Source organism: Ctenopharyngodon idella, chromosome 5 (genome assembly GCF_019924925.1).
Source record: "Ctenopharyngodon idella isolate HZGC_01 chromosome 5, HZGC01, whole genome shotgun sequence".
In the NCBI taxonomy this organism is placed as follows: Eukaryota; Metazoa; Chordata; class Actinopteri; order Cypriniformes; family Xenocyprididae; genus Ctenopharyngodon; species Ctenopharyngodon idella.
This window is the reverse complement of record NC_067224.1, coordinates 32,760,737-33,049,094: the sequence shown is the minus strand read 5'-3', so window position 1 is coordinate 33,049,094 and position 288,358 is coordinate 32,760,737. Positions and strand designations below refer to the sequence as shown.

The 288,358-nt window shown below is 36.7% G+C and overlaps 5 protein-coding genes across 9 annotated transcripts; 1 reads left to right on the top strand and 4 right to left on the bottom strand.

Moving 5' to 3' along the window:
• Nucleotides 1–76,977: 76,977 nt before the first annotated feature.
• Nucleotides 76,978–90,098, bottom strand: enc1 (ectodermal-neural cortex 1). The gene is made up of 4 exons (XM_051894940.1): nucleotides 89,751–90,098; nucleotides 88,217–88,516; nucleotides 86,543–88,067; nucleotides 76,978–81,474 (listed from the first exon to the last, which is right to left on the bottom strand). Exons 2-3 carry the CDS (start codon nucleotides 88,508–88,510, stop codon nucleotides 86,586–86,588), a joined length of 1,776 nt encoding a protein of 591 aa, XP_051750900.1. The 5' UTR covers nucleotides 88,511–88,516; nucleotides 89,751–90,098; the 3' UTR covers nucleotides 76,978–81,474; nucleotides 86,543–86,585.
• A 3,407-nt stretch (nucleotides 90,099–93,505) lies between these two features.
• Nucleotides 93,506–103,850, top strand: hexb (hexosaminidase B (beta polypeptide)). Of its 3 annotated transcripts, none has more exons than XR_007930210.1 (14): nucleotides 93,506–93,815; nucleotides 93,982–94,130; nucleotides 94,475–94,540; nucleotides 95,124–95,170; nucleotides 95,286–95,396; nucleotides 95,836–95,937; nucleotides 98,520–98,652; nucleotides 98,772–98,952; nucleotides 99,088–99,174; nucleotides 99,327–99,399; nucleotides 99,800–99,974; nucleotides 101,772–101,949; nucleotides 102,665–102,755; nucleotides 102,991–103,095. XR_007930210.1 is itself a non-coding variant. In XM_051893524.1 (14 exons), exons 1-14 carry the CDS (start codon nucleotides 93,571–93,573, stop codon nucleotides 103,601–103,603), a joined length of 1,632 nt encoding a protein of 543 aa, XP_051749484.1. In that variant the 5' UTR covers nucleotides 93,507–93,570; the 3' UTR covers nucleotides 103,604–103,850. The 3 variants fall into 3 exon arrangements, 2 of the variants coding, with proteins under 2 accessions (XP_051749484.1, XP_051749485.1); XM_051893524.1 differs by lacking the exon at nucleotides 99,800–99,974 and adding an exon at nucleotides 103,540–103,850 and having other exon boundaries at nucleotides 93,507–93,815; XM_051893525.1 differs by lacking the exon at nucleotides 101,772–101,949 and adding an exon at nucleotides 103,540–103,850 and having other exon boundaries at nucleotides 93,510–93,815.
• Nucleotides 103,842–113,875, bottom strand: gfm2 (GTP dependent ribosome recycling factor mitochondrial 2). Of its 2 annotated transcripts, XM_051893523.1 has the most exons (20): nucleotides 113,516–113,874; nucleotides 113,119–113,206; nucleotides 112,987–113,032; nucleotides 112,517–112,614; nucleotides 112,239–112,364; nucleotides 111,722–111,810; nucleotides 111,469–111,557; nucleotides 111,258–111,318; nucleotides 110,993–111,178; nucleotides 110,498–110,578; nucleotides 110,245–110,393; nucleotides 109,997–110,137; nucleotides 109,580–109,679; nucleotides 109,136–109,325; nucleotides 108,965–109,041; nucleotides 107,413–107,551; nucleotides 106,437–106,692; nucleotides 105,287–105,296; nucleotides 104,496–104,738; nucleotides 103,842–104,326 (listed from the first exon to the last, which is right to left on the bottom strand). In XM_051893523.1, the coding sequence occupies exons 1-20, from the start codon at nucleotides 113,549–113,551 to the stop codon at nucleotides 104,198–104,200; spliced, it is 2,334 nt and encodes a 777-aa protein (XP_051749483.1). In that variant the 5' UTR covers nucleotides 113,552–113,874; the 3' UTR covers nucleotides 103,842–104,197. The 2 variants fall into 2 exon arrangements, with proteins under 2 accessions (XP_051749483.1, XP_051749482.1); XM_051893522.1 differs by lacking the exons at nucleotides 103,842–104,326; nucleotides 104,496–104,738; nucleotides 105,287–105,296 and having other exon boundaries at nucleotides 105,907–106,692; nucleotides 113,516–113,875.
• A 2,229-nt stretch (nucleotides 113,876–116,104) lies between these two features.
• On the bottom strand, nucleotides 116,105–133,126 carry aif1l (allograft inflammatory factor 1-like). The gene is made up of 6 exons (XM_051894120.1): nucleotides 132,909–133,126; nucleotides 132,647–132,708; nucleotides 126,655–126,721; nucleotides 123,768–123,809; nucleotides 121,136–121,298; nucleotides 116,105–117,867 (listed from the first exon to the last, which is right to left on the bottom strand). Exons 1-6 carry the CDS (start codon nucleotides 132,931–132,933, stop codon nucleotides 117,780–117,782), a joined length of 447 nt encoding a protein of 148 aa, XP_051750080.1. The 5' UTR covers nucleotides 132,934–133,126; the 3' UTR covers nucleotides 116,105–117,779.
• A 1,706-nt stretch (nucleotides 133,127–134,832) lies between these two features.
• lamc3 (laminin, gamma 3) lies at nucleotides 134,833–212,567 on the bottom strand. 2 transcript variants are annotated; one of them, XM_051895076.1, is made up of 29 exons: nucleotides 212,411–212,567; nucleotides 211,768–212,153; nucleotides 204,946–205,250; nucleotides 185,114–185,244; nucleotides 184,160–184,326; nucleotides 178,492–178,680; nucleotides 177,709–177,826; nucleotides 174,482–174,580; nucleotides 173,889–174,025; nucleotides 172,238–172,354; nucleotides 163,314–163,512; nucleotides 161,257–161,360; nucleotides 157,887–158,120; nucleotides 145,598–145,786; nucleotides 145,126–145,377; nucleotides 144,418–144,571; nucleotides 142,914–143,056; nucleotides 142,257–142,435; nucleotides 141,683–141,875; nucleotides 140,522–140,763; nucleotides 140,334–140,410; nucleotides 140,103–140,237; nucleotides 139,736–139,988; nucleotides 138,395–138,538; nucleotides 138,055–138,157; nucleotides 137,030–137,226; nucleotides 136,511–136,654; nucleotides 136,163–136,262; nucleotides 134,833–135,747 (listed from the first exon to the last, which is right to left on the bottom strand). In XM_051895076.1, coding segments are annotated over exons 1-29 (4,944 nt in total). In that variant the 5' UTR covers nucleotides 212,413–212,567; the 3' UTR covers nucleotides 134,833–135,496. The 2 variants fall into 2 exon arrangements, with proteins under 2 accessions (XP_051751036.1, XP_051751037.1); XM_051895077.1 differs by having other exon boundaries at nucleotides 211,768–212,555.
• Nucleotides 212,568–288,358: the final 75,791 nt, after the last annotated feature.

The following is a 288,358-nucleotide window of genomic DNA, read 5'->3' as shown; positions in this document are numbered from 1 at the left end:
GCTCTGAAGTTTAGAAGCCAGAGGTGTTGAAAATGTCTGTTAGGCACTTCATAGCTCCTGGCCTTTCTTGTTTTTCTCTTTCACCTAAAAGAGAACGGAATGCATAGACAATATAGAGGTTTAGTGGAATTGTGGGTAGGCTTATATCTTACATTGAAATCACAACAACACATTTGTGGAGGAAAAACAACAACACAGAGTACAAAGGAAAACGCATTATTGCTGTTCAGGTTCAATCATAATCACATGTCCTTGTATTACCTGCTGGTGCTAGCATGCCGAGGGTTAGCTAACAAATGAAGTATTTGCCCTTTAGGCTATCAGGACCGGAATGCACCAGCAAGCTGTAACTAAATCACTCAAGAGCCATCCTTGTTTGTGACATAAAAACTATGCACGCTATGAAGCCGTTAACAGACCAGCATTAGATAAAAGGAAACCTGACTTTAAAGAATTCTAAGAACCATGCACCATTTGCATTATTTTAGTTTTGACAGCTTTGATAATGATAGTTTATACTGTCATTTACTGACAGGACGAGAGTCCCTGTCGCCATATTTGTAAGAAACTGTTTTTTTGTTTTTTTTCAACACTAACTGACATTAATTGATCTTTTTGCTGACATATCTTTGACTTGCTTCATGGGAACAAGACGCCATGCTGAAAGTTCCTCATTCTTGTTAATTGGGAAATGATGTTTATCTCAAATCTTTCATTCATTCATCAAGTTCACTTTCAAGTCTGTGCAGTTTTGTCTCAACATCTCAGTTGTGGTAAATTAATTCCATTTTTTTTTTTTTTTTTTTTTTTTTTTTGGTAACACTAAAATTCGATTTAATCTGTTAACCAACATTGAACAATAAATTTACAGCATGTATTAAGCTGGTTACTGTTGATTTATAGCCTACATATACTATTATTCATTGTTAATCCATGTTGAACATTTTAATTAATTATTTTAATGTAAATTCATAATTGCATTTTGGTTTGCATTTTAAAAAGATGTATACATTAAGAAATAATATGTGTTTTTGTGAAGAGTCATCTGAATGGTGTACACTCACAGGAGATGAAGACTACTCATAATAGTTTTCTATAAAAAAGTGTTTTAATTATATTTTGAATGGGTCACCCCTCTCTATCTGTTTGTGAAATGACATTGTTTTACTCAACATTAGAGAGAATCTTCATGCTCTTTATCTGCCGCATTTGCAGATTCGATAGCAGAGTAGTGTAGTTTGATTGAACGAATGGGAGAATCAGTACCTGTGTGGCTGAAGAAGCACAAAAGGTCTGAAGCCAGAAGACAGAAAGACCAACAAAGTCAAAAATCAATCGTTAACATCAGTACGGCAAAGATTTGGATGCTGGAGAAAATCCTGAGTAGTGAGCTCTAAGTTGATTCTATTTTGTTGGACAGATAAGAGAATTCATTATTGTGTAGACTGCTCTTTAAAACTCACTGAAATTTATATAACATTTAGAGACGCTTATGCTGATCCATGTTAACAGATGGCAGTCTAACACCATTGTGGTGACATGAAGAACAGCGATGCTAAAGGCCGTTACACACCAAGCCAACGGTTGGCCTTTGGCCAACATTAGGCCGTCGGTGAGCAGGGTTGCCAGGTTTGCGTAACAAAACCAGTCTATTTGCTATTCGAAAACCCACCCAATCAAGGCCAAAACTATCCCAATCGCGTTTCGGGGGTTCCCCGATAAAAATTGCGTTTGCTTCAACCTGCGGACTAAGGCCCCGTTTACACTAGTGCATTTTCATTTTAAAACAGCGTTTTAAAATTAAAATGTTTCTCATCTACACTGGCGTTTCCACAGCGTTTCAACAAATGATCTCCGTCTACACTACACGACCGAAAACGCATGTCACATGACCGTTCATGCACACTGGGCATGCGCGTAGAAGTGTAAACAGTTGCCTCTTGCGCATGTAGGTAGCTGCAGTATTACAAAAAATGCTTAATGAGTTTAAATGCACAATGGCTGTTAAAGGGTTAGTTCACCCAAAAATGAAAATTCTGTCATTTATTACTCACCCTCATGCCAGTTCTACACCCGTAAGACCTTCGTTAATCTTCAGAACACAAATTAAGATATTTTTATTGAAATCCGATGGTTCAGTGAGGCTTCCATAGCCAGCAATGACATTTCCTCTCTCAAGATCCATTAATGTACTAAAAACATATTTAAATCAGTTCATGTGAGTACAGTGGTTCAATATTAATATTATAAAGCGACGAGAATATTTTTGGTGCGCCAAAAAAAACAAAATAACGACTTATATAGTGATGGCCGATTTCAAAACACTGTTTCAGGAAGCTTTTGAGCATTATGAATCAGCGTGTCAAATCTGCAGTTCGGAGCGCCAGAGTCATGTGATTTCAGCAGTTTGGCGGTTTGACACGCGATCCGAATCATGATTCGATACGCTGATTCATAATGCTTAACGAAGGTCTTACGGGTGTGGAACGGCATGAGGGTGAGTAATAAATGACATTACAAAGCCAGCAAAGACTGCAGTTCAGTCTCCATGTTATTGTTTACACAGTTGTCAAGGATAAGCAGAGCGAAAGTGGACAGCCACGCCATTGTTTTCAAAAGTCTTTGTTTTGGTCAGTTTAACGCAACCCCTGTGTTTTCAAACTAAAAAGATTTTTGGCGTAGTGTAAACGACAGGTGTAACCGTAGCAAAACGTATGCGTTTTAAAACAAAAACACACTAGTGTAAACGGGGCCTAAAAACACAGCCCGCGGCAAATGTGTAATTCTGTGTAATTCCCAATTCCGTGGGAAAACCGCGACCAGTGCACAAGCTAAAGAACTACTGAATGCCCCTTAAACTAATTTACACAACTTGAAATGTTAAAACCTGCAAAACTGAAGATTAATAAATGCTGCAAAAGTTCTTTGTTAGTTCAGAATAATGCATAACTGTAAATAGTTACCTTTTTTTCCTTCTTACAATTGTTTGGCCACTTAACTGAATGGCTTTTGTAAGTCCATCTGAATTTTGTAGAAACACTTCATTAATGGTGTTTTGTGAAGCACACGGGTCAAATTGCACCCGGCTGCTGTTGCCATGGTTTCATATCTTCAATCTCTGGTTTATACTGTTTGTCTCTAATACCCATGCTGCTGAATGTTAAAAAGACAAAAGGTCCCCACTCAATGAGCACAGGCGCTGCTGTATATTCAAATGAGATAGGCCTTATATCAAACCACCCACACACAAACATACTGTTTTAAACAAAGTTAGAACAATACGGTGCATGTGTGGGAGTTGAGCTCAGGGAAACGAGACGCGGAATGTCTGATGTATTATTCTACAAAGAAGTACATGCACATGGGCTCCATATAAAATATTAATGAAACTCTGCTCACAATGTTTTTTTTAGCGGATCAAATTTTTTCTTTCCTCCCCAAATTATTAATGCAATGGTTATCAGATCATGTGTGCATGTGTTGATAACAGACCTTTGAAACACTATCTTCTGTATTAACTTGTATAGTGTAGCTAAGACTTTGTCTAAAAAACAAAAAAACCTTTGTTTGATTCTAATGATACTCTTTTCAGCAAGGCACATGCGATGGTTGTTACATACATGTTCGTACTCATTTTCATCATCATGTTCTCAGTTTATCTCATCTTGCATTAGGCACACAATTACCTTAGTGTGATTTCAGACACATTTTGTCATCTGTTGTTCAATGTCAACCGCTTCATGAGCGGAGAAATTTAATGTTGCCAGGTTTCAAGTTGCTATAGCAACACATGACAGAAAACACATGATACCTGAAATAGAAAAGCTCCTCTTCACAGGGATTCAGACATTCCTCTTCATTGAAAGGAGCGAGATGAGCCTGACTGTAGGTGTGTGATTGTTTACCTTACCTTGTAAATTTGATTTCCCACCAACAGTCATAAAAAGGCCCTTAACGACCAGCACAGCACAAGGCATCTAACTGTAATGGGTTTTGGGAAATAGCACTGTAACTTTTATCACTACTGCATACTGCATCCAAGAAGAGAATATGCAGACAATACAGCGGCATGTCTCTCTTTCATGTCTCTCATTATGTTTCTCTCGTTATCTTAAGATGGTACACTAAGTGTACTTTGTAAGCTGTATTTAAGCAAAGCATGCCTTCTTGCGACTACAAAAGCGAGATAGCGCAGGTGAATGGAAAAGAGTGCAGGGTCTTGTAGCACAATTTTAAAAGTTGAACTTCTTTTAAAGCCTGACATATAAAATAATATTCAGAAAAAATCTATTTTTTTTTAAACAAATTTTTGAACCTTTAGACAAAATCTAACAAAAAAAAAAAATCTAAAAAAAAGTTTGCGTATGTCTTTTTTTTTTTTTTTTTTTTGAGTATAATATTAGATACATCAGGCTTTTAAGACTCAGTATGATATATGAGTATATGGAGCTCATAACCCAGGAGATAAAAAACAAAAAACAAACAAAAAAAAGTTTTATTCAGAGGCCCAAACTAAGCAAAAATGTGCAATTTGGTGCAGTTGCTGATTTTTAAATGGCAAAAAGTTGTAATTCTGATAGCTTGTAATGAAAATCAATGAGATCATTATAATAGCATAGCAGAGTAGTTACATAAAAACGTTGAATATAAATATCAGTTGTCACTGTTTCTCCCAATAACATGTCTTAATAAGATGAAATTTAAATTAGTGCTGTCAATTGATTAAAAAAATAACTAATTAATCACACATTTTTCTGTAACATTAAAGTTTTTAATATATTTTTATATTATAGTAATTTCATATTTAAACTCCAAATTAATGTAGAAACAACATAAAGACAGTATATTTTAAATATTTAATCTCACAGGTAGGAAATATTCAGAAAATGAACAAAGTTATCAAACACTTCACAGTCTTCACTGCATAATTTATAAATTAAATATAGATTAATGCTACAAAAGTTATTCAGTTAAGAGCAGTGAGTGATTTTCTCTTTTTCCTTTGTTCTTTGATTAACATTAATAACAGACAGCAGGTTTATTAGGCTGCTGTCACTTTAAGACCTGCCACAAATGATGCAGATCTGATACACATCCTATTTTCTTACATTACGTCTTTTTTACGTTAATTTAAGACATTATTTAATTCATTCAAGATTGTTCCTCAAAAGCCTGATGTGCAAATAAACATTCCTCAAAAGCCTAATGTATCATATTTGATATTCACACTTTAACATTATTTTTTTTGTTGTTGTTGCTTCAGTCCATTAAGTATTCATCTTGAAATATTACAAACAAAATGTATTCTTTTGTTTACTTTATAAAAATCAATTTTTAAAATGATACTAAAGGCAGGGGGCAGTTGCGCCCTAATGGTTAGAGACTCGCACTTGCAACCTGAAGGTCACGGTTTAGTTTCAGTACCGGCAGGAAATGTAGGTGTGGGGAGTGAATGAACAGTGCTCTCTTCCACTCTCATTACCCACAACTGAGGTGCCCTTTAGCAAGGCACCTAACCACCAATCGCTCTCCAGGCGCCTCAGCAAAAGTGGCTGCCTACTGCTCCGGGTGTGTGTTCATGGTGTGTGTGTGTGTGTGTGCACTTGGATGGGTGAAATACAAAACACAAATTCAGAGTATGGGAAACCATACTTGGCTACACATGTCACGTCACTTTTTTTTTTTTAAAAGCCCTTGCTTACTTGCAAAAAAAGTATGAACTATCAGTCATAGGGCAGAAGTCATGTAAAAAAATGTGTACAGGTTTTCAGCAAAGTTTTGTTCATGCTGTTAATTTAGAGGGCTTATGAATTTGTGTATCAAATAGGCTTTCTAGGGTTAAATATACCTGGCATCCTAAAAATGTGGTACTTCATGAGCAAGCTGAAAAAGCAGTGAGATGCAATGCAACAGTCAAAGAGTGTTTTTATTGAGCTTTTCCGTGGATAACATAAGGTACAAACAAGTACAGAATGCCTGTGGGAGACAGTTATGATCTATTTTTCTATGCATTATGAATTAACCTCCAGGAGACAGATATAATGATTGTTTGATGGCATATTGAAAATACATTCTTTTCACACTAAGCAAGAACACAACAAATAACATGACATGACAGCATCATAGAGGATTAGTATAAATCATAATTCCTAGTCCACAGGTAAAGAGGATTCCACTGAGATCAACACTTTTCTTTTATACATGAACTGTCAGCTGTCTTGTAAATCTTTTATGTCTAGCTTGATCTTCAGCATTTTGTTTAAAGCCAGTCAAAACGAAGACAGTTTCATTTAATATAAAGCACATTTGCTGAAGTCAGTCTTCTATTATTACAACCTGTCATGGATTTGTTACTGTCACTGTCAGACTTCTGCTTTTGTATAATGTCATAAAAGTACAAGGGGAGAAAGAGAAAACTTTAAAAGAAATCAGAAAATCAGGTGTACTTCACACACACACACATACACACACACACACGTTTCCATGTTTTATGGGGATTTTCCATAGACATAATGATTTTTGTATTTTTTTTACCATACAAACTGTATATTCTATCCCCTAATCCTAAATCTACCCATCACAGAACACTTTCTGCATTTTTACATTTTCCAAAAAAATAAAAAATGTATATTTATAAGCTGTTTTCCTCATGGGTACCAAAAATCCTTGTGGGGACATTTGGTACAATGTAGGGTTTACCAGGACCACACACAGACACACACACACATACACACCCCTAACAGATGAATCGTCACAGTTGTGATGGTATGCCAGATATTGTCAATAACGTTAACTGGCCTGTGCATCAGCTGATTTTAGCTGAACATCAATATACAAGACCTGGCAGACAGGGCCCTGAAATTTCCAAGAAAATAAGGGAGGAGTCCAAGAAGCGTCATTTTGGCTTGCAGTCAAGCATTTTCTAAAAACAGTGATTTTAGTCAAATCACAAAGGTCATCCAAGTTTTGGCCTGGTTTCCAAGGAAACATGACATCATGGTCGAGAGAGAGAGAGAGAGAGAGAGTCCTGAGGTCTTTCTCCATGTGTTTCAATTTGGCTCAGGTTGGATTCAGCTACATCATTCAATCAATCAATTTTTTAATTTCATTATCAGTATTGCTACTTTGAGATCTGTTAGTCTTATAAGACTATAAAACTCAACTATGGTAATAAACATAATAATAGCTGCATGTGCAGCAATGATGCAGATAGATGTAAACCTTCAACCCAATGAATACCTCCCCAAACTCACTCTAAGCAGTTTAAATTAGTTTCAATTAGTTTACCATTAGGTAAATATGTGAATATATAAATATATATAAATACCATTATTTATATATATATATATGTGTGTGTGTGTGTGTGTGTGTGCGTGTGTATGTAAACACAAACTTTTATGTATAAAATATATATACATATATACACGTTATGTTACTTTTGTGTTACTTTGTCTGAAGTAATAATGGCATGGTTAATAACAAAACAAAAAAATAAAATAAAAAAAAGTTCTGTTTTTGGCAAATGTAAAGGCCCTTTCCAAAAGTGAAATGAATAAGTCTCAGTATGAAGGAAGAGCAAATTCACACCTGTAAAGTAAAGGGTGTAGCTCAAACAAACCTTTCAGCTGTGCTGCCATTCTGGATCACAGAAGAATATGGATGCAGGAGAAGAAAGTTCAACACTCTTACTTCAGCAATAAAAACAAAAAAATTAAACAAATGTGATGTTCATCTAATTGCTTATTTTTGCTTATTCCTATGCTTGAATTGGATCATAGAAAGCCAGCAGCAAAGACATTTGTTAATAAAATGAGATTAAATACATAAAGTATATATGTTAACATATTTAATTACTGCATGCTTGTATAATATTCTGTTTGCATTTCACTGTTTTTAGTATTGAGGAATACTGAATCTGTTTTTGTGAAGGTGAGATGAGTAAATGCCTGCTCATATTTAGTCTAGAACTACAATAACCATCATGCTTACACAGCGCACACAACACCTCTGCATCTTTACTAAAGGTTTCTCTCAACATAGGGATAGGAGAAGTTTCAGTCAATAAATGGACAAAAAAAACAAAACAAAGTAACTTCAGTTAATTATTTGAATAAGTAACTATTATATTTTATTGTAAATTTAAATACAAAGTTCTGTCATGAAACTCTAGATGGCACAGGCTGATAGGGCCTTAACTCAATCAAAGAGTATCTGATTATCGCACACTGAACCTTTAATTCATGTTCATAATATAGTGTTTTCACTCATGTGAATTTGTAAAGTGAAATGTTAAAAATTATTTTAATATATGTAGGCAGGTTTCACAGACAGGGCTTAACCTAAACCAGGATTAGGCCTTAGTTCAATTAGGATATTTAAGTAGCTTTTATAAACATACACTAGAAAAAAACATTACTGGTGTGCATCTTGAGACAAAACAATGGCACTGACATATTTTAAGATATATGTCAGTACAAGTTGCTTTCAGTTAAAACAGCTCAAACATGCATTTTAGTCTAGGACTAGCTTAAGCCTTGTCTGTGAAACCGGGGGTAGAAATTAATTTTAATCAAGATTAAATATAAGGTACCGGTAAATGCTTTAAAAGTATTGTTTATTGTTAGTTTATGTTAGCATTTGCTAAAGTTAATGTATAGAACCTTACTCTGAAGTGTTATCTGTGGTAAACAATTAGAAATGGTCACTGCTGTATTTTGTTTTATTTTTGTTAAGTGATTTGTGGCAGTTTATTGGCTCCACATTATTTGCTGTTGTTTCTGGCTTTAAAAGAAGCTTTTAGTCTCCACTGAAATGTCAAAACTGAATTTGTAACAATAGTTGAATGTAATCAAAGCTAATTAAATATTCATCAATCATAGTCATAACTGTAATCTAGACTAATTAACATTCCCCACTGAGCCTTGGTGTGTTTCCTCTCACTGCCTCTTTCTTTCTCTGGGATTTCAAACCTGTCGAAATTTCCAGCAGCTTTAAATATCCACAGTGAGTCAGTTCGAACTTGGGTCTTCATAACACCTTCACCAACACCCTGATGTTGTTTTCACGAGCACTCATTCATTAAAATCCCCCTGACTTCACTCTCTTCAACCAATCACCTCAAGCAATCATGAAGTCCTGCAGGTGGCATGTTTATTTAAAATAAAATTTATTTCAACTTGGTCCCATTTTAATCAAGGCCACACAGGGTGAGATGGGGTTACCAGAGCTTTCAAGAGTGTGTTTGTTTGAGACCCTCACAGCATGATGGATTACGCCTGGCCAGGTGACAGAGCTCAAGGAAATCTGTTTCTCTCTGAGAGATGCTTGGAATAGTAATATGTGTTTTTAAGAAAACTCATACTGAATGTGAAGAGAATCTCCCTCACCAATCTGTAAATCTGTAAATCTGAAAAAAATGTATTATGACAAGTGCCATAACCAAATATATTAGATTTCCATGGTTCACAGTCAGCATTTTCTAGCTGAACACACTTTCTTTGTGTTTGAGTGCATGGACATGTGTGTTGTTGTTGCTTTTTCTTTGTTAGTTAAATTTGACAGCCTCGTCCTGGAGACACACACACACACACATTATATATATATATATATATAAACAACAACAACAGAAGTCCATGGTCATTCACAAAGCTAATATATAGTTTGCACTTCATTCTCCACTGAACTGCTCTGCATTGTCCTCACTGTGTCTTATTCTGTGCTGTTGTATCTGTACTGTATTTACACTCATTTGCACACATCAGGGGTGCCCAAACTCGGTCCTGGAGGGCCACTGTCCTGCAGAGTTTAGCTCCAACCCCAATTAAACACACCTGAACCAGCTAATCAAGCTCTTATTAGGCATACTAGAAACTTCCAGGCAGGTGTGTTGAGGAAAGCTCTGCAGGACAGTGGCCCTCCAGGACTGAGTTTGGACATCCCTGTCTTAAAGTGACAGCAACCTAATATTCCTGCTGTCTGCATTTTAATATAATCAAACATCAAAAGACAAAACAATCTCTCACTATTTGACTAAATATCTTGTAACTTTAATAAGGATTAATATGTACTGTATTTAATTTATACTGTGAAGAATGTGCAGTGTTATTTTACATTTGTTTACTTTATTTCTGTACCTGAAAACTACTGTTAAACCTACCTAAAAAGCACTGTTTATTTCATATGTATCTTTGTTCTGTTGTATTTATGTATTTATGCTGGCCTTCTGAATGTTAAAGGTGCCACAGAATGATAAACTGTATTCACCTTGGCATAGTTGAATAATAAGAGTTCTGTACATGGAAATGGCATACCGTGAGCCTCAAACGCCATTGTTTCCTCCTTCATATGTAAATCTCATGCGTGAAAAACACCACGGAAAAAAGGGCGAATCCCAACATAACACATAACATTATTATTTACACCCCCAAAATTTGCATATACCAGCCCATGTTCAAGGCAAGGCAGTATTAACGTCGTGGATGCCGAATCATCAGAAGTTCTGCAGGTATTGTGAAGCAAGCAAGCAAGGACAATAGCGAAAATGGCAGATGGATCGATAATAACTGTTCATGATCCATGATATCATGATATATTTAGTGATATTTGTAAATTGTCTTTCTAAATGTTTTGTTAGCATGTTGCTAATGTACTGTTAAATGTGGTTAAAGTTACCATTGTTTTTTAGTGTATTCACGGAGACCAGGGCCATGTCGTTATTTTCATTTTTACCCCGAAAACGCTTGAAGTCTGTATAATTCATAAAAGCATCTTCATTCTTATTGAGTTTCTCCAACAGTGTGTGGCTGTAGCCACGTTAGCCGTGCAGCACACTATCAAACTCATTCAGAATCGAATTTTAGCAAACATCCACAAAATACATGCCATACTTACGTGATCTGATATACTGCTTCACAGTTTGTAAAGATCCATTTTGAGAGTTATATTTGCTGTGTGAACTTCTGTATTATTTATGCAATGTTTAATAGAGTCGCAAGCTTGGGGGCGGGGAGCATGAGCATTTAAAGGTGTACACACACCAAATCAGCGTATTTCCTCCCACCCCAAAATAGGCAGTTAAGAATAGTAAAATAAAAAATCTATGGGGTATTTCGAGCTGAAACTTCACAGACACATTCTGGGGACACCTTAGACTTATATTACATCTTGTGAAATGGACATTCTATGGCACCTTTAAATGGATCTAATCCATGTTCATTAGAAATTATTTGATAATGTAGCAATAAACTAGCAAGTACAACTTGATGCATGCGTTTTTGAACTTTGCTCATTTAAAACATGATCAAAACACTATCTATTTTAATGACAAAACTTCAAATAAGAGAGCAAGTGACAAATATCAGTATCAGCCAATAATTGTTAGTTAAAATTGGTATCGTTTCAGCCCAAAAAAATCCTATTGGTGCATCCTTAGTTTCAATGCATAGCCTACACACTGTATATTGTTGAAATAAAAATAAAGCCAATCTGTGTGTGCGTGCTTCCATAGGTCAATGTGCGTGACTTCACTGATCTGCTTTGAAGCTGTTTTTAAACTCATTAACACACATGCTAAAACGCATATGCACACACTGCATACGCCCTTGTGGTTTGTATGTTTTACATCTGTTGTGGATGAATGTATAGTGTTAAACATGAGCTACCCTTTTGACAGAAATACCTTTAAAACTATTCAACAATAGTTCAACATATTTAGTTGAGACTAACTTTTTGGCCTTGAGCAGCAAAGTGGTCTGTTTAAACAGTAATGGGTTTTCTGCTTACAAAGCAGCCCATTCATAAACAGTCATCTTCTTCTTAATGTGTGTGAGTGTGTGTACATATACTCTGCTCTACCTGTGTGAAGGACTGTTGTCAGGGGAATACAACTCGGAAAGTTTTCCCAGACCCTAAGCTGGGCCCACTAAGGCCCTATATAACATAGTATAAGTATATATGATATAACATACTCATAAAGCTCAGGGGAGAGAATTTAACTATCTCACATTTTCTTTATAAAAGAATGTAAACTTTTTAATTGTGCTGTGAGATGGAACAATAATAAATGCCATACTTAAGGGCATATGTGCACAAAAGTTTGTGTATTTACATTATAGCTGTTTTCCTGTGAGCTTGTTCTACCCAAGAACGCAAACATAATTTGAGTGTGAGCTGTTTTTTTCATTGCCTCTTTAAATCATGAAAGGGTGTTAAATCTGTCCATCAAAATAATCCACCCACTTTTACACACTCTTATTTGGTTAAGTCTAAAACCGTCTCCAGCAACTGACCAAAACATTTGAGTAAACATGCTCTCAAACAAACACACACACACACACACACACACACACACACACACACACACACACACACACAACAAATCGCTTGAGGTGCTTCAGAACACTGATATCGATCGTGTGCTGCACATCTGGATACTCTTTCCATAAAGTTTTAAACACTGGGGTTGTGAAGAGGTGACTCAGTAGCTCAGATAATAGCTGCGGAGGATACAGTAGCTGCGAAAGTCTTTCACATGCTCCACCAGCTTTAATAATGGTTTTGTGTTCTGGTGGGTGTTGTTATGAGATCTAATTTTCAGTATTTGTTGCTTCAGTGCTACATAAGTTTTCATAGTATCTGAAATATCAATATACAACAAATGTTCTTACACTCTTTACAATATGGTTTGTCTTGTTGGCACAGAAACTCTTGCAACACAACTGTAGCTTCAGGGCTTTGATTTTTGGAAGAGGCTTGACAGAAAAACACATCAACACACTTCTCACATACCCAACATATTTTCCAGGCTAAATCTGGCTAGAATAAAAATTAATCTGCACTGAGACTCTGAATTTCACATGTCCATTTGAAAGTGCGGCAAGTATCATTCATCATTTTCTCACCTTTATGTCATTCCAAACCAGTATGACTTTCTTTCTTCTGCATAACGCAAAAAGGTCTTTGTGTTTATTATGTCCAATGAAAGTCAATGGACCACTTTGACTTTATTGTATGGTCAAAAGCAATTCCTCAAGTTCAATAATGTCATGATATTCTTCAAATATCACTTTTTGTGTGAAAGCTCTCTTTAATATTTGTTTGTTTGCTTTTACTCTTAGACCCACATGCGTAATGACACACATTCATCTTTTTGATGACAGGCCACTTCACTCCATGCGCCCTCTGTCATTACAAATACGTCATGCGTGCACACAAACACAAATCTCCAAAGAACAGATATGACATTCACACTCCTCTGTAAAAACCAGGGCGTATCCCTAAGACTAAATTAACCCTATCATGCTAGTCCTGTGGGTCAGTGATGTATCGCTATGGTCAGAGCAGAATATACCACTCTGGCTTTTGTTTGAACCATCACTATGGCTACAGCATGGTTATTTGGGGCCATGTGTTACATTTCCTTCTCTGACCACAGCCTGTGCACGATAGCAGGCCCGAACATAATGGCATTAGTCCCTCATTACCTTTCAAATGACAAATGTGCTAAATACTGTACCAAAAAGAGGAGATTCACATCAGAAAGTGATCAGAAACACAGCTTCCACTTCATAAAATAGGCTTTGCAAATTTAGCAGCTGATATAAGCTATATACATCACATATCAGCAAGGAGTGAAACTCTTCATCTGCCCTCGACATCTGCTTTTTGTTGCCTCAGCAAGAAAAACCTTGACGTTATCGAACAGCATACAGAAAGCTTTAAAGCATCCGTGTGTTTGTGTTACTCGCCATGGAGATTACGTTTTTATGAGCCAATCTGCTGCTCAGTAATACGATTCTTCCTTGCCGTCTCTGGAGAGGGTAATTTACGGTTTACGGTGCCCTCAGAAGGGAAAACATAACATAATAAATAAAATGATGTAGCTTAAATAACATTAAGTTGCTTAAAGGCACTTCAGTGACATTGAAAGCTAGTGAAATTAAACAACAACTTGGCTAATAACACAAAGCTGTAGTAGAATCGTTCTGTGTAGGTGACAAGTTTGCAGTTTTGCACTATTTTTGCTGAATTGCACTAGCTTTCAGTGTCAAATTACAAATATGTCTAATATGTTCTGAAAACAGTAGCTTAAAGGGTTAGTTCACCCAAAAATGAAAATTCTGTCATTAATTACTCACCCTCATGTCGTTCCACACCTGTAAGCCCTTTGTTCATCTTTGGAACACAAATTAAGATATTTTTGATAAAATCCGATGGCTCAGTGAGGCCTGCATTGCCAGCAAGATAATTTACACTTTCAATGTCCAGAAAGCTACTAAAGACATATTTAAAACAGTTCATGTGACTACAGTGGTTCAACCTTAATGTTATGAAGCGACAAGAATACTTTTTGTGCACCAAAAAAACAAAATAACGACTTTATTCAACAATATCTAGTGATGGGTGATTTCAAAACATTGCTTCATGAAGCTTCAAAGCTTTACGTGTCTTTTGTTTTGAATCAGTGGTTTGGACCGTGTATCAAACTGCCAAAGTCATGTGATTTCAGTAAACAAGGCTTTGTTATGTCATAAGTGTTTCGAAATTTCAATGGTTCACCACTGGGGGGCGTGACTTTGGCAGTTTGATACACGCTCCGAACCACTGATTCGAAACAAAAGATTCGTAAAGCTTCCTTTCTGGGCATCTGAAAGTGTTAATTATCTTGCTGGCAAGGCAGGCCTCACTGAGCCACTCCTAATGTCATTCCAAACCTTTCGTTCTTTAATATTTATTAAAGAATATCTATATATATCTATATATGTCCATTATAATGAAAGTCAACAGGGTCCATCTTGACTTTCATTGGTCAGAGTTGAAAGTCATACAAGTTTGGGATGACATGAGGGTGAGTAAATGAAGACTGAATTTTCATTTTTGCTTATAGTTGTAAGCATGGCTAATCAAACAAAGCTGTTTACAGTGTTATCAATATATGGTAAGGTTTTCACAAGAACAGCCATCAAGGATCACTAGTAATGAGTAAGCACTTTGTGAGAAACTGAAGAATCTATTAATTATCAATGAATAATTTAACATGTTTCAAGCATGCAGCCGTTTATTGGTCTAACTGCTGCAAATGAGACAGTTTCAAGGCCGTTCATATAAACCACCTCAATAACACCAGATATTTAAGAGGACCCAGTAGAACCATTAAAGGAAAATCAACCAAACATGAGCATTCGGTCATCATTTGCTCAACCTCATTTCATTCAAAACATGCATGACTTCATTTCTTCTGTGGAACACAAAAGAATATATTTTAAAGATTTTGGTAACCATTGGCTTCCATTGTATGGACCAAAAAACAACATACACACAAACTCTATTGAGACATTTCTCAAAATTCTTCCTTTATGCCCCACAGAAGAAAGAAACAACATGATGCATAAATGATGACAGAATTTTAATTTTTGTTTGAATTAACCAATCAACTCCAAGAAGTCCAAACAACAAAGGCAGCAGACATTTTGTTTCTGTTTATTTTGTTCAAATCCACAAAAGAAATTCAACTGTATGTACTTCCTTGTAATTCTTTTTTTCTTTTTACTGTCATGTTCTCACTATATCTCATTCTCATTCCTTTCTCTCTATTTGTTCTGACACCCAGCTTGTGGTGGGTGGTTCTGAACATCTGTGTGTTGGAACAAAACAAGAGGCAATTTCTGGGTGGATGGTATTTTCCACAGTCATTTTTGTGAGGTCATCGTGCAGTAAGACTGCTCGCACCATTAGATTATCTGGAAGAACACATGTAATATCTCTCCACAGTCCGTACACATGCAAACGGAACGCTGGATGTATGGCAATTAATCAAACGACAATTTAATGAATTAAGTCATTAATTATGTGACTACAGTAAATGATTCCACATGCTATATAAATATTAACAATATAAACCATAACATAATAAAAATTTGATTAGTGTATTTAAATTATGGAAAATCAACTCGCATATCAAATGTATAACATGCATGCTGTGTTTTGGTTCTGTTTTCCCTGTGCCTGTCATTTAACCCATTTTCCCAGTGTGTCTGATTAGTTATCCTGTTCACCTGTTGTCTCGTTAATTATCTTATTAATCCCTGCATGTGTATTTAAGCCTTGTGTTCTGATCAGTTTCTTGTCCTGACTATGTTAATGTTGAGGTGTATCTGTTTCCCTGAGTTTTTCCAGCCTGTTCAGTGAGTTATTGAATTAAAGTTTGTTTCCTGATTCCATCTTTGTGAGCTACTTAACCACTCATTACAAAATCTACACGCACAGGTCATTGCGTTCTAAAATTATTCTGTTAATATTGTGTAAGCACAGTCCTATTAAGAATATGGATTTAATTATGGTATTATGCTATTATGAGCCATGGCATTATAAGGATGCTGTTAATTTATTTCTGCCACTTTATTTTACATTAAAAAACTACTAAACTTAAAGGGTTAGTTCCCCCCAAAAATGAAATTCAGTCATTAATTTCTCACCCTCATGTTGTTCCAAACCTGCAAGACCTTCGTTCATTTTCGTAACACAAATTAAGATATTTTTGATGAAATCTAAAAGGTTTCTGAACCACACATAGGCAGCAATGTCACTGCACCTTTCAAGGTCCAGAAAGGTACTAAAGACATTTTTAAAACAGTCAACGTGATTGCAGTGGTTCAACCTTAATGTTATGAAGCGACGAGAATACTTTTGTGCATAAAAACAAAACAAAAATAATGACTTTATTCAACAATTTCTTCTCTTCCCTGTCAGTCTCCTATGCAGTTGATGTAGTGAACACTTCCAGGTTCTATGTCAGAATGCAGACTCAGTATTGCCTCTTCATAACATTAAGGTTGAACCACTGTAGTCACATGGACTGTTTTAACGATGTTTTTACTACCTTTCTGGGCCTCGAAAGTGGTAATTGTGTTGCAATCTATCGGAGGCTCATGGATTTCATCAAAAATATCTTAATTTGTGTTCCGAAGATGAACGAAGGTCTTCTGGGTTTGGAACGACATGAGAGTAATTAATGACAGAAATTAAATTTTTGGGTGAACTAACCCTTTAATTCGACCACAGTTCACATATAGTTCAATGCAAAACATACGTAATTGCTTTTGTTAATTTTTTCCAATGATTGCATGAGCAGTTATCATAAACAAAACTCATGGGATATGTGCCATATCTGAACTTAATTAGCAAGGCGAATGAAACTGATGGCTGTTTGTGTATATGACAAATCTGAAGATCATCTGGACAGAGACAGAAGAAACAGTTTCTTGTCTATCCTTCATTTACATTTGAACCCAAACATTTATAGAAAGAGTGTTGAAGACAAAGGGAAGCTGGAAATGAGACCTGGCAGGTTTATTTGTCTCACATATAAAGAAGTCAGTGGACTCAGGCGAGGTTTCATCAGTAGAGCAGTTAGTTCAGCTTAATGCACGTGTTTGCTTGAAAGCCCATTGAAGTCATCCCTAATGTGCTTTTGATATGTCAGGCATTATGGATAATTACAGTATACTTTGCTACTCGTTGAGAGAGAGAAAGAAAGAGGGAGGGATAAAACAGAAAAAGAGAAAGAGAGATTCCCCAGAGGTGTATTATCCTGCTTTCATCGTCTAATTTCTGCAAAACAGCACATGCTCAGTATGCACAGTATTATTTGTTAGCAGAAAGGAAACAGAGAGAGACAGAGCAACTGAGAGAGAAAGAGAATATTAAAATTTTATTAAAATGAATAAGGGTCTTGATGGCCCAAAGCTCGTAAGATATTGGAACAATATAATTATGCATTATTAAACTTGCCTCAGCCAGCATAAGCAGAATAAGCTGCAAGAGTTTAAGACCATTATCTCATGGACCTCAAAAATTACATTTTTTAATATCCATAAATCCAGTGCAACCATTTGTTCAGCATCATGAACGAACTGAGGAGCATCATTTAGATGCATGCAAAGTTACTGAGAATACAGCACGTAACATTTTCCCCCAAACTTCGCTCCAAAAAACATAATTAAAGGTTTCAATCAGAATTATTAAATTATTTTGAATTGTTAACAAATGTAGAGGCTGAAAAAAAGGCTCAATAAAAGTGCAATCTGTGACTGTTTCTTTCCATCTCCGGAGACTCTGGGGTGTGTGGGGGATTCCAGTCTCTGTGAGGCTGAACATGTTTAATCTGTAGGATACAGTTCTCTCTTACTCATGCACTTCTGGGGGATTTCTTCAGAAGCTTCTCTTCAAGCACACATTTTCCAGGAAGATGAAATGACAACATAAATACAACAAATACTTTCCTTCCAGAGGATTCTTTCCTCGTTTGTTCAGAGATGTTCATGAGCATATCAACTGAACTTCATGTGAAAACAAGATCGTTCTTTACTGACAGCTCTGTCCTTTTAAACTTTGTGCCAGTTTAAGTCAGAATGGACAATGACCAAATGCATCAGAATCCAGTGAAGGTATTCAGCTGCATTAATGGCGACGCGATCTTGTCTTTTAATGAAATGACCAGAGTGCACTTATCTTTCCCTATTCAATAGACTAATCTGATGTTGTGTGCTTATCTGATATGACTCATTTCTTACAGTATTTAATGAAAATATTAGCATAACTCTACTGAAATTGTGAGCAGCAATTAAATGACCAGCAAACCAATGTATTAAAGAAATGGCAAATTTCTCAATCTTCACTTACATTTAATTCTATTTAATCTGCACTATGGATATTTACTGGTTTTAATAAACTGTAATTTGAATAGATGAAAACTTAATGAATCTGTAAATACAATTAGCAATAAATAATGTTATATTATTTATGCAGTCAAACCAAAAATTATTCAGACATTTTTATATTTTTGATATTTTTTTTGATAGTGGGTGCAGGACACTATAGTCCATTTATGTAAGTGAGGATAGCAAAATAAAGTAAACTGTGACATATTATACCCAAAAATTCTTCATACAGTGGACTACCAGTAAAACTGATAAAAATTTGGAGCCAAAAATTATTTTAGACACTTTGACCTGACCATGTTTTGTGTTATCTGACATATCTGACAAGTGTTATCTGACATAATTAAGATTTTTTTTTTTCTGACACAGTTTAACTCTGAGATCTTGTCATATTTTATTACCATTTTTTTTAAACTATATAAATAAACTGTATTAATGAATGAAATGTTCAAGGTGTCTGAATACATTTTGGTTTGACTGTGTGTGTGTTATATATATATATATATATAGACATACAGTACACATACATATATGTACACACACACGCACACACACACACACACATACACACACACACACACATACATATATATATATATATATATATATATATATATATATATATATATATATATATACAAACATGAAAAATATTAAACAAAAGGTAACATACAATGTAGAAGCATTCTGTGATTACTCAAGAGCACCCTTAAGTTACAATGCTTTTAGGAAACAGTCTATAATTCTGAAATGATTTATATAATAATTTCTATGATCTACTTAGGACTTCCAAAAATTAAAATAAAACAGCAGAGCTCTTGGTTGCTTTTCTTTTCTCCTTTTCAGCAACCCTCATCACAGAATAAGAGAGGAAAACCCCAGAACCTTCTGAGGATTTCTGCCTCCCTTTGTTCTTCTTGTGGATACCAAAACAAGAAGAAAGTGAGGATATAATCCATGAAACACGCTGGTGCTTGACATCAACAAACACACTGTCAGCTTTTCAAAGCCGGGTGTACGCACTCATGATTTGCCATGCATAGAGATGAGAGATAAGAGTGGAAATGTGGTGGATACGCAATGGAGTGCAAGCCAAACACACAAACAAACACATGCATTTTGACAATGACACTCTTTTTCACTTGCAGTCACGGCCTAGACATGTGCTGCTCGTACACCAGTGAATGTCAGACTGCACAATCACACATACACACATTTGAGAATTGCAGCCTGCATAACATCAACAGTCTAGATGTAGATCTCGTCATGTCACTGCCTGCAACATCAGGTGCATTCCTCAATCATAACGTTGCCACAGTGAAAACACAATCAAACCACCCAAGATAAGAAGTTCCCAGAAGGTGAATGGTTTAAGCACCATATTGACTTATGTGTGTGACTATGTGATCATACATATAAAATGGAGGGGTGTGCGTGGGGGGGATTTCTTCTATTAAACGTTCTTTGCCTTTATGGTAGCTTGTTTAACTTGGATTCTAACTGGTCAAAGCTGGTCATCTACAACAAACACAAATGGTTAGTTTGTTTAGATGAGTGGTTCTCAACCAAGGCCTTACCAAACTTCCAAGGTGAAATCAAGATGACTTAAAAAGTATTTAAATAATAAAATTATATATATATATATATATATATATATATATATATATATACAGTCAAACCAAAATTTATTCAGACACCTTGAACATGTCATTCATTAATACATTTTATTCACTATAGTTTAAAAAATGGTAATAAAATTATGCCAAGATCTCAGAGATAAACTGTCAGAAAAAAAAAAAAAAAAATCATAATTATGTCAGATAACACTTAAGCAAAACATGGTCAGGTCAAAGTGTCTGAATACATATTGGTTCCAAATTTTTACTTTATTTTGCTATCCTCACTTACATAAATGAAATATAGTGTCCTCCACCCACTAGTAAAAATATATCGAAAGTATAAAAAATGTCTGAATAATTTTTGGTTTGACTGATATATACTGTACATATATATAATCTAAATCAAAATACTAAAAAGCACAGAAAATCAAGAACTGAAATCATGTTTCTCAATTCCCTCAATAACTATTGATTTTACTGAAGAACATGCTGTTCTTAAACTTCTGTAATTACAAAATGTATTGTGGTTAATTAAATATTTTTAGGTTTAGGTTTAGGTTAATAAATAAAAGTTTGAAAACAAGCAACTTTGTCATAATTACAGCAGAAATACAGAAAATATCTTAGCCTGCCCTACACTCTTAAAAATAATGGTTCCAAAAGGGGGTTTTTACAGCAATGTCGTTTTGGGTTCCCAAAAGAAAGTTTTGGTGAAAATATTTTTTTTTCTTAGTGAAGAACAATAACCTGAAGAACCTTTTTTCCAATTTAAAGAACCTTTTGTGTAATGGAAAGTTTCCATGGATGTTCATTAAACCATATGCCAGTAAAGAACCTTCTTTGCCAATAAAAAACATTTCTAAGAGTGTAGGTTATATGGGGACATTTGACTAATAGAGAGACTATAGAGGGACTTCCCAGCTAACAGGGAACATTCTCAGAACTTTAGCTAATGTTCTGGCAAGTTTCTCTATGAAGTTATAAACAAACATTCTTCCAGTAACATTAATAGAACGTTCGTTCAAAGTTATCTGGTCTTTAATAATGTTATTAAAACATTAGCTTAAAAGTGTTATTAATGCATCATGGAATGTTTTTTAAACATTATTAGCTACTTACTACTTTCAGCATTCAGAAGTCATTTTTTCAATAATACTAAATGTAAAATGATGAAATAGAGAAAACATTCCCTTAAATGATTTTTCTAACATTCACATAACCAAGGAAAAAAGTAAAGAAAAAAAATGGAAATTTTCAGAGAACATTAAGAAATATTTTCATAACCTAATGGGAACATTATAGAAAATGTTCTTAGAACATATTTTTGTAAGCTGGGTTTAAGTCACAAAGGGTCGAGTACTGGTTTAGATGGTTTATCAGGACCATAACTCAAGGGGGACAGAAAAATCTGTTCAGGCTAACTTTGATTGAGCTGATGAGGACCTGGTTGAGCTGGTTAACTATGTTCATTAGGGTACGTTTACATGACAACAATGTACTTAAAACGGAAAAGTTTTTTCTTTGTACAGATGACAACATTATCAAAACTATCCCCATTCACACAGATCCGCGAAAATGACTAAAAACGCTGTATCTGTAAAGAAAGACTATGCGCCTGCCCACCAAGTACAACATGATCATGGATCAACATCCTTGTTGATCCTGGAAAAACATTCCAATCAACCAATCAGATTTGAAGGACAAGTTTACCATTTATGTCAAGTTTAGGCTTACAACCTGGGTTAGGTGCTTCCACAACAGTGTTATTCAACTATCATTTCCCTCTGATTTTAGGGATAAGTTATGGGTAGGGTTAGGTTTAGGGGTTGGGAAAAGGTTAAGACTAAATTTTCAGATAGGAATGTTGTTCCAGGATCAACAAAATATGTTGATCCAGGAACATGTCTTACTTGGCAAAATCACGGTGACCGTACCTGCCCATACGCATTCTTTTACAGAGCACTTGCGCCGAATGCGCATGCCTATCCACCTTATTTTTACAGTTTACTGCACTTTGATATTCTTCTCGTTATTTTCCTATAGCGGCTAATAAATTGGAAGTCTCGCACATTCACAGAAAACACATTAAAAATAAGGTGGATCGACTAAACATGTAATACACATGTGCATGACGTCACCGTTCTCACAGATTCACGTTTTTGCAGTTGTCACAGAGATGACAACGGTATCTTTTCAAAAACTTGCACTTTGAAACCCGTTTGCTTTTTCAGGCCACCAAAACACCATTGTCGTGTAAATGAACGGCCAAAACGCATAAAAAGTTGTGTAAACAGCCCCTAAATTACGTTGACCAACGTATAACCTCATAGTCAAGGATCACACAGTGTCTTCACTGCTGACTAATCAGCTCTCAATTTGTCTCCTGCCTCTGCTTTAGCACGCTGTCATGCTAACAGATTCACCCAGGCTTAAAAGCAACCACTTAGCATAAGTGTTCAAACTCAGTAAGTGCTCAGATAACTTTAGCAAAACATGCCACTACTTAAACCTTTGCCAAAAGCTTATTTCCACAGTATGGCTTCACCTCTACTCGACAGAATACTAAAACCTTCAAAGCAACTGATGGAGGAGCATTAATCAACCAACATTCACTATGACAGTCATTGCAGAGGGCCTCAAGGTACAAACACATTAGACCGGGGCAACAGCTCATTCAATGGATGCAAATGAACACGCCATCTTCAGCGGACAGAAGCGCTTCTGTGGGACGGTATAATTGTTTGTCATAAAAATCCATCATCGGATTACGGCAAGGCAGCGAGCGTTTTGTCGTATGTGGAGGTGTGCGGGTACATTTAGACGTGATTTATTCTGCACAGGCTATGAAGAACGAACCTCTGCAGATGTTCATTTAAGAATTGTAAATTAATCTTCTTATCAGCTGAGTTTTACTGTGCTATCTCTCGGCAGCTGCTGACACCTTCACTGAAATGCTTTAACTAGCTTTCATGGCTTGTTACCTTCCCTCAGCTTGCTTGTTAACCGACTCAACCCTGTCGCACATCCAATTTACTCAGAAGTCGAGGTCAGGAGTGTTGTTCCTGGACTGCAGCGAATTTTCATTCACACACATTAAGCTATTATGCAAAAGTAACATTTCTTTTCTGATTGAAGCGTATCTATCATTTTGATTTTCAGTTTAGTGCATGATGGATTGCTTGAACTCGGTGTCTTGGTCAAAGGTGGGGAATGGTTACAGTGTACGTATTTTTCCGTCACATTTTCCATTGCATGAGTCATCCAAAGGCTCATAAATATTTAGACAGCATGGAGACGTTCACAGGGTCACAGGAAATGGATCTATGCCTGCAAGCTCACCTTTGACAAGCACTTGAAATCACGAAGCTGTTGGCACTTTCAACTAGAAGGAAAAACGCATTTGTTAAGAATATATATGAGATTGATCACCAAGCATTGAAAAGGGGCTGAAGAGTAAAGAAGCAATATGGATGTGTACATCTTTATTTGTGAAGTATTTAATATTCATTGAGCATTTTGTGATACTCTGTAAGAAACTCTTTGTGTTCATGCAGGTGTCAGCATTTGTGTATGAATCAATCTGTGTTTACCATGTGATCTCATGTGCGCCCACTTCACGTATGCATGAATGTATGCGTGTGCATGTATGTGAATGTAGCCCATCAGTCTTCACCAGGGCTTTTAAACACTGCTCTTATGTCCTTGCTCTGAATAGGTCATTTCTCCAAGATCCTGACAGCTGCTCTGGAGGGGAGGAGCAGGAACAAGAGGCCCACCCTAAGCTCACCCTTCTTGGGCAGACAGCTGGGCGAGACCCTGGCCCTGGCCTACAACACTAGAGCCTTGTGTGTTGCTCAACAACTCTCTCTGAGCAGCTTCAACAAAGACTGGCGAATACTAACAAACCGCATATGACACGGTATATACTGTAGCATGAGATTTACTTAAAATATCTGTATTAACTGCAGAATGCAATTACTTAATTTGCATATGACCTCACTATGTGCATGGTTACATAAGCAAGAAGCATCCATTTGTGATTTTGGAAACTAATACCATAATTTTTCAAAATCCAATTTTGTGTAAAATACAGCAGATTAACTTTTGGTGGTCTGATAATGAGAAACCAAGTTAATATTTAAAATTGCAGTTGATATTACTTCCAGTTAATTTGTCATAATCGAAATAGAAGGTCAAGTCATTATAGACTGCAATACGGTCTGGTTGTATACTGCACATTTTGCCAAATGGAGTTGATCATGCATACAGAAAATGGGTAGTATGGCATTCTGAACATGTCTTGAGAGAGTTTCTATCCTTCTGTCCATCTCGATGTCTAAAAAAGATAGTCTTAATTCTTTTAATGTGTTAGCATTGGTTGGTTTTGCAATTTTAATAGGAAATCAGGCAGAATATGTCTATGTGTTGTATGTGTGTCCGTGAGCAGGAGGGTAAATCTCAGTGGGAAGTATAAATTCCCTATTTCTGTAACTTGGTACAGATTAGACTAGTCTGGTGTGAAATCTAGGATAAGTGTTGAAGAAAAGAAGAGGATATTCACCCAGACCAAAGCTTGCCCATTACCAAATAGTCATCCATGCACTGGAACTGGATCAGTGCTCAGCAGGAGCCCGGCACAAAGTTCATTCCCAGCAACTCCCTTTTCTGAAATTCAGCCATCTTGGAGCTCTTTTAATTGTGAAAGCAAGTATAATAGACAGAGAGGCTGAAAAAAAAAAACATTACTCAACATAATGTTTCCATTAAAAGCAGTTATTGAATAAATTAATGGCAGCAGTGTTTAATCAGATGAAATGATCTAGCTAGTTACCACTAAAAGGTAAACAAGACAAATATACTGATGCTGACCCCTTCTAGTCAAAGAGATATTGTTAGCAAGAACATAATTGTTTTATTCATACACACACTGATAGATATATTTTTTTAATAATGTCCAAGCATTCTTCAAAAAAGAGTTTTCAAATGATCTTCAGTAGCACTGAAGTGTGTGGTAGTGGATTGAGGTGAGGGAGCATCTACCATGAGGAATGATACGCATCTGCGCCTGTTTTAATCAGAACTTAACAGAGTCCAAACTGCTCCAAGTCATTACAACATCATTTTATCAGCTGTGGAATGCCCAGCAAGCAATGAACAGTTCCTAGAATTCCCCATCACATGACACGTCTTGCACATTTTCCAAATATTAATCAAAGAGATATCCAAGGCATTAAGGGATAGTTCACCCAAAAATGAAAATTCTGTGATCATTTACTCACCCTCAAGTTGTTCCAAACTTATATGAATTTCTTTCTACTGCTGAAAGACATATTTTGTTGGTAACCAAACAGTTAGGCCACATTGACTTCCATAGAATAGAAAAAATACTATAAAAGTCAATGGGGCCCATCAACTGTTTGATTATCGACATTCTTTAAAATATCTTCTTTTGTGTTCAGCAGAACAAAGAAATTCATACAAGTTTGGAACAACTTGAAGGTAACCCTTACGGAACAAAAATATATGGGAATATACTGCAAAATATAATGCGATATATTACATAATACATTTCCATATATGGGAAACTAGTGCTTATATTTTTCAATATTCTGCAATATATGCATTGACCATGTATGGCTATATATTGATACATATAAAATATTTATAAATTAAGACAAAAATAGCATTACATTCATAAAGTTTTATCCTTTATTGTATACATATATTGCACATACATTGCACATACATGTTCCCATATAAATGTGCACAAATGTATTGTACACACATATATACACACATTCACAGATTGAGTTACAGCAGATTTCTAGTTCCCAGCATGCTTTGCTTATGACTGTTAAAGGAGAGTAAAAAGTGCTTTTTAATGTGTTTTGCTCAATATTAATATAGGGGGAGATCTGTTAGTGTTTAATGTTCTATTATTTTGGAATTTAAAAGGTTTTCTGGTATGTGTGAGATTTGGGGTCACCATTGTGCTGAAGAGTAGAGCCTGAGGTTAGGTTTATGATTGGCTGAATATCATTAAAACTATAATAACTTTATTTAAAGAGTAATGGCTGTGCACGCTATAGCATAGTGATAGTCTCTTTGGTAGAAACTTTAGTACATGCAGGTGTGCTTTTGTTAACTACTTTGAAAATATGAAACATTTAAAATGTAAATAATTATATAATATAAGAAATGTGTTACATAATATATTTAACTATATATATGTGTTTATACTGCATGAGTAAATATATCTGCAATATATTATGCATGCAGCACCATATCTGATCACATGTAAATCTATATATTATGAAGTATATTACTGAATATAAAATTACATACATTATGATATATTAGTAAATATATTATCACATATTTTTCAATATACAAAAAGCGGCAATTCTTTATTTATTATTCAATATATTGTAATATATTTACGCAATATATTTTTCTGTATATTTTCAAATATACTGTTAAATCATGTAATATATTGATCCTTCATATATAGGGAAATGTATTTTCTTTCCATAAGGGAAGTAAATGATAGTATTTTCATTTTTGGGTGAACTATCCCTTTAGCATTTGCATAACACCTCCACAATCAACATGAAATTAAACATTATATGTTGGTTTAGCCTAATGGTTAAAGATTTGGACTGGTAACTGACAGGTTGTAGGTTCAAATCTGAGTCACAAGACAGATCTTAGTCTATGAGACCCTAATTTCACGCATTACTCTTTGACCAAACGTGTAGTTCCTGTAGTTTGCCTTTGTATGACCAATGTACTATTTGAACAGTGCAATCTAAAAATTAAAATTTGTAAAATTGGTGAGATCCATAGCATTGAAGCAAGTCTTTTGGTGCTTATTTTTGGAGATTACAAACGAGTTGACACAAGAGTCACAACTATGCCAGTCATGAGAAGAATGAGGAATTCGCATAAAAAAATATTTCACCTCATTGTATGATGTGGTGGTTGGAATTCATTCCAGCATAAATCTTAACCGGTTGTTGTATCCCACCTCCCTGAACAGACCTCATATTATGATAATATGGTTCATCCTAAGGAAGAAGTATGGAATCTGCACACACACAGTATTTTGATCATATAAACACAGAGACTTCTTTCAAAAGCATTTTAAAAATCTGTCTGACTCAAAACTTTTGAATGCTAGTGTATATATTTCCTGCTCTAAATAACTTGAAAGACCCACCTGCCATATAAAACACACAATGGCTTTAACAAATGATAACTCAGGCATGCATGTCACTGTAGATAACTGCACATACCTCCATTTCTCCAGAAATAGAGCAGAAAACACACACAAACACAATAACAAACATCCATTCCATTCCTCTTGCAGCACACTTCAACAACGCAAGCACATGATGAACCTGCACAAATATTGCAAAAGAACGATTTTGGTAACCCAGAGGCTCTACAGAGCTTTCTCACACACACAGAGACACACATTCTTTATGTGCCACCCTGCGTTCCCCATTCCATTCCTGGGTGTAGTTCTGCTCCATCCAACAGTGCAGCATGTTAGCATTCATTTCCTTGACCGAGAAAACACTGATCTATTTTCATTTTTCTCTTGAAGCAGCTGGATGTCACACCTGTTAGTGAGGAATGCAAATTGAGGTTCGGTGTGTGTTTGAGGCCATGTTGGGGCAAAGAGAAAGTTTAAACATTTCCTTCTCTTCGGCCTAGCATGCAAATCAAACTAAAATCATATGGTGTAAGCTAACGATTATCTCAGTTGATTTGATAAAATGTATATGGAACCTAGGAGAAAAACAGAACGATCAGGGGACAGTGTCGTTGCTCAAAATAATGTTCAAAAAGAGGCACGAAATGGCACTTTCCACGAATGCAGTACACTTGTTAGGGCCCGAGCACCGATGGTGTGAGGACCCTATTGTAATTGCTCAGTCAATTATTCTTCTTCTCCAAAATGAATCGCATTTTTGGAGGACCTAAACATGCTCGAAAACTCGTGAAACTTTGCACATGCGTCAGAAGTGGTGAAAATTTATGTCTGATATGGGTTTCAGAATTAGGTGTGGCAAAATGGGTCGATAGCGCCACCTACAAAATTTCAGTTAAAGTTTCACATACAGAAATTCGGTAGACACATGTAACAGCCCAATACCTACAAAAAAGTCTTGGGTGCAAAATCTGAAAACCCAACAGGAAGTGAGATATTTTGAATTTTCTCTGCAAAATCTTTTTCAGGAAGTGCCGTTCCAGACCTGTAAGACCTTTGTTAATCTTCGGAATGCAAATTGAGATATTTTTGTTTAAATCCGATGGCTCAGTGAGGCCTACATAGGGAGCAATGACATTTCCTCTCTCAAGACCCATAAAGGTATAAAAACATTTAAATCAGTTCATGTGAGTACAGTGGTTTAATATTAATATTATAAAGCAACGAGAATATTTGTGGTGCGCCAAAAAAAAAAGTATTATTTAGTGATGGCCGATTTCAAAACACTGCTTCAGGAAGCTTCGGAGCACAATGAATCAGCGTGTCGAATCCGCAGTTCGGAGCGCCAAAGTCACGTGATTTCAGCAGTTTGTCGGTTTGACACGCGATCCGAATCATGATTCGACACGCTGATTGATTACACTCCGAATCTTCCTGAAGCAGTGTTTTGAAATCGGTCATCACTATATAAGTCGTTATTTTGTTTTTTTTGGTGCACCTAAAAAAATATTCTCGTCACTTTATAATATTAATATTGAACCACTGTACTCACATGAACTGATTTAAATATGTTTTTAGTACCTTTATGTATCTTGCTCCCTATCTAGGCCTCACGGAGCCATCGGATTTAAACAAAAATATCTTAATTTGTGTTCCGAAGATTAACGAAGGTCTTACGGGTGTAAAACGGCACGAGGGTGAGTAATTAATGACAGAATTTTCATTTTTGGGTGAACTAACGCTTTAAGAGTTTTAGGCCCTATAATGTGTATCCTATTCAAAGAAAGTTCTAAAATAACTTGAGCCTAAAGCCATTTTTCTTAATTTATAGACTTTTCCTTTAAAAAAGGGACAGTCAGGAATGTGAACAGACAGATTGTGCAGGCCAGATTCAAACCTATGTCCCTGTGAGCATTACAGCTCTTATAAATCATGAACTTGCTCTACCCGTTGTGCCACGGCTCAAACCAAGGCAATTATTTCTGACACCTATGGGAAGACAAAGAGATAAAAAATAGAATGAGAAGATTGTAGATTCGTTATACAAACAGAGAAAAACAAAGAAAAGCCACAAACAACAAAGATGAGAAATGACCATCATACATTGCAGCTCACAGCACATTTGAATGTGTGTGGGTGTGAGAAGAGAGACTCTGTCATACCAGCCATCTAATTTAAATATCAACAGTGTGTGCAAATACTCTCATGCACACAAATGCACTTATGAGCATCTGCTGCGTGTTTGTTCATTTAAAGCAGGTGGATACAAATGAATTCTTCCTGTTGACCTACTTCCAGGGTGGGTCATACAGTAAAAGAAAGCTAACCAGTGCATTTACACACCCATAAACAAAGACGGGATTAAATATGTATTAATACCTGCCTTATTTTTATTTGCATTTCCAAAGTAATGAACTAAAACCAGTACATCTTCAAAATTTCTCTGAATCCTGCCAGCGAGCTGTTGCCCGCAGTGTTTATTCAGGGCTAATAATGATGAAGTAGCCTACACCTGCTGCTGGATTAAACATGTTATAGCCGTATGTGTGAAAATGACTGATGCTCTCACTAGAGTCAGTATGCATTTTAATATCGCATCTCCTCTTATGCATGTCCATGAGAGTGGCATGGCTAATATTAAGACAGGTTTTCTTTTTTATATACAAACATGTATTGTATATCTGAGTACTACACGTTGTAGCATTGTTTAACTATCAAATATTTCATTTTAAATGACTGATGTGCTGCCAGTGTGTAATAAGATACAGCAATTTAGATGGCTTTAATCTTCGTCTAACTGCTTTATTTGATGTGCCAATATAGTTGATTTCCACTTTATCTAATATCCGTGGGCTGACAGGATGTCTTTTTGTCCTGTGGGGGTACACGGAGAGCACAGGAATGAAGGAGAAGAAAAGACGGGAGAGGTCTGGGGTGTTTGCTCTGTTTCCTGTGGGGCAAAGTGGGGTAATATCACTCCCAAGCCCCTTGATACACAACAAGAGGTCCATTGTGTTGAAAGAGAGAGAGAGAGGGAGTAAGAGTAAGGGATGGGGTTACTCAGCTGTTAAAGGAATAAATCCCTCTCTTCAAAACTCAATTATATAAACCTGAGTTTTTTCTGTCTCTCACTCTTTCAAGCCACTGAAGACAGTGCAAATGCATATTACATCATTAAATCCCAAAATGTGATTTTGTCAGTGCTGTTTCTCCACACGCATACAGTATGATTTTTTTATTTGTTTTTTTATTTTTTATAATAACACAAATGGAGTTATTATAAAAATGTCAAGGCTGTCAAAGTAATTTGTAGTTTTACTCGGTTTAATACAAAATATATATAGGGGAGGCCAGGGTGTGTTGTATAAAGTTGTGAACAGTAACTCTTTGTTCCTGATAATAATTTACACAGCATAAGGAGATCAAAACTATGTCTGTATTCAAAGAATATTATAGCAGTTTTATAGTAGATTGAGGCACAAAAGCACTGAGTTTTGAGCCTGGACCCTTTTGCATGCTAATGGAATGCATAGCTGATAAATAAAAAAAAATAAATAAATAAATGGATGACTAGTAATGTCCTACTACTTAATTCTGAAAAAAACAAAAAACAGAGTTTTTAATTATTGGACCAAAAACCTGTGCACGTAATAACTCAGAATACTGTGTAGCACTTGATGGTTGCTCTGTCAAGTATTTGTCGTTAGCTTGGAACCTGGGTGTGCTCTTTGATAGCAATCTTTCATTTGAGAGCCACATTTCTACTGCTCTAACACTTGATAGTTGCTCTGTTAAAGTCACCAAGAAATCAAAATTGAAGTTTTTGGCTTTTATGAATATGTTAGCCTTACTATTATCTATAAGTTGTGCTCCAAAACAATGACAAAATTCACATTTAGAAGATATAAGTGTTCAAAACTTAGTCTCTCACTTCCGCCAATATGGATCAGTGATTTTGATGACATCACGCTGCACTTCAGCTTCTCATCAGATTTTCTGTCCAAAAAAAAAAAAAAAAAAAAAAGATCTTCTGTCCAAACAAATGCTCTCTATAATCGAAAGCGTCCCGCCCCCTACATTATAAATAGATGCACAAGCGTTCACTTGTTCACACACTTATTGTTTTCTACATGGTGAATGGCACATAGTGCATTATATAGGGGATAGGGAACGATTCAGACAGTGCAAATATGCTTTCCACTGGGGCGAATGAAGTCTGCTCCAGTCCGGAGACACGATAAGCACAGAGCTGATCATATGCTCGAAAACGCATCGGATCCATTTGCACAGAATGCTATATTTTAATGCAATATGGAGGAGATTAGGAGGCAAAACGGTTAGAGATTAAGGGGAAACTGCAGCTTTACCAAACTCAACGGCTCTGGCCGAACTGTTATATAAATGAAAAAAGGGGAGGAGCTGTTCCAAATGTCCCGCCCTGTATTCCTGTTTCAGTGGAAATTACATCAACACATTGAATAATTTTGTGTGTTTCAAGGCACTTCAGTGGGCCTTTAAGTCTTCATCGTCAGTTAGGAACCTGGATGTGCTCTTTGATACCAATCTTTCATTTGAAAGTCACATTTCTAGCATCTGTAAAACTGCATTCTTTCATCTTAAAAATATATCAAAACTATGACATATGCTCTCAGTGACAAATGCGGAAAAGTTAGTTCATGTGTTCATGACCTCAAGGCTAGATTATTGTAATGCTCTACAGGCTGGCTGCCCTGCATGTTTAATAAACGAATTACATCTAGGCCAAAACGCAGCAGCTAGAGTTCTTACTAGAACCAGGAAGTATGACCATATTAGCCCGGTTCTGTCAACACTGCATTGGCTTCCTATTAAACATTGTATACATTTTAACATTTTGCTAATTACTTACAAAACACTATCCCCCGGTTTCACAGACAAGGCTTAAGCTAATCCTAGACTAAAATGCATGTTTGAGCTGTTTTAACTGAAAGCAACTTGTACTGACATCTCTTAAAATATGTCAGTGCCATTGTTTTGTCTCAAGATGCACACCAGTAATGTTTTTGTCTAGGGTACGTTTATAAAAACTATTTAAATATCCTAATTGAACTAAGGCCTAATCCTGGCTTAGTCGAGGCCCTGTCTGTGAAACCGGGCCTAAATGGTTTAGCTCCTCAGTACTTGAGTGAGCTCTTAACGCATTATAGTCCTTCACGTCTATGGCGATCTCAAAATTCTGGCCAGTTGATAATTCCTAGAATATCAAAATCAACTGTTGGCAGTAGATCCTTTTCCTATTTAGCACTCAAACTCTGGAACAGTCGTCCTAGCCTTGTTCGGGAAGCAGACACACTCTGTCAGTTTAAATCTAGACTAAAAACACATATCTTTTACCTGGCATTCACATAACATTATCAATTTCTATTGTTCAAATCAGTTAAATGACTGTTAGGCCGCGTAAATTAAGTCAACTGGAACCGGGAACACTTCCTACAACAACCAGTGTACTGGTTACATCATAAGAAGAATGGCATCTACTCTAATATTAGTCTGTCTGCCTCATCCTTATTCCGAGGTTACCGTGGTCAGCCGGATCCGGGCCGTATCCAGATCAGATGGTGGACCTGCGCCTAGACACGGCCACATTGCAGCCCTGAGGCAGAGATTGTGTCAACTAGACAATCCCCTATAAAAGCCTCATCGACACGACAGCCAGTGGAACAGATCCTCAACAAAACCCGTCTCCATACTGGCATGATGAATCCGATATTTAACCAAATAGAACTGGACTAAATATTTTGAATGCTCCAAGATTGGTTCCGATCCCAATCTGACTTCTGATGCCACCTGAATAATCGTACAGTATTTGTTTGTTGGCCAGAGAACTGGCCCCCCGACTGAGCCTGGTTATTTTAAGATTTGCTAAAGCTTACATTTAACAATGTCATTAAATTAAAGAAAAAATTAAAAAAAAAATCTAATATTAGCCAATAACTGATATGGTAATGATATACCATGCAAGGTGTCTGTTCCTGAGTCGGTTTCTGTTGCTCTAATACCAAAACAGAAAAATAATACCCTAGCATAGTTTTGTCCTGGATTGTTAATCATGAAAATACCTCAGGGAAAACCTTTTCCATTCCAAGAACTATGTTATGTCTGCATTTGTGTGTGTGTCCATGCATTCAATTAGTTTGAAACATGGCACAATGAAATTGAGAGTGTGTTTGTGTGTGTAGAAAAAAGAAAGCACACATGTGAATGCAGACAGAACGTACAGACAATATATGTGTATGTATATGTATGGGATGGCAGGGGCCGCAGGGTGGGGGGATCTGACAGGTGGCTGGATAACCAAAAGCTGCTGAGAGAACTACTTGTCTGAGATTAATAGTTTTGATAAAGATGTAATGAGAGAGCTGAGGGAGAATGAGAAGAGAAAGACAGAGAGAACGTGCACAAAAGCAAAATTCACGTTTGAGCAGCACACTCTCAGAGACTAAATCACTCCTTTTAACACATTCTGGGGTTAACTACCTATTTCCTGTTTTTGTTGTTTATTGATGCTTATTACAATCACAGCAATAAAGTACTGAAACTACAATTAAAATGAAAAAGGGAGAAAAAATAAAATAATTAATAAAAAGTTACTAATAAATCAGAGCAATTTACAATTGAAAAGAGAACACAAACAGAAGAGGAGAAGAAGAAAGGCAGCAAAAGAAAGAACCAGTAAAAGAGAAAAACACAGCTAGGACAGTCAAAATATTTAAGTTAATTTGGTTAAGTTAAACTCTTGTAGCATGAAAAAAAAAAGATTTCCTGCATCCTCATATCTGTGGTCTAATCCAAGGTCTGGGCTGAGTTCTGTACTGAGTAAATGAGACTTAAAACGGACACAAACGCTCCGTTTGGTGTTATAAGTGACTGATTCCAAATGAGACGTGAAACATCCTCCCTAGTAATAAACCTCCCGCTGCGATACACACACACACACACACACACTTTGATCTTCAAAGCTTTGTCTCATCCTGCAGAAAATGACGACAGGCGCATGAGCAGGGTTGCGTGGGTAATTGAATGTACTGCACTCAAAATACATTGACGGATACAATCCTATTAACGAAATTCACTACTTTCTCTCTCTTTTTCCTTCAACAGTTTCTCCAATTCTCAATAACTTAAACAGAAACCATGGCCGTTTCATCTAGTTTCTAATTTATATGGTACATTTTCACTGCTCAGCTTTTGCCTCAAGCACAAAATGGTATTCTGAAGGTAAGTGTGCCAGAGCTGACTGGTCCAGACTTCACACTTGAGAGTCAGGCATTAGCTGGTTAGAATCAACACTTAAGCACCTGCTGCTAGATTTTGTAACTACACTATTATGCTGCCAAAACCCCACTGAAAAAAAACAACACATGACTAACCTTTCAAGATCATAACCCCTTGTGAAAAAGAAATATGCTTTAGAATTCATTAAAAAAAGAATGCTTATTACGTAAACAATTAACTTTAAAAGTATATACTTTATAATTAACCTGAATGCTTCAAGACACTTAATTGCATGTTAACTGCAATTAAATGAAAATGTACTATAATTGACATTCATATTAAAGGGGACCTATAATGCCCCTTTTACAAGATGTAACATAAGTCTCTGGTGTCCCCAGAATGTGTCTGTGAAGTTTCAGCTCAAAATACCACACAGATAATTTATTGTAGCTTGTCAAATTTGCCCCTATTTGGGTGTGAGCAAAAACACACTGTCTTTGTGTGTCACTTTTAAATGCAAATGAGCTGCTGCTCCCAGTTTGCTTTCCAAAAGAGGGCAGAACTTTAACAGCTCGCGCTTTGGTTCCTCAACAACAACAAAGATGGAGAATCTCACGCAGCCAAAAATGATGATTGTCAGTAACGGTGTTCAGCCTTACATTTCAAACTGGAGTCGGACACTGATGGAGAGACTCAAAATGAAGTTACAATTTTTAGAATGCAACTGGACATTTCTGAATGGTTAGCGGATAAATGTATATAGTTGATCCAACTCATTGACTAGCATGTGCCGTCATGTTAATCTTTTGTGCAAGTCCAGCATTAAATTGGCTCTCGTTTATGAAGAAGTCTGGCGTAACTTTGCAGATGTTGTTTATGCTCTAACAGCAACATCACACACTAACTAAAGTTAAAAAAATGAAATTATAATCAACCACCCCTTTATGTGCAATTAGTTGAGCTGAATTAGGTGTGCTCTGAAGATTTGCAGTACATTACAAGAGCAGATTCAATACAATTAAGCACACTTCTTTTTCATAGGGACATGTAAAAAAAAAAAAGAGCCGTTAGCCTCAGAAACTCACTGGAATGTAATGTACACACCCATAGACATTCATTAGCATAACATAACCATGATACTTCCTTAACAAAAACCATTTATACAAATAGCCTGTCTTATTGAGAAGGACTGAAAAAACACAAACGTCATGAGTCAATGTATATTAACTCATGATTCTACACACCTCTTCTTCTCTGTGGAAAACGATCCCCATCTCAATATCCTGACAGAGCCGAGGGTCAGAGCTTAGGGTCAGATGTAATGCAGTGCATCAAGAGGTTAAACACATTACAACAGTGGTGGGCTGAGCTGGATAGTATCAGCTGACATGTGCACCACTGGAGATCAAACCACTGATCAGATCGGTGCTGGGCCATTTCTCTAACTGGCAGACTAATGCTGCATTAACATGGAATGAGCCAGTCCATCTGCAGTCCACTGACCCCACGCTAACGGTTTTCCCTGTCATTACACTGTCAGGTCATTTGTGTCAATGGTGCTAACAAATCCAGGCACTCAGCCTGTGATGTACTGTAAAATAACACACCAATGGAGCATGTGGATGGAGGGGATGTTGGGATGTATGCATAGATGTATTGTGTGTGATAAGATTGGTTACATTCAGTGTTGTGTAATGCAGTTGTATTGTTTGCTCATCAACCTATTAAGGCATTTTCACACCATGTCTGAATTACTGCCAAGAAAAACATTCATGACAAGATCTGAAAACTAAATAAAGTATCTTTAACACTGAGACTAAATTATCATATTGCACTAATCTGGGTTTTTTCAAGGATGTATGAAGTCAGGTCCTCTCAAGTTCACACAGGTGTCCTATGACCAGCAGTGTAGTTCATCGTATTAAGTTAAGTGACATATTAAGTGACATGACATGAAGGCCAAGTATGGTAACCCATACTCAGAATTTGTCCTCTGCATGTAACCCAACCAAGTAAGTGCACACACATTAGGAGCAGTGAGTAGTGAACACACTGTGGACACACACCCGGAGCAGAGGGCAGCCATTTTGCTGCAGCGCCCAGGGAGCGATTGGGGGTTAGGTGGTAGGGTTAGGGTACCTCAGTCATTTCCTGTCGGTATTGAGAATCAAACCCGCAACCTTTGGGATACCAGTCTGACTCTCTAAAAACCTTTGGGTTACCAGTCTCTAACAATAACAATATATGTTCAATAAACAATAAATTAACAATAAACGCTCTACAAAGTTTGACAAGTGTTCAAGACTTTTTACATTCACTTTGAACAATACATTTATTGCTTCATATTCTGAAACCTAACGAATTTCATTTTGTGAAATGTTCTGATTGAAAAGTGTTTGTGCTCTATAATGTAGTTTTAAAATAACTAAGTGCCACTAGTTTTGTATTTTGCAATTACAATAACACGTTTTTAATTGTGGCTTAAGTGTTTAAACATTTCGAGGGGCCACTTTATAGATAAATTCATGAATGTAGGTAGGTATTTGAGATGTCCACTAATAATATCATGTGGCAGAAACTCAGTTCATAAAAGCATAGCTACTGATAGTTATTGCCGCTGATCTCTTGGAAATTTCATGCACAACAGTTTATACAGAAAATGTGTAAAAAAAACAATGAACATTCAGAGAGCAATGGCTCTGTGGTCAAATGGCTTGTTAATGAGAAAGGTCAGAAGAGAATAGCCAGACCCATTTACACTGTAAGGAAAGTGACAGTAACTGACATAACCAAGTGTTAATGCTGTACAGAAGAGCAGCAGAAGACCAAACTGGGTTTCTCCTATTAACTTGGAAAAGGAACAGGGTAAAGGAGGTTATAGAGGACACAAATGCCGATGCCAGAGTTACACCGTGTCTACACCAGACATGAGTGGCACAACATGGCAAAAGCAAACAGAACCCATTGCGATTCTGCAGTGGATGCAGAACGGAGTAGCGTGACATGACACAACAAATCCCAGACAGTAAACTGCTTGCGCTACTTCTGACACAAAGGACAAATTAATTTGCAATTAGGTTTTGGGAATAATTTGAATTTTAACGATTTCGATTCCAATTCTTATCAATTCCTAATTTCAATTCCAATAAGGAAAAACAACAACAACAACAACAAAAACACTTAAATATCATTCACATTTATTCTAAGACTTTTCATTGTAGCTGAATACCATGAACAAAAATCAACAGGCTAAAGAACACTTACACAAGGAACTTTTGGTTTAAAAATACCATAGCAAAAACAACTAGCCTAACTTATATAAATTTCAAGCATTAAAGACAAGTAAACACAAATAAACAAATAAACAAATTAGCAATCACACAAATAAATACAACTGAATAAAAATACGATTGAAATAATCTGTTTTAATATTTTCAGTTATTCAAATGTAAAATAACACTGCAATTTATAAATAAAATATACATTACAAATATTGCTTGTTAATGTCAAATATATGTGTATGTTACAAATATAGATTGTTAAAGTTATTCAGTCAAGAACACTGACTGAATTTTCTCTTTGTCTTTTGTTGTTTGATATAATGTTATTATAGACAGCAGCAGGAATATTAGGCTGCTGTCACTTTAAGAGCTGCATGGACCCAAAATACTGTTATGCATTTTCTTTGTCAACTGTTTACCTTCACTGAAAACATAACCGACTGTGTTTACGAGAATGTTATGACATATTTTTGTGTGGATTTGTCCTTTCAAGTGCAAAAAGACGTGGAAGAGAACTCAGTTCAGTATTGTGCACTATTCAATATGGCAGGCGGCTTTCTGTGCGCATGTTTGCGCATTATTCTACTTACCGTTCAACCATCGGACATTAAAAGGAAATTTAAAGGTGTAAAAACATCAACAAAGCATGTTCAACAGACCATGAATAACCCAAAAAATGCTAAATTCTTTCCGCCGCAATATTACGCATGGTTTAAGTTACGTTATTCTCATGACATCTGAAAATAAAACATGAAGGAACATTTACAGCTCAAACTGACGGATAATGATTATATTATTCGTATCAGTCTTTTTGAAAGGAAGTTCCCCAAACCAGAAGTGTCACCCATAATTCAAAATAAATAATCTCGTCAGGAAAAAGGCTGGATAGGTGCGTAGTTTTTCTTTACAAAGTGACATTGCCATCTACTGGCCTAGCATTCATAATACAGCATTTTTAATTGTTTTCATGGATCCGTGTGAACGGCATCGTTTTGACAATGTTGTCGTCTGTACACAAAAAAATGCAAAGGAAAAACTTTTCTGTTTTTAGTACTTTGTTGTCGTGTAAACGTTCCCTAAGTTCCCTTTTTAAAACAGTGTCGTAAACGGTAAAACTACCTGACAAAATGAACACTATTGCACGGTTCATGCTGCTAGGGGTGTAGATATTATCTTCTCACACATTAGGCCTCTCAATTCCAATTTAGCATCATTTAAATGCCACCGTCTACCTGATTATTATTGCTGATCATGTGCATCCCTTTATGACCACATTCTGTCATATTCTAATGGATTCTAATAGGGATATTTTATCATGACAACTAATTACTTTGCTTGTTATCTCGACATAACAGTGGTTTTCTCAAGATCTTGATGTAATATTTGTTTTCTTGTACTTTTTTCCCCCATGGACTGGAAGAAAAATCTGGAACAAAAGAAGATATATTGAAAATGTCTTTTGAAAAGTGTTTTTATCCATACAATGAAGTCATTTTGGGGACCAATGTTCGGACCTTTCAAAATATCTTCCTTTGTGTTTTGCAGAAGAAAGAAAGTCATACAGGTTTTAGTAAAAGATTACAAAAATTTTTGGTTTTGGGTGAACTGTCCCTTTCAAGTTGTTTTATATAGTGCTTCAATTTTTCATAGCACTGCGGCAAAGCAAAATTAAGCTCTTACAGTATAATGATTATTGTACAATCGTGTATTGTTTTTATTAATAATTAGTCATACTGTGTATGTGTGTACTGCAGATATTGTTCTCTGTAACTAACCCTCAGAGACCCTGATGTTTATTGTATCAGATGAGGTTAACCATCTTCCTGCTGTTCATGGGACAATGAACTCTGTGTACATGGTATTGTATTAGGCATTGTGCGTCAGTGAATCTGTGTTTGGACAGTACATTACCGCTTTCTCTGCATTTTCTATTTGTACTGCTAACTTAACCATAATAGAGAGAAAAAAACTGGCATGGAGAGCACATCTTCTTTCTCTATGTATCTTTGCTCTCTCACTTCTTATCTCTCTGTGTCATTTGAGAGCCAAGGAACTGTCTTTTCATGCCCATTCTTCTGCTTTAGTAAAATTGTGCAGTGGATCTATTGAAAAGAACTTCCACTCAGGTGATTTCATTTATTGTTAGCAGTCAAGCGGGTTTTCCAGATCATGTGAATCACACTGAGGGTGTGTTGGTGTGAACCACAGAAGAGTCATTAAAATTCATTCATTCTTTCACGCTTTCCTATGAATATATCTTTTTACCTCCACAAAAGCAAGTATCCCTTTATCTCACTCACTTCCCCTGAAACTCACACACACATAGGTGAACAGGTGAGTCATTAACATTACACCTATAAAAACATTAAAAGTAATTGTTTTCCTGTAAGCCTCAGGCTGTTCTTTACCATGGCTGTCAGACCAGTATGTGAAGAGAGAGTCCGGAGAAAAGGTACACATACCAGATGACAGAGCTTTTTCTGAGAAGTCAACGGAACAATAAAGCCTACATACCGCACATAGCAGCTTGATGACATACAGTCACATGTAGGTCAACTCATGTGAACCCTTGTGAAATTAATCTATTAATTAGCATTAGCATAATGTCAGAGAAAGGGCAGAAATAGCTTCATGCCTGACAGCATGTCTTGTCGCTGTATGAAAATGCTGCAATCATGCCTTGTTTTGGAGCTGATTATACACCTTATGATCCTTTTCTTGGTAGTTTTATGGTTATTACATTTTTATGTGACTGATTAATATTGAATTACCATTGTGGAGGTTAGGAATTGTTAGTCTGAAGTGGGCCGTGTCTGTGTATTTAAGACGATGAGTCACACAACAGCCCGATTTCAACTGACACAACCAGGTCAAGAGGAACTGAGTTACAGTGAGCTACCCCAGCATTGTCAAAGCCAGGCTCAATCTTTTCAGTATTAAACACATCTCTTCATTAGTCCTACAGAATATTTCCTAATATACATTTCCTTCCTTCCTGCAATGTTTTCTTGTTCTGTTTGATTTCTGTCTAGATTGCCTTCTGGATTGTCATTTTTTTTAAGTCTTAAGACACCATGCATTTTTTCCGTCTTGCTTTCTTGTGATCACAACATATTTTTCTTGTGATCTCAACATAACAAAAGTTGTCACAAGGAAGCACTCACCATTTCTCTGGTTAGCCGCAAACTATTGAATTGGCATCTGTCACACATTATTCTACAATCATGCAGACTGTTTAAAGGAATCTCCGGCACCAGAGACAGTTTGCTAACCATCAACTATCATGAAGATATTTTAAATGAATTTAAAATAATTATTAATTTAAATAAATATTAATTGTTCATTTAAATATATTTTTTTTTATTTCTTTGTGATACGTAAACAATCTGTAATAAATTAAAAAAAGATTAATAATGACGGGATTTATGCTGTGTTGATGTACATCCTAAACTGATGTAAAAAAAAAGAAATCTTTAAAAAAATATCTTACTGACCCCAAACTTTTGAATGGTAGTTTATATAAGTATTGTGATCAAGAATAACAACAAAACAAGGCAGAAAATGAAATAAAGTATGTCCTCTAAGGGTTTCTGTAGTTTTGACAAACACATACAGTAGTATTAAAGGGTTAGTTCACCCAAAAATGAAAATGATCCCATAATTTACTCACCCTTAAAGCCATCCTAGGTGTATATTTATAACTTTATAAACTAGAATCACTGGCTTCTGTATGCGAGTCAAGTTCTAGCGGAAGAGTGAACTTTGACTTGACGAATGACCTATAGACCCTTTTCATATGTCCGGGTTTCTCGAAGCGGAAGTCGTCATAGTTGGGTAAAATTCTATGGCAGTGAATGAGAGAATACATGAAATATATTTTTTATGTCCCCATTTTCTCAAATAGCAAAAGAAAAAATCAGCAACAATGTTTTCACAACTTTCAAAAAGAGGAAAAAAATAGAAAGAGATTGATAACGGCAGTCAGAAGTGAGAAAGTTGTCAACTTTACTGTCACTCCCACAGCCGCTGTATTAGAAACACCCTCACAGCAGCGTTAACTAGTTTTTTTGTAATTTGATGAAAAGGTAATACAATACTAAGTATAGTGTTATAAATGTATATACATTTTTTAAAAAAAAAATGAAAATATAAAAAACTTCGCAAGATTTACAATGCTGATGACCATTAAAACGCATAATCACAGAAAAGGGTCCATTGACGAATGTGGAAGTGCAGAGGATAGAGCAAAACAAAACACTGGTCATGAATTAGAAGTCTAAAATGAGAATTTTTAAAGAGAAATGTCAGAGGAGCTTGAGTTTGTTGCCCAGCCCTATTTGTTTGAACCACGAGAGGTGTCTACTCTCACCTAAGCTTACGTTACACCTACATCTACGTCATACGCAAGGCTTGACTCTCTCATGAACGTGAGGATGGACGTTACCGAAAGCTAGTGATTATAATTTATGAAATTATAATTATGGATATTTTTCTTACATAAATGCATTGCTTCGCTTCAGAAGGCCTTTATTAACCCCCTGGAGCCGTATGGATTATTTTTATGATGGATTGAAGTGCTTTTTTGGGCTTTAAAATTACTATTCACTCCCATTATAAAGCTGGGAAGAGCCAGGATATTTTTTAATATAACTCTGATTATGTTTGGCTGAAAGAAGAAAAGTCATATACACCTAGGATGACTTGAGGGTGAGTAAATTATGGGTTATTTTTTATTTTTGGGTGAACTATCCCTTTAAAGCATTTCTATAGAATTACAGATAAATACAGTTTTTCTCTTTTCAGACTTGTCAAAGTTGTCTACATCCGAAGATCATTTAATATTTTGAAAAATGTCACAGTTGGCTTACCTGTAGTTCTAAAGATGTCTGTTTCTCTCTTTCCATCCTTTTTACTTACTATATATATATATATATATAAAAATATAACAAATAGGGCCAATAATATTACATATAGTGAAAAAAATTGAACAACATAAACAGTTTGCTGACATAGCTACTTGTTATTGGGCAGGGGCATTATTTCCAAAAAGACACAGGGCAGATTTAACTAAATAACTAGTAATTAAACATCCTTAAAGGAGAAACAGGTGTGATGCATGTCTACCTGCACCTTTTGTTCATAATCATAACCCCATCTATGCTTAATGTGCTCTGTCTCTGTCTATTGTCCTTTTTCCATACAGCCAATTTGTGGTTTTTGTTCAGGTAATCAAAAAGTTTGAGCTGTGCAGTTTGTTTTGTATATTATTGTTGTTTACACCTATAGCCAGGGAAGATTCAGTGACTGTAATGAATCTCTCATGGGAGTTGTATTTTATAGGCAACAAACACACTAAATGTTCTAAGGATGAGTTGACAAAGACCCACACGAATAAGCACACACACACACACACACACACACACACACACACACGCACAAAAACACTGCAGATAAGAGTTTTATGCATCACACTGCCAAGGACTGCTCAAGATTGGGCCCATAAATCAAACGGACTCCCTTTACACACACAGACACACACATACGAACGCACACACACACCTACACACCCTCTGCCACTGCGTCCTTGACATTAAATGGATTTTTTTCTCTACCCTTCCCGGCAGTTTCTTCATTACTGAAGTTATGGAGCTATGATTTATGTAGCTACGGCCATCACCGCTGCACAATTTTCAGCCAAACAACTACATATCCTATAAAAAAGAGAAGAGGAAGATGTCCCTTTTTTATCTTCTCTCTCCTTAATTCTCTCTCTCGCTCACTTGCTCTCCCACCTTCCCTCCGGCACCAACCGCTATGCAGGGGGTAATATAAATTGACAATGTTATGTGCGCCTCTCTATTTGGGGAGATGATTTCGCACACGGTTGCTGAATATAGACTGTACATTTGAAAAGAAATGTGCTGAAAGCAATCTCTCATTGTAAACTTCGAGATAATAAATAATTCACTTCCCAAAAGGAAAATATCAACACACCTTTAGATAGAAATAATGCTTTGACAGATTTATTGTTTGGCAGCCTCTGCTCAAAAGGTACAGGATCTAGAAACTTCCTTGATCTCACGCATCTTGCTTTCATCCTGTTCTGAGACTGGTAATAATTTTATACACATACTCACACAGAAATACAGTAAAACCTTAGCACAAATTTCACAGAAATTGCTCAGAGGTCAGCATTTTCTCAAATTTTACAAGTGTTTATACAATCCTATACAGATTTTGGACATGTTTAGTTATGTGCTTTAGCTGCTTCATAGCTAGTTGATGAACTGAACTTTGCAACATCTTTGATATTGAACTGGATTGAATCAACACTGAACTGAATTGAGCTGAATAACGAGACTATTTTGTTCAGTTGGGCCGCTTTAAAGCTGAATTTAAAGTTAGTTGTTTAATTGATTAATTTTGCAACATTAAAGGATTAGTCCACTTTCAAATAAAATGTTCCTGATAATTGACTTACCCCCATGTCATCCAAGATGTCCATGTTCTTCTTTCTTCAGTCGAAAAGAAATTAAGGTTTTTGATGAAAACATTCCAGGATTATTCTCCTTATAGTGGACTTCAATGGCCTCCAAACGGTTGAAGGTCAAAATTAGTTTCAGTGCAGCTTCAAAGGGCTTTAAACGATACCAGACGAGGAATAAGGGTCTTATCTAGCGAAATGATCTGTCATTTTCGAAAAAAATACAACTGTATATGCTTTATATAAACAAATGATTGCCTCGCAAGTGCTTTCGCCATTCCGCATTCTTAAAAAAGACATACGCTGTATGTCCTGCGCCTTCCCTATTCTACTTACGGAACGGACGCGGGGCCAGTCCGTGAACATTCCAATCCTGGAATGTTTTCATCAAAAACCTTTATTTCGTTTCAACTGAAAAAAGAAGGACATGGACATCTTGGATGACATGGGGGTGAGTAAATTATAAGGAATTTTTTATTTGAAAGTGGACTAATCCTTTAACACTGTTATTTTTCTGTTCATTACAGTAAAGTGGCTTTGAAACAATCTGTATTGTATAATGCACTATATAAATAAAGGTGACTTGACTTGACTGGACAAGGTGTGCTTAGAAACCACATTGTTAATTAATCACAAATGCTAAGATGAATGCAAATTTCACTCTAGTAAATGCTGTCTGTAAAGAATACAGAGTCAGACATAGCAAGATATTTATTTTTAGAGACCACTTTTATTCTGACAGAGGGCCTAGTATTGGTAGTGTTTGACTTTGCATTTGGTATTTTCTGAAATGACAGCAGCACTTGAGCTGCACTTCAAAAGTTTATGCAAAATACCAATACTAATAATCCAATATTATTATAATAATCTTATTTTACAGCTGATATTAAAATTCTATACTATGTTTGTTTAATATATATATTATATATATATATATATATATATATATATATATACACACACACACACACACATTATATTTCTTTTTAAAATGTAACAAATAAGTAATTTTAAATGTTTAAAATGCTACAAATGAATTTAAGCATCACAACATAACATAGCCTACAGTATAAAAGTCTGATATTAATTTTGAAATTTGCTAAAGATTACTAGGGGTTATTAAATTATTGTATTAAAGATTAATTTATTTTAAGGAAGTGTTAGATAGCAAAGATAATCTAAATGTAAAAACAGAAATTAACACGCACAATTAAATAACCAATATCAGTCTATACAAATGAAAAATATATAATATCGTCTGAAAACTTTATTGCACTGATGGTACATCTGTTCTGACAGTTCATGTGCTCAAGGTCACAAATATTTGATTACTGATCTAAAAATAATAATTCCAGAATCTCAAAAAAGCGTTTACATTTATTTGTTTAATTCCATTATATTTTGAAATTTTTTTAGTGTGCTCTAAATTTGGAAATTTGTACCCAACTGTATGTCCTTCACATAACTGAAGTAAACTCTGATATGCTGTGTGTGTGTGTGTGTGTGTGTGTGTGTGTGTGTGTGTGTGTGTGTGTGTGTTTATATGATTTATGAGGGCACAAATTTGTGTAATGACACTTTGTGTTCCTTTAGTCCTCGTAATAAAAATGACTTAAAATTCATACTAAACAATGTTTTAATTAAAATGTAAAAATGCAGAAAGTTCTCTGTAATTGGTAGGTTTAGAGGTAGGTTTAGGGTTAGGGTATAGAATATATAGTTTTTACAGTATAAAAACCATTACGCCTATAGAATGTCCTCATAATGATAGGTGCACCAACGTGTGTGTGGGTGTGTGTATAAGAAAAAGACATAATATTGAGACACTGAAATGGAGAGCTAGAACACATCTGCCTTGATGTAATGTGACAAGCGTCCTGTGTGTGTGGAAATGAGTCAGTGTGAGTCTGTCTGTAAAGAGACAGTCAGTCTATATACGTAAGAGTTCCTTCATGTCTGTGTCTTCATCATGGATGGATTAAAAAACATTTGGTATGTGACAGTTTTACCTCATCGGATTAACATCTCCACCCTGACTCTGCCACATATATCTCCTCCTCGCTCATCTTTCGACAGTCCTCTCTTTCTGTCTCTCCATAGAGAGCCTCAGTTAGCCTCAGTGGAAAAATATATTTTGTTCTGCTTTTTTTTTTGTTCACACGACTTGTGAAATATTAATCTCTGCAGCTGCACATGTGTTTGTGTGTGTGTTAGGTGTAACTCTATCTGACCCTGGGTGTATAGCGCAGACTACATAGTTTTACTTGTTATAATGTCGTCATCATTCAGTGATTATGAGAGAAAAGACAGAGGGAGTGAAATGTTATTATGGATAATTCATTATTCATGAGTTCACATTCATAACCTTGAGTCAAATGAAGTTAGACTGATTTGGCTTGCTGTCCGTGATGAAGGCCATGACTTAGCTAATTAAATTAATAATATTTAATACATAATAAATGAACAGAAATAAATCAGAGACAAAAGGCGTCTTCTTCTGTTTGTCTGTCTTGGTCATATGGGCTGGTCTGAGTATTTCAGAAACAGCTTATCTATTGGGATTTTTGTGCATAACCATAGGGTTTACAGCAGTGATGTAAAGTATTTGAGTTAATGTAAGTAGTTACTGTACTTAAGTATCTTTTTGGCTACTTTGCAACTACTTAGCAACTTTTACTCTCTATTTGTCTACATTTTTGAACAAGTAATTGTAAAGTACTTTGTTGAACAAGTAATTGGAATGTACTTTTTACTCCAATACATTTGTGATGAGTCATGCAATTACACACTACATTTTGCATGGCACCTAACTTTTTCTGCAGCAGTTTGTTTCTGCTATAAAGAAGCGATATTGGCATCTAAGGGCATTGAAGGTACTATATCTTGTGCGTTTTGCCTTTACTCACCTAAACTTGTCAAAAAGGCTCCTTTACGTGAATGCGAGTGCATTAGCAGATAGTTGTGAATCGCAGGGGTTTGATTTAGGAGATGAGGTCATGACTGCAGCCGGTGATGAGGCGGAAACTGGCACATCCAGCGCAAGCAGACTTGGACTAGTTAACATTATTTTATTTATCTGCTATATTGACAATAACTTTTTGAAGGATATTGGTTTACTTATGGCCATTTTGTGCACTTGAGCTTAACTGAAACTTAAGAGTTTGTAGATGTTTAAGAGGCTGTTGTGTCAAGCTTGATTTATTGCAATTTTGAGGTGTTCAGTTTTATTTTGATTTTAGAAAATAAAATGATTTCTCATCTTACAAATGAATTGTTTCTTATTTTCACTGGCATGTCTCCCAGGTGTCAAGGACTAGTGCATCTTTGAGCCTACATTCAGTACGAGTAAAATACTTAAGTGCTGGTAAAATCAGATACTCTAAGACTTTTACTCAATTCGTATTGGAATTGGTGACTTGTAACTTGTAATGGAGTAATATTCGCTGTAAGGTATCTGTACTTTTACTCAAGTATGGTTTTCAGGTACTCTTTACACCTCTGGTTTACAGAGAATAGTCTGAAAGAGAAAATATCCAATGAGCAGCAGTTCTGTGGGCGAAAACGCCTTGTTGATGCCAGAGGTCAGAAGAGAATGGCCAGACTGATTCAAGCAGATAGAAAGGCAACAATAATTCAAATAACCACTTGTTACAACTGAGGTATGCAGAAGAGCATCTCTGAACGCACAACACGTCTAACTTTGAAGCAGATGGACTTCAGCAGCAGAAGACCACACCGGGTGCCACTGCTGTCAGCTAAGGACAGGAAACTGAGGCAACAATTCACATGGGCTCATCAAAATTTACAATAAAAAATTTAAAAACGATGCCTGGTCTGATGAGTCTCATTCAGATGGTAGGGTCAGAATTTGACGTAAACAACATGAAAACATGGATCCATCCCCTATCAATTCAGGCTGCTGATGGTGGTGTAATGGTGTAGGGGATATTTTCTTGGCACACTTTGGGCTCCTTAGTATCAATTGAGCATCGTTTAAAACCTCTCTGGGTTTATTATGTGATAATGACTGACTGTGAATGACTTTAAAGGGTTAGTTCACCCCAAAATGAAAATTCTGTCATTAATTACTCACCCTCATGTCATTCCAAATTCGTAAGACTTTCGTTCATCTTCGGAACACAAATGAAGATCTTTTTGATGAAATCTGAGAGATGTCTGTCTCTCCATTGAAAAGTTCATAAAGAGGTCTGAAAACTAATCCAAGATTTAATTTAGGCTTTTACTCACATGTAAACATTGATCAGTGAACATAAGCAGAAGCTCATGAATAACGCACAAGAACAAACCTCTTCCGGAAGCTAAAACATGCTGCATAACCAATGAGGTTCAGTCTCTGTTACGAGATAAATAAATCTTTTCATCATAAAAAGCGATCGAGTCTCTTCAGGACATTTGGACTAAACTGCTTGATTCATATGGATTAGTTTTATGATCTCTTTATGAACTTTTTGAAGCATCAAAGTGTTGCAAAGGCAGTCAATGGAGAGACAGACATTTCTCAGATTTCATCAAAAAGATCTTCATTCGTGTTCTGAAGATGAACGAAAGTCTTACAAGTTTGGAATGACATGTGGGTGAGTAAATGATGACAGAATTTTCATTTTGGGGTGAACTAACTCTTTAAATTATCCCTTAAATGCGTAAGTGCATACGGATTCATTTCACATTATGTATTATGCATTTATAAACTTGCCCAGATCCTCAAATGAACTTCAGATCCTAAGCCACTATTTCATCAGTGATCTATAGAAGTAATTAAAGAATTAACAGATTAGATAGATGCCCGCTTCTCTCCTCTGCTTCTTTTCTCATTCAACTCGTCTCCGATACTCGTTCTTTCATTATCATCTGCACGTTTTATTCGCTCTTCTTGGCAATGTCTCATTACCAAGACTGAATGGATGAATAGCTAAATAATCCTCAAATCAACTTTCATTATTATTACAGAGCAAGTCAGAGATTTCTCTCACTCATAATTGCAGCAGTCTATAGCGCTTCTCACTCTGATGTGGTTTCCATGGAGCCACTGCAGATGTAGTTAAAGAATATGAAAACGTGTAAAAATATGAATATGGAAATACGTGAGCCATACAAATGAAGGGGTGATGTTAAATTCAACCTTATGTGTTTGACAAACTTAACCTTGGAGCTACATCATTAACTGATGCGTCTTTACATGTTCAGTTACCGTTTAAGAGTGCATGTCAACCACACACACACACACACACACATTGTATTTCTGTCCCTCAAACATGCACACAATTTCAGCAAATTAATCTTCTCATATATTTCCTCACTGTTGCTATAAAATAACAGCCTTAAGTCAGCCATGGCACATGCCAAAAAGTATTTCTTTTTCTCCAAGTTGTTCAATAAATCATTTCTATCCTATGTGATGTGATGACAAAGCTGAGCTGATCTGTAAGTTTGCAAACACTTACAAACAGACAAAGCTTCAGGGCCAATCATTCACCAGACACACATACAAACTCTCTGTTCTTTTGCCAGAACTCAGCTGCATTTCAGGTGTTCAATTTTTACCGCAGTATCTGTCCAGCGTATTGCATAAGCTCTGATATCATTCGCTATTCTGCTTTGGCTGGAGGTGTTATTGCATAAGCTTTACAATATCACCTCCTCATTTCTGTATAGAGACATGGGGATAATGAAGATGAAGATCTACCAGCAGTGCCTTTTGTATATGTGCTTTATACCTCACTTATGTGTATGGAAACCGTACGTATGTTAAAAAATGTAAAATTCAAAAGTTTGGGGTCAGTAATATTTTTATATTTTTTAAAGAAATGAATACTTTTATTCACCAAGGATGCATTAAACAAAAGTATCAAAATTAACAGTAAAGACATTTATAATGTTACAAAAAAGAACTTTCTATTCATCAAAGAATCCTGAAAAAATGATCATGGTTCCATAAAAATATTAAATAGTACACTGTTTTCATAATAAGTAAATAATAAGAATTGTTTCTTGAGCACCAAATCAGCATAAAACCCCAATGTGTGTGTTTTGGCTTCACAAACCACATGTTTAAATGCAGGACTGATCCTATTACAGTCTCTCTCAATGTCAGACTGATGTGAGTTCAGTTTACATCTGAGTGGCTGTTACACTCTGCTGGAATCCTCACTGACCCTGTGAAAGCCTCATCTCTGGGACAGGATTTGATGCTGTTTTCATAAGTTTTACACTAAGATAAAAGACAACTTCCAGACACAATCTCTTGAAGACACGATTATTTCGTTTTAAACAGAGGAAGTGCAGAGTTACATGTACACAAATATACAGACAGACCACTAATGCTTGAAGAAAGTTTTCTATTTCTGGTTTGGTCAAAGCTAGGCCAATATTTTCATTCTTGTTGATGTAAATGAGAAAATCAACACAAAGAGGCTGAGACTTTGCTATCATTTCAAGCGATGCATGCTCGCTAAAGTGACGTTGACAAAGGTAGTTTATCGCTGCTTGTGCACTGTAGTGCTGAGTACATTAGTGTATGAAAGATGAGACACATTACACTGCTAAACAGACACACATGAACACACATAAATACAAACCCATATACACAATGACCAAAGAAACTCATGATTTCAAAAGCAACACATCTGCATAGGTACCTGCACTGCAAAACTGGTAACACTTTACAATAAGGTTTTAATTTGCTAACATTAGTTAACTACATTAGTTAACATCAACTAACAAAGAAAAATACTTCTACGGCATTTATTAATCTTAGTTCATGTTAATCTCAACATTTACTAATACATTATTAAAATCAAAAATTGTATGGTAATGTTAGTTTAAGCACTGTGAACTAACATGAACATGAACATTTTTATTAACAAACATTAACCTTATTGTAAAGTGTTACCGCATAATAAATAAACTAAAATAAAAATAAATAAAATAATGAGTAGCCTACTTAATGAGTACTGTCTTTCTTTTTAAAATATCTTTAAAAAGATTAAATTACTCAGGTAAGATACTTTTTTTTTTTCAGAGAATATATCTTATATATAAATATACTTTATTTTTATATTTTATGAATCTTGAATTGATCTATTTGGAATTTATTTAATATACTGTATTTAATATATTCGATCTATTATTTAATATAGGCTATTTAAAAATGTCTCAACATTACAGCAAGACTGAACAAGAGATATATATAAAATTAAGCATAAAATTATTAATAATATATATATATATATATATATATATATATATATATATATATATATATATATATATACACATACAGGGCTTGACATTAACACCCGCCAAATGCGGGTAGATTTCAGCTGTGGCGGGTAAGACAGCCACTCCCTCTAGCCACTTTGGCGGGTTGAATATAATTTCAGCCTACAGCCTAATCAAAGGTAGCCAAGCTCGTCGTAGCACAAAATTACAATCCGATCACAATTCGTTATCGATTAACTTGCAGTTAGTGAATGCGGGATCGGCGGAATCGCGCTGAATGACACACAACAGAAGCGCTCTCTCGCGTGCGCGCTCTCTTTCTCTCTCTCTGTCGCGCGCGCGATCAGTTCTTGCGCCTAAATAGTCAAATACACGCACACACAGATGTCAAAAATGTCCATCGTGTGGAGTATCTCGCGTGAATACAGTCGGTTATGACTGAAGTGTACGTAAACAGGTGGGTAAAAACTGGATATGTCAGTATATTACGTATGCATTCAGCAGCCCGATTAAATACCTGTCTGTCATTAATGTTAATCAAACAATAAAAAATGTTAAATAAATGTTAAATAAACCTACTGTATCTGAAAAAAGAGTTTAGGCTATTTAATTTACTATTGTATTTGTAATTTGCTAATTTGCTTCTTTGTTCTTTTTATAACAAAAACTAACTTTAAAATTTATCATATTATGGTCATATTACCCACCCCTTGCCCACCCGTACACAACAGCTGATATACCATGTAGGCCTGGTCTTGATTTAGGCATTGATTTAAGCATGCTAAAGTCAACTTTAATCATATAAAATGTAATTTCCCAACAGCAAAATTGTGGCCAGTGAAAATGCTGAGTGGCTAGTAACTTTGGAAAACCACTAGCCACAGTGACTGGTGAGCAAAAAAGTTAATGTCAAGCCCTGTATAGACCTCTTGTTCAATCTTCCTGTGATGTTGCGACATTTTTATGCAGAACAATAACATTGATTAAGAAAATAAATTTAATGCAGTTTGCAAACAGCATGTGAAAAAATGGCAATGTCTTGATATTAATATTGAAGAAATGCTTGGGAAACATTGTTGTATCTACCATGGCAAAAGGGGCTTAAGCTCAGCAAACAATAAACAGAGCAGCTAATGCTCAAACTTAAGCCAGAGAGGCAACCAAGGCTTACTAATGCTGCCTTTAGTATTTCACACTGACTGCTCCCTGACAAAAGGCTTAAGTCTCCCTTCTCTCTCTCTCTCTCTCTCTCTCTCTCTCTCTCTCTCTCTCTCTCTCTCTCACTTTCCGTTCCTGCTCCTATCATTATTTGTCATTTTCAAACCTTTCCTTTTGGCAGCCATTTGGCCTGTGTTTTTAAATGGAAGAGACTGTAGTTTCCAGCTGTCCAGAAGAGTCAACACACGCCTCTGAGGAATGCGACCTTGCCTTTTCTTTTTTTGTTCAGACATACTACAGTGAATGTTCAAAACCAACTCAGAACAGTGGGGTTTTCTTACAATAAGCAGACGTGTGCAGGCCATTGTTGAACATCAGTCTGGCCAGCTTCTAGCTCTCTACATACCATCTTCTCACTTGATTAATCAATTCATAATAAAACAGGATCTTATGAAATGGTAAATATTCTCAGGAGTTTCTTCCCTGATGGCTCAATATATGTGTAGTCATCTGGAAAATGTCATATTTAGAGTGTTTGCCTATCTGCAAAACATCACTAAAGTAGTTTCAGCCTAAAATAAAGTGAATTACGATATCTTTAAACCATAGCTATTTCTCATAAATGCAATTATATATCTCCTAACTGTATTTCTAACTATTCCTAACTATATTTCAAAGTTTTAACTTAATATATCACATTGTTTTTATATAACTCAATAACCTTTTTTACTTTCTTATTTATCTTATTGTTATTACCTGAGGTAGAAACAGGTTTCCATACTAAAGGTTCACACCAAGAATAAAACAAAACAAATATTTGGGAAAAATGCATATTAGCTAGTCTGGAAAAAAAAAAAAAAGTTCTCTAATAGGAGGCTTAATGCTGCTAGTCTTTCATCTGTCATAAATACAGAGACGTAGAAAGCCAAATACTACATAAAAGTTTACAAAAGGATGAAGACAAGCAAATAAACCTCTATCCAAAGGTTTGCAAATTGATCTAAATAAATATGACATTTTAATAATATATCTTATTAATTGGTGAGTTTTTAATAACAGGATGAAAAAGAAAAAAACACGATAAAAGTTTTGTTGTACAGGATGAAAAACCTTGGTAACACTTTACAGTAAGGTTTCATTATTAATGTTAATGTATTAACTAACATGAACTAACAACAAACAAAACATTTGTTACAGTATTTATTAATCTTTGTTTATGTTAGTTAATAAAAGTACAGTTGTTCATTGTTTGTTCATGTTAGTTCACAGTGCATTAAAGGGTTAGTTCACCCAAAAATGAAATTTCTGTCATTAAGTACTCACTTGTTGTCCAAACCCGTAAGACCATCGTTCATCTTAGGAAAACAAATTAAAATATTTTTGATGAAATCCGAGAGGTATCTGAACCACACGTAGGCAGAAACGTCATTGCACATTTCAAGGTCTAGAAAGGTAGTAAAGACATTGTTAAAATAGTAAATAATAATGACAGAAATTACATTTTTGGGTGAACACACCCTTTATCTAATATTAACAAACACATTTTTTTTATTTTAATAATGTATTAGTAAGTGTTGAAATTAACATTAATTTATTAATAAATGTGGTAACACTTTACAATAAGGTTCATTAGTTAACATTAGTTAATATGAACTAATAATGAACTGCACTTATACAGTATTTATTCATCTTTGTTAATGTTAATTTCAAAATTGAATAATACATTATTAAAATCTTGTTAACATTAGTTAATGCACTGTGTACTAACATGAACAAACAAAGAACAACTGTATTTTCATTAACTAATGTTAACAAAGATTAGTGAATACAGTAACAAATGTATTGCTCATGGTTAGTTCATGTTAGTTAATACATTAAAAGAGTGGTTTATTATGATTTCACTTTTTGTAACTGTAGTGTGTAATGTTGCTGTTAGAGCATAAACAACATCTGCAAAGTTACGATGCTCAAAGTTCAAAGCAAAGGGAGATATTTTCTTTTAAAGAATTCACTGTTTAAGGACTAACAAATGGCTGGTAGGGACTACAACGAGCTTCTTCCCGGGTTGGTGACATCAATAACCCTAAAATTTACATAAACCCTGCCCCTGAGAACATGCAACAAAGGGGGTGAGGCCATGTTATTGCAAGACCGTACGTAACACAAATGCAATTGCATGTCATAAATGCAAGATGACAACATGACAAGTTATAACCGTAAATAAACTAAACTATGCAGCATATATTCTCTGGCTCCGTAGGCATCTTACAACAGTTCCCACACAAGCGATTTATAGATTATCATGACAGAATATGCTAATCAATGACTTTAAGATAGTTAACTCCACATCAGCTACACAAATTCATCAACTAACCATTCAGAAACGTCCTGTTGCATTCTACATGTTGTCACTTCTTCTTGAGTCTCTCCATCATTGTCCGACTCCGTTTTGAACATAAAAGGCTTAACAGTTTCTGACATTTTCAGTGAGTCTGAGGTAATCGGCACTGCTAACACGAGCTCTTGAAACTCCGCCCTCTTCTTGAGAGCAGCAGCTCATTTGCATTTAAAGGGACACACACAAAACATTTTTGCTCACCTTCAAAAAGTGACAAATTTAACATGCTATAAAAAATGATCTGTGGGGTATTTTGAGCTAAAACTTCACATACACACTCTGGGAACATCAGAGACTTATTTTACATCTTGTAAAAGTGGCATTATATGACCCCTTTAACTAATGTTTAACTAATGAACCTTATTGTAAAGTCTTACCATAAATGCTGTAGAAGTATTTTTCTTTCTTAATTCATGTTAACAAAAGTAGTTAACTAATGTTAACTAATGAAACCTTATTGTAAAGTGTTACCAAAACCTATTTCTGCACAGTAAAACCTCCAGTGTTAAATGAACACTGTTAGTGTTAAATTAACATTGCCAGTGTTTATATAATCCACACCGAATTATATAAACACCGGGTGACACTGGAAGTGTTAATTTAACACTGGATGTTTTGCTGTGTGTAGTATATTTTTGGTTGTGAATAGGTCCATAAGAAATGCACTGTTTCAAAATCTTCTCGTGGCCTTCTCACCTGGGCGCTTTTGGCTTTTTTTGGTCTTTTTAAGCTGTGTACCTGATATTTCTAGACAATCATGATGTTTCAAATACAATGCAGTGTTTTCCAATGTGACTGAATCCATGGCTGAGGGCTGTGAGATATTACTTTGCAAAGGTTATCAGAGGATTAACACAATTAAGCAGTTAGTTGCTTACTCAACAAACAATTACTGTTTTCTAGCTTAGCATTTTTTCCTTTTCAGCCCTGCCTCTCTTTCTCTATTCCTGTTTTTTTTTTTTCCTTCAAGCCTATCACTCATTGTTATTGCTCTGTTTATTTTCCCTATCACTTCTGCTTGGCTAACACAGCTCTCATTGCGGCTGGACAAATGTGTTTTTGAAAGACCCTGAGAAATGTAATCATATCATCTGTCAAAACAAGACCCCCAGCTTAGCGGGAACCCAATCCCAGATCAGGACGTTAGCATCGAGCCCGGCTCAGACTGGACCGGGTCATTTGGGGCGAGTGTTTTTGACACATAACATAGTGCTGAGCCCTAAGCTTAGGGGAACCTGGTTGTATTCCACTGACCCCAATTTCTAGTGATGCCAAGATGAAGATTAAGAAGGTAAACACATAAAAAGCCTAACTGTAAGAGAGATTAGAATTATTCTGGTTAATTAGCGTGGCTGTTGAACAGGCTTAGAGTGCTTAAGAGAAACGTGCTGAGTTAAAGAGACTGTAGAGACCACCCACTACCGTTTGGTAGGTACCGTATCCCACGACACACTGACCTCAATGTTCATTCATCTCTCACATACTCATATATATACACAAACACTCTTCCCCTTTAATTTATAGCTTGAATAACACTCCTCCACATGTGCATTTCATTGGCACACAAATTACACAATTTCACACAAAATGGATATATTATTTTGATCTATTATTTTCATGTTATATGCAAATCTAAAGTTTATTTGCTTGATGATATTGTGCCAGGCGCTAAAATTCTGCTGCACTTGATTTGTCTCATAAAAACTAAAACCAGGAGATGCTAAAGTTGCTTTAACAAAAGTCAACAGCTGTTATGTGCTGCTTTTTCTTTGGCGTCACCATTAAATTTTCAAAAGCAAAGAGTTAAATGGGTGAGAGAGCGAAGTCTGGTGGGAGAAAATAGTGCTCGTTATACTTACTAAGGATAAACTAGGTGTCTAATTTCAAGAAATGTGCATTGAAACTCTCGTGTGGTTTGACTACATAACAGAATGTTTTACATCAAATATATCCCATCATATTTCCATGTGAGTGTGCATTCATAAGCCTACATGAGTACACAAAATCTAGTTTTTATATCCTTGTTTATACAATGGGAACTTCCCTGCCACATATGTCCTACTGTGCTAATAGACTAACCACGCTTGATGTACCTTGACAAAGTTCCAGTGACAAGTAATTTGACTGTGCACATTTAACTTTTAAATGGAAAGGATACCTGTTATTTAATCACATTGTGTCTGACATGCTGTCTTCATTGTGAAATACACATAAGACATGAATTAATACATAAATCTCTTTCTGTGTATACGTACACTATGTAAATGTGTTTGGAACCATCAAACCCCTGAGATTTTTGACACTTTGCACTTTGAAAGAGAGAGAGAAAGAATCAAGTTGAACTATTATTGTAAGATAAATCGCTGTTTAATGTCCAATCAAGTCACACCTTTTTCAGATCATTTTTCATAAAATGACCCACCCTCATGCCACACACACTCCTATTCAAAGGTTTGAGGTTGGTAAGATTTCTTAATATTTAAAAAAAAAAAAAACATTGCCTACGCTCGCTCACCAAGGCTGCATTTATTTGATCAAAAATATTACAAAAACAATAATATTGTTAAACTGTTCCTACAGCATCTTTACTCCAGTCTTCAGAGTCACATGATCCTTTAGCAATCATTCTAATATGCTGATTTGCTGTTGTGCTGCTTAATATTTTTCAGGAAACATGATACACTTTTCAGGATTATTTGATAGAAAGTTCAAAAGAACAGGATTCATTTAAATCAATTTAAAGATCAATTTGATGCATCCTTGCTGAATAAAAGTTTTTTTTTTTTTTTTTTTTTCTAAAAAAAAAAAAAAAAAATTGTACTTCGAAATTATATACTGAGTTGGATTTGAACCCAGGTCCCAATGCACTCTAATTAAAAACAGCACCACTAGTCTAACACATCTTGCATTTACATAAATAAAGTGTTTTCTCATCATCTCGCCTAGGGAACCAAATGAGCCAGAACCTCCACTAGTGCCTAGTTGCACAATGCCCCTGACCATGTTCTACTTTGTCTGTCTCTTCTCTCAAGAAGTGAATTAAGTAATTAGACAGGTTAGTCAGAGGCTCATACCAACACAAAGAGAGCAAGAGACACATGAGTGACTCAGTCTACATATTCAAATTTTCGCTCTCTTGCTCTACTAAATAGGGCATTTCCATCTAACACAAATCAGGAGAACAGAGTCAGACATGTTAAAGACAGTGTAGCTCTGTGTGTAGAGGCTATTTGAGTAAGGCCATGTACTAGTAAAGCACAAATAACAAAACATAAAAAGTACACAAACAGCACAATGTATGAAGTTATAATCTATAAAAACAACTGAATCAAAAGAATGATCCTTCCAGAAATTGTGCTTTATTTTGTGTATCATTTTTAATCAAATATTCAAATTTAGATAATAAATGAATATTCAAATATTCCAATTCATTAAATTCAAATAATAAAATGCACTAATAAGTGGCATCCTCATATTTTCAGTTTGTTCAAAGAAACATAATTAGCTTCTCATTTATCAGATTTTAATAGGACTTAGTTACCATTCTAATGTGTTGCAATATTCAGATAATCCAACAAGTATGGCTGAAAACTAATGATTGTAGATTCTTGCTGGTGGTGCCGGTTTGGGCTTCATCTTGAATAAATTGAACAATAGACTAAACATTAGGGAAAAGCTTTGAGTACTGTTACCAAACAATGTGTATCTGTTTGTTTCATGTGTGTGTGTCAGTATGAGAAAACAAGTCTCTCAGTTGGATGCTAACGTGCAGATGACAGTGTGTATCAGCTAGCGGCTCCATAGGATAAAAGAAATAGGGGTTAAATGTGCCCTCTGACCTTTCCTATTAGCAGCATAATGGCAGAGGACGCTTGCCATTCATATCTACCTCTGCCTAAAAGGATAACTTCCAACAGAGAGGCCTTCAGGCACGCACCCCACTGAATTTAAGAATGAAAATCACTGCCCCCACTCCCGTTTTGCCCAGCAATCCCTCCAAATCACTAACTGCCCCCCTCTAGAGCCAAACCAATCACTTCAGACCCCAGGGCAACCATCGAAACATCAACTTAAGCAACCTCAACCGACCCCAATCTCCAACAGTCCACTGATACTTCACAGTTCATTAAAGTTTAGGTGGCCAGTCCACCAATAGCTCAACTCGAAAAAGCACCAGTGTTGCCAATTTAGGGATTTTGTCACTAGATTTAGTGACTTTCCCGCCCCTTTTGAGACTTTTTTTCAAAAGTTTAGGGACAAATCCAGCAACTTCTTGGACAAACCTTATCTAGATTATTATTTTGCCCACTGACCTCTATTCATATTATATAGATCAATGAATTTGCCATTATGATGTCATCTAGTGACATTTAGCTACCAGTTTTAGCAATTGAAAGCAGTTGGCAACACTGAAAAGCACCCAGAGGTGCCTTTATAAAAAAACAACAACCACAAGCTCCAAAATCAACTTCCAAAAAGATTGCAGAAGATTGAAAAGCCGTTATTCTATTAGGCACTGTTTTTAGATAATAACAAGTGGTCAGAAGAGGCTGATTGGCATTTACTTCTGGCGGCCTCCTTTGACCACTTGTGATTAAGTTTTTTCAAGGGGGACGGTCTCTCATTTTGAGACTATATGCACAGCTCCATGTAAACAACTGCTGTCGGAGGACAGCACTACAGTTCAAAACTTTTTTTTAATGTTTTTGAAAGAAGTCTCTTATGCTCAGTAAGAATGCATTTATTTGATTAAATAACCGTTTTCTATTTCAATAGATTTTAAAATGTAATATTCATGTGAAGACTGAAGTAGTGGCTGTTTCTCAATTCTAAGAACGCAGAGAATGGACTTGCGTTCTCGTGGAGTCCGGTCTTGCCAGGCAACCTTGAAAGAACGAACTCGGAAGGATGCGAGGACACAGAACGCATCATTTGAGAATTGAGATGTGCTGCGATCTTGTTGCTCAACTGACCGACCCAGCATATAAGTAGCGGCTAATGCACAATTAATGCAATATAACATCATAAACAAATGTAATAACCTATTAAAAGACTTCTATCATAATATTATAGACATTGTTTTCATATAATTTTATATCTGTTTATTTTACCGCGTGTATTTATGAAAATGAGTAGCCTTTTTGTTACATGCGTTGTCAATGTTGAGATTATTTTTTATATGCCAATAAAAATACTGCAGGCTTTCTTCAGGTTATCACTTTATTAAAATTAAGCAAAACAAATGGACAAATGTTTACTTTCACGAGCCGTTACGTATTTGCGAGCTTGTAGCGGGAATCTCATAAGTGAGAACGAGAACTTTAAAGCTTACAGGCTTCCGTACGTCGACCGCCTGCAGCGTCTTCTGGGATTTTTTAACAGGTTCAATTCTCTCAAGTCTGCATTCGATGCATCCTCGATATCAAGAACACATCCGGGTACTTTCATGCATCCTCTGTTCTTGCGTTCTTGAGTATTGGAATTGAACTTCGACGGTTGATGATGACGTAGAGCAAGAACACAAGGACGCAAGATCGCTTAAGAACGCATATTGAGAAACAGCCAATGTCTGCTCAAAATGCAGCATTGCCAACAGTGTCACATGATCCTTCAGAAATCATTGGTGCTCAAAAAACATTTCTTATTATCAAAGTTAAAAAAGAGCTGTACTGCTTACTGACCCCAAACTTTTGATAATTTTATCCACACATTTCCAGCAAAGTTTTAACTTCTTTTTGCAGTGGTTGATTGACAACTGAGTAGGCGGGCTTTTGCTGTCGTAGAGGATGTTGAATGTTGGGATCACAATGGCCTAGTTTCACAGACAGGTCTTAGACTAAGCCAGGAGTAGGCCTTAGTTAAATTGGAACATTTAAGCAGCTTTTATAACGTGCCTTAAGCCAAGTTCACACTATACGATTTAGGCCAAGATTTGCCCGTCTGAGACAAATTTTGTGAAACCATAAAAGATTTTTTCTGATCTTATAGGCCATGGTATGCATAGTATTTGATCGCTAGTCTGACATGTTCACCTGACCATTGCGCTTAAATTTTACCTCCGACGAAATTCTGGCAGTGTCATAAGTATTGAGGCACAGTCCTGTAGTGTGTCTTCTCCTACTACAATTGTCAAATCAAAAACCAATGGGAGGACAGAACTTGACGGCGCAGTTTTTGAGAAAACAGCAAACCTCCACTTGCTCTACACACACTTCTCTTTTTTTCCAGTTTTCTTTTCAAGAAAACCCATGATCAAAATCAATGATACAGACTGTTTTTATTTGCTAGCCACCATTTCTATCCCGCACGTAAATGCAGTCACCGAACGGGTCATGGCTTGATGGAAAAACTCTGGCCCAGTCTTCTTGCGTGCGTACGTACATAATGCGTCTTGACTGCTGTACAGTCTGACATTAATGACAATCCTACAGTGTGACATGGCTTACAGCAGGGATCATGTTCGTACAGTCTGACAAGCAACAGACGTAAAGGACTATTATAAATCGTACAGTGTGCACCTGGCTTTAGAAAAAAGGTGAGCATCTTGATACAAAACAATGGCACTGACATATTTTAAGATATGTCAGTGCAAGATGCTTTCAGTTAAGACAGCTCAAACTGGGCATAAGTGTTTACACCTTTATTTAGTGCTCTCCATTTAAAACTTCATACTAAAAATGATAGATCTTAACATCCAGTGAAGTGGGATCCTGTGGTCTGTGACCGGTTTGGACAGCAGACTGGTTCTGTTTGTGGTGGACTTACTGTATGGTTTGTCCACTAATTCACAAAGGACCAGTTTCCTGGAGATGACTTATACCCAGTCCGGTAATGTGTGGTGATTGCTTATTGTAAACTCAATGTTCCTGGATTAAGATGATGTTGAGCACATGAAGCTCCTGCAGAGTCTCAGTCTCACGCAGCATATGTATCATGATTCAAACACAGTCTGGTCTGGAGGTCTTCTGTATGTGAGGGTTTATGGAATCAGCTGTTGTCACATCAGAAGGATGCTGGGCTAAAGGTTTCCAGTCTGCGGTCGATGACTCTCTGAAGCTGGTTTGTCTGGGTGCCTTTAAAATGTCTGGCCTGGGGCCCTTTTCCAAAACACATGTTAGTGATTTAAAGAGGAAAAGGGGGGTGCGAACAAATGGGTGGGTAAATTTGCATCTTTGTGCAAACGTGAACACTGGCTGTGGATTCATTAAAAAAAAAAAAAAGGTGCTTAGAAATAAGTGACATTATTTTTATTTATACTTTTTATGAAAAATATACAAATTTACCCACCCATAATAAGTACAATACTTTATGACTTGAAGCACTTAACCAGATTATGCAATTCATCTTCATTCACAATTTATCTTTCCTTCATCATTACATCATCACACACATCTATCAGCCTCTAGGCCAGAAAGACCTGGCAAACATCAGGTTATGACATGAATTTAAGAAAAAAGTTAAGAGAGGTATGGGAGGGAGAGATCTTGACAACATTCAAACCCTTAATAAACATTGTTCTTAAAAGTATGTAAACTAAATCAATAGTTTGGTTGATTCATTGTTGTTTAATAGCATAAGGAAGGTGGGAATATAAACACAGTTGAGAATAACCCTGCTGTTAAATGGTTAATTTGTAATCGTCACATGGATAGAAACACATTCCTACTACTGTTTCAGGTTAATAAATAATAAGTAACCCTACTTTGTAAATATACTACTACTATGCAACGTTTCAGTATGTCTCACTTGAAAAACAAAGAATCAATCTGAGAATCTGTTTTGGTCATTTATATATTAGATTTGCTGGAATACCAAAACACACAAACTCACACACACACGTTTGTTTTTGTGAATTGTGGGGACATTCCATAGGCAGACTCACAACAACGTAAAAGTGAATATGAGGCTTTACGGATCGTAGCAGGGATAGTAAACAAGCAGGTGAGTAATATTGAATGAGCAGGATGACAATATTGAATGAGAATAGATGGCTGGAGGAGATCGTGGAGCTGAACAGTCCGGCACACACTTCGGTGAGTATCTTGGAGTGGGATGGAGTCCGGAATGATAAGACGCTGGAGACACAGACACACAGGAAGACGTTGGAGACACAGAGGATCGGGAGAGATGTAGGAACGCTGGAGCATGGAGGTAAGTAGAACAGGTAAGTGAGTCCTTCTCGAAGTTGAGACCAGACAAAGTGCTGTGGTGAAAGTGTGTGATTAAATACTGCTTGTGATTATGAGGTGATGACGATCAGGTGCGGGTGATTAGTACTCTGGTGATTGTGACCTCTGTGATTGGGTGGTGATGGAGCCTGGCCGATCTCTGACAGTAATGGTTTTTATACTGTACAAACCGTATTTTCTATCGCCCTACACTACCCTTACCCCTAAACCTACCCATCGCAGAAAACTGTGCACATTTTTACTTGCTCAAAAAAACTTGTTGTGTATGATTTATAAGCCTTTTGAAAAATGGGGACATGGGGTAATGTCCTTATAAGTCACCCTCTTCTTATAATACCTATGTCATACCCATTTCATTATACAAATTTGTGTCCTGATATGTCACAAAAACACGCGCGCGCACACACACACACACACACACACACACACACACACAAAAACGTGGCATAATGAAATACAATTAGCAATCCAAAATCCATATGGTCACATGGAAAGCCATTGAAGGACACAGGATAGCAGTGGAGGTTATAAAGGCCCTTGTTTTAACCTCTGACTTTTGACCTCTGTACTGAGAGTACTACAAGTCAAACAAATGCACTGTTGTAGTAGAACAAGGACTGATACACACTAAAATTACAAGAGTCATGAGCGCTAACACACATGATCCTCCTGCGGCTACAGGAAATGTGGAGATGAAGAGCTGCCCTTTGGATAACCTTCCTGATATTGGGCCAGAGAGACTAAACCTGAACTCCCAGTAGGAATATCTAAGATGCAGAGTGAGAGAAAGAGAAAATGTATGACAAAGGTACACAGAAACAACAAGACTGGGACAGAAAGAAGAAGGCAAAGTGACGATGAGTCTGATTTGACTGTCTGAGGGATATGAGTAATCTGTATGGCAGGGGAGAAGCATTGGGCTAACAGATAAAGCAGCTTCCCCACAGACATCAGACTAGACCTGATCAGGAGGAATTCCTCCGAGGAAGAACCTTATCTGGGAAAAATGGGCCTGTCTGGTAATGTGCTAGGAAATGATAAAATGTGTGTGTGTGGAGGGTCAAAAGCAGCTTCAGTAATATGACTAAGGCGAGACACAAGATTTTGTGCTTGTGTGTGAGTCATTCTTTGTGACTGTCTGCCCTCATTCTCTATAAATGAAGCATTTCAAACACACAAACAAAATAAAAAACATTTAACGGCCAGTAAAATATATGAGACTAAAATCATGCCCATTTGAATATAAACCTACACATCACGAAGACCCTTTTTTTGTTGTTGTTTGTTTGGGGAAAAAATGAATGGAAAAATCAATGATGATATTTAAGATATGTTTTTAATTATTGTATATTATTTATTTTATTTACTGAACTTGGCTTTTCCAAAAGACAGTGGTAACACTTTAGTTTAGGGTCCAGTTCTCACTATTAACTAGTTGCTTGTTAGCATGCATATTACTAGGATTTTGGCTGTTTATTAGTACTTGTAAAGCACATATTAATGCCTTATTCTGCATGACCTTATCCTACATTCTAAATCCAATACCCAATACCTAAACTTAACAACTACCTTACTGACTATTAATAAGCAGTAATTAGGAGTTTATTGAGGCAAAAGTCTTAGTTAATACACTGTAAACCCAAATAAAACTGAAAAAAATAAAATAAAAAAAAATCATGTAACCTCAATGTAAACATTTTATTAGAGTAAACTTAGCTAGCTATAACAAGCTAATTCAGGAAATGCTAACTTGCTAATTTATTAACATGTCAACAATAGCATTGTATAGCACTTGCTGAATGAGTCCAACAATATGAAGCATTTATCAATACTAAATCTCCCACTTAACATTATTCTTGCACAAAAAAAAAAAATAAAAAATATGTACTTAATTTTAGCATTTACTCTCCCTTTCCAGTGTCATGGGCAAAGCATGCTGGGAAGTAGAAATAAGTCCATAAAACTCAAAACAATGAAACAGTTTAGTTTACTTAAAATATATCAGTTCTGTGAACTTGAAAGTAAAAGAAAGTGCTAAATACTCATAAAAGTTAATTTGACTAAACTAATTTGTTGAACTTAAGTTTGTCCTACTCAAACCAATTAATTATTTTGAGCGTTAGGGTTTACAGTTAGTTAATAGTGAGAATTGGACCCTAATCTAAAGTGTAACCATAATTATAAGTGGCAAAAAGGAAGGTTGTTTACAAGGTGCTTAAATCTGAGAGATGGTAAACAACAACAACAATAACAACAAAAAACTGCAGATTATAAAAAACAGACAATGCAAGAAGCCTGTGTTTGCATGACACTTTACATCATCAGGTTCTTCTCCCGTCTGAACGGCAAAATCGAAACTGACATTTTCACAGTGAATAAGCTGACAGCAGCGGTTATACTTACACACACAAAGTGAAATTGGGCTAATAGGCAAAACTTTAGGCTTTGCTTAGACCATATGACCTCTACCCAGATAAAAGAACACTGTTTCAGGATGTCATGATGTGGTTCTTTACAGCACTTTTAAAGCATGGTTCTTTATGGAACCTTATAAAAAGTGTTCTAGTACCAAAAAGGGTTCTGCTTTGTTACAAGCCAAAGAACCCTAATCTGGTATTGTTTAGAACAGATTTTCTTGAGAGTGTTTTTATGTTATATACATACATAATGTGGATATATACAATTAAGATATCTTTATAGCAGGTATGTGAACTCCAGCATGAGAGAGCGCTTGTTTTTTTGGTCAGAGACAAAAGCTCCATTTAGGTCCGCTGCTCCAGCTGTGATTGTACCATTTGAAAGAGTAAATGGATTTAACTGGCTCTGTGACACAAGGCATCATTTTCCATCTTGCTCTCTCTTCTGCTGTCTCTCTCTCTGTCTTGAGCATGCTTAATTAACTCAGTTCAATGTCTGTTTTTCCACTCAGATCACTTTGGTTATAAATGTCAAAAGCCATAAAATTAGTGTTCCAGAGACTGGATAAAGCAAAAATTACCATATAAAAATATCAGCACTGGAATAATAGATGTTCACGCCATTGACCTTTGGTTATTGCTTCCTTCAGGGACACAGTTATGAAAGGAAAGTGAGTGAGAGAAAGAGAGAGATTCTATTTTGATCTTTTTGTCCCATTAATTTTTATAATGGAAGTATAATAAAAATAAAACATAGTATTGAAACTCATGCACTGCTATTGGTCACTGACACGGTTTCCATCAGTACACTGATACCTGCTGTTTATGATAAGGCTCATATAAAAACACAATACTCTTTGTTTACGCCTTTCATAATCTTTGAGATTACTAGTACAAAGCTAAAGTCACAGTTGTTAAGACCAGTTAACAGATACGACTCATAAAACAGAGTGCAGCCGATAACTGAAAAGTTAATGTTTACTCAATATCATAGTATTGAAGCACACAGAGTTTGTGTGTGTCAGAGAATGAATGGGAGGAAGTGAGGTGTGGGAGGACACTCACAGTGACACTCTCATCACTCAAACTACACAATAATGTAGAATCATCACATCCATTTCAGACTTGAGTCATTTCTGTGATAGATTCACATCAGTCTGAAAAGTAAACAAACGTAATCAATTATATTATATCTGAAAAACTCCTCATTTATTATATCACTACTTGAAAAAAGAGAAACTCATAAACACTGCAAACTGACAAAGAGAGTTCACTTGTAATTTTAAAGGAGTTAGTCTCAAAATGAGAAGCTTTTAGCAAAGGAAGTTGAAGTGTGCTTCGGAGTAGAGCTTGAGGAAACACCAGTCACTTCTTCATATGATTAAGTATGATTCAATATGCAGGATTTAATCTTGAATATTTAATGCTCATATTAAACCATATTCCCATTTAATCAGATTTAATCATAAGATGAAATGTATGCTTTTACTCCTGAAGAGGTTTCTTTTTTATTCATATAAACTCATTTATATGTCTATTAAAAATATACACTCAAGTTCAAAATTTGGGGGTCAGATTTTTTTTAAAAAGAAAGAAAAAAATTATACTCTATTTAGCAGGGATGCATTAAACTGAAAAGTGACAGTAAAGACTTTTACATTAAAACAAAACATTATTTCAAATAAATGCTGTTCCTTTGAATTTTCTATTCAAAGAAAAAATAAAATGTTTCCACAAAAATATATTAACTGTTTTCATCATTGATATTAATAATAAATGTTTCTTGGGCACCAAATCATCATATTAGAATGATTTCTGAAGGATTACGTGACACTCAAGACTGGAGTAATGATGCTCAGCCTGGCATCACAGGAAAAAACACATTTTTAAGTATATTGCCAAAAACAGTTATTTTAAACTGTAATGTTATTTCACAATATTATTGTTTTACTTTATTTTGATCAAATAAATGCAGCCTTGGTGAGCATAAGAGACTTCAAAAATATTAAAATCTTACTAACCACAAACTTGGTAGTGTATCAATTGTCAGATTTCAGTTGCTTACACTATAATATAATGTCAGTTTTAAAGCTTCCCTTATGTTTTTATCTTTTCAGTCACTATAATATTACTACAATGATGTATGTACAATTATGAGTGGTGGTGCAACATAAACATATTCTGTTTCATAGATTAAACTTGCAAATACTACATAAAACAGTACAGAGTGAAGGAAGAGAGTACAAACACACACACACAAAATCTTTTTCCTTCCTTCCCTACATCTTGTGTCCAAAACACATTTCACACATGCGTCAGAAGCGTTGACCTACATCAGGCCGCTTGCTAAGCTAATATCGGAACATAAAAGGATTAGCCTAAGATTAGGATAAAACCATCTGTGGAGTAATTGTTTTCTGCCAATTACAATCTAACATAAACACAATCACCTCAACAACTCAACCATGCTACATAGATCCTATCAATCAATCCATCCATCCATTCACTGAGAAAACACATTCGCTTGGTTGCTAGTTTGTCCATAGTGTGGCACTTCAGTGTTTTAATGTTTTCCAAGAGTGTGGACTGTTTACATGGCGTCCTGACAGTCCAGACATAGTGTCAGATTCGAGCGCGTGTACTGTCGGTACACTTTGTTTTTCGTCTCACTCAAATGATGTGACTCATCCAGCAGACATTTGTTTGTGTAAACACACATCATCGTTAACCCCTGTTAAATAACCCTGGTGTTTACTAAACAAATAAGTCAGTGATGTCCATCCAGCGACGTGTTGTTCTTTTGCAGCTGTCCACCTATTAGTCAAGTTGTGTTAGTAAACTTTGAGATCTTCAAGTCCTTAAATGGCAAGTGCAGTCAGTGAGACCACAGGTTCCACCCAGACACACACACACACACACATACACACACACACACACAGGTTTGTTAGTGAGGACATTCCATAGGCGTAATGGTTTTTATACTGTACAAACTGTATGTTCTCTCCCCCTACACTACTGTACACCTACTTAAACCTACCCATCACAGAAAACATTCTGCATTTTTAATAAAACATTGTTTAGTATGTTTTTAAAGCTATTTTAAATATGAAATGTGAAATGTCCTCATATTTCATGTTTATGTCATAATACCAGTGCAATACCCATGTCATTATACAAATTTGTGTCCTCATAAATCACAAAAACGTGTGCGTTCACACACACACACACACACACTCTGCATATTAGTGTGGACTTTATAGGTAACATCAGACCAGACAGTAATGAAAAGTGATATGAGATGAAAAAGACACTTTAATCTTAGCCAAAAATGAAAATTATGTCATCATTTACCATCATGTTGTTATCGTTAACTCAAAATAAAAGTAATAAAAAATTTTTTGTTAATTTAAATATGAATATGAAAAACTAAATGCCTTCGCAGCTATAACTGAAATAAGAAATAAAACTAAAAATAAAGCTGAAATAAAACTAAAACTGAAAAATAAAATCAAAACTACTATATATATATAAACTAATAAAAAAAGTCAAAAGTAAAATTAAAAGTAAAGTAAAATTAAATTAAATGAAAAAGAAAACAAACAAACAAAAAAAGCTAGATCTAATTGAAAATATGAATTTTCTTCCGAGGAAGAGTTTCAACTTTTTGTCCATTCACAGAAACTCAATTTTGTATGGACCCCTTAAGTACTTAGAAATATATTTTGTATTCCACAGAAAAAAATGATGTCATACACATTTAACGACATGAGGGTGAGTAAATGACATAATTTTTATTTTTGGGTGAACAATACCTTTAACTCTCAGTCCATATATGAGGAAATGTGTCCATCATGTGTGTTTATGCATGCATGTACAAGAAACTAACGCAGACATGGCTGTTTGAGAGCATGCCAATTATGTTGTATGTTTGCCATATGACTTTTGTATGGTATGTGTGTGGTCTCTAACAAAAAAAAAAAAAAAAAAAATTCAAACAAATTTGTTCAGAACATAATTTTTCACTCAGAATGTGTTTGTGTTCCCCGCTTACACCTCTAAATTGGCTAAATTCCTCTGTTTTACAACTTGCAAGGCAGGCTTGCTCATTGTAAAAAAAAAAAAATATTCTGGATCTTATTTAGCCACACACAGCGAGACCAGGCAGGAAAAATGAAGGGAGAATAAAGAAGAAAGAAACATTGATACCTTTAAAGAGATGGGGGAAATAGAGAAACAAACTGAAAGAGAGAAGGGAAGAGGGAGACATCCAAAGAAACATTCATTGGAAAATCTTGGCAGACTGTCTACAGACTACAGTTAATAAGCCACCATGGGAGATACAGGACTCATGCACTCACTCACTCACACATACATACTCGCATACACAACAATCAAGAGGACAAAACATAATAAAAAAAGATCCCCAGTAGTGTTTCTTGCGCACTGTGGAGGAGAACAGAAAGTGTGCTGTACAGAAAGGCTACAAGGTGAAGTGTCACAGAGAGGAACTGTTCAAAAAAATGTCACAATTTCAGACAGCTATTGGATTTCCTACGATACTTTACTAATTACAAACTCTCTGGGTTCCTCCTCTCACTGAAACACACGCTCGCACACACTCCATCTGCTCGCGTGCTGTCTAATTAGGGAGCAGCTCATTTAACTGATGAAAGGGAAGGCGGCCCCCAAACGTCAGACCGCAATTCCAGTGAAGAATCCAATGCCTCTGGTGTTTCACCCTATTAACAACACAAACTGGTGCCTCAGAGGCTGCCTTTTGGTATTTGTGTGCCTTTATGCTGCCTCGTTAATGGCGGCTATCCTAACTTCATACGTCATTGACCGATTCGACCCCTTATGATTAAGGACACTGTCTCTTAGTGTGTTTTTTTTTTTATTGGGGGTGTTGAAAGAAACTGTTGATTTGGTCTCATTTCTGCTCATCCTACACATGCTGCACACACACACACTGCTCTCTCTCTCTCTCTCTCTCTCTCTCTCTCTCACACACACACACACACACACACACACACACACTTAATGGTTGCATATTGCAAATGTTTCTTATTTGCATCTTGTTCTAGCCACATAATGACATGGAAATTTTAACTATTATTGAACCTCACAGTATGCCTATATGCAAAGAACATTATTTTTTTGTCAAATATAATGTAAAACTAAAATTGCCAATTAGTGTTTTCTTAGAGACATGACATCATTTCCTCTGTTCTATAAAGTGCAACACAATAACTATTTCACGAGTTCACTGGTTTATATTATCCCAACGCAAGATATGGTAAACAAATTTGCAGTTGAGTTCTAAAATTCCCCCTTGGACGAAATGAAATCGATGAGATTTCTATTTCACAAAAATGCCGTTCTTTTGAACTTTTTATTCAAAGAATCCTTTATTTTTTTTTACTGTTTTACTGTATTTTCATCATTTTGTTTGTTCATTTTTGCTATATCTCTTCATAAATTCTTTACTGCAAAAACTGATCAGAGTGAAAATGAAAGGTTTTGATTAAAAATGTAAAAAAGTAGATAAAAATCAATGACTTTGGCACATAGAAGTCATAAATTGACAGTTTTACCAGATTATGTCATGTAAAGTACACAGTCCTTTCTTAACTAAGCATTAGGCACGTATTTAATGTTAAATTCATCAAAGCAATGGAGCAAACAGTCAATATATGTCCGGGTCAGGGCAGGCTGATATTGACAACATCCCTCCCTCAGTAATTACTTTTCCAGTTCGTTAAAGACGAGCGTCTTTAACGAGAATGACAGAGACTGATAAGAGTGAAGCCACTCGCGGCAGCTGAAGCATGAGCATTCTGTCCTTTAATTAAAGGTCAATAAAACTGATGTATTTCTCTTTTCTTTATTTTAGTTTGAGCCTGAGTGGAGATTCACTAGTCCATGCTGCTGGAGGGTGTCCGTCACTGATTCAGACTGAGCAGTGAAGCAAAATCCTCAAGTCTGTTGTTTTAAATGAGGTTTCCTGTTATGACAGCCCGTCTGTCTCAGAGGTTCTTCAGCATTTTCAACAGCTCTGGGATTAATGAGAGAAGACGGGTTTAGAGAGACTGCACTAACTCCCCACCAACCCCCACACACACACCAAAAAAAGAAAAAAAAAAGAAGAAAAAAAGAGGAGAGATTAACAGCTTCTTTGGCACTGAAAATCAGCATCAAATCTGTGTGTGTCGCTGTGGTTTTGGGCCTGGCTGTGTTTTCAAAGCTGAATAGCAAACTGTACCCAAGTACGAAATAATGACATTTAAACAACATTTACTGCTGTTTATCGCAATCAGAGAATCACAGCCGACCTTTATCGTGCAGGTGCTGGAGTTAATGGAGAGAGTGACAGTGTGTTTTGATATGTAATGAGCTGTTTCTAGTTCATGATAGAGGTTAAAATGAGATGTCAATAACAACAGGGTGTAAAAAGAAAAATGCGCACATTCAAAGTGTTGAATTCCAGAAAATTAGGGGAAGCTAGGTAATTATACAAGGGTATTATAAATTGTAATTTGAATAAAATTATTTTAGAATTCATCTTTCAAAATTCATCCCAACCGTAAAAATTGTGCTAGAGTCGCAGAATAATAATGACAGCGGCTGGTAGGTAATCTTTAGCAAATGATGGAGATATGCAAAAGAGAGGGGGGAAAGCTATTGAGAGGTTATTCAACTCTTCCTGGCCTTGTAATACTGATCCAAAAAGCTCTTTAGTGAAAGAGTGCAGCCAGGATCTGGAGGAGAAGAGGAGTGAGGGAATAGGCTTGGACGATTCCAGTCTTTTGTGTGTGGTCTCAATCACAAGCCCCTTGAGACCCACCCCTTCTTTGCTGCCTTCTCTCTCCATCCATCGCTCTGTTTACATGGTCACTTTCTTTTCCCTCTCTTCCTCTTCTTATTTAATGCACTACAGGTGGGCCTGATCACAAACAGGCACTACTGAGGGCAACTAACCTTCCATGAGGTCAATATAGGGGCCATTATGTGTGTGTATATTTTTGTGTGTGGTCTCAGTTTATGTTGGTCATTTGGGAATATATTTTGCTTTTAACCTGACTGAAAACAAAAACATAATGGACTAATGCAAGATGTGACATCATAGGAACTTTTGATTTTGGTACTGAACCTAAAAGGATTAGTTCACCCAATAATGAAAGTCACTTACTCACCTTCTTGTTTTTGAAACATGTAGGCTATGATGTGTTTATTTTCAGTGTTGGGGAAGGTTACTTTTAAGTAATGCATTACATTATTATGTTACTCCCTAGAAAGCAGTTTATGGAAAGTAATGCATTACATTACTTCTGCATTACATTTTCTTGTTTGTTTTTTAATTGCATGTTTGTGTAAAATATTCACTGTTTCTATTCATGTCGAGGAGTACTGAATCTGTTTTTGTGCAAGTGAGATGAGTAAATGCATACTCACGTTTAGTCTATAACTACAATAAACATCATATTTACACAGCGCACACAACGCCTCTGCACCTTTACTAACGATTTCTCTCAACATGGGGACAGGAGAGGTGTAAACAAAGTAGAATGGGAAAACAAACGTGCGTTACTTATTTTAAAAAGTAACTCAGCTAGCCTATATTGTTGTAAATTTGAAAGTAACATGTTACTTTACTGGTTACTTGAAAAAGTAACTAATTATGTAACTCGCGTTACTTGTAATGCGCTATCCCCGTGGGTTTCACTCAGCCTGAGTGAATGATGACAATTTTTATTTCAGTTTTATGCTCAAGGAAAATTGTCAAATATTAACACTGTAGCTAACACATGGATATAAACACACCGGTCCAGCCACGATATGACTTCAACAATAATCGTCTGTCACCACCGAACGCGAAAATGGAGCGTGATATGACACAATCAACTACCAAAGACAGCCAATAAGAACAGTTCTCAGTCACAGCGCACTGCAGCAGCGTAAAACTAAAACACATAGGCCTACCTTGTATCTTCATGCCTGTCGTGATTCTTCACATTATGTTTTGTACGATTGTCTTTGTGTAACTTGAGATTACTCATCCTAAACTTCCAGAATCCACAGACAATCTTTATCCCCAACCATGTTTGATGTTTAATTACGTGTTTACGTATGAAGCGGTGTTTCTGTCCAATTAGGTTTCGGTGTAGGCGGGGCTACCTGTCGCGACGCCATTTAAATAGAAAAAAATAAACCAGAGATGGTCTTGTTAAAGCAGTTTGCGATTGTCTTTTCTTTCCTGTTGTGACGTATCTCCAATGGCTTTTCGAACATGAAAAAATGTAGGGCGAGACTTGATTTTGTCCATCAGGTACTGATTGGATCGTTGGATCACTGCTGTCACTGTGATCTCATGTGAGTAACAGGTTGTCCCGCCCTCGCACCAGTAAAGACGTCATCAGAGAAAAGTGCAAATGGGAGAGGAAGTTAATTTGATTAAAGATCGAGGGCACATGAATTAAATAATAATAGGCTAATAATAATAATTTACACAGATAAATCATTTACAATAAATGTCGCAATATTTAATATACCAAAAAAATAAGAATTGTTCATTTTAATTTCATTGTGACCAGAGCTGGGTAGTAACAGATTACATGTAATCTGGACTATGTAATCAGATTCCAAAAATCAAGTACTTATAATTAGAGTAAACTGCTTTTTAAAATAGGCTACTCCTAATCAGACTACAGTTACTTTTTTATAGATTACATGATATTATTTACACAATGTAAGTTACACAATTCATTGATTCTCCTAATTTTTCATTTTTTTAAAAAGTTTATAGCCTATTTTTTTGTAATAAACCTGCCGCTTATATACGTTCGTGATTAACATTTTATATTCTGGCGGTGAGGGGGAAATATAGATGAAATATAGATGAATATATATGAAACATAGATGATATATATATATATATATATATGAAATAATAATAATAATATATGAAATATAGATGAAATATTTGATGTAGCAGTGATATTGCTGTGGATTTCATGTTTTTCAATATTTGTTTTTGCAATGTTGCTGTTTTCTAAATTTACTTAATTTTAAGTAAATATGTTTTAAAATCAAAAGATGTGATTTTGTTTTATTCAGTGTTACTATCAGCAAACACTACATTAGTACATTAGTGTTAGTATTTTGAAGTAATATCTGTCCATACATCACACTTTAAAAAGAATCTGTTGAGGCTCTTGTTGGTGAATAGAATATATTTTTTGGAATATATTTTTTCTTTGTATCTGTCAAAATAGTACAAGATTATCCTACAATATATGTGACATCAAATAAGGGTTAGCACAAAAGTAATCTAAATGTAATCCAAAAGTAGTCAGATTACGTTACCAAAAATGTGTAATCTAAGAGATTATATTACTGATTACAAATCTTGTCTTGTAATTTGTAATCAGTATAAGTAATCTACCCAGCTCTGATTGTGACTATAGGCATGATCAAAGCGTCGTTTTGGTTAAGAAACATTTTATAAAGCTGAACATGTTTGGGGGTGCTTTTTGGGTTATAAAAATAATGGAGGTTACGAAGGTTATGATGAAATGCCATTGAGAGTTACAAATGATTATATATACAATACTGAAGTTGACAGAATATGTAAATATATTATATGACTTGATTTGTTTAGAAAGTATGCAGCTTCTGTAGGCTCATGGGTTGTATAATGTTCAGCTCATAAAACTACAGAAACCACACAGAATGATAAAGGGTGTAAGACAGGCCATGAGTGTTGGTAATTAGAGAATGCCATGAAAGAAATAGACACTTGTTTTGCCATTATTTTGCTATTTTTATTGGCTGAAAAACAGGGTGCTTAGCACCTGATTGATGATTGGATCCGATTTCACATTGAGCGACCTATTATTGGCCAAGAGACGGCGTGACATCTCAAGGAGGCTCTTACTATGGCAGAAAACACAGAGCATGTGCCAGCTCACTGGAACTGACAGACATGTTGCCTGGCAACAGGAACTTGAGGGACATCATATCACATGACTGTGTGTATATATGTATGCAGATATGTAATTGCGTTTTAAACCATGTTGATTGGAGGAAATTACCATGCCATTACACAATCCATATAATATCTCCAATATAAGCATTAATATTTATTATCCTAAGTTGACATGTTATTATTATAGAGATATACTGTAATCACTTGGGTTATATGAGCCTGTGAGAAGTGTGAACTTTATAGCTTCCTAAAGGGTGTGATTAAGCACATCCTCATCATCTTGCCATAGTGTGCCTGGGTATGTGTCAGGAGCCTGTAAAACTCGTCTTTCTTTAACCTTCTGAAAGGAATGTAAACACTCCTATTCTCAGGAAGAGCAGGTTTGTAACATTGTCTTTCACCATGTGTCTGTTTACTCATGGTAGATCTGCTAGTTACGCTAGACAGGATGTGGAATGTTTTGAATGGTTAAAAATAGACTGTGGTTATTAGATATGCATTAAGGAATTAAATGAACAAGGTAACAGGATGATAAAGAACGTAGGAGGAACCTCCAAGAAAAATGGCAAGAGGATAGGAAAAGGAGGCCTGTGGTGGTGGAGGAGGTCTTTTTAAATTTTCATGCTTCACATCAGCTGCCAGAGTTTGCAGATAATGGTCAGGGTTGCCACAGCAACACTGGAATAAAAGGGAAAGTATCTTATGGGTCACGTATGGCTGTTACTTCCTGTCTTGCAGACACACACACACACACACACACACACACACACACAAGATGATCTCAGCCTTTTCTGTACATTTATAGGGGCCCTTAATAAACACACACCCATTTAATACTTCGTACAGACATATAAAGCTGGCCTGATATGTGAGAAATGTTTTAATGAGCTCCAAATAAGCCATGCTGGAATTAAAAGCTTCATTTCTCTGCATAAAAGACAGGAAAACTTACTTCAGGATTGTAAAAGCATGTACTGAAGTTATTGTTGTCAGTTATGAAAACCTGAATAATGCAATACACTTTTATATCTATCAAGAGGAAAAACTCTTATCTTTATTTAGCCATGAATTTCACATTGTGAAAAAATCACTTGTACAAAATAATGTTAACCGCAGTGGTTGAGATAAAATAACAATACAATTATATAACACGACATACAGAAGTGAAAAGAAAAATGACATCCACAAAAACAACAGTACAGCCCAACATTGACATGTTTTAGCAATGCGTCTGTTTGTGAAGGCATACAGCGTTTAAGAGTTCTCAATGCACACAGGCTTATGAGTCACCTCCGAATCAATCTTTCACTTGAGCAGGAGGACAGGGGGAAGAAGGGAGGGAAAAACAAAACACTTGACTATTACTAGTTCAAATGGAGAGGGGAGCAATGATTGTTGACCATCGCTGTGGCAACTGTGCTATGTGAGGGGGGCAGAACGGGGTTTTCTGATTGGCTGGAGGTTCGAGTGTGCAGTGTTCTGTGAAAAGGTATTCTGGAAGGGGGAGGGGGTGTAAAGACCCTAAAGGCCAAAGGGAACTTTGTAAACAAGAATTTCCTGGAGGAGATGAGAGGGGTTTGTGGGAGGATCATGAACCCCTTGCTACCATTTTTCCCTCTATCAGGGCTTTCCTTCAACGTTGCAGTTGTGCAATTGAACATCATAACATTTTATATTCTAGTGATATAAAGCTATGTAATTTGTTTGTAGCATGTAGCACAGTACTGTCACAACAGCTATAGCGTAGCAAACTGCCAGCGTTGCTATTCAACCCAAGAACTTGTCACTGTGTAGATCCGCAGTGAATAATCAAACAGACAGATCATCTCTACAGGCAGTGCGTTTGGCATTGACATGAAAGCACTATGGTCTGTGCCCTTATTGTAGACATTGCTTTTTTATTTTATTTTTTTGTTAGTTATTTTGAGACCTTTGGGATCTAGCTTTATCATTTCACCATTGTAGTCATCATTAAATTTGGATGATGAAATCATTTATGCCACAGACTGTAGCAACTAACATCCACTCTTAAAAATAAAGGATTCTAGTATTCCATTAACGTTTGAACACCAATTGAACCTTTTCATTGCACAAAAATTCTTTGATTGCACATTATTTTACAGTCCTGTTCCGCTATGTACTCATTAAAGCAATTACAATAATTGGGCTATAACTAGATACCAACTCTGAACCTATCCCAAGTAGTTACCTTTTATTACCAGTACTTTCTTTGGTAACTAAACTGTAAGTATACATACTGTAAAATAAAGTGTAACCGGTTCTTTATAGTGCAAAAAGGTTATTAGACTTCAAATGTTCTTTGTCTACAAGGGGCACTGCGTCACAACAGCTTGAGGCCGTCTACACTGATTGCGCCAAAGCTAGAGCTCTGTATCCATTTGTTGTTGGAAGTAGTGCACGTGCATGGAGTATGTCAGAAATAGAACAAGGCATTGGTTTACTGTTGGTGTCGCGTCGCATCCAGTGTAGATAGTATCTCTTATTACAATGGCCTCCATCTGCTTGTTGAGTTGTGCCACTCGCATTCAGTGTAAAATCTTTGAGGAAACAGTCCATTGAAGAGTTCTTTGGGGAACCCAAAACAGTTCTTTTATAGCATCACCTTAATTTTTAAGAGTGATCCAGCAAGGTGTCTGTGACGTACTCCTAATCTAATCATAATGTCAACCGCGCAGCTGAACTCTAAGGGACAGTCAAAGTTACGACATGCTGGTGACAGTTCCAGCTGTTCTGAGAGCAGCTGCGTACGTCACATTCCTCAGATAGCTCTACATGAACATTACAGCCCATGGAGACCCTGGGTCAGCCTGAGCTCTAGTACTGACAGAGTGATGGACGCAGAGCAGGGTAACAGTGGGACCGAGTTTGGCATGGGGTCACTGGGCACTGGTTGAAAGCACTTGCTAAACTATGCTCATGTTCTAGTTGATTAAACTTTATACTTTTTAATTGGTGGTTTGAGGTCCAATTATACTGTATAAAACAAAAGTTGATGCAGGTCAGTGCACCATCACAACCAGGTGGATTGATCTGTTGTTTAAGGACATCAGTCCCCGGTTTCACAGACAAGGCTTAAGCCTAGTTCCAGACTAAAATGTATGTTTGAGTGGTTTAAGCTGAAAGCAGCTTGCACTGACAAATCTTAAAATATGTCAGTGCCATTGTTTTGTCTCAAAATGCACACCAGTAGTGATTTTTTTCTAACCGTGCGTTCACACCACTGCCGACGTGAGCGTCAAAGTGAGAGGACGTCATTCATTTTCAATGTGAGCCGGCAGCGAGCTCCGGCAAGAGCTGCGTGACGCGTCTTGGATGGTGAGAGCGTCGAGGAGAGTTGAAGTCAGGTCAACTTTATGGTAATGAGCTATGACGTGGTTCAGCGGCAACCAATTGGAATGTAGAGGTCCTCGCTTGAGAGGATTCTGATTGGTTGCCACAACTTGTCATTTACTTTGACCCTCCCGCCGGCGGCAGTTTGAACGCACAGTACAGCGTTGTTGGCAGGGCAGCCAAGATGAATTTTGACACTCTCGCCGACGGCGGTGCGAACGCACGGTTAGGCATCTTTATAAAACCTACTTAAATGTTCTAATTGAACTAAGGCCTAATCCTGGCTTAATCTAAGCCATGTCTGTGAAACCAGGAAAATCTGTGAAACTTCTATTAAATCATTTAAAGAATCTGGATCATTTAAAGACATAGTTCACCCAAAAATGACAGTTCTGACTCTAGAGGGTGAGATGACAGAATTTTCATTTTTGGATGAACTGCCCAACCAGTTTGAAGAATTTTCTTTGCCGTCCCCTAATCTCTCAAAACCACTTCTCAACTCCCCCATCTGCTGACCTGCCCACTTGCACCCAGGGAAATCTAAGGCTGTGACATCATTCGGCCCATTCTTATCCTGTCAAAGACCTTTGACCCCCAAGCCTCCCTGTTTTTGATCAGATGAGCAAAAGGCTCAAGCATTCGCTGACCACTACAAATTCCACCTGCTCAGTCAAAATTACCCTATGTAAATGTGCAAAAAAGCAGCAGGAACAGAGCGTTTTGGGCCATGCTTGGTACAAAAACCTGTTAACTTCTATACATCCAAACATGTATGCAAGCAAAAAAATAAAAAAGAAAAAAATAAATAAAAAAAGAAAATTATTAATACACAATGGAAAACAAAAAGCTTTATAAAAAAAAAAATAAAAAAAAAATAAAAAAAATCATAAATTAAGACTTAATAGACACTGAAATATTTTAAGCCAGACTGCCAGTTTCTTGCACTTTTTTTTTTTTTTTTTTTTTTTACATTTACAGTTTAGTTGTTGTTGCCATAGAGACTGCATTCCCTCACAGGGTGACGAAATGGCTCTCACCTCTTTTCTCTCTCCTTCTGTCGTTCACGTTCACCGTGACTGTATGTGCTTAGAATAGTACAGGCAAAAACGGCAAAGCAGAAGTGTCTCGCACAATTCGAGTTTTGTGCAGGAGAATCTTGAAACTTAGGGAGGTGATCAGAAGCTGGAAGGATAGTGTCTGTTGGCGGTTTCTCAGAGGGCATGCTCACGCTGTTTGTCGGGTGTTTATTTTGGAGGGGGTGGGAGTATAATCGGGCGTTGAGTGGGGTCAGATGGACTCTCGTTCAGACTAACATGCTGGGACATGCCTCATCCGCACTCACTTAGTCACATACGCACAGCTGGCGCATGTACCTTGGGACACACTGTGCCCGTGTCCATTTTCACACCAAGCTGCTAAGGTTTGTTCAACAGGAATGGTTTAGCAACAGTCTGTCCTCCTTGTACAGACGTGTGAAGGACAAATAGGCAAAAAAAAAAAAGGCTCTCTTATGTTTCCTTCGGTGCTTTTTATTCTTCAAACCAGCAAAATAAGACGTTTATCAGTCCATTAAGAGCCCACCTCAGCCTCTCTCCTTTTGAGCAAGGTCTATTTTTTAACATCACCATGGGAGAAGAAAAGGTAGATACATATCAGGATGTGAGGTACTTTTCCTTAAGTATCTTAAGATCTCCAATCATGCGTTGAGACTCCTGTTGTCTCCCAATCAAAAGCTTCCATTCATCCTTCATGCAGTATAGAAATTAAGACAGGCATACGGGTCTATTTTAGCTTGCATGGCATCAGCATTGTACAAAAACCCGGTCAGAGTACACAAATGTGGGGGGGGACGAAAGAGATGATTATGCTGGTTATGTTGGAAGCAGACTGGGCTTTCAGGATGCATCGCAGTTCTTTTGGTTTTCACTGTGAAGCCCACATTCTGATACTTCACAAAATGTAGGATATGACATCACAATGTACTTGAAACTTCCAAGCAGGATTTTGGCGACTTGCAGCAGGAAAAAAAAGCTTTGCGACTGGACTTCGTACACAATACTTAGCTCTTATGGGAGAAAGTCTCTTTGAAAAATTGCACTGGAGGGTTATAGCGTTTCTTCACAGTTGGAATCCAGTAGACAATAACGACAAATGGACACAAGGAACTCTGAGGAAAGATAAGACAACAAAAACACATTAGGAAATTAAAATTACAATTGTTTTTTCCCCCTCATCATGCTACTTTTGAAAGCTAGACTAAATAATAATACCCAGAACTTCACATTCACATTTCAGGAAAGAATAACATCTCACAAACATGATTCAGCCATTGACCCTGACCATTTGTTTCTGATCTTTTCTTTTTCCCCCTCAAGAAAAACAAAAGGAGAGGACAGGTCAGACCCTCACACCTGTTCAGCATCAGACACAAGCCAAAAGACATCACACACAGAGCGCTGTACTCTTTTAAAAACTGTCTGCATTCAGTCAGATCATTGCTGGTATTAAGTTAACAAAGAAGTGTTTTTGGAACCAAGAGCACAACTAAATGTAGTGCAACAAAAGCTTTCTCTTCTGTCCATTGGTGCACCCAATGCGATACAGTGTGTTTTTCCTCTTTGGCTTTGACTGTACTTTCGTTTTACAGCCTTAAGCTTCTACAAAGGCCAATATCCATTCTGAAGTCACATATTCTCTTTCTCTCTCAGGGCCTCTAGCTCAAAATAAGGGAGAAAAATGAAGTGGAGGTGATCATTTGAAAGCAGAAGTCCCCCAGAGCATCCAAATCAAGTCGTTAGCACACATTCTCTCTTCTCTTTTTTCCCCAACTCCCACTTTCCTCTTAAGTTGCGCCTATAGTTCATATAAATGACAGAAAAGGGCAACAGAGCCCTGCAGTTACAGAAGAATCGCTTGCCAATTAAAACCCACTCAGACAGAAGCCCAAAGAGACTGGAAGGGGGCAAAGCCAAATCCATCCCACCATCGATCCTGGGGCCGGTTGGGTGTAGATTCTACAGAGCTGTTTTTGAAGACAAAATGTTCAGTGAACCATGGCACTTCATCTAAGCAGCATGAAGCTGACGGTGAATGAACACAGCTTAGACTAATGACCTCCCTCCAATCCCACACCCGCCAAACACAAGCCTGGCATAAACACGCACGCGTATGTGCAGATCGCACTCGTGCACACGCGCAGGAACATACAAGCTTCGTTTTTTTTACCATGGTGGATATTTATACTGAGATAATATTTTCTGTCTCTAACCTGTCCCTATCCTTTCAAACCTTTGCTGTGATTGAAAAAAATCCATATATACATTTTTGAAAGAAATTGATACTTTTGTTCAGCAAGGACATATTAAACTGATCAAATGATTGTGAAGACATACACAATGTTACAAAAGATTTCATTTTCAAATAAATGCTGTTCATCTAAACTTTCTATTCGTCAAAGAATGCTGCAAATAAATGAATAAATTCACAGCCTCCACAAAAATATTAAGCAGCACAACTGTTTTCAACATTGATAATAAGAAATGTTTCTTGAGCACCAAATCAGCATATTAAAATGATTTCTGAAGGATCATGTGACACTGAAGACTGGAGTAATGATGCTGAAAATTCAGCTTTGCCATTACAGGAACAAATGACATTTTAAAATATATTAAAATAGAAAAGTTATTTTAAATTGTAATAGTATCTCAAATATTACCTTTTACAGGATTTTATCAAATGTATGCAATCTTGGTGAGACTTTTCAAAAACATTTTAAAAATTTTACTGAGCCCAAACATTTAAACTTATTTATGCATCATTTAAAAAAAAAAAAAAAAAAAAAAAAAAAGCTATCAGAACACAAACTCGGGAGCACTGGTTTCTATGCAATATCAAAATAGTCAAATATTGACATACTTCAGTCTATCATCCTTTGAGCCTTTTTTATTTTAAACAAATGTTCTTATTTTTTTTAAATTATGACTTTAACTTTAATATAATTCCATATAAATGGACCCTCTATGCAAAGTGCTGTGTAATTTGTTATTCCGTCCGTTCTGAAATAATGCAGTATGTCTGCAAAGAACATTGAACCTTTGCAGAGTTCAACAGCACATTTGTCCAAAAAATGGTCTCACAGAGAGAGGGAAAAGATATGAGATAAAGAGAGCAGTGTGTCTATGTACGTAGGAAAGGGAGGATTTCTGTAACCAGATGCATTCCCATGGGAGAGAGATAGCAGGAGTTTGAGTGTGAGAAAACACAGCCAGTTGGAGAGAAAGAAAGAGCAAGACTGAAAATCTTTGTTTACCCTCCCTTATCCAGTCCTCCCCCTCTCCCCTCATCTCTGTCTTCTCTCTCCTCCCACTCCTCTAGCCAGCAGTGAGGCTCCTCATTGTTAGTGGGGAGGAAGCTTGCTTAGAACACTTCATGGTCTTTTAAATGCATAGGAATGGCTCAGTGAACAAAGGAAGGACCACCACTTTGAAATTAACTGCCCTGTCGAGGTGGGCAGCATTTCACAGGCACACAGTCACAGAGACTTTAAAAGCAAAGCTAAATGACCAGTGCCAAAGGGTCAGGAATGGAATGAGTGTGGTTTTTCATTGAGGAGGAAGTTAAGTTGTTGTGTATCTTGTTTAGTCTACCGGCCTGGAGTTTGGTTGACTATCGGTATTTGGGGGTTATTCTGTTCTCACGGCACCTTCCATGAAGGCAGAGAAGAAATTATAATGCATAAAATATTAATTTCATTCTACCAGGCAGAGATAAATCTTTCTATTATTAGGGTGCTTGCATTCAGAGAGCAAAGAAAACTGTGCTAAATAATCACCCTCTATGTCTTTCTCTTTAAATGGTGACTTCCCTTGTTTTGTCTTTTTTTCCCCACAATGTTTTTGGCTCTTTGAAAATGTTCTCGTTAAATAAGAACAAAAATATTGTCTATACATTCACTTTTCTTTCCAAAGAAATACTCAAACATATAAACGCATCCAGCCTGATTTCTGCTTTGCACCTAAACTCACATCACAGTCTGAATTTCAAGGATTTCAGCACACTGTAAAACATGACGATTAACAATACTGAAACCATTTATGGAAAACAACAGCTATGACTCATCTGAATGACCTCATCTCACTTGTATAGATTGCTTAAATTCAGAGTAAAACATGCATAAGTCAAGCCAAAAAGACTTCCGAATAAAAATCATTTGTATCAACAATAGCGTGGGTTTACGCTGATCTCTGACCTTCCACTACAGTTATGAATCTATTGAATTCAGTTTTGTTTTGCCACACAATGTACACTCAGACAGACAAAGATAAAGACTCTAGCTCAACAACACAACAGCCCATTGTAAACGTACTGCATAGGTACTGAACTGTTCAGACTTCATGCAAGCATGCTCCATGTTGTCAACACACTGCTCATCCAAATACACAACACCTCACCATTACCTTCTCTGCCTTTTCTCAGAGCCTTTCCTCCTCCTCCTCCTCCATTTGCCCTACCTCTCTTCCCTCCTTCCTCCACCCTTAGACAAATTCCCCCCTCAGGAACAATAAAAGTCTTCTATTCTGCTTCAATTACCCACGGCGCAACGCCCCTCACTGCACGCTCATAACTCATTCAGCCCTACCGCAAGCCGCCTCCTCACAACAGAGACACACAAACACACAGTTTTACTTGGGATCTAAATTTTACATGTGAAGATTTGCATGTGCCCACATTCACATTAAAATTCAGGTGTAGCCTAGCATCTTTCTATGGTAGGTGATTGAGGCTTGCATCTCCAGCTCAAAGACCAAGGCTCTGAATTCTCTCAAGCAAGGATCTCTATTTTTTTCCTCCCTCCCTTCCTTCTGGAGACTGATCAGATACAGCAGAGCCTCCGTATCAGCCAGACCAGACAAGGCACACACACATCAGTGGGCATATCACTGCTGAGAGGTAGATACTGGAAAGCCTGATGCCCTTTTCTGATGCAGTCCTGCTGTGACCAAAGCCTGTTTTCCTGGAGACTGAGCAAGGCTCAATGCTTAACAGCCAGTATTTTTATGGACTCTCAGGAGACGTGACATCTGTAGCAACCTATTATAAAACATCCATTAATGTACCAGCTTTGAAAGTTATTGATTGAAGTGAAACACTGAGATTAGTACACCTATATAAGAATCTCCTCACAGAAACAAAGAAGGAAAACTGGAAAAAGACCATCAGACAAGAAATAAGTATTGAGAAAGCACTGGGGAACTGATGGAAATATATCTGATTGCGCATATGAGAAGAGTTGACCTGGTTGATATTCATAGCATGCTGCCTTGCCATTACTTTCCTCTCTGACTCCTAAGACAACCTAATTGCTCTGTCAATACTCAGTTTGCCACTGATTTTAATAAGGTCCTCTGTCAAAATATGCACAATGCAGATCATGAGAGATAACTGAAATTTCTATATCCAAATGCAGTGTGCATGTGAACAAACAAAGAGCCACGTAACTTTGTACACAGGACTTTTTCCAATGTGTCAGTACGCTTACAAAGAGGGTACTGTACATGCCAACCACAACACTGGGACTTTCTGAAAATTAATTTTGGGAAAATTAGCAACTATTTTAACGTTTAATGAGATGCATCCAGCCCTTGTTAATTAATGACATTAACACTTATTCCCTCGAGTTGCAAGGAAAATTCTCTCAAATGTATTTCAGTCCTTACAAACTAATAAATAAATAGCTCATTAAAATGATATACTATTTTATCTAAGTAAATTAATTTTAGTCACCCTTATGTTGTTCCAAACCTATATTAGTTTCTTTCTTCTGTTGAACACAAAAGATGATATTTTGAAGAACGTTGGTAATCAAACAGTTGATGGGCCCCATTGACTTCCATAGTACTTTTTTTTTTTTCCTACTATGGAAGTCAATGGCTACCGTCAACTTTCTGGTTACCAACATTCTTCAAAATATCTTTTGTGTTCAACAGAAAAAAGAAACTCAAAGGTTTGGAACAACATAAGAGTGAGTAAATTACAGAATGTAAATTTTTTGGGTGAACCAACCCTTTAACAGTGTTATTAAATGATTAGTTTTAAAAGATTAATTAATAATACAGATAAAATAGAATTTTGCCAGATTACTGATATGGTACTGCTATATATTGTATCCATTTCTATAACTGGGAAAAAAAAAAAAAACAAGTCTGGTAATTCTGTTTTTAGATTGCACAACCTACCTCATAGGAACAGTAGGGTCACACAAGGGAGTACAGGCATGCTTCAGGCTGGGAGGTGTTTCCAGGTGCTGACGAAGGCAGTGGGGATTAAGGAATAAGGTACGGTAGTGATGCTGTTCCAGGCATCGAGCGTGGGGTCATAGCAGTCTAGGGTTTTACAGCGCTGTGTACCAAAGTAGCCTCCCACCACATAAAGTTTGTTCCCAGAGGCCACTGCCTGGCAACTCATTCGTTTCGCTGTAACATCTCCAACTTTAGTCCACTGATAAGTCTCACTGCTGAATTTGTAGGCAGAGCAAGCGGAGAATTCAGTGTCGCCCCCCATTACAAAGATCTGGTTGCCGAGAACAGCAGCTGCAGTGTAGCGCCACGGCTGCGGGCAGGACGCCGGGACCGTCCAGCGATTTTCTGAGGGATCGTAGCACTGAACTTTGGGCAGCTTGTCGTGGGCCACACTCGTCCCTCCGAAGGCGAACAACTTAAGCTTTACACTGACGACAGCTGCATTACTAACTCCTTCTCGCAGTGGAGCCACCATGCTCCACTTGTTAGCAACTGGGTCAAACTGCTCTACCTGCTTCAAGGACACAGATGGTGATGCAGGCAGACAGCCAGTGGCAGCTGTGTGACCTCCGACAACATACAGGCAGTGGCGTAACTCAGCAGAACCGTGACCGAAACGTGCTATCAGCATCGGAGCCGCTTTGGACCATTCCTCGTGTAATGTATCGTACACCCAAACGTCTTTAGACACGCCGTTCTCTGAGCCCCGGCCACCCGTCACGTACACTTTGCAGCCAATGGCACAGGCGCTGAACTCCTTTCTTGGGCTGGGAATGTCTGCTTTTGGAATGATCTCTTTGGCCTTCTGGTCCACCAGGTAGAGCTTGTCACACATAAACGTAGGGCCGCCCAACAAGAAAAGGGCATGACTGGTCTTGCGGGGCCGGGCGCAAGGACTGTTGACGACGCCGTCGTTTTGCAAGATGCGCAGTTTACAGCGGATGGCCTCGTCTACCAGCTCTTTGCTTTTAGCCTGTGAGATGATGAGCTCCTCTGTAGAGACGTTCTCCATAAGGAAGATGGCAGGCAGAAGAGCCAGACGCACGGTACGGAGCAGCTCTGGAAGGTGACAGTGCCTCCTCTCAAGGTCGTAGTTCACCCAGTTAAGAGCTGACTCGTAGACCAGACGCTCGTCCTCGGTTTCGAGCTCTTCATGTGCCAGCAGTTGGACCAGCATGTCCTTGGGCAGCTGGAGAAACTCCTCAGTCTTGCAGATAGCAGGGAAGTTACTGAGACACATGCTCCAGGACAGCTGGAACAGCTGGGTGCACTGGTGAGCGTCAGAGAGCATCAGCATGCCCAGGCAGTTGGATGGGTGGAGGTTCTTCTCCAGGAACTCGGCACAGGCATCTCGAATGTCCTGAAACTCCAGCATGTCACCAGCCTCAAGAAGAGACTCTGCGTTCTCCTCATTTATTATTACTCTTGAAGAGTAGGCGTAGTCCAGAAGGAGCTCCAATACCTAGACAAATGCGGAGTAAAAATTAAAGTTAACCTAAAAGTGATAACCTCTCATTTTTGCAGTCAAATTGCAATATGAATTACTTGAAAACTATTGTTTCACTTCAACACACTTGGACTAGAATACAAATTGAAACACTACAACAATACCTCTGGATGAATGGAGTCCCTGAAGTCCACTTCACTGTCCTGACTCTCTCTCAGCCCTCCGCTGAACATTGCTTCAAAGTAGCGGCTGCAGGCGGCCAGCACAGCCCTGTGGCATGGGAAAGAGCGGTTTCCTGCATGGAGCAGAACATCTGTGAAGAGTCTCTGCTGACGAAGAGCATTCAGGTGCATTAGCACGCTGTCTGCGTATGAGGACTTGTGGAACAGGTAGATGTTCATAGAGCCCGTGCTGGCACGAGACTTGCGATTCTCGTGGACACAGACAGACATTTTCATTGAATCCTGGAAAACAGAGAGAAATTGTTCCGTTGACAAAACTGTAGTATACTGCTGCACTTTAAACAGCCTCTGCTGTCTGTTTCAGAAGTTGACTGACATTGTTTTGAACAGTGATATGATCAATATCAGCAAAATACACACGGAGCATGCCAAACCTCAATATGAAGGCAGAGAAAGATGATGTAATTCTGCAAACACAACATAAAAACCAACTGGAAGCCTCTCTGATGTCTAGCCGACTGGAATGTGAACAAATGCAAGGGAGTCTAATCATTACCAGGTGTTCAAAGGCGGACGGATAAGGAGGGGAAACTGAAGAGGAAAGAAAAAAAAAAAAAAAAGAAAAAAAAAAAAAAAAACTTTCAGAAGTAACCCCGCTGCCTGAAATTTACTGTGGAAAAGCGAACAAAGAGTTGAGCACCAGGCACAGAGTCAACACTAAGTGTGTCAATGTCACCGACTGCCATCTGGTCGCCTATATGGTGCACATTCAAATCCAATCAGTCTGAATTTCCATGTAACCGATACACGCCCCCTGGTCCCTGCCGGCTGTCAACATCCCTCCGGGGAGAATTTAATTGTGTTTCCGCTAATGTTGTGCAGAGGCAAAATGTAGTTCCGAACTGGGCTAAATACATTAAGGACACACAAGCAATGGTGATGTATCACACCTGATACAGTCCAATAATCCATTTAAATTGGCCACAGCTGTGAAGTACAAGAGCCAGAAACCCTGTGCTGACATTGGCCATTAATTATTTTGCAACACAGCACTGAAAAATAGCAATGTGATTTGAATGAACTAGTAACTTACAATAAAACAAAGAGTGTTATAACAAGTAGACTCTATGAAAAACTGCTTTTCAAGCACCATTTATGTCTGTGCCAACAGATGTTACAGAAATCTAATTTTAAATGATGACAGATCTACATTCTCATGATAATATCATAGGTGCTGATGATATTATTTTGTTATTTATCATTATACATTTATATCACTTAAATTATTGTTATCATGAATAAGAATAATACCTTGAATAATTACTTGTTTGAAACATTATAATTATTTTGTTTATAAAAAAAAAAAAAAAAAAAATCACATGCGAACATAAACAAACCCCCACCGAAACGTAGCCTTAAAGTATAACGCAAGAAATGTTCAGCCAACCTACGGCGAGTGGTGACTAAAGAATGCACGTGCATTTGCATTTATGAACATACAGACTGTATACATTACCTGTTCAGGAGCAATGAGGACTTCAGTTCCGTCTGCTTTGGACCTCGAACATGCCACAACGCGACGCGGACAGAGTCACAATACTGGCGACGCTGCACGCTCTGGTAACAACGTCCGATGTCGCGTGGATAAACCACAAAATAAACAAATGAAGAGTAATTTAATCCAGATGCTTTTAACGTAAGAAACTAGCCTACAAATATAGTTTGGTATATTGTTGCTGAGTTACACAGAAAACTATTTCCTCTATTATTGTGACTGCGGTGCACAAATACATTTGCCCGTATCGTCATACAGCAGCTCTCGCGTGCAGGTCTCTCAATAGTGAACAGCTGACGGGTGTGAGCTTTTAGAGGAGGAAAAAAGAGAGGCGGAGCGCTGCTGCTCTTTAGGAGAATGTGGGAGGAGATAGACTGCTAAACTGGCAGAGATAAGGAAATTGCTGGTGGGGGTCATTAATAGAATAATTAAGGAATTTTATTAGGCTGCATATCACCAGGGAGTTTGTCTGTATGAAAGTATTCAAAATCATTGCATGAATTAATGCTATACTTTTCGTGATAAAAAGTCATAAAACGTCCTTTTAAAAAGTGCTGCATAATTTAGGTGAAAATTAACCTAATTAATAGCAACTTAAGAGGAAATGCTGTGTATTCAAGTGAAAGGCGTTATTGTTCAATCATATAAACTGCACTAGAGTTCAGCCTAACTTTGTTCCTCAATAGTTTGAGATGCACTGCACAAGTTGGTTAGAAGATTCAGAGCTATTATTGAATTTAATTTACGGAACAATGTCGCCCCCTGCTGAACAAAAGGTGCATTTGCGTTGTCTGCATCAGACCTGTAAATGCCCTTGACATGTGTAGGTGATTTAAATTTCTACAATTTGAATGAAAATATCCAAGATTAGTCTTGGGTTTTGGACTGTAGTGTGGTATTTTCAAAATACATAAAATACTTTGTGCCAGGCAGTCAAGCTCTTTATTAGGCTGTTGATTTCCTGACCTGTATCAACTAGTGCCCCAACCCCAGCTTTCATGCACGTGAGCTGCAGCTGTACGACTCCATCTGGCATTGGGTGAGCGAATTTTCTGCATTAATAAGGAATAAGATAAGGTGAGGATGTCATGGTCGATTCTTCTTGTTGATTAAGTTTAAATTGGAACATCATTCAGATTTACCTTCAGTTAACATGAAAGAATAAAAAAGCAGTAGCATAGCCAGTCAGACTTGGTTTTATCAACTACCTAGTCAAATGTATTTAAGCTTTACTGCTAGCTAGGACTGGGTGATATGTCGATATATATCATGGCGATTATATAAAAATGTGAATCGATCGATTTAAGTTTTTCTGTATTCTTTATATATCACTGTATTTGCAAATATATCCATGTAGCTTTTAGCTAGGTACTGGAGTTACTGACACATTAGTGTGATAAAGCAACATGGACCAATGAGTAATAAAGAGGGTTATTACTATGTTATTAAAAGTGCAATATGCATGTCACAAAAAACTCATAGGCTATTCAGTATTTTCACACTGACAGGCAGACTTCTATATGCAGTTAAAAGGCCAAATACACACAAAAATATGTCAAAATCTGATTATTCATGTAAACACAGTCGGTTTATGTCTTGAGTGAAGGTAAACAGTTGGGAGAATTGAATGTGTATCAGTTGGGTCTGTGCACTAGCTCTTAAAGTGACAGCAGCCTAATATTCTTGCTTGCTATCCGTCGTTAATGTTAAGGCAGCTGAAATTGCACCGTCGGCTGAAATTGATCCTCGATGGCTTTTTTTCGGCCAATTCAACATGTTGAAAAAGAGAAGAAAAAGAGAAAATCACTCACTGCTCTTAACTGAATCACTTTAGTAGCTTTAATAAGTATCATTGTAAAGACAGTGTTTTATTTGACATTTTATTACTTTGTTCAGTTTCTGCGGTATTTCTTCTTTTAGGTAGACCTACCTGAAAAACGTAGCACTGTGTCTTTGTTCTATTGTATTTATTTGTCCTATTGCTTGTCATTTGTTTCTTTGTTCTTATTGAAGATAACAATCGGTAATATAATAATTGCTTGAGAACTTTACATTAGTTAGCCCAGTTTTTGCTGTTGTATCGAAACTGGTATTGAGAATAGTGAAATTTAACTGGTATCTACAATTTTGCTATCATAACAACCTTATTACCAATACCAGAAAAAAAAAAAAAAAGAAAGAAAAAAAAAGAAAGACTTGCTACTGTGAAAATTACTCATGATATAAGATTTTGGTCATACTGCCCATCCCTACTCCTTGCTAGATAGCAGGAAAAATTCCCACAATTTTAAATGTGATTTATTTAGTAGTGTTCACCACAAGAAATAGGCTGCAGTGTAACCTGGTCAGAAGTATAGAATTGGCTGCTATTTGGTATTTTGCGCACAGACGATGCCTTAAACCAGTCTTTTTGAAATTTTAGTGCTTCTAAAAGGTATTGAATCGATAGACGTCTGAAACACACATGCACACCACCATTTCATCAGTCATTCAATAAATAATTAATCTTTAGTTACTGCGTAATTGTTATGAGTGAGAAGTAATAATGGTGATAGGGGAAAAGTGGTATTTGCTTTTTGAAAACTTTTTTATTTCTTACTGGACAGGGGAAGGTGAAAGGTAGGTGAAATGAAAACAAAAGTTTCTAAGCAGTTGTACACAACAAAATATTCTTTGCATTCAGAATTGGTCCAGATTTCAGCCTAAAAGAGATACTTCACTGAATGGCCAATATTACATGTATTTTCAAAATACAAAATACTGTATTTGTATTTAAATACATTTTTTTTTTTATCTACACTTGGTATATTATTTTAATGCATTTCAACTGAGGTATTTTTATTTTAAATACATTTTCATGTATTTATGTCCATCTCTCCCACTCATCAGTACCTCTTGTAACTGCCCTTGGCTGCATTTTCCAAAAGCGTCCTAAGCCGTAGAAACAATTGCACCAATTATCTACTTAGGCTTACAATGCTTTTGGAAAAAAGCAGTCCAGTCCTGTCCTGAAAGAAAATTCAGTCAATATTTGATCACCCTGATGTTGTTCTAATGCCGTATGCCTTTCTTTCTGTTTCGGATACTGGACGTTTTGAACTTTCAGAAAAAAAAGAAAGAAAGAAAAAAAGACATTTTCATAACTTAATTTGTAAGACTGGTATCCACTATTTCTGTTGAGAGAAATTCTTGAAACAGATGGTGTGTTAAGCTATTTTCTTTCTTATGTTAGATTACAGTGTATTGTGAATCGAACATATCTAGTTGTTCACAAAAATGTTTCTAATAGTTTACAAAAAGACAATGGGTCTCTGTTCATAGTAGGCTACTACTATACTGCTTATATATTATAATTACATATTCATGGAATATAGCTTTTGCTAATAGCCTTCCAATTGTAATGTTTTATTACGTGAAATGTTTGAAGTATGCATGCAGTCTGACCCTCTGTTATAATCATAAGATTTGCTCATATCATTTCCTTTGTCTCGGTCACGTGTTCATTTTCATTCATGTTTCACTTTCCAGTTTTTCTGTAGCCTACAAATAATTATTGACCCTCATTTTGCTCTGTACAAATGCAAAGATAAACGAAGTGAGGTTTGGTATTAATAACCTGTGGAGTTCTTTAAAGACTAGGGGAGGTATGTGGCGGATTATTACGTTAGGTCCCATGATTAGTTGAGGTAAACGCCGCCCCTGAGCGCAGCGCTTACAACATCCACTAGTTAGTTCAGACTGGAAGCAGAAGTCAGCTGACCGCACAGCGCTCAACACAGCCATGTACTGTCTGCTCAAATTTGCGCCGCTGTTTTTGGCGGTATCCGTCTGCCACGGGTGGCTCTTCGGCGACTTTGTAGGAAAACAGAAAGAGCTGGATGATAAAATCTCTCTCTGGCCGCTACCGCAGAAATTCCAGTCGTCCGCCGTCGCTTTCAAACTCAGCCCCGCGAGCTTCCAGATCGTCCACGCGAAAGAGTCCTCCGCCGGACCGAGCTGCAGTCTACTTGAGAATGCATTTCGCAGGTACTGTAAAATAGCTCATTTATATTTGTGCTGACATTATGTTATGAAAGACGCCAATGTTTGGTTTTAACAGGAAGTACAGTAGAACGCGTGATTCTTAGTGCGCTCCAGTAATATGCAGTAAGCAGAATCGACTTAGGTTATGACCTGACCATTTGCCTTGCAGGTATTTTGAATACATATTTGGCGATCTGAAGAAGCATGAGAAGAGCCGAAAGAAAGTGTTTGATTCCGATCTTGTGGAGCTGAAGGTGTGGATCACATCATCTGATCCGGAATGCGACGGTTACCCAAGTCTACAAACCGACGAGTCATGTGAGCTCTTCTCCCTTCCGCCTCTGTGATTCACAACACCGTAACCTCAATGCTTTCTAATCCAATAGAAGATAGGCAAATCCTATAATAGACATCTGCTTGTCATAGTTGTAATCGGGTTAATGTATTAACTTGACGAGCTCTTTTTAGATGTAGTAACATTTGACCCATTCAAAGTATTTTGCAACATTTTTTTTGTCTTTTTAATGTTACACAATAGAAACTGCATTATCAGTCACTCATTATTTCTTCAGTCAGATGTGTTGTGATCAACCTGTGTGAGCATGAGTCAGTGAATGTTTTGGTTGATTGTGTAACTGTAAAGTTTCGCTCTCTTTGTGTAGATCAGCTGTCAGTTGATGAACCCTCTGCTGTGCTGAAAGCTGCTAATGTATGGGGAGCTTTGCGGGGTAAGCGAAACTCCACAATAGTGTTGTATATGCTGTTCTTTTACCTTTTCTATTTAATCAATGAACGCTGACAAAACATTACACAAAAATATTGAGCAGCACAACTGTTTTCAACATTGATAATAATAATAAGTGTTTCTTGAGCACCAAATCAGCATATTAGAATGATTTCTAAAGGATCATGTGACACTGAAGACTGGAGTAAAGATGCTGAAAATTCAGCTTCCCATTAAAGGATTTTTACAGTATATTACAATAGAAATCAAGTTATTTTAAATTGTTTTAAATTTGTTGAAATTTTGAATGGTGGTATACATTTTACAAACTCCTCTAACAAACACAGACACACTTTAAAGTATTTCCTTGATGACATTTGTAGGACAGGAAAAATGTAATATAGGTCACAGCTTATCATATTTAACAACCCCTTATACTTTAAGATAGCAGCTCAATTCCATATCTATGCAATCCCAACATTATAGATTATGAGAAGAAGAGATCTTTATCCTGTCCATTTAAGATGTTTTATCATCATGTATGGTTTTATCAATGTGTAACTTCCTCATATGTTTATTGTTGTAAGGACTGGAAACATTCAGCCAGCTGGTCTATGAGGATTACTATGGAGTTGTAAGTTCAAAGCAAACCCTTACATTGTTGTACTTGATTATGTATGAATTAATCTCATCTGTTGATCTATCTAAGCTCTTCTCAAATCAAAGCATATTTTTTGTCTTCTCAATAGAACAACATCAATAAGACAGACATCTCAGATTTCCCACGGTTTGCCCATCGAGGGATCCTCCTGGACTCATCCCGCCACTTCCTGCCACTCAAAGTCATTTTGGCCAATTTGGTGAGCTGAAATCATTTTCTTTATAATAATGACAGGCTTAACATAAACACATACATGGGTATAGAAAGGCATTTTCTTTTTTAACGGCAAAATTGGGCGTGATTAATTGGTGACTTTTTTTTTTTTTGTTTCCTCATTAGAAAACATGTGACAGCTAAATAGCTCAGGGATGTTATTTTGTTTTTGTAAGACTGGTAAATCAAGTTCTTTACATTCACACATGACAGTTATCACAAGACTAGGTGACGCTTATCACAAGGTTTGTCTAGAAAAATTTGTGGCCTGTGCACAATGTTGAGAATTAATTTGTCCGTAGCTTTGTAATTTGATCTAGAATTAAATGTTCCTGTCAATGGACATACATGTGCAATGACCTTCCCAGGTTTTGAAATGCTTCTCATTGCACAGTGTTAAATAATGAGGGGTCTCATTTTCACAGGAAGCTATGGCGATGAACAAGTTTAACGTATTCCACTGGCACATTGTGGACGATCCGTCATTTCCTTATATAAGCCGTACCTTCCCTGAGTTAAGTCAGAAGGTGAGTATATGATGCACACAGACATTTCCTGGTTTGGATTCAAGCTTAACTGCCTAAGGACACAAACATATTGTAGATTTCATACAGGTTGTTGTGGATTACCACAGAATTAGAATCCTATTATCACAATGTTGGTGTCAGGGTTCCCACGGGTCATGGAATTTCTGGAATATCATGGTATTTTAAAAGGTCTATTCCAGACATGGAAAGTCAGGAATATCAGGGATTTTTGTTATCGCTTTAAATTTTAGTTTCCATTTATCAAAATGTAATTTTTCTATACTTTTTTTTTTTTTTTTTTTTTTTTCTTTTTAATCGTGTTTTCACACATTTTTCAGTGGCATTTTATTCTCTTCCCACTCGTCAACTGGCAATCACTTGCAGTCACCTGTACCTGTTAACTAAGGCAAACATGCCAGGAAAATGTAAATTTCAAGAGCTTTGGCGACAAAATGACCACTTCAAAGACTGTCCAAACCAGCCGCGACACGACAAAGGATTCTATTTTTGAAATGGTTTCTATATTTCTGGTATTTTGCAGCTAATAGTTCAGTTCATACAGAGGGAACAAGGACATAAATGCACAATGAAAAGTATTTTTTGTTTATTGTTTGAACGTTCTTGTTTCCTTTAATTTAAATTGTCCATTGTTGCACTCATAGTGGCTATTAAAGTCATGCAAAATTATATTCAAGCTCAAACCATTTTATATTATGGGAAGCTCAGACAAGTGTATTTCATGACAAAGATTGTCAGTCACTGAGTATGTATTTTGAATAATGTTTTATGGTTTAATTTTGTTTAGCTTAATTTCGTTTGATTTTCATGTTTAGCTGCGAACAGAGCCCGCCCACACGCTGTTATGATTGGCTGTGATTTATGATAGCTTTGTCATGTCTGGTTAGGACCTTAGGAAACAGTAAGCTAAAAATAAAAATAAAAAAAAAGACACGGTAAGCCTCCTTTTCACTGCACGCAACATTAGGATATGACTGTCGCATTTCGACTCCTAGTGGCAGTGACAGAATTTTCAAAACTGGTCGTGCGTAGCCGTTACTGTCGTTTATTCACCATAGTAGAATGAATAAATATGAATAAATTAATATATACACATTGGATAAACTGTCAACATTACTTCTGAAGGAAAAATATTATGGGTTTTCCAGGTCTTAAATAATTAATAAATAATTTTTTTAGACTTAAATAATCATAACAGCCATTTTACAGAAATAGCATAGTGTCAAACAGTCTAAGACGGTCTGCAAAAACTAAATGTGAAGAAATCAAAAGACTGAATGATGAACTTGATGACAAACAGAAAATCCTCTAGAGCGTTTAACCCATGAAACCATAAAAAACCATAAATTAATTTCTGTAGAAATGGTACAGAAAAATATAAAAGTGAATTTAACGGGTAAAAGCACAAAAAAAAAAAAAAAGTAGTGTGTATGAGTGTTTAACTCATGAGTTAGTTTTGTACTAAAAATGTCTGTGAACAAGTAAATAAAGCTTGCAAATGGATGGATTTAATATACTGTCTGTGGCTGATTTTTGTCAGCTCAGTGCTCAGCACAACAGCGGCCTGTTTTTCCATTCATTATAGGTCATGGAAATTCAGCTTTTTAGTCAGTGAAAGTCAGGGAAAAGTCAGGGAATTTGACATTTGGCTTAGAGTGGGAACCCTGTGGTGTTCAACATCATGTAAATAGGTGAACACAAGTTGATGTATCAAACTATAATTACACTGCAACAAATTCCAGATTTATTTAAAGAGTTAAAAAAAGAGTTAATAAACCATACTTTAAATAAATGTTTTAAATAGTTTTTAAATAGTACTTTTTTTTTGTATTTTGCTGCATTGGAAGCGAAAGGTAAGGGACAAAATGTACAACAAAATGGTGATACTGCCCGTAGGACATGTGTCAGTTTCCTTTAGAGTAGAAATTTCACCTTAAAGGATTAGTTCACTTCAGAATTAAAATTTCCTGATAATTTACTTACCCCAATGTCATCCAAGATGTTAATGTCTTTCTTTCTTCAGTCGAAAAGAAAATAAGATTTGTGAGGAAAACATTCCAGGATTTTTCTCCATATAGTGGACTTCACCAGGGTACAAGGGGTTGAAGGTCCAAATTGCAGTTTCAATGCGGCTTCAAAGGGCTCTACATGATCCCAGTTGAGAAATAAGGGTCTTGTCTAGCGAAATAATCTGTCATTTTCTAAAAAAAAATAAAAATTGATATACTTTTTAACCACAAATGCTCGTCTGGCACTGCTCTGCAATGTGCCACGCATTACGTAATCATGTCGGAAAGGTCATTCGTGACGTAGGCGGAAGTACCGATCCAGTGTCTACAAAGTGAACATGCAAAGACTAAGTCAAAAAAAACAAACAAACATGCGGGTGAGTAAATTATCGGGAAATTTTAATTCTGAAGTGAACTAATCCTTTAAGTCAAAAGCATTAGCTTCAGTTTACATGCAGTGGCTGTAGAATCCAATTGCCACTGTAAAAACTGACTGGGGAAATGTTTATTTTTGTGTATTGATCTTGTTTTCCCTATTTGTTTTGTGACTGGCAGGGAGCCTATCACCCATTCACACACGTATACACTCCATCTGACGTGAAGATGGTCATCGAATTTGCCCGCATGAGGGGGATCCGGGTCATCCCTGAGTTTGACACCCCAGGACACACACAGTCATGGGGCAATGGTCAGTTGGTGGACATGAAAAATGACACCTTTATACAGATAGTGTTGTTTAGTCATGTTTTAGTTACTGATTAATATAACAACAAATGTTTTCTCTCTTTCTGTCGCTCCTTCCCATAGGCATAAAGGATCTGCTAACACCCTGTTTCAGTGGCTCTACTCCTTCTGGAACATTTGGGCCGGTGAACCCCATCTTAAACTCCTCTTATGAATTCATGACCCAGTTTTTCAAAGAGATCAGCATGGTCTTCCCTGATGCCTACATTCACCTGGGGGGAGACGAGGTTGACTTCAGTTGTTGGTGCGAAAAAGAGAGAAGCTTCTTACCCAAATACATTTCCAGAATATGAACCCAGTGCCAATAATTATATTGACACAATAAATTGTGTGTTTATGGTTAAAGGCAATGCTTACAATCTACTAATTGTTCCTGTAGGAAGTCCAATCCTGATGTTCGGAAGTTTATGGAGCAGCAGGGCTTTGGCACAGACTACAGCAAACTGGAGTCCTTCTACATTCAAAGGTCAGAGCTTCTGTACAGTCAGGAAGTCCATTTTGTAGTATAAATAAGATGGTTATGATAGTTTAATCTTTATTGTCTCCGTTTGTCTTGGGCAATTGTTTTAAATTGTGTTAAATCAGAAAGTTATTACATTATTCATCAATGACAAACAGGTTACTTGATATTGTGGCTGCTACCAAGAAAGGTTACATGGTGTGGCAGGAAGTGTTCGATAATGGGGTGAAGGTAAGGCTCATTTCTTCTCATCTGCGTGGACGTGCTTGTGCTGTTGCAAAGTAATGTAGATCCATAAAAGTCATATTCAGACTTTACAGTCTTATTGGGAACTTATTTGTTTTTTAAAACGTAGTTAGACTAAGCTAAAAATAACAAAAGACCAATTCTAGTAGGTCCACAATGCTTTGTAACTTCAAATGACTTCAAATCAAAGCCTAATCTACTTTTCCTTAACCTTCTTAATCACAAAGAGCTTGACTTGCGTGCTTGCTTTTTCACAAGCCACTGCTAGCATGCCACTAAATTGGTGTTTTTGACTGCTCTTGCAAGTAGATGTATATGCTTTTCCATAACAATTTAATTAAAAAAAAAACATTAGGGCACATAATGTGCTTTATGCATGTTCCAGCTGAAGGATGACACAGTTGTGGAGGTGTGGATTGGGAACAAGATGGAGGAGGAGCTACAGAATGTGACTGGGGCAGGATTTACAACCATTCTTTCTGCCCCTTGGTACCTGGACTACATTAGCTATGGACAGGACTGGCAACGCTACTACAAAGTTGAGCCACTCAATTTCCCTGGTCAGTTTCTTCAGCCAAAGTCTCATTTTGTTTATTTTAGCACCACTAGTTTACTAATCTAGTGATTTTAAAACACCGTCATTTAGAAACTCTAGTTATTCAATTCAGTGTTTACACGTGTTGTCCATTGAATTTAGCAATTATGTGTGGTGGTGGTTTTGATGTGTCTTGTTTGCAAATTAGGGTTAAGAAAGATAGTCCAGATTAGTTTTAGATTTTTAATCAAAGATCATTTAATGGGGGGGAAAAAAACCTTATGTGGGTTTTCAAGCACTATACTTTTGTTTACATTTTAACCTGTTTTTTGCACTAAAAACAGCCATGTAAGCTGGCCCGGTGTTAAATCACAAACAAGCGTGGGGGTTGAGGAAGTGATCCGGGTAGAAATGGTCCATTGAGAAACACACCTGCATTTTAATGGAGGACATTGCACTCTTTTCATCGACCATATAGAACTTGCTGTAATTTCTGCATAATTATTGTAGTGTTTAATTGTGATTCTGTCAGTCACTCTATAGCTCTTGGTTTTGCTTGTTAGTAGTACATTGTCATGTTTATGTTAGTGTGTTTAGTGTGTTTGACCACCTGATTAACTCTGAGCCCCTGCCACATCTTAAGTTCAGTTGTCGAGGACATGTTTTCCTGTACACTTCGGAAAGAACGCGTTACACTAAAGATTGGGGTTGGTAATATATTTTTTTTAAATGTTTTTGAAAGAAGTCACTTATGCTCACCAATGCTGCCTTTATTTGATAAAAAATAAAAGCGGTAGTATTTTGAAATATTATTACAATTTAAAACATTTTCCATTGGAATATATTTGAAAATGTAACTAATTAGTTCCAAATAGTTAATAGAAAGTTCCTAAACCTTATTGACCCCAAACTTTTGAATGGTATGCTTTGCCATAGTTCCTCCTCCACTTTGCTCCAGCCTTATTAAAATCAATACCTAATATCACTGCTAAAAACATGTCTACATCCTTTTAGATACTGTACTATGAAACAACAATTTTAAAGGCATAGTTCTTACAGAAATGAAAATTGTCATCATTTACTCACCCTCAAGTTGTTTCAAACCTGTATGAATTTCTGTCTTCTGCTGATCACAAAAGATATTTTTAAGAATGTGGCTAATCAAACAGTTTATGGGCCAAACTCACTTTTATAGTTTGAGGAAAAATAGTATGGAAGTCAATGGGGCCCATCAACTGTTTGTACCCGACTTTCTTCAAAATATCATCTTTTGTATTCAGCAGAAGAAAGAAATTCATATGGAACAACTTGAGGGTGAGTAAATGACAATTTTCATTTTTGGGTGAACTATCCCTTTAACTGTTGTCAGGCTCAAAGGCCATGATCTACTAATCTAATGAGAAAGTGTCTGAACACTGAATTAACATGCATGCTTTAGAGATGCTAAGCTCCAGGACAATATGAAACACAATGGGTGTATTTCTTTGGACTACATTCAAGATCTAATGCTTTACAATTTCTGATGTAGTGCCAATTTTGATAAACAGTAATTATTTTTGTTACAATTGATTTAATGCCAAATATTGTACAACTATATTGTTTTGTCACTTTAAAAGCAGCTATGTTTAGTTCTTTCAGAACTACCAGTGACTAGTTTTTCATTACTGTGCAGTCTCAGCTTGGTAACTTTGGTATCTCTGTATCTTTGACAAAGTAAATCTGATACGAAGCATGAAAAGCCTTGTGAAGACCTTAAATGGAGTCCAGAAGAATTTGTCTGCGTTGATGTATTATACAAGTGTGTATATGTGTACACATGTAGCTGAAAGCCGACACACAGATCCATGTTTGGAAACAACGGCCGCAGTACCAGGATGAGATGGCGCAGGTAACGGCGGCTGGTTTCAGTGCTCTTCTCTCCACACCCTGGTACCTCAACCGCATCAGCTACGGCCAGGACTGGGTGAACATTTACAAAGCCGACCCCCAAAATTTCAATGGTGTGTGTCATTTGCGGATAAAGATTGGATTTATTTGGGCCTCTGTTTATGTTTGACCTATTCTATTTCCACTTTGTAAAATCACACAGCATCACAGCACAGGTTTGGAGTTAAAAAACAATGACTATTCATGATTATGGTTTATAGGATGTTGGAGTTGACCTCTTTATAAAGAGTTGAGAATATTCTTGTTTAACGTAACTGAGGTTGGTATGAATGGTTTTAGGTTTTGAAGGTCAGCCACACTGAATCAAAAGCAACAGGTTTGAATAGCAAAGGAAGCATGTGATTATAGAGAATCATTTACACCAGATATTCTCATATCCTTAAATCAACGAGTATCAGTTCTTTCAGTCCAAAGCTTTGTCATAGCAATGGCATTGTCAGTGACCTGGTTTTCTTTTAGTAGATATGCAAAACATGCTTGTCATGTGACCATGGTACTTTGTACAGACTGACAGTTGTCTATTCAGTCACAATCCCTGGTTTAAATGGTTTGCTTTGTCTGCAGGTATTCAGGTGTTTGACATACGGATACAACAGACACAGAGTCTTACTGATTACAAATTCAGACTCAAACGAGACCAACTCTTTTCTTCTTAGATGGACCGCTTTTTGTCCTTTCAGTGTTGTAAAACGTTCAGTGTATTGAATTTGTTGAATTGTCTTGCAATAATCACAGTCTTACAGTCTTTGATTGCTATTTTGACAACAGGCACAGATGCACAGAAGAAGCTGGTGATTGGAGGAGAGGCTTGTCTCTGGGGAGAGTATGTGGATGCCACCAACCTCACTCCTCGACTCTGGTATGACTAACTTTAACCAAGAAAAAAAAAATATATAATAACTACCAACAACACAAAGACAAACAGGTGTAATAATGTGACAAACAAGCAATTAATTAATGGTGCAATATGTAAAACATAAAAGTGAAAGCTAAATTATGGAGTTTGTGCCAAAACTGAAACCAAACCTAGTATTTATTTGTATATTAAGAATTATGCAAATATGTGTTGGGTTTTTTTTTTTGTGCCATTGCAGGCCAAGAGCCAGTGCTGTTGCTGAGAGGTTATGGAGTGATAAAAGTGTGACAGACGTCGGTAATGCCTATACTCGTCTGGTCCAGCATCGCTGCCGCATGGTCAAGTAAGTTAAACTATGACAAGTGGCAAATTCATTAATGCAATCTTACCTTACTACGTAATTAACTAATAATACAACATATGGATCCATTTATCTATTTTATTCTTGCATTATGCATGTGTAAGAATCATGAGGCTCAGCAGTCCTTCTTTGTTTAATTTTAGATTTGTTTGTTTTTATTTATTTTTTTAGATTAGTTATAATCACTAAAATAATTACCAATTAATTTTTTCTAAGGCAGTCTGTTCTGGGTTAATAGGGGAGAATTTAAAAATTTAAAAAGCTTTTCATTACGTATTACTTGAGTGGAGGTTCAGTTAATTTCTTATTTACTAGCCATTTACACTAACATACAACAATACAAAATAGATTCAAAAGATTTGCACAAGCGTATTTTTGTATATTTCACTGGTGAAAGTGATTTCCCCCCCTTTTTTTCCCAATCAGGAGAGGCATTCCTGCAGAACCTCTATTTGTTGGCCACTGCCGTCATGAGTACAAGGGCCTGTGAACTTCAGGATGCAGTTCACACTAAACAATTAAAGGGAATAAGAGGACAACACTTTTTAAACCATCAAACCATGTTAGCCATTCCAATACCATGATTTGCTGTTGTATGCACTGAGCCAGTTATTCAGAACTTAAATATTATTAAATGAATAGTTCTGTACATCTGGAGGCCTCTGTAGGCTTAAATTTTATTAAATGATAATGAATATTCTTGTGAATAAATTTTATGGAATTTGAAGTCTTTGAAATCAGGTCTGCATTTTAATTATTTTCCAAGGCTTGGTATGTTATAAGCGTTTTATAAATGAAATAAATATTTAAATAAAACATGGATGCGTCGTTGTAAAATTATAGTTATATTATACATACACAAACATATTTACTCACACTTTATGCACTTTTTACCTTACGCCGTTCTCTCCATCAGAGAAAAAAAATAGTAGGTCTCTGGATGTGGGCTGAGCAGGGTATGTCCATGTCCATTTGTAGGCTAGTCTCTAAGATTTATCTTCTGGACCATATGTAAGCAGCCAATCACAGAGGCATCAAAATTTGTATCTGTATATGGTCAGTTCAGCTGGTGACAGTTACTGGTTCAAGCCAGTCCAGCCATCTTGTTGAGCAGTGTGTTCTGGTCCTGAGTGTTCATGGGCTCATAGCTGGACAGCTCCAGAGAAAAGGTGGCATTCCCAGAGGTCAAAGTGCGTAGAACGGTTGAGTAGCCCTTGAGGCAAAAAAGAAAATGAATTCTGTATTCCTGACATAGTTATGGAGTATACAGTATCATCTGGTGAGTTAAATTTTAATGGCCTTACTATACATATTGATTATATGTCAGTGGATTACTGACATTGTCATGGTAATATTAGTGACAGACAGCACTGCACACTTACCATTATCTCAGCCAAAGGAACTGTAGCCATCAAAACCTTGTTTTCCTGTCGACTTTGGATGTCGCATATAGTACCACGTCGCTGGGCGAGATCTGCAAGCACAGGACTCAGATGCTCCTCCCCTACCGTCACTTCCAGAGCCATCACCGGCTCCAAAACCTGCCCTCCAGCCAGCTTCAGAGCCTGCATGCATACAAACAAAGAAAGACATAAACTCATGGAGTCGATCAGTCTGTGGCACTGCTCAGGTGTTATAAGAGCCCAGGTTGCTCTGATAGTGGCCTTCAGTTCTTCTGCATTGTTGGGTCTGGCATATCGCATCTTCCTCTTCACAATACCCCATAGATTTTCTATGGGGTTAAGGTCAGGCGAGTTTGCTGGCCAATTAAGAACAGGGATACCATGGTCCTTAAACCAGGTACTGGTAGCTTTGGCACTGTGTGCAGGTGCCAAGTCCTATTGGAAAATGAAATCTGCATCTCCATAAAGTTGGTCAGCAGCAGAAAGCATGAAGTGCTCTAAAACTTCCTGGTATACGGCTGCGTTGACCTTGGACCTCAGAAAACACAGTGGACCAACACCAGCAGATGACATGGCACCCCAAACCATCACTGACTGTGGAAACTTTACACTGGACCTCAAGCAACGTGGATTGTGTGCCTCTCCTCTCTTCCTCCAGACTCTGGGACCCTGATTTCCAAAGGAAATGCAAAATTTACTTTCATCAGAGAACATAACTTTGGACCACTCAGCAGCAGTCCAGTCCTTTTTGTCTTTAACCCAGGCGAGACGCTTCTGACGCTGTCTGTTGTTCAAAAGTGGCTTGACACAAGGAATGAAACCCATGTCTTACATACGTCTGTGCGTAGTGGTTCTTGAAGCACTGACTCCAGCTGCAGTCCACTCTTTGTGAATCTCCCCCACATTTTTGAATGGGTTTTGTTTCACAATCCTCTCCAGGGTGCGGTTATCCCTATTGCTTGTACACTTTTTTCTACCACATCTTTTCCTTCCCTTCGCCTCTCTATTAATGTGCTTGGACACAGAGCTCTGTGAACAGCCAGCCTCTTTTGCAATGACCTTTTGTGTCTTGCCCTCCTTGTGCAAGGTGTCAGTGGTCGTCTTTTGGACAACTGTCAAGTCAGCAGTCTTCCCCACGATTGTGTAGCCTACAGAACTAGACTGAGAGACCATTTAAAGGCCTTTGCAGGTGTTTTGAATTAATTAGCTGATTAGTGTGTGGCACCAGGTGTCTTCAATATTGAACCTTTTCACAATATTCTAATTTTCTGAGATACTGAATTTGGGATTTTCCTTAGTTGTCAGTTATAATCATCAAAATTAAAAGAAATAAACATTTGAAATATATCAGTCTGTGTGTAATGAATGAATATAATATACAAGTTTCACTTTTTGAATGGAATTAGTGAAATAAATCAACTTTTTGATGATATTCTAATTATATGACCAGCACCTGTATACTACTGTTTAAATAATACTACTGTTGGGGTCTGTTTTTGAAAGAAGTCTCTTATGCTCACCAAGGCTGTATTTATTTGATAAAAAATACAGGAAAAACAGTAATATTGTGAAATATTTTAAAATATCTGTTTTCTATTTTAATATATTTAAGGCTGTAATTTATTCCTGTGATACCAAAGCTAATTTTCAGCAGCCATTACCCCAGTCTTCGGTGTCACATGGTACTTTAGAAATCATTCTGATACTGATCTGGTGCTCAAGAAGCATTTCTTATTAATATCAATGTTGAAAACAGTTGTGCTTTTAAAAATTTGTGTAAACTATGATACATTGAATTTATTTGAAATTGAAATCTTTTGTAACAAATGTCTTTACTGTCAGTTCAGATCAAATTTAATGAGTCCTTGCTGAATAAAAGTATTAATTTCTTTTTTAAAAAATATGAATCTGACCCCAAACTTTTGAATGGTAGTGTATATGAAAGTAATGAATGATCCAGGCACAAAAGCTTTAAAGTAACTATCTTGGTTACCTTGGAGGTAGGCGCTCTGGACTCCATTTTCCACAGCCTCTTTGATATCAGCAGGGAGTTGAGCTTTTACTTCCTCCTCAAAAGTCAAGTCACAGGAAGTGCTAGACTCCTGCATCAGAGCATGGACAGCAAGCTCCACAGTAACAACATGCCTCCTGTCTCCCAGAGTACGATCTAAGGAGTCTAAAATGATCATACAAATCATACTGGAGTTTACTCTCACTTTACTAATGCCTGGTTTCACAGACAAGGCTTAAGCCTAGTCCCAGACCAAAATGCATGTTTGAGCTGTCTTAATTGAAAGCAACTTGCACTGACATATCTTAAAATATGTCAGTGCCATTGTTTTGTCTCAAGATGCACACCAGTAATGTTTTTTTTTTCCTCAGGCACATTTATAAAAGCTGCTTAAATGCCCTAATTTAACTAATCCTGGCTTAATCTAAACCATGTCTGTGAAACCAGGTTTTAGAGTATTATTAGACTGTTAGGTCAGTAGAATGTCTGTTGGGGACCATCAAATTAAAGTGTTGGCAGATATTAAGCAGACTGTTTATTAATGACTGGTAGTTGACATGTAGTTGCAAAGTTACTTATAGTTAGTAGAATGTCTATAGTGGACTATCGAAATAAACCCCAAACGGTAGTGTGCACTGAAACAGCGCACATGACCGATCACATACATTGTTTTGTTTTTCATTTTATTGTTTTACGCCTAGTCTTTACCATGGACAAAGTCTATTGTAACCATTATTTGTACTGAATCATAAAACAGTGAAGCAGACAAACAAAACAGATAAACTGTCACTGGGAAATAGTTTTAATGATTCACCACAAGCAAAGTGATAACAGAAGTAGACTAGCATGTAATGATGAGGAGGAGACAGTTCACATTGGCCTTACCTGTGGCATTTGCTGAATGGACGATGGTCTCTCTGTAGGCCACCTGCAAGGGTCCTAGATGTGTTTCAATGTTGTACTCTCTTTTTATACGGTCATGGATGATCTCAATGTGCAGTTCTCCCATGCCACACAGTACCGTCTGGGTGTATGTGGATAAATAAGTGAATAAATAAGTTGTAGAGCAGGAGAATGAGAATATTACAATAATATTATATCCATGATATTCTGTGGTATTCTGAGATATTCCCTCTATATACAGTATAGTATGGCTTGGGTCCTTCCTTCAATGTAAGGGTAACACTTTACAATAAGGTTCATTAGTTAAACATTAGTTAATGTATTAACTAACATGAACTATCCATGAGCGATACATTTGTTATTGTATTTACTAATCTTCGTTAACGTTAATGAAAATACAGTTGTTCATTGTTTGTTCATGTTAGTTCACAGTGCATTAACTAATGTCAACAAGATTTTAATAATGTATTAGTAAATGTTGAAATTAACATTAACAAAGATTAATAAATACTCTATAAGTGCAGTTAATTATTAGTTCATGTTAACTAATGTAGTTAACTAATGAACTTTATTGTAAAGTGTTACTAATGTAAGTACATTTTTTTTTTCACACATTTTTTATTCACCAGGTTAAAATCTATGTTGGATCAAAAATAATAGCACTCTTCTCCTTAACAATCCACAAGATTCAAGGTAATTAAGGTCCATAGCACAAATGATGCAGGATGAGTTATGTGTCAAAATTTAATACTTAGGATTAGGGCTTCGTTCAAATCACTAAACTTAAGACGGAACAGCAGTACATATATACTTAAAGTGTCTCTATTATGCTTTTTCAGGTATTACTTTTCATGTCAGGTGTAATAAAGCTGTTTTTGAATATAAAATGTCTGCAAAGTTTCAAAGGTCAAAGTGCACAATAATTAAAATAAAGAATTGCCTGAAATGAGCTGTCAGTAATTACAGTCTCACTTCCTACACTAACCTACGTATGTTTGTTAAAAAAAATATGCATAATGCCAGCCTATGGTCTTCATTGGCTGCCCACGAACTGCGTCTTCTTTTACCAGGGCTCTGCTAAAATTACAGTGTTTGAGGGCGGGTCAGAGCTTGGATTGTGTTGTCAACATGTTGTCAAATTGATACAGTAAAACCAACGCCATTGTTACTGTTCGTATCACTGTGTATCAAAGTGCAGAAGAAGCCTCCGGAGCTGAAATACAGGTATGGTTTCGACACGCTGTAAGCGGTAGACCAATCACAACAGACTGAACCATCTGACCAATCAGAGCAGAGTAGTTACTCAGAAAGGATGAGTTTAGAGAGACTGGATTCGAGCCGACACTTTGAGAAAAGAGGTGATGCTGCAATGTCTATGTATATGCAATATACAGTATGGGCAATGTAAAACGATAACAGGGGAACTTTAACATGTAAATATGTACATGGCTTTGCAAGCACTAATAAACAGAATGTAAACTGTACCATCTAATAGACAAAACGCTTTGAAATACTGTGTAAATAACTTTTCTACCTGTCCCGAATCGGGGTCTGTTCTGACTTTCAGACTGGGGTCTTCCCTCTGCAGGCAGTTGAGCGCATGCTCCAGATCTGTTTCACAAATCACACTGAGATCTAAATCCTGGCACACGCTGCAGCCTTATTGGAAAATTCATCTCTGAAGGCCTTTTCACAATGTTCATACCTGCTTGTTTGGCCATAGTAGGAGGTTCAATGGAGCAGAAGAACACAGGCTCAGGGACTTCCACCCCTGCAAGAACCAGACTGCTGCTCTCTCTGTGCGAGCTCCTCTTGCTCTCTGCTTCCTTCTGAGCCCGTCGAACCGCAGCTGCCGCAGAGGCTTTGGAGGAGACGATGGTGTCACCTGTCACGGTCTGACTCAACACACATAAAATGTTAAAAAAATACTCTTTTCTTAAGGTCTATAATGCATAAGATGAAGACTTCATTCCTTTCAGCTGGCAGCTTTTTGATCACACAATCACTCGGATACAAGTCACTTTAACAGGGTACAACTGATATTACTTATTTCACCTTATTTTAAGGGTGTTATATTATTCTTGTCCTGTCAAAGCTGTTCAAACAATAAACATGTAAGTTTTCTTTGTCCCATGAAAGTTGAGTTTACCTGTTTGAGTCCTACTGTGAGCGCAATGTTTCCTGCAGGCAAAGAAGGGATTTCTATGTGCTGATCAGCAAAAGGCAAGAGAAGACGACTCATTCTCTCCCTGGAGCGACAAAAACACAAAAAAGATTGTTCTTGAGGGTAGAGCTTAAATTAACTAGATCTTGAAAATACTGTAAAATATCATAATGATCAAGAAATCAATGGTCAAGAAGTGAAGAAATCCAGGAATCAGTTGTTAAAATTTCTTTTTGTTAACACCACAATAACTGTTTTTTTTTGTTGTTTTTTTAAGCGAAAATGTGTAATTTTTCCAGGATTGGGTCTCATTGGTTCTCACTGGGTCTCATTCATTGATAATTGCACATAAGTCTGACATCAAAAATCATGTCCTGAAAATATAATGTTCACTGAACCTACGTCCCGTTCCTGTTGATGTTGTACACTGCTGACTGAGCCTTCATGTTTCCTGAATAGATTCTAACAAACACAAGTGGACCCCGCTGTTTGTCATGGACCACTTTGAACGCCAAAGCACACAGATCATCCTTATACCAGCGCCTGGAAAGACAGGAACACATATACATTTTTCAAATGCCAATATAATGCTTAATCATAACATGATTTATTGTTCTTGAGCAGAATGAGTTAAAGGATGGCGTACTCACACCAGCTCATGGTTCCTCTCGTTGGGGGCAGGGAGGTAAGCAGTGATGGCATCCAGCAGAGGTTGAACCCCTTTATTTTTCAGAGAGCTCCCACACAAAACCGGCACCCCCTTGCGAGCTAATGTTACTCTCCTCACTGCCTCCTGCAACTGGATATTCGATTTCAATGGTGTTTCCTCCATAGCCCAATGTATAGAAACCAATAGAGAGAGAAACATGGAGCACATGTACAGACAAACTAGTATATTCTTACCTTCCCTGCAGGCACTGCATCAAAGTCTTCACCGTACTCTCCCAGCAGCAGCTCCGCAAACTCATCATCTAGATCCGCTACCTGTCACACAGTTCAAACAAAGCATCTATTTATCAATCTGTATATCTAAAGCAATATAGAAACTTTAGTAAAGCTTAAAAATATATGAATTTCATTGTATCGATAACCAAACATCAACACGCACAAGTAAAAACATTTAAAGGGATAATTCAGCTAAAAATTCATGTTGTTAACTTTTTCGTTTTTCTTCTGTGAAACACAAAAGAAGACACTTTGAAAAATGTCTCAGTGTTTTTTTTTCTTCTTTTTTTTCAAACAATGAATGTCAGTGGGGTCCACTGTTGTTTGGACACAAACAATATTCAGAATATCTTTTGTGTTCTGCAGAAGAAAGTAAGTCGTATTCAAAGTAACATTAAATGTATTAGCATTTCTTCTGTTCTTTGGGTTTCAGACACATTTTTTGCGTTTCACCTGTTCTATCAAAGTTCCCCTGGCCTCACTGACAGCCTGAAGCACATCTGGGTCATCTGAGGGCTGAAGAGTGCTGATTTCAAAGGCTCGACCATCATGTGTCAGTGAGCTCCCCTGCCAAGTCATTTTCTGCCTAGTGATCAAATCCACCAATCCGGTAAAGCTCTTTCCTGAGCCAATGGGAATCTGCAAATAATACCAAATATCAAGACAGAACCTTTTCATTTGTAACTGTAGATGGTTACCGTGCATAAAAAAAGGTTACCTGAAGGAGAACAGGGTTGGCCTTTAGTTTAGTCTTTATGCTGTCTATAGAGTACTTCAGGCTAGGAGAAATGAGAATGAGATTAAACCTTCAATCATTCAGATCAATAACATATGCTACTTTTTAGACAATGTGTTAATAGATGCTTTAAATTTAAGAGTGAGATTTAAATTTAAGGAGAAACGAGCAGTAAAATCTTTATGTGTATAACCTAGCTGCAGGCTTGTCCATCTTGTTCAGGAAGCACACACAAGGAATTTTATGTTTTTCTGCCTGCCGCCACACAGTCATGGTTTGAGCCTGAAATTCATGTCAAAACCACAAAGACACCTTACAAATAAATTATATTTTTCAACAGAAAACATATTGCCCAAACAAACATTTTTTATTAACAATTCAATTTATAATCAATTTATATAATATAATTAATAATTTCATTATAATAATGAATCATTTCAGCCAACCTCTACTCCGGCAGAAGCATCAAACACAGCGACTGCTCCATCCAAAACTCGTAAAGCTCTCTCAACCTCCAAAGTAAAATCAACATGACCTGAGAAAAGAAAGATAATCCATCATGACTGTGTATACACTACATTATTTTGATAGTAAAGACATTTACATTGTTACAGAAAGTATATTTCAAATAAATGCTTTTTGAACTTTCAGAAGTATTTTATATTGAACTGTATTTTTTACAAATGTGACCTGGGTGAGCATAAAAGACTTTAAAAATAAATAAATAAATAAATAAAATAAAACATGAAAACCTAGCCCAAACTTTTGAATGGTAGTGTATGAGTATCAAATGTATGTGACAATACATAAGTTAGACTGTGTTACATGTTAAATGAACACTATATGTATGCATCCATAAAATAATGGGCACAGATTTTATTTCAGCTCTGGAGGGGTGTGAGTGTGTCAACTTCCCTGCATAGAATGCAATGCTGTAGGTGTGAATGAGTGGCCCATGTGTACCTGGCGTGTCTATGAGGTTAATTCTATGATCTTTCCAGTCAAAGGTAACAGCAGCTGACTGGATGGTGATTCCCCTCTCCCTCTCTTGGGCCATGTAATCAGTTACAGTGTCTCCATCATCAACATCTAAACACAACATATGACCATTTACAAAGATTTCCATTGAAGTGTTTTAAGTTTTTCATCTAATATTTATATGTCATTTTATTTAAGTATTATTTAAATGAACAATAACAACATTGAAGATATTCTTCAGCTGCTTTCTTTCTAAACCTCACCTCCGAGAGCCCGTGTGTAGCCAGAGTAGTACAGCATTCTCTCTGTCGTGGTGGTCTTCCCTGCATCTATATGTGCCATGATGCCTATGTTACGAATTCTGATCAAGAACATAAACATTTGGTGTGAACAGACCATTATGCTTAAGAGGGAATTGTAAAAAACATTCTCACGCTTAAAAATAAAGTTACCATGGTTTTACTACAGTAACAATAATTTGTAGTATTTGTGATAGTTTGGCAGAAATTCACACTATATAGCTATTATTGGCGAGTCAGTCTTCATTGTGTGTAGCCTACAATTGTTCATAACAAATGCCATAGTTACACTAATTTATCCATGGTAATAAGTCATCACCCATGCCCTTCTTTTTGTGATTACAAGTGTCTTACTACAAATACCACAATTAAACTGTTACCATTCAAGAATAATTAAACAGTAGCACTTTATAAAGGCTGTCATCATATCTTACTTTGAGATGTCAGGGCTGACCACAGCTCTAAGTGATTTCACCTCATCTGCAGAAAGAAAAACAAAGTTGTGAGACACAGGTCAAATCCACAAAATATGCAGAACTCTGTAATTACTCGTTACTGTCCTTTACCTTGAAAAAAACTATAATTTCTATTCATTGTCACTCTCCATCTGCATCTGCATGTCTGTGAGGATCTTTTCATCAGGTGTCTGATGCTCTGAAGGGAATGAATGAAGCCACACTGAGTTCTATTCTATTCATGTAATATAACACACAGGTTAAATCATTATAAAAATGTACCATGGTAACCATAGTTGCAGTTAACACTGTAAAACAATAATAAAAATATATGAGATGTCTTTAAAACAGTTTCTTTCCTTTGGCTAATACCAAATTACCAAGTTTACTGTAGTAACCATGGTATTTTAGTGGAAAGTGTTGTTATCATGATAAATTACTGTCAATGACAAATGCCTTAACATCTAACGTTAATGCGTTCAATACAGAAACAACAGCGCAAACTTACCCCTCGGAGGATGGGTAATGTTACATTTAAATGCATTTTGAGGAGGAATGTTTGACTGAAGAGTTAAAACTTCGGTTGTACAGTATGAAACATGACTGTTGTGCTTTATCAAAGTCACGTTGAGATCGGATTGGACATTTAAGTCATCGTAGCGCTTGGACGGATGGGTCGGACCTCACTGACGACACGATAAAATAAAATAAAAAACAAAGTTAAAAAACAAAGTTGTATTTTTTATGTTTCCCACTGACTGCATGTAGAACACTGTTAACTTGTTGTTGTCAAAATCTCTTTACAGATTCATTCCAGTCGGTGACAATTATTGGACGCACACGTGTTGGTGCATCTGTAAATAAGTCCGTTAGAAACATGAATGAACGGTAAGCTGTTCCGGGGTCGACCCGGTCAATAAACATTAAAGTTACAGTAACAGTTTTGAAATTACAGAAAAGATTAGGTATGACTTTATTCTTTATGTGTGTGTACGAGAAATAAGACTAATACCAAGAGGTGATTGCAACAATTAGTACATACGATCTTAAGGAGAAAGTCCAGATCAATGGAACTCGCTTGGATTCGCTTCATCCCTTCTGTCTACATTCAGTCATCTAATCGGAATACAGTAAGAAGTGTAACATGATAATAATAATAATAATAATAATAATAATAATATTATTATTATTATTAATTATTATATATTTTTTATTGCAGTCACAGCAGCATTTTAGATCTTAAAAATATCTTTTTAGTTGTGCTTTACCATTTCATTTCAGTAGGGGGCAGCACAATCCATTATGACACTCGTTCATATGGACATGCTGTTCAACTGTGTGGAGGAGGTATAAATGGCTTCATTTTTAAACATTGTTTCACATGTACAGATAAGCTGTATAAAGAACTGGATTGTGGGTAACAACAAGGCCACTTCTGTGTAGATCTGTAAAACAGAAGTCTAATGAGGAAGTGAGCCGGACCACTGAGTTTACTCATCTGAAAAAGTCCTCTTACCATTATTCTGGAAAAGCCCAAAAATAACTTCTGTTTTTCAAAATGTTAATAAAAACAGTTAAGTAGTTTAGTTTTTTTCCCCAAAGCAAAATTGTGTGAGTTCCTTTATTGTAGTTCCAAAATTGCAAAGGTTTTACATCTTCAAGCTTCGTTTACAAAAATGACTTAACACCTCCCCCCCCCCCCCCCCTCCACCCCCCACACACACACCCCCCACACCCACACCCGCACACCAACAAACAAACAAACTCTAGAACTAATATATCTTCCTATGACCATTACCATACCCACAAAGACAGCATATTTTTGAACATGGTTGAAATCACATGCTAAGTTATTTATATGTGCATGACTTGTGTTTGTGTGAATATATGTGGGTTATCATGGTTTCTGTCTGTCCATACATCTAAGTCAGGGTGAGCCAAACTCTGCAGGACAGTGGCCCTCCAGAAGCAGGTTTGGACAGAAACCTCCGTACATGCCCAAGAGAGTACTGAAACCATACTGTGTTACTACTTGCATTTGTGCTGGACTTAGTTATTACTGATACCTATAAAAGAGGAAAGTAAACTGTTAACACTTTCACTTTGCTTTGTTTACTTATCTAAATAGCAACATGAACTACAGTTTGGGGTCAGTAATTTTTTTTTTTTTTTTTTGAAAATTACTACTCTTATCAGGGTTTCTACACATTTGTCCACTACTTTTCCAGACTGAAATTTCCAAACCTTTTTAGAGTTTTCCAGACCATATTTAACAAATGTTTCTTACAGCATTATTTTCAACATTATATTTTATTTTTTTCCCCACTGGTTTTCTTGAAGTGATAACATGTGCTTACAAGATGAGAAGAAACCTTAAATGCTTTAAAATCTGTGTATATATATTCACCTCTGACACATCGGTTTGATACTGCAGCCATTGTTTGATTTGCATGATCACTAAACAGTAAAGTCTGATTGAGATGATCGTTTTCTCCTTTATCTGTTGCTGGTTTGTGTGCGCACACACACACTCAAAAGAGACTCGCTTATCATAATCATAATTATTAGACTACACTTTAACCCTAAAAGAAAACTTGCAACTTTACTATTATGAAAAATAAGAGCAAACCTAATTTTCCCTAAATGAAGACATCCCTTAATGACTACAAAAGGAGATTGTGTCACATTTTGCACAATTGGGGAACATTTTTACACACACACACACACACACACACACACACACACACGTTTGTTTTTGTGGATTGTGGGGATATTCCATAGGTGTAATATGGTTTTTATACTGTACAAATTGTATTTTCTATCGCCCTACACCAACCCTACACCTAAACCTATCCATCACAGAAAACTGCACCTGTGTGAAAATTTTTTACTTTCTCATTTAAACTCATTCTGTATGATTTATAAGCCTTTTGAAAAATGGGGTAATGTCCTCATAAGTCACCCTCTCCTTGTAATACCTGACATACCCATGTCATTATACAAATTTGTGTCCTGATGTGTCTCACACACACACACTCTCACACACACACACTCACACAAAGAGAGAGCGAGACAAAGAAAAGAGCTCCACTATTAGTTCAGGTGTAACAGTAGGATATTTACTTCCTTTGGTGTTTGCAAAAAAAAAAAAAAAAAAAAAAAAAATTCTAGTTTACAAATGCCCCTGCTAATTAATATGCTGACATAAAACTATTAATAACTCATTAAAAATGCACAATCTAACAAATAGCAATACAGTGCAGCCATCAATTCACACTTCACTGATTTGAGGAAAATAAAAATGTCATTGAGATAAATTTGAACAGAGGCACAGAAAAAACCCTATAAAATATGTGACAGAGACAAATAAAGAGTTGCTTTGTTTGCAGATAAAATCTGAAATGGAAGTGAAAGCCACACCTGCTACTGTTGACTGATCTGTTATGTCTTCATCTTAATTAAAAGAAAACAAAAACAAAAAACCTCTTGAAATCATTTTGCTTGCCTTACATAACACATCTTATACAAAGAAAACTTGATGAGGCCAGTGGAAAATAAAATAGAGGACAAAAGCACTACTGGAATATTTGCATCAGAGCTGCACAACACATTTTGCTTGGGTTAAAAACATGACAACATTTCCAAGGACTACACCACACAACGACATTCTTGGAATGTCTCAAAAAACGACTCAGCAGAATATAAATTCCAAGCACACCACACACACAAACAAAATCCATTTCAAAGATGCTTCACTCAATCTTCACTCAAAACCTCTGCTACATCAAACTGAGTGAGGCACTTGGAAAGAGTGGTTTCAAACTAATCGGCTATAGTGACTAAAACCAACCCTCCTACAGATCTAAAAAGCTGCGATCAGTGACACATCCTTCCGACAACATCATTCCCAATTTAAGCAGGAGAATTTATAAAAGCTTGCCTAAAAGTGTGATTCAAAGCATGTCTGCACAATATGTGTGTACTTGACTGATAATGTGCTTATACAGTATAATGTTACAGATTACAGTCATTGGATACGCACAAACAGGATGACAAGAAACAGAGAGTTTGAAGACTGTGTGGAGAGTGAAAAAGGGATGAGCAGAATGAGCAAACAAAGTTTAAGGAATGAACGGTCTTCCCTTTTTGCCTTCTCCCTCACTCAAATCCCAGCATTCTCACTTCCTGTGCCTTGGAAAGCAGTTTCATGGCTGAGCACTAACTGAATCTTAAGAGAGCCTCTCACACATCTACAATGTCACACTATAGGACAAATTGAGCAGAGTTACCAAAATGCAGATACGACTGAACTGGCAAAACATGAACATATTGAAATAAAAAAACAAGCACACATTTTGGGGAAGACGAAAAATCTTAATTCTCAATCTTAATTCTTAAAATCTATCTTGCAAGCTAAAATTGTCATCCCATACACACTATACTTAGTACACTTTCAGTGTTATACACTAAACTTCACTAGTACTTCACCCACAGGATTTGTGCTTGTAAACACTATTCAAAAACACCCTTTTCATATAAATATATACATTTGTTTACTTATAAAAAGCTACTTTGCGCTTTGACTTCTTCACAGCAAATATATAGACATCTTTTCACTTTTTTTGTCCTTCATTTTGTCCATCTATGAACTAAGATTTCCCTGGATCTTGGCAAAAAGATTCTAGGTAAGGCTATAGAAACCTAGCACCTAATGGTAAATGGGCGGGATTTGCAAATGCAGGGACGCCAATCAAATCCATCTCCACACCACTCTATGGTAGGCTGGTGATGTCACGTTTGGGTGGGGGTCCATCAGGTTTACCACTGGTCCCATTAGCTTTGTCTTCAAACATCATAACCCTGTATGAGAGAAGAGAGGAAATTTGATATCAGTAAAATCAAGCCAAAGTAATTCCATTTCAACCATCAGATCTAAAATATTCCAGAACAGGGGTGTAGACATAATGAGGAAAAAAAAAAAAAAAAAAAAAAAAACCCTCCTCTTGGCACCTAGAAGTAACTAGAAAAAAAACTTCATTTAAAGTGGAAAATCAAATGTCAAAATATTAGAAACATTTATGGTAAAATATTTAAGCCATTAGCTTTGCAAGTATTTTTATGTGCTTTAACCCTTTTAAAGTTTAACCCTTTGGTCCTCTTGGGTCGAAAACGGCCGAAAAATTTTCCTTTTTGAAATGTAATTTTTTTTTTTTGCTTTATCGGAATGGGAATGATCATGATTCGGATATGTTAAAGGGGCGAAAAAAATAGTCACACTTTGCTCCTACGCGGTCAAAAATGATAGACAAAAAATAAATGGGAAATACAAAAAAAAAAAAAAAAAAACGAAAACTAAGAGAATCTTTTGGTGGTTACACCACAGCATTACACTGGTTTTTCTTTTTTTACTCCCACCAGATGGCACTAATCTACCTTAAAAAAATTGGATTTTAAACGCATTGTCTCTATTTTAACATGGAATACTGCTTTCATTGAAAAATTATTTAAAAATATATTTGAAAAGGAATATATTTTATTTTTTCAATTGGGAAAAATAGCTATTAAAAATTGTATAAATATTGCATAGTACCATAAAATCCCCTCAAAATTTTAAATAATAATCAAAATATTAATGAACAAAAAATTATATTAGTTTTCCTGAAAAAAATAAATTAAAAAAATAAGCAAAATAACTGTAATTTAGATCAAATGTTTTATTTATAAATATAAAATATTATATTACAGAGGTCAACATATATAACATGAACATGCATGTTAGGCACACAAGGCTTCTATGTCCAACTATAGGTATTTAAGAACACCACACAGGGAGTTAAAATGCGTTGTGGTGTCCAATCAGTGTCAACACTGGCTATAATCAATTCCAGCTTCCCACTGAGCAAAACAACTAGATTCGTAAAGAAAGCTAGAGATAGCATAAGTGCTCTGTAAGAGAAAAGAAATTGGACTAGCTTGTGGAACCACAAAGGCTGAATCAGACAAAACCTTGGTGTCTTGGAGATTTCAGATAAAAGAGAGAACAGAGGGTGACAGTGACGGCGAAGAACTGCTGACTGATCTATTCAGACCATGCGACTTTCTGTTTCAGGTAAACCTTGACAAATCTCTCATAAGCCCTTAACAAGCCCAACTTAAGTCAACTAACAGCTAGTCACAAATTGCCCATTCAAAATGTGTAGAATATGGGATTTGAACAACTTGCGACAGAGTTACGGGCAGAAACCGTACCACAAATTGTGCAGTTTACCGAAGAAATATGTGCAATAACTTTTCGAAATGGTCACACATACCAACTTCCGCCTGGTGCACTATACAATAGCTAAAAAAAAACAACAAACCTGAATCAAATCTAGGGACTTATAACATCTTAATGTTTCATACAGGATTCCTTTGTGTTTTCCTAACTGTACCACCTGCTAAATGATGCCCACATTCTCCACCATATCTTCACTCGTTACCGCAATCATATCTGTTCCCTTTCACTCTGCTACAAGCATTTACTTGTGATCCAACATACACTTGGAGGTCAATGGCTGTTCAGCCAGAATGTTCTGTACTGTGATTCTCAAATGTGAATAGTTGTGTGTTAGAGACTTCAAAACTCTAGTCTGTGTGTCCACTAAAAAGCCTTGTGAAAAACAGCTTAAAATGGTTTCAATGAATCATCAAACTTGGCACAAACTAGTGTTTGTCACAGAAAACCTAATTTTCTTTTAAAACCACAGCCATGTCTTTCACAAAAAAGGCAAAAAGGGAACGGAAAACAGGAAGCTGAAGGTTTTGCTTATCACTTCCACTGAGAATAGGGAGGTGTTCAGGGGTACCCGTGCCAAATTGGACAACATTCACACTTGTGTCATTAACAGCCAGAATTAGGGATTGCTGTATTTCCTACCCCGCCCAAAAAGATGCATATGTGTGTGTGCACACAAATGTTACTGTATAAAAAAAGGAAATCCTAAAGCTAAAGGACTTCCAGGATCTGATCGTGTCGCGATCATGACGCAGTGTTTTCCAACGTCATTTAAAAGTTCAACCAATGGAAACTGGATCTCGGGTATGGTAGGTATGACGGAGACCAATCGGATACTGTTTTACAGCTGGAAAGCACTTGGATTGGATTGATCGCTCAGATTGAAAAGTCTTGATAAATCGTAAAATGTATCATAGACAATAAAGCTTTTTGAATTGAATCGAATTTAACCATGCGCCATTTATTTACTATGCACCATCTTATTACTTGTTACTTCTATGTAATTATAAATATTTTTAATGCTTTTTGGTGTTTACACATGTAACATATGTTAGTAAAACAGATCAAGCATGAATAACAAAATAAATCATTAAATTGCATCACTTTTTTCTGGGGTTTTCTCAGCAGTGTTGTAACACAAGAACCTCCAAATATGATCAAATATGTTTTCTTCAAAATTGTAAAGGTTTTCTATCAAATGAGACCATGTACTTGATGATACCTTGTTACCTTGATACCCCCCCCCCCCCCCCTTAAACAATATAAAACAAAAACAAACAAAAGATACTGTCACAAAATATAAGCCTAACTTCAATGACTGACCTAGGTGACAATGCGCTGCACAGTTCAGACAGCATGACAGAACGTTTTTTAACAAAAGATTAATTTGTCAACACAAGACCACCAAAACATTTTTTTTTTTTCCCCATTTCATTTGATAATTCCAATATCGATAATTGACAGCCACAGTTTAATTTTATCAGTCACTCAAGGCCATTTATTTATATCCTTCGGTATCGATTTAGTATTGATACTGAGGTACCAGAGGCTTGTACTGTACCAAAGCCAAATTTCTGGTATTGATCCAATCCCTAGTGTCTCATGGTGATGACATCACCTGTCACAGCAGATCCCTCTCCCACTGAGAGATAATGGCACAGATATGCCGATCCTGCACAGGATGTGCTGACAAGATTAAACACACACACGTCGACATATCTAAAAATAGCTGGATTCAGTCAAAGCAGGAGATAGTCCGACAATTCAGCATAATGGCATTTGCCAAAATTAAAAACAAGATAGAGAGAGAACATGCATAAAGAATCACAGAAACATGTTTAAACACACACTTACAGTTTGAGAACAGCTGATCGCTTGCCAAGCATCATTTTCACAAAGTCCCTGTAGTTGATGGTGTCACTGCAGCCCCCCGTCACCTCTGAGATCATTTTCTTCATCTCCAGATGAGTCTTTGGCACACCCAACTTCTCCATCATTCGCTTCATGCCCATCATGTCTGCAAAGGAAACATACAGCCATCACACAAACACTTTCATCATACCAACAGAGATCTACTACATACCCACTTTTACAGCTTGACAGATAGATAGCTAATAAAGATGGGATGGCTGACGAGTTGTCCATCAATGAACGAGTCAATTAATGAGGTCATTATTTAGCCCATATATTTGTTGAATATCTGTCATTAACCCTTTTGAATGACTGCACAGCCCATGTACACATGCAGATGGATGTCTTTGGCTGTTGAGTTAAGATTTTGTTAAGTGTGGTATCAAGTTAAAAATAGTCTAACTTTAAAAAAAAGTTGTCCTCTAAGAAAGAGATCATCCTATTTATACAAGGTTTACTTAAAGGATAAGTTCACTTCAGAATTCAAATTTCCTGATAATTTACTCACTCCTATGTCATCCAAGATATTTACGTCTTTCTTCAGTTGAAAAGAAAGGAAAACATTCCAGGATCTTTCTCCATATAGTGGTCTTCACTGGGGTACAATGGGTTGAAGGTCCAAATTGCAGTTTCAATGCAGCTTCAAGGGGCTCTACACGATCCCAGCCGAGGAATATACTTCAAATGAAATCGAAGAGCGAACTGATGTGACGTCATTTCAAACAAAATCAGGCCAAAATGAAGTTTGTTTTGTGCTCTTTTTGGAAGTTCGAAGCAGCTTGCCAAAACAAACTTTCAGGAAAAGTTCGCCCCAGCTGCAAAACACCTTCGTACTTCCATTGGTCCGTGACGATAACGTAATAGGAGGTGTGCGCTGAGGCTCCGCCTTCTTTCGCATGGAACCCTTTTCTGACTGATTTCGCGTGTTGAATTCGTTGAGGTAAGATCTCCGCGGGTGAAAACATAAACACACTGGATAGCCGCTTTATAGTACAAAATGAAGTTGTGCTTCTGATGAAATGAGGCACTGAAGTACCGCCCTACTGCGGTACTTTGGTCTACGTCACGCATGACCTTTCCAACATGATTACGTAATGCGTGGCACATCGCAGAGCTAGTGCAAAAGGAGCATTTGTGGTTAAAAAGTATATACATTTTTTTTTTCTTTTAGAAAATAAAGACCCTTATTTCTCGGCTGGGATCGTGTAGAGCCCTTTGAAGCTGCACTGAAACTGCAATTTGGACCTATATTGGGCCTAAAAAAGTACAATATCTTTCTGACTGAAGAAAGAAAGATATAAACATCTTGGATGACATTGGGGTGAGTAAATTTTAATTCTGAAATGAACCAATCCTTTAAAACAGATTATATAGTTTGGCACAACTCTAACACTCACAGAAATGCAAACTTTAAACTTTAGCAATGAACACGTGATAGCATCCTGAAGACAACAACACATATGTGTGATCTGTGCTGGGTGTGTAAAACAGCCACAGAGCTCATAATAGTAAGTAGAGCTACACAGAGCTGTCACTGTTCATCTGCCCACATCATTTGCATTAGTGGAAAGATTTCAAAGACTTATTTTATCCTCATTGTACATTAAATTTTTGTGTCCGACATTATACAGTACGCCTCTCACTCATATAAACATACTTGCTATCACAAACCACACATTTGTGCAAGTATACTATGAATAATCCACTGAAGTGCCCTCATCTCTGTGGCACAAACTTCAGCTGTTTAGATTTACAAGCCTATGCCACTTTCCTCCAACATCTGATGTGGGCAAGCCTGTCATTTGCATAGAAATGCATTTCTGAGTGAAAAAGTAGCAGAAAATAGGACAGGACTTCAATTTGTTTGAAGATTTTACTGCGTGAGCAGTACTAGTGAGCTTAAGCTATGTTATTATTTATCATATATTAATATATGTTACTAAATATTGTATTAGTAATATTGTTAATGTTATTTATCCCCACCTACATTACATTGTGGTTACATCATCCACAAAGTTGTATTAGATGTTTTAGTTGTTTACATTTAGATGAAAAATTCAAAATAACATTCACTGATGAATCATGCTCAATAAGACCATAACACTTTACGCAAATACATAAATGCAAGCACTTAGTGTGTTGCCAGTTGATTCTCTTGATTTTCTTGCTCAGTCTTTATTTCATGTTGTTTTGACAATGAAACTGAAACATGTTCTACACGTTCTACAATGACTCTTTTAGAGCACTGGTTCTCAGGATGGTTCTAAGGACCCCAGGATGATTTAAAGTAAGCATTCAGCTCTTAAAACTTTTGGAATAATGAAATTTAATGTAAAGAAACAGAAAAATATTCAAATTGTAAGACTAAAGTGTGAACTGCCAGTCAAAAATTAAAATGAATCTTTTCATATGGTGTTCCTGAATATTATTACAGTGACTTTTAAGTTGGTTACAGGTTAGTTCTCATGTTTCCCATCTGTCAAGCATGGTATCGTGTTGTGGGCATGACAAAAGAGGCCTTCCTCACTAACACTCACAGTCTTAACTACACATGCACACAGACACACAAACTTACCGATCTCCCCCTGATCGTTCAGGTCAAACTCTGCATATTTATCTGTGGATTGGGAAAAAAAAAAAAAAAAACAAGCGACATTTTTAATAGGTCAGCAAGAACAATGCAAATGTACAAAGCATAAACACACACACACAACCTCCAGCAGCATCTGACAGTGGCAGCATCTAGAGGTCAAGCATGTGACCGCTGCGGTTCAGAGGGAAACAACAGAGAGGAAGTTTGGAAAGCCCTGCATTTTTAATCGTAATGAGGCCTATTTCACAAAGGATGGCTAGCTATATCTGTAAATGAGGACAGCTAGTACCAGATTTGAATCCTTGTCCTATTTGATTTTGCTAGATTATTCTAGTTCTAGAATTTTTCCTCTCTCTCCCCTCGATCTCTCTCATTCTGTGTTGTTTCAATCTCACAATGAGGCTTCTGTTGGAGTGGACGCATTGAAAGTGTAACGGAGTCACCGTGAGAGGAGGCTGATGGGAAGGAGAGGGTTACAATGGCCCCCTATGAACACAAACGCAGCCTGTTCAGCCCCGAGCTGAATGAGTGCGTGTGAAACAGAGCTGGCAAGAGAGGTCGTTTATCGAAATGCACTGACGCTGCCTAAATGTAACTCACAATTTTCACTCACTGAATCACTATCTCTCTAAATGGTTCTTTTTTTGGATAGTGTCCCCTCTTATTCTCAACTGTATTCTTTTCACCAAACTCTCTCATTTCATTTCTGGATATAGGGCAGCAGCATACACACACTGACATTAGTGGGTCAAACACTGCGGCAAGTGCTCCGACTGTGTGTGTGGGAGAGCGTGCACCTTCATTTCAACAGTGTCAAGAGCAATCTCAAGGGTTGAGCACTACTCCTGTCCATTGTGCCTGACTTCTGTTCTGTCCTTTCCTTCCCTCTGTTTTTTTTTACTCTGTTTAACAAGAAATCATTGTAACATTTAGAGCCACTTAACTCCTTTAACCTGATCACTCCCTCTTGATAATGGCCCACAAACCCAAATGTACACACTGTGGACGGCTGGTAGTAAATAATTTAGAGTCCCTTGGGTCTAAAGTCAACATGAAACATGCTTTGCAACACATTTTATTCTGTAATCTGACGTATTTCTGACTGAAACAGGAATGAGAGAGAGAAAGGGGAGAAAAAGTAGAGCAGGAGTGGGCATTACGCAGCAAAATGGAGACAGGTGGTTAGTGGGGAGGGGTTGAAAAGTAAGAGGATTTCATGATGTCAGCCTGAATTTAAGCATCACATTATAATGTACAGTACGAAAGTGGATATTCATTTAAGTATTAGTGCTTTCTATTAGTGAGCATTAGATGACGGCAAAGGTGTCCAAATGTAAAAATAGAAGAAATTAAATAGAGTTTAGAGATTTGTATTAATCGTAGTGACATCTGCTAAGTACCGGTACTTCTGTACCAAGTAGATACTGATATTTTAAAATGTGACACCAGCATTTCTGCAGTTCCGGTAGTATAGAGTACCAGGTATATTCGGTACCCAATAGGCTGGTGTTGACGGTGTTACCGGTGTTCAGCTGCAACAACGGCTACATCACTTGCCCACCGCGGCACCGGCCCCAACCGTTGTTTTGATTTTTTTTTAATAGAAAACAGACACTGCAATTAAAAACTTAACGCATCTGCTCAATGCAGCGTGAGTCAAATGAGAGTCGCCGCACAGATCAGCAGCAGGAGTCAGATTTTTATTCATTACGAAAGTGAGGAGCTGACTGACAAGATAATGGCAGAAGATTTTTGCAATATTTTGGATTTAAACCCCATGCTAATAGGGAACCTGCAAAAGATTAGCTGTTTTTCTAGTTGTTGTGTTTTAATTAAGAATAATAACCCACCATTCAAACAATGCCGCCCTCGAATTGGCAGTAATTTGAAAGTTAAAGTAAATTGCGCACGGCCACACGGGCATTCATTCGGTGCGTGTCTACTGGCTTGGACCATTTTCAGTTCATTCCTATGGAAGCTCAACTTCCATATGAATTAATTGAAAACACTTGTTCTGCTCTGCACCGTTATGAATGCCCGGCCGTGCGTGTTTTACTTTCGCTTTCAAAGTAGCGATTTAAAAGCGAGGTGCAAAAGAGTACCCGCTGAGAGCCGGCTGCTTTCAAATGCTCCTGTGTGTATCTGCGCAAGCGATCTGTGAAATGCGTCAAAGGTTTCGATTTACAATGTTTTTTTAAGCATTGATCATTGTAGCCAATCAGACATATCTGTTGAGTGTGTGAACGCAGTGGCCAATCAGAGGTGTCTGCTCAACACCGCTCAAAACAAGAGTTTTTGTTCACCACTCCCTTTAGAGTTCTGCACGCTTATATGTATATACACAAACATACATTTTTTTCCAAGCATCTTTTTCCATCTTTTCCAAACACATTTTTTACTTGGAAAAACACTACTTGGAACTTGTATCAAAACAGTAAATGGGGTCAATATTTACTTCAAACATTAGAAAGAGCAGGAAGATGACTTCAGAATTCAGGTGGCTGAAGTGTGCATGAGGGTTTTCACAGAGAAAAGCAAAACCACATTTAAGCTTTGACCAAAAGGCTCAGAGGACTGTTCGTTTACATTCCAGTTGTCCTTTCCCACACACACACACAAACCGTTATTCTCCCCTCCCACAAGAAGCACATGTCCAAAACCCTTAGCGCTAAAACAACAACAAGGGGGCAAGACCAGAACATTCCTGCTAGACCATATGGAGAAAGCAAGTCAATCACACATGCGCAAACACCCACACAAACTCTCTTAGCATTCACACCACAAACACACAGACCTAAACGTGTGCATATAAACGCTGGAGAGAATGTGTTTAAAATATTTCAACTATCCTTTAGTTTGGAACTCTTACTTTTAAAAGAATCCAACTTCTCTTGTAAATCCTCCTCATCCCGGTACTTCTGATCTTCCATAAACTCCTGCAAATAGAGAGAATGAAAGAGAGAGCATGATCTCTAACTGGAACAGACCGGGTGGATAAATGATTATAAATGATTATGGTTGTTCTTCCTCATGCCAGAAGCCCAGAGAGTGAGCAGAGCGCCGATTCTCCACCATGTAGTTTTATTTTCTAGGACGGTGCTTTTTCATGGACACCCAAATATAATCACCCAAATAAAACATAAAGACAGCCATATATTGTCATGTATAAAACCCATATATGTCTGCGGCTACATTTAAAACAATTGATCATTTCATTAGGAGCTTTTGCACCAGAGAAACTTCTTCATAGTTCCTATAACTAATGGTGGTAGTATCCGCTTTTTGGCGTGTTTGTACCACAGGAAATGGGAATGATTTTAGATCTAGGAATGACTTTTGGAGGGGAACATAATTAGTTTTACTTCAGAGTAGGGTCTAACCCAGCACAATAGGAACTACCAGTGAGGTACGAGTGTGCTGATGCGCTTAATGCAATATATAGCCTATATATTTGCTCCATGAACATGGTGATGGATGATTACATACACATGATTATGCATTTCTGCTCAGCTAGCGTCACTGGGCATCAACTACATGGCAAACGCCATAATACTTGAACCGTTTACTTTCTTTGTTTAACAGTTGTATCCAATAACATATAAGATAGGACTGTTAAACAGATTGTAAACTATTGAAGACAGAGAATGTGAGCACTGTGTGCTCAGGCTCTGGCTAAGCTGTTCTCATTGCAGTCAAAAAAGTCCTGCACAACAACCAGAGCAGCAGGACATAAGCAACGGCTTGCGTCCCTTCAAAGTTCTAACTGGCGGTGCAAATGCAACCAGGAAAATTTAGTTCTTGGGGGACTGGCCTAGTGGTTAGTTCCTATAACTTAGTTCCTATATCCACCCAGTGCGAAAGCCCCTAATAAGTGAATTACAAAAGTTCCCTGTAACTTTCAGACAATGAACCTGAATGACCTTTTCAGTCTTTAGAACTATCTAAGAACTTTTTAAAGAACAAGCTGGTTAAATATTTTAGAGCCATTACCCATAGAAATTCATTCAGATTTTATTAACATTTTCAGACAATTCTCTGATATGCCTAGGCTTTGTGGGATGCCTTTCCGTTTGTGGCCCCCCAACTAAATCGAAGAATGAACTGGTGCAATATCATTTCGAACATAATCAGGCCAAAACAAAGTTCATTTTGGGAGTTCAAAACAGCTTTCCAAAGCCATCATTCCAGAAAAGCTCACTCCGGCTTGTAAACACCTTCAAACTACCACTATAAGTGGCAATTACGTAATGGGTAGGCGTGCTCTGAGGCTCCACCTTCTCTGATGTGGAAATCATTTCTTCTGTTCAGTTTGTCGAGATCAGACATGAACACACTGAAGAGCTGCTTTATAGTAGAAAGTAAATGCGATCTGTTTTGACAGGAGTGTCGAATTGCAGAGCTAAAACATGTCCGCATTGCTATGAACAGATGCTTTCTTAACTGCTGTTTTCTCACCACTATCATTTTAGTTGTGTGTTTATTCTCTAATTGAGAGGAAAGTATGCAGTGTTCGCTAATAGTATGTCGCTGTTCTAGTATTTCGAACTTACTCACTGCCATGAGAATATCGGGGCCTTAATTGTAAGAAATCGTAGAGAATTGGTGCCAGTCGGAGGATAAGCATGCTTCATAAACGCAGGCAACTAGCTAGTGTAAACAGCAAAACAAAAAGGGCTTCCAAAGTCCTTATCGGGAACACTGAACAGTACAGAACAACACAACACTTGCTGTTTAATTCTAAAATCTTTGTTAATGATCTATGACATGACAAGACTCTGACTGAGGCCCATAAATCAAAGATCCACATGTGTCATATGAGACTTCACTATCAGTGAAGCATAATGTGTGTGTGTATTGGGGCGATTACACAGTGCGTCTGGGTGTGTTTGTGAGTGGATTTTAATTATGGTTGGCATGAGATGCTGCTGACTAAGTGAAGGAATGCGCTGTAAAAGCAAACAGCATGTGTGTGGATCTGTGTGTGGATCTATATGTGCCCGAGGAGCACCAGGAAACCTTGAACATTTAATTATGACTCATCAGTATGATGAAAACTATGCTGTGAGACTTAGCCCTCTGAGTCACGCTGAGAGATGAAATAGCTTCTACCTCAGTCACGACTACACATCAATATTCCTTCACACCAAAACTCGAAACTGAGTTTGTTTCATTAGATACACACACTGTTTGCTTTTCACTGGTCTGCAGCATCTCACAGTCACTACAGTGCTCTTATTAGATTAAGCATCAACACATCTAGGGCTGTCCCAGTGACAGAATTTCCCTTGGGGTGATTCTGAGTGGCTCAATATCGCAATATTATCGCCATTTTTCCCTATATAAATAAGTGTAACGATGTGGTCAGCAAGCACAAAGACAAATGAGATACAAAAACAAAACAGACTTTAATAACCATCCAAACAATCTGAACGAACACTCAAGAGAATACGCAAAATCACAAACGCATAAACGAGAACTGACCAAGAACAACTGAAACACAGGGCTATAGGTGTAGAGCAAAAGGAAACTAAACTAGACACAGGTGAAACTAACATGCAACTAGAAACAAATGAGGACATAGTCAGTAACCAATGGAACTGAAACTAAACAGAGCAGGGAAACAGGAACTTAAGGAAACAGAACAAAATGTCAAAATAAGGGTCACAACATAAACCTGAAAATAGACTCATCATTGGGCTATTGTTATCTGTATAACAATTAGTTCTGATCCTCGAATCTGACTGGACGAGAGGCTAAGACTGCTGATATTTTACCAGTATCAGCACTGAGATTTGTCTCTGCGCATTTTTGACAGGCTGTCAAAAATGGTGGCTGCAAGGGACTGTCTATGAGTGAGTCATTAAACCATCTATTCAACTAATACGTTCAAAAACGCATTTCATTCATAAATGAAACAAGATGTTGTAATTATTTTAACTTTGAGTGCCACTTTACAAGGCTCAATTGACGAGCAAAGCGTTGCTGGGATAACGCTGATGCTTCACTTCATAGAGACCAATGGCATTGATTCAAGCATTGACCAGCGCTGGCGCCATTAATTGGAAACACCCTTAAACATTAAAAAAAGATGCTGCGACAAATATATCGCTTTCCTTTTTGGACATGGTGAACAATTGTTTTCATGAATATGTGACTTGACCTGAAGAAGGACAGACACGAGCACAGTCGATCTCTCTCCATCTTTCTTTCTGTCCATTTAGTGCAAATCTACATGAGCCTCTGTATGAATCACAATAGTAACAAAGTCTTATTTAAGTAAAAAAAGAGCCAGTATGCAGAACAAAAATTACTCTTGTTATCATTATTAACTTATTTAACATTTAATACAACTGCATGAGGTATAAAACAAGAAGGGCATAGCCTCACGAAAAAAATAGAAAAAACCAGACAGCTGTGGTTGCTTGCCATCCTCTGTGGCTGGCTTGTCAGTATCGCAGTATTACAATAATGTGATTATTGCGACAGCCCTAAACATCTCTGACTGAGGCAAACAAAACATGCAAAAATTACACATCAGATTCATTTTCCAATGTAATACCACACCTTTTTTTTTTTTTTTTGTGGTAATAATACCACACAAGTATTCTTTCTGTCAAGAACACATAAAAAAAATTAGCCTATATTTTACAGAAAGAAATGGAAACTTATTTTAGTGTTGCTAAAACTTTCTGCATTATTTTCATAACAATTAAGCACATTTCCCTTAATTTATTATTACCAATAGGCAAGCAACCAGATAACTGTCATTATTGTATAAAGAAAATACAAATATGTTATTTAATATTAAGCACATAATATGCTATACCATAATTTAGGGAGGGTACTTGGTTTCATCGGTTGTTGATTGGATGGAGGCAGATCTGAATGTGAGCTTTAGGGTGATTGTAAGAAAAGGGAGGGGTTTAAGCAGACCAAATGATTGTAGAAGTCTGCCATACATAACAGAAAAGTCTGTTTGTTTCACCAGAAGATCAAGTTATGACATTTTGATAAAGAATTACTGCCATAAAAAATATATAAAAAGAACCATATTCATGGATAAATCCTTACAGTAAGATCAATAAAATGCATTTAGAAAACAAATAGTGAATTTCCATTTCATACTGACTTGCTGAAATGTCATGAAAACAATGTAACAATTAAAAAAAAAAAAAAAAACTTAATTGTGCTAAATTGACTTCAAATGCATTATGACTATAATTTACCATATTATGTGAAATGTAACATGCTCTTGACCCATTTCCAGAGATTCACCTCTGCGATATGTGCAGGTAAGCGCTCCGGATTGTCAGTACTGGTACGCCATAACATGACCTGATTTTCTCATCATTTCTAAATGTCCATGTGACCAAACCAAGCTGTCACTCCCACCACCAGCCGCAGTCCACATGAGAGAGAGAGAACAGCCACTGAGACTGCAGCTCAAATGCCACTGCTGCCCACTCCTCCATTTCTCGCCCACATAATGGGTCCATTCATGCTGGATCACAGACACCTGTTTCCCGTCTGAGAGTACAGAGACAGCCGGCTGCGGGGGGACACACTGCCTCTTATCACTTCAAAGAGGGCTGATTTTAAATATTAGCTTTAAAATAACATGGGTCAAGAAAATAAGCCTCTTGGGATTTTCATAAAGGTCTGGGATTGTTTAAAACGCCCAAGACCAGGTCACCTCTTTTACTTAAAGGTTAAGTCTTTTTTTTCCCCCATGTTAAAGTCTGCATAAAATGGAAGGTGCAATGGTCTTTTCTTCCTTATTGTGACGTATATTCAAATGAAACTGCTTCTGGAACAAGAAAATATAGGACGGGACTTGATTTTGTCTATTAGGGATTGATTGGATCGTTGGGGTTTCTTACTGCTCCGATCTGAAGTGAGTGACAGGTTGTCCCGCCTTCGTACTGGTAAACATGTCATCAGAGAAGAGATGTTGTTGCAAGAGGAAGGGAAGTTATTTTGATTAAAGATTACGGGGGCACACAAATAAAAAAATAATAATAATGATGTACGTGGATAAATCATTTCTAATAGATAATGCAATTTTACATGAAAAATATGAATTGTCAATTTTCTTTTCATGGTGACATTAAAATACTTTTAATATGCTTATAGTACCTATTTGTTTGTTGACTCCCCAAAAAACAACCATGTTTGAACATCCAGGCCCCGCCCAACACTGGTTCAACCAGTGGCGTGAGTTTTGGTGTAATGCTGCCTTCATGTGCTATCGAAAATTTGATAATTCCCACTTCTTAAATCGTGATTACGAGTTCATCGCATTCAAGTTTTTACCTGGGAAACTCGTATTTACAATAATTCCTAAAGCACGTGAAGGCAGCATAAGTTATCTGTTTGTCCGACCAATGGCAGACGGCCAAACTGTTAGGGGAAACCTTGAGCATTTAACGCAGCTGTGGATGACTCATACGCGGGTTGAACAGGGCTTTCAAATCCTAATTAACTGCCTTCCAACACAGCGATTTTTATCATTTTCACAGTCTCGTGCGTGCAGCAGCAATAATATGCTATTAAAACCCCGTAGGCAGCTCAGTAGGTTTTGAGACACAGCCTTGCTCTGGATTGTGAAATGATCTGCGGCTTAATGTGGTCGAGCTGTCTAACTAAATTAGGTCATGCTGCTGTAAAATCGAGCTTAAACAATTCCACTGCTGTCCAAAATAACATTTAACATCAACGAGACCACGATGAAGAAGGGAAGTAAAATTAAAAACCCTACTAATATTTACAGACAAAGCGGTTGGGAACACAAGAGTGAATGGAGGCGGTTCAATAATCTCGCTTTGAAACAAAAAATAATCCATCAACGTTAGCTTATTTACCTTATTGACTTCTTCCAGCTTCTCCCTCTGCTGAGCTTTGAGCAACCCGAAGGCTTTCCCGCCTGAAAAATGAGACATAGCGACCGTTATACACACGCCTGGATGTTTTATCCAGGTTGTCTGGTGCACTTGCAGACATGAGATAAGGACAATCGGCCGCTAGCGACGCACACACACGCGCACAGAACAAAAACAGGCTTCATCCGTACAACGGTGAATAAAGCTTCAGTTTACAACAAACAGATTTGCGACAACGGTATACCTTGTAAATCCAGGTTGGAAGGCATGCTGGTATGGTCGAGAGGTGGTAGTGAAGGTAGAGAGAGGAGAGACACTGGTGATAGATGACCGCTCGTGTCGGTTATGCGGGAGAGAGGGAATCTCACGCTGGTTAGAGGCGCAGCCGCGCAGGTCTCCCTGTGATGTGCTCACTGGCCGCCAGGAATGCAGCTACAAACGCCATCGTGTGGTGAAGAGAGGTAATGCAGGCTGAAATGACTGAACAGGGAAGCACCGGTATAACCACCCCCAATATTATTTCATTATATATATAGATTACACGTTTCGCTATCAAGCTACTGTTTTATCACTTTAAATGTATATAATAATAATAATCTGAAACCCCCCTAAAATGGTTGGCTGGTCTTAGCTGGTTTAAACTGGTCTCCTAGCCTGGCCAAGATGGTGTTCAGCTGGTTTTAGCTAGTTGGTCAGATGGTCTCCCAGCCTGACCATCTAAAATGGCAAAAAAACCCCTCTAAAACCAGCTATGACCAGGCTGGAAGACCAGCCAACCTGGTATATAATCATACATTTTATTTATTTAAAAAAGTATATTTTATTTTATTTTTTAATACAAAACAAATGGTTTCAGGCATTTCTGCCGTGCTCAGCTCCACTATATAGTAAATACAGTACTTTTGTATTAAGTAAATTTTCAAATATCGTATTGAATAGCTGCAAATATTGCACTTTTTTTTTACTTTCACGCTTTTGTTAAAATGCATATTTATAGTATTTTTCTTTTCTCCTATCTTTCTCTTTCTCTATTTTTAACTCTCAGCTTATAGACAAACCAAAAATTATTCAGACATTTTTTATATATTTTTAATAGTGGGTGCACTATATAGTTCATTTATGTAAGTGAGGATAGCAAAATAAAGTAAACTGTGACATATTATACCCAAAAATTCTTCATACAGTGGACTACCAGTAAAATTGATAAAAATTTGGAACCAAAAATTATTCAGACACTTTGACCTGACCATGTTTTGCTTAAGTGTTATCTGACATAATTAAGATTATTTTTTTTTTTCTGAGAGTTTAACTCTGAGATCTTGTCATATTTTATTACCATTTTTTTTTAAACTATAATGAATAAACTGTAATAATGAATGAAATGTTCAAGGTGTCTGAATACATTTTGGTTTGACTGTATATATGTGATTTTATCTTTGCTCTGACCTGTAGTCAGAAACATTTGATTTCATGCAATTACTGTTACCAGGGTGGGTTTCATCAGACAGATTTTAATATTATTGCTTCCAACAATTTGCCTTTGATAGCTACCTACCACATTGGGTTCGATAGCTGTTCTCAACAGCTTTAAGTATTGTATTTTGTGTTAAAAACCTAACTTGTGTATCAACATTAAACATGTAGCTCTGTAACTGATCACTAATAATTATCTGTACTAATTATCTGTACAGATATGACAGTAGTTATGAACGCAGGTTTGATTTTGTGATGCAGTATGGATGTGTGTTATAGTGTGAACTGTTAAGTATGGTTTTCTGTTTTTGACATAAATAGCTCCCTTTGTATTGAAATAGAAGATAAGTAAAGTGTCCATAGTCTTTGGTTCAATGGGGTTAAGAACAGTTAAATGGTATTAGCTCAGTCAATGGGTCAGATAAGAGATGAAAAGCTCAGTCTTCACAGGAAGCAGCTAATACAATAAGCCACAATACAACAAAAATGATAGTAAGCAAACAATAGCCACGCAGGCTCCATGTTGATAATATATTCCAAATAATGGAAAATTGTAGCTATTCATAGCCATTTCCTTTTGTAACTAGAATTTATGAACAGATGGATAATAAGCACAAAAATAAATATTTAATATGCCATGTTAGATATTAAATAAGTAATAAGTTGCATGTCAACAGACTCACAAGTAAACACAATGATGTTCAATGTACTGAAAGCAGCATGACACACAATGTTTATTTGATCTTGATTTACTGGCTTTAAAAACAAATTTTCAGTTTTCAAACTCGTGTGCAGCACAAACAGATTAATTTGTGTGGATGGCTCCCCCAAGTGGCCAAAAAAAGGACCATATCTTTACAGGAATGCCCATTAGTTAATGTAGGTTAATATATGGGAAAATTGCATATTACTACAGTACATTGCATGCAAACTTCATAATATCATTCCTTAAAGTCTGCAAAACATCAATATTCAAGCCTAATGTCAATGTTATTCTATATAGAAGCACGATATTGATCACGCTGGCATTATGCTTGACTACTGATGATTTAAATTCAAAGTGCTAGTGTATAAATGCCATCACCTGCATTTTGGACTGTTTACTGATAAAGTAAATAAGTAAATAAAGTCACTCTGTCTTCACAACAAATTAATGTTTATAAAGAATTTACATTTTAATGTGATATCTATATGTTCAGGTTTGCTTTTATAACAGACACAGATGAAAGAGTAATGTAGAGGGTTGTTCCTTTCCTTGATTTCTATTGCTTTCCTTGATTTAGATGACTAACTAACTTGAGCTACCTCAATGTCCCTCTAAAAGACTAGATAACTTATAGACTTCTTCCTCACACCAGCTCAGTGCCCTTTTTGTGGGCATGTTTTGGGCAAGTTTTGGGCGATGTCAGTCAGACTGTCTCTTTCTTCTTGTATGTCCTGCAGGTTCTGTTTGAGATTTTGCAGCTGTTTCTCTTGATCGTGTGCAGCACTCTGAAGCCTCTGGATCTTTCCGGTGAGAGAGGGACTCTCCACGGCACCCCGGAGAACATGAAGACGGGTTGCCGTCTCATTCAGGATATGGTCATAGTTCTCCAGCACTACATTAGCTTCTGCCAACAGAAATGGGAGAAGAGTAAGATTTTGAGATTATTCATTTATTGGAAGATTACCTTCTTCATCTTTTTAGAAAAAAAAAAATAATAAAAAAATAAAAATGAAGATATAAAACAAAACAAAGCAAAGCAAAACAAAATATATAAATAAAAAGCACATTGAAAATAAAATAAAGCAAAGCAGAACAAAGCAAAAAACAAAACAAAACACAAAATCCATCCTTCAAACAGCTTTCCCTATATAGGGTTATGGGAATAAAATAAAATAAAATAAAATAAAATAAAATAATAACAAAAAAACAAACAAACAAAACAAATAAAATAAAATTCATCCTCCAAAACAGCCTGTATGTAGGGTTGCGAGGATAAAAACATTAAAAAATAAAAAAATAAAATAGGATTGTGAATTTACCCAGTTGTTTAAGAAGCAGAGTTAGTGTGTTTGTAAAGGACTGTAGCTGACTCTTGGCTGTCTCCATGTTGTTTATCATACTCCTTGAAGAAAGCATGTCCTGAGGAGAAATGGCACATCAACATCATGGCAATGCAAATACAACCTCCTCGGTCAATATCAATATCGTGTTTAATACTTTTATGTTTTTCTCTGGTACATGTACTGCAGTGTCTCAAACCCCCTAAACAGACCGGTGATACTGAATGTCTGGCAGAAGTCCTTGTTCTAATAATAATGACATTGAGGTTCTAGCCAACTGGACAAACATTGGCAATTCCACTATCAAGTTAAAGCCAAATTGTTTACCTCCTCTGCCTCCATGGTTTGCTGTTTCTGCGCAGCTTGGCTTTCCAGCTCAGTCAACTGCTCCAGGGTGGTGTCCACAGCTGAACGCAACTGTCCAGATGCATGTTTTGCCCGTTTCCCCTGTGTCAGAGATGCTTTGGCACCCTGTCATGAATAAAAGCATAACAGGTCTTTCAGTTCCCATCAGTTTTTGTTTCAGTACAGGCTCCTCGAGGCAATGCAGTGTTTATACACATTTTGGGATTTAGGGACTTGATTTGATTAAATTGCCTTTCAGAGTGCTATTATACACATTCTATATGTGTGTGTGTGTGTGTGTGTGTGTGTATATATATATATATTAATTATAAACTTCTATAACCACAGTGTGATTAACGGAATGAAAATATTACCAACTAATACTTTGACTGAATGCCTTTCTTGCTTGTTTGTCATTTGGACAGACTTTAGCTAAACATGACTGACAAATATAACCGTTTAAGTGTTTGTTGGATGCATGTGTACTTCAGCATATCCTACTTTAGCCACTGCATCTGAAGACTCTTTGGCTTGTTTAGCTGTGCTTCTTGCAGCAGTAGCATTCTCCACTGCAGGTTTGATCTCGGTCTGATCAAGTTTTTTTTTCACGTCCACCAGGGTCTTTTCTTTCAGCATCTTCTCTCTCTTCAGATACCCTTTGATGAGTGTAGGCAGTTGAGGCCAGTCTTGTTCCATGTCTACAGCAGAGAACATTATTAAAATGTAAGTACATGATTATAACATCTTCATATGTTCTAGTTTGGTAGGATTTTGTAATGTAAAAAGAAGTCTCAACTCTCCTTGTTCACTGAGGCATCATTTATTTGATCACAAATACAGTAAAATAGTAATATTGTGAAATATTATTACAATTGAGAATAACTGTGTTCGATTTTAACATATTTTGAAATGTCATTTATTCCTGTGGTGGCGAAGCTGAATTTTCAGCAGCCATTCCTCCAGTCTTCAGTGTCACATGATCCTTCAGAAATCATTCTAATATGCTGATTTGATGCTCAAGAAATATTTATTATTATTATCAATGATGAAAACAGATTGCTGCTTTAATATCTTTGCAACAACTATGATACATTATCAGGATCTGGATTCTTTGATGAATAGAAAGTTCAAAAGAACAGCATTTATTTGAAATAGAAATCTTGTGTGACATTATAAATGCTTTTACTGTCACTTTTGATCAATTTAATGCTTATAAATTATGTCAATAATAATAATGTCTTTCAAAAAAAAAAAAAAAAAACCTAAACTTTTGAACGGCAGTGTACGCCTTACTACTGCTGTATTTCTCAGTCCTCAACTCTACCATATTAGTCTTTATACCTCAAAATTTCTCTCATTTGTTCATTATAAATGCTTAACTTTAATCTCAATTAACTCAATTGGCAGAATGGTTTATAATAATATACAACTTAAACATTTACTTCTGTCAAATTTCATACTTTGAAAAAAGGAGTCCATGTATTAACAGTGAAAATATGAAAGAAGTATAAAGCAGAAACGGTTACCTTCCAGATCCTTCTGTAGAGATAGGATCTCCGCCTCAACCTCTTTTCCTGTCACCACAGAGGAGACGGCTGACACCTTAAATCCCTCAGCCACAGCCATCAGCTTCAGATAAAAAGACAAAATATGCATCTCATTACACTGTCTTTTGGCAAGAAATTGTCACATTTGAATTTGCTTTGAGCTGAAAACACATCCCTGTTGTTTTTTCTCTCATGCTTTAACATTTCCCACCAGGCTGACTGGCAGGAGGTGCTAAAATTCACAGGATGAAAGAACTGCTAGACCTCTAATTACTAGGACATTTTTTTATACTTCATTGTTAGTGCAGCAAGGCTTTACCTCTTTGAGCTCTTGAACAGTTTTCAGGTGTTTTTCAGCACTGTCCATGTGAGGCTGAATTTCCCCTTTGGTCTTATTTACCATATGCTCTTTGGACTGAACAGAAATTTCCAACTCAGTTGTCCTGTTCAGGAGGTCCTCGCTCTGAAAAGAATATATTCACATCATTCATATATACACATGACTTTCAGACTCAGTGCACTATTTAAAAAATATATATTTTTGTCATATCAGCATCACTGGCTAGTTTCACAGCAAAATCAAAGTATTTTACAACAAAACATACAAACAATGGACAACGATCTTTTGATTTTTTATATATATAGCATTAAAAGACACAAGAACATTTAAATATGATTCCTTAGATTAGGCAAAGATCACTTATTTTCCTTAGATAACACACAGTTAGACCATATAATAATGTTTATGAATGCTTCTGAAGACTATTGCCGTTTGTCATGTTGTGGTGTCATGTTTGTTATGACAAAGCACTAGTGTTGTTCTGTTGTTCACTAATTTATGATTTTCCAAAAATCAACTCTAAACATATGAGATTTTAATTATTTAATAAAAATACATGCACGTTGACCAACAATCAGAATGCTAGCAGCCGATCACGTGGCCGGCTTGGAGATTTCAGAAAAAATTCAAACAAGATGGCGGCCTCTCAGCGGCAGTGGAGCGAAGAAAAGGAGAGTGAACTTTTATCTTTTTACACTGGTAAGTTGTCATGTGTCAACCCAAAACAGGGAATTTACCTCATTTAATGCTTAAAATACCAACAGGTGTCCAATTTAATGTGCGTTGGCTGTAATTTAACCTTTGAATGTTTTCAGTTAAATACTAAAAAGACGTGTTCTGTTTAACGTCTGTAGTGGCATATAGGCTGTAGGGCGTATGGCACGTGAATGTAGCTTTTGACGTGATCGACGTGGGTTCGAATCTGCCTTTTGCCAAACTCACTCTTCTCCCTTTTCCTATCTCAAATCAGATCGGAAAGGCATTTATGTTTAATAAAAACGATGAAAACATTTGAAAAGTTGAAATAAAGTGCCTAACAAGTGTTTATAATGAAGTATTTATTGGGTTGGCAATAGATTTGCTCCTCTCTGATTAGTTGCTGCCAACTGTCCGTTGCCCTAATTAGTTGCCCTGCGTCTCATCAGGTTGCCCATTGACGGCAACATTGCCCAGCAACATTGCTCAAAAAGTTGTCACGTGTATCATCACCTTTAGAGGTTTCGAACGACATGAGGGTAAGTAATTGGCAGAATTTTCATTCTTGGGTAAACTAACCCTTTGGCATCAATAGCAGTCTCCATCGAGACTACATGGACAAACCTCTGTGAGCTCAGGATACTGGGTTGCTGTGACATCTGTTTGATTAAGCATCTGTGAGAAAGATGCTATATTGGACTCCTCCACTGTCAGGGTGAAATTGCCATCCGTTCTGCGTAGTTCTGATAGTGAAGCGGTGATGTTCTCTAAAATGGCGGCTATCTCAGAGTTGTGCTTCTGAAGTGACAGGTGTGTCACTAAAGTCTCATTAACCTCAAGAGTCAGATTCTCCTTCAACTGCTGCATCTCCTCTAGCCTTTCAGACAAAAATAGATAGAGAGTGACATTTAAAATAAGTTATTAAGGGCCAATACCCAAAGAACCGCAAAATGCGCTTGATGAATACAGACACAAACATAATGTAACTCACTTCTCTGTGAGATCCAGTACATGAGACTCTGTGGAGTTGTCTTCTAGTAGAGCTATCAGCTGTGAATAGGTTCTGTTAGCCATTTTAAAGGCCTCTTCTGCTGTCTGCTCTATATGAGCTGCCATCTCTTTGTGACTGTTAAAAGAAAACATTATAAACCATGTTTGCAGAAGTCACATCTAAAAATTGAACCTACATTAAGACAGATTTGAAGTCAATATTTCTGCTAACCTTTTCACTAGCACCTCAGATTCGTTCACTATGACATTCCATTTGTTTGGTTCTTTAGGGATTACTGAAGGGATTACCTGAGAATAAGATGTTTGAAGAGAAGCACAGAGACATAAAAAGCCTCCATTAAGACATGTTCTCTGGTCAGATGGATTAGACACTCATTTAATTGATCTGTGCAGACTCACCATGCTGTTAAGGTCAAGAGTCATCTTCTGAAGCTGGTCCTGCATATTTAGAGCTTTGGATAAAGTGTCAACAAGCTCTTGACACTCATTTTCACCCTTTAGAATCTTTCCTTCCTCTGATTCTTTTCCACTGTCTGTCAAATTGCAGTTTAGCGCTGTTGCAATGCTACGCAGCTGCAGCTGTAAGGTCTGGGCAGATGTTTCCAGCTGTGAGAACTGCTTAATGAAGGCCTCACGAGCCTCTGCATCAGAACATCAAACATCAGAACATCAGTGTTGCATCGGCAGTGAGTTTCCAACAAAACGACTGTCACTGGCAGAAGCAACAAAGCTGAAACAAGGCACAAATTTACATGTGCATACAACAATAAAATCTCACTTTGTTGATATGTTCCCGGTTAAACTGTGACTGTCCAAACCATACTGGACAAATTTGTTTTAGATTTACATTACCGTTCAAAAGTTTGGGATCGGTAAGATTTTCGAAAGAAGTCTCTTATGCTATTTGATCAGAAATACAGTAAAAACAATATTGTGAAATATTGTTACAATTTAAAATCTATTTTAAATTTCTATTTTCTTTTTCTTTTTTTAAACTTCAGTGTCACATGATCTTTCAGAAATCATTCTAATATGCTGATTTGGTGCTCAAGAAACATTTTACTTTCAATGTTGTAAACAGTTGTGCTGCTTAATATGCTTTTAGGATTCTTTGATAAACGGAAAGATCCAAAGAACAGCATTTATTTGAAATGTACACTTTTTTGTATCACTGTAAATCACCATTGATCAGTTTAATCCATCTTTTCTGAATAAAAGTTTAGTTTATTTTCTAAAAAATCTTACTGACCCCTTTTGAACGGTCCTGTGTGTTATAGTATATTATTAGAATAGTTCAATAGTTCCCTTAGAGAAACTGAATTATGGTATTTTACTATTTAATGCCATTTAAAATGTATTCTCAGGACGAAAGAGGTTATAGGGATAGTTCACTCAAAAGTGAAAATTCTGTCATCTTTTACTCACCCTCAAGTTGGTTCAAACCTGTATGAATTAGTTCAGCAGAAGAAAGAAATTAAAACATGTTTGGAACAACTTGAGGGTGAGTAAATGATGACACAATTTTCATTTTTGGGTGAACTATCCCTTAAGTCTTTTCACCTTGAATAGCAAGGAGGTCCTCCAGGGCATTGGGCAGATAGTCTTCAACCTGGTCCTTCTGTATGTGATTGTCCAGGCCATTATGTTGGTGCCTGTGCTGCTGGCGCCCACGATACTGTCTGCTGTGTCTATTACAGTCATAACTGCTGAGCAGCGTCTCCAACTCCTGCAGTCTGGCTTTCAGTTTACTGGCCTGTACACATAACAATGTAAATAATAATAATAAAAAAAAAACATTACCAAAACACATGAAAATGAGAATTTAGAGACAATGTGTAAAAGTAGTCATATAAAAAATGGAAAAATCAAGCAGTAAAAACATTTACAGCAGTAAATGTAGGTTTGATCATTACATCTTACAGTCATTTAAAGGGCAGAGCTAAAATCATCCTTGCATTACCACTCATTCATGCTCATTATGAAAAACCAGGAAGATGTAGGTCAGGGGAGCCTTCAGTGTCTGAACGTAGTGAGTGGGTAAGATAACAAGTAATTGTGAACCTTTTAATCTGCTGGGCAACCATTACATAAACAGATAATTTCTCATGCTTCATCATCTCTCTCTCTCACCCACCTGGTCTCTGATGAGACTGTAGCACACAGGGCACTCCTCACATTGGTGGGTCAGGCGGTTCTGGTAGTAGTTCAGTTTACACTTGTCACACTTATAACCGACAAACCCATGGCGACAAGAACATGTCCCGTTGTCATGGCACTGCATTGAGGTTGAGCCCATGGGGTCACAATTACATGCTATAGGTGGGAGATTGACAGAGAGAAACAATGATTTTCCAACATTTAAATAGATATCTGAAAGACACAATGGACAAAATTATGTATGCAATATTAAATATGTATTAATTTGTATACATTTTGATTTAATACTTCTAGAATGGATCAAAACAAAGTATTACAGTTGCAAGTTTACTGAGCTGAATTTACAGTAAAATACATTAGTTAGCAAGGTAACATTATCAGTTGACTACAAGACGTTGATTATTACTTAGTAAATTAAACCATTTTAATTACAAAATAGTGATTAAAGTTAGTTTAACATTTCAATTTTCATTTGTTTAATATTTTTATTATGTTTATATTTAAAAATATTAAAAAAATTTAAAAAGTAAAATAAATATAAAATAATAAAATTTAAATATTAAAGTATTTTGAAAGAACATTTTTAAAAGGTCAGATCTGACTTGAAAATTGTGTGTTCAGTGACATTTAATACCTCTGCAGCCTCTAGAGGAGAAACCGAAGAATCCCATTCGACAAGTGTCACATGACATCCCCTCCACACCTGTTCGACACATGCACTGTCCTGTGACTGGATGACATGCTGAAGAGGAGGAGCCAATGGGATTGCAGTTACACCTATAGAAAAGAAAAAGAGAGTGCAGCATTTATGCAATTTAGTCTTTAGGCTGATAGACAGACAGAAAGACAGACAAGCAGGCAGAGAGACAGACAGAAAGACAGACAGACAGACAACAGGCAGGCAGGCAGACAGATGGACAGGCAGACAGACAGACAGAATGGCAGACAGGCAGGCAGACAGGCAGACAGAATGGCAGACAGACAGACAGGCAGACAGAAAGACAGACAGAGAGGCAGACAGACAGAGAGACAGACAGACGGACTGAGAGGCAGGCAGACCGAAAGACAAACAGGCAAACAACAGGCAGGCAGGCAGACAGAGAGACAGACAGACGGACTGACAGGCAGGCAGACAGACAGACAGAAAGACAGACAGGCAAACAACAGAGAGACAGGCAGGCAGACAGGCAGACAGAGAGACAGACAAGCAGGCAGGCAGAGAGAGAGACAGACAGACGGACTGACAGGCAGGCAGACAGACAGACGGACTGACAGGCAGGCAGACAGAAAGACAGACAGGCAAACAACAGACAGATAAGCAGGCAGGCAGACAGAGAGACAGACAGACGGACTGACAGGCAGGCAGACAGACAGACAGAAAGACAGACAGGCAAACAACAGACAGACAGGCAGACAGACAGAGAGACAGACAAGCAGGCAGGCAGACAGACAGAGAGAGAGACAGACAGACGGACTGACAGGCAGGCAGACAGACAGACGGACTGACAGGCAGGCAGGCAGACAGAAAGACAGACAGGCAAACAACAGACAGACAGGCAGGCAGGCAGACAGACAGACAGAAAGACAGACAGGCAGGCAAACGACAGACAGACAGGCAGGCAGACAGGCAGAGAGACAGACAAGCAGGCAGGCAGACAGACAGAGAGAGAGACAGACAGATGGACTGACAGGCAGGCAGACAGAAAGACAGACAGACAGGCAGGCAGACAGAAAGACAGACAGACAGACAGGCAGGCAGGCAGACAGAGAGACAGACAAGCAGGCAGACAGACAGAGAGACAGACAGATGGACTGACAGGCAGACAGACAGGCAGAAAGACAGAAAGACAGACAGGCAAATGACAGACAGGCAAACAACAGACAGACAGGCAGGCAGGCAGACAGACAGACAGACAGACCGACGGACAGGAAGACAGAGAGACAGACAGATAGACAGGCAGACAACAGAGAGACAGGCAGACAAATGGACAGACAGACGGACAGGAAGACAGACAGAGAGACAGGCAGACGGACAGACAGACAGAAAGACAGACAGACAGAAAGATGGACAGAAAGATGGACAGACAGACAGAAAGGCAGACAGACAGGCAGGCAGACAGACACATCCCAAAACTTACATCTCACAGCCCAAGCCTGGCTGCAGGTTGAAGTAGCCAGTTTCGCACTCTCCACAGTCTCTTCCTGTCACATGACTCAGGCAAACACAATTTCCTGTATCCGGGTGGCAGTCATTCAGGGAACCTGATGTCCCAGCCACATTACAGGCACAAGCTGAGAAAAATAAATCCACAACCTTACAATGCAAAATACCCAGAAAGTTATGCCAACAATTTTTTTATGAGTTACAAAGTATTTCAGAAAAATCTTCTCACCCACATGATGATAAATGTTGTATAGCTCATGCACAAAATGTTTTTTAATGTCTACATTGTAATGAGGCATGAAACAAAGTAAGTTCTTGAAGAAGGATAAAATGCTTAATGTTGCTGAACATCTCAAAAAAAAAAATTTCATTTCAGTTTTGAAGTCTCAAAGCACCACTGATTCTACACTGAGTTCTGTTGTTTTTGTACTGAGCTAATGATATTTTCTGTCTCCTACGCCTTTGCATTTACTTTTTTACATTTGCATTAAAACACTATGCAGTATACTTATTAAGCCATTTTTCCATTTTCTGCCTTCCACATTGTAGGAAATTTCAGATTTTACCGTACTTATGGGGTCAAAACCTCTTGATACACATTAATACTTCCTGTAGCATCCTGACCTGTAGATAATCAAATGTCTTCATTTTGTGCCACATTCATGTTTTAAATGACACTCACGTTTGCACTTTCGCTCTGGGTTAAGCTCATTGGCCAATGCGTTGCCGTAGTAACCTGATCTGCATTTTTCACAATGGTCCCCAGTCGTATGTCCCAGGCATTTCAGACAGCGTCCAGTCATGTGATCGCACACGCCCACAGCGTTGGGATCCACGTTCCCATTACACTCGCACATCACACACGGCTGCACTGTGCCACCCCAGCCCAGAGGGTTGCCATAGAAACCATCGTCACACAATTCACACCGTACACCTGGGAATCCATTAAAACCCATTAACAGAATTTACATACTATTTATTGCTGCTTTTTGTGTTTGTGTTTGGATACAAGCATCTGCTAAATGACTAAATGTACATTAATTTATAGTGAGTGCATAATATGCTTTAACTACTAATGTATTTACTATTAATGCTGAATTGAGTATTTGTGTGTCAGAATTATGCAAATAGCACATAAACTGACTGCAACTGACCCCTTTGGCCTGTCGGACAGTTGGTACAAACCACATCCCCCATCTTTGGCACCTGGGCGCAGGTGGTGCGATCTGGACAAGGACAAGGTAAGCAGACGCCTGGGCTGCCAGTCAGTGCATTGCCATAGTAACCATCTTCACAATGCTCACAATAACGGCCGGTGGTGAAGTCTCTGCAGTCACACACACCTGCAATAAATGACACACAAAGAAAGCATATACAATTTGCACACAAATAAAAATACAATCCTCTTTTTATTAAAAGCACATTCAATCATCAGATTCATTGAACCTTGCACACTAACACACCGAAACTCCATGAATACAATATGAGCTTATACAAAAGCAAACACTGGTTCACTGCAGAAACACCAGGGTGTGAGCATCACGTGTCAACTTATCGGCTCAGACACACAGTTCGACGCCGTCATTGTCAGCACGAAAACAAGCCAAAGTATGCCATTGGGCAAAATGCTGGGCTCCATTTGAATTCTGTCGACATGCCCTGACAGTTTTCACAGAGATAAACAAGTGGAGATTTACTAAACACAAATACTAAGAAAGATAAATACATATTTATATAAATAATAAAAATGATTAAATATGAAATATTATATTTACACATAATAAATAAAGACTACACATTATAAATTAGAAGTATTATAAATATATAACAAACTATACAAACATTATATAAAATTATACATACTTTTTTTTATATAATTGTATCATAATTTATCATTAAAAATATGATATATATATATATATATATATATATATATATATATATATATATATATAGGGTTAGGGTTAGCAAAGTGAGATTAAAGTATATTTGTTTCATTGAATATTTAATTATTGAGTTTGCATTTCACTGTTTTTATTTATTTTGAGGAATATTGAATTTGTTTTTGTGCAAGTGAGATGAGTAAATGCCTGCTCACATTTAGTCTAAAACTACAATAACCATCATGTTTACACAGCGCACACAACACCTCTGCACCTTTAAAGGCCCCGATATACTTCAAACAAAATCGAAGAACAAACTGATGTGACGTCATATATATATATATATATATATATATATATATATATATATATATATATATACACATACATACATACACACACACACACACACACCCCTCGACTGTCATCAAGGAAAAACAGTGCACTACCCCTCTAAAACAGCAGATGGCAATATACCATTACATATAATGTGTGTGTGTGGGTGAGAGAGAAAGAGGGAGAGAGAGAGAGAGAGAGAGAGAGAGAGAGAGAGAGAGAGAGAGAGAGAGAGAGAGAGAGAGAGAGAGATGTGACCAGTCGGTAACTATGTAGCTTGACTGTATTTGCTCTACAACCACATTACTTAAGCTACTGAAGACTGTCCAAATGTAACTGTCTTTGAAAGCTTTTTGATTATTTATATTTCAGTGGTAAGAACGCAAGTCAAATGTAATTTATTCTTTTTTACCAATAAGAAAATAAAGTTCAAACTAAATCTCCAGATATATGTTCTATCAGATTATTGGGCAAAGGACTTTTAATTTATAATATATAAGTATCTTGGTTAAAAGAACCTGCTTGACCTGTGTGTGTATGAAATATGAATAGCACATGAGATGAATAGTAAAGCAGCTTCATGAAGGACAGGTATCCAGAAAGATCAAAGACAATAACACCATAAATAACACACTCTAAAAGCTCTTAACATGCATTCCAGGAAAAAAACTCTAAAACTACTGAATTGAATATCAGCCCTAGTGCTGGAGTTCCCTATTGAGACAGTTCAGAGACAAATCACCAGCATAACAAAAACAGAAAAAAAATCAATGATAAAAAGCTAGTGTTAAAGACGTTCTGTCCTTAAAGGGATAGTTCACCCAAAAATGAAAATACTGTCATCATTTACTCACTCCCAAGTTGTTCCAAATTTGTATTAATTTCTTTGTTCTGCTTAACACAAAGGAAGATATTTTGAAGAAAGTGTGTAACCAGGCTGCTTTGGGGCACCATTGACTTCCATAGTAGGAAAAGTCTGGTGCTCCAGAACTGTTCAGTTTCTCACATTCTTCAAAATATCTTCCTTTCTGTTCAACAGAACAAAGAAATTTATACAGGTTTGGAACAACCTCAGGGTTAGTAAATGATGACAGAATTTTCATTTTGGGGTGAACTATCCCTTTAAAGCAGCCAATCAATGCAAAAGATGCCTTCAGAAACATGTGAATAAAATGATTTAGACATTCAGATGGTTTGGATAAAAGCACACTATTCTGTGCATTACAAGTTGATGGTGAAAAACAACTGGGTCTGTCTGTCAGTGAGGTCATGTGGAGATACTGGCACTCTGTGTGATTGCTAATTTACACATATCAATCAGGTAATCACTTCATTAACATTTAAGGACAAAGACTTCAGACTCTTGCTGTCCCTCAAAAGCACTAAATGCCACTGAGAACATTTGCAAGGTTAACACTAATAGATTTAATAAGGTTTCACTGAGAGAGATAGTTGGGTGCTTTAGTGCAAAGAGAGAGAGATAGAAATAACACAACTTTAGAACTGTGTAGCGATCAGTGTTGGAGAAAAAATAATTTTAAAAGTAATGCATTACAATATTGCGTTACTCCCTAAAGAAGAAACTAATTGGGTTACTTAGTTTTTATGGAGTTTTTATGCGCTATATTACTTTTTCTCACCTGGGCTGGGCTTGAATGTTTGTTTTTAGTAACAAGTTTTTGGCAAATGTAAAGGCCCTTTCACTCCAAAAGTGAAATGAATAAACCTCAGGCTGAAGGAAATGCAAATTCACGCCTGTACAGTAGAGGGCGCAGCTCAAACAAACATTACTGCCATTCTGGACTGCAGAAGAATAGGACGCAGTAGAAGAAAGTTCAACACTACAACACGGCAATAAAAACAACATCAACTAAATTAAACACAAATGTGAAGTTTATCTAAAGTAATTTTTGCTTAATTAGTTAGGTTGAATTAGATCATTGAAGGTCAGCAGCAAAGACATTGGTTAGCAAAGTGAGATTAAATACATAAAGTATATTTGTGTCATTGAACATTTAATTATTGAGCGAACGAAAGCGAACTCTCAGGAAAGTTTGCTCCAGTGGCAAAACACCTTTGTACTACCATTGGTCCGTGACGATAACGTAATAGGAGGTGTGCGCCGAGGCTCCGCCTTCATTCGCGTGGAACTTTTCTCTGACTCATTTCGTCTGTTGAGTTCGTTGAGGTAAGATCTGCGCAGGTGAAAACATGAACACACTGGATAGCCGCTTTATAGTACAAACTGAAACTGTGCTTCTTATGAAATGAGGCACTGACACTGTTTTTCATATTTGATACTGTAAAGCTGCTTGCTTTTAAGCAATCTATTGAATAAAGTGCTATATAAATGAACGTGACGTGACTGGAGTGCAAATTTGCAGAGCTCGTGCTAACATACCAATGTTGTTATGATCAGACGCTTTTCTTATGCTTTCTATAAAAAATGCTTGCTGTTTTCTCATTTTTGTTGTTTATTTTGTTACTAAGAAGAAAGTGCACAGGACATATTTACATATCCATCTAAACGTCGCTCTCAGCAGTGTGGGCGGCGTCAGATGTTCGATTACAGTATATCGCTGCTCACGTATTTCGAACTTCGTTTTACCCCTAAACAAAAAAGAACTTAAGGCCCCGATATATTTCAAATGAAATCAAATAATGAACTGATGTGATATCATTTAGAACAAAATCAGGCCGAAACAAAGTTCGTTTAGAGTTCGAAACAGCTTGCCAAAGCCAACTTTCTGTTAGTTCGCTTCGGCTGGTAAACACCTTCATACTACTTTTGGTCCGTGGCCATTCTTTCACTCGGAAAACCTCCAGTTCATTTCTCCTCTCGAGTCCGTAGAAGTCAGACATCCGCGAGTGAAAACATGAACACTGGAGAGCTGCTTTATAGTTGAAAACGAAGTTGTACTTCTAATGAAATGAGAGACTGTGTTTAATACGGCAAAGCTGCTTGATTTTAAGCAATCTATTTTATAAAGTGTTCTAATATAAACGCGACGTGACTTTATTGAAGTGCCGAATTACAGAGCTCATGCAAACAAACATATCCACGATGCCATGATCAGATGCTTTTCTTATGTTTTATTAAAAAATCCTTGCTAGTTTCTCAATTTTGTTGTTTATTTTGTTACTGAGAGTAAAGCGCACAACATTGTTACATATTCATCTAACCGTCACTCTCAGCAGTGGGCGGCGTCGTATTTTGAACTTCGTTTTACCACTAAAAACGAAGAATGAAAAATAACTTTGCTTGAAGTATATTGGGGCCTTCACTAATGATTTCTCTCAACATGGGACAGGAGAGGTGTCAGTCAATAAATGGGAAAACAAAGTAACGGGTTACTTTTTTGAAAAAGTAACTCAAATATTTTGTACATTTAAAAGTAATGTGTTACTTTACTAGTTACTTGGAAAAAGTAATCTGATTACATATCTCGCATTATTTGTTACCAACACTGGTAACGATGCACTGTTATAGAAAATTATATTGGGCAGATCGTGATAACCACAAATTATCTACAGTGTATTCTTTAAAAGCCATTATCAGTAATAAACTCTAAATGGAAAACATACTTTGCACCAATATAACAAAGAATAATTCGAATGTGATATTTGTGAATAATATGAATTGTAAGTACTGCACACACACACACACACTCCCCACCCCAATCACAGAACACATACTGCCTTATAAGCCAGTGTGCCATCATTGTGATTTAAGAGATTTTGACTGCCGTTAGTAGATCCAAATCAGAGACAGAGAAAGAAAGAGAAAGAAAGCAAGAAGCAGAGAGGAACAGACAGATGGACTGAAAGATCAATAACGGGAACCAGTGTGTGATAACTTCAATGAAAAGCACCTTAGTTCATAAGGAAGTCTGGAGTCTTTAAAGAAAGGAAGGGGTGTCTTTATTTTTCTGTCTGATTTTATAAGCAGCTGGGTTCGGCCGTGTTCCTCTTCCTCAGTTTGTTTGTTCTGCTGAATTAGATTTAGGAGGCATTTTATTTTCAGTCTTTGGGAGGTCTGGGAACACAGTGTGTGTGCGTACTGCGTAGGCATATGTGTCTGTCGGTCTGACCTGGAGGAAACAAAATTAACTCCAAAAGTCTTACTAAAAGAACCACCGCCCTATATATCACTTCACCAAGACAAACCTGAACTCTAGAAAAGATCAATACCACTCTCTTACACAACAAAACAGAGCACACACAGCAACAACACAACACAACAACACTATGCTATATCTTTTTGTATACTTTGCTATACCTTGGACAAAAAAATGAAGCCTTTTTATGAAGCCGTTTTTTGCTATTTGAAATTTTCAGTCTCCATTTATTTTAATTGCAAGGAAAAGATTTTGTGATTTTTATGGTGAGAAAGAATGTGAGGATGAGAAATGACTATCTTTATTTTTGAGTGAATAAAATGTTAGATTTTCAAACACTAGATTTAAACTCATTAACTTTGACAACATTACAGATATTTTTGTGACCAAATTCATTTCAGTTCATTGCCCTAGTCATGTTGCAATCCAAAGGCAACATGCTGATGGGAAAATCTGGACCAGATTTATTCAAATCATAACTGAGAGCTTGAAGATGACAGGTGACATTCCTGTCAACACTGCAACTGGTGATGAGAATGTGTGCAATACAGCTGAAATGATTAATCACATGACGTTTTTCAGCACGAAGAGCCAGTTACACCTGGTCACAAAGGTATAAAGTGAGAGACAGGAGGGAGAACGGGAAGGTGAGAGAGGTTACATTTAATTCTGTTTGAGTGTAAAAGAAATGCTGGCTACCATCTGTCTGTCGGCCTCGGCGGATGTTAAAGTTGCCCTTATGGTAATATGAGACAGATGTGGCAGCTATTGACTGGCAGATGCCCCACACATGCACACATACACACACACACACACACACACACACACACACACACACACACACAGAAACAACCACTTCCCTGTGCACAGATCAAAAGCTGCTGACTTGGAAGTTGCATTCATTTGCATTTTGAAACAAAAGTCTCCTTATTCCCTGCTTCACGACTCACAGAGATATCAGTGATATCAGTTTAACATTCTCTCACAGACAGTCCGTATTTATTGGCTAATCAATCAAGATTAATCAAGTTAATATTACATGCTGTCCAACTAATGGTCACAAAAGAGGCCGGGTTCATTTTATATTCAAATCAGAAACCTAAATATTCACAGACTCAGCTGTGCTATGCAAAACAGGAAGATATCCATGGCCAGAGGTCTGCTGGGATTATCATATCAATGTCTTTATTTGAAATCTCGCATCTCTTCAGGCAAGTTTATTCCCAGCGCCTGACATTTGTACCTCGTTTCTTTCTGAATTATTCACTGCTTTAGGGTGGCTAAATGTCAGCACCTCCACATGAGCCCTTCCTGACTCTTTGAGAGGGGTGAAAGAATGAGAGTAAAAATAAAGGTGTCCCTCTCTTTCCAAAAACAGAGGCATGAAAAGGACCCATCCCTGCGGCTGTCCTTTGGGAAAAGGGCACTTTTGACCTGTCGGAATACATCCGTCATAATGTGGTCGAGCTCTTTAGAATATTCATTACAGTTTGGTCTACAATACATTAAAGAGCTAATTAGACTGTAGCATTTTCATTTATGAGGCTCCAGATGGTTAGCCAGATACTTTTTTTTTTGTTGCAATGGCATCAGATGGAATAAATATTTGGAATTAATTAAGCAAAAAGATTTATTTATTTTGTATGTTTCTTTATTTATGCTTTGTTTTACTGTTTTGTCTTAAGCAGTCTTTATAGACTACTATTCAAAAGTTTGGGGTCTGTAAGATTTTTTTAATTGATTCTTTTATTCAGCAAGGACACATTAAATTGATCGAAAGTGTAAGTAAAGACATTTATAAGGTTACAAAAGATTTTATTTAAAGCAAATGCTGAAGTAAAACTAAACAGTCAAAAATATATAAAATTATTTTTATTAAAAAAATAATTGTTGTATTGTGTACTGTGCATGAGGTGTACCGGCAAACAGACAACTGAAGCTTCAGAATGAAATACTTTACTCACTGATATCCTGATACTAGGGCTGGGAAAATACATTGATTATCGATTTGCGATGCAATGAATCTGGATCGATTCTGATATTTTCCGATGTATCGCGATTCTCTCCCCAATCGATTCTGAGCTTAGTTTTTAACAGCAGATGGCACTACGTGCTTTAGAAACACCCGCACTCTGCTTGCTTCCAGTTCCTTTACACACACCACTTAAACCTAAAATAATCATTCATAAAGTTCGAAAAGGTTGAAGCGAATTACAAGGGTGTTTGCAGTGGGTTGTGTTTACATTAATCTCGTGTCATAAAAGCATTCTGAGCTGAGGTGCAAGTCAGGGTTGCCAAGTTTTCACAACGAAACCCACCCAATTGCAACAAAAAGCTAGCTCAATCGCGTTTCGGAGGGGTTCCTCGTAAAAAAACGCGTTCCGGGGGGTAAAATCAGCGTTTTTGGCGGGGTTCCCCTAGTAAAATTCACATTCCAGGGCCTAAACATCATATTATTTGGGGTCACTTCAACCCGTGGACATGAAAAACAACCAGCGGCAACAGTGTTAAAGTAGCCCAATTCCACTGGAAAACCGCGGACTTGGCAACACTGGTGCAAGTATATTTAACCACTTAAGATGCACAAGCGTTCTCCAGCAGTCTTTTTCGTGAGCATTTTAGTGTGCAGTTAAAAACTAGCCTAGAGCGCCATATGCTGTTAAAAACTAAGCTCAGAATCGATTTGAGAGAGAAAATATCAGGATCGATCCAGATTCATTGTATCGCGAATTGCGAATTGATGTATTGTTCAGCCCTGCTCACTTGTATTATCTGCATATGGCGGTATTTCTAAAAACAGAAACTAAGAAGATTGAAAATTCTATTCATTCAGTCTTTCTCTTGAAGATGTATGCTCACTACTCTGAAAAATAGACTGCAGATTTTGTCAAAGTTGTCTTTTCTCACTAAAGAACATCTTCCAGTTATTTGCCCTTGTCCTTTCATTATCTTTTTTCACCTCCTTTATAAGGTCTTCTTCACTATAGGAACAATGATGACAGTGGGAACAGAGAGAGAAAAAAATCAGAATAGAACATACAGAAAAACAGCCTTTTAAATGTATGACTCAACCCTTATAAACCACATTTTAAAACCCATGTGAGGTGACCATTCATTTGTGGGACTCTGTGCTGTTTTTGTTCTTTATTTGCTGGTTTTAATTAAGTAAATATTCAGACAAACATCCTTTGCTAGGTGTTTTATGCAATAATTCATTGTTTTTGCTATATTTACTGATCTAAAATGAATGCACATCTACTTCGCAAAGGATGTGGAGAGAAAGAAAGTAAAAGAAGAGAGAATAAAAAAGACACAATGGACTAGGGTGAGATATGAATGCTATCACACTCTCTGTGACTGTTCCAGTTAATGTATATACATTTATATAAAAACCCCTTTCTCAGAAATCCACTCTTTTTCTGCTGATCTCCCTATTCTTTCCCTTATTCTTCCCAGACAAATACAAACCCACCTAATTTTATGGATGGGATCCCTTAAATTAACACTCAGGAAAAGCACTCAAGAAAAAGACCAGGAAACACACACGCACACAAAATATATGTGCATCCGAAGGACATATGCTTGACTTCATTAGCCCTTCAGCGCAACACTGTGCCACAGTTCCATTTTTCTGCCACAAATATTAACATTTTCCAATCTGTTGTATTGCTCGCAGGAAAATAGAAATGACACAAACGGGCAGACTTAAAATAAATCACAATTACGAAGCACCACTGGATTCAGCCTGAAGAGGTGAGCTTCCCTCCTCTCTTATCTCTGACCAAACAAACAACACCTGTGCTGAGTGACAAGACTAATAACCAATTAACAGCCAATTACAACCGTATTACATTACCGTGAGAAACACCCTCTCACTTGGAAATAATAAATCAAAGGGGTGTGGCCTGTCTAACCATTCCTGAAGCGGAAATGAGATCGAATTAATGCTCATCAAAGGACTAACAAAACATAATTAGGCTTACGAATAGGAAATGAGATTAAAACACACTGAGTTTTTGGTGTGGAGAAAAATGAAGAGTGACGTATGCATATGCTAATAATGAGCGTGCCGGTTTTCAGCCGGGACCTTGCGGGCCTAGTTCTATTTACGAACCTGGAAAATATTTAAGCAGCTAAATGCCTATGAACAGCACCCGCTGTGACTTAGGCGAAATCTGCTTTGAAGTTAAACAGGTTCATAAATAAATAAAAGCAGTGGGCTCCTCCTTTTCTCCTGGGAGGTGGAGATTTCCTGAGCATACATTCGTACGATCTTTCGCCCCCCACTTGAGCTCCTATTGCTTTGATTCCCTCTTTCCTTCTTCCTTCCTTTCCCTCCCTTTTTTTTGCATACTTGTGAATCTCTCACCCCGGTTCGTCCTTTTGCCTACCCCGAGTGGTAGATAAAGTCATGTCTGACATTAATTTATAATGTTAAAGACTTGTACCAAACTAATCACACATTACGCTCATAATAAGAATGATGGAGGCTTAATTTGCCGCATATTAAGAGAGTGAAATTACTCATCAGTGTGAAAGAGAGACAGACAGAGCGAGAGAAAGAAAGATGGGAGGACAAACGTTCAAATCCATGCCAGGAGTCGTTGCTGAAAGGAGACAGACACAAATAAACACTCTTTGTTGTGCAATCGACATTACAATTAATTAGTCGGTGGCTGGCTCGCAGGTCTAATAGAGGAAAGAGTAGCGAGCGTGAACTCTATCTACCCTGTACAGAAAGACAGCCTGCCATTCTAGCTGCTTAATGGGGTCACGGAAAGAACAAGAGGAAGAATGAAAAAGTGAGAGTGGAACAAGGAGAAGCAGTACTGAAAATGACAGGAACAAGAAGAGGATTGTGAGAGGAACATTTGAGTGATTGTGCTGGAGGTATAAAAATGTATTTGGAAGCCTATAGTCAGAGACAGTATTAGCAGACCACTTAAATGAATGGGAGAAATTGCAGCGGTCAATGTGGTGGCTGTAGGAATAGAAGTTCTATCTTTTAGATAAAAGAGCAAATCATATTTTTGATAGAGGGATTGCCTGTTTTTTTTATCTAGAAGAGATAGGAGTTGTACTTGTATGTACGTCTATTACACAGCCATTCAAAAGTTTGACATTTGAAACAGTTAAGACATTGTTTTTGAAAGAAATTTGTCATTCTGTTCACCAAATGTAGCATTAAATTAATCAAAATACAATAAAAAAACTTTACACTAAGTGCAAATAGCATCCCTTGTTGGCAAACGCTATTTACACTAGCTCCACCCACCAATGTCTGGTTGGGCCACTCATGTTTTAAGAAAGATGCACAGAATTCAATGTCTTCAGTGGCGCAGTAGTAGCAAGGAAGGCTCGCAGACCTGGCTTTTAACGCGATCAATGCCGGTTCAAATCCGCCTTTTTCCGATAAAAATAAAAATGAAAATAATGTTCTAAAAGTGGAAATTGCGAATTACGAACTGCGAACGAGTGTTTAATAATATTAAAAGTGTTTATTGGGTAGGGTTAGGGGAAGGTGTAGGGTGGGTTTTTATTCTCCCAATAACGCAACATCCATTTAATCATTTTAATAAATATAATTGTTTACACTCTATGATATTATTGCATCCTGTTAATGTACAAAAATACTGAGGTGCAAATAGTATCTGCCAATATAAAGTATAGATGGCATCTAATTTTTATTTACTCTTATTGCAAAGAACTGATACTTTCACATGGTGTAAATAGAACCTATCGCTATTTTCACCTAGTGTAAATAGCATATCGCTAAGAAAATGCTGCTATTATCACTTAGTGTAAATAGAACATATTGCTGCAAATAGCTGCTGCCTTAAAAAAATATGTTTTCTATTTTTAGATTTTCTTAAATTATATACACTACAGTTCAACATTTTGGGTCAGTAAGTTTTTTTTTTTTTTTTTACTTTTATTCAGCAAGGCTACATTAAATTGATAAAAAAAAAGTGACAGTAAAGGCATTTATAACGATTTCTATTTCAAATAAATGCTGTACTTTCGAACTTTCAAAGAAAAAAATATTAATAAAATATTAGGCAGCACAACTGTTTTCAACATTGATGATAATAACAGGAAACGTTTCTTGAGCACCAAATCAGCATTTACATGATTCTGATCATGTGACACTGAAGACTGGAGTGATGGCTGCTTGCCATCCCAGCAATAAATTGCAGTTTAAAATATATTAAAATATTACTGTAGTTATGATCAAATAAATGCAGCCATTGTGAACATAAGATACTTATTTCATAAACATTTAAAAAACACCGGTGTATATATTTTATTGGTGATGATTGCAAAGCCCCATTTTCAGCAGTCATTACTCCAGTCTACTAAAAAAACCTTGTGTTATATAATCCTTATAATGTGCTGATTTGGTATTCAAGAGTCTTTTCTTATTATTAGCATATTTGAAAATGGTTGTGCTGCTTAATGAACTGTGGAAACAGCAGAACCATGTCTTTTTTCACTTGTTAAAGTAGTGAATACACGCATTTCTTCTAAGCCACAGTACAATTTCAAGTGAAATTTCTGTTTAATAAATGACCCAACACAAACACATTTTTCTCACGTCATTATATTGTTCTTTTTGAGAGATGAAGGCTGTACACAAGAACAAAGCAAACACGATCTAACCAGCACAGGGAGAGAAGTGGACAGCCCAGTTGCACAACAAAATGAGAGTCTGTAGTTTGAGAAAGAGAACCCTGGTGCTTGAAGCTTCATTGAACAGCACACCAGCTTTATCTGCCACAGTCAATAGAAGATACTGCTGGCTTTTAGAAAGAGCTCAAAGAAAAAGCTGACACTTGCATGATAAATGATTAGAAATTAGTATCCTGGGTGAATAAGTGCCAATTTCTTTCAAAAAATAACAGAAAATGTCTTAGTGTTTCAAACTTCTGAATGTTAGTGTATCTACATAGAAAATAACTGCTCAGAGGCAAAACCAAGATGGCTGCCACGACCAACTTGGCTTCAAGGAACATTGCTATGGTGTTGAAACAGTATATGATGAATCTTTGGACGATGCATGGAAGCTGTGTACAGACTGCATGCTAATGAACAAACACACTCCTAACCTGTCTCAGGATCGCAGGTCCCATGTTGATTGCAGTTGCAAGGTACACATGGAGAGAAGGGTCCACCATTAGGGGTCTCCCTTGTGAATCCAGGAGCACAGAGTTCACAGAACTTCCCGGTGAATCCTGCGGGACATGTACACACCTCCACCCACGGAGCATGTGGAAACACATCAGGATGGTAGGTTGTCTGGACTGCAGATTCAAGGGTTACCCTGGAGAGTTGAGAGGTATCTGTAAACAAGAAAAAAAAAAAAAAAAAATTATATATATATATATATATATATATATATATATTACAACCTACGTATAAATTACATGATAAATAAATACACTACCATTTAAAAGTTAGGGGTCAGAAAGGTTTTTTTTTTTGTAAAGAAGTCATTAAGTCATTTACTCAGCAAGGACTCATTAAATTGATCAAAAGTGACAGTAAAGATTTTTACACTGTAAAAAAAAAAAAATTTAAATAAGTGTCGTTCTTTTGAATTTCCCATCCATCAAAGATTCCTGAAGAAATATACCACAGTTTCCGCAAAAATATTAAACAGCACAACATTGTTAATAATAAAAATGTTCCTTGAGCACCAAATCACCATATTAGAATGATTTCTGAAGATCATGTGACTCCGAAGACTGGAGAATTGGCTGATGAAAATCAAGCTTTTCCATCACAAGAATAAATTACATTGTAAAATATATTAAAATAGAAAAAATAGTTATTTTAAACTGTAGTAATATTTACAATATTACATTTTTTTTTTAGTAAGAAACATTACTTTTTTTAACTGTTGTAACTGTTATAAGTAAAGCGCTCATTGAAGAGGTTTTCTTTTTTTTTTTTCTTTTTTTTTTTTGAAGGTAAAAAAGGCTTTAGCCGTTCTGATGGATTTGGGAAGAGCATTCCACCATGGAGCTACACTGAATGTGAAATCACAGTGTCCCGTCCACTTGTAATTGCCCTCACGATGTAGCTTGCATAGCCTGCCTGCTCCCCTCTGCCTCTCCCTCACCTTTGCTTACACACAGACAGACATCAGGACCACTGGGTGCAAGCAGATAGAATCTTTGATCACCATATGAATAAATGAACAAGGAATGAATTAATCAATAAGGGCTGAGCGGAGAGAGGTGGAACATGGTGAAGGTGAGTGGGTCTTTGTTTCTCTCAGGGATCCATACTGCCTAATAAATAGTGATGGAGGGAGGATGTACACAGATCAAGTTTCTCTCAACTCAACTCTCTTTTTCTCCAGGGTCTCTGAGTCCTATCCTCTCAACTTTCATATCAGGACATGGCCAGGAAGACCAATGTTTATGTGTGCTTTTGAGAGACACTGGCAGTTGCATGTGTGTGTGACAAACCGATTATCATGTGTACATTGTATAAGAAAGGGAGAGCAGTTCAAACAGTTTCAAAGAATCAATAAGAGGACCTGTCAGTGCAGGACGTGGTAGAGAAATAATAATGCTCTTTGGTAAGCTGTAATTTACTTCTTTTGATGAAGAAAACAGACGTGAGAGAGACAGAGATTGTGTGAGAGAAAATATATTCACAGTAGTGTTCCTCCGTAGAATCATACAAAATGTTTGTCTCAGACTCAAATATTGCAGTATTCATGCTTAATGTATTAGTAAGTACATCTTGGCAGATACACTATATTGCCAAAAGTTTTGGGACGCCTGCCTTTACGTGCACATGAACTTTAATGACATCCCATTCTTAATCCATAGGGTTTAATATGGAGTTGGCCCACCCTTTGCAGCTATAACAGCTTCAACTCTTCTGGGAAGGCTTTCCACAAGGTTTAGGAGTGTGTTTATGGGAATTTTTGACCATTCTTCTAGAAGCGCATTTGTGAGGTCAGGCAGTGATGTTGGACGAGAAGGCCTGGCTCACAGTCTCCGCTCGAATTCATCCCAAAGGTGTTCTATCGGGTTGAGGTCAGGACTCTGTGCAGGCCAGTCAAGTTCCTCCAAACCAAACTCGCTCATCCGTGTCTTTATGGACCTTGCTTTGTGCACTGGTGCGCAGTCATGTTGGAACAGGAAGGGGCCATCCCCAAACTGTTCCTACAAAGTTGGGAGCATGTAATTGCCCAAAATGTCTTGGTATGCCGAAGCATTAAGAGTTCCTTTCACTGGAACTAAGGGGCCAAGCCCAACCCCTGAAAAACAACCCCACACCATAATCCCCCCTCCACCAAACTTTACACAGTCAGGCAAGTACCATTCTCCTGGCAACCGCCAAACCCAGACTTGTCCATCAGATTGTCAGACAGAGAAGCGTGATTCGTCACTCCAGAGAACACGTCTCCACTGCTCTAGAGTCCAGTGGCGGCGTGCTTTACACCACTGCATCCCACGCTTTGCATTGCACTTGGTGATGTAAGGCTTGGATGCAGCTGCTCGGCCATGGAAACCCATTCCATGAAGCTCTCTATGCACTGTTCTTGAGCTAATCTGAAGGCCACATGAGGTTTGGAGGTCTGTAGCTATTGACTATTTTTGCAGAAAGTTGGCGACTTCTGCGCACTGTGTGCCTCAGCATGCGCTACATTTAAATTTATTTTTAACAGATTTATTTTTAACAATAATAATAATAACTATTATTGAGAAGCTAAGTGTAGAGTCTCTATATAATAAGTTCTTTATTTTTTAATAAGAACATTATTATTGTTATTAATAATAATAATAATAATAATATTGTGAATGATGAAATTGCCTTGGCACCTATCTTAACCCTCGAAAACTAAACAAAAATTAAATTACTAAAAATAAAAATAAATATAATACATGCCAAAACACAAACTGTATGGTACACTGAAGCACAAATTGAAGCACCATTCATGACATTGCTTTTCGTTAGCTACTTTTGTAAATTTTCCAGAATGAAAAGCAAAACCATCACTACATTATTTTTTATGCCAATCTGTTAAAGGGAAAACAACATATGATGATTTAAATAAAAGTAAAACAATGAATTTATGCCACAATGAAAAACATTCACTCCTATAATTCACTCAGCTATATTGTGTATTCCACTATTTGACGCTTTCTACTTGGCAAATTGATTAGGTATATTTCATATTTCAGTGATGCCCTTTTTAATTCAAACAGCACAGAAATCATGTCACAATGAAATGCCATCACTAAACAATCACAGGCCAGGAAAAAATTGGGGAATGTGACCAAAAATAAAGGCCTCTAGACTTTTAATCGATCGCTGATTACAGTACAGTCCATACTACCAAGTTTAAAATGCTTGTTCCTTTCACTGCTTTAAATTTCTTTTAGTTTGTAATTGATTGCATTTGAATTTAATTCCAGTGCCAAAACATGCACACATATATAAACAATGACTTACAGTTCTGGCCCCCTGCATTACTGATGTGTAGAGCAGTTAGATTGTAAAGCATTCGAAGAAACTCAAATGGGGCTATAGATGGATTTACGTCCTTCTCTGTCAACCTGGAAACCAGAAAGCAGAAACATAATAGTTAGAAATGTGACTGTGTCTGCTATAATAACTATGGTAGTCTTTTTCTAGAGAAAACATTGGTCCTTAGACTTTATTTTACGTAAAACTGAGGTTCTTCATTAAGGCACACTATGGTCTAGTCAATTTAAGTCAACGCAATAAGGATTGTCTCTGTATGAATGAGTCATGGGAAAATATATCTATTTTCTTGTCACTCTGGCAGGAAAGTACCTGTCAAAAGAATAAATGCAAAATAAAAAAGCTTCCAAAAACATTCAGGTTAGCAGAAAACACTAGTAAAAGTGTCATATGCTGAAACACAAAAACAATGTCAAAGTTTGAAACCACAATTGTTTTCTAATGTTTATTCATGTTATTCACACAATTACAAGTATACTTGATAATAAGTCATGTGGTCTCAGTGGACAAATGTTTCAATCTGCCATGGAAACTGAAATACCTTCCTCCGAAAATACAAAAGAACACCTATTTTAAGCAATCTAAGCATATTTTCCCTATAGTCCTGTTTCCACCTGGTATTAAGATGCTTTTTTTTTTTGGTGATCAATTCACAGGTTGTCAGTGCTAAATGGAAACGGTGGAAAATGGTGTGATAATTGGTGTAATATCCAGCTTTTAGCATTGATGCAAGAAAAAAATATAACTCTTACACTTCCATGTTAACAATCACAATATATTTCTAAACATGAAGCTCAGTCCTGTGATAAATCGCATTGTTTCACCCATCGCATGTTGTACATTTGTACAATAAACATCCACCTTATCAACATGAACAAGATTATTATCAGCTGAATCTTGACTTGAAGTGAACCCGCCAGTCTGCAAACATCCCCAAAGACCACTACCACACATGTATGGTTTCATGTTCAACTCCACCTAATCTTGGTTTTTGGCAAGACTTTGTGTTTTCTTAGTTGTTCTCTTATCTGATATGTGCAAAATGTTACATGCCTTTTTGAAATGTACAATTATATTTACAGACACAGACTTACAAATGAGAAATACAGCAAAGCGATTCAAGTGCAAATGTGATATTGATTTTATACAAAAGTTTAATAAATAAGAAGTTAATATTGTCTTATGTTTTAGACACAATATTGTCTGTTTTTGCTCAGTTTTGCCAATGAAAATATTACCTACTGTATAAAGTCAGAGCAGAACTGTTGTGCGTCTCTGAGGAAAACACAGCGGTGTTTCGTTAATGAATAAATCCGCGTTTTGAGTAAATCAATCAGGTGAACCAATGTTTCAGTGGCCCATTCATAAAGAGAGCCATTTACTTCATTTCTGAATGCCTTTTGAACAAATTAAAAGAAAGAAAGACTTAATGATTTACTCATTTACCGCCACCTACTGGCAGTTTTAGTTTATTATTTAGAGTATCATTTCATAAAAAAAAAAAAAAAAAAAAATCATATTTTGCCTAAAAATGAAAATTTTGTTTATTTACATTCACTCACCAACATGTTGTTTCAAACCTGTATGATTTTCTTTCTTTTGCGGAACAAAGACATTTTGAAAAATGTTGGTAACCAAACTGTTTTGGTCTGTAAACATATCTAGATACCAATTCAGCTTCCGAAAAAAAAAAAAATATATGGCCATTGTAGCCTAAAAGTTTATGCGTAATAAATTTTATGTTGAATCATATAAAATATTTCTTTTTAAAGCTATGTTGTAATGTCTGTTTGATGCTTTTCTCATTTAACACAATAATGACTTTAAATTATCTTTTGGGTGTAATTTCTCAGCCAAATTTGATGTGCGATTAGTTTGTGATTAGTTAGCACATCATGTAATTAATTAGATCAAAATTTCAATCACTTGACAGACCTAATATATTCGTTTTGTGTCTAAAACTGCTGATAAAACATTTCAGTTTGAATACTAATAATCTGGCCACATGTGAGTGAATCACACACCTGAGAGTGAAGGTGTTGATGGGTGTCTTCTCCAGTGAGGAATAAGGATCCTGTTTAGAGTACAAATCAGCAGAAACCAATATTCCAGAGCCCTCCAGCATCACGGTCACACTTCTGGGCAAGAGTTCCTCCAGCTCAGCCGTAAATGACACGCTAAGGGTCCGTCCGTAACTTAGCAACATGTTCCCCAGATATTTATCTGCAACATAAAGATAAAACATTTAACAATTCCCATGCATATTCTAATTTGTATATCACCATGGTGTGATTAAGCAAACATGAACGTAAGATCTATCTGGTAGCAACAGCTGGGCTGTGAATTGAGTTAAGTGGATTGCTTAAGGGCACCCCAGAATTTTCTGGAACACAAACTCACAACCTGCAGATTACCAGCACATTACACCAGCTACTGAGCTGCAACGACCCGATTACGAAAGATAAACACCAGCACAATGAAGAGTGTGTGACCGTGACAAATAACAACTGTAAAAATATAACAGGAGGGCAAAATGTTCTGTTCACTAAAGGAAGTGGATTTTTCTGGTTTGGAGAAAGTAAGAAGGTTGGATCTCACTGATCTCACTGTGTCTGTACATCTCTATATGCAAGAGAGTGTAAGAGGACAATCGTAATTGCCACTCATATCCTCCTGCCTCATTAAAGAGCTTTAACAAGACTTCAAAGAACCCCATGCTGAGCGATATATATATATATATATATATATATATATATATATATATATAAACACAGAGAGAGAGAGAGAGAGAGAGAGAAATGAAGAAATGTCTTCTTTTATTAACCTACTGTTATGCCTAAATCACTAAACTTTTGAAGCTCATAAAGTCAACTCCACTGAAGAAGTATGTATTATAAAAAAGCCAGAGTGGATGTTAAGTAGCTGCCACATTTTAAATAGCAGCCACATTCAAGATTGCCATTAGCTCTATTACACTGTTTTTGCAGCAGCAGTATTTACAGTACCTGGTGGAGAATGCAGCAGTATGTGTTATTGAATCTCATTTCTAACATCAAAAGCACAGGGCTGGTGTTCTTGTAATATGTTTATGTACAGATACTGTGTAGTGGATTTATCTGTTTTCCAAGGTTAGTTTTTATTTTTGTGCAAAAATAGTGTCTTTATGTAAAAAAAAAAATGCAATACTTTTTTCAATTAATTTGGATGACTTAAAACATTGCTTCATTTGCTTGAGTATTGCAAGAGTTAGGCCGTCCTATTCTATTATACATGAACAAGAAGTTTTGAAATAAGATATTAAAGGGTTAGTTCAACCAAAAATGAAAATTCTTTCGAAAAGATATTTTCAAACGGGGGGTGTAATGCTATTTCATGCATTCTGACTTATTTACACTGTTAAAGAGTTGCATTCTCATGCTAAACATGGCCAAAGTTTCAAAACACAAGTTGGACGTATGACGGAGTATTTCTGTGCCAAATACACTACTTCCGGTTTTGGAGAGTTTTTTTCGAGTGTGTCCTGTATGACGTCAAAAGAGAGCGGAATTCCTTGTATAGGCATTTCTCCCTTATAGGCGTGCACACCATAGACTGTAAAAAACGATGGAAGCCGCGACACCGCTTCCTTCCATTGTAATGAACTGAACGTAAAATGTTCAACGATGGCCGTTGACATGTTACGCAAAAACGCGTTTCGTTCGGGATACAGAAGCCGAGAGATTTTTCAACAATGGCTGTGTCCCATTTCAGGGGCTGCACCCTCTGAAGGCTGCATACATCATCAAGGCAGTCTCATTTAAGAAAAATAAGCATTAGATAGCAACGTAAGAAAGAAATTACAGTATTTTACACCTCACAATGAATATCAGTCAATTTTATTATGGTTACTTTTCTTAAATATGACATCCTTGATGAAGTATTCAGCCTTCAAATGCTATCTCCGATGGACGCAGCCTCCGAAATGAGATGCAGCTCCTGTCACCGAAGGAGTGTGTTTTTGGTTGTGAGGGAAAGATTACCTTTTTCAGCTTCCCAAAGAACCCAGCGTTAAGGGAACAGTGGATGAAGTTTGTTTTTCCGGGGCAGCCAGCAACGGAGTTGTGCATGTATGTATGTTTGTTTGTTCCCGGGATTTCGGTGATGAATACTTTGTAAACAAGTCCCAGTTCGGCGCTGGATTTGCAGATTGCGGGTGGTGAGTAAAGATGTATCAGATGTCTGTGTTTTGTTGGCAATCGGTGCGCAAGTGCATAAAATGTAAACACCACAAACGTTTTTGTTCCCTTTGTATTTATAATGACGTCGCAGCTAGAAGACGATCTCTTTAGCTCCGCCCACGGCACTGAAGGCAGGCATGCCTCCAGGAGCTCGGCTTTTTTTCGGAAAGACTCAGTTTAGCGTATCTATCTTTTATAAATATGATAAAACTAAAGACTTTACGGAGATATGAAGGATGTATTGTTACTCTAGATGTATTGTTACTCAAGATTAACATGAGATTGGCAGAAACTGTGTGTGATACCTCCCCTGTAATGAAATCTGAGAGATTTTTGTCTCTCCATTGACAGCTAAGCAACTACCACTTTGATGCTTCAAAAAGTTCATAAAGAGATCGTAAAACGAATCCATATGAATCAAAACCTCATTGGTTCTTGCGGAAGCTCAAACGTGCTGCGTAACACGAAAATGAACCTCACTGGTTCTTGCGGAAGCTCAAATGTGCTGCGTAACACAAAAATGAACCTCATTGGTTCTTGCGGAAGCTCAAATGTGCTGCGTAACACGAAAATGAACCTCATTGGTTCTTGCGGAAGCTCAAACATGCTGCGTAACTCGAAAATGAACCTCATTTGGTTCTTGCGGAAGCTCAAACGTGCTGCATAACACACAAACATGAACCTCATTGGTTATGCTTGAGTTTCCGTTAACCATAACTGATGTGTGCTTTGATGAATGTTTATATGTGAATAAAAGCATGAAGTAGATCTGTTCATAAAGCAATTGAATCTCTTCAGAAATTTTGGGCTGTCAATGGAGGGACAAAAATCTCTCAGACTTCATTTAAAATATCTTCATTTGTGTTTCAAAGACAAAAGTCTTATGGGTTTGGAATGACATAAGGTTGAGTAAATGTTGACAGAAGTTTCATTTTTGGGTAAAAAAAAAAATAGTAAAACTGCAATTATGAAAAATAATTCTGATATATAAAGTCACAAATATGATTGAGGCAAAATTCCAACTGAGGCAAAAATCCCAACTGCAGAATCAAAATCCATTCTTAAAACACACCATAACATCTTATTTTATCCTATTTAACTCTTAGGTGAAAATGGGCTACTAAATTCTTGTAGTTTGTATGTTATCATACTGAACACCCTTTAAACAAAGCTTGCACGTCTATCCCTTACAAGGTGTGTGTGTATAATTATTTGTTTTTGATGGGGCGCCTCCAAGCAGCTGGTGCCCCGGGGCCTCGCAGGACCATAATTCGTCCTTGGGGCCACTGTGTCTGTAGGCGGTTAGATTTTACTCCTCACAGAAGTTAATGCTTGCTTCAGATCATTTTCCAGAGATGAGTTACACTGAAGACATACAGTGAAAGTAATACCTGTGAAAAAATGTGATAGAATAAGATGAAGAGGGTGAGCTAAAGGAAAGGCAGACTGGAAAAAATATGTCCAGACATAGAATAGCCAGTGGTCACAGTAAAATTGTTTTATTGTACTGGGACTTTGAGAGAAATGCCTACACCTGCTGGCGGTCATTAGATGCTCTGCTTAAGGATAGTTGTTGTGCTATGAAAGTGATTCAATGATGTCAACTCTTCCCTTTCTTTCTCTCTCAATACTTCTGACTTAAGGGCGGTTCACACAGAACTCGTTTTTACATTCCACAGCACTGCTTCTCCATTGTTTTTCAATTTAAACATGCGCTAGACAGACGTGTTTTACCACTGTGCTTGAAAAGTACGAGCTCCTTTGATAACCAAGACATCAGGTCATGTTCTATACAAAAAATATGTGATTTAATATGTGCAAATCATTATAATCCTTCCTGTTATCTAAAGCATTGGTCACTCTGTGGGTTTGAATCTCTCATTGGACCATTATGTGGCACCCCTAAGAGTTTCTTGTTCCCATCATCTCTTCACCATCGAACTGAGCCCTAAAATACATGCACAGCGCCACATGCTTCACCTGAAACAAAGAGCTGTAAAACATTCTAAGCCCCGACAACCTGAAAGCTTGTTAGATACTTAGCGGGAGTGTGTTTTCTTCTCTGCCCCCCTGCCGTTCCACATGCAGAGACAAGTATGAGTCAACTTCAACAAAAGGAGGCTAAAATGTTCTGTACCTGTTGGATTCCTGTTGTTTTCAGGTCTGACAGCACGCTGAAACCTTCCCCATGAAAGCTTATTCACAAACTACAGCACCTGTAGGGATGCTGAGGCAAACTTTAACTCAAATTTTTTTTTTTTTTTTTACAGCGGGTGTTTTTTTTTTCCAACACCCGAAACAGACTCTCCAGAAACACTCGACAATCTGTATCTGGTGGAAAAACTGAAGCTATACATGAGAAAATATAGTCAATAGTGTTAGCGGTGCAAAAGAATACAATATCCCTTTTAGCTTCCAGCACTACTAGTTTAACTTATACCTCTTCAAGATCAGATTTGATTAAATGGAGGTGTTAACCCTCTCTCAGACAAACAAATTAATCGTCACCACGACGACAAAGCCTGGTGACATTTAGCAAGCCGCCATCAAACTTAACAATCAATCCAGGCTTTAACTTTTCCCTGACTCAATTAAACCCACTGAGCCTCAATTAAATTTCCTCAGCTTCACACAAACAATCCCTCTGAGGGGATGGATTGAGCATCTGGGCCGTTTTTATAGGGAGAGGCATGCTGAAATGCATTTTCTACATCTTTCTGGGGTTTTGAGTTTGTACTTTAATGGGCAAAATGGGAAGAAATAATCTCTAAAGTAATGGAAATTAAACAGTTTATTTTTAACATTCAATGTGCAAAAAGCTGAAATAAACCCCAGTCAGGGTAGACAGCATAGTTATTTTAAATAAATGAAAGCAAGACTGTGAGTTCAAAACCATTTAAAATACCTTTAAAGTCACCATGAAATCAAAACTGAAGTTTTTTGGCTTTAGTATGAATATGTTAGCCTTACTGTATTATCTATAAGCTGTGCTCCAAAACAATGACATTCACATTTAGAAGATATAAACGTTCAAAACTTATATATACGGATCAATATGGATCAACGATTTTGATAACACCACGCTGCACTTCTTCAGCACTGCAGCTTCTTATCAGATTTTCTGTCCAATTTACTATTTTCTACATGGCAAATGGCACATAGTGCACTATATAGGGGATAGGGAAGGATTCAGACAGTGTAAATATGCTTTCCATTGGGGTAGCCCAATTTCATAGGAAAACCGTGGACTTTGCAACACTGACTCTGGCCAAACTGTGATATAAACAAAACACTATTGGCTATTTTAAAAAAGGGGAGGAGCTGTTTGAAACTGTCAAACTGTCTTCTTGTGTCAGTGGAAATTACGTCAACACAATGAATAATGCTGCGCGTTTCAAAGGCACTTCAGTGAAAATCATAAACTGGCTTTCCTTCTTATGTGGAACACAAAAGAAGGTGGACAGTGACTTCCACTGTATGAAATAAACACACACATACAACTCAAAAATAAAAAATTTCTCAAAAAAAAAAACAAAAAAAATAGCTGAATTTATAAATATGACCCCATTCAAAAGTTTATGAACCCTTGATTCTTTTAATACCGTATGTCATTACCTGGATGATCCACAACTGTTTTTATGTTTTGTGATGGTTGTTCATGAGTTGCTTGTTTGTCCTGAGCAGTTAAACTGCCCAATATAAAAAAAAAATCCTCCAGGTCCCTTCTGGAGCATCAGTGAATGTTTGAATCTTTTTTAATAGTTGTGTTTGAGTCCCTCAATTGTCCTCAGTGTGAAAAGATGGATCTCAAAATCATACAGTCACTGCTGGAAAGGGTTCAAATATGCAAAAGATGCTGGAAATCTGAAGAATCTGTAGGACCTGGAGGATTTTTCTGAAGAACAGAGCTCAGTTTAACTGCTCAGAACAAACAAGGGACTCATGAACAACCATCACAAAACAAACAAACAGTCGTAGATCATCCCGGTAACCACACACCACATTAAGAATCAATGGTTCACAAACTTTTGAGTGGGTCGTTTTTATAAATTCAGCTATCTTTTTTGTCTTGTGGACCATATGTAAACACTTTTTATGTAAAATATGTTACTCAGGACAGTACTAAATAAAAAATAACATGCAGATTGTATGATCCCCCTTATTTTGTTAAAATTATTCACATTTTCACAGATTCTGCAAGTGGTTCACAAACTTTTAAGCAGCACTGTATACATATGTATATATCTAACGCTAGGATGGGATTGTGATAGAGAGGAAAAACAAACTAATAAATAGGTTTTTGTATCAACATCAAGTTAAAATCAAGTCAAGTCTTTATCTGTCTTTCCTTATTAAATGGACATTTCTCCAAAAAAATCACAGTTAATCACATCATTAACTCACCCCATGTTGTGTGTTTTTTTTTGGTCCATAAAATAGAAGTCACTAAAACTATATGGTTACCAACATTATTCAAAATATCTTCTTTTTTTGTTCCACAGAAGAAAGTTATACAGGTTTGGAATGATGAGTAAACTATGACAGAATTTTCTTTTTTAGGTGAACTCTCCCTTAAAGCGACATAAAACAGTGAAGATCCTGTTCTATTATACAGAAGCGAGGCAGATCAGTCAGTGAAGGTGGACAGGCTTATAAATCAGGTATTTATTCAATATTTACTTCTGAGCTTCTCACTGCAACCACAGTGAGGTGTGCTTGCACTTTTTCCCAGTGTGATCCCACACCACCCACTGTATTAAGAACACTGTAGCAGCATCAATGCGGCATATATCAGACCTTTTAACAGAGGTGTCTGTTCATGAATGTAATTAGCCTTATTGCTGCAGTTATATTAATATTTCTGCATTTTACAATCAACACAACTTTACATACGGGCGGAGAAGTTGGGAGAGATATTACGACTAAACCCTGGCTTTGAACATCAATCTCAGTGATTAAAGGATTGAGCATAATTTGTGCCACTTGTCTCAGTTGATCACATCTGATACGTCTCGCCAGGAGCCATGACTGCCGGAGAGATTTATTCCAGGCATATGGTTGGCTGTCAGGGTGCACTGGCCAAGTTGCTCATGGACACAATGTGGTATCTGGACGCGACTCTCTGAGGATGGGGACGTTAAGATCTCCCTCCAACCCCCATCCATCTCAAACTCTAATCTCTCGGCGACCTCCGCTTCTCTCCATCTGTGTTTGTGACTCTGAGACAGCTTGCAACCAGCTTTTGGGAGGTGTGTATGTGTGTTTATGTGTGCATGTGTGTGTGTGTATGTGACATGTTGTTTTCTCCTCAAAGCTATGATAAATGTTCCACTCTGTTCTCTCACCATGGAGCAGATGTACCTCTGGGGAGATCGCATAACAAACACACACATGCTCACACACACACATATACACACAGTCTGGCTCAGTCAGCCAGCTAAACTCTTGGCTTGGCTGCTTGGCTATGGTATCTTGTCACCCCTTTGTTGACATGGCAGCCTTAGTGGTGTCAAAAAGCCCAAAGCTGTGCCCAGCTAGATGAGCTATTCAACTGAAGAATCATTCGCACACAAACACACACACTCATAGTATCTATTAAACTCCTTCCAATACTCAAGACAGACTTAATCAGGGAAACATTCCTCCTTCACATAGAAATTTCCTCTCTGCTGAGACCGGTGATGTGTGACAAGCATTAAAGATCCAAATAAAAGAGATCAGAGAACGACGTTTATAAAAAGATAATCTAAAAAGTCCTTGGGTGCCATTGCAGTTGTCAGGGTGGCTGTACTCTAAATGCACATGGATGAGGAGACGCGAGCAAACGGGGAAACAGGGAGGGAAGAAAAAAAAAAGCAAATGAGATCGTTAAACGCATCGAGGGAGCAATAGATCTCTGCGCATTTTAGCCGAGCGGCCAGAACGGCACAAACAAGCCCTGCGCTGCTGCGATAAGAGAAACGGCACCAAAAAGGGCAACGCTGCATCTCTGCAGCCAGTCAATGGTGGGAAAACAAAGATGGATGAGACTAAACAAGCACATTAGGGTGTTGTGGATACATAAGAAACCTTACTATTCAATTTCTGCATCACAAAAAAGACTTTTTTAAGGGTATTCAGCCCCAAGACATTGTGTTGGTGTATATTTATCTATGTGCAGCCCGTCATCCTTGAGAAAATGTGTGAGACATGAAGACGTGATGTTAAACAGGATTTCTCTCTGAGTGAGCGGCCAAGTTGGTCTGGCTAAGTGTCTCCCGTGGCGGTAAATTGCTGTGTAGACAAGAGTAAAACCCCTCAGCCTCTCCACTACACTCAGGGGAACTGAACTAAAACTAGCCTCTGAACTGGCCTGTACAGCTGGTTTATCTTCAAAGGCTGCTCTAAGAAAAACTATTTATGGCCAAGCATGCTAATTCTAGCCCACTGTTTTTATCATTTGTTTTTGCAAAATAAAGAAAGCTTATAATAAACGAGACTACCACACAAAGTCAAACTAAGCTACGGTTCTGCTTTGTACAGTTGTTCAGAAGAGAACAATGTAAATCATGTAAATCAATTGTATTGGTCCAACTTGTAGATATTGTCCTAAAATGTATCTAATTGAGAGCATAACCCTATAACAACTCATCCATTGTGACAGAGACTGTAAATCTGTTAATTAATCTAGAGTAATTTCAAGGCAGGCCAACTCCTACAACACACAGGGAAGTGTATACTTGCTGTCCTACCAGGTGCTTTGTAGAAGCCATTCTCTTCTCTGTAGGGCAACAGATAGACTTCTCCCTCCTTCCAGATGAGGGATTGTTCGTGCCCTTCGGAGAACACACCCTTCCAGCCATCTGGATCTGAACACAGAGAACACACAACAAATCTGAGATCCCTGGAGAAAATGCTTCCATTTCCCATTCTTTTATTTAATACAAAAATGATTTTACAAATTGAATAATCAGTATAACAAATTGTAAAATTTGAATTTCTGTACATTTCAAAATGTGTAAGTGTGGTTTGTCTCCCTTTTGCTTTAAATTATCCCATAATTTACTCACCCTCAAGCCATCCTAGGTGTATATGATTATCTTCTTTCAGCCAAACACAATCAGAGTTATATTAAAAATATCCTGGCTCTTCCAAGCCTTATAATGGGAGTGAATGGTGCCATTTTTTTGAAGCCCAAAAAAGCGCATCCATCCATCCATCATAAATAGTAATCCATACGACTCCAAGGGGTTAATGAATGATTTCTGAAGCAAAATTCTGCGTTATTGTAAGAAAAATTTCCATAACTATAACTTTATAAACTGTAATTACTAGCTTCCTTTAACATCTGTCCATGCGTTCACAAGAGAGTCGAGTTCCGGCGTATGACGTAGGACGTAGGTGTAGTGTAAGATTAGGTGAGAGTAGACGCCTCTCGCGGTTCAAACATATAGGGCTGGGAAACAAACTCGAGCTCCTCCGACTTTTCTCTTTAAAAATTCTCATTTTAGACTTCTAATTTGTGACCGGTGTTTTGTTTTGCTCTATCCTCTGCGCATCCACGTTCGTCAGTTATCTTGCAACGGTTTAGAGGTAACTCTTCGACGGGAACTAGATTAACATACGACTGTTACTGTAAGCTAGTTATTATAGTTTAGAAAGTTATAAACATAGATATTTTTCTTACAAAAACACATCACTTTGCTTCAGAAGGCCTTTATTAACCCCCTGGAGTCGTATGGATTACTTTTTTGATGGATGGATGCGTGATTTTTGGGCTTTAAAAAAAAAAAAAAAAAAAAAAAAAACCCAAAATGGTATACCATTTACTCTTGGAAGAGCAAAGATATTTTTAAATATAACTTTGATTGTGTTTGGTTGAAATAAAAAATTCATATACACCTAGGATGGTTTGAGGGTGAGTAAATTATGGGATAATTTTCATTTTTGGGTGAACTATCCCTTTAATGGCAGCAGCACTTGTTTATGTAAAGCCTGATATTCTCCAAAATGATTTTGGATAAAGCCTGATATTCTCCAAAATGATTTTAGATGAAGAGTGTTTTCAATGGAAGCAAGACCTTCTGAACGACATAGTCGTGCATATTCACATGATTAATGTCAGATATTTGATCACTCAATTTGAATGATCTGAAATACGTGTGGAATCTGAAACAGTCCTAATTAATTTGACATCACAAATGATTTAAAATGTTGAAATCTCAAAACTTTATTAAAATGGGATTTTAAATACATTTTCAATGTGGACCAAGTTCTTTTTAACCCTGCTTTATATTCATTTATATTCAAGGATATTTAAAACACATGTTAATTACATAAAAAGCAGTGAACACTGATATTCAGTATATAAATCATGTAAAAACAGTGTAGTTGATAAATTACCTTCTAGGAAGTCTGAAGTAATATTAAAAGCCATGTATTGATTGGAGGATGAACAGGCGACGGAGTGTCCAAAGCAAAAACATTTCTTACAGCCATCTGGGTTATCCAGCTGGAGGTCGAAGGAGCCTGGTTTACACCTATAATACACACAAAGACACGTAAAGCAGATGTAAAGTACTGGTAGAGAGTGTTTAGTTTTTCTCAAATTTATCAAAATAATTTATGTGAAGTTCTGGAAAATGTGGTGCTTATTTATTGAGTTATGTGCAGAGAGGAGTGGAAATGAGCATTTCTGATGTAGACATACTAGGAGGCCTATTAAGCAAACAAAATAATAACAAAATACTACCCAATTTATATAAATAATTGATTTCTGGAGTATTTGGCAATAAAAAAAAAATTGATTTGTGTCCTGGATCTTCCCTGTGCTAAATATAATAATATTTAAGAGTAAAAGTCTCTTACTCTTATTGTGTATATGCCAATGGTGAAATGAATGCCAAAGGTTGCAGATGAGAAATAAACAGAGAAGAGATGTGAATTAAAGACAGAGAGAGAGAGATAGTATGCAAGGGTGAGGAATAGAAGGCCACCTGTTGCAGGACTGTCCCTCTACATTCGTCTTGCAATAGCAGTGCCCATCTTCAGCTGAACACGCTCCTACACTGCCCCTGTCATCACACTCACACAACCTGTTTGAACACACATGCACATACACAGATATAAACAGATGAATGAGCCACTACTGATGTGCCAGTAGTGTTCAGGTCAGTTGGCTGATGGCCTCAGGTCAGAGCTGTTCTGTCGGGTGTAAACTTTTGTCTTTTTTCTTTTTTTTTTTTTTTATCTCACCTTGATCTGTTCCATGGCCTGAAAGACCAGTTTTACTTGGCTTGCCATTACCCATAATTCTCCTACATGACAAGTAACCTCCCTCCTCTCTTTCTCTCTCTTTTCATCTCTTTTCTTTCACATTTCGCTCCAATGAACCAACTAATTTGCACCCAAAAACATTGACCCACATGGGCCACATGAAAGTGCAGTGGGGTATAAAATTTTTGATGTTTGCCTTTCTCCTGTGTTTTCTTTTGCATTACACCATTATTTGCGTCATTGAGTGTGCATATGCAATGTGCAAATCTCCTCAGGTGGATATAATCTGTATGCAGCTCAATATTGAAATCTTTCTTTCTTTCTTTCTTTCTTTCTTTCTTTCTCTTTCTTTCTTTCTTTCTTTCTTTCTTGAATTAAACAACACACACTGCCATTCAAAATTTTAGGGTCAGTAAGATTTTTTTCTCAAAGAAATTAAAACTTTTATTCAGCAAGGATGCAAATCAGCATATTAGAATGATATCTAAAGCATCATGTGACACTGAAGACTTGAGTAATGATGCTGAAAATTCAGCTTTGCCACTACAGGAATAAATCACATACTTTTTTTTTTTCTTTTAATACATACTTTTATAAACAAGTACCTTGGCATTACAACGTTTTTATTTATTTATTTATTTATTTATTTATTATTTATTTTTTATGTTAATATGGTATCACTGTACAATTTTGGTTACACTTTAGATTCGGGTCCAATTCCTACTATTAATCAACTATTAACTATGACTTTTGCCTCAATAAACTCCTAATTACAGCCTATTAATAGTAAGGAAGGTAGTTGTTAAGTTTAGGTATTGGGTATGATTTAGAGTTGTAGGATATGGTCATGCAGAATAAGGCATTAATATGTGCTAATATAAAGTACTAATAAACAGCCAATATCCTATTAATATGCATGCTAATAAGCAGCTAGTTAATAGTGAGAACTGGACCCTAAATTAAAGTGTTACCACACTTTTCAGACACAGTCTTTCCTCTTGTGGAAGCCATGTTTTCCTGCATCTGCAGGTTATACAGGTGCTGGTCATATAATTAGAATATCATCAAAAAGTTCATTTTTTTTATTATAAATTATTTTTAAAAATGAAACTTTCATATATTCTAGATTCCCTACATGTAAAGTAAAACATTTCAAAAGTTTTTTTTTTAAATTTTGATGATTAGAGCGTACAGCTCATGAAAGTCCAAAATCCAGTATTTCAAAATATTAGAATATTTCCTAAAATCAATCAAAAAATGGATTTGCAAAACAGAAAAGTTAAAGTTCTTTAAAGTATGTTCTTTTGTGCACTCAATACTTGATCGGCAGGACATATTACAGCAAATGACTTGCTCCTAGCACAAATTACTGCATCATTGAAGTGTGGCATGGAAGTGATCAGCCTGTGGCACTGCTGAGGCACTATTGAGCCTTCAGATCATCTGTATATTGTTGGATCGACTGTTTCTCATCTTTCTCTTGAAAATATCCCATAGATTCAGGTCAGGCATATTGGCTGGCCAATAAAGCACAGTAATATCATGGTCAGCAAACCACTTGGAAGTGGTTTTTGCACTGTGGGCAGGTGCTAAAGTCCTGCTGGAAAAGGAAATCAGCATCTCCATAAAGCTTGTCAGCAGATGGAAGCATAAAGTGCTTCAAAATCTCCTGGAAGATGGCTGCATTGACTTTGCACTTGATAAAACACAATGGACCAACACCAGCAGACGTCACGCCCCCCCCAAATCATTATTGACTTCAGAAACTTCACACTAGACTTCAAGCAGTTTGGATTCTGTGCCTCTCCAGTCTTCCTTCAGACTCTGGGACCATGATTTCAACATGAAATGCAAAATTTACTTTTATCTGAAAAGAGGACTTTCGACCACTGTTCACTGTCCAGTTCTTTTTCTCCTTAGCCCAGGTAAGATGCTTCTGACATTGTCTCTGGTTCAGAAGTGGCTTGGTAGTCCTTTTCCTGAAGATGTCTGAGTGTGGTGACTCTTGATGTGCTGACTCCGGCTTCATTCTACTCATTGTGAAGCTCTCCCAAGTGTTTGAATCGGCTTTACTTGACAGTATTGTCAAGCTTGCGGTCATCCCTGTTGCTTGTGCACCTTTGCCTACCCAATTTCTTCCTTCCAGTCAACTTTGCATTTAATATGCTTTGATATTTCACTCTGTAAACAGCCACCCCATTCAGTAATGACCTTCTGTGACTTACTCTCTTTGTGGAGGGTGTCAATGATTGTTTCCTGGACCATTGCCAAGTCAGCAGTCTTCCCCATTAGTGTGGTTTCAAAAAACAAAAGATACCCGGAATTTATACTGTAGGGATGGTCATTTAATGAAACTCAAATGTAAATATTCTAATATTTTGAGATACTGGATTTTGGACTTTCATTAGCTGTACGCTCTAATCAACAAATTTACAAAAAAAAACTTTTGAAATGTTTTACTTTACATGTAGGGAATCTAGAATATATGAAAGTTTCATTTTTTAAAATAATTTACAATAAAAAAATGAACTTTTTCACGATATTCTAATTATATGACCAGCACCTGTATATCTTGTCAAGGTTGTTCTCCATTTTTGAATCTTTCATTGTGTACATTTAATCTGCAAAGGTGTAGTCTTTTATCACTAAAAAGGTTTCTGAAAAGGTGATATAATTATGTTTTGTTAGTGGTGTAATTTGAATTAATCAAATTAGTTTTACATTATTGTTCTTTTCCAGAGATTAGTGTGATGGAGTTAGTAAATGTATATGGACTTTTTGATTTGTACCTTTATAATTAATGTATATTGGCTGAATTCTGCTCTGCATGAGCTATTTAAGGGTTTCCAATGTACTAGTTAGACATTTCTGCAGTATTCTGCATCCAAGAATCGAATGTTTTTCTCATTTGACAAATTCTTGGTAAAGATACTCTCGCTCTCATTACCTGCATCCACCAGGGCCGAGAGAATGGAAGCCAGACTTGCAAATGTCACACTTCACACCAGACACACCTGGCCAGCACACACACACTCCCTCTGCATCACACTGCAAACTCACAGAGCCTGGAGAGAGACGGAAAGAGAGAAGACGGGTTTTGACAGACTTTTATAGCCTTGGGTCTTTTAATGAGTACATGGATAGTTTCAGTTGCATTAAAGAATAATTTCCTTGTCTAAAAAATCATCCAATAAAGGTTAATAAATGCTAATTTTAACATATCTTATACACACATTCTGCCACCTGAAGCAAAATCAGATATTTCAGATACAAGATGAACACGATTAGCGTGTAATTAAACAGTTACAAATACATTCTAAAAGTGCTCAGTTTTCCCCCCAACATTCTGGGAATTTTAAATCATTAATATTGCAATATCAAAATGCAAATTAATATTTAAAACATTACACCTACAGACAGCATATCTGAACATTTTTAAATAAATAAAAAACTTTTTTTCCCACTTTTTTCCTGTGAAACCGGGCTGTAGTCTTTACATGTACATTAAAAGACAAAGAAAATCCCTGTTTAAATTTATGTGTACATTTATGTTTTTGTGACTTCAGAGCTGTATATTTGTATGTATATATGTACATTTGCATGAGTGTATGAGATAGAGAGCATTTAAGTTCGAATACATGGGTTAATATACGATACTAGTGAAATTGTGCATGATTGTGACTGGTGCACAACTGCTTTGTTGTCAAGTGTGTGTGTGCACGTAACTCACCCATTGCATTACAGTTGCAGTCATAGCAGGGATGCTGCGGGAATGATCTAAAGGAGTTCTCTCTGCATCGCTCACAGTGAGGGCCAGCTGTGTTTTCCCTGCAGCCAACACAGCGCCCCCCACTTCCTGTGCTGCGGTACTGCTCAGCATCAAACACGCATTCATCAGCAAGACCACTGCAGTTACACTCTGAGAAGTAGGAGAAAGAAGTGGAGGAACAGATATGGATGAAATGGTGGAAAAACAGGCAAAACAAAAAGATAAAACTGTTAGAATATAAAAAAATAGCAGTGGACATTCATTTAAACCAGCTTGTTCAGTTTCAATAGGCCTTAGATCACACACACAACCTAATAAGCTCCCCTGCCACAGGCCCCTTCTTCTCAACACATCACCCAACCAGAACACACAAAGTCAGCTTTTTATGCACCCGCCACCTAGGGGGGCATTGTGGGACATTACTCGCTTTATTACAGTTCCGTCAGTCTATTGACTCTGCAATAACCATCACATTATCACTCTCTAATGGGACACAGTTTCTTGAGCTGCCACTGAAGAAAGGATTATATCCCAGTACACTAGAAGAGACATAAAACAGATAGGAAGAAATGCTGAAAAGAAAATGTATAATTAATTTTTATTTATTTTTTTTGACATTAAAATGACCACTACCATGCAAAATGTTCAATTTCAAATCAATTTATATTTCAAATAAATGCTATTTTTTTTACTTTCTGTTAATCAAAGATTCCAGAAAAAATAATTAATGAATTTTATATATATATATATATATATAATATATATAATTGTCAGAAAAAATAATCTTAATTATGTCTGATAACACTTAAGCAAAACACGGTCAGGTCAAAGTGTCTGAATAATTTTTGGTCCCAAATATTTATAAATTTTACTGGTATTTTACTGGTTTCACAACTGTTTTACTATATTTTTAATTAAAAAAAAATAGAAAGAAAAAAGAAATAAAGAAGAAAAAGGGCAAAGCTAAAAATGGCAAAATATGTAGTGGTCTTTTAATGGTCTTAACCATTTTAATCACAAATCACTTGTCAGGACATTAACAAGAATTGCACAAATACTGTAAAGTAACTTCCCCAACTTGCAGACAGTTTTTTTTTAAACAGGAAGAAGAGTGTTGTTAATGGCCTCAAACAGTTCATGAGTAGTTGAAAAATGTCTCCCAGTTCGTTTGAGTTTAACGTAAGACCAAATATTCACAATACAGTTCAAATCTGGACTCTGACCAAGGCCAAAACATGAGCCTGATGGACTTGTTCTCAAGCCACTTCTTGGTTATCTTTGCAATTTGGGCAGGAGCATTGACTTTTAAAAAAAATAACATCTGATCATTCCTCTTTAAATAACAACTTTTCCATTGTGGGAAGCAAGACATTCTGCAATATTCTCATGTACTCCAAAGCATTAAATGACATTTCACAGTGAAGTAGCTCACCAACACCAGCAGCTAACACCTCTCCCTCCATGCTTCACTGTGGTAGAGATGCATTTATTATTATATTTCTCACCAGATTTTCAAAGACACCGCTCTAGAGCATCATCATTATGATTCATCACTCCACACAACTCAGCTGAACCACTCTAAATCAAACCCATATTCCCATATTCTTCATTCTGTCTTTGATGTTTTTCTGAGACAGCAATGTAGTGCATTTGCTTAAATTAACTAATTTCCTGACCAATAATTTATGGTTAAGACAATCTTAACTCTTTTGGGCCCATTTTCAATGTACATGACTCTTAAGCACTATTGAAACACTGTTTTTTGAAGACCTGCATGATCCAACACAGCAACATTAAGTGACAAAACAGTCATTTGTATTTTTAAAAAATGTCATGTAAATGCTTTAGTCCGACTGAAACCAGGTTTTTGGGACTAACAGATCTAGATAATGTGATTGCAGCTCGGCTTCGTCCATCGTGTAAACATTTTAATCGGACTAGAGTTGGCCTTGGCATTGAGTGCATGATTTAAAAGACAGAGATGACATGCAATGAGTATTCAATCCTTCAAATATTCAAATTGCACGCTGTGTCATATATGGACAGAAGGATGAAGACTGTAAATCAACTACTGAAAAACCTGCTGGAGCTCCATGTACATGTACGCATGTACATACTTATTGATTTATCCAACAACGTGAATGCGGGGCAGAACTAAATGTTTTTTTGAACAATAAAAGACAGGCAGTTTACCTTTACCTTTAAATCAAACATGTATTTGTGTAAACTATTGTGTTCAATGACAGCAAAGCCCAGCCAAAACAGAAGAACTGGGAACAAACCTAGAAAAAAAGTATTTTCTGGTTAGTTAAAACGGCGTGTTTCACATAGTTGCAACATGTACTTATAAATATTTAAATAAATATGCTCGTGTAAGAGATGTGTGGATGTGATGAATAAATATTTCTAGGTTGATCTAATTACTCTTCTAATTTTTGGTGGATGCAGTCAAGCAAAGAAGAACATTGCAATTTAACAAACCATTTATATTGCAGATATAAAGAAAGCCGTGGTCACAGTCAAAAATGGCTGAGTTCAAACAAGCATTTTTGCTGTTTGCAAGCTGGATTTTCATCTTTTCTCACATGGTTTCTCAGACTGGAGGGTAAAAAAGATTATTCAATTAACATATCTGTTTGAAGCATTACGAGGGAGGCATATGGTGGCAGCTCTGAGAGTCTGCCATGCAAACGATAAACTTGGCACAGTCTTTGACGAAGAACTTTGCAAAGCGACCATGCATGGAATGCATCTGCAGTTGATTCCACCTCCTCACCAACACATAGTGCTGTTTTTGCAACCAAAAACTTGTTTATTCATTAAATCCACTTTGATGAGAAGGGACAACAATTACCAACAGAAACCCATCTGTTGACCACTGAAAGTTAATTAAAGGAACGTGGAGCTTAGTGGAATACAGAATGAAAATAATTAACATGGCTTTTTTCGGCTTATGGGTTTGTCAGAATAACCAATTCCCCCTAAAGCATTTTCCAGAGACGCATGACAGCACACAAACACACAACATATTACACAAATGAAACTTTCTTAGTTATTTTGCTAAAAAGCTAAATGATGCATTGTTTGATTTAATTACTGACTGGTGTGAGCATCCACAACCCCATTTCCAGAAAAGTCGGGACAGTTTGTAAAATGCAATAAAATCAATAACCAGTAGTATTCTCTTTAACCTAAACTGACAAAAGTAAGAAGATTTCCAATGTTTTACTGACCAATTTAAATCTATTTTGTAAACAAATTTTGATTTTGATGGTTGCAACACACTGCAAAAAAGTTGGGACAGAGGCATGTTTACCACAGCGTCACATCACTTTTCCCTTTAATTACACTTTTTAACTGTTTGGGAATTGAGGATACTAACTTTTGCAGTTTTGTAAGTTTTGCCTTGATACAAGACAGCTGCTCAACTCTCCTTTCTTCTTGCGTGACAGAGATTCAAGTTGCATTTATTGATGCAAGGGTAGACTGTGTTAAGTGACAATGGTTTTCCAAAGTACTCCTGTCCTGAACCTATGTGGCTATATTTAACACAGTATGACGGTTTCTCATGCAATGCCATCTGAGGACTCGAAGGTGACGCACATTCAACAGAGGTTTCCTGCCTTGCCCTACATAGCCTGAGATTTCTCTGGATTCCCTGAATTTTCACAATATATGTATGGTAGATGGTGAAAGACCTAAATTCTTTGCATTCTTGCATTGAGAAATGTGATTTTTGAATTGTTTGACAATTCTCTCATGATATTTGGCACTAAGTGCTAAACCATGGCCCATCTTTGCTTGCAAAGGCTGAGATGCTCCTTTTATACCCAATCACGATACGCTCACCTATTACCAGTTCACCTGCTTATTGTGGACTGTTTCAAAACTGTTTAACTTGGATATTCTAGAATCTTTTCACTTTTATTTTGCCTCTGTTCCAGCTTTTTTAGTGTTTCCTAGTGAAAAAAGTACTAAAATGTATTTGAAACCTATAAAAAACATAGGTTTAGGTCTAGGTCTAGGTCTAGGCACATAGGTATAGGTTTTACTAGGGTTGCAGGCATCAAAATCCAAATTTGTTTGCATTTTCAAAATACAATTAAGTCAGTGAAAACAATGGAAATCTTTTCTTAGTACTTTTGTCAGTTAAAATAAGGTTCAATGGAATTAACAAATCACAGATTCTTGATTTTATTGCATTTTAAAAAATGTTCCCCAAATTTTTTGGAAATGGGGTTGTAAATGTAAGATTGTGCTGTAAACACAGTGCAGCTAAGGTCAATGAAAGAAACATGATCTTTCCAAGATATTGCTAAAAAATTTAAACGAAACCTGCAACTTAATGCTGGAGGAGACATTGTTGATCTTACAAAATTCTACTAGAATATTGGCTGTTTATTAGTACTTATTAAGCGCACATTAATGCCTTATTCTGCATGACCTTATTCTACATTCTTAAACCTACCCAATACCTAAACTTAACAGCTAGCTTACTAATTATTAATAAGCTGTAAATTAGGTGTTTATTGAGGGAAAAGTCGTAGTTAATAGTGAATATGTGTTCCCTATACTGAAGTGTTACCAATTCTTTTAAGGTAAGTGGTTGCACAAAATTGATCTACAGTACATTTCAGATAGGGCACTCAGTTATTAGCACATTTTCGTTATTTTTTTCATTAAATCAGTTCAATAGCACTGAGTAAAGTAAGCAAATTCAATCACATCCAATGTTTAAGAGGCAACAAATTAACTTTTTAAACAACTTCATTTGAAAGTTAATTTGAGAAAGTAAAACTCTGAAATCTCCAACTGATTTTCATGTTAAATTAACTTTAAAGCATTTATAAATATGATGCAGATGTGGAGATTTAAATAGATGCTAAATTCGCTGTTAGTTAATTTTCATTTCTCAGACTTAAACACAATGCACAGATGGGCCCTCAGCTAAAACTTCAGTTTCTTCTGATTGATTTAAATTTACATATGTTAGTTCAAAACAGAACATTTATGAAAACTGTTTATTATTAATTAGTAAAATGAAAAACATTGTTAAAATTAATCATGTAATGTAATATTTACTTGGGGCCAAATTCATTTTCTCAGCACTTTTTCTTGATCAAAATCTCAATGGGTTTCAGTGTCACTAAATTAATGAACCAGGTGATAAAACTTGCAGGATTAACTTTTATCTTTAAACAGGATTAACTTCAAGCTTTTTATACGATCATAAAAAACAATGTGTAGACCTAATAAATGTATCAGTCTATGTATATTACAATTTCAGCCTTATTCTTTGGCCATATCTTGCCATATGTGAGAGACTGTCTATGAATTTTCTTGGTAATGTTTTTTTCCAGGGCTGTTTGCCAGGGTTTCCCCAACCCTCCCCATTGCATGGCTCACACACACACACATTCACACCTACGGCCAATTTGGCATGTCCAATCCACCTAACCTGCATATCTTTGGACTGTGTGGATATCTATATATAGCATATATATTTTTTATTCCCTTATATTATTAATTTTGTTTAATTATCGCCATTGTCTCCATCAAATCTGAGTGTAGGATTTTCAGGTTCATGGTGGATCTACTCCAAATAGATACAGAATCAGGCCGTACTCACTCACACACTGGTTGGCTGAATCAGCGGTGGCCCGTGCCCATGGCCGGTCCTGGTAGAAGGGGGCACAGTGCTGACAGTCGACCCCTGCAGTGTTATGCTCACAAGCACACACCAAATGTCCCTCCTCATTGGTCATGCAGTCACTGGCATGGCCATTACACTTGCATCTGCAATATAGTTGAGAGCACATTATTAGCATACTTTCAAGGCTCATTGTTTTCTGTGGACACTCATAAAACAATTCACTTGGCCTAAAAAAATAAGCTCAGGATGTGGCATACTGAGACAAGAGTAACAAATGAGGCAGATGGTTTAATTTAAAACCAAATGACACCAAAATACAAAGCAAATTTTGATATGCTACAGGGAACTTAACAGAGAATATGAATTGGCAGAGTTGATCAATACTGTCAAAAATACTTAATAGTACTAGAAACACATTCTGACCACAGCATTTGCTATAGCAGAAACAACAGCTTAGCAAAGGTTGTATATTTTCACACTGATAACTAGCATTAACATATTTGTGCACTTCATTATGAAGAAAAAAAATCAAATAATCAGGCAAAAAGACAATTTGATATACAGTTTGAGCTGATGATGAAAAAAATCAGACATGCACAAACTCAGACACAGACACAGACACAAACAATATACAGATGGTGACAAACACAAAAATACACAAATGCTGTCTCTTCCACATCCTGTTTATACTACTAATACACTTAAGATGTGGAACACAGATCAAATGGCTGGGAAAACTCTCTCTCTCTCACTGAAGCACAGTTCCTCTTGATATTTAACACTCTTTCTCTTTCTAATTATCCTATTCATCACTCACTTGCCATTTTGCCGTCATTTGCTCCCTTTCTCTTTGTCAGTATACATCTGCCAGTGAAACATCCGTGACAGCTAAAACACATGCAACATATTTACATAGTTGTGTTTTTTCACCTGCCCCCCACGGAGAAATCAGATATGGCATAAAAATATGAGCGAAGCACTTTGGCATCTTTGAAGAACTCGTCTCCAAACGTGTTCAATCTGTCCAGAGAGATGAGAATATCCGTAGCCGTCACCCAGTCCTACGGAGAGAAAGAGAGAAGTAAAATGAGAGAGAAAATGCATGCTATATATCTGCTCAGTCTACAACACAAACTTTTTTTTTTTTTTTAAAGATTAGATTAATACTTTTATTCATCAAGGACACATTCAATTGATCAAAAGTGACAGTAAAGAATTTGACATTTTTATTTTAAATAAATTATGTTCTTTTGAACCCTCTATTCTTTAAAGAATCCTGGAAAAATGTATAATGATTTCGACAAAAATATTAAAGTGTTAGTTCACCCAAAAATAAAATTTCTATCATTAATTACTCACCCTCATGTCATTCCACACCTGTAAGACCGTATTTTTGGGTGAACTAACCCTTTAAGCAGCACTTTTGAGCACCATATCAGCATATTAGAATGATTTCTGAAGGATCATGTGACAGAAGACTGGAGTAATGATGCTGAAAATTCAGCTTTACCATCACAGGAATAAATGATCTTTTTGATTTCACAATATTACTGTTTTTACTGTATTTTTGTGAGCATAAGACACTTTCAAAAACATTTTACCTCACCGACCTCAAACTTTTTAAAGTTTTTGTTCATGTATAAAAGACCCATTTATACGGTGTAAGAAAAAATAATGTGATATAAAAACATGTTTCTAAAATTAAATAATTGGCTTTTATGATATCAATGTATTAAAACAAATTAAAATATTATCTGAGAACTTTTTGCTTAAAACTAGGCTTGTATAAAATGAAATCATAATTAGCTCAGAACATCATATATTATCATAACATTCTGTAAAGGTGTTAAAAATGATTATATTATACATATTTAATATCTTAAGATAAGTTAACTTTTACTACCTCCTTTTTTTTTTTTTCAAAATTGTAATTTACTTTCCCAAAAGTCGGTGCAGGAGTCGTTGGTGGAGAACAGTAAGTCACATGACAATACCAACATGCAGGATTTACATGTCTAGATCATATGCATACTCCACACATTAATAATTTCAGAATGTACTTTATTAACAGTTTAGAAGCAAGTTTGAAAACAGATGTAGCTAAGGTAAGAGGTTGTTCTGAGGTCATGGAAAATAGCACAATAGATACCAAAACTTTTTTCATAATTCTTGTGTTGAAGTGAACTTCAAGGAAAACAAAGCTTGCACCTCTGTGTATTCATGTGTATGTGATCCAGACAAAAGCAGACATAATGAGATGGGAGAAAGAAATAGAGCCTTCCTCATTTTTTATTGTGTATGTGTGCAGCTGTGTGTCTGGTCAAGTGTGTGTTTTGGTTTGATCATGTGTTTGTGTGAAAGCAATAGAGTTTGGTCATCCTTATCAGTGGCTGGCCTGTTGACCCCTGTTCTGTCCGTGTTAATGGGTTTTGAGCCCAGTGTGACGGCCTGGCGCGTGGAGGTGAGAGCACACATCTTTCATTCTGGGGGAACAAGATAAAAAAGGAGCGGAGCTGGCCAGCACGTCCCTGCAAGCACATCCAAGCCTCCTCTCTGAGGGATGGTTAAGTCCGTTCCTATTCAGAGCAGTTGAGTAAACAAAAGAAAGAAACAAATAACCCCTCCATGTCTCTTTGTCTCGCTAACGATGCTCCTCTGACTCTGCTTCTGTTTTTATTATATATGTCACTCTGTTCTTCTGCTTCCACCTCTCTGTGTACAATATTCTTTATCTTCCCCCTGGCGTGTCTCTCTTTTCTCTCCCCCATCCACAGCTCTGCACAGTTTATTATGACTACTTTCCTTTTTCAACTCTCTCTCTCCTGTGCCTCTCTTGTTTTTGTTTTTGCGGTACTTGTGCATCATGTAGAAAAGGACTTATTTTGGGTGCGAAACTATGTGCAATGAATCATAAACAATAACAGCTCCAATACTACAGAGTGAGAGGAAGCTATAGAGAGAGAGAGAGATACAAGTTGTATTCTACAACCTAATGAGCTGCCTCTGTATAGCATTTTAAGGCATCATAGTTACACTGCTGATGTGAAAATCTGTGCCAAAAAGCAGGCAACTTAATTGTGCTGCCGTCTAAGATATCTTCTTTTAGCAAATTACTGGCAGAACTGCATTTATCATTTACAGTGGTGGCAATCCCATCATACACTACAACAAACTCCAAGATGTACAAGATATTTAAATATATAATGTATAAAAATAACTACAAAATTAATATAATATAATATAAATAATACAATAGCTGCAAGCAGCGATGACGAGCCCAAGCCCGGTGGCACCGCCAACCTGGTGGCTTTAGGGCAACTGTGTACGGCAGGCAATAGGCATTTAAAACGAGAGAGAGAGAGAGAGAGTGTGTGAAAAATCCACATTCAAACCAAAATATCTGACTTCCTGTTGGTCGGAAGTGATGACTGTAAATTAGACAGTTGTTTGGGACCAATATGTGAACCAAATTTGGTGACTGTAGGTTAAACTAATCCCCCCACTTTTGCCAAAAGGTGGCGCTATAGAGGCCTTCCTCCCCACCCATTTCTAAGGCTTTGCCCATGTCTAATAGATGACAATCCTGACATGTGTGTCAAGTTTCAAGCAATTTGAAGCATGCTAAGAGTCTCAAAAGCATCCAAAACAAATATTGAAGTTTGATCGGTTGCTATGGCAACAGTGTTTGAAAAATATCAAAAATCTTTTCACAGGTCTACATTCGTTATGTCTTGACATTATTCGGTATTATACGGGTAAAGATAAGAGGGTGATCTCAAAGCATTTTGAAAGTGACACACTTCCTGCTGCCAGTTGTTAGCACTATAACTTTGACTCACAATAGTCACATCCATGTGATCGGCCTCCTACAATGAACACACAGTTGAAGTTTCATAAAAATCAATCAATGTATGCAGAAGTTATAACACACTTCCTGTTTCCCGTTTCTCACCATAAATTTGTTGCCTCGCCACGGCCAAACCGTGATGAGAATGACGATGAAACCAAAGATCAGAGAATGATCACTGTAGGCCGGTTACTGCAGCGTATGATCACACTTGTATAATTAGAGCGGCTTTCACACTTTTCTTGGCACTGAGCCAGAAAGGGACTTGCTCAACGAGAGCTTGTCATATTATGACAGTTCAGTGTTCTCACCCACGTTTATTTTAGGTTTTAGACACATAACAACATAAGTACTAGCAAACCATTTATAATTTGGAAAACACACACACACACACACACACACACACACACACACACACACTGATGTGCGGCAATAATAAGCCTCAAACACAATTTAAAGATGAATTTGGGCAAAGAGCACTAATGACTTGTTTAAGACTTGAAGCTTAAAGTTGAGGACTTGAAACTTGACTTGGACTTGCCTGTCTTGACTCGGGACTTGAATGCAAAAACTCGAGACTGACTTGTGACTTGCAAAACAATTACTTGGTTCCACCTCTGCTAAATGTAGCCTAACATGTGTAACAAGGACACAGTAAAATAAAGTGTTACCAAATATACATACTGTATAACCTCATTCAGTACTGATAATAACCATAATAAAAGTATTAAAACTGAAGTAGTAAATAATATTTTATACCAAAATTGTGTGTGCTATGTATATTTTTGCTTATTAAAGTATTGCGTCATTCCATCCCAATGCTCACATTGCCTATTGAAATCAACTGTGAGCCAGGTCACCAACTATTTGTATGACATACAGCTAGACTTTCTACCTACAATCCCCTAGGTTTAGCATCAGTAAGTTTATTTTCTTTTAAGAAATTAATACTTTTAGTCAGCAATGATGCATTAAATTGATCAAAAGTGACAGTAAAAAAAAATGCATTTGTTACAATAAAATGTCTAATCATTGCTGTTCTTTTGAAATCCCAAACAAAGGATGTATCATGGTTTCAAAAAAAAAAAAGAAAAAAAAAAAGCAGCACGACTATTTTCAACATTGATAATAATCAGAAATGTTTCTTGAGCAGCAATTCAGCCTATTAGAACGACTTCTGAAGGATGATGTGACAGTGAAGACTGGAGTAATGATGCTGAAAATTCAGCTTTGCCATCACAGGCATCAATTACATTTTAAAACATATTAAAATAGTCAACACTTTAAAAAAATATAAATTAAAAAAAAAAAAAAAAATTAATTATAATAATATTTCACAATCTTACTATTTGTACTGTATTTTTAACAAAAACATTTTGTGTAATGTAGTGTGTTCCAAATTAGTCACTTATAAGGGTTACACTTCAGTAAGAAGTCTGCTTATGTAGGCAGCTCACTAGTTTTTGGAGCAGAACAACAGAAAGGTTAGTTGGTTTGACTCTCTACTAATGGGTTATTTACTGTAGAGAGCTCTACTAGCAGGCTACACTGATCCTCAGTGTCTGATCTTTTAAAATAAGCATGCAGGGTTTAATTTAAGCACGGGTGCCATACAGGTCCTCAATTGACATTTAGACTCATTTCGCTTATTTATTGAAGGAAGCTGTAGAAGCCATAGTTCACATCTCTGACATTAGTAATAGTAAACAGCAAGTTATTTAATTATTGACCTAAAACATTAAGCTGCTTTTAAATGAGTAATGACATAGTATTTTAGATTTATATAACAATGCTTCTCTTCCTGTCAGTACAATAACACACAACTACATGTGACACTAGCCTAAAATGTCCACTCAGAGCTCTACACTGGCTTTTTTAAATAAGCTGAAGACTAATTCATTGAGGATAGTGAATAGTGATCTGTTACCAAAGGTAGGCTGGTATGAGCCAACAGAAAAGCAAAGAGATGCTTTCTTTAGCCGGTTTATCTGCCTCCGTCAGAATTGTGTTAGCAACTGTTCTGTCATCTCACTGCATTTTTGCCATGATTAATCATATTGCCACTTCACAGCTCAGATTACTGGCTCAAACCCTGTACCATGAAAGAAAGTCCCCTGGGTTAGTATTAAAAGCACATGAAATGCAATGAGGCGACTATCAAAAGGGTTGCTAATCTATAACTGCAAATATGGCCCCAGAATATGCCTATAAATCAAGTTCATTTTAAAAACTGAGACCAATTAAAAAATAAATAACTTTTTATAGAACAAGCATTCAAATTTCCATTAAAAGACCTTAAAGGGTTACTACTCTGACACAAATAATCCAGTAATCCATGGCAGTGACATTTAATGTAAATGCAGATTGTAATGGAAAAAAATAAAAATAAAATAAAATCCCTTCCATTTTTTCGTTAATAATGCCGCTGAACTATGGCTAATTGTCTCGAGCGAGTTGCTCTTTGAGATATTACTTACATGGCAGGATGGAAGTAATCTTTGAAAGGTTAATTATTAGATCGTTTATTGGTGGTTCTTTGCGCAAACGGCAGCAAGCACTTAATTAGTCTTCATTTGCTTCAACCAGTTTGGCTGATGAGTTCATAAAAACCTGCTGACTAAGGACAAAGCTTTTAAGTGAAAATAGAGAAATAATCTCTCGGTTCTCAATCCCCTGTCTGTTTTAATTTCTTTTTCTTCTTTGAAGAGTTTAGAGACACACTTTTTACATTTTGTACAGAATTTCTGTGAATTATTCACCCCCGCCCTCGGCCATTCACCTCTCAATTGCATTCGCTGTTTTCGTATCATGCGGTTTTGCATCACCCTTTTGCGTGCTCTCTCCATCCTTCTGCTATCTTATTCTCCTCCCCTCTTATGTGGGTCTCAGCCAGGAGGGTCTTCATGATTAGAATGCATCAGGAAGTGGCTTGTCCCTCATTTCAACCTGAATAACTTTTTTTAATTTGATTGCTTAAGTTCACTGTGCTGCTCGCTATATGTGCTCTATCTCTCATTCTCATTCAGAGCTGGTGTTCCAATTTAACACCCAGCTCTCAGCCTCAACCAGAAAGAGAGAGAGAGAGAGAGAGAGAGAGAGAGAGAGAGAGAGAGAGAGAGACAGAAAGCATGCACGCCGATTTAATGGATGACTGAACAAATTAAATTTGAATTCATAGGACAACTTTGATCTTCAGTGGATTTTGTTGGTGGGGGAAAAATATAATAATGCCTTTCAGACTAAAAAAAAAACATACAAATATCCCTCTTTGAAATAATCCGTAGAAGTATCCAGTTACAAGGTGTGTTTTTTTTTTTATTCCAGCCAATTTGCTTAGTAATGATGAAAAAGGAAAAGCATTCATACATTAACGGATCAACATCAGGCTCTTCCCCCAACCAGATAAACAATGTCTGAATAAGTGCAGAAATAGGGCAGTGCAGGGATGAAATCAGAACCCGGAAGACTAATTCGCTGCTGGTTCCTTAGAGATTTTCATATAGGGTTTTATAATAGAGTTTATAAATTTATGAGTAAAGCCTGTGGTAAGTAAATTGACAACATTTTGACATTTTGTTCTACGACTTAAACTGCACACACTCACACCCCAAACTCTTATCTAGTTATGTATTAGAAACATGTTTTCGAAAATAAACCTAACCGCTTCAAAATTTGTGTTTTCGGTATGGGTCTTAAATCATTCTAATATGCTTTGGTGCTCAAGAAACATTTCTTTTTATTATCAATGTTGAAAACAGTTGTGCTGCCTATTATTTTTGTGGAAACCATGATACTTTTTTTCAGGATTGATAAATCAATTTAATGCATCCTTTTAAATAAAAGTATTAATTTATTAAAAAAATTATTACAGATCCAAACTTCTGAATAGTAGTTTATAAAATAAATAAATAAAAAAACAGACCCATTAGGAGAGACCGGGGGCAATTGTAACAAATTTTGGTCATGTCGTCATTACTCAAAAACCTTTTGAAATATTTGGATATAATTTAATGTCAGTAACTGTGTTCTACTTGTTAACAGTCACCAAATGTTTTTACAAGCAATGTTAGAGTCACAATATTGATTGAAACATTAGAAGTCAAATGTTACATCTGCTCCCACATGCAGGGGTGATTGTAACAGCATATGTAATACCTTCATATAAATACCAATGACCACAATATTACTACTATTACTACTTATTGCTATTTAAGATCCATTAAATCCATATTATCCAGAACAATTAATTAACTCCCCTTGCTGTTTTCCTTGGTCTGAACCTCGGCATGCTGTGAACAGAGAGTGTACAGGGCCTACTCAGGAAAATGGATCCCCAGATTGAGAGGCAAAAACACTTTTCTTAAATTATTGGAAAAAATAATCTATTTTGATGTCCTTACTAAGCTGGACACTATTTTGATGGTGTCAGGGGCAATTGAAACGCAGTGTTACAATTGAACCCGACTGTACCACCCCGTGACAAGCTACCCTGCTAGCTAGAAACAATGAAGCTAATGTTTGACAAAGATATCAAATGTTAGACAACAGAATGGTCATCAAACAAGACAGATTTAAGTTCATAGACATTAATGGTTAAGACAGTATGAGGAAAATACTGTAGATGAAAAAAAAAATTTTATACCTTAAAAATGAGTCTTTGTAGAAAAACTTTACCAAGTGTGATTTAGAAGCTTGTCCTTTGGCATGCAGAGAGGGATTTCGGGAGGGCACATCAAAATGAGTTTCATGGTTCTGTCTCGTTTCTGATTGGTGTAATTTGAGATGTTACAATTGCCCCCGGTCTCACCTACTTAAAAACGAGTGCTAGTCATTAAATTGTCCCAAATTAAAAACAAAAAATAAGATCACAGAACACCTCCATTTAAAGATTTTCTACAACTTTCATTTAAAAAAAAAGTGGGGAAAAGGGCTTAGTATAGCAGACTGTATATGCATACAGTTGATCTGCAGTTCTTTTCCTCTTTGAGCTTTTTTCTTATTCTCTCAAAATATTCTAAGAATTGAAATACAACCCAGGGGGCCTCTTGTCTCTGTCATCTGATTTGAAGTTCAAACTTCCTTCCTTTTCTCTCAGTTTTTCCTTCTGAGAGGTTTAAGAATGGAAAAGGCTGTCTGTTAAATTCTTTCAACAGAAAGCACAGTAGGAGACACTCTAGGATTTAATGCTAATATCAAAGGCAGGACGCCGTCTGTTGCCATCAAACCTGATGAAATATGGTTGTGCAGAGGAGACATTAAGGGTCAACCATGTGTCAGGGTACGCCTTTTTTTAAACTGTAATTAATCTTACAATATTAGTACAGTATGTTAATACTGATAACATGTTCATCTCTCAATTACACAACTAGTTAGCGTAAGAAAGGAGCAGTAGCGTGTTTACCCACCACGCAAAGCACGCAATTGCGTGGGGCCCCGCGGACTTGGGGGGGCCCCCGCGATTTCTCCTGAGGGGGACCCCACGGTGGTGTAGTCTACTGGTTACGCGGGTATGTCGTATACCCACTAGGAAAGGTCAAGGATTTGCATATACCCGCTTTAAAAAGCGCAAGAAAAAGGATCTGGCGCTCTTTAATGTACCGTGACAGATCGTAACGCCTCAGTTCTAGAGAAGTGGCAGCCTGATGCGCACGTGAGCTGATCCTCTCCTCCGCTTTAATACCAGTTACAGCGCAAAATAAACATGAATGAACTAAAGGTATGTTAAAAGATACAGAACATCTTACCAAAATTCATATCATGTCTAGTGTAATCGCGCTCAATCATTGTTTCAACCGCAGAAAGACGTTATTAAAATATCTTGTAATAAACAAACGTAACGTCACATTTACCTCAGAACAAACATATTCATCATGACCATAAACTCGTTAGTCAGCTAGAAAAATGAACTCTAGAGAGGAGCATTTAGCTTAATAGCCTATATGCACCATATTACATATTAATTATAATTTTTAATGTTCTTTAATAGCCTATATAATGCACGTTTGAAAAAATCCATCAAGTTGACAGCCACCATTTAAATGTTTATATTTAAAAAAACGAATTGGAGTAGAAATTATTTTAAAGTTAGTAGGCCTATTATAACTTTATTATTATAAAAATTTCCTTAAGTGTAATTTTAGTTTGTATACAAATAAGTTCATTTTAACCTTTAATATTATTGTAGTACCATCTGATCTGTGTATATTTTACAGCATTAGTTGAGAGATTTTTTTTTTCTTGAGAAAATTTGCCATGTAATGTACCGGATATACAGTATATCAGTTACTGATGCTGAATCGAATTGCAAGCTTGTTAATCAGAATGCATAACTATGATGACAGACTGGCAGGAAATGATGCAAAACAGAAAACAAAGTCTAAACAGGGTGATATGGTGACATACTGATAAGCCAAATCTTTCCATTATTGTTAAAAATAGTTGCAACCTGCACTCTTAAATGTGCATTGAAACTTGCCAGCTGATAAACCCCTGGGAATGCAATCACGGGGCCCCCTCCCGGAGATTTGCTTAGGGCCCCCAATAACCTAAACACGCCACTAGAAAGGAGGTTTAGAGGAGTAGTTATTTAATATGCCTGGCCTATAGGTTAGGATCAGTAGAAAACTTTTGGCTTTGGTACAATACCAGCCTCTGGTAAAGCTAAATGCAAAATCAATACCTTAGGCAAAAAATAAACAGCCCCAAGCCACTGATGAAACAAGTGCTGTCAATCGATTCAATAATTTAGGGTGTGTTCATTCTTTGTAGTTCGGTCCAAACAAAAAAAAGAATGATACATTTAGTCCTGGTTCATTTAGCGTTCACACTGTCATTTTTAACAGCACACAAAGATATAAAAACAAAACAAAAAAAGGCTTTTATGATGTAAAATTCGCAATGGAACTTAATCTTCCAAAACAGTGCTGTGTGCTGGACTTAATGCCGTCCTTGTAGAGTTAAGAGTTAAGTTAAGAAATCGCATAATGGAGTCTAAACAGTGCCATGAACTGTAATGGACAACATTGCGACAATGACAAGAAAAAACAGGCATTATTGAGCATTCTGTCCTCTTTAAGGTGGCATCTTGTGACATTACGTCCTGTTTTTGTTTCGTTTGGATGTCTTTGGTCCATGTTGCATTCATATTTCAGTCGAACTACACTAGAGTTTGTTTAGAAGTGGACTGAGACCAACCTTTTCAGGTGTCTCAGTCCACTTGTTTGGTGTGCACCAAGGTTTGGATGGCAGCGTTCACAATTATTCAAATGAGCTGGACTAACAGAGCAATCACACTAGAGTTTGTTTAAATCGAAACCTGCCAAGCACGGGCACTGAATATGCGGGGGACTTTTAATAAAATGTAAATTTGTCTCCCACAAGTGAGTTCACTGAGAGGTTTTCATGTGCCATTGTGAATAAATCCAGATTTAAATTCAAAGAGACAAGATATTCTACACATGACCTGACGTTTTATTCTTATCCAAAATGAGGCGATGTAAGCATTATGAAGTGCTAAACACACTCATGTAGTGTATGTTTCATTCATACTTGAAGCTAGAAGGTGCTCTCTCTCAGAAAGTCCAAAACGGACTCATAGAATTAATAACTTGTGAACTTTCAGGAAATCTCTTATATGGACAAAGGCAAATATTTATATTTTATAAAAAAATATATATTTTCTGCCTTATTCTGTGATGAAAAATTGCATTTTTACATTGTATAAAATCCATGATGACTTAATGCACACATGAGAATGCCCTAAAAGGAGGTTTTGTCAAATTTAGCTCACTTCTGGGTACAAATTTGTCCCCAAAATATGGTTAAGTAGGTACACACACATACGCACACAGAAACCTTTGTTCTTTCTACACTCTTCTGCTTTTTTTCTGCTCTAGTCGTAACTTCTCCAGTTTACTCTTGAAATGCTGCATAGCGGTATGTGACTTGTCAGCTCTTGTATGAAAAAATTCTTGTGATGTTCCTCATAATGGTGTACTCACACTAGGCACGGTTGCTTTGAACCAAGGCAGGGCGCCATTGCCCCCCCCTCCCCCCTCACCCGCTGGCCCGCACTCACACTGCACTTATTGTTCCAGGCCGGGGCACGATTACGTCATATACGACGCAACTTTTTGTATAGAAGAAAACAGGAAGAAATGCACTTTCGCTAAGATACTGCCAAATAGATTTATCATTTATGCCGTGCAGAGATTTTCACTTGCACGTATCAGAGGATTATTAAGAAGACAGCTGACGTTAATGGAGTTATTTGCAGCTTTACTCACAAACTACAATTCCTGTTCATCAATAAAGGGAGAACCAGACCCATTATAAACCAAAATACACTCAAATGAATTACATTCATTGAAAAGTGTACTATCAAAGTAGTAATAAAGATGTTTTCCGTCATAATGATGACAGTAGCGCACACAAAATAGTAGCTGTTCCGTGCTCCGGCGCGGTTAGCGCTCACACTGCATGCGAACCATGCTCGAGCCCAACTGAACCGTGCTCTGGCCCACCTCTTCCAAGCAGGCCAGGGAGGGCTAAACGAACCGCGCCCGGACGTGGAACGGAGTGATCACACTAGTCAAACGAACCGGGCTTTGGGGGTCAAACGCACTCGGGCATGGGTCAGAGAGCCTAGTGTGAGTACACATGTAATTTTGGATAAAAGTGTCGGCTAAATTACTAAATGTAAATGTAAAAAATTGCATGTAACAGCGGCTGTAACTCAAATATATCACAGCAAGAATTAAGGGCAACATAAAAAAAGACATGCTGAATGTCACAGTTTGCAAAAGTCACACAATAAGGTCACCGCTTACTGACAACTTTGCAAAGATTTTTGGAACAAGTCATTTTCCAAATAAGCATTTGACCTCCAATAATTTTTTCTCTTTTTTATTGATTGAAAACTGATTATATTCACCAAAAATATCAATCAATATGTTTTGCAATTTTACAAAACATGTTTAAAAACATTATTTTTAAAGGGGTGGTTGATTGTGATTTCACTTTTTTAACTTTAGTTAGTGTGTAATGTTGCTGTTAGAGCACAAACAACATCTGCAAAGTTACGACGCTCAAAGTTCAAAGCAAAGGGAGATATTTTCTTTTAAAGAATTCTCTGTTTAAGGACTACAACAAGCTTCTTCCCGGGTTGGTGACATCACTAACCCTAAAATTTACATAAACCCTGCCCCTGAGAACACGCAGCAAAGGGATGAGGCCATGTTACATAACACAAATGCAATAGCATGTCATTAAAGCAAGATGCCAAGATAAGTTATAATGTAATTGAACTAAACTATACCTGTTCTATCTTCATGCAGCATATATTCTCTGGCTCTGTAGGCATCTTACAACAGTTCCCACATGAGCGATTTATAGATTATCACAATAAGCTAATCAATGACTTTAAGATAGCCCACATCAGCTACATAAATTAAGCAATTAACCATTTAGAAACATCCTGTTGTATTCTACATGTTGTCACTTCTTCTTGAGTCTCTACATCAGTGTCCAACTCCGGTTTGAACATAAAAGACTGAACGGTTTCTGACATTTTCAGTGAGTTTTGCTGAGGCAATGCTAACACTATGTGCTAACAGGAGCTCTTGAAACCCTGCCCTCTGCTTAGAAGCAGCAGCTCATTTGCATTTAAAGGACACACACAAAAACGGAGCGTTTTTGCTCACCCTCAAAAAGTGACAAATTTAACATGCTATAAAAAATTATCTGTGGGGTATTTTGAGCTAAAACTTTACATACACACTCTGGGGACATCAGAGACTTATTTTACATCTTGTAAAAATGGCATTATACCCTTTAAACTAGTGACTTCCTAAAAACATGAAAAATGAAAGTGTTAATGCTTGTTTCTTTGAGGATTAAGGGGGAAAATATATCGTCTACCTGTTGTGTATTTGGCAATTAATTTTGACACACAAAGCAAAATAAATGTGCATATCCGTGTTTGCTTTTTTGCAGTGGCAAAGTCTTCTGAGTTTTTGTTTTGTTTTGATTTTGTATTTAAGGCTCACTGTGAAAAGTTTTTTTTGGGCTGAGAAGGTGAGTTGAAGGGTTTTTAAAATGGTATCTGTCTAGACTGAAAAAGGAAAGTTGCTATAATGAAGAACATGCTTCACAAGTCGTGTCTGCCACATTTACAAAGGTCAGCTCACAGAATTCAGCTCATCACCATGAAAATTCAGGCTGCTTCAGCTGAAGAAAAAACTATGAGTTGTAAATGGCCAGTCAAATGAGTCATTTTCCCTTTTCACATTTTAATTTAACAATATGTCAGTGAGAGAAATAAGAGGGAGAGCGAGATGTATGTGTGGTAATAAAAGGGTTTGACTTTATTGATTCAGATTAGAAGTGAATGCGCACTCATTTTCTCGTTAAAATAAGGAGGCGTGTGAAGATGGAGAAATACAAAGAATGAGAGAACGTGAAAAAAGATAAGAGTGCTCCAAGTGGACAAGCAAACAAAAAATAAAAGATACTGATTTGTCACTAAGATTTGTCACCACCTCCATGTAAACTGGCTTAGGTATTGATCAGGGGTTGCTTTATAATCAGCATGTCGATGTATGCCTCACTGAGCAGAAATCTATGGGCAACTAGGCCATTAGGGAAAGCTCGGCTATTAAAAAATCTGACAGAGTTTTGAAAGCTAAAAACGATCAATCATCAAAGAAGTGACAGAGAGGGGAAATGGGAAGCGTGCTGTGCCATCATTCTTGTTAACGATCACAAAAATGCAGCACTGCACTGCCTCAAAAACTTCAGAAATGTTATGAAAGCTTGGGTGGTAACAGAAAATAATAGCTGAATGTGAATACAACACTATACACATTTACTTCCTGGTCAGATGCTTTCCAACAAGTGACTGCATGTAATATAAGTGTCAATGCCCAGATGAATTACAGATATCAAATTGCCTTAATAAATGTAACTACTAAAATAAGTTTTGATTTATCGTTGCTGCCTGCAGGACAGTCACATGCATATGCATATAACTAAAAATATTCAACATTCAAAAGAAATTCTACTCATACCCTGCTAGAAAGTTTAACAAAATTAATTTAAAATTACGAAAAAAAGCTAACAAAGAAAGCAAGCATTTTAAATGAATCTTTCAAATGTAACTGAATATCAAAACTGTTTTGTTTCAAAAGCTATAAGCAAAGCAATTTTTGTCATTGTTTAGTCACTGATAGCTTTTTTGGAAGGAAACATTAATTACACACACACACACACAATTAAAAACTCTAGGTAAGCAGTTCCTTGTGGACAGAATTATTCCCCTAGAAGCATGTGATCACAGCGGTCAGACTGCAGCTACCATAAATAAAGCTGTTCTGTAAAAGAAACATGGTGGCAGTGGAAAGTTCAGGGGTCCAGACATTAGAAAAGAGGCGAGGCAAGAAAATGAAAGACACTTGACTTCCCCTCTGTTTCACAGAGTATCTAAATCACTACTTCCACTCTCTAATTACAGAGTGAAAGAATTAGTGATTAAAGTAATGAGTACAAAGGGAGATAAATGGAGGCAGGAGTTCAAGTGTGTGTGTTTGTGCAGGGCTGAGAAGAAACAGTAAAACGTTAAGTGCTCATGTATGCAAAACCCTTACCTCAAACTAGCATGTAAATCATGTCAGAATCCTATTAAGTATTTATAATTTATCAATCATGATTGTATGCATGTATACATGTTGAAATTTATATATGTTATATGTTTTGAATTTAACAGAAATTTGCATTGGTGTACAGAATTGCAATTCAAAATTAAAATGAAGGAAGTAGAATTAGAAGACAAAGACATTCATGCAATGACTAATTTTTAACTATAGAATAGGCCTTACAAGCTAGTGTTGTCAAAAGTACCGACTTCGGCACCAAGTCGGTACTGAAATTTTAAAAATGTGATGCTTTGAGTGCTGTTGAGTGGATTTGTAAACACCTCTGATTGGGCATTGTGTTCACGCGCTCATCAGATATGTCTGTGATTGGCTACAATGATCAGCGCTTCAAAAACATGTTGTAAATAGACAGCAATGACGCTCTTCACCGAGCGCTTATACAGATAGACACGGGAGCATTTGAAAGCAGGCGTCTATCAGCGGATTGCTTTCAAATTCAAACACTTCCAGGTGTTTTTAAACGCTCCCGTGCGTTGATCATTGTAACCAAACACAGACAAATATGTTGAGCGCATGAACACAATGGTCAATCAGAGGTGCTCAAAGCATCACAGTTTTAAAATTTCAGTACCGACTTGGTATCGAAGACGGTACTTTTGACAACGCTATACAGGGATAGACATACTGTATCTGTTAGAAATGTCACCTACTGAATTTTGCACTATAAACAACACGCATTTATATTTATGGCAAGACTGGAAGAACACATTTCCCTGCCTGTCAAATTTCTCTGAATTGTAATTCAGTAAATTCTACTTCCTGTCATTTCAATTCAACTTCCTGCAAAGTGTGGCAATTTCAAAGAAAATTCAAATTCTTCAAATCTGTATTTTTCACAACCCTGTCCACGACAAATCTATCGTTGGCATCACTTTCAGAACTTTTTTTTGTTTTTGTTTTTTTGTTTTGTGGATGATGAATGATAAAAACAATAAAAGCCAATCCTAATCCATCCTACTTTGACATATGCACTGCAATTACATTCACAGAGCATAAATGAATTGTGGACTATAACACGAAAATAACATAACATTATCATCTGTTAGTGTGAATGCTAATACAGTTATCATTATGGTTATTTGTGCGAACAGGCTTTAAATCATTCATCACTGTTTGTTTAAATGCGTGATTTACTCTGAGTATGCTTAATGGATTCATTATTTATTTTTGTAAAAACATTTCCTATAGTACATACTACTTTAGTGTCAAATGTACTATAAATATCTTCTGCTTTAACGAAACCAGCAATTTAATGTTCTCATATGCTGTTATTTTCATAGCTTATCTCATTTATTCCCATCTTTCTTGCTCTCTGCATACCCTCATGTCGATCACAGGAAATCAAGAAAATGAATTAAAATAACTAGGCCAGCAACAAAGTGACATTTGGGTAACTGGAGAATCTTAGTTCTTCTGCTGTCTACAGAGGATCCATTTCCGCTTGCAGAGAGCCCATTATGAGAAGCAATGCAGATGTATGTGCGAAATGGATTCTGAGATTAGTCATTAAAACAGGTTGAACAAAAACAAGCTCCACTAAATAAAGTGGTTATTGTTTAGCCTTGAGGATCCAGGTCTATAGTGGAAGACATACTGGTGTGTATGTGTACGTGTATACACATGCTGATTACTATCTACCCCTCAGCCCAACAGCTGGACTACATCAACTCAAGCACTCTCTTCCAGTTCCGTCTCTCTTTTTTGTGGGGCCACTAGAGTCCCCTTACATCCTCATTTTAAAAACCCAATTCATCTCCTGTGTGATAGGGAGATTCTATTTCACACTTTCGGCTACAAGCCTCAATCACAAGAAGCCAAACTGTTATCTCTGCTCTTAAATAAAATGACATCCCTTCTTTTCTGTTGCTCCCTCTCTGGTTGTCCTCTAGTGGCTCTCATCTTTGTAAACAGTCAGGCTAGCTGTTTTTCTTTGAAACAGTAAGAGAAAGGAGGAGGATGAAAAGATTGAAAGTGAAAAAGCCTTAACTAAAAATTGGCCTTTACACACTTCCACAACAAATCTCAGTAGGTACAAATATCTTTATGCCTGTTCAACTACTGCATGGCAAGTACCCCATTTACCCCATTAACATTTATTCATTCATTTGCAATTGGATCAGTGCTAAACACAGGTGCAAACAGGGCCTCAAATATTAGTGCTTTTCCACCGAAATGGTTCATGTCTGGGTTCCAGGCAAGCCCCACTTCAATGTGGCACACTGAATCCTGTGACTAGTAGGTGCTGTTGTCATTCTAACCTTAATTCCAACCCTAACTCCTACGTCACTACAACATTCAATGTAACACCAGCCCTAAAAACTCGCTGGTCTCAAATGGGGGACAGAGAAATGCTGACACTGTCTATGAGAAATGTAATAACACTGCACTATTGCTCTATGTCTAAATATTTTCAACTGTGCACTAAAGAGAGACTTGGCGTGCAAGATTGCAAGTGAATTAGCAGTTTCAGTTTCAATATCTCTCCAGCAAGAACAGAAGTAAGTACCGACAGTTAATACGAGAACTGTCGGTACACTAGAATCACTCCCGGTACTGTGAAAAGGAAAAAATATGCGCCGCACATAAAGCACTCAGTCAAAATCACACCTGCCCTGCTTATTCTTTTCTGCTCTCTTGTAACATCATTATTTTAATCTTATCTACAAAAATCATGCAATTTAATTATTATTGAAGTTACTTTTCTGGGAAGCTGCATTCAAAATCCACTTGCCTTACAAATCTGAGAGGCATGTGCACATCAGTTTGAACCTTTCAGTAACCTTTCTGTTATAACACTTTTTCTTAAATCCATTTTCTTGTTACAAAAATAGATGTGGAGGCAGTGAGATCCCATTCTCCATGATCTTTTTGCAGGTACTCATCTAATATCCTGTCAAATCTGGTTTGATTTGGGCTGTACCTACTTCAATATATGGGCATTCAACAACTTTGCACACTTTAATGTTCCAGAGAGAATTTTATTTTTATTAAAAATGGCAGATTTTTAAATTTTTTGTGAAGGTCACATTAAAACTGTCTGGTATGGAAGCTTGTTTCCGCCACTGGAGAAAAAAAAAAAAAAAAAAAAAAAAGACTCACAATTCTGACTTTTTTTCCCTCAGAATTGCATGATATAAACTCGCAATTGCAAGTTATAAAGTCAGAATTGCAAGATATAAACTCAACTGACTTTTATAAACTGACTTTTTTTCCTCAGAATTGTGTTTATATCTTGCAATTCTGACTTTATAGCCAACGATTGCGAGTCATAAAGTCAGAATTGTGAGATATAAACTCACAATTCTGAGAAATTGGATTGGAATTGGACTTTATATCTCACAACTCTAAGAAAAGAAGTCTGAAATGAGAGATAAATTCACAACTGCAAGAAAAAGTCAGAATTGTGAGGAAAAAAAGTCACAATTATGTTTTAGAGGGATAGTTCACCCAAAATTGAAAATTTACTCACCCTCAAGCTATCCTAGGTGTATATGACTACCTTTTTTCAGACAAACACAATCAGAGTAGTATTACAAAACATCCCAGCTCTTCCAAGCTTTATAATGGTAGTGTCAGGGATGCTGGTTGCAGCACAAAGTAATATAGTCAGGATCTTGATACAGCAGCTTCTTTATTCAAACAAACTCAAAACTCTACAAAACACTCAGAACCAAGAACAGAACAGCCAACTTGACAATGACAAGGACAGACAGAGAACCGAAAGAAACACAGGGTTTAAATACAAGGGGCGCTAACAAGCTAATTAATCAGACACAGCTGGGACAAATGAACTCAATGATGGTAACCATAGAAACAAAGGAGTGGCGGGAAACTGAACAAAGGAGCTGATCGAAATGCAAACAGAAAGTTCAAACACAAACCGAAACGTGACAGGTAGTGAATGGTGCTTACAATTTTGAAGTCCAAAAAGTGCATCCATCCATCGTAAAATATATCCACACAGCTCCAGGTGGCTAATAAAGGCCTTCTGAAGCAAAGCAATGGGTTTTTGTAAAAAAAATCCGTATTTAAATCTTTATAAACTAAATTAACAAGCTTCCGGCAGACGGCCTACGCAAATTGACTTACTCCAAAAGAGCAATCTCTGACCTGACACATGATGCACCGATGAACGTGGAAGCGCAGAGTATAGAGCAAAACAAAACACCGGTCACGAATTAGAAGTCTAAAACGAGAATTTTTAAAGAGAAATATCAGAGGATTTTGATATAAATAAGAGGAGCTTGAGTTTGACCCATCGCTTCGCTTCAGAAGGCCTTTATTAACCCCCTGGAGTCGTATGGATTACTTTTATGATGGATGGATGCACTTTTTTTGGACTTCAAAATCAGGAGCGCCATTCACTATCATTACAAAGCTTGGAAGAGCAAGGATATGTTTTAATATAACTCCATTTGTGTTCGTCTGAAAGAGGATAGTCATATACACCTAGGATGGCTTGAGGGTGAGTAAACCATGGGATAATTTTCATTTGGGTGAACTATCCCTTTAAACTGCTTTATTCTGTGGCGGAAACAAGCTTCCATTTTTATGTGTATATATAAACACAATTGGAAATTGTTAGTAGACAAATAAACTAGTGAGAGTGTGAATCAAGTGTTTATTTTCTAAAGGTCTACAGGACCAAAATGCCCAAAGTTGCAAAAACACCTATATATGTGTGCATTCATATACTGTATTAAACAGTTGGGTGAGCTCTGGCAGCTGCCTGTCACCTTTGATTTTCTGAACTTCATCTGATGGCTGTGACTGTATCTCTGTGTGAAAGAAGCTCCCTAGAAATCTTTGGAAAAGGTTGCAGGCTGTATTTAGTAGCACGGCATGCTGAGCATACCCATGTTTAGCCGTAAGATTCTGCTGTGAAAGTTTGAAAGTTAGAGTAGCTTGACAGTGAGGTATATTTTCCTTAAAGCTTTCTTCTGAAACAACAAAGCACAACCATCTACATATCTAAAGGCTGAGGAGATGAGCTGCTAACTAAAACTTATCCTCAAGTTATTGTCAACAAGCCATGAAGGTAAATATTTATGTATGTACACTGTAAATCCCTTGGGTTTACATTAGAAATTGTTCATGTTTAAATTTGGCATACTAAAAGATGTATCCAGATGGGTTAAATATAAAATCATACTATTGTATTACTTGACAGCCAAACTCTCATACTGTAAAATAACATGACATACCTGTAACACAGGACTCTGGTCGAAGTTGTAGGCACTAGGTCGTCCTTCCAATGTGGAGAAGGCCACATTTCCGCCGGTTAGTGGAGAGATGTCACTAAACTCATCCGTGCAGAGTGCCATCCTTTCCTTATCGCCTGGACGTATGAAGCCCTTATTGTCCCTCCCGTACGTCTTGCGACAGGAAGCACTGTAATATTGGTATGGCTGCCATGGTCCATTCTCCTCCGTACGCTTGTAGATGGCAAAGCTCTCTGGTCGGCTGGTGTAGAACTTCAAACGGACATATGTGATCTCAAAGGATTTGCCTTGGAAAAACAACAACAACATTAAAGTCATTACAATTATTAGTGCTAATCTGGACAGATCTCACAAAATTCAGTACCTTCATAGTTACAGTAGCCTCATAATTAAAGTCCTGGTCATAATTAATGTGACCTGTAAACTGAGTTAATGTAAGATTTGCATCTACACTGAAAAAAAAATTAACATTTAAATTAAATGGTTTATCCATATCCAAATATTATTTAATGTCCCTGAATCAACCATTTTAAAAACATTAATTTATACTGATTAAAATAGCTTTATGGAATAAATATAGTACAAATAGCTCTTTAGGTAATATTTGCAGGTTACCACTTTTTACAGTGTACATCCTTCATCTATAATGGGCCAACATCAAGAGTGCACAAGTGCAGGATAAAGCCAATAGAAAATTAAGGATGAAAAAGGACAAGGACACTTTAGAGAGGAAAGCAGCTTTCTTGTGTGTCTGTAGAGAATATGTGGAGTTTGTGTCTTGAGAAAATGGCATACTTTGTGGTACTTTGTCAGTTTAATTGCTGCTTGAATCTAATTGTCCAAATGAACTGGAGAGTTCCTGAAATGTCTTTAACCTTAGGATGCTCCAGAAGGGCCTGTTCCTGCAGCCAGTGTACTGAAAGAGATATAACTAATAACACAGTTATTTTGTTTAAATTTAGTCAAAATAAAGTTTGTTGTTGTTCTGCCGTGTTTTGAGATTGGCTACCATCTCTGTAAAACTAACATACTTATTACCAGTGTTGCAGCCAAAAGATCACAGAGTCGTCATCGACTAATAAATCCCACAGCTGGCAAATGTCTGTATGAGGTCTAAATAAGCAATAATCACACGACTGTACTGATACAGACAAACAGCGTGATTGCAGTGTGATATTGTACACAACAATTCAATAAACATGAAGCTAATATTGAGTATGTGGTTCAGGCACAATTTTACCAGTTATTTTGTCTGTTTTTGCCCCACCAGATGAAAATATGTCCAGATAAAGTCAAATCATTCTCAACAATTGTGCGTCTCTGAGCAATATTTTAGAGATTAATATTTTGTAAATAAAGTGGTAAATTATTATTTTTTTTTAACTCAAACAAACACTCACGTCGCTTCATAAAACTGAGGTTAAACCAATGGAGTCACATGAATTACTTTAATGATGTCTTTACTACATTTCTGAGGCTTGAAAGTGGTACAGTAGTTGCATAGGCTGTCAATGGAGGGAAAGAAAGCTCTCAGATTTCATTAAAAAGATCTTCATTTGTGTTCCAAATATGAACGAACGTCTTCTGGATGTGGAACGACTTGAGGGTGAGTAATTAATGACAAAATGTTAATTTTTGGGTGAACTAACCCTTTAGTCAATGTCTCACACATAAAGACACAAGTCATTTGTCGCCATACAGGCTAAACAATGTTATCTGCAGAAAGAGTCTCCACCACAAAAATAAAAAACATTATTCTTTTTTTTTTTTTTTTTAATCTTTCTTTTGTATACACAGACATGCTCACCCACACCATGGCGGTTGCCATGTTGAAATCATTTAAGCATAATTTCACCTCAGCATGTGAGAAGATTATCTTGGCTAGAAAAACCAAGAGAAGAAATGGAGTGAAATCAAGCGGGAGAAAAATAAAAATAAAACAAGAGTTGGTCTCCAGCTCTAATCTTGAACGGTCTGGAACAAAACAATTAATCAGTCTGCAGGACTTGAATTTGTATATGTACGTAGGTTATAAATAATATGTTTGTCTCTCACAGGTTTAATGTGTTTTTATACTACAGAGCTGCTGAATACTCAAATCTGATTGGTTGACCACTGTTCTAAGGTGTGCAATTATTTTAAGGTAAACGCACGGCTAAAGTAGTTCTGGCAGGTCTTGGCCGCATTGCAGTTCCATATCACTTCGCCAAATGTTTTCAGTTATCTCAATAGGTCCTACAGCCTACAACCGCAAAAGAAACAAAACCCACAACACCGACCAAGCAAATAAATATAGTAAACAATAGGATGAAAACGACAAATTATTGTCATGGCTTTTGCCACAAAATACGTTTTATTGTGTCCTGAAAGCGCATACTCTCTCCAGCTCACTTTCTCTCTCTTTCAAACGTACACATGTTCTGTATAGTACAGACACACACATAGAAATGTTTTGTCAGCACTGCTCTGACAAAATAATCAGTAAAATAGTTTAGCAACTTAAAAGATATATGGCATTTCTCACCAGCGAGGTAATAACTGTGCGGTTCTTGAGGTAACATTAGATAAACTTATAGTTTCGCTATTAGTAGAGACACTGCTGCCATTAGAGATGCACAGACTCAGGTAGGCTAATTTACATATGCTTATTCTCTCTCTCTCTCTCTCTCTCTCTCTCTCTCTCTCTCTCAACTATGTTATTAACTGTACCAACTGTATTAGTCTGCTATCAAGGCCCAAGCCTCCGTTACTAGTTCTGAAATCATGTTTTGGAATTAGCAGCGGAGGCTTGGGATGAGATGCATAAGAAATTAGTCCCAGTGCTTCCGGTTCCTTCCGGTCTAACTCACCTTGTTAAATGTCATCTAACTTTTAGTAAGAGTGACACAAAAGAACCTGATTTGATCTTAGATGGAATTAGTATATTTAACAAAAAATGTAATAATAAGCATATTGGACAATTCTTCAAAATAAAACATGTAACATTCCTAAAGGCAAATGTTATTGGGCATCTCTTATCGAATCTATAGACTGGAAGGAAGCTTGGCTGTTACCTCATAAATACTGCATTCCAAATAAGACCAAAGAAGTTCATTTTAAGATATTAGGCTACATAAAATATACCCTGTGAATGAAACTGTGGCAAAATATATGGAGATTAACAGTTCTTGCTCATTTTGTAGGAATAATGATGAAACACTGATCCATTTATTTTTCCAATGTGAAAAAACTCAAAACTTTTGGAATAGTTTATATCTTCATATAGGTAAGCATCTTGATTCTTTCAAATCCTTTCAATTAAAAGATATAATTTGTTACTAAAAAAGGTACAACTAATACTCCAATAAATTATATTGTTAATTTTTTTATTTTGTTTGGAAAAATTTTTATTCATAAGCAAAAATTCTCTAACTCGCAGCCTACCTTTTCACATTTCTTAATTGAAATTGATGCATTTCTCAAATCTCTTAGGTTGATTAAAAACAAGAAAAGTGACAGATTTTTGAAATCTTATGATTTGTTTGGTAATGCCTCTGATGCATAATGTTTCCTCTGTATGTGATTATGATGTTATTTTATTTTTATTTATTTACCTTTTCCTTTCTCTTATTTTGTTTGTGGAACTTTACATGAAGATTTTATGTAACTTCATTCCTGTAGAGATTCTGTCTGTTTTGTCTTTGTATCTGTTCATTGTTTGACACATTATAATAATAATAATAATAAAAAAAAAAAGAAACAGCCACAGTATGTTCATACTGTTATGTACCTTTAGACAAAGCCACATCAATATAGAGCAACAGCTGTTATCCTGGAAAGAATGAGTAGACTAAACTTATCTGTGTGGGTGTGTTTGTGTCTGAACTTAACTGAACCTGAACAGACTCAATATTTATAAACTATAAAGAGCTGCATGTAATCATGTCTGTGTATAGTAAACTGATTTTTTTTTTCTTTCATTAAGATTACAGAATTAATAGTAAATAGTTGTAAACACTATAAAATGAAAGTAAAACAAATTCATGTTAACATTTGCCATTTTCAGTGCACTATGTAAATGACTTGAACTTGAAGATAAGCACGGAGTTTACAGACCAAACGTAAAGTGTTTAGTTACGAACTGTATTTTTTCAGTGTTTACATATATGATATTTCTAAGTGTTTGCCCTTGGTCTAAACAAGCTTTGTTAAAATGGTATGATTTGCGCACAATGATTTGTAATGTTCATTTCAGTATTTTGCAGCAAACATCTGTATCTTATATTGGTCCTTTGAACATCTTTGAATGAAAACCCCAATGGAAACCAGATGTGGAAACATTCCTTAGAAGTCTGCATGTGTGTGTTTGTGTATGTTTACGTGTGTGTATGGGAAAGACCCGACCTGCCACTGGACCTCTGCTGCTTTCTGTGTTTGTCTTATTCTTTGTAGTGTTTTCTGTACCACCCCCATCTCTCTCTCTGCTGCGTGTGTGTGTGTGTGTGTGTGTGTGTGTGTGTGTGTGTGTGTAGGCCTCCCCAGGATGCATTCTGTTTGGTTTGGAAATGTGAGAAGGCCTTTCACAGACACCCAACTGCAAGGGATCTTTGAATCAGAGCAAACACAAGAACATACACCTTATGTTTTATCCCTGATTAGCCTGTTGAAATAATTTTAGTGCTCTTTCATCTCCCATTTTTTCTCTCTTTCACAAATTGTGCTCCTAAGAAAATCATCAAATTATATCTGCACTTATGAGGTGCAGAAATTGAAAGGTGGTACAATTCAGCTAGCAGCAAGATAAGAAGAGAATCAGAAAGACAGATGTCTGTTTGTGCTAAGAAATTATGAATCAACTGTTTTGATATTGACAGCCCTTGGGAATGACAAGAAAAAGGTGCAAAGACATGCTCAATACTGAAATATAACTGTAGTGTATAGTCTTCATATAACCAAACCTTTGACTACAACCGCGTCTGGTTCACACTGCAACTTAGAACCGCCCGCTGAGACAGGATGAAACCATTTGTAAGGATACCATCCACAGTTTGTGTTGCTTTTCACACTGATTTTATAGCTTCAATTCCCGGTTTCACAGACAAGGCTTAAGCTAGTCCCAGACTAAAATGCATGTTTGAGCTGTTTTAACTGAAAGCAACTTGTACTGACATCTTAAAATATGTCAGTGGCATTATTTTGTCACAAGATGCACACCAGTAATGCTTTTTTTCTAAGGCACATTTATAAAAGCTACTTAAATGTCCTAATTTAACTAAGAACTAATCCTGGCTTAATCTAAGCGTTGTCTGTCAAACCGGGCCGAAATGTTATATCATGTAATATTTGCAGACACTTTAGCTTGCATAGAGGGTATACATTTTATTATTTTATTATTCCCTGGGAATTGAATCCATGAACCATGACTATTTGTTATAAAAACCTAATTTAAGTACTGTAGTAAACATTCATATCACAGCATATTATAAAATAATTATGTGTATGTATAGTGCATATATGTCAAATACTAAAGTGTTAAACATTGTGTCAGCTGGTTGCCATCATTTTGAGTTCCTTTAGCAAGCTGTGGCAGTTAATATGCTAATAATCAAAGCTGTTGTTGTGTCAGCTACTGTTATGTGTAGTCTTTACCCATATTTAGTGAACGTTTGTTATTTTTAATTGTTTTGTACAAATGCTGTGATTCTGTTACACTGGGTCTCTGAGGGTTAAGGAAGAAAGAAAAGAGCAACATTTCACCTTAAAGAATACAAATAACAAAAAATAGTTTCAAAATAGTTACATTCTTACAGACATATGGGAATGCTTATGATTGAAAACACTGTAGCTTAAAGTCTGCAGGGCAATAATGTAATAGAACTAGAAACCAGCTGAGATATCAGAGTCATCTAATCTGATAGGCTACAAAAATGACATTAGATTTCTCAGGTGTTTACACTGTAGTGGAAACACATTGTGACTAGCAGATTCGCAGCACAGAATGCTAGGCTGAGTGTAGCAAGACAATTAACACTTTCAATGCCCAGAAAGCTACTAAAGACATATTTAAAACAGTTCATGTGACTACAGTGGTTCAACCTTAATGTTATGAAGTGACGAGAATGCTTTTTGTGCGCCAAAAAAACAAAATAACGACTTTATTCAACAATATCTAGTGATGGCCGATATCAAAACGCCTCTTTGTGAAGCTTCAAAGCTTTACAAATCTTTTGTTTCGAATCAGTGGTTTGGAGAGTGTATCAAACTGCCAAAGTCACGTGATTTCAGTAAACAAGGCTTTGTTACGTCATAAGTATTTTGAAATTTCAATGGTTCACCACTGGGGGGCGTGACTTTGGCAGTTTGATACATGCTCCGAACCACTGATTTGAAACAAAAGATTCGTAAAGCTTCGAAGCAGTGTTTTGAAATTGCAAATCACTAGATATTGTTGAATAAAGTCGTTATTTTGTTTTTTTGGCGCACAAAAAGCATTCTCGTCTCTTCATAACATTAAGGTTGAACCACTGTAGTCACATAAACTGTTTTAAATATGTCTTTAGTAGCTTTCTGGGCATCTGAAATTGTCTTGCTGGCAATGGAGGCCTCACTGAGCCATCGGATTTTATGAAAAATATCTTAATTTGTGTTCTTACGGGTGTGGAACGACATGAGGGTGAGTAATTAATGACAGAATTTTCATTTTTTTGTGAACTAACCCTTTAACACTGATCTGTACAAATTTCATTACACATTTTGTTTTTGCACATTCAATGGGGAGTCTTTTCCTACTGTTTCATAGATATTAAAGCACAATTGGTGACTTACCAAGATGCAGTGTGATGTTAACCGAATTAGGATACTGAACTCCATAGAACATGGACTGGCTCTGCCACCAGGTGGGCTCTTCATCCGTGTGGAAGTCAGTCAGGTAAGTGGCGTTACGATTCAGTTCCCAGTCCGAGGCATCACAGTGGTGACATGAGCGTGTGGATCCCGTCTGCATGCAATAGTCCTCAGGTGGGATACCGCACACGTTTGAAACGATAACAGAGCGACTGAAGGCTGCATTTTCGAATTTAGGCAAACAGCGGCTCGGGATGCCCTCCTCATTGTAACAAGAGTCCATTCCAGCAAGAACATGGGAGAAGGTGGTGAAAAGCAGAAGTAAAAGAGAGTGAAGTGCAGAGAAATCCATCCTTCTGCACAATGGCCTATAACAGAAACAACTTCAAAAGAGCAGACAGCTTGAAAACAAGTCTAGCAAATAATCCAAATCAGAGCCACATGCTACAGGGAAAAACTTCAAGGGAAGTTCAACAGTTCATTGTTCAAAGGCAAGCATAATGAAGTATGTGATATAGCAAACGCACATGCAGATACACACATTTTGTGTGATGCAAAAACAATTCTCTAAGTTTGCATGCAGCAATAAAGTTTCATATAATATACAAGTTGCATGAACACATACATTCAGTTAAGCAGGAAAGGTATAAAAAAAACTGGAATATTCCTCCATCCTCAGTCTTTTTCCTCAGTTTTCTTTCTATCAGCATGTGTTTCCACTCTAAGAAGCATAGGACACAGACTCTCTTCCTCTCTCATAAAGATTTGCAGACAGACAGAGTAAGAAAGAGAAAGGGTTGAAGGGGAGTAGACTGGGGTTGACCAATAATTAGGTAAATAGAGGGAGGGGCTTCATGTGAGAACGGATAAAAAAGTATAGAGGAGTGAGAAAGTTTGGAAGAGAGGCGCCCTCTTTTGTAAGGAGAAATAGGAACTGCTGTTAGCATATGTATTTCATTAAATAACTGAGGGGTCAAGGTTTGGCTGGTTAGCATGACCCCAATAGCCCCTGCTGGTTGATGGCCATAACTACAACACATTGCACAAAAAATAAAATTAAACAAACAAACAAACAATAAATAACAATAAATGCTTGATTTGAGAATATACAAATTTATAGTATATAAGAATTTTTACATTTTAATAAAAAACAAAGATTATTACATTTTTTTAAACTGAATTCCTTCATTTAAAATTCAGCCCTGTATATAATCTATAGAATAATAATTCATTGAATAAATAATTCATGTCATTATTCAGCTATTTAATTGATTAACAAATTAACAAAATTGTTAAAATACACACATTTACACAGGATTTTTAAATTTTGTAATTTTTTTTTTTTTTTATCAATGATACACTCTAAAAAAATGCTGGGTTAAAAATAACCCAAGCTAGGTTGAAAATGGACAAACCAAGCGTTTGAGTTATTTTACCCTATTGGGTTAAATGATTGCCCAACATGTTGGGTAGTTTTATTTAACCCAACTATTGTTTAAAAATTACTATATGACTGGCTTAAAAATGAACCCAAAATAGGTTGGAAATTAAAACTCAGACACATAATTACAAGTGGCAACAATCATAAAATAATAATCAAAAGGTGAACATTTATTAATAAGCAATTTAATACATGTTTATTGTGCAATTATTATTCATTAAACTTATTAATAAATGTTCATTTATTAAACATATTAATAAATGTTAATTTCCAACATACTTTGGGTTCATGTTAAGCAAGCAATACAGTAATTTTTAAACAATAGTTGAGTTAAATAAAACTACCCAGCAGGTTGGGCAAACATTTAACCCAGCTGCTGGGTTTGTCCTTTTTCAACCCAACTTGGGTTGTTTTTAACCCAGCATTTTTTAGAGTGTAATTTTTTCAAAAATTAATTAAATCAATAAAAATTATGTCAGATTTTTTTATTATTATTATTATTTTCTGCAAAAATTAGAACAGGAATACTTCCCCCAGGTAGGGGGTTGTCTTACCCAAAAAGTTGGAAAAATGGTCCCTTTTCATAAAATTCTATTTATTTGTTCAAATACGATGCATCTTCATCCTTTACATGCTAAAGTCATTTCTGAACATGTTACGATTTAGCAGTAAATGCACTCAGTGCACTGTTGTTAAGGGGGACATCTTCCCATCTCACCTCACTTTTTAAATTTGCAACATCTTTTGCAAAACAAAAACTTGCCAGCTGAGAAAGGGCCATTGAGACAGGAATTTTAACATAAAGTGTTCTCCAAATGTTATAGATCTTCTTGAATATAACAACCAGTGACAACAAAAACTGTGGAAGCACATTTTTTTCACATAACAGTAAATGAATATTTACATATGCAAATTACCTGAAGTTTTCTATGTAAACATAAATATTTGAAGCAATCACTGCTGCTGGACTCCTTCAGGAAAACAAATTCTTACAGTGATTGTGCTAAAAGACAATGTAACTTAATTTCAGTTGAATTGAATGTAATTTGATTGTGTGCACTCATTAAGTCTAGGTAATCTCAAGCAACAACATAATCATTTGTTTGACGGACACAGCATGGACTAAAAAGAATAGAGTGATTGATTTTCCTTTCTGGGAACCTTTTATATGAAGGAGAATTTACGCCACACGGAAATGCAATCATTACAGAGGAACATGAGGAATAAATGCAACCAACTCATGACATTGCTTTTCATTGACAGGACTGTGATTGGACAGTAATTCAATTTCGTTTCAGCACAATTTCCACTCTGTTTAGACTGCAATGCAAAAGACAGCATCATTCAGGCATATGCAATGATGTGCCTCATATTTAACGTGCCAAGTGTAAAGCCTCATGCTTGCAATATAGCTGCATAAGTGGATTATATTTCAAGGTGTGAATGTTTTTCATTCTGACAGGAATTTCTGCATTTTATTGTTTAAAAAGCAAATCACCATACATTTGAATGAAAAGACAGTTTTGATTTTCATTGTAGCATAATATCAGGTTGCAAGATGCAGGTCGCAAATGAAAACATGAGTGTATTGAGTTTTACGTTGTTTCTCTGTAATGACTGCATTTCATAAATTCAGAAACTCTACATTTGAAACTGTACTGGTAAACCGACATCTAATCGGCTTGTCTGGAAGTATGCAGGGTGCTTTATAGCACCATGCCACCGGGCAGCTCCTCAGAGGCACAACTGCTGTAAAAATGGCCCATCATTACTTTATCAAGATGAATGAGCACACTTCACTTGGAGGACCTAATAAACATTTGGGGGAGAGAAAATTGCAAGGGTGGGGGACCAGATATTCATTCATCATTTGCTACACAAAATCTCTCTTATTATGAAGTGTTTAACCACTTTTGTACTTTTGTAAGTGAACCAAAACCTCACAAACTGGTAAGGGTCAGTCTATATGGACATACAGGCCTACTTTCACATTTATTCATTTAGCAGATGCCTTAAGGGACTTCAAAAAATGAGAATAAGGCCTGAGAAGACAAGTGATTAGGTAAGAGTGTCCAAGGGTCTGGACCTTTGTACATACCTTCCCTCTCTTTCTCTATCCTTTGTCTTTTCACCTTCCTTCATCTCTGTCTAATTCATGTTGCCACGTGTCAAAGTTTTTCTGTTCCTTGTATTTGAACGTAATTCTTACAGAGCCCTGCACATGACATGCAAGAAAAAAAAATGAAATCATGCGCACGATTTACTAATTCGTTCCCTCAATTTACTAAATCGTGCGCACGATTTACTATTTTGTTCCCTCGATTTATAAATCATGCGCATGATTTATAAATCGAGGGAACGAATTAGTAAATCGTGCGCACGTTTTAGTAAATCGAGGGAACGAAAAGTAAATCATGTGCACGTTTTAGTAAATCGAGGGAACGAATTAGTAAATTGTGCGCACGATTTAGCCTACTATTTTTTTCCTGCATGTCCGGGGCTCTGTAAATTCTGTATAATTTAAGATTGCTTTTTCAATGATATGACATTACGACGTGGATAATTTGAGGTTACTAAATTCTGATGGTAATTATCCCTTTAATAAGATATATGTTTAAAGGTGGGGTAAGCCATTTTTCAAAAACACTGTAGTTTGGCCGACACCAACAACAAACATTTAGCCAATCAGCATTAGGCGGCAAATGATGGTAGAGCAGACAGAACGAGCAAGAGGGAGATTTGAAGAACGAATGCAGAGAGATGAGACACAATACAAAAGAGCTCAAAATAATATCACTGGAATGAAGGTTTATGACTGGGCAAGCGCTTTAGGACCCGTGTTAATATTAGAAAAGCTTTCCAGCACTGGAGAGAGCTACGCGGCCGGCCTTAAAACTGACGCGGAGGGTGCTTTTAATTCCACTTACAAGCCGAGACACACCAACCCGATGTCAAAGAACTAGCGGCAAAGAAAGCCAATGGTGTTGTCATAAAAAATATGTGCTTGAACACACCGAAAGAACTTCAGCCGACTGTCAACTAGCATGCGCGTTCTGCGCCTGCGTATAAAGGTGATAACTGTCTATTTAAGCAGATATATTTGTCTATATTCGTCCTTCAAAAAGGGAAAGCGAAACTAAGACTACATGTATACAAACCATAAACAAAGCAATGCATGCAGGTCAACATGCAAAGTTGCCTATGTATAAGAAATGCCAGCTCCTAGCTGAGAAAGGACAAGGCAATCATTTGGAGCTGATTTGCTTTTAGATGTTTTGCCAACCTAAATGTGTGTTTAAAAAAATGAATTGATATTATTAAGAGGAAATGAGCCATGAGCACCTCAACATGGTGCTCAGTCAGTCACCAGCACACACAAAGTGAGAGCAGTCTGTAATTTATGGATGATTTTTTTTCTGCCAATTTAAGAATTACACAGGGTGAACAGAAAAGGAACTAATCTAGATGAAAGAGAGAGAGAGAGAGAGAGAGAGAGAGAGAGAGAGAGAGAGAGAGAGAGTATATGTGTGCCCGTGTGTGAGAGTGCAGGGGGCTTTAATTGTACATTGGACTGTCACATTATGGAAAGAGGGGCTCAAACAAGGCCAAGGAAGTTTCTGGCAAATGAGACTGAGAAAGAGAGCAAAGACAAATTTGACATGAGAAAATAAGAGTGTGATGAGATGATGAGAATAAGACAGAGGACAATTAGGTGGTGGATAAGAGAGGAAAGGTAGGTGGATACATAGAAGGTGGACTAATGTTACATAAAGATGAAAAAAAGACAATAATGGATGGATGGGGGTAGTGGAGAGGACCAGATATAGAAAAGATGAGTCCACTCCATCACGCTGTGCATCTAGACTCTAAGGTGAAAACATTCCATATAGAACCCTAGTGAATCTTGAGTTGACTGAAAACACAATGAGAATACAGTTATAGACCACTTTCAATAAGCCCTTAAAGCATCCTGCACAAATCCACCCCATTGTGCGCCTCTGTTTAAACCTACAGATGGTTTCATTCTCACCTGTGTTTTGATTATAGTTTGAGCACATTTCATATAGAGTAAATGAACTGTGGCCTTCGGTCAGTTGGGAGAAAAGAGAGCAAACTCAAATGATGCCCAGCTCACAAATGGACGCACATTCAAATGCGTTTACACACAGATAAAGAACAAAATGTTTTTGTTTTGTTTTTTTTGTGATAAAACAAATTACAATTAAATGAGTTCAAATTAAACTGACATGGTTATCTAAGCAGAAAGTGCATTTATTGTGTTTGTGATTATTATCTCAGCATTTAGCAAATGATAGTTGACTACTAAAACTGAACTGGAAAGTGACAAGGAGAGTACAACATTTAAGCAATACAGCCATGGATGGATGGATGGATGGATACTGCAGACAGACATATACACATACAGAGAGACAAACTGCACTGTATCTTATAAAAAAAAAACTGCATATAAATAATTCTACAATATCAATTATATAGTATTATACAATATCATACTGCAGTAATAATGTCAATCAGAACCAAATTAAATTGTATTGTGCAAGAAAAAAGCAATATGTACTACAATTGTCATGTCAATAAAGCTGAACAAAACTGAACTGAGAAAGAGAAAGAGAGATGGATAGAAAGAGAGAAAGAGAAACAGAGGCAGTGAAAGAGAGTTGTAAAGACAGAGGGAGAAGAGCAGATTGTAGTCAGTGATAAGCATCTGTAAAGGTCAAATTGAGAAGGCTGAGGGAAATAAATGGCATGGCTGCTTTGCCATTAGACCCAGAATTAAGAGCAGTGGCACTAATAAAACGGGAGTGCTTTTACATTTCCTTCTGCTTATCTTCAGACTGCCCAAGAAAAGGGCTGTTTGGGAGTTGTAGGTCTTCTATTTCAGTCAGTTTCTAGAAAGACCAATGACTATATTATCTTAAAATGCATACTGAATACTACAGAGTCATTCAAAGGATAATACACATGAGAGTGACTTGCAAATTCATTTTCAAATTCATTCCAGGGAGGGAACGCATTTCATGCCTGGTGCAAAACACATTCCAGTATATCTTGACGGAAGAATAAACTTTCACGCAGATCATCTGCATGTACTTAGTATTTAGCTGTATGTATATATTGCCAGAGGCTGTAAAAGCAACTGAGAAGTAAAGAGAGGTTGATGATTAAAGAGTTTGAAGGAAAAAGTTTTTATCATTGATTTTGATTTTATCATTTGACACAGGTTCAAATCCAGTGTTTCAACTTGCATGATGTATCAATGGCATTATAGTCAATGAACTTATCACGCAAGTAAATGTCAAATACACTTCATTTAACCCAGTGAATATTCTGCTGAATATGTTTCATGTAGAGGCCCATGGTTTCCCTAGTAACATGATAGTCCTTTCCTTCTCACTGTCCTCACAGACCAATTAAAATCAGAAGAAGAAAAAAATTGAGGCTTTTAGTGACTTCTGGCTTGAGGCTCCAGTTGCCATAAATCATCTAAAAGATTATTCATTTAGTTAATTAATGAACTTGTCCTAATGTACCCATGTACATAATGAATCCTTAAGATGCTCACACATTTAACATTCTCACTAATTTCTGTTCTTTCAAAGAGGTGGGATCTCACAGCTGCATGGGTTTTCAGTTCACAGTGTTTCAAAAAAGGCTCTTTGACTCAGAGCTCAGTGTCTGCTCTCAGTAGGAAAGATGTTCATGTCTCTTTCAAAGATTACCATTTGCATGAATGTCTACATGTGTGTTGGATGTGGAAGAGTATAAGAAAAGATATTTAAGATGGTCTGTATCAGTGATTCTCAGCTGATTTATCAGTGATATAGGGTCACAGACAGACGGGGGAAACAATGCTAAATACAAAAAAATACTAAAATAACAACAACAAAACAACATATAAACGTTTATGCTTCCTGTATCTTTAATCTTTGTGTGCCAAATGAAGTTTGATTTTAAGGACAATTCTGTTTATTTTTTGTAAAAATATTGGTACTGTGTTGAGTTGCCACTTGATGTTCAATACCAAATCTGGGTCCATTAGAATAGTATATAAAATATATATTAAAGGGTTAGTTCACCCAAAAATGAAATTCCTGTTATTAATTACTCACCCTCATGTCGTTCCACACCCATCAGACCGTCATATTTGGAATGCAAATTAAGATATTTTTGATGAAATCCGTGAGGTTTCTGATCCCCCATAGAAAGCAATGTGATTACCACATTCAAGGTCCAGAAAGGTTGCTAAAATAGTTCATGTGACTACAGTGGTTCAACCTTAATGTTATGAAGCGATGAGAATACTTTTGGAGTGCAAAAACAATACAAAAATAACGTCTTTATTCAACTTTTTTTTTTTTTTATCTCTCCCCTGTCATTCTCCAACACTGTTGACACAGTAAACACAGTGCAGTGCTTCCAGGTTCTACGTCAGAATGCTGGCTCATTATTGGCCAGCTCCTGCGTCAGCATCACACTCATGTGTCTTGCTGCTCCTCTGAACAGCGTCTGCCAATACTGAGCCAGCGTTCTGATGTAGAACCTGGAAGCGCTGCAACATAAATAGCATGGGAGAATGACAGGGTAGAGAAGAAAGTGTTGAATAAAGTCATTATTTTTGTTTTGTTTTTGTGCACAAAAAATATTCTCGTCAGTTCATAGCATTAAAGTTGAACCACTGCAGTCACGTTGACTATTTTAACGATGTTTTTACTACTTTTCTGGACCTTGAATGTAATAATTACGTTGATTTCTATGGAGGATTAAAAAACCTCTCAGATTTCATCAAAAATCTTAATTTGTGTTCCAAAAATGACAAGGGTCTTATGGATGTGGAACGACATGAGGGTGAGAAATTAATGACTGAAATTTTTGGGTGAACTAACCCTTTAAGTAATGAATCAATTATTTAATATAATAATATTGATTTACTTTGTATTAGATTCAGGGTGTGTGTGTGTGTGTGTGTGTGTGTGTGTGTGTGTGTGCTTGTTATGATTTATGAGGACAGAAACTTGTATAATGACATGAGTATTACAATGAGTATTACAACGTAAATGTGGTTTATGAGGACATTTCCTGAGTCCACGTAATTAAAATGGCTTAGAAACATACTAAACAATGTTTTATTAAAAATATAAAAATGCAGTTTCTGTGATGGGTAGGTTTAGGGGTAGTGTAAGTATATAGAATATACAGTTTGTACAGTATAAAAACCATTAGGCCTATGGAATGTCCTCATAATAAAATTGTGTGTGTGTGTGTGTGTGTGTGTGTGTGTGTGTGTGTGTGACCTTTACAAGATCCAAAAGGTCATTATTGTTCATCTTGACCAGACTGCCTCTGTGGGGTGCAAACTAAACTTTAAGGAATTGGACTGAGAGGTGGAGACCATCATCCCCCTATTTCACCCTTTTCTCTTCATCTGTCTTCTCTCCATACAGGGATATTTTTCAAACAAAGTAAAAGACCCAGCAGGAAGCCACAACATCAACCCTGTACCCCTCAGATGAAAGAGAGAGAAAACTGAAAAAAATAAAGGGAGGGAGAAAAGGGGAGTATGATGGACAGAAAAAAAATAGACACAATAAATGACAGATTTAGCCTAGAAAAATTGTGAGCGGTTAAGAGAGATATGAATTTGACTGATTTGATTTTTGTAAATTACAGACATGCACATCTCCAGTGGAATTTGGTCTATAGCTGCCATCCTTAATTTTGAAACTGATTTTTCACAAGCCTCAAGAGACCACTTTGGACCCCATCCCACATGTATTCGTGCACAGTTTTCTTGACATACAGTTCAGATCTTGGATATGCACAATACATGCTAATGAAATGGCTGACTATTTTAAATATTCAAATCACCACACCAACGTGCATTTTTTATGCTTTGGTGGTCTTGTCTGTCGTCACCCGTGAGAGTAAGTCCAATACTTAGCTAATTGTATGAGGATGTCGAGACTAAATTTATACATTTACATATGGTCATCTCAAAAGACCTTCAGAGATGAGTCAAATTACATTAGCAAGCTAATTGCCACCAAAAAATGACAAGTCTCAAGACATCTCTTTAAGATTCACCTGCTCACACTTATACTTGTGAAAGTCATTCTGTTTCTTTATATCATATTTTCCGAAAAAGAAGTCACACCTGACCATAAGACCAAATTCCAACCGGAATTTGAAGAGCAGAGCCTTTGAAGTGGGGAAAATTGCGTCTCATTATGTAGATGTTTGGAACACACTTGGCGAAGGGAGCAACGAAAGACAACGTAATTTCCTCATTATCTTCACCTGGAATGTTACCATGACAATGCAGCACAGTATGCATCACCCCATTAGCTGTTCTTACAAGATGAATTCTTAATATTGTTGTTAAAGTAGTTTTTTTGCAAATAAATATACATTTTATAATTATGTTTTTAAAACACACTTTATATATGTGTACGTGTGTGTGTGTGTGTGTGTGTGTGTTCTCAACTCCCGTCTCTTCTTTAGACACTGCAGGTAGTCACATTTACCTAATGTTTCTACTATTGAACATATTTCTTAACTATGAAACTTATTTAAACTTAATATGAAATGCATGACAAAAATGTATGTAATGTATCACACCAAAACAAAACAACCTAAATTATTCTGTTTTTATAAAACGGTTAGTTCCTGTCCTTGATTGTGATTGGTCAATGGCTATGACCGCTTCACCCAACGGTTCTGTGTATCACTACACAACACTAGGGTGACCATATGTGCCATTTTCCCAGGACGCGTCCTGTCCAGGATTTCTAAGTTGCATAAAATGTCTCAGTTTTGGTTTTGTTTTCATATTTGCGGAAGGTAATGACTGAAAAATAATTTGACCAATAGCGTGCATTATACATAATCGACCAATCGTGGCTTGCAAGAAGGCTGGATCTACAGAGAACGGTCAAAGCATTGCAAATACGACAACATTTTAATACATTGCATGAAGACTGTCAATAAGAACAGTAGCTTGCACAGACCTCCGTGTAGAAATCGAGTTCCTAAATCGCGTTCCGGGGGCACATCGATATGACCACTTTCACGATTAAAGAGGCAAGGGCTCAAGCCATTTTAGGCAATTTAGAAATCCTGGACAGGACGCGTCCTGGGAAAATGGCGCATATGGTCACCCTACACAACATGCTTAGCAACCACTCTTAGCAACGTAAACTATATTTTCTCAATTGATATTGTTCATTGACGCTTACTGTATTATGTAGAAGAGTAATGTGAGAAAGAGATTGATTGAGCGAGTTTATTACCTGCATTCAGATTTAGCATTTTCCTTCAGATCAGTCCTATGTTCATAATAAAAAATCTGTTTAAATTGTCCTTTTAACAGTTAAGGGGTTTTTCCGTGACTGACAGCGTTAGTCAAAGCATTTGTCAGTTGTATCTTGTTCCGTGTTCACAACAGTTCAGTGTTTTCAATGTAAAAGTCTTCGCTACTGACTGACACACTCATAAAGACAGTCTTTGCCGCCATCTAATGGCATAATAATGTAACTTCTGTTCACGGTCAGGGACTATTTTTTCCGGCGAAAGGAATGCTTTTAGTGAAAGTTTACTTCATGAAAGTTGCATTGATACATATTTTTGGCTTTAATATTTGTATTGTGTGGTAACCATTTTATAAAAGCAGTAAGGTACTCGAGGCTAGTGCTGTATCTTGAATAAGTCACGGCTGAAGGGGTTGCAACAACAACGCCCTTCAGCAGTGACTTATTCACGATACAGCAGCCTCGAGTACCTTATTGCTTACATATATTGAGTTGAACTTTCCCGCCATCTTGCTTTCAAAATGAATTGTGAGAACTCTGGGTCTCATGACCATTAACAATAAAATTACTTTTTTGAAGTAACAACCACATGTACCCTTCGCTAACAGACTTGTGAAAGGGCCCTTCATAAAGGGATTCAGTTGTTCACTTTCATTTGGAATGCTCTTACAAATGGCGTCCCCTTCCTGAAGTGCTCTTAAGGGTCCACAAACAACATTTATAATAATGCCTAGTCTAAACGAATTTGTTAAAAGCAAAAGGCATGTGGGAAAGGCGCTATACAAGTAAACTGGGATCACATAGCCTACCTTTCTCAGTCGGCATGAATCCAAATGTGTTTTGTGTGCTTCACGTTAACTGCATTTTGTAAGTCACTTTGAAATTTAAGGTGCAGCTTGTTTCATAAGATAACAAAAATGTGACTTATACTCCAGAAAATATGGTACATTCAGGTCTCCAGACTGCGATTAAGTCACAAATGTCACCAAAACGAGTATGAACAAATTGCTTTTATGAATGCGTCAGTCAAAAGGATTCAAACTTTCACGTCAATTAGTGGCTTGAATCAGACTCACTCAGTGAATTGTTCAGAGCCGTTACTGAGTTTGCAATTGACTTCCTCTATGAACCAAAAATATTTTCTCAGTTTCCAAGTAAAACTCTAAGATGACTGACACTTTATTTTGACTTCTTGATAAAATATGTAGAATATTCTTACAAATTAGTGTGACATTTAGCCTATATATGGCACAAATAATCAGGATAATTATGACAGCTTGAAACGGGAACTAAACTGAACAAGCTAAACTAAAAAAAAGTCATTTAATCAATGGAAGCCAATGGTTCCCTAGTCACTTTTCCACAGTCTGAAGTACTGACCTTTTTGCCTTATGGGTTTGTTAATTTCCTCTAATGTGATATTAGGCACTTTATTAAGTTTCTTTGGTAAGTAAGTGTCTGCTAGGAGCATAAATGTAAATTAGGCCAGCTGCAGTTCAATAATTACTCATTTTACTAACGTCATACCTCCATCTTTGCTAATATCGCTGTTTTAAAAACCACCTTCTAAATGAATATTACATGCCCTGCTGCTAAAACAGCTTTTGTCTGGCTCTCTGTGCTACTACTGTGTTCTTCAAGGTAAATTAATAACTGTGCTGTAATGACTCTACCATAACCAACCACAATGGAAATTCCATAGAAATAGGGACAGCTTGCTGCTACGCGTTAGTGCATCGCAATTAAATGAATAATTAATAGCACCGCATTGTATTAACCCCAGAAATAATTTGTGGATGTTCAAGCAGTAAAAAAATCAATGTCATTAGCATAAAGCGACAAGTTAGAGAGAGCACAAGTGTCTTTGTAAAAGTGGTGTGGTAAGGTGGATTACTGGGTTATTCTTGTTATACAGTACATTTTGAGGTCTTTTAAAAAACGAATATGTCCATGTTCTCTGTTTCTAAATATTCGAGGGAAAACCAGATTTTCAGAAATATGTTCTGTCACTTGATGGAGAGATGATGAGAAATGTAACACCATGGAGCCTAACAGGATGGAAATAAAGTGTTGAATTCAGTCTTTGCTCAGAAAGGTACTGACTGAGAGTTACTATAGTTCACATGAGGCTCTCCATTTAAGCCAAGCTCAGACTACAGGGGTTTTATTTTTCCCTGATTTACCCCTGCGATTTTTCCCTGATTTACCCCTGCTGACAATCTGAGAAAATATCTTGCCTATGGCCATAGTCGGATGCAATGTTCGGCCCAGATTATTTGGTAATGTGAGGTGTTTACAGATCAAATCTTAAACCTTCCGATCTGCTCGCAGACACATCGGGGCCGCCCCGTGAATATCAAATATGTTTGATATTTAGGATTCTAATCTTGATAATTATGACTATTACATCAGTACTTTCACAATAGCCAATGAGAGACAAGTCTACATGGAGTCTAAAAGTCTACCATGAAACAAGCTGCTGTACAGCTATGTTGGACAACAGAGATGGAGGAATGGCTTGTGGAAGTTTGGCAACAACACGACTGCCCATTTACCACAACCATACGGATAAAGAGAAAAGCTGGTGAGAAATCACCTCAGTTTTGAACATACCGGTTGAGTGTAGAAAGTTAAGCATGGTAAACATTTTAGCCTTTGAGGCTAACGCAAGCTAGCATACTGCTGTTAATATTAAAATTGGCAGTTCACCTCCAATGAAGAGCAGACAATGTCAATTATCTGCATCCAGAATAAATTACATAAGGTGCTTGATAAATGAAATGATATCTTGTAGTGTAGCGCAGCGATTTTCAAATCTTGTAGATGTGTGTATGTTTGAGATTTGAGAAAAAACAATCTGTAAAAATGATGTGTGTGATGCAACCAGATTTCATAATCGATTAGGATTTAAAAACTCCTGTAGTCTGAGCCCAGCTTTAGTGTTCATATGGTTTATTTGAATCATTTGATGTTTTGAAACTTTAAGGGACTTCATGCAACAGCTGCACATGGAATGGCAATAGAGACCAGAAGTAGTCTAAACTGTTAACTGCCATAGCCAAAGAACGAAAAGTAAAAAAAAAAAAAAAAAAAAAAGCAATTTAAAGAACAGTTGCTTTTGGCATTAAAGGGTTAGTTCACCCAAAAATGAAAATAATGTTATTAATTACTCACCCTCATGCCGTTCCACACCCGTAAGACCTTCGTTAATCTTCGGAACACAAATTAAGATATTTTTGTTGAAATCCGATGGCTCAGTGAGGCCTCTATAGCCAGCAATGACATTTCCTCTCTCAAGATCCATTAATGTACTAAAAACATATTTAAATCAGTTCATGTGAGTACAGTGGTTCAATATTAATATTATAAAGCGACGAGAATATTTTTTGTGCGCCAAAAAACAAAATAATGACTTATATAGTGATGGCCGATTTCAAAACACTGCGTCAGGAAGCTTCGGAGCATAATGAATCAGTGTGTCGAATCAGCGGTTCGAGGCGCCAAAGTTACGTGATTTCAGCAGTTTGGCGCTTTGACACGCGATCCAAATCATGATTCGACACGCTGATTCATAACGCTCCGAAGCTTCCTGAAGCAGTGTTTTGAAATCGGCCATCCCTATATAAGTCGTTTTGTTTTTTTTGGCGCACAAAAAATATTCTCGTCGCTTTATAATATTAATATTGAACCACTGTACTCACATGAACTGATTTAAATATGTTTTTAGTACATTAATGGATCTTGAGAGAGGAAATGTCATTGCTGGCTATGGAGGTCTCATTGAGCCATCGGATTTCAACAAAAATATCTTAATTTGTGTTCTGAAGATTAAAGAAGGTCTTACGGGTGTGGAACGGCATGAGGGCGAGTAATAAATTACAGAATTTTCATTTTTGGGTGAACTAACCCTTTAAATAATATACAGATACAATTAAAATGCCACATATCATAAAACAAAACATTTACATACCTAATCTGTCATGTAGTAATCATATGGCAAATCAGCTCTTCTCTTGTAGTAGACAGTTATGTCACGAAGTAGCAGTTAAAGTCGCACATACTGTATGTTATAGAATGCCAGAATGCCGTTGCCGTTCCATAAGAGGCCTACCATACCAACTCTGTCATGATGGAATGTTTTTAAAGTCAAACATGCCACAAAACATCACAGAAATCATTTGTTGTTTTCACTTATTTGTGCTGTTGTTGTCCCAACAAAAATAGATGCCACTTCCTATAGGATGATGTCAAAAAGGAAACAGTAAAAAATGTTAATTAGTAATTAAAACAACAATATTAATAAAAAAGTTATATTATATACATTTTTATAAGATAAAGGACAAAAAATTAAGAATTTTTTTAATAAATTGTATTTTTTCATAGTAAAAAATGGCTAAATATTGAAATTAACTGTGTGTTCACTTTATCACTGATACTGTGATAAAATAAAACTAATTAAGGTGATTTCCAACGTTAAAAAAAAAACACAAAAAAATTGAATAAAATAAAAATGACAAATAAATAAATAATGAAATGAAACGTTAGTCACCAAATATGTTAATGTTATGTTAATGACAATAATATGTTATGTTAATGACAATAAATATCAAATGCACTTTCTCTCATGTATCTGGTGACTCCAACCTCTCATAATAATGTATCTCCCAATCATAATACTTATTTGAATCCATTCGGTCGTCTCTACATCAGAGCTTAGAAAAGATGGGTCTAAAAGGACATAAATACCTGGACAGCAACATATAATTATGAACCTCAGACTAAAATTCCTGTATTTTAGAGCAGGACCAGAGAGCATGCATCAGGTCTCCATCCTCCGTCTCACACCGCCAGCATTCGGCAGAATCCTTCAGAACAAGCCTAAATAGCCTGCATTCAATATTTTAAATTGGATAAGTCGTACTCCCAGATTCCTTGACATTACTTTACAATTTTTACATATTCTGGTCCAATCTTCATCACTAAATGAAAGATTCAAATCCTTGCTCCAGACTTTTTTCTCCAGACTAATGGAAGGTATAACCCTCTTTATCCATTAGCAATCTGTAAAATACTGACGCCTCATGCCCTTAACCCCCAAAACTGTTAGTTTAATATTTCATCCCAAATATGATATATATGATGGGTTCATGAATACATATGTCATAGAAGGAAAAACTCTTAATTTAATGACCATTGGGTTAATGGGAGTTTCAAAGGAGAGAAAACCTGCCACATTCTTTCTTTCTTAAAATTTTTCCATGGCTATTTGTCATTCTGGTGTTCAGTATCGCTGTTTCTTCACTGTTTTTAAGTTCAACCTCTCAATTGTTATTTAAAAAATGCTTTGGAACCCTACTATTTACTCTCAGTCTTTCTCGTTTTCTCCCTTTGTCTCATTTTGTTTGCAACTATGCGTGTGTTCTTTCAAAAAATGTGGCCTTTCACAACAGGCATAACTTATGTACGCCGCCCCCTTGTCTTACCTCAGGACAATCATTGCCTTATTTATTTGCTCACAGTGTGTGTGCTTGCATTTGTGTTTATCTTTCCTGAGACTTCTGTAATCCTTGTTTTAGCTCTGTGTCTTCCTCTTCAGGAGCTGTCAGAATTCATTCTCCTCACTTCTTTCCATCTACGCTTCTCTCACTTCTCTCTCTCTTTCTCACTCCCTGAGGCAAGCTGCCTTGGGCAATTGTGCATTTATTCATCACTTTGCTCCTTTGTGCCCTTTATATGTATTTCTCTGCCGCACACACAAACACGCACGCACTGGTGTTCTGCCGTCAGAAGTGGAGATTAGTCAGTCAATCAGAGAGAGAACCCGTTCTCTGTGATAAGACACAGACTGAAGGAGCTGTTCTTCTCACACTCGTCCATATGTCTCTCCTGACTGTCTTTATCCCCTTCTCAGGTGGACGTTTGCATCTCTTTAACTCTCTTACACAGTAACGCATTCACACACGTAACCTTCTCACACACTCAGTAATGCTCATGCTCACTGTCTGCTTTACCTTTTTACATTTGTCCGGTCAAGTTTTTGCATTTCAGCGGTGTGCAAAGAGCAACTGTGCATAAGTAAAAATAACTTACCAAAAATAAAATAACTTATAAATAACTGCAACTTATCAATCAGGAGTATTCCAGAAAGCCAAGTCATAAAATGGCATACAAAAGAAGAAAAAAGAGCAATCAACAAATTGTCAAATCAACAAAAATGTCTCTCTATCTGAGAGGTGATAAAACTATTAAAAAAAAATTATTTTGGTAACTGAAATAAAGCTGAAATAAAAAATAAATATTACATGAAAAACTAACCCTAACGAAAATTAGAAATTATGGGAATAAACGGAAATAAGTTGAAGTACTAAAATTACTAAAGCTAAAACTGAAATAAAAGCTAAATAAAAATATAGAACCTGAATTCCGGAAATGTTGGGACATTTTTTAAATTTGAATAAAATGAAAACTAAAATACTTTTAAATCACATGAGCCAATATTTTATTCACTAGAACATAGATAACATAACAAATGTTTAAACAGAGACATTTTACACTTTTATCCACTAAATGAGCTCATTTCAAATTTGATGCCTGCTACAGGTCTCAAAAAAGTTGGCACGGGGGCAACAAATGGCTGAAAAAGCAAGAAATTTTGAAAAGATTCAGCTGGGAGAACATCTAGCAACTAATTAAGTTCATTGATATCAGGTCTGTAACATGATTAGCTATAAAAGGGATGTCTTAGAGAGGCAGAGTCTCTCAGAAGTAAAGATGGGCAGAGCTGTGGAAGAGTGCGTAAAAATATTGTGGAATACTTTAAAAACAATGTTCCTCAACGTCAAATTGCAAAGGCTTTGAAAATCTCATCATCTACAGTGCATAACATCATCAAAAGATTCAGAGAAACTGGAGAAATCTCTGTGCATAAGGGCCGAAGATCTTTATTGGATGCCCGTGGTCTTCGGGCCCTTAGACAGCACTGCATCACTCATCAGCATGATTGTGTCAATGACATTACTAAATGGGCCCAGGAATACTTACAGAAACCACTGTCGGTAAACACAATCCGCCGTGACATCTGCAGATGCCAACTAAAGCTCTATCATGCAAAAAGGAAGCCATATGTGAACATGGTCCAGAAGTGCCATCGTGTCCTGTGGGGTAAGGCTCATTTAAAATGGACTGTTTCAAAGTGGAAAAGTGTTCTATGGTCAGACGAGTCCAAATTTGACATTGTTGTTGGAAATCACGGATGCCGTGTCCTCCAGGCTAAAGAGGAGGGAGTCCTTCCAGCGTGTTATCAGCGTTCAGTTCAAAAGCCAGCATCTCTGATGGTATGGGGGTGCATAAGTGCATATGGTATGGACAGCTTGCATGTTTTGGAAGGCACTGTGAATGCTGAAAGATATATAAAGGTTTTAGAGCAACATATGCTCCCCTCCAGACGACGTCTATTTCAGGGAAGGCCTTGTGTATTTCAGCAGGACAATGCAAAACCACATACTGCAGCTATTACAACAGCATGGCTTCGTCGTAGAAGAGTCCGGGTGCTGAATTGGCCTGCCTGCAGTCCAGATCTTTCACCTATAGAGAAAAATACGTCAAAGATGACCACAAACTCTTCAGCAGCTGGAAACCTATATCAGGCAAGAATGGGACCAAATTTCAACACCAAAACTCCAGAAACTCATAACCTCGATGCCCAGACGTCTTCACGCTGTTTTGAAAAGAAGAGGAGATGCTTTACCATGGTAAATATGCCCCCGTCCCAACTATTTTGAGACCTGTAGCAGGCATCAAATTTGAAATGAGCTCAAAATTTAATAGCCAGGTTTGGCTACTAAATGCACATGCACATGTGAATAAATAACATGGATGTGAATAAATTTGACAATCAAGTTGTGAATAAATTTCAATATGCCCATAAGAACCATATATGGTCACTTGAGCGATGGTCACTTGGGCAATAGGCATAAACAATACTCAGACTCAGTTTCAGTCTGAATTACAAAATATACTTAAAGAATATACAAAATATAGCAAAGCAGTCTTCCATTATGCAGCCTAACCTTTATGCAAATAACCCAGTCCTCAATTCAATCACTGTTATCAAACATGCTCAATTGACAGAGGGCCTTTAAAAGCCATAATATGATTTATGGGGTGTGTGCTGCGATTAGACGACTTGTGCAGGAAGCATGCAGCGTGTCAATAAGGAATGAAAAAGCGAAGCTGTCACTGTCATCAGCTCTCCCTAAGCACTGCGCACTGTTTAACATCACTCATGTGGAGTTATGGTTTTTGTGTAGTAATGAGATTTCCGCCTAATTCCCCCCTGAGGAGCGTTAATTGGAGAATAATAAGTGGACCGTCAATACCAGGCTCATGGGGTTCTGTGGTGTTTGTTGCCACATTGTGCTTCTACTATTGTTTTTCTACCCTATCTCTGTCTGTTTTTATCATAAACACGTGTTAGACTGTGAATATTGTGGTTTTGTAAGTAAAGTAGATTGTGTTGGTGTATAGAAAAAGATGTATTTGCACTCTCTGCCTTCAGCTCACTCCTCTCGGGATGTAGCCATACATTAATTAAGTGCATTCATGTCTGACGTTCCTTTGCATTGGCAATGTCTGCACACTCAATGAGGGAGACCAGGCAGGAAGATTACAGCCTGAGGGCAGCCAAGACTCATCTCTCCCCCACACTTTTTTCCCTTCAGACACTCACAAAAACTCCAGTAAAGGTTCGTAAGGTTGTGTGCCATGTGCCCTATATTACCTCTGACTGAGAAACATGACTATATAATCGGCGCTCTGGCTTTCTGCATCCTAAATGAGATGTATACCATCTCCAACTGCAAGTCAGCACTGCTGTTAACCACACACCTTCGCTTACACATTTTCCATATAGACGTCAATACATACTTGTTTTGTGATGCATTTCAACATTTATCAAACGAGTGTACATAGCACGTGTGCACTTTTAAGGAAAATTGAATTTCCAGATGAGAAGGCAGAAAATAATAATTTTTTTATTTTAAATGTGTATATTATATATATATATATATATATATATATATATACAGGTGCTGGTCATATAATTAGAATATCATCAAAAAGTTCATTTTTTTATTATAAATTATTTGTAAAAATGAAACTTTCATATATTCTAGATTCCCTACATGTAAAGTAAAAGATTTCAAAAGTTTTTTTTTAAATTTTGATGATTACAGCGTACAGCTCATGAAAGTCCAAAATCCAGTATTTCAAAATATTAGAATATTTCCTAAGATCAATCAAAAAATGGATTTGCAAAACAGAAAAGTTCAAGTTCTTTAAAGTATGTTCTTTTGTGCACTCAATACTTGATCGGCAGGACATATTACAGCAAATGACTTGCTCCTAGCACAAATTACAGCATCAGTGAAGTGTGGCATGGAAGTGATCAGCCTGTGGCACTGCTGAGGCACTATTGAGCCTTCAGATCATCTGTATATTGTTGGATCGACTGTTTCTCATCTTTCTCTTGAAAATATCCCATAGATTCAGGTCAGGCATATTGGCTGGCCAATAAAGCACAGTAATATCATGCTCAGCAAACCACTTGGAAGTGGTTTTTGCACTGTGGGCAGGTGCTAAAGTCCTGCTGGAAAAGGAAATCAGCATCTCCATAAAGCTTGTCAGCAGATGGAAGCATAAAGTGCTCCAAAATCTCCTGGAAGATGGCTGCATTGACTTTGCACTTGATAAAACACAATGGACCAACACCAGCAGACGTCACGGCCCCCCCAAATCATTACTGACTTCAGAAACTTCACACTAGACTTCAAGCAGCTTGGATTCTGTGCCTCTCCAGTCTTCCTTCATACTCTGGGACCATGATTTCAACATGAAATGCAAAATTTACTTTTATCTGAAAAGAGGACTTTCGACCACTGTTCACTGTCCAGTTCTTTTTCTCCTTAGCCCAGGTAAGATGCTTCTGACGTTGTCTCTGGTTCAGAAGTGGCTTGGTAGTCCTTTTCCTGAAGATGTCTGAGTGTGGTGACTCTTGATGCGCTGACTCCGGCTTCATTCTACTCATTGTGAAGCTCTCCCAAGTGTTTGAATCGGCTTTACTTGACAGTATTCTCAAGCTTGCGGTCATCCCTGTTGCTTGTGCACCTTTGCCTACCCAGTTTCTTCCTTCCAGTCAACTTTGCATTTAATATGCTTTGATATACACTCTGTAAACAGCCACCCCATTCAGTAATGACCTTCTGTGACTTACTCTCTTTGTGGAGGGTGTCAATGATTGTCTCCTGGACCATTGCCAAGTCAGCAGTCTTCCCCATTAGTGTGGTTTCAAAGAACAAAAGATACCTGGAATTTATACTGTAGGGATGGTCATTTAATGAAACTCAAATGTAAATATTCTAATATTTTGAGATACTGGATTTTGGACTTTCATGAGCTGTATGCTCTAATCAACAAATTTAAAAAAAAAAAAAAACTTTTGAAATGTTTTACTTTACATGTAGGGAATCTAGAATATATGAAAGTTTCATTTTTTAAAATAATTTACAATAAAAAAATGAACTTTTTCACGATATTCTAATTATATGACCAGCACCTGTATATATATATAGTTTATTATTATTATTTCTTATTATTCATTCAATTGTTAAAATTTAAAATTTAATACATTTATCCAGCAAGGATGCATTAAATTGATCAAAAAATTGAAAAATATTAAACGAGAAAACAGTTTATTTTAATTGTAATAATATTTCACAATATTACTGTTTTTACTTTTTTTTTTTTTTTTTTAATAAACGCAAGTGAGCATAAGAGACTTTAAAACATTAAGAAATGGTATATATCTATGTATAGATTTTTTTATTTTTTTATTTGTCATGGTGTGTAGGAGTAGTATATATGCAAAAGGCTCAAGGTGCATTAGACTGGCATGATATACTATAAAGCTTTATGTGTAGCTTAATAACACCCATGGACAGATTAAGAACTCTTGGCCATGAAACCATTCAATGAGGTCCAACGAGTGCTCTACGGGTGTTTTACGATAATTAAGTTTATAGAGCTGTCAAGAACCACCTACATTTATATATATCATTCACCTTCAGGATTCATACAGAGAGAACAACATATCCCGTTGACAGGGAAAGTAAATGAGCTACTCTCTAACTGCCCATTTTTCAAACGACTAAAGAGTAAATCATTTCTTAATGACCGGCTGATTCCAACTGACCCTGAATGAGGCTCGATATTTAGCTCCAGTTAAGAAATGTAGAAGATAACGAGAACATTTCTCACAATTTCACTGAGCCTGACAATGATGGGTCAGTAACTCACTCTGAAGTTGCTCAAGGCAAATCTGTTCACTCTGTGGCTATTTTCGTGATGGCTGCCATTTCTAGCTATTTAGGTGCAGCTCCTATATAGTTGAATGTGAGATTTTGTGAGACTTTAACCTGTAAGGTGGGATTGCAGCTACCATAGTGAGCATTATATTTTCATCCATTCATATATTTACATTTAAACTCTCTGTTATACTGTTTCTGCTTCCTTTTGTTGTTTCTACATCGTTAGGTTAGCAGTACTGTCATACTAGCATACTCTGCATTAGGGATGCACCGATACCATTTTTTAAGGACCGAGTACAAGTACCGATGTTTTTTTTTTTTTCTGGTACTCGCCGATACCGATGCCTATACATTTATTAATTTCTCTGTCTTTTTTTTTTTTTGTGATGTTGCAGTTTTCCAAGCACAGTGATACTAATTAATGTAGGACAGCTTCTTTATTATTACTCTAATGAAAAAAAAGTAATACATTTTTATGTGCTTGTCACAAGCTTAAAGAACAAAAATTTCACCATCAAAGGGCATAATTACCAATATATATAGTTGTTGTTATATAAAAAGAATTACAAACAATACAACAAATACTATAGAGATACAAATTAAATACACTTGTTTTTCAGATACAGTAGGTTTATATACCATGTATAGATTTATTTATTTTTTTATCTTTTGTTGTTTTATTAACATTAATGACAAATATTTAATTAGGCTACGGTCCCTTTAAGACCGAATCCATCGATACTAACACATATCCTGTTTTCACCCAAATGTTTACGTCCACTAAACTCCACACGATGGACATTTTGACAACTATGTGTGCATTTGATCATTCAGGCGCAAGGAGAACTGATCCTGCGCTGTCTGAGAGAACTGGGATTGCGCGCAAGAAAGAGAGAGAGCGCGCTTCTGGTCTGTGTCATTCAGCGCGATTCCGCTTGTCCCGCCTTCACTAATCGCTAACGAATTGTGATTGAAAGCATGCAGTTCGCAATGTGTGGGTTGTCATTAATTTTTGAAGTATTTCCACACCCCTGAGGCTGACATTGTTTCTGCTGCTGCCGTCGGTGTCTCTGTGCACGGAAAATTCTGTCATGAGCTTGGTATCGGTATCGGTGCATCCCTACTTTGCATTAACAATGGTCTTTGGTCTTGATAAAATAAAGTTTCTTATCTTGTGTGTGTGTGTGTGTGTGTATGTTTTCTGTCAGTTGACACATATTTTTTGGTATTGAGTCAATACCAGTAAATTTGTAGGTAACTTGTTTTAAATATAACTTAAAAGCAAATGAAATCTGGCAGTACACTACAGATATTAAGATTACAGTTGTTAACAACAAGTCTTAACTGGTTAAAGAGATAGTTCACCCAAAAGTGAAAACGATGTCATTATTTACATGTCATTACAATTAAAATCAATTAAATTAAAATCATGTCAATACAATTAAAATCATGTCATTACAAACCCTCAAGACTTTCTTTCATCTTCGGAACACAAATTAAGATATTTTTAATGAATATCTGAGAAATTTCTGTCCCTCCATTGACAGTCCACGCAACTACCACACTTCAAAAAGTTCATAAAGAGATTGTAAAGCTAATTCATATGAACTGAGTGGTTTAGTCCAAATTTTCTGAAGAAACTCGATTGCTTTATATAATGAATAGACTGCATTAAAGCTGGATACTTTTTGGAGCCTGGCGTTATAATCATCCGTTTTTCTTTCATAGAAAATCAGAAGACAAAGAAAGAATATAGCTGCAAGCAGCATTTAACGGGGTTCAAGCATTTTAAGGCCTTTAAGCACATACGTAAAAAGATTTTTTGCTTTATTTAGCAAGCCTGTAACCATCTCAATCATACATGGAAAAGAGCATTTACAGCCAATACAGGCAATTTACCATAGGAAATATATGGTTTTTAAAGCTTTTTAACAGTTATTAAGGTTGAGCCAAAAACATAGGACTAGTTCACCAAAGTTGTTTTTTGAAATAATCTCCAATATTTAACGAACAATTTAATGGACAGCTGCGGTCCTAGAGGCAAAATTGCTCAGAATGAGGAGTTCTACCATGTGGTACGAATGTCGTGGGTGTGCATGAAATATTGCGCAATACACAATGCTTTACATACGTGAAAAACGCGAAGGCGCCCGGCGGTGGCCGTTTTCTTTCGAATTTCTCACAGGACTCTAGGGCCGTGAGTCAAACAGGCCCAGTGAGTTTCGTTCTGATCTGCCTCCATTAACCTTGTCTGATAGCTGCTCAAAATTCAGTGGCCGACAGTGGAAATGTTTTTCGAGATGTGTCAGTTTCCTCATAGACAGTCATGGCCCCTCGGACGAAGACACTTCATACCAGTCGATCTGACTAACAGTGAAGTAGTTATAGCCATTTTCATGTTGTTTTTTTTCTGTTATAGCGCCACCAAGTGATAACATAGTAAGTAAATGATGTAAATGATGACATAACTTTCCTTTTTGGATGGAATATCCCTTTAAGGTCTTTGTCACTTCAAAACGCTGTCAGTGTGAACAGCCACAGTTTCTTTGATGCTCATTATCTTCCCTTGCCACACATAACTTTTATTAACAATTACTCCTTTTCATACGCTCAAATCAAAATATCAGGATGATTTATTTATCAGAGTTGCACTCTGCAGCTAATTCGGGTTCAGTGCTACAGGTCAACGTCTGATCAATATTCAGTTGTAGCTTTTCTCCTATAGCCTGCTGAACACTCTGCAGCTCCTTCCATCAGCCACTGATTCAAACATTTCTCTCTTCCCAGCCACCCTCTGAGACACATAATCCTCTATGAGGCTGTGCATCCAGCTTACATTTGTGCTGAGACTGTTTATAACTTGCTTTTTCCACACTTTTGCAAGGAATGTTCATGGGCATTAAATATCTAATCTTATTTAACATACATAATCATTTTACTCACCTCAATTTGGTGGAGGGTTCATGTTTCACTCTTAGAAGAAATGGTTCAATATAGATGCCTAATGAACCTGCTTTTCTATGAGTGTAGACTGTCATGCCTCTGAGAATCTTTAAAGCCATTTTATTGTAAACCTGCGGATCTAATAGACTCGATATACATGTTTCAGTGACTGCAATGGACAAGTAATGGAATTATTTTGTAAAGTGGCACATAGGAGTAGGTATAATGCTAATATTTTAGCCAGAATTGGTTTGATGTTATTGTATTCAAGTAATTCTGCATGCTTAGCACTGGAAATGGAATGCGAGAAGAATAATGAAGGGAGAGTAAAGTGAGATACACTCAATATAGAGAGTCACAAAGAGAAGCAAAGATAAAGCAACATCATGTGAAGAAATGCTTAGTTAGCACATGAAAACTAACTGAAAGGGATAGTTCACTCAAAAATTAAAAACTTCATGTTATTACTTAACTGTATGACAAAACTGTTTGGTTACCAACCTTATTTAAAATACATAATATATTCTACATAAAATTAAATCAACATTGGTATCATACACTGTGCTTCATCTATGAAATCACACTTTTTTTTTTTTCAGGCACCTTAAAGGGTTACTTCACCCAAAAATTAAAATTATCCAATGATTTACTCATCCTCAAGCTATCCTAGGTGTATATGATAATCTTCTTTCAAATGAACACAATGGGAGATATATTTAAAAATATCCTGGCTCTTCTGAGCTTTATAATTGTAGTGAATGGGGGGCATGATTTTGAAGCCCCCCCCCAAAAAATGCATCCATCCATCACAAAAATAATCCATACGACTCCAGGGGGTTAATAAAGCCTTCTGAAGCGAAGCGATGAGTTTGTGTAAGAAAAATTCCCATATTTCAAACTTTATAAGCTAAAATAACTAACTTCCGGCAGACAACCGCACGCATACTGCACAAGTCAACTTGCACCACAAGAGTAACTCCTGATGCGATAGACGCCTTTTCGCGGTTCAAACAAATAAGGCTGTGCAACAAACTCAAGCTCCTCTTCTCTTATATCGAAATCCTCTGACATTTCTCTTTAAAAGTTCTGGTTTTAGACTTCTGACTGGTGTTTTGTTTTCCTCTATCCTCTTTACTTCCGCGTTCTTCATTGTGTCATCCATCAGGTCAGGGGTAACTCTTCCGCCGCAAATTAATGTGTATGGCTGTCTGCCGTAAGCTAGTTATTATAGTTAATAAAGTTTTAAATATGGATATTGCTCTTACAAAAACCCATCGCTTTGCTCCAGAAGGCTTTTTTTGGATTATTTTTATAATGGATGTATGCATCTTTTTGGGCTTCACACCCCCCATTCACTACCATTATAAAGCTTGGAAGAGCCAGGATATTTTTTTAAAAAATATCTCAGATTGTGTTCAACTGAAAGAAGATAGTCATATACACCTAGGTTCGCTTGATGGTGAGTAAATCATGAAGTAATATTCTGTTTTTGGTGAACTATCCCTTTAAGCACATTCTAAACAAACAAGTGTAACATGGGATTGCAGTTGCCATAGAAGTTATTTTGAAGAATGTTGTTAACCAAACAGTTTTGGTGACCAATGACTTCCATTGTATGGACAAAAAAAAAAAAAAATGTCTGAGGCATCTCTTAAAATATATTCCAAAAAATTCCACAGAAGAAAAAAGTCATACAAATTTGGTACGACTTCAGGGTGAGTAAATAATGACAGAATTGTCATTTTTAGATGAACTATCCCTTTAAGAGAATCAGACTCCACGGTTAAGGGGGTGAAAGAAACTTTAAAGAACCTCTTTAATCTTTGACGTAGTCTCGAGTCAGGTCAACATCAAAAGAAAACTACAGCACTGAGGTTGATATTTTTTCACCAAAATGGAGAGATAAAAAGTGTCAAAATATTTGAATGAATAAGATGACCAGCTCTGTTCATTCAGACCCTACTAAAATCACTCTGAAATAGGCAGAAGAACTCTTGAAAAATGGGAGACAAACAAGACATTTTTACATGATCAAAACAACTGGCACCAAAACAGGTGAAAACATTACAACAGAAAATATTTAATTGAATGATAGGCAACAAACACAACATCCTATATTTAGCAGAGAGACAACTTAGACCTGAGAAGCTTATTATTATTAAGGCATTCTAGTCATGTGTGAGGCACAAAATCCTTTTTTGGAAGTATAAAAATATGAAATCAGGTCATAACAATTATATTAAAAATGAATAATACTTAAAAACACAACTATTTTACTATATTACATACAGTGTTACATCTACATCTTTGATCATCTCTACTAGATCATACTAATTAAAAACAAAATGGAACCCTGTATTGCAGCCTTTCTCATGTTGCCATCTCCATAGGATAAATCGCATGTGTTGTCATATTCTTCTTTGTAAACTGCTTTTTGCTAATGAATTAATGTAAATGTGAATGGATCAAGCTTCCCTCAATGAAGCCAGGTCCTGTGCGCCCTCTAGAGGACACACTTAAAGCTTGTCTTTAACATCAATATAAAATGAATGAGGGCATTTCTTTCACAGATTGTGAAACAGACTACACATCGCACGCACGCACACACACACACACACACACACACACACACACACACACACACACACACTAAATAACTAATAATGACAATAATCCTCTTTCTATAATTAGTCTGATATCAGTGGCCTCCTCGTATAATTAGCTAAAGGAACCGAGGAGTCAGTTGTAAACAATGAAGATAAACACGAATGGAGCGATCAAGATAAATCAGCAAGTGACAGGAAAAGCTAAGCCACAGTGCCTCAAAGCTCCAATTTAGTTCAAACCTCCATGGGGTTCATTATAAAATATTAACATGTGATACGGACTTTAGTGACAGAATTTAGCGGATGGAGAGAAGACTTTGATAGATTAACTCCAATTAAACCGTTCAATAGTCAGCACTGCTTGGGCTTTATCATGGTCACAATTATGGTGGAAGTGAACTCTGTTCCATTATGTGGAGTGTGAGGCATATTAACAAGTAGCTATGGTTGGCTAGTTTTGACATAGTAAAACAAGGGTGTCCAATCTTGCTCCTGAAGGGCCAAGGTCCTGTAGAGTTTAGCTTAAGCCTGCTCTAACACACATGCCTGGAAGTTTCTAGCAACCCTAAACACCTTGATTAGCTTGTTTGTGTGTTTTTAATTAGGGTCAGGACCAGACTCTGCAGGACGTTGACCCTACAGGAGCAAGACTGTACACCACTGTAAGTAAAACATATGGTGGTCCCTAAGTGCTAAACATAATAAATCTGAAAACGAAATTTGGTATTTTGTTTGTGGAATTGATTTATTTTCTGATTTGTTTTGGGATTTTGGGAGGTTTTTTTTGCACTTCAGGGCTACCGTAGAAAAAACCCCCAAAGGTCCGTGGGTGTGACGTCTGAGGCTGAGACTAAAAAAATCTCCAGAGGAAAGCCTCAAAGTATCATTGTCTTCATTTTTTTTTTTTTTTTTTTTTAGTTTGTCTGCAAAATTGGAATAGCTAGGATGTTATTGGTGGGCTTACTTTGCATAAAATGCTAAATATAAATGAGTTGCATAATGTATTGGAATAAGTAAGCAAACCAAGCGTGTTAAGCGCCAGTAGTGTTGTATCGCAGCCCACCTACAGTGTCTTTCTTATAATCACAATCACAGAGAAATCTGATATTGTGTTGTAATGAACAAGCTCTGAGCTGAGTTTATTTCATAGAATGATTTATCTAAAATTTTTACTGTTACAATACCAGTTTTTTTTTTTTCTCAAACAATCGAAGTCTAACATGCAGTTATATAGTCATTTTCTTTGACAGTTTTATTTAATGGAAGAAAAATAATTAAGGGTGAATAATTGGTCAGAATTAGATTTTTTCGATCAATTTTATATTAAAAAATCATAATTATGAGGTAAGGTGTCTTCTAAAAGTATTAGGGAAATGTGTATTTATTGTCACAATAGTATATTATGTACTATACTATGCACAATCCTATGTTATGAGTTCAAAACTCGGGGCCAAGAGAACGGTCACCACTTTTCTCCCCTATAGCTAAGGCGCTGCGTCTAACGGTATAGTTTCAAGACTGGTTCATTATTTGGTCTTGTCTATAGACAAAGTAGTGCCATATTTCACCTTTACAGCACTGATTTTCAGTGATTTGAGTGCAGCAAGGGATATCTTTCACATTATCCACCATTTCTATCAGGTACTGAAATTTATGCAATGCCTGGTATCATACCATTTTAAATTTTGTGTACCCCTTTATTTCTCCAGTACATGTAATCCTTAGTAAAACGTACTAATGTAAATGCTAAGAAACATGCAGAAAAGTCAACAGCTGAAGCTCTTGAGGGACACAAGCAATTCAAATTGATCTGCTTCTACTTATTCAACCAGAGCGTGCTGGCCGAGCCAGAAACGAATGAAAGGTCCACTTCTCCAAACGGCCTCGGGTGAAACTGGATGTATATGAGGAACTTCGTTAGAGATCAAAGTAACATGCAAGAGCAGGTCTGAAGGTGAGAGGGGTTTAAATACTGAACTCAATCTCAGATAAAAGCCAAGCTGCTTCTCTTTGAATTTTCAGAGGAAAAATAGGTTTCGATATCGTCCCACATGAAAGATATGTCAGTCTGAATTGTATACAGGTCAAGGAGGCTTTAGTGCTGGACGGCCCCCCAGATGAAAGCAACACTATTTATGGGTCAAAGCATTTAAAGTGCTCTTAGAGCGGCGCATATGTGTGTGCATGCATGCACGTCACGACTTGATCAAAAGCAATATTCTTCATTTGTCTCCTCATAATAACTGAGACACGCACTAGCTTTCTGATCTTCCGCTTCAGTGATGTGCTGCTCTTCTTGCAATGCACAATTTAAACTTGTATGCCTACATCAATATTTGAGGTTAAATGATGGTCCCAAAGTGAGAGGGCATCTGGATGAAAGTTGTGCATGTTTGAACTGTACTTGTATCAGCGTTTAAGATATGCCTTTATTTTTTATTTTTAACTTTAGCATTTAAAGGATGTGAAGCACTTGCATTGGAAAAACGTGCCTCTTCCTACATTTTTGTAAAACTCAAAAAAACTTATCAATACATTCAGTACAAATCACTGCAGTTTCCAGCTGAAATAAACACTAGAGGCAGTAAAACAGCAACAACTTTTATTCCTTTCACAAAAAATTATGGGAGCTCACCCAGTACAGCATTGCACTTGCGGGACACTCATGTACGTGTACTGTAAAACACGAGTCACGACAAAAGAGATCAAAGACTAAAATGGCACAGTTGCTTCAACAAATGTGTTTTAATTAAGATACAAACAAGAATAAGAAAGTTATAAAACATCGCCAGATTCACAGTCATCTTTGTCGGATAAAATGGTACACCTTTTTAGCGCCTTTCACTGGACACAAGACGCAATGTAATATAATTTTGAAGGAATGTCACACAGGTATGTTTTTTCCTATCAGCCTGGGTTGGGTTTAGTGTAAGTGGTACGTAATTAACCTTTTCACGGCACTTCATTTCCAAACTGTGCAACAAACAATGTAATATGTTGCAGAAATTTCACCACAGGCACGTTTTCTATGGAGTCTGAGTTGACTTATTCTTGCGCAGCCAGACCTTCAGACTGACAGCAGAAGGTCTGGACTCCATCGCAGCTTTCATTGGCCAAGGACCGGCCAAGAGGACGTCTGACCAACATGTCTAACAGTTTGTTTTGTGAGTCGATATGCCTACGATAAAAGTCTGGTGTGCATCTAATTAGGGGTGTGCACAAATAGTTCGACCTGTAATTAATATTCGAAAAATAAAAATACTATTCGAATTTTACTTTGTTGCTTTGCTGGCCGTAAATGCATTGAATCTATGATAAAGCACTAAAACTCGCAGTTATAACTATATGCATCGGGTGGCGCTGTGGAGCGTGTTTAACAAGTTTATTTTATTTGATCATCACATAAGGTTGTCGTCTGCCTCGCGAAGTTTGGAATTACTTGGATGAAAATTATCTTACAAAATGTAATTACTTTTGATCGAATGATTTAATGTAACCGAGTTATTATAATATCACCACCATAATGAGAAAGCACATGAAATCAAAACACCAGTCGAATGAGGAAAGACAGCTGTCCATCACTGCATTCACGACAGGTAAGCGCAGCTGTACCCCCGAGTGAGCAAAGAAGATAACTTATCTGTTAGCAAAATGATTTTGAGACATATGCTTCCTTTAAGTTTCGTCGAAGGAGACATATTTACGAAGAGAAAACACAAAGTGCTGCTGTTAGAAACTTAGCTAAGCATACCGTTATCATTATCTTTGTTTCGTAAGCACAGCTCGTTTTTTCACCCGAGCATGTGGATATTATTGTTTTTCTCAACATGAACATGTGAAACAATATGAACACGATAACCATATGCTGACTTGAGTGTATTATGTACGTTTTGTACGATAACTGGCGCTGTCTGCTTTATTAGCGTTTTTTCCCGTTCGCGCTGCTTGAGTTTAAATGCTTTTGTTCTTTATATTTTTTTCTTTGCATGTATTGTTTAATGCTTTGAACTAAAAGAAACGTAAGCTTATGTATATAACGTAAGCTTGTTGTGTATATTGCCTAATCGTAAGCTTGTTCAGAAATGGTTACAAAATCTAGATGAATTAAAAAAATAACGTCCTTCTCGTTTACCGTCATTTAAATAAACGAATATTCGTTTTTTTACGAGCCCAAATTTTCGAATACAATATTTTGGAAAAATGCCCATCCCTACATCTAATAATAAATTATTCATTCAAGAAAGTTGTGAAAGTTTACTGGTACAATGGTGCTGCAAACTTCAACTTAAAAATCCAGAATTTAGTTGATCCTGATAAGTGTTTATTGTCACAGTTGTAAACACGACAGCTTTCTTCTTCCATGAGGGGGTTTGGTGTCACAATGGCATTGTTTCTTGGCGGAATGTTAAAGAATGCGGCACACACATCTCCCGGAAATCCTTAAGAATTCAACCAATCAGATGGCAACTTCGAAACTCCCAAAGTGTTTCCCTTTTTGTGTGCCTTATGCATCAGACATTCAGCCAAAGGTCCGTGGGTGTGACGTCTGAGGCTGAGACTGAACAACAGAGTTGACTAAACCCTTCCCTAAACCTAGCTGATAGTGTTAAAGGGATAGTTTACCCAAAAATGAAAATTCTGTCATCATTTACTCACCCTCAAGTTGTTCCAAACCTGTATTTATTTATTTCTTCCGCTAAACACAAAAGAAGATATTTAGAAGAATATGGGTAACCAAACAGTTGATGGGCCCCACTGACTTCCATAGTATGGGGGAAAAATACTATGGAAGTCAATGGGGCCCATAAACTGTTTGGTTACTGACATTCTTCAAAATATCTTTGTGACGAGCAGGGCGGGCGAGAGCCGTGAGGGAACGGCGCGAGGCCGGTGACGCGAGAGTTAACGAGCTCCACCTGTGAGGCGCACCGGCCTCGAGTCTCTCACGGAGGAGCTCTGGAAGCATAAAAGGAGGAGCGACGATAGTGAAGGACGAGAGAGGACCAGGCCTGGACTTTATTTTGTTTTATTATGTTTGTGTGGCCGGCAGACGTCCGCGAGGGTCTGCCGGCATTACTTTTGTTTTGTTCTTTGTTTATTTTATTAAAGTTTATTGTTTGAATGTTCGCCGGTTCCCGCCTCCTTCTTCCCACATCTTACGAACTGTGTTACAATCTTCTTTTGTGTTCAGCAGAAGAAATAAATAAATACAGGTTTGGAACAACTTGAGGGTAAATAAATGACAGAATTTTCACTTTTAAGTGAACTATCCCTTTAAAAAAAACAAATGTGAAATAAAAATGCGTTCGCTAAAGCAACTATGCCATTTTAACTTGTTTTGAGTCTTTGAGCACTTTTATCATGACTTTTTAACGTGACTCGTGTTTCATGGGTCTTGCCCCCAGCGAGCAGTGCTGTACCAGGTGAGCTAGCAAGTTTACTCCATCAGAAAAGCCTTACATTAAGTGATGCACATGTAAAACTGTATGTTTACAAATCATGCATATGGTAAAAGTGTTCAGAGGTCATAACATAGTACTGTGCAATGAACCGCACTAAAATATGTCTTTATTAATTGATAATCTGCCCCGTGAAAAGGAATAAAAGTTTACATGCGGTAGTGTTGATTTCCGCTGGAAAATGCTGTGAATTGTAGGTAGAGGCATTTTTCCAATGAGGTTGCTATTTCAGAATGTACTATTGATCCAGCAAAAATGCAACATAGAATTCAAAATCCTTATTGTGTCTCACCGTTGACAGAAATATCAACCCCAAAACAGATTAAAATGAAGACTGAGGGCTAAATAAAGTGGATATAGAGACATTAGATATTTTAATCTCAGCAACTTCAACAGATGCAGAAAGAGACTGACCCATTTTTTTTACGGCTTTCTCTAGGTTAATGAAAAATGGCTAAATATGTGTTAACACACATATAGATGTTGACAGATTGCCTCTTGCTGAGTCTAAATCCCTATTTCAGCTGCTACATGTGTACACAAATAAAATAAAATCTTTAGCTTCTTGTCTCAAAGGGCAGAGAGATGCTTCACATGTCGCACATAAATCTCAAGCTGGAATGAAGCCCAGAATTTCCACTCCCGGAGTGGGCGAGTTTTAAATGATTTCTTAATGAATTTTCTCACACCCAGAGTTGGTATCAGCACAACAATACAGTGCAAAGCAACACTGCAGCAATCTGAGCCATGCCAGCCTTTATGTTTTAATACAGGCAAACATGCTGTACTTGGGCATGCATGAAAACACACACAGCCGACACACACAGCCACTTACATATAGGTATCTCTCTCTCTCTCTCTCTCTCTCTCTCTCTCTCTCTCTCTCACACACTCACTCACTCACTCACTCTCTCACACACACACACACACAACTTTGTAATCACATACTTTCTCATTCTTGTTTCATATTTTTTGATCTCTCGTTCTCCAACAGCAGGGATCTTCAACAGGGGGTCTAAGGCGATACTGCAGGGGATACAACTATTATTGTTTGATCTTAAACTAATTTTTATGAAAAATTAAAATAAAAAAATAAGAAAATATAAGAAGCTAAAGTTCAGACACGTTTTATTGTCCCACATTAAAATGAAAAGTAGGCAACATAAATTAAATAGGCAAAAATTGTAAAAGTAATATTGATATTAAAATACTGTACATTATAATAGTCAAAGTCATAGTAGCCAAGTCTGCTTATAATACACGACTTTGGGCTTCTTTTTTTGATAAGTCGCGGGCTGCTTATTTTAAAAAATATGGTTGCTTGTTAGGAAAATCTGACAAGCAACTTCTTTTCTTTACATTTATGGTCGCTGTTTACTCCAATATATTGATTGACCCTGTCTGCTCACAGCTAAAAGCCAATCAGTGCAATAATTCGTCCTCCCACATCCCGCCCCCTCCTCCTGTTCATTGGAGAAAAATTGCATTCAACTGCAGGCACGTTGTAATCCAAGGATGATAGTTAGTAGATGTAAATACACGTATGTACATTTTCACAGACAATGCAAACAACAGAGATGTACAGAGATGGAGAGGAAATATGGGAAATGATAGACGGTGCAGGAGAGGAGAGGGACATAATTTAAATTAAAAAATATTTCTATAATGTGTTAACCATTAAAGGCTATAATGATACTAAAAAAAAACAACAACAAGTATATTAATATTAACAGTAGATACATATGGTTAGAATTTTAGATGATTTTTGCTAAATAACTTAGGTCTTTGCTTGTCAAACTCTGAGTGGTTTCAGTTTAATATGTTACAGGCTCATTTATTGATAAATAATTGATCATAAATAATATTGATGTTGAATAATATAATAATTTTGGGCTTGTTTTTGAAGCTGTGGTTGCTTGTTTGTCTTGCAAAAGTTGGCAACACTGGTCGAAGTCCCTTTCAGACAAGCAACTTCACTTGGTGGCCATCTTTGAAATGCCTCTCGGGCAGTCATTTCAGTCACAGCTCCTATCTTTTTGAATGGGGAAACATCAAATTCTCCAAAGCCGTTCACCAAGCTTACGAATAAATTTCATATTTGAAATCACAACAACTGCCTCATAAATTTTATTCCTAAATGCTCAAATCATGACAAGCAAACAAACAAGGCTGGATTAGCCAATGCGCATGCGCAGTCCTAAGCGTGCATCTCAGAACCAGCAACCAGAGCTGCTAATGGCAGCTGAAGTGATGCAATGACTTTACCAACTGGCGACTGGTTCTATTATTTAGAAGGTGGGACTTATTGCGCATTGCACTTTTCCCCATTCATAGTAATTCGAGTGCACCATCTTTGTATATCTAAAATCTTTGATAAATGGTGCAATGCCTATTCACTTCAAGTATTGAAAATGACTGATTTTAGTTTTAAGTTTGACCTACACAACTTATATACGCCAAATAACCCATGACTTTCAGATATCAGCATGCATAAAAATATATGCATAGGTTGACATTAATCAGCAAATACACATTTCCCAAATAATTTGTACTGCAATGGACTACGTTTCAATGGAACAGTTAATCTAAAAAAAAAAAAAAGAAAGAAATAATAATTTCCAACGAATTATTTATAATTTATAAAACGAACAGTTTTCCTAATACAGCTCTTCCCACCTCTTTCAAATATCAGGTGTGCAGGAAAAGCTATACATAGTTTGACATTCATCAATATGCATTTCATTTTTTCAAGCCTTTTTAAGAGAAATTATTTAGCCTTTTTTAAGTCTATGCTTTTCTGAGCTTAAGCTTTTTTGTTTTGTTTTATTTATGCAGTTATTATTAAGGTTGTTGCTTTATTCATATTCCTTGCTTTATAAAAAAGAAAGTAAAATACAATACTAAAAATTATGTATATTTTGATGTGGAAAAAAATCAGCTAATTGGTACTGGCCAGAATTTTTAATATCAGTGTATATAAAGTATCAATAAATAATATATAAAGTATCCACAAAGAGGTCCTTGACCTAAAAAAGGTTGAAGACCCCTGGCCTATACATCAAATACAACCCTCTCCATCAGATATGTATAAGTCCAGTTCTTTCATTCTTTTGTCAGCTACTTTGTGTTCATAACACTTTTCTCTCTTTTAATAATTTTGAAGGTTATGTGATACATACTGATGATAGATGTTGGACTGAATGAAAGACCCAGAAGAACAAAGAATGCTCATCATCATCGCTCTTTTACTCACACACACACACACACACACACACACACACACACACACACACACACACACACTGTAAATGGGGAATTTAGATTCCAAGGCCGCACTATTCTTCAAGAGAATGTCTTAAGCGAGAGCAGAAAGTGCAGTTGAAATGAAGTGAATGGAGGTTGTCTGCTGGACTTATAGGTTCATGTGCTACAGTGACAAACGTTTGCGGCACATATTAGAAAAGTCCATGTTAATATGCAGATATATGCAAGTCATGTTCAATTGTCTGAGAGAGCTAATTTGAAACTGACAAATTTCTTATTACAAGGACATGATTTGCATGGTGGAAAAAGCTGTCTTAGAACTGTACCCAATTTAATTTGAGAGAAAAGTATGGCAACAGTATGAAGAGGTGTCATTAGGCCAACAGTGCGGTTGGGTTTCATTCAGGTTTTTTGTATCTGTGTACAAGTGAATGTGAGAAAAAAAGCAGGACCTATAAGTGCAGCAGTTTTTTATTTGTAACTTTTATTTGTTGCCATGACATGTATGAAAGCGAGGCTGTGAGGAATAAACATATTGTGTTTTCAATGGCATTCGCTGTATAAAGCTCCAAGATCACTTATAATTTTCCACACCTTATGCTGTCTGGAATTTTATTTTTGTGTACTGAAATTACTTGGAAATATATTTTTGCAGGGTTTTGTCAGCAGAACAATCCAAAAACACATTAAAAAGCAGTACAACCCACTGTAGAGATGTATGTATATCCCTCACAGCCTCGCTTTCATTCCCATTAAAAATGCTGTGAATAAGGTCTATAAGGTCTAACGGACAAAAAGATAGGCTAGATATACACAAACTAATAAGGGGTAAAACAGGACAGTACTTAATCAATTAAGTAATGAGTAACCATGGTAACCAATGAACACAGACAAAGGAAACTGATCTAGAAACAGTGAAAACCAACTCAAAGTTCAGCTTAAGCAAACATAAACAGAGCAAACAAGACATAAACCGGATGTCAACACTGATAATAATAAATGTTTCTTGAAACCAGTTTGAGATGATTTGAGCTTTGTCACATGGTGCGGTGTCACAGTGTGCCCAGAAAATATCCCTCACACCATTACACCACCAGCCTGAACCGTTGATACAAGGCAGGATCCATGTTTTCATGTTGTTTACGCCAAATTATGACCCTACCATCTGAATGTCGCAGCAGAAGTTGAGACTCATCAGACCAAGCAAACTTTTTCAATCTTCTATTATAAATTTTGGTAAGCCCGTGTTAATTGACCCTTCGCAAAGACCCGCCCCCCTTAGTTACTGTTGCTTTGTCCGACAAGCCATGGCGCTGTCACGCCACACAGAGTGAAAAATACATCGCGGAGCAAAGAGGACACTGACAACACGTCGACAGACAAGACAGAGCAGGTTACTTATGATATTAAACAAAGTCTCAGCTTTCAAACTGTGTAATTTTTTAAGAAATTCGAACAATAAAATTTTTGTTGCTCTTTAATGTGTCGTGACTGATCACTGTAGCGCCTCAGTTCAAGAGGCTCGTTAACTGATCATCTCTTCTTACTAGTTAATTTATAGCATCACATAAACATGAATGAACATGAGAAGGAATGTTGTTTCAAACGCGGAAAGATGTTAGTACACACCATTTTTCAAGTTCAAGTCCACCGAGGTTAATCTTCTAACTCCTGACTGCTTTGTCGGACAAAATGGCGGATTCAGCGTTATGATTGGTTAGATCGCTTGTCAATCAAACTCCCGGCGAAGGGTCAATTGAAGCCTGTTTCCTGTTCTTAGCTGACAGGAGTGGCACCCGGTGTGCTCTTCTGCTGCTGTCGCCCATCTGCCACAAGGTTCGACGTGTTGTGCAATCAGAAATGCTCTTCTGCAAACCTCAGTTATAACAGTGGTTATTTGAGTTACTGTTGCCTTTCTATCAGCTCAAACCATTCTCGCCATTCTCCTCTGACCTCTGCCATCAACCAGGAATTGTCTCCTACAAAACTGCCGCTCACTGGATATTTTCTATTTTTCGGACCATTCTTTGTAAACCCAAGAGATGGTTGTGCGTGAAAATCCTAGTAGATCAGCAGTTTCTGAAATACTCAGACCAGCCTGTCTGGCACCAACAAACATGCCACGTTCAAAGTCACTTAAATCACCTTTCTTCCCCATTCTGATGCACAGTTTGAACTTCAGCAGATCGTCTTAGCCATGTCTACATGCCTAAATGCATTGAGTTGTTGCCATGTGATTGGCTAAATAGATATTTGCATTAACAAGCAGTTGAACAGGTGTACCTAACAAAGTGGCCGGTGAGTGCATATAAAACCTTGACACAAATGTGACATGGAAGTGGATCCCGGGTCCCCATTTGAGGCTGTCAACACGACTCCCTAGACATTTGTGCTACTCCTTTCTCTCTTTCATGTCTCCCCAGTCTCCCTCAACAGAAAATGAAATGTCAGTTTGATCCTGTGCGCACAATCATACATCCACAGCCGTGTGAAGAACCTCTTCTCAGCCGTACCTGCCTGCCCACTCGTGCCCCTCTGCATCGCTCTCTTTTTTTTTTTTATATCTTTCCTCACGCTTTCCCATACACCTCTTGTGATAGGGCATGGTGATGAGGCATTGCTTGTCACAGAACCTATAATATCTGTCTGCTAACATATCTTTTTCTGTCTGAGATGCAAACATAACTCAGCCTTCCTAAAACTCATGTGTCAAGAGCATTCAGCTCATTTCTTTGCTAAATCACCTTCTTCTTTTTTCCAGGTATATGTTTGTCAAGACAGCAACTGTCAGTATACTTCATTCTGCTTATCCTCTCATTAACTCAATTATAATTGCCCCGGAGTGCCACTATTGCCTGTCTTTTCAGATGAACAGCCTTTACAGTGGCTGCGATGTCTCGATTCTGAAAACTGCATAATATACTTGTCACTTTCCATAAGTGGAAATATAGAGATTTGAAGTAAATGTGTGAGTGTGTGTCTGCCCTTTCTGAAAAATGTATTCATCCATGTTCTTTGAAGAAACCTATTACTGCCTTACCCATACACGAGAATGTTTTACTATAGGTCTCAAACAATGTAAAAATGTAGAGATGAACAGAGAAATGAAGCAAATACTGTTAATGAAAACATTACAAACCTGAGACACTCATAAGGGAGTTGTAGATGTGTGTGTTCTGTATATCACAATATTTATCTCACCAATTCATGTAGCTACAATATACTCACAAAGCAGTGAGAGAAACATTGTGATATACAGAACACACACACACACACACACACACACACACACACACACGGTTTATAGGGACTCTCCATAGACGTAATGGTTTTTATATCACAGAAAACTGTCTGCATTTTTTTAATTAAAAAAAAACAAAAAAAAACAAAAAACAGTTTAGTATGTTTTTAAAGCTATTTGGTTTACGACATAGGAAGTGTCCCCATAAACCATGTTTACGTTGTAATACCCATGTCATTATACATATTTGTGTCCTCATAAACCATGTATACAAGAACAGACAGACACACACACACACACACACAGTATTTATTGTAGTTTTATGCTATTTTTACAAATGAGGAACTCCCCAAATGAGGATATACATTATACACAAATATACACAAATAAGTAATAAAATGCAAAAATAAAAAATAATTGAAATTCTCAAATAATAATTCTCAACCAAAGCTCCATGCGCTATTTGGGAAAAAAAAAAAGAAAAAGATTTTGCTTTAAAATTACTATTTTAAAATAAAACTATTAGAGCTGTCAAAAAATCTTTAAAAAAAAAAATTCAATTATTTAAAAAAAAAGGTTTTTTTTTTTTTTTGAGAGATAAATTTATGATTTAACTTTAAGCTTTTTCATCACAGTACTGATTGATTTTATTTTAAAAGGGATTAATAATCACTAAAAATAACCATTGTGATAATCGTCATATTCACCACCTACTCATATACTATCAAACGTTTAGGGTCTCTACGATTATCTTTTAAGAAATTAATACTGTTATTCAGCAAGGACATATTAAATTTATCAAAAGGGATAATAAAGACATTTATAATGTTACAACAGATTTCTATTTCAAATAAATGCTGTTCTTTTTTTTTTTTTTTTTACTTTCTATTCATCAAAGAATCTTAAATAAATGTATCATGATTTCCACAAAAATATTTGGCAGCACAACTGTTTTCTTCTTTACCATCACAGGAATAAATTACACTTTAAAATATCCGAAAATAGAAAAGTTATTTTAAATTGTAAAATATTTAATAGTACTTTTACTGTATGTTTGATGAAATATAATGCTGCCTTGCTGAGAAGAGACTTCTTTCAAAAACATGAAATCTCACCGACCCCAAACTTTTGAATTATAGTGTACATACAATTGATTATATTAAACATATAATGTTAAATTGCATAATATGAGTTCAATAGAATTTATTCTGGTTTTAAAAAAGGGGAATGATGAGAGGATTAATATGGAGTTAAAGGTCAGACTGAAACAGAAAGTGAACACAGAGAGACACAGAATGAGATGTGTTTGTAGGTTGGATGGATCTGGATCAAAGCTAGATCCCTGAATCACAGTCAGAACATCAGACTAGCTGGTTATCAACACATATTGATGCAGACTTGTTACTGTTGTGTCAGTTCTGTCATGGTGCAAAATATCAAGCGGTTATTACATCAACCTTTAGTCACTATGGCCCCAAGCTTTGGATCTCTCTCCCAGAAAACCTACGAGCTGTCACATGCTTTCAAAAATAATCTGTCACCATTACTCCTAGACTAAGAGAAGATTCCAGTACCTCATAAATGAATAATAAGTGTTACTAATTTTAAAATCATCCTCTGAAATTCATAATATCTTTTTTTTTCTTTTTTTCCACAAGCACCACTAAAGAAATATGGGCCGCCATATTTTTGCAGTTAGATTCTCCTTGAACTCTGTGTTGCCTATAATGGGAACTAAATCTGAGCACAGCTAATGTGTTTTGCGATGCCTGACCTCAACATAGTACTGCTGGGATTCAGAGTATCAGAGTATTTAGAGAACTTGCACAAAAACATAGTGTTTTTATGGTAATTCATAGCTTTTTACCTTAATCTCTGTCTCTTCTTAAATGATAATGGTTTCCTTTTTATATGAAAAGTGTTCATTTCCTTTTTTTCCTTTTAATTAACTAGCATCTCATACAATATTTTCTACAACACTGCTTAAAACATTTTCTCTGTCAACCTCTCAAAGCAGCCTGTGTCCACCTCAGAACTTTATTTCTTCACAATTTTGAATATATTTTTTGTAATAGTGACTACCGTTCAAAAGTTCAAGTTTTTTTTTTTTGGAATTTAATACTTTTATTCAGCAAATATTAAATTGATCAAAAGTGATGGTAAAGACATTTATAATATTACAAAAGATTTCTATTTAAAGATGCACTATGTAACTTTTTTGGGGGCAAACTTAATACACTGTACAAAATTAAAGTTAAGAAAACTTAAAAGTTTAAGGCAATCAGCTGCAGGAGATTTTTGAGTTTTTCTCAACTTGTTGTTGTATAACAAGTTCAGTTTACAACAAGTTGAGAAAACTCAAAACTCTCCTGCAGCTGATTGCCTTAAACTTTTAAGTTTTCTCATCTTTAGATTTTTTACATCAATCCTTTTTTCAAAATGCATTTTTGTTTAACCCTGATTCACTATGGTTAGCCTGTTATAAGTGTTTATATTTTAGACCGAGCGGGATGCTTTTTGTGTAAAATTGCACCGCTCATCCGTGCGTGTCTCTGTAAATAGAGAAAAGTTGCTCTGCTACTTTGACGCGTATGGGAGTGGCATAGGTTAGTTGTCACAACGAGTGAGAAAGGTTGACATGGTGCAGCTAAATCTCAAACCTACAGGAAATCACCTGTTTTTTTTTTTCTTTTTCTTAAAAAAAAAAAAAAAAAAAGCAGAACGGAGGCGCTTCTGCTTGCAAAAAGAGAACACGACAAAGCTCGTAATAAAACAAGAACCAAGATTGGCTTGGTTTTTCGGAGATGGCGAGAACTGAGGGATTTGAAATGTTGTAAAAGCGATGAGGAGATGACGTTTTTATTACTCAATAGGTGAGTAAAGTGATAAAATTGCCATGTAGCTCTATAACAGAGTTCATTGTAAAGCATTATCTATTGTGAAGGGTCATTTCATTATGGTTGTTGTAGCGCTGTATGTGAATTTATTTTCAAGGAGTACTGTGTCTACTAATCATGGATGTAGCTACAGCAGTGTCTTCAGCTAGTTAGCTTGAGATTTTTTTCATCTAAACTGGTTACATCTCTTAAGCCTAGTAGTGAATGTTTTATGAGCAGATAACCATATTCATCCGCACTGTCACGCAGAGCCGAAGCACAACCAAAACCACCGTGATCTCATGAGAATACGTGTGTATTTTTACGTAAAGTGTGGTTCTACCACACGTACATTTACTTACGTTTTCATACACACAAAAACGTACAATATTGACGTATTTATATCACTAAAACGTAAAAATACTTACGTATTAACAGCAAAAAAACGTTAATCATGTAACGTAATGTGTGAATGTATATGAATTCCTATGTATTAATATTAAAATCGTGGCTTTAATGATGTTTTTAGTCGAATTTATTGAAAGCAGTTTACTCATCTACTTAATATGAAATAACATTTCTGTTCGTGACTTGTGCTGCTCGTTTCGGAGGATTACATAATGTTAAACAAGAATACAATTTGAAACCTTATGAATAAAATTTCTGTAATTATTTAACCATTTTGTAATATTTAGTTTGCTGTGAGACACAGAAGGCGTTTTCTCCTATGCAGCGGCTGACGATACAACCATAAGATACACCAAAACACAACATAAATTCACAAATCACATCAATTTTATTTGTTTGCTCCATATCTTTAGAATCCATATGTTTGTAAGGAACAGATCCAAATTCAGCTCTTTATCCATCGATCTTCATCTTCATTCTCAGCTGCAGCGACCGCCACAGTCAAAACTCCCGCTCGTTAAGATTCAAATTTGAAAGTAGCGCCACCCTCGAGAAGCGTTACGACATGGTTTACGGCACTGATATCGAACGCTCATTGGTTCTCCCCTGCTTCGTCATAGATTGCGACATGCCGTGTTTCAGTGATTGACATTTGAAATGAGTGTCGCGCCTTCACGGAGAGAAGCCGGATTCATCATATTTTAATGGATTAATAAATTAAATTCTGCTCTGTACCCTATAAAAAAACTATTACCGCCAGAGAGGACTGTGATTGGATCTCATCATCATTTGAACTACTTTTGGTACCACTTTTGACATTTTCGCAATAAATAAATTATTGTGATTACGCTTGTTTGTCTGTCATTCTTTTATTTATAACAGTACAGAGTTTTTAGAAATGGTTATGGGTAGGTTTAGGGGTAGGTGTAAGATTAGGGGCTCAAAATATTGTTTTAATGTTATATTTTTACTAAAATTGACATTTTCCTACACATTTCTGTCCATTATGTTTTATTCTTTTAACATTCTGTATAAAATGGGTAGGTTTAGGTTCGGGGTGGGGTTTAGGGATCTTACATTTATCTACAAAACGATAAAATGTAAATTATACATACATCTTTATGACATGAAAGATTCGTAAATATTTTATGTTTTTTCGCTGTAAAAACGAAAGTATTTTTACGCTTTAGTGCCATAATTATGTCAATATTGTACGTTTTAGCACCTTTCTAAACGTACAAAAATGTACGTTTTGTGTCTTTGAAAGTTAGACCAGGCTGCCAAAACAATGTTCTACTGCAAAATGCATGCAGTTTTGTTTTTTTAACTACAAGAGGGTCAAAAGTGACACAGTGTACCTTTTAAAAATTCTGCTCTTTTGAATTTTCACAAAGAATCCTGAAAAATTTATCAGTTTCCACAAAAATATTAAGCAGCATAACCATTTTCAAATGTAATAATAAGAAATGTTTGAACACCAAATCAGAATATTAAAATGATTTCTGAAGGATCATGTGACACAGAAGATTGAAGTAATGGCACAGTATTACTGGTTTTACTGTAAATTTGATGAAATAAATTAAATGCAGCCTTGGTGTACATAAGAGGCTTCTTTCAAAACCTTATAGAAATATTGAACGGTAGTGTATATTTTACAATTTTGACATTATTTATCATAATTTTGGCTTTTGATATCACAATGTGACTATATCTTGCTATGGCAACTTTATTTCTCACAGTGAGTTTATTTCTTATTTTTAAGCTATATCCCAATTTTTTTTACTCTGAATTAGAAACCGGCTTCCATGCATATCTTACACATCCCAAATGGATTAATGTGAGTCTATATAGTAAATGTTGAACCCTCAGAGGAACGTCCTACAAATCTAATAGACTCTAATGAGTGTAACTGGGTTGAGGGTAAAAGATAAGGCAGTGGAAAAAAAGCCTCATATCTCTGCACGTTTACAGAGAAGTATGCTAGGGAAATGGTATATACACAATGTTCAACATCCCTGAAGCACCCCTGAGGCCACAGTAATACTCACATGTTGCAGGTCAGAGCTGCTGATGCTATTTAGAGCATTTAATTATCTTAAACTCAGGCTGAGAGAGAGACTAAGGCATGTCACCAAAGGCGAAAGGACTCTGACTAACTACCGAGAAATAAACTGAGAACAGTAAGCTGTGTCAGCGCGTCTGCGAGATCCTCAACAAATATTAGAATTAGTGAGTTTCAGCCTCTTCAGAAATATAGACATAGACACAGACACACACACACACACACACACACACACACACTTGATTTAATGCTAAATTCAACTCCTTCATGGATCTGTCAACCATGTACGGGCTCTTGGCAAACATTCAAATGCCACCACCTTCTCACTTTTACCTTATATCAGTCTTTCTGTCATTCTTTCTCATAGTCCTCATCTTTCTTCTCTTTGTCACTTGTCATTACTGTCTGTAAATGCCAGCTGATAGAGCAGCCATAAATCCACTCCTGCCCTACGCACCTGTCAAATTTATCTTCTTTTGTCATACGCACAAAAAAAGAGAACATCTTGAGAAATACATAAAGAAGGTCTTTTGAAAGAATAATTTTAAATATAGATTCAAATATGAGGGCACCAACTAACATGGCTGCTTTAATTAGTCGAGCACTGCTTAATTAGTGCAGCGAGCATATGGTATGTTAGTTTGACGTTACAACAAGGGAATCCTCCACATTACTGCATTCCTTAAAAGGACAGTTCACCCAGAAATGTAAATTCTGTGATAATATACTTACCTGTATGTCATTCCAAACCTATATGATTTTGTTTCTTCTGTGGATCACAAAAGAAGATATTTTGAAAAATGTCTCAGTGGCTATGTTTACACGAATAACTTTTGTTTCAGTCAGACTCAATTCATTCCGATTGATGAATCCGAACGTAGTGTTTACATGAACGCTAAATAAAGTGATCGGGTTGATGTGCGCATTTATATGTCACAAGCTTCTAATCGGAAAATGGATTTTGTGACATGCTCACACTGCATGAATATACAGACTTTCCAGTTGTTTGCGCATAATCCTACAGTACCCTACATTAGTTCATTTGTTTTAAACAGCAGACTTAGGGCCCTATTTTAACAATCTAAGCGCATGATGCAGGTGCACTTAGGACGTGTCCGAATCCACTTTTGCTAGTTTAACGACGGAAAAAACGGTCGCCGTGCCAGACACATGGTCCAAAAGGGTTGTACCTAGTCTCTTAATGAGTCATGGGTGTGTTTTGGGCGTATCATGCAATAAACCAATCAGAGTGTCATCTCCCATTCCCTTTAAAAGCCAGGTGCGCTTGCACCATGGTCAATTGCTATTTACATGCGGAATATAGACACCCTCAACCTGACGAGTCAGTTTAAATACATGTGTGTATTGCCACGACTGGTCAAATAATCTTTTACATTGTAATCCTTTTATTTGTAATATTTGGCATGTTTGTATGCTGCTCCGCGTCTCTGTGTGTGTAACAAGAAGAGTGTACACGCGTTGTGCACCCGCCTATAGGTGCATATTACTAACAAGCCCTTTAAATAACAAAAAAATTACTTCGTCATTGACTTTAGACCAGGTTTTTGTTGGTCAATGGCGCAGTCGTTTTCAGTTGCCTCAAAATAGCAACACGCCAACAATGTGCCTGAACACACCTTGTTTTCAGACCAGCACGGCCATGGGCGAACAGATGGCCACGAGTGCATTTGCTATTTAAACAACGTGGCGCTGGATGTGAAAATGGTAACTGCGTCGGACTGAAACTAGCAAAAAAACACTTGCGTCACGCCGGGTGTATAATTTGGAGACAGTAAGCATATGAACCGTTGTGCCATGCTGCTTATCACGCAGTAAAAAAATGCCCCTCTCCATGCCCAAAACCAGTCATTTGATGAGAGAATGAAACAAGGACTGGTGGGACGTTGACCTGCTTCACTTCACAGATGCTGAGTGAAAAGAGAATTTTAGAATGACAGGACACTCATTTATGACACTTTATTTAGCAGGAAGAACAGCTCGTTTTGCACGTCATACATCATCACGTTATTTCTACGTCATTGCACATGCGCAGCACTTTCCCGTTTTGGTTTTCAATCTGATCAAGTGTTTACCTGCCCTCTTGATCGGATTAGAAAAGGAATAAACCACCCCTTCCAATCCAATTGAAATTTAATTCAGATCGAGACAGACTGATTAAGGTGTTTACATGAAGGCTTTTCAGTCCGATTGAGCCCTCAATCCGATTACTAACAGATTATTTGGTTGCGTGTAAACGTACGTAGCCTAGTGTTTTTGACCATACAATGAAGGTCAACGACTTTTATTGGACAATTTCTTTGAATGTTTCTTTGAAACATTTCTTTGAAGAAAATTCCTCAAAATATACAGGTTTGGAACAACATGAGGGTGAGTAAATGATTCAGCATTTTCATTTTTTGGGTGAACTATCCCTTTAATCCTTCAGATAATTGTGTGTCTGAGCACTCCAATAATCCCAAGTGTTTAAGCAAGATTTCAATGCTGTCTGTCTAGAGAGCTCTGAGCGTAAAGTCACATTATTCCTCTTATCTTCTTGTTCTTGTGTTGCTGCGGCACAGAATTTATGTGCGGTAAATATGAAAACATTAAATATAAACCAAACATATGCTCACCAGGCAGGTTATGATGTATAAATTGATTACTTCCATTATAAAAGACTGTAGACTAAAAGTGAAAAAGCTATCACAGGTATGCTTCCTTGCATACTAAATTAACCATTCTGTCATATTCTCCATTTCTCTTGTGGGTTCATACAATGTGCTGCCTCTCTGATGAAGTTAACAGACTAATTAAGACTAAGGAAAACTTGTTTCCCAAGGGCAAAATCTCCAATCCGCTGCTAATTAAATCTAGGGAGTGTGAGTGATACACAGCCAGATCGGATGTGATGGCACATTCCTGGATGAGGCTGAGACAGTCTAAGACATGAAAAGAAAGAAAGAGAGGCTTGACACTCATCATTGTGTAATGGATAAGTCATCGCAGAACACTTACTCATGAACAAATAAATGAAATAGAAAAAGAAACCTAGAAAAAGAAAGAGAAACGGAGCATTGCTTTGACAAAAAAAGTAAATGAAATAAAGCACTAAAGATAAGTGTACACTGTGTGATTTCATTTTTCCTGTCCTTTATGATGGCTTGTCAGAGCTACACAATGTGACCCAGGTGGGATCTTGGGTAAAAACAAGCAAGAAAGACTGTGTGATACAGTATCAATGGTCTCTTATGTCAGGCTGCACAATATATTACAACTTTGGTCATGACTGACAGCGTTGCCTTGGCGTTTAAAATCATCAGTCATGTCATGGTTTAACACCCTCATTGAAATGTGATTGAAATGGTACTGAACAAATGAAATGTTCAGTTAACTATCAGTTATACAATTATACTATCAATACATACCATTCAAAAGTTTGAGGTCGGTATGATTTTTTAATTTTCTTGAAAGAAGTGTCTTATACTTACCCAGGCTACATTTATGTATTCAAAAATACAGTAAAAAAGGAATACTGAAATATTATTACAATTTAAAATAGGTGTTTTCTATTTTAATATATTTTAAAATGTAATTTTATTCCTGTGATACAAAGCTGAATTTTCAGCATCATTACTCCAGTCTTCAGTGCCACATGATCCTTCAGAAATCATTCTAATATGCTGATTTGCTGCTCAAGAAAAAAATTTAAATCAATAGTGAACACAGTCTTGCTGCTTAATATTTTTGTGGAAACTGTGATTTTTTTTTTTTTTTTTTTTTTTTTAGGATTTAAAAGAAGATCATTTATTTCAATTAGAAATCTTTTGTACAACTACCACCAATGTATTTACTGTCACTTTTGATCAATTTTATGTATTCTTGCTGAATAAAAGTATTGATTTCTTTCAAAAGCAAGAAAGAAAGAAAAACGTACAGACCCCACACGGTAAATGGTAGTGTAATACTTCTTATGGACCCTTTTCACATTTCCAGGGTTCTCAGAAGCGTCATCGACTTCTATAGTGGTTAAATGGAGATGACAGCAAATGTAATTTTTGTATTCCCATTTGCTCCAGTAGCAAAAGAAAAAAAACATCATTTCCATCACTTTCCAAAAGTGAAAAAAAAAAAATATACAGAGATTGATTACGTTGGTCAGAAGAGAGAGATTCCCTCAGCCATTGTATTAGAAGCACCCTTGCAGAAGTTTTAATTCGTTTTTCATCTTTTACAGCCAAGGTGATATAACAAAGTACAGTGTTATAAATGTATATGAAATTTAAAAAAGGAGAATATGAAAAACTTTACTAGATTTGCAATGTTGATAACTGTGGAAACACATCATCACAGTGTGGGAAAATGGTCTATTTTTGTCTTCATCAGTTACTTCTCCCATTTCTATTATGACACAGACAACCACGTTCATTTTTCAGTGGAAAGAAAATCCACAAACCACTTTCTTTTCAGGAAATTGAAATGGTATAGGCCAACCATGAAGGCTAATTTTGCAATTAATTCCCTCTGAAATATTTAAAATTTTAGAATAGCAGTTTTCTGAGTAAAAAAAAAAACATCTTAGTTAACATTACTTGAAGCCACTTTGCTGAAAATTACACCTCAATCATACCTCAAGTGTGATTTTTTTGTTATTAGTCAAGTAATGTTAACCACAGACCCTAATTTAGTCATAAATTGAAAACTGCTATTCTAAAAACACATAAGAAATTTCAGAGGGAGCCCATGCATCAAAAATGCTAATTTTGTACCAGCTTTTAGGACTACAGACTGAACAGATCTATTCTAGACCAGCAAATTAACATTATGTCACACACACACGTCCTTGGGTACACAGTTACAACTATTTTGCTATGTTTGCACATAATTCCCAAGTGTTTGAGTACACTACAACAATTAGATGGTTTTAACAGTGTATAATGGTGCCTTAGATGACATTTAAGTGTGTGCAGAGATAATGTTTAATCTCCTGAGATGTCACCGCAAGGCTAATTGTAACTATCATATTCTATATGCTCCACTTTTTTCCACTCGTCCTTCATTATATTACATCACATAAGTCCATAAAAGAAATTCTAGAGCATTTATATAGATAGAACACATAGAAGACAAAAAGATAATCATTACTGACCAGAAGAGTGCCCGAGATGTCACACTTGTTTTATGCAGCCACATATACACAGCAGTGCCAAAACCAGGAAAACCAAAGCAGAAATTGATGAGAAAATATGTAGATGTGAAAGCAAGTAGAAATTGTGATGACAAATGAAGGTGAAACAGAAAAGAATGAGCTGATGAAAGCAGAACATAACTACGCTATGGACATGAATCGATTTGCATCTACTTCAAGACTCCATGTACCCTTCCATAACCCACTTGAGCGTCAATTTGAATATACAGTAGCTGAACATGTTCTACTTGTTAGCAATGTAACATCCACTGGCTCGTGCTCCTCCAGAACACAAATTACTGAAGTCTAAACCAATGTCCTCCTGATCTACTTAGCAATGTAAACCTGGACATGAAATTAATGTTTGTTTGAGGGGGCACTGTCTGAGACCAAATGTACAATATATCTCAAAATATACTGACATGGGATCCAATCCAACTGGTCCGGACAGAAGTCACATCTTTGTAATTATCATACCTGTAAACCACTCATCTGGTAGTTGGTACTTGCTGATCAAGAAAGTTGCTCCAGCTGGAAACTTCTGGTACAACATATTGGCTGTTTAATTCCAGCTGTAAAAATGTATGTACATACAACCATTGAAATTCAGTGCAGCACAGCTGCTCAGGTATGAAAAATATATTGTTGGAGAAAAACCAGTTAATTCACTTGCCAGGAAAGGTCTATTTTTAGCTAGCAACCATTCAATAGCAGCATTTTAGACCTCCATTTAGTCAAAATACCAAAGGGTCAAGAGAGGGTCATTTTAGCCAAATAGCACCACAAGTAGGCCAGGTATCACATATTGTGCCCTTGAGCATGACACTTAAACCAGGGTCTAGTGGGGTTGTCCCTGTAACAGATGTAATACAAGATGCATCGAATAAAAAAGCATCTGTTAAGTAACTACTTGCTCTCAGTCAATTTCTACATCAGCAGATCCTTCAGGATAACAGATTAGAGTCACTGACTGAACAAACACATACATCTCTAGGTGCACTAAAAATCCAATATGAGTGTTCAAAATACCCACTTTATCAAAGGTTCTTCACGCACCTTGATTTATCAGCCCTGCTATCAGTGACGTTTACTTTACATAAAACATTCCATTCTGAATGAACATAGGAGATAAATTCACATGGGAGGTTGCATTTTTAAAATATTGTCAATCTGTAAGGCTATACTTACAGATCAACACTGACTCAAGTATGTGGAAATGTCAGGGAAGTCAAATAAATTTAAAAAAGTAATCAATGTTTGGGCTTGATTTAAAATTACAACTGAAAACAGAGATAGATTTAAGTGCAAAGAAACGCAGAGTCAGGTTTGTGCTTGCTTCCTGAGAAGAGTCCAATTTAATTGCAAACAATATATAATAAATCAATTTCATTCCCACACTTTTCCTTTTAGGGCTGCCCCCAACTAAAGATTTTCTTAGTCAACTGTTAGTCATTCATTTAAGGGCAAGCTCACACTACAGGACTGTAAGACTATAGCTGAATTGCAGTGCTCACACTACACAACAAGGTTTCTCGTCATGTGTCACTGGCTTGTCATAGCAGCGTGAATAGTACACAACACAACGCTGACGATGTGCACAAACTACAAGACATTTGGTCAAAAGGCAGTCCCGACCAACACCAGCTCACATAAATTCAAGCGAGAAATTCACGCAAGTGATTACGACGCACTGTGATTGGCTGGATTAGTTACACCCTGTTGTTGCATCGCACACACCACAAGATCACGTGGCGATAATATCAAGAAGGCATGAAAATATTGCAGCTAGCATCTGTGATTGCTCGAGACAGACTTAGATCGCATCGCTGATCTGCTGATACTTAACGAGTATCAATTTGGCTGCGATTCGAGGGCAGACATTGGAATTCTGTCTGTGACAGCAAAACCCAGCCAAACGTCGTGTAGTGTGAGCTTGCCTTTAGTGCACATTTATCTTTGTGTGGCGTACCCCCTGGGGCATTTAACATCCTTCTGTGTACTTCTTTTCACTTAGACTGCAGTCGCACCTTTTCCATTAAGGGACAATATTAGCCCTTTTAAATGGATTTTCAGGTGAATTTTTTACCCTTATAAAGGCAAAGTTTTTCTAACCCTATGTGTCATGTTTTATATTAAATTCTTAAAATTCTTTCTTTATTTATTCTTAAAATAAATAAAGCAATAAATTAAACTAAATCAATAATTTCAATCAAATGAAATTATCAACAAAAGCCATCTTTGCATTGCAGTGGTACAAGCTGCATCTACTGTAGATGTATTTACACACTGTTGCTCAGAGGTGGCATGAATGCTAAAATCACACAAATAATGTTATGAGAATGTTTTAAATAAAAATTAAAAAAATGTTCAAAAGTGAAATAGGAAATGATGGTAAAAATAAAGCGATACTAAACTAAAACCACCAGTAACCGCTAACAAAACACTGTGTGTTGCTTGGAGACTTAATATTATCACTTAATATTAACTTTTTTTTTTTGTTGAACTGTTGTATAAAATCATTGTCACATTTGCAATTGTGTGGATATTTGGGAAAAATTGCATCCTAGCTTATATAATACTGTATATAATCAACATTAAAAACAAGAACTCACTCACACATGGTGCTTTTGTATCGAAGAGAGTTTGAGTCTTAAATCGATCTCGTTGCAGTCTGTCTTTGTTCTTCATGCTAGTAAATGCTAAAACCCTACTTTTACAAAGGTACATTGTCAAGAACCACAGTAATGTAGTGCAATTTAAGGCAGCATACTTTACTTTATACTTCATTCTTTACCCTCTCAAAATGTTCCAACAGTATTTTAGATTTTCTGTCCGACACATTACCACATGGACCAGCCGTGTTAAAGGGTTAGTTCACCCAAAAATGAAAATTCTGTCATTAATTACTCACCCTCATGTCGTTTCACACCCGTAAGACTTTTCATCTTCATTCATCTTCAACACAAATTAAGATATTTTTGATAAAATCTGATGGCTTGTGATGCCTATAAAAGCAGTGGTTCAACCTCAATGTTATGAAGTGAGAATACTTTTTGTGCACTAAAAAACAAAATAACGACTTTTTATATAACAATAACAATATCTAGCAAAGGGCAATTTCAAAACACTGCTTTATAAAGCTTCGTAGCTTTACAAATCTTTGTTTCGAATCAGTGGTTCAGAGCACTGGTAAAGTCACGTGAACTATTGAAATTTCGAAGCACTTATGACATAACGAAGACTCGTTTACTGAAATCATGTGACTTTGGCAGTTTGAGATTGTTAGATACACGCTCCGAACCACTGATTTGAAACAAAAGCTTCATAAAGCAGTGTTTTGAAATCGCCAATCACTAGACATTGTTGAATAAAGTCGTTATTTTGTTTTTTTAGCGCACAAAATTTTTTCTCGTCGCTTCATAACATTAAGGTTGAACCACTGTAGTCACATGAACTGTTTTAAATATATCTTTAGTACCTTTCTGGGATTTTTTTTGCTTGTTTGTTTGTTTGTTTTGCAACTAACCAACAATTAAAATTTAGTCGACCAAGCCTCTTCTCATCGACTAACATGATTCATTATGCTCCGAAGCTTCCTGAAGCAGTGTTTTGAAATCGGCCATCACTAAATAATTCGTTATTTTGTTTTTTTTGGCGCACCAAAAATATTCTCGTCGCTTTATAATATTAATATTGAACCACTGTACTCACATGAACTGATTTTAAATATGTTTTTAGTACCTTTATGGATCTTGAGAGAGGAAATGTCATTGCTCCCTATGTAGGCCTCACGGAGCCATCGGATTTAAACAAAAATATCTTAATTTGCGTTCCAAAGATTAACGAAGGTCTTACGGGTGTGGAACGGCACGAGGGTGAGTAATTAATGACAGAATTTTCATTTTTGGGTGAACTAACCCTTTAATGTCCTTGGATGGCTCTGTATCAGATAGTGAAATAAAGTCCTTTATTTTCAGCCTCTCTATTTGGGGGCCATTAGGGGCCATTCACACAGAATGTGTTTTTGCATTTAAAAACGGAAGACACAGTACAGTGGAATGAGAAAAAAAAATTAGCCTAAATGTCCTTATATGTGTTTTTTAATAAGTTGAACTTCTTTTAATTTCAGTGGCATGAGACGCTCCAAAAGACGTGAGTGCAATGGTCAAAAACAGCCGTCCAGTGCATGTTTACATAGAAAAACAATGGAAAAATCATGCAGCACAGCGAATTGCAAAAACATATTCTGTGTGAACAGGTCCTTAAGACCGCTTCACACGAGAGCTCAAGCAACAGCATAACCTGTTAATATAGGCCAGAGATCTTTAACCCTGCTTCTGGGGACCCTCTGCCCTGCAAAGTTTATTTCCAACCTGCTTCAGCACACATGCCTGTGTGTTTTCAAGTGATCCTGAAGAGCTTGGTTAGGTGCTTCAGGTTTGTTTGATTAGGGTTGGAACTAAACTCTGCAGTACAGTGGGTCCCCAGGAGAAGGGTTGAAGATCTCTGATATAGGCGACAACATAAATATGCATTTTTTTATTTTATTTTGCATGCCGTGTGAAACATGTCATACATAGCTTTGCTCTAAAGGTCAAGATTGTAGGCATAGGTCAAAATTTAAGTCTAGGCCTATAGTATATATGCTGCTTTGTTTTGTTGGAAGCTGTCTGATCATGTCATCCTTGTAAATGGTTGTTTGTTGCTTTTTTGTGTGAAATGAATAATTATATCAAGAAAAGCATGCCCTTGGGTCTAGAGGGCAAGGCCAAACTTGTTCTAGCTTCTTTTTTCACATACATTTTCCGGCTTCAAAGAGGGACATTCTTTTATTAAGCACTGCAAATTGACATGGTAATTCAGTGGCGGCTCAAAGGCATCATAGAGGAATAGCAATGAGAAATAGACAGAGAACAAGTCTTTAAGTGTGAATGTGTCTGTGTATGTGTGTGTATGAAGAGAGTGAGAGATTTGTTAGATTAGTGCCTATGAATACCAAATGGTCAAGATGGCGGTTGACTGAAACGACAAAAAGGTGTTTGTTTAAGCCTATGGATGGTATGAATGTGTCACTCTCTCTTTCTGTTATGCACCTGCTCACAATAAAACCACCCAAAACAAAATCAGTATCTCAAAGTATCATGCCATTTAGCTGCTGCTTCTTGTAACCAAACAGAAATCTACTTCTAAAACAGGATCAACACACATGAAATGACAGGAATGATACAAAAGAGATGCTTACTCATTTATACAACGGTAAGAGACTTGCATGTGTGTGTTTGAGTAAGTGAGAGAGCTACAGAGAGAGAGGGGTGAGAGAGAGAGAGAGTGTCCAGTCAGCGCTCTCATATTGCACAGGAAGACTCTTTGGCATACTCAAAGATGTTTTAAGAGATCTCATTTAACTCCCTTTAGAGATACACTTTTTGCTCTTATACTCTATTACCTCTCCTCTCCATGGAACACTCTAGAACTCCATTCTGCACTAAAGGGACAAGAGCTGGCCCAGACCCAAAACATCTACTCAGCAAAGCTGCTCCAAATCTGAGCAAGATATATGAGCCATTCCTCCCCGAAATGATTAAAAATAGCAAGTCAATTTTCATCACATTGCACAAAGTACAAAAGACTCTTCTGTTGTTTCGGAAAACCTCTTAAAATACCTAATACACTGTGTCTCTCATGCAGACAGAGATGGAGAATAGGCTACAACTCTTTTTTTATGTACTGTGTAGAATGATTTGGTGACATCAAATCATTGGTTATCAGAGATCATGTGCGTGAATTGGGGACCAAATCTATTCCAAATATATGTGCTACACTGTAATTGTATAACAATTTCATATTATTAGTGAATTTAGGCTAATAATTATTGGCCAACAAACAATCATTGACGGTCAAAAAAGTTTGTTTGACCTTCGCGCACACTTCTGTGTCGAGTGTAGACTTGACAACATAAACTAAACTAGCCTACATTATGAGCTCTCTGGTGTAAAAGAAAATTACATAAAACCAAAAAAAAAAAAATAATTTTATACATCCATATTGTTGTGTAACCCCTTATTTTCTTTCTTTGTCTTCTGAAAACATTTGAAACAATTCATGTGAGTTCAGTGGCTCTATCTTATTATTATAAAGCAACAAGAATACTTTTTGTGCGCCAAAAAAACAAAATAACTACTTTTCAACAGTATATTGGCCGATTTCAAAACACTGCTTCAGAGCTTTACGAATCAAATCAGTGAACCAGAGCACCAAAGTCACGTGATTTCAGCAGTTTAGCCGTTTGATAGGAGATCCGAAGCTCAGAAGCTTCATGAAGCAGTGTTTTGAAATCGGCCCATATAGATATTGTTGAAAATTAGTTGTTGTTTTTTTTTTTTTGGCGCACAAAAAAAAAAAAAAATTCTTATCGCTTTATAATATTAAGATAGAACCACTGAAGTCACATGAACTGTTTCAAATATGTTTTTTAAGTACCTTTATGGATCTTGAGAGGTGCAGTAACATTGCTGGCAATGGAGGTCTCACTGAGCCATCGGATTTCAGCAACAATATCTTAATTTGTGTTCCGTAGATGAACGAAGTTCTTATGGGTGTAGAACGACAGGGTAAGTAATGACATAATTTTAATTTTTGGGTGAGTTAACCCTTTAAACACAGGCAACTGTCTCGCGTGCCTTCTTTAAATCGGTCGATGATTTACCAAAACACCATGTGTCACACAAACCACGAGCCCCAGAAACAAAATACAGATAAATAGCTTTATGACGAAAGAGATGCATACGTCACCCTAAACACGTTCCCTTACATTATTTCAGCAATCCAGTCATATTTACTAACTGTTTGCTGTTTAGAATCAGAACAGAACTAGGGATGCACATCACGCGAAAGAATCACTCTTTGAGTCGAATCTTTTCAATGAATGGATCTCACGCACGCACGTGCTGAATTGTTTGGAGCGGTTTCTCGCTTAGGAAAATATTAACAGTAAACATTATATTTAGAAAAACGAGACAGCTGGATTAAGTGGATATTCACTTGCAATCAACTGAAACCTGCAAATGGATTATTTGTCAGCGTTAAGATGATCTTTACATTCTGCAGCGGCGCACCTGCGAGTGAAGTTTGTGAATGACTCTGTAATGCAGGTAAAAGCATTTTTAAGTATCATTTGAAGTACCATGTACGTTACCGTGTTTAACCGTGCTTAACCATGTAAATATCGAAGTTGAATATGGTAATTGTTTAATACGATGTCACAAAATAGCCAATAGGCCTAGAGCACTGATGCTATTACTGCACCACTCAGCAGGCTTGAAAGGTAATTTTGAGAAGCTTCAGCAGCTATATGTCATGTGATTGTGTTTTAGAGATGTTTTATAGCCCAGAGCAGATTTAATGCTAATAGTAGCCTAATTCTCAAGAAAATGTAAAAATGTTGCTCCCAAAGTCAGACTGACTAGTGCTTTTTTTTGCAAATAAATAAATAAAAATGAGAGGGTTAGCATGTAAGGGCGTACTTTTTTTTTTCCTTGATGAGGGGCCTGTGCCCCAGTAATTTACTGTAACTGCTGTTTATGGTTTTTATGCCAAGTAGGGCTCTCTGCATCCTGCACTGGACCCAACCCTGCTCACATCCAAGTGTGACGTCAGAACTCCCCATACGCCCCGGAAACCCGATTTATTGTATGTAGGTTTCTAATTGAAAGGGTTTTCAGGCCTAAGGGTAGGTTTTTGAGTGGGTTTTAGTGTGGCCTGACATAAAAAGAGAAATATAAGAAATGCAAAAAAAAATTAGGTGAGGGTTAAGTCTTCTTGATGCTTCTTCCTGTTTTAAAGTTAATGAGGAAGCGCAATTTTTCCCCCCAAACCACTTCTCCAGAAATCCCGCCCTGCAGCTACTTTCATTAAGGTTACAGTCAGTTGCATGTTTACCCGTCCTTGCAAAGCACGCAATTGCCCCGCGGGTTTGGGGGGCCCCGCGATTACTACCGCAGGGGGACAGTGTTTGGTGTAGGCAATCAGTACTGTGATTGACATGACCAATAAAATCTTAAGAATCAGCTGCAGGGCAGAGTTTCAACTGGTTTGGGGGAAAAAAAGACTTGTTTGAGATGCTCCTCGCCTTGCCTGAAATTTAGACAGCCAAGACAGACAGTTTTCACTTCTCGTAGTGGATCAGACACCTACGAGATCAAAGGCGGATATCGCGGGATTCACACTCATGCGCTGTGTTGCTAATAAAATGGATGTAATTTAAGTTCTGTTTCTTTTCTATGAAAATAAATATGATAAACGTCACCCAAAGTATTTGAAAGACATGTTTATCAATCATTTTTATTTTAATACAGACATGTTTTTATATATATTTTTTTAGAAATATGATAACAATCACATATCCCATAGAGAGATCGCACTGTCAGAGAATTTGGGAATAATCACACACAATTTATACACGTGAGAGTTTTAAAATCAAACATTTTAAAAGAGAACAATACATCACGGTTGTTTAAACCAATGAGCATTAAGCTGTGTCTTCAGCAAGTCGTTTCCCATCCTGCTTTTGATCAGCTCATTTGGCAGAGAGCAACTGTGCCTGACTGCAGAATCCGACATGGCTGCCTCACTGTCGCGAGAGTTTTTTTTTGACATACCAGCATGATATAAGAGCAACTCAGACACATTTCTAAAGGCATGCATTTTGCAGGGATCGGTTCTGCGCAGATTTTGCTCATCTCGAATGAGCATAAAATCACGCTAATGAGAATGTGACGTATTTGGACATGGGTGTGGCTTCTAACGTCACACTTGGATGTGGGCTGGGTTGGATGACCACCGCAGGCTTCAGCAATTTTCTATTTACAGATCTTTGTGATGACACAAATATAGAGGTTTAAGAAAACTATGAAAGCTAATTACCTGCTAGCTATAACAACTATAAAACTAATAGCTGTGACCAATGTTGCTGCAGTAGTTATTAAGCATTTTAAAATGATAAAATAAATACACAAAATAAAGTTCCTCTTGAGTGGAGAATAAAAAGCTTACTGAGTAAAATGCTTTGGTAATGAAAGAATTGTGCTGTTGATGTTGTTAATTTTCATAATAAATTGTGAAATCTAGATTAGAGAGCACAATCAACCATCAATAAGCTGAAAAACTGCTTCCACAGCTGAAGCTGTTGATAACCGAAAAGGCTGACATAAACTGATTAGAATATGCATTGCTGCAGAGCAAATTTATATTATTCAGTGTAATGAAACCTAGGATGCAAATCATTGAGATATTACTGTTCAAAAAGATTTCAACTCAGAATGTAAAACATCCAAACCAGCCTGATCTCATTACTATTGTAGGTGTTTGTACATAAATAAGCAGTTCTAGCACACACACATTTTTGTTTGGGTAGTCATAAAGAAGGCAGCATCTAAAATGAAACCCCAATGAACAACTGTAGAGATGTGAAAATGTTTACTTTTCAAAATCTTTTGAAGAGTTAGAAGATTGAGGTCTATTGTATTTGTAATAAATAAATAATTGGGGAATGTGTCCATTACCTGTTCTTGACAGGTTTTATGACATTCACAGTAACATGAATCAAGGTTTGATATTTCCGTAAACTTCATCTTATGATAGAGGCTGATCACGCCTCTACTTGCTCATATGTCTTCAGTCATGACAGATCTCTTTGCAGATGTAAGCAGAAGCGAAGCCTTGAAGGTTTTAATGTAGATAAACTTTTCAAGCTTTCAAGTCTGTCTTTGCTTTGACAGGGTCTCTCTTTAATGAACACAGTTTCTGTTCAGCCACTTGACATTCAATGCACTGGCAGAGTAAGAGAGAGCACAAGCTAATCAGCCCGCAGGTCCGTTTACTCTTCAGTTTTGTTTACTTGTCTTGTCACGCCCTCTGTTTCTAGAACCATGACCACTTCTTTATAGTCAACAGAAGTTTCTATGTTCTTTTTAAAAACAAATTAATATTATTGACCCATTTACTATAAATAAATGAATGTATGTATGTTTTATTTTGAGGATATTAAGGACTGGGTGCCATAACAATAGTAAAGGATAAATTAATTCCATCCATGAAAGAATAAAACAGTTGGTTTTAAATGAATTGGTTGCTCTAGATGTGCTCTGGTTTTGAAAGTGAGATCACATTAGGTTAGAAAGTCATTGTAATTTACTCAGCAATATGTGAATATATATATATATATATATATATATATATATATATATATTCGTATATCGTATATATATATATACGTAGGCAGGGGGGGTTCGGGTGGTTCGAACGAACCCCCCCTCACTGCCAAAGGTCCAGAATTTAAGTCGTTTTTTTTTTTTTTTTTTTTTTTTTTTAAATGTGATTATTGTCATCATTGTTTTAATCAGTGCTTGTGACAAATATTCTGGGTTGCTGTTTCAAATTAATATGATACATTATTGTAGCTGGACGTGTGTGTGTGTGTGTGTGTGTGTGTGTGTGTGTGTGTGTGCGCGCGCGCGCGCAGTTCAGAGAGAGTTCTCGCAATACACTTTTCAAAGCAACGGTGAAGAAGCATCGCTCTCTGAATGATGGGGGGGGAGGGGTTATATATATATATATATAATTTTTTAATTAAAAGGATTTCTATATTTTATCCACTCAATAGTCTACAATATAATAGCCTATATGGAAGCAATTTGACAACAATGCAGTAAATATTTTAGGTGCATCAAAAAGCGTGCTCGTTAAAATACCAGCAGACAAGCTAATCCAGCACAAATTAGTGCATAAAAGGTCACCAAAATGAAGTATTTGAACCTAAATACAAAAGGAGGAGAAAAACTGCAAAAAGGTCCACTTTTTGAAAAAAAGAACCCCCCCTTTCAATAGGCTGGCTACGGACCTGTATAATATATATATATATATATATTGTCCAAAAGCCTTAATAATAATAAAAAACAAAGATATGACATCCAAAGTATGTAAGGTAGTACAAAGGTTTTAATTATATTCTACACATATAAAGGTATTTTAAAGATTTTGAAGTGTCAAAAGGTCATTTGGTTTAACCGTCCAAAGGCCAATACAGCCATATCATTTGTGATTAAAATATCCTAAAATGTAATAAATGTTTTTTTTTTTTTTTTATTATTATTATTCTGGCATGATTTTATTACATCATATATCAACATAGTGCAAAATGGTATTAAAATTATGTGTAGAAGGTGTTGCTTTGTTATGAGAAAGAATGTCCGGAAAAATGAATTCCATTGATGTCATTCGGAGTAACCAATATAAAGGGACCATTTTGGATCAAGTCATGCGGCCAATATCATGTGACAGGATGTGACATCATTCAGACACCTGCAAAGGACCACATGGTCATGAAGCAAAGTAACTCTTTTTTTAACTATTTGTAAAATTTTATGTTTTCACTTGCTCATACGCATGTCCCGAAACGTCAGGTCATTTGGTTCAATCGAGCATGAAAATGTTGTAATATTTTAAAAAACTTAAAAGGTTTGATTGTCCTTTTTTTTTAGCTAGCTTGCAAGCTAACTAGCTAGTTAGCTAGATATCAACATGTTAGCATTGTATGAAAATATCGTCATTCGGTATAACCAAAAGTGTCATTCGGTAAAACCGAAATTTTGGTTAAACCGAATGACTTTTTTGGTGACAAATTTTGTCCGTCTTGTAAAAAATGACAAAAGCAGTGTTAATTAATTATAAAAAACACAATCTCATTGTTAACACTGAATAAAACTTCAAAATTAATTATAACTCCATTATGTTTTTTTACTCAAAAACCTTATTCGTCAATGACCCATATATACCATCAGATATTATGATCCATTTAATTGGCAGGCACAGTGGAAGAAAATGACTTGGTTTTCCATTGGCACTGCGAGTGACTTGGAGTTAGTGTCTACAAAAAGCTTCCATTGAAGAAGGAATGTGGTGTTCTTTCCTCTTAGCATGTGAAAGGCAGAGTGGCAGCACGCTGTCTCACTAGGATGTTAAAGTGAAAGTAGTAAGCTCCATAGATTTAATGGTGCGCGTGCTTGTGTGTGTGTGTGTTTGTGTTTATGAGCAAGGTTGTGAGGAGGCAGAAGTTAAATTTGTTTTAAAACACTCTCTTCTTTACACACACAATAAATGTTGATGTCCTCTTCACACCAGCTCAAACACAATTGTGAGTGAAGATACCAATCTCCACAGCCAGTATACCACAAATAGGATCAGGGAAGCATGAAATCCATACCTTGTAAACACATAACACCTTCAGACAGAGAGGTAGACAGACAGAGAGTGACAAAGTAGAGGCGTCATGCCCATACAAATGTGCTTCCTCACAAGCGGATTTAAAATGCAGCTTTCAAAATAATTATTTGTCTTTGTTAATTAGCAGCAGCAAAATGTGACTGGTGATAGGCATACACTAACCAGTGGAATTGCCAATTGCTTATTAGTTCCACCCACTACCGAAGGAACCAGCTGGCAGTGGTTTCTGCTTGGTCTTACATTGCGATTTTTTTTTGCAGTCATTGGAAAATTCAGTCTCTAATAGATTAGAGCCCAATTCTCACTGTTACCTAACTATTACTTATGACCTTTCCCTCAATAAACTCCTAATTACTGCTTATTAATAGTTATTAAGGTCGTTAAGTTTACGAATTGGATAGGATTAGGGATGTGGAATAAGGTCATGCAGAATAAGGCATTAATATGTGCTTTATAAGTACTAATAAACAGCCAATATCCTAGTAATATGCATGCTAATAAGCAACTAGTTAATAGTGAGAATTGGACCCTAAACTAAAGTGTTACCGAAAATTTCACTTGAATATCGCATCAGGGCAAAAGTTTCCTGTTTTTTGTAACAATATTGGTCAAACAAAGTTGCCAAGTTGACCAACAGAAAGCTGAGTGGTTTGAAAGTGACTTCTATCTGTGCTTCATGCATCACTGTACTTTTGACAATAGACAATGGACCTCTTTTGTCCACGAAATGTTGCTGAAATTACAATGGTGAACGCAACTATGTAAAGAACTTAGTTTTCTTTTGATTATGACTTATCTTGCGTAGTAAGCCAAGACCTCCACTGGTCCCACCATTAAAAATGGGTGCACGATGCCTCAGATAGAGAATAACATACATGGGAATACCAACTGTAAGGCTTGAAGCTTACGCTGCTATTTTAAGCCAATAATCGGAACAAAAAGCAGTTGATCATTTATCTATGATATACCATAATATAATTAACCTGACTTCATTAAAGTTGTTGTTATTCTTTAACCTCTTATTCTTTAAAGGTGCAATATGTAAAATTTGGGAGGATCTATTGACAGAAATGTAATATAGTACACATAACTATGTTTTCAGTGGTACATAAAGACCTTACATAATGAACCGTTATGTTTTTATTACCTTAGAATGAGCCATTTCTATCTCATATACCGCGAGTCCACCCTCCATGTCAAGTTGCCATTATGTGCCGGCGTGTTTCTACAGCAGCCCTAAATGGACAAACACTCTAGTTCTAGTTCTAGTTCTTGTTTTTAGAGGCAGCTTGCATCGTCACTACGTTGAATACACACAAAGTAGTAGTAGTAGTAGTAGTCATCTGGTTTATTAGAAGCAGAGAACGTTCATTGTTAGAAGTAAGAAGAAACCTCATTGCTTCAAACAAGCTACTCTCTGCTCTCTCAGACGACGACATGTCGGCCAGATGGCCACCATAGCTTCTCCGAAAGGGAGGGGTGCGCGTCGTTAGTTGTAGTTCGCAACCTCACCGCTAGATGCCACTAAAATTTACACACTGCACCTTTAAAGGGTCATTCCATGTAAAATCAACAAAATTTCAGAAACTTTTTCCCATTTTTGAACTGTCACCGTTGACATATTATGCAACAAAGATAGCTAAAGTCAACAGATTTTACTAATAGACCTACCTATCTCTGGTAGGTATATTAATAAAATATTCTTCCATGACATTTAGTATTTTGGATTTATGTATTACTTTCATCAGAAAAAAAAAAATCAAAATCAAAATTTTTAGCCAGGGACATCTGGTTGAGTTGACATGGAATGACCCAAGAACTGATAAGAAAACGTTGGACTTAACCTGAATGTTTAGATAACGAAAGTTATAATCACTTTAACTTTCAACATTATCAGTGGTAAAAGGAAAGATTCTCAAAGCCTTTAAAAGCAGGCAAAGTTATTTATCAATTAACTTACAATACATACTGTATAGAAAAACTTAGTTGTAACAATACATGCATTGTAGCTTAAGCACGGTGTGCGGGAACGGCAGAGTGACAGCCTTTCAGGTGGAGAAGAAGAGAGGGTGAAGTACATTAACATTCTCCTCAATGCACGTTCAAGCAATAGTACCTAGATTGTACATTCGGATACTTTATTATCTGTATTAAGTTCACCACAATTCAGTTCAGTTTATAAGCTGTCAGATGAGACCAAACATGACAGTTACATGTTAGAATACACAAGTAGATAAATAGTATTTAGTCATTGAGGTGCAATCTACTCTGTTTGCCCAGACAGAACCATCCTGTGCAAGGAATGTTCCCAACAGTCCTCAATCTGTATTGATAAAGGGCACACTGTCCCACGTTTAATTCACACATATAACTTTAAAGGCATTTTCTGAAGTACTAGGGAAGTAAAGAGTATTATTAGATCATATTCGCTCAGCCCTACACAACCTTTCCCATTGTCTGCATGTTTTCCTTCCATCACTTTTCCTTTCATCAGACAGCCACAAATTATGCAAAATTACATAAATCACAGTGCATAATCCTCTAACCAGGACATTATAGAAACCCTGCTGTTTCACAACAAATCCCGTAATATAATCACCTGTCACGGCGTGTTGAGATTCAGTTGCTGTACGTTGCTTTATTTTGTTGGTGCTTTATGCCCAGGTCATGTCTCACAGCGAAGGCACGTTGAAATAATAAACTGCCTGAACGATGAGGCGGTCACAGAAATGCCACATTTAATCTGTAAAATCAGCGTGATGGTAAAAAATAGTTCATTGTTGATTCTGCTCATTATTTTTAAGGATTATGCCACGTTTCCCCATGTGGTCGCATTTTCCACAGGCACTGCTACGCTGGCAGTCTGAATGCATGAAAGGTTATGTGTATGTGAATAAATAAAATGATTTGCATGTGTTCTCTCATAGTTGACACTAAAGCACCATATAATACAATGCAAACCACACTTGTGTGTACTTTATGTATTATATGTGAGCACCTGCCATGCATTTCGCTGCGTGCTTACACTGTCAGAAAAAAAGGTACGGTGCTTGTCACTGGGGCAGTACCCTATGGTACAAAAGCAAAAAGGTACTAATATGTACTTTTACAGTACTAATATGTACCTTTAAGGTACAAATATGCACTTTTAAAGTACTAATATGTACCTTTAAGGTACTAATATGCACCATTTAGGGGTAAGTAAGGTACAAAGATGTACCTTTTCACTTTTGTACCTTAGGGTACTGCCCCAGTGACAGCGCCGTACCTTTTTTCTGACAGTCATTATTATGCAGCTTGCGTGTGATCTGTCTCTGGTAATGTACACGGTCTTGTAATGTAAACTTGTGTCAATCAGTATATGAAATACCTTCATCTTCTCTTGCTTTACTAAACTGTGTGAATGTGTCAGGGCCGATGCTTTAAAGAGAATACATGCTTGACTGAGCTGCCTGTGCATGAGCAGTGTGAATGATTTGACACTCAACAAAATGTTGGCATGACCATTTCTCAAAAAGAGCGAGCTCAAAATGAGGCTTCTTCATTCTGACGTGAGCTTACAACACTTGAGGTTTGATGACACAATGTGTGATGACTGCTGAAAGCACTTCAGTGCTGTTGAGTGATTATATTGACGTATTTCGATGTATTTGTAAAAATGCTAAAACAACAGGAGAGAGATTTTTATTTGCGTTAGTGAACATTATTGCATATTTAGTATATTCATCTGCATGAATTTAGTATTGGTGTGGAGACTTGATATATGTAAGGGGCAGAAACACCTTGTAATATATATATTGGGTAGAACTTTATTTTATCACACTATGTACTTGTAGTAATGACACTAACTGGGTAATAACCACCTACCTACCCCTAAAACTAACCTTAAGCCATGTAGTTAGTTACATTACATTACTGTAATGTACATTGAATGTGCACGTACTGTAAAATAATTTTAATAATTTCATGGAAATATCAGTCCTTCTTGGAAATAAAGTGAGAAAAGTTTTTGGTTGCACTTTATTTTACAGTATGTGCACTTTCAATGCACTTACAGTGTACTTACCAAGAAAGTACTGAATAATATAAGGTAACTACATGGGTTAAAGGATTAGTTCACTTTCAAATGAAAATTACCCCAAGCTTTACTCACCCTCGAGCCGTTAAGGGTGTAAGAAAATATCGATACACGTGAATATCGCGATATTATGTTTGGCGATACTGTATCGATTCTCAAAAACACTGTATCGATATTTATTTATTTATTTACTTCCAAGATTCGTGGCTTTGTGTTCGGTTTAAACCACAGACTGTATAAAACCCAACCACTAGATGTCAGCGTTATCTCAGAACGTAAACTGACGCGGAGACGGAGAAGTGCAAGGTGCATCGCTAGCATTAGCATTAGCAAACCCAGCTCACAAGATGATAGAATTATTCCGCTCCCGCGATATACAGAGCTGAAGTGTGGACTCATTTTGGCTTCAACTATAAAGAAACCACTAAGGAGATCGACAAGAGTCAGTTGTTTGCAAAATAGGCCATGTTAAAATCCAAAACTCGGGAAACGCATTGAATCTGAGAGCTCACTTAATATCCCGACGCCATCAGTAACAAGATAAACACACAACAAAAATGACAGCGGTGACAGCAGAAAGAAAGCATCTGATCATAGCGATGTGGATATGTTTGCACCAGCTCTGCAGTTCAGCACTTCAGTGAAGGCATGTTTATTGAAATAGCACTTTATACAATAGACTGCTTTAAAGCAAGCAGCTTTACAGTATTAAATATAAAAACAGACATTCAGTCATGAAATGGACTACACACTTTCTGTTGTTAAAAAGTTTAGAAATTAAAAAAAACTGCTATACTGTGAACCTTTAAAAAATATACACCTAACGAATCCTGCCGTCACTTTACTATTTTCCCTTAAATTGTACAAAATAGTGATTAGTGATATAAATGCAGATGATACTGTATTGATTATATAAAATAAAGTTGTTTGACAGGTTTTATGCATATGGTGGTGTGTTCTTCATGACAGTTTTTTCTAAAATTAGATCCTCTTTCTAAAAAAAACAAGAAATATCGCAATATATCGCCTTGCTTACAGTATTGCAATATATCACAATATATCGTATCGTAACCCCTGTATCGTGATACGTATCGAATTGCCAAATTCTTGGCAATACACAGCCCTACAAGCCATCCTAGGTGTATATGACTTTCTTCTTTCTGATGAACACAATTGGAGATATATTAATAAATATCCTGATGCATCCGAGCTTTATAATGGCAGCGAGCGATACCAATGTGTATGAGCTAAAAAAAATGCTTCCATCCACATCCATCATAAACGTACTCCACACGACTATGGGGGTTAATAAAGTCCTTCTGAAGCACAGTGATGCGTTTGTGTAAAAAAAAAAAAAAAAAAAAAAATCCATATTTAACAAGTTATAAAAAAGTAAAATATCTAGCTTCCCCCAGACTGCCTTCCATATTCAATTTACGAAGAAAGCGTAAAACTCTCGCAGTTCAAAAAGCTTATGCTATGTCCCACACCTTCCCTATTCAACTTACAGAAAAAGCTTAACTGACGTGATGCCAGTTTACACTTTCTTCGATATTTATTATTATCTCAGATTGTGTTCATCTGAAAGAAGAAAGTCATATACACCTAGGATGGCTTGAGGGTGAGTAAAGCTTGGGGTAATTTTCATTTGAAATTGAACTAATCCTTTAAGATTAGGTTTAGGGGTAGGTTCAGGAAAAATATGTATTTAAGCAACAAAAGTTCAAATGTTACCAAGATGTTGTGTTGGAATTATACCACTCTCGAACTGTGGTTACAAAATAGTTTCTTGTTAGTATAACATGCAGACTTATGTAGATCATGCTCTTGAGCAAAATAAGCAAGCTAACATGCAGTACAATCTATATCTTTTATTCCATTTGTATTCAAATTTCATTCTACGTAATTTAGTTTGTCAAGAGAATTAAAGCACAGTTTTTGAAGAGTGTGAATGTCCTCTATTACCCAGGGTAACAGCAAGCTTGTGTTGTATACTGTGACAACCAGGAAAAGTGGGGAAAAAATTCTTATCTGGACATGCATGCAGTTTTAAGAGTCAGTCTGAAATCGGATATAAGAAAAAGTATTTCCCCTGCAGTGTGAACAGAGCCATAGGGCCAGATTTACTAAACAGGGCAAATTAGCGGGAGCACAATTTCAAAAAAGCACAGATGGGAATGGGAAGTTCTGCATGTGATCTACTAAAGTGCAAATTAAAGAACACAGACGCAGCCGGATCATTTCCATAATGACTAACGCAATGAATCTACTGTCACGGCTGGCTCAGAGCCGCAACAAATGAGGGAGGCGACGAGAACGAAAGTGAATCAAAAATTATTTATTAACAAAAATAAAGTTTACAACTCGTAATAATTAAATATAGAAAGCACTGCTAAGGGAAAGTAAATAAAGACTAGATAATTAACACAAAATAATAGACATGTTCAAACATAACAAACAGGCCTGCAAAACATAAAGCCCCAAACTAAACTAATACATAAAGCAAACGAATAATCACAACAAAGCAACCCAAAATAACAGAAAACCAAAGAGGGTAACAGAAGGGGCCAAATCAGAGAACCAAAAACCCTTATATCATTCTCTGCAGGTGTTTCCCATGATGATTGCCTCCTAAGTCCCGCCCCACAGAACGGGCCCAAATAATGGCGCAAATACCAGTACATTGACTAGCGCAAACCTTAGTAAATCACCTTGCATGATTAATTTAAATACTCTCCTCCTATAAATGTTGTGTCTTGAAAGGGAAAATCCTAAAAATACATATACAATAAGGTCAGCCACAAAAATAACTGTCTACGCATTTTCAGCACTAATTTTTCACTGCGTGTCTTTAGTAAATCCTGACAGTAGTTTTTCAATGCCAAAAGAGGGTTTGCACTGGCGCAAGCTGTTAGTAAATCTGGCCTATAGTCTCTTCATTTCTGAGAAAGTTCCTCTAGACACATTTTAATATTTCACACTCTTATGTGATTTCTGTGAAATTTGAGCACCTGTTGTGTGGTTCCTAGAACTGTAAGTCGGTTCATGCTGCTTTGGAAAAGCAGAGATTTGGGTAGCAAGTTATAATTGTCAGACCGTATTCATAGCTGGCCGATTTTCCTAATGAACAATCAACCTAATGTGACAAACAACCCCATGCATAAGGGTAGATCAAAGGCTTTCCGTTTTGCGATTTAAACATGATGATGAGTAGATGGGTTTCTGTTTGGAATGCAAAGTAGCGGTAGTGTTTTGAGTTTTAATCTGTTATAAGCAATGTATAGTTGATATTGATAATGGAGTGCCTAATGCAATCAAAGACACGTGGAGTGGACAGCATTGTGAATGCTAATGTTTAAGGCTTTTAGTTTTAAATAAACAATATGGTGTTCTTAGACATCAGGGCTTATTGAGCTCTTGATTTAACAACGTAACGTCTTCAACTCAGTCTTGTTTTCACACTCGCATACGTACGCACTCACACCCATATATTGTCAGCTATTGAGCACCTGCTCAGAATACAAACACACCAGGAGCTCACGTATCCTGGCAACAAACTGCACAGTTTCAGAAAGTTCTGCAAGCTGAGTATCCATGCCGAAATCCATCAGGAATAAAGTGTGTGTGTGATGACTTATCAATCACCAGCCTTCCTGCCCCATTTTTGCTTTGACATACAACTCGAGTTAAAGAAATATAAAAGATAAAAAAAAAAAAGTTTATATTTTTCAGCAAGCTACCCACATGCAATATGCATCAGCAAAACAAATTAAAATTTGATGAAGATTTCAGATATAAAAGACATTAAAGTAATGAAAATGTGGATGTATTAAATTAGTTGTTTTAACTCAAACTGGTGAGTCACATTGGGATGAGTTACATAAGTTAATTTAGATAGTTAAAGCTTTAAAGGGTTAGTTCACCCAAAAATGAAATTTCTGTCATTAATTACTCACCCTCATGCCGTTCCACACCCGTAAGACCTTCGTTCATCATCACACAAATTAAGATATTTTTAATCAAATCCGATGGCTCAGTGAGGCCTCCATTGACAGCAAGATAATTAACACTTTCAAACGCCCAGAAAGCTACTAAAGACGTTTTTAAAACAGTTCTTGTGACTAAAGTGGTTCAACTTTAATGTTATGAAGTGACGAGAATACTTTTTGTGTGCCAAAAAAACAAAATAACGACTTTATTCAACAATATCTAGTGATGGGCGATTTCAAAACACTGCTTCATGAAGCTTCGAAGCTTTGCGAATCTTTTGTTTCGAATCAGTGGCTCAGAGCGTGTATCAACTGCCAAAGTCATGTGATTTCAGTAAACGAGGCTTTGTTATGTCATAAACGTTTCAACATTTCAATGGTTCATGTGAGTTTGGCAGTTTGATACATGCTCCGAACCACTGATTCGACACAAAAGATTCATAACGCTCCGAAGCTTAATGAAGCAGTGTTTTGAAATCGCCCATCACTATATAAGTCGTTATTTTGTTTTTTTTGGCACACCAAAAATTAATATTGAACCACTGTACTCACATGAACTGATTTAAATATGTTTTTAGTACATTAATGGATCTTGAGAGAGGAAATGTCATTGCTGCTATGCAGGCCTCACTGAGCCATCGGATTTCAACAAAAATATCTTAATTTGTGTTCCGAAGATGAACGAAGGTCTTATGGGTGTGGAACGGCATGAGGGTGAGTAATAAATGATATTATTTTCATTTTTGGGTGAACTAACCCTTTAAATATAGATGGTAAACATCACATCAACTTAAATCCCCTGCCATTTAAACCTTCCTGAGGTTTGTTCTGGAATATGCTGATTTTATTGTTGAATTACAGTGGGACAGTTATTGTAGTTTAATTTGCTTCCCATATTTTTTCTTTAATAACTTAAGAAACAAAATTATTAAAAAAAACTAACTAATTAACACATTCATAACTATGCTTTTACAATATTTAGACATTTATAATTGTATTAAATGACCAATTAACATCAGTTTTCTGCTGTTTGTTTTATTTTTATTAAAATGTTAATAACTTAATGAACCTGTTTGTTTATCCTTGTCGTAATTATGGTGTTTGCTATATACTGTATATAGCAGCATATTTTATGGCTCTTTGTGGGACATTAGCTCCATTAACCAGTAATGTTGACTGTATATTCTTATTGACTGTCTTAGTGTCTTTCGGGTATCACGCATCTTTTATACCACATTATTTTATACCACAAGAGGCCTGTCGAGACCATAGAGAGTATGTCAAGCAAATATTTTCTTTTTTTTTTTTTTTCTTCTTTTTTCTTTTAAGAGTGGAAAAATACAGCCATCATGTCATGATGTCCTTTCTCAACTGACTCTATGTGATTGACCAGGGCCTTAATGAGCTGGGAAACCTTTTTGGTTGGTCCATTGGATGTCCTGCTGGGAATAACTCTAATGAGGGGAGACCCATCGAAATAGGACACCAACCAAAACCATTCAATGGAGGGAGATCTAATAACAGGGTTGGTTAATGTATACCCAGGCGAGTCCATCCATTCTCTTGCAGAGTGCAATAGGCCTTGGCTGCTTAACTACATGTCCAGAGAATGGATTGATGGAGGGAGAGACAGACAGAGGGAGAAGCAAAGGGAAAAGAATAGATGGAGACAGACCAATGGAGGGAATGAATGAGTGAGAGGGACCCAGAGGTGGAAGCAGAGAAAGAAAAGAGAGAAAGTAATAGAGTGTATATGAAGATGGAGAGAGGTGAACAGGTAAAGTGGGAGAGGTGAATGAAGGGAAATTGAAGAGGAGAGATATGAGGATGGATGAGACCGAAAAGAAGGAGATTGGATAATTATAATTCTGATGAAATCTTTGTAACAAGAGTCTGATTATCACAAACGTTTGTGATTGGTCTTGCTAATAATAATAGGGAGTGAATTATCATGAAACACACAGTATATAACAGTAAATTTATGGTAGAAATATTTTACCAAATAAACATGTTAAATAAAAATCAAATAAAAATGTTAATTTAAAAATATATATTATTTCAGAGTTTCAAGTAACTGTGCATGACTGTTAAAGATCAATTTTTAAAAATGTAAAAAAATGTATTAGCTTTGCTAATGGTATTGTCATTTTCAGACTGTGGCAGTAATTAGATTTTAAGGACTTGTTTTGGAGAGATTATGGGTAAATGTTTTTAAATTCATGCTCACATTCATTTCAGATGTTATTACTGCCTAAAAGGACATTTGTTGCAAGTCTTTTTTTTTTTTTAAATCATGTTTGAAATCTTCGAAACCAAGATTTTGTGATATTCACCCACCTAATTAAATGAGTTTAATATTCTATTAACCTAAAAGGATTCGTAAACAATTACTAATGAGATCACATTGCATAATCAGTAGGTTGTTTTAGAAGAAAAACCTCTGCTAAGCACCAAGTAATTCTATTATGAATAACGGCTCAAATGTCAAACTACTCATTACATGCTGAAGAACTGTGATAAGAATGGAAAAGAGAGGGATGAGGAGAAGGAGTCTGGAAAAACTGAGATGGTAGAATGAAAGAAGATAGAGGTGAAGATAAATAGCTGTTTTCTCGAGAGCATCTGCTCTTATAGTCTCATCTGCTGACATCTGTCCTCAACAGCTATCAGCCAGCTGCTCATATTCTTCAACCACCCCATGCCCCTTTCTTTTCCACGCACTTGCCGTCTTTAACGTTGCCTCTAACTATATTGCCTGTTTCACTGCTGCCATCCAGGCCTTTCTCCTTCTGTCCTCTATTCCAATTCAATTTACATACTGTTCCAAAGCAGCTTTACAGGGAATAGTGCCTTACAAACTCCCCAGTGAGCAAGCAAAATGTCGTCGTAGCAAGGACAAACTCTATAAGATGTTTAAGGGGATGAGAAACCGAGGAAACAACTGAGGAAACTCATCTCTTTGCATGTTTTTGATATTTGAAAAGATGTAATCCAGCCACATTGTATTAATAATAATTGATTAATTTGCTGTTCAATTAAATGTAATGCTTATAATAATAATGACTATAGCAAACAATATATGATATATAGAATTGTTGACAGACTCTGGTTAAGGCTTGTGTAAGGGCTGCGCGGTATGACAATGGTGACGATGTCTGTCGATAGAGATTTTGCTATAAGGTTTATTTTGTAGTAAATATATCCGCACTACTCAGTAGCTACAACTTAAAGTTAATGACATGTTAGAGCGATAAACATGCTTGAATGAGAAAATAAAGCTCTGCGCTTGGTCTTAAAATGAGTCGAACGTAATAAGCACTCAAAGACTGACACACACCTGAAGCTTGCACACAGAAAGCCACCTCAGAGACAGTGTTCGTTTGTGAATGCAGTTCCCTTTCTTGGCTTATTGCACTTGAATGGTCAGATACACACAAAATTATGTCAAAATGCCTATTAAAAGCAGTCTGTTACGTCAAGTCACATTTACATACAATACAGATTGTTTCAAATCAGCTTCTCAGCAATAAATAGGAAAATAACAGTGACATTGTGAAATTCATCAGTTATGAAACACACTCAGACTATAAAGCAGCTTTACAGAAGACAAATAGTGTCATTATTCAGCTCAAGTCAGTTTAGTATTGGTTCAGTTCAATAACAGTGCAAAGATCATCAATTATTCAATTATGTCTTAAGTGAACATAAACAGTTAGGACAAAACCAGATGTTTGTCAATATATTAGATCCATAAATAAGCCCTAAAGTGATACCAGCTACCTGCTGCTGCTAATTAAAAAAAAAAAAAAGACTAAAGAAAATGAGAAACCACTCATTTCTTTGGACTGCATAACTTTTGAAGCTTTAATAAGGACCAATGTATTAAGAATATGTTTTTAGTTTTTCATTTAATTATTCAGTTTCTGTACTATTTCTTATTTAATGCTGCTGTTCAAGACCTATTGTACCTGTAAACTTTTGAACTGTTTATTTATTTATTTATTTTTATTGTATTTCCCCTATTGATTGTAATTTTGTTAATAAACACAAATAAAGTAACAAAAATAACTATTGTAATTTATTATAAGATTTTTTTGTCAGGTGTTGAATGAGACTGGATGAGGCACATGTGAAGGTTTGATGTCAAGCAAAGTGTGGATATGGCGATGATAAGAGCTGGGAATGGGGTCCCAAGGTGTGGGTGGAGCAAAGGAATAGAATAAGGACATTTTCTCTCTGAATGAAATAATGTATAATGGAAAAAGAGTCACTCCCCAGCATACAGAATTGATCCAGTTAGTGAATACCAATGAATCTGACCAGAGTACAAAAGATGGAGGTGGACTGAGTGTATTTGATAACTGGTAAAGCTAGTTTAGCAGGTTTGAAATGTGTCTCTGTCTCTCTCTTTCTGTGAATTTGTGTTGAGTTTGGTGTTACTAGGTGTGTGTGAGAGAGAGAGAGAGAGAAAGAGAGAGAGAGAGAAAGAGAGAGAGAGAGAAAGAGAGAGAGAGAATGGCTGCATGGGCTGATGAGAAATTACCCTCTTCTCTCTAATGAGGGACTCGAAATGATGAAACAGTGAACTTGGACACAGAAGAACAATAATTACAGAGACAGATCAACAGGTGTGAGTGAACGGCTGAAATGTTGTTAGTACTTCTGCAGGTATATCTGGTGCTGATTGCGGTCATGCTGTGTATGTTTAGGAATATAATTGTGTGTGTGTGTACACATCCTGAAATCATTAATCAGAATTAAAGAGCATATATAAACTGACAGAAATAGGAACATAATTTTCAGCTTCTGTTTTTTAAACATGATATAATCTGAAATGCGAAATGATCACAATGTGTAATCTCGAGAATTTTGTCCAGGATACACTGAAATTAATACATTTGTGGTAATAAGTTTACACTTCCAGGAATCTTAGTAAATAATTGTTAAAATCATAAAAATTGCTTGTTTTTATTTAGTAGTTCCCTGAATAAGCTATATCTTATAACAGATATAAACATGTTATGTGTAGCTTATTCAGAACATGCAATTTTTATGACGCCTCTTATTTTGTTAAAATTATTATTTTGCAGATTCTGCAAGGTGCAAAAGCTTATGACCGCAACTCTTTTACCTTCGGTATAGGCTGCTTACACTGCACATTTACATTTCAGATGGAACGTATTATCACTTTCGCTTTTGCACACAAATATAACTCACTCTTGGGGTCATATAAAAGAAATGTCATTATTCAGTGCTGCATTCTCAAGAGTAGTAAATACCTAAAGCCACATGCAGAGCATTCCTTCCACAATTGAAGCATTGGCTAAGATGGCCAGTCATTATGTGTGTGAAGTCATATAAATCTCATACCTATGAACCTGTCCATGAATCCTAGACTACAGCCATCAGATAATCAATATTAATGCAGAATTAGTTTGTACTTCTGACAGTATGGGTCAGTACTGTTCCAATAATCCCTGTATTCATTTGTAATTCCCTATTAATATATATAAAGCGTAGTAGTGAGAGAGAGTAGTGGTCGAAAGTGATGCCCTGGTTTTTAATGACCCTACAAGTTCAATTGAACCATCAAAATAAGAGGAAAATATTTTTATAGTATTTTCTAAATATGAGGGAAGAACAAAATAATACACACATGGTTAAGGTATTTACCTGACAAAATTATTTGGCAAAAAAAGGCAAAATACACCTACAGTTTTTATTTTAGAAAACAAAAAGCTCACAGGAAAATCTTTTATTCTTTATAACCTCCAATAAACGCTGCCTGTAAGTGCTTAGAAGCTTCTGTCACCTCTCTACTGCAATCTTGGCCCGTTCCTCGCTTGAAAAAGCTTCCAGATCACTAATAGTCTTTGGTTTCCAAGTTACCACTGCTTTCTACAAATTCCACCAAATATTTTCAGTGAGATTTCAATCTGAAGACTGTACAGGCCACTCAAGAACATTCTACGACTGATCCCTGAAGCAAGCTTAAGTAGATTTGGATGTAAGCTTTGCAGAATGCCACTCTTGAACAAGAAGAACATAAAAGG

Bases quoted from the DNA above. Each gene is read 5' to 3' on its own strand.
- gfm2 (XM_051893523.1), bottom strand. From the start codon at position 113,551: ATGCATTTAAATGTAACATTACCCATCCTCCGAGGG. The intron at 109,326-109,579 runs GTAAACTCAACT...GTGTTGAGTCAG, and splicing joins TCACAGTAGGACTCAAACAG to ACCGTGACAGGTGACACCAT. The intron at 107,552-108,964 runs GTAGAAAAGTTA...ACATACACCCAG, and splicing joins CAGACCCCGATTCGGGACAG to ACGGTACTGTGTGGCATGGG.
- hexb (XM_051893524.1), top strand. From the start codon at position 93,571: ATGTACTGTCTGCTCAAATTTGCGCCGCTGTTTTTGGCGGTATCCGTC. The intron at 98,953-99,087 runs GTGCGAAAAAGA...TTGTTCCTGTAG, and splicing joins GAGGTTGACTTCAGTTGTTG to GAAGTCCAATCCTGATGTTC. The intron at 99,400-101,771 runs GTAAGGCTCATT...GTACACATGTAG, and splicing joins TGTTCGATAATGGGGTGAAG to CTGAAAGCCGACACACAGAT.
- aif1l (XM_051894120.1), bottom strand. From the start codon at position 132,933: ATGCCTTCCAACCTGGATTTACAAG. The intron at 123,810-126,654 runs GTAAGAGTTCCA...CCCAATCCACAG, and splicing joins GAAGTTGGATTCTTTTAAAA to ATAAATATGCAGAGTTTGAC. The intron at 117,868-121,135 runs GTAAGTGTGTGT...TCTCTCATACAG, and splicing joins CGATCAGCTGTTCTCAAACT to GGTTATGATGTTTGAAGACA.
- lamc3 (XM_051895076.1), bottom strand. The intron at 145,378-145,597 runs GTCAGTTGCAGT...ATGGATTCCCAG, and splicing joins CTGTCCGACAGGCCAAAGGG to GTGTACGGTGTGAATTGTGT. The intron at 139,989-140,102 runs GTGAGTTACATT...TTTGTCTGAAAG, and splicing joins GTACTGGATCTCACAGAGAA to GCTAGAGGAGATGCAGCAGT.
- enc1 (XM_051894940.1), bottom strand. From the start codon at position 88,510: ATGAAAATGTCTGTCTGTGTCCACGAGAATCGCAAGTCTCGTGCCAGC. The intron at 88,068-88,216 runs GTATTGTTGTAG...GCATTTGTCTAG, and splicing joins GGGACTCCATTCATCCAGAG to GTATTGGAGCTCCTTCTGGA.